A 288,358-nucleotide genomic window follows, 5' to 3' on the forward strand; every position below is an offset into this window, starting at 1 on the left:
CTCAGCATCACCACCACCACACAAAGATACAGGCTTTTTATGTGGCTCACACTTTCATGCCAAACACTACTAGGGTTAAATGAATTAAAAACGAATCACCTAGAAATTGCCAAGGAGCTAATAGGACAGGTGGGAACTCCCAGCTGTGAAGATGGAACTCTAAAGAAGTAACTCAGGCCGGGCATGGTGGCGCATGCTTGTAATCCCCATGCTTGGGAGGCGGAGACAGGAGGATCACGCAGGTTCGAAACCAGTGGCGCTGGCTTAAGAGACCCTGTTTCCAAATAAAAAAAAGATGTAAAAATGGGTCTGGGGGTGTAGCCTGGTGGTAGAAGGGCTTCCAGGAACCCCAGTACCACCACCAAAAAAAAAGAAGAAGAAGAAGAAGAAGAAGAAGAAGAAGAAGAAGAAGAAGAGGAGGAGGAGGAGGAGGAGGAGGAGGAAGAGGAGGAAGAGGAGGAGGAGGAGGAGGAGGAGGAAGAGGAGGAGGAGAAGGAGGAGGAGGAGGAGGAGGAGGAGGAGGAGGAGGAGGAGGAGGAGGAGGAAACTCAGGGTGATTGTTCTCTTAGGAAGGCTTCGCATCCAAGAGAGGTGGCTGAGAGACGGAGCAGCAAAGAAAGAAAGCGAACATACACCCCATGTAAAGGAAGATGGGCCACTGCCCCTGCATTAAAATTAAGACTTTTTGAGCCAGGCATGGTGGCACATGTTTATGATCCCAGGCTGAGACAGGAGGATCGCGGTTCACAGACAGCCTCAGCTACTTAGTGAGGCCCTTTGCAACTCAGGGAGACCTTGTTTCAAAATAAAGAATTAAAAAATAATAGGGCTGGGTGTGTCACTTAGAGGTAGAATGCCCCTGGGTTTCATCCCCAGTACCGCAATTAAAAGAAAAAAATTAAGACTTTTTGAAAGAAAGTAAAAAGACAAGCTAGAGAAATTTTAGCAACATAAATACCAAGCAAAGCACTAAAATTCAGAATAGATAAGAACCTGAGGATTCAATATGAGGAAAAAACAATCTAATAAAAACATTTCCTGCCATGATAAAAAGGCATTTCACAAAAGCAGCAGCACAGAAGGTAAATAAGCATGGTAAGATGTCACCAGAGAATGCTACATTAAAGGAAAGGAGGAGGAGGAGGAGGAGGAGGAGGAGGAGGAGGAGGAGGAGGAGGAGGAGGAGGAGGAGGAGGAGGAGGAGAAGAAGAAGAAGAAGAAGAAGAAGAAGAAGAAGAAGAAGAAGAAGAAGAAGAAGAAGAAGGGAAAAGAGAAGAGAAAAGAAAAGAAAGGAAGAGGAGGAGGAAGAGGAGGAGCCAGCTGTAGGTATTTTGGGACATGCCCTTGAAAGGTACTGTGGGACTCTGGTCTCTTCTTGCTCAGTTTTGTTTCCACCACATGTTTCTGCCATAATTGCTTGTTTTGCCACAAGCCCAAAAGCCATGGCCAGTAGATCATGTACTGTAACCTCCAAAACCGTGAGCCAAATATACCTTTTTTTAAAATAAGCTAAAAAAAAGCAAGATACAATTTTGCACACTCCTCTGAGTGGAATTAAGAAGTCTAATAACACTAAGTATTGACAAAAATGCAAAACTATGAAAACACTTATGACTGTTGGAAACTAATAATAAATTCTGTGTAGGAAGAAGTTTGTCATATACCAGTTTTAAATATTTATATGCCCTGTAACCAAGCATTTTCACTTTGGGGTACATATCCTAGAAAACCACTGGTATGTATATACCACAGACAGAAACTAATAGCAACACTGGTGATATAGTGACAAAAATGAAATGAAAACAACTTACTTGATCATAGCCAAAGTAATGGTTAAATATACTGTGGTATATTGATACAAATATTATATAACTATGAAAATAAAAGAATACACACAAATAACCAATAATCTAGCAAATTGCAGAGGATTACAAATTACGATGCTTTTTTATTTTTCATTTTTGCAGTGCTGGGAATTAAGCCCAAGGCCTCATACATGCTAGGCAAGTATCCTCCTACTGCCCTCACCCCAGCCCTTTTATTATATTTAATTAATTATAGTTTTTATTTTATTTTATTTTTGTGTGTTTATGGTGCAGGGGATTAAACCCAGGATATTCTACCTCTGAGCTATACCCCTAGCCCGATTTTTAAATTTTGAAACAGGGCCTCACTAAGTAGCTGAGGCTGGCCATTGAACCTGGATCCTCCTGTCTCAGCCTCCCAAGTACTGGGATTACAAGCGTGAGCCAACACACCTGGCTATGTTATTTTATTTTAAATAGGGTTTCTCTAAGTTGCCCAAGCTGATTTCTGATTTGTGATCCTTCTTTCTCAGCCTCCCAAAAAGCTTTAATTATAGGCGTGTGCCACCACATCCAACTGTAATACCAACTTTCTAAAAGCCGAAACATTTATATGTTATTTAGAAATGTATGTTTATGTGACAAAACATATATTAATTTTAATATTGAATGAAAATAGCAAGTTGCAGAAGACTAGAATATGGCATTTTTACAAAGGTCTAAAATATGCAAGACTAAACATAAGATATACATGGAGATATATGTAGTTTTACATGCTAAACTACATGTTAAACTACATATAAAATGTTAAAGTTTACATGTTAAACTACATGTCAAACTAGATATAAAATATAAAAATCAATAGCAACAAGTTCAACAAGTTCAAAATAGGATAACCCTGGCATGAAACAGAAGGCTGTGGTCACAGCTGGGCACCAGGACCATCAATGGAATTGGTTTGGTCCTCTCTCTAGGTGACGTCACCTAGAGTGTGACAAGAATCACTTTTAAAATTTTGTAAGTATGTTACATACACTCTTTTGCAGTATCAAATATTCTGTGATAAAATTTATAAGTTATATTATAAAAAATGAAATTTTATTTTTGCCAAGATGGCTATTCTTCCTTCTTCTTCCTTGAGAATTCTTTTGGCACGGTTGAAGTTGAATGAAAGTTACAAGTTTGAAAGAAGGACAAAGTGCATTGTGAGATGATATATACGAATGCTGTTTGAGCTCAGCTCAGAACTAATGGTCTTCTGAGACTTGATGTCACAAAGTTATTATAGAATGATAGGCCCAAGTACCCATAACTCTCCTTTACTCATATTTCAATTTGGTGGCTCATTTTTCAGTGTAAGTCCTATATTTAAAACACCCATCCCGCCGGGCGTGGTGGTGCACGCTTGTAATTCCTGCGCTTGAGAGGCTGAGACAGGAGGATTGTGCAGGTTCGAAGCCAGCCGCCCTGGCTTAAAAAATATAAAATAGGTTTGGGAGTGTAGCCCGGAGGTAGAAGGGCTTCCAGGAACCCTAGTACCACCAAAATTAAAAAGTAAATAAATTAAATAAATAAATAAAACACCCATCCCAAGAGTAGATGTGGGCTTCAAGTAGTTCTTGGCTGCCAAGTGCTTTTTCATTCTATCTCCATAAAATTGAAAGTCCCATTCATGCCGGGTATGGTGGTACACGCTTGTCATCCCCGCACTTGGGAGGCGGAGACAGGAGGATTGCGCAGGTTCGAAGCCAGCCGCACTGGCTTAAGAGACTCTGTTTTCAAATTTTAAAAAAATGTATAAAAATAGGTCTGGTAGTGTAGCCTGAGGTTTCCAGGAAACCCAGTACCACCAAAAAAAAAAAAAAAAAAAAAAAAAAAAAAAAGTCCCATTCATGTATTTTAAAGAAATGGTATAAAAGACTGTGTGTGTCTATGTGCGTGCACATGCATGTAGTGCTACACTCCCAGCCCCATTTTATTCTTTATTTTGAAATAGGGTCTCACTAAGTTGCAGAGGGCCTCACTAAGTTGATAAGGCTGGCTGCAAACCTGGGATCCTTTCATTTCAACCTCCAAAGTACTAAGATTACAGGAGCGTGCCACCACACCTAGGCAACATATATTTCAAACATACAATGAAGGCCTAGTTACCAAACACACTAGAGTAATAGACAATGATAGTTGTTAGTGGATGAGTTATGTAATTTTAATTCAGATTATTTTTTCTACTATTCCTAAGAGGGCAAGTGTTCTAAAATCTAACTTCCCTTATCACCCCACTGATAACCCAGCCCTCTTCCATAAACATATTCTGAGCACTTCTGATTTTAACCAAAGTCCTTTGCCACCGCCTACCTTTCACTAGTGGTAGGGTGTGAAGATGTGGGGGAGGGGAGCCAAGCGCAGGGGCAGGTGAGGAAATTGATCCAGCATAGTACATGTAACAGGAATTAACAGGAATTAACAGGAATCAGAATCACACCACAGGCTGTAAAGTAGTTAGAGCCTGTGAACTGAAGTTACGCAGCCCTGAATCCAAATCCCCAACGCCACCATCTTTTAGTTGGGTGACAGCTGACAAGCTTGTAGGTCTGTCATTATCTTAGCCTGCCCATCTATAAAGCAGTTACCAATATCTACACCCTAAGATCTTTGCAAAGATTCAATTATATTTACATAAGACACATATATGTATATACATGTAGCTTTATTAGTGCATCGTAGTCTCACATCATCGTGATAGTGACATGTGTGCACACTGCATTTGGTGAGCTTCCCCTGCTCCTTTCCCAACCCTTCCACTTCCCTAATTGATTATATTTATAAATTAGAATTCCTTAGTATACACTCAAATATTATACTCTGCTTGTAATTAAATTCTTTTTAGACTTTTGATAGAGACAGGTTAATTTACTTGCTCATCTTCTAATGCAGATTTCTTGACATTCCTTTTCACTGTGGAATCTATTTCCCGAGCCATCACAGCCACTGTACCAAAAGCGGGCACAAGAGTTGACCTGTTGGTCATAATACCATCGAACCACATAGCTGCCACAGTTTCCAGGCTTCAAGGATTCCAAACATCTAGGATCTAGGGTGAGAAAAGGGTAGTGTGTTATTAGAGGTGCTTCTTTTACTGAAAAATGAAAAATAAAAATTATTCTCTGTGCATATTAGCAGACCAACTAAGAAAATATGGTTCTAAATTAGTGAAGGAAAGGTTCTATAATCCCCCAAATATTCTGCCCACCACCTGAAACTCCATCACTAAATATTCATTTTGTTGGAAACGAAAGCTTCTGATCTTCATGAAACTGCATTAAAAATGCATATTTCCCTGAAAGCATAAGCGAGACTTTATTTACTAATAAATTTGTGGAGATTAGTTGAAAGGAGAAAGATATGATTTCTTTCATTTGCTTTGGATTTAATTTTAAAATCAATGAATATTTGTAATGAGAATGACTTCTGCCTTCTGTACCTAGTCCCTTCCAATTTACTCATAGATCACACTGGGCCTCCTAAAAAGAAAAACTCTTTGTTACAAAAAAAAAAAAAAAAGTAAAATGAGGGGCTTTTTTACATCACAATTCTCTTCTTAAAAGACAGCTATTATAGGATACTAAAAATATGATAAGGCCTTCTAATGTGACTTTACAAATAAATTTCAGAAATGTTCTCCCTGTAAAAAATCGTAGAGTCATAACTATAAAGCTGTATTATATATTATACTAATAAGAGTCTTTAATTACAGAGCTTATCACTTGTGAATTGTTATTTTTTTCTTTTAGATGGTGTCTTGCTATCTTGTCCAGGCTGGCCTGGAACTCTTGGACTTAAATAATCCTCCTGCCTTGGCCTCCAGAGTAGCTGGGCATACAGATGTGTAATGCTACATCTGGCAATGTTAAATCCTTTTTCTTGTGTGTGACTCTCCATAGTACCTTGATTCATATTTTCTACCTGAAGAAATTATTCCAATGTGGGAGAAGCCAAAAAAGATAAAAAGAAAGGAAGGAAGAGAAAAGCCAAATTGGTCATTGAGCCTGAGACTTGTGTTCCCTCATAAGTCCCATTCTCTATAGCAAAACTCACCCATTCTCCATCTCCTTTAATCATTTCCCCAGACTTGGAGTTTGTCAGACTCATTTATTTTCTAAAACTAACCTCTACATCTACCTCCCCTATGAAGACTCCTTAGACCCAATGGAAAGAAACACATTTCCACTGCCTCTGTTCCTAACAACCAAAACTAAGGAACAGATGCTGTATAGCTTGTTTTCACGCCAATCTAAATGAATATTCTCATGTGTTTTGAAAAATACATATATAATGATGTATTTTCTCTATATATTAGCCCCATAGAGAACACACTGATGAATCAACATCTAATTTCAGTTATTTCCTCTCTATTGTACAATCAAAACCTCGAGTGCTTGCCTTGTGGACAGCACACACAGGGCACACAGGCAACAGCGAGGGCTATAGCAAACAGGGCAGGGCATAGTCCTCTGCAGCGGCCTTCAAAATAAAATAATAAAAAGTGCTCTAACATTTTTATGACCAAATTTATTCCACAGACAGCCAGTTTTCAATTCTATACATGGCCCAGTTTAAAAAAAAAATACCATTTGTCCTTCCTGTTGAGAGTCACAACATTCTTTTCTGGATGAGATTTTAGAGACCTCACACTATAGATACAACAGTTGACTACAAGATATCTTTTACCTTTGTATACCAAGTTTTCCTCCTGTGAAAGAAATACAGGACTTGGCGTTCTGGTTTTCATACTCTCTGGGGTGCTGAGCAATGGCCCAAGAGTGATAGCAGCCTCTGGTGGGGTGGTGGTCCCCCAGCCCTCAGCCCCAGCCAGCACTGCAGCCTCACTCTCCTCATCCTGAGCTCCGGGGTTACCGAACTGCACAGAAAAAGGAAAGAAAAATTACATTTTTTTTCTTTATTTCTGATAACATTGAGTAAAAGAAAAATCTAGTTTGCTTCTGGGAATATTCAAGGAAAAATTTAGTGTTGCTGTGTCTCCCCAACTTTCTGATAATGACTATTTCAAATAGAAGCTCAAGAGATAATGCTCTTTCTCTATGGCATGCATCCTTGAAGAGCTAGGGGTGGGTCTTACCACCACTCTGTGTGTGCCTACTTCCTGCCCACCTCCAGGCACCAATCCTTTCCAGAAAGATCTGCATGGAGGGCATGAAAGATGAAAGGTTGGGAGCAGTTCATCTTTATTCTTTTCTTAGTCATTGTCATGAGGGGGGAAAATGGCTACCAAATTTAAGACCTTTTTGGCCTCTTTCTCTTCATCCACTAACACTAGATATCTTAACAGTATATCCCAAAATATCTACCGCAAACTCAATTAATTTTAAAACTGGAAATTGTGAGCGGGGAGTGGAGGACAATTATACAGCTGAAGTGAAAACAACAGCAACCCCTTGTCATCTCCTTTGGTTGAAAGCACCTTTGCCGCCTTCCTATCATCCAGACTCCAGGTAATGCCAAAGGCTGTAGGAAGCTGAGCTTCTAAGAGGCCCTGAGAGATGCCTGATATCTAAGGAACAATGGTTCATAATTCAAAAATAAAAATTCCGGGACTAAAACTTTCAAGTTTCACCTAAAGTTATAATATGTCATAAAACAAAAAAGCATTTTTTGTTCTGGAAAAAAAAAAGTTGCCTCAGTTTTCTTGACTGTATTATCAGGAATAGTTGTGTTCTTTTTCCTTTTTCCTTTGATCCCTACTACATGGAGTTGAATCCATTGTTCACCTTGATCCTAGCCCAATAAGGTTATTTAGGCTTGCATGACCCTCTCTTGTTTGTTTGCTTTTTGACCATTTAAATAAGAAAATCTGGCCAGGTGTGGTGGCTGACACTTGTAATCCCCTCACTTGGGAGGCTGAGACAGAAGGATTGTGCAGGTTCAAAGCCAGCCATGTTTCCAAATAAAAATATAAAATAGGTCTAGGAGTGTAGTCTGGAGGTAGAAGGGTTTTCAGGAACCCCAGTACCACCATCAAACAATCAATCAATCAATCAATAAGAAAATCTGTAAACTAGGGAAAGTAGTTTGGGATGCTTTTTTTACACAGGGTTCCTGGCATGCTGTGACCTCAGCCAACTGTCATCATTAGCTGCTTTCTGCTATCTAAGTAGTACTACTTCTCCTCCTCCTTCCTCCTCCTCCTCCTCCTCCTCCTCCTCCTCCTCCTCCTCCTCCTCCTCCTCCTCCTCCTCCTCCTTCTCCTCCTTCTTCTTTTATGGTGCTGGGGATTGAACCCAGGGGCATTCTCCCTCAGAGCTAGAGCCCCAGCCCAATTTTTATTCTTTACTTTGAAACAGGGTCTAAGTTGCAGAGGGCCTCACTAAGTAACTGAGGCTGACTGCGAATCCAGATCCTCCTGTGTCAGCCTCCCAAATACTAGGATTACAAGCATATGTCACGATGCCAGGTCCTACTTCATTTTATGTACACACACACACACACACACACACACACACACACACATACATCATAGGAGAAAGGGTTAATTCTGTTACTTATATATTTATATTTTTAAAGTTATTAAAATACTACCAGGTGAGTCAGAACAAATATTTCCATTAGGATTGGTCATTGGCCCTATATAAAAGGCACCTAATTTAAATCTATTAGAAACTTTGTTAGCTATAATACACACTTTTGGTAGAAATGAATGCACGTTGTATCTCACTAGAGGTTCTTCCTTTCAAAATGATTCTATGTCTGATATAGCAATTTGAACGTCAACTTTTATTACAATTATAGAACAAGAGAATTATGAAACTAGAGGATTTTTTCTATTTTTTTAGTGGTACTGAATATTGAACCCACAAGGATTCTACCTCTGAGCTATATCCCTAGCCTAATTTCTTATTTGGAAACAGGGTTTCACTAGGTTTCTGAGAGCCTTGCTAAGTTTCCAAGTCTGACTTCAAACCTGAAATGTTCCTGTCTCAGTCTCCAAGGTACTGACATTACCGACATGCACCATCATGCCTGGCTCTAGAGGAAAACTTTCTCGGTCCCTCCTTCTCCATAGAGAACAACTGAGAAAAGCCCCATGAAGGAAATACTACTGTTTTGTTTTTGTTCTGTTTTTTGCTTGCATACATGTCTTTTTGGGGTTTTTTTTGGTAGTGGGGATTGAGTTCGGGGGCACCCAACCCTTTTTACTTTGAAGTAAGGTTTTTCTGAATTTCTCAGGTAATCTTTAAATTGCTGAGGTTGGCCTTGAACCTTCCATCCTCCCGTCTCAGCCTCCCAAGTACTGAGATAACAGGTGTGCAGCACCACACCCAGCTGCACACATCACTTAAAATAAGAATAAACTGAGAGTTTTGAGGAATAGTTTATCAAACATTAAAAGCCAACTGACATTAGTCTGTACTTCAGAAATTCTGAATGTAAGGTAAGAATGTTTCTTTGAAGAAGTGCTCTGGGAAACATGTTTTCTTAATGGAGTTAACCTTTAAACCTCTACCTGACTAAAGTCTCCAGGCTTTCTAAATTATTTTTTACCTATTCTAAATTTAGGAATGTTTTCTTCCCTCCCCCTATTACATTCCAGAATAAGCATAATCAAGAAATAAAAATAATTTAATCAATCAACATATTCAAATTATTTGAACAAATGCATAATTATTATGGCTTTTAATTTTTATAATTCTTCCTTATTACAAAATAAAATGCTCATTGGAAGGAATTTTAGAAAATATAAACAAGGAAATAGAAGAAAATAGAAATCAGAAGTAATCACACCTCATAGGACTAGTCATTGTTGATGTTTAGGTTTATTTTCCCCAGTGTTTTGTTCTATGTGCACATATTTCTCAACAACAACAAAAAATCTGTGCTTAGTTTTTCATGTTGTATGCTATTTATTTTTACTTTATGTATATTATGATCATCCTATATATTTTACTATGACTATAACACTTTTAAATATAGAATATTCATATAACTACAATGGCGTTTTTAGAAATTGATTTCCTTTTTTCTCTGATAAACCTCATGGCTACTTATTAGGTAAAGAACACATATGCTTAAGACTTTTGAGACAAAGTCCTCTCCAAATGCTTTTTTAAACTATAAACTTGCACACTCACTAAGAGTATATTCCCTTAAACAAATCCTAGCTGAAAAATAGATAATAACCAGTGTAACGGGTGAACAATTCTAATGCTGTTCTACAGAGCCCTGTCACAATTTCCTCCTCTACACAGGATGGTCTCACCTGACCCTGTCCTCCGCCATCACCCTCCACTCCTGCTTCCTCTTCATTCTGCTTCAGACTTTCAAACTAACCCTCCTACTACAACCCTGAAAAGTTGGTATCCATTCCAAAACTTTCAATGACCACTTGGTACTGGTTTTCCCCTTCTAGACAGCGCACAGCACCTTCTGAATACTCCTCTGACACTCACTATGTGACTCTGAGCTTACAGAGTTTACCCTATAGCCCTATTCTATTGAAGCAGAATATGCCACTCCCAAATTTACCATTTTTGCATATCGATTATTTTGAGCTAAAAGGCAACTGAGAAGCAGATACAAGAAAAGCTTTCTGCCTTCTCTATTTGCATAAAAGTAGGACCAATTTTGCCAAGATTCACTCCCTCACTTTTCTACCTTGAAGGACAGTTACTCACAGGAGACCACCTTAGTTCTTTAACCCAGAGATGGCACAACTAGCCCTTATCCTCCACTAGCTCCTGCATATATTCATTCACCTTCCCACAATTGGCTACCCTAAAAGCTCAAAGTCCTTTTCCTGTCTTGTCACACCTCTATAAACTTATTGTTTTGTTTTGTTTTGTTTTTTTGTTAAGATGTTCCACAAGCTCATGTGCTAATCACACCCTTTGAGCTGGTCATCACCAAGTGTCCATGAGTATGTGTGCTACTCATGTTAATAAACTTTTGTTTGCTTTTCTGTTGGTTATGTTTGTTTGTCTTTATACTGGGGATTGAACCCAGGGGCATTCTACCTCTGACCTATATCCCAAGCCCTATTTTTTAAGTTTGGAAACAAGGTCTTACTAAGTTATTGAGGTTCTTACTAAGTTTCCAAAGCTGTCTCCGAGCCTGTGATCCTTCTGTCTCAGCCTCCAAAGTACTGGGATTACAGGTGTATCCTCTTGTTAATCAATCAAATTTGCCAAACTTACAGAACCCTAAAATATGAGCCTAAGAGGGTATAGAAAAATGAAAAATGTTCCTCCCTTCCACTCTTTCATATCATTTTCTGTTCCACATTTATAAATATCACATCCCTGATAAGATAAATTAAATTATTTTCTTTCTTTCCTTTTTTCTTTCTTTCCCCCTCCTCTTCCTCTTCCTCTTCCTTTTCCTTTCTGTAGCATAGAATAGGCAAATAGCAGCCACTGGACAAATTCACAATGGGTTAGAGTCTTTCTATTATAATTTTTTTTAAGCAGAACTTAAGAATATGAAAAAGGAAAAAACAAAAAAGACAACTTTGGTTTATCTATTTCTTCTAGGCTTTGATATTAAAATTTTTTTAAAATAAAAAAAGATTAGGGCCTAACATACCTTCCAACTCTAAGAGTTACAACCCATACTTAACTGACCAAATACATAGTGGTTCTAGTGGTTGCCTCTGGGAAGAAGAGGACAAAAAAGAGCTCAGGAAGGAAACCACTCAGAAATGAACTTCACCTGAAGCAAGAAGGAATAAAAAATGGGTTCCTTCTAGGGATGGGGTAGGCACTTGGATATCTGTTATATTCTCTGTTCCTTTTTATAAATCTAAAACCTTAGAAACACAAGGCTGCCTACAGGGCTATGCATTTCTGTTCTTGTCACACTGGCCGCCTTGGAGGAGAGAGCCTCCAAGCAGGGGCTCAGCATCGTGGAAAGTGCAGAAGAGGGGTCTAGGGGCACATGGGAGTCCAGGACTGTGCATGCAAGTGGAAAGCAGATGTGTTACCATCACTCTCTTTTAGCCTTCAAGCGCACCTCTAAGTATAGGAAATAGATAACACAGGAGCTAACAAGGATTGTCCACCTGGCAGCACCCAATTCCAAAAGGTATTTGGTTTTTGACTTCCAAGCATTTTCCTAATAATTCATTACCCACAATCTTAGATATATCAGAGACAGGCTCCTCAAGTCTGAGCTCATGTCTGCTCTGGATGAATGCTAATAATCATGTTCGTGCTGTTACCTTCAGGCTCAGTGTTTTCCCAGCAACACAAGACAAAATTTTTTCCCATTTGGGTGAGGGATGCTGCTGCTGCCACCTGGCTCCACCCCCAGCATCTCCCTGTCTGCCTTCTCAGGAGTCCTCATGGACAGATTCTTCCCACATGAGAAGGCCTCCTTGCTTGGACAGTCAGCACTTCAATACTTACATCAAATGTCCTTTATTTACATTAAAGGCCACGGAAGACCTTCAGGACCCCTTGATTTGGGCTACACTCCCAAAGATTCACTGCAGCTTTCACAGAAGTGGAACACAGGATTCATTTCTGTTTAAACATTCCCATACACTAGTATAATGCCTGTTTGTATGGAATTTCCAGTAAATGTTTTGGACCACTATAATCATACACTTTAGAACAGGAAGAATATATTGGTGATAATCTCATTTTATAGACAAGGGAACTGAGACCTCAAGAAAAGAGATGGTTCACCCCATGTCAGGCAACTATTCTATTTCACTTCTAAAATATAAAAACTTAAAAGAAATCTTTGTAAAAGACCACACATATTAAATAGATGCATTTAAATTTTAGAAATAAAGTAGAAAAATATAGTCTTTGGAGCTGAGAACTAAAGTATTTAGCTTCAGCATTTAGACTACGAACCAGGTTTCTTGACTTTGATGGGATGTGTGTTACAGATTAATTTGTAATATGTTTTATTGTTTTTGTTTTCTTTTCTATAGAATAGAAGCATCTTTTGTTCTAAGGATAACAAGTCTAGTATTAATAATGCATAATGCTTATTCAGCAACTTCATATACAAGTTAATTATGAACAAGTAAACTATAGTATTGGGCAATATAACCATATCTGTATATATGACTTAGTCAAGTCCATTTGTGAATAATTAGGTCTGATTTCAGGAAATTAATTTTTCAATCAGTGGACAAACTAACCACTAGGCTTGGTCCCATGTCTTTGAAATTTTTATAGCATTCTTTATGGTCTTGGAATAGAATACTTCATTTAATAGTCAGTATAACATGATTGAGTAACCTACAAAGTTTTATTTGTACAGAACATTCAAAGAAAAAAATAGATGTACCCAAACATCTATGCTTTCTCCTACTCTACTGTCATAAAGGCTTAATAGTCAGTTAAAACATATGTCATTGTATTATAAACTGGTTTTTAAAGAAAACAGCCAAAATAGAATTATATGTAAATGAAATACTTTAATGATGTTATTTCTGAAAGAAAAAAAATAAAATAACACTATTAACAGGTAACGAATAAGCTGGAAAGGATGGGCACAAATTATGGCTATATGGTAATATTACTAATATAGAAGAGAGATGAAAAGGTTCTGATCTCAGACAGTAGAGGTGTGGATGGGAGAGAGTTTAGTGGTTGTGAATGGACAGAGGGATATTAAGACCATACAAAAGAAGGCAATATCAGTGAGTAGAAGGTAACATGAGTCTAGGCTTACGGATTCATCCCACGTGTCTTAGATGCCTGGCTCATTGATGGGATTATATAAATAGAGAGGAAATCTGTAGGAGCAACATTGCACAGAATAAAGCATGCACACTCCATCAGAAATGTGAATTCAGGGACCAAGAGAAAGGCCTGCACTAAGGAGGCAGAGGTAACCATTGTTGAAATGTGTGGAACTGGAACTCAGAATGAGCATGTGGAAGAAGAGGAGTGGGCTGAAGACATGTCACAGAATAAGTAAGAGTTTAATATTTAAAGGGGAGGCAGAGAAAGAGTATCTTCCCCTCTCTGAACACACACACATTGATAGAGAGTTGTCAGAGGGATAGTAGGAGAACAAAAAAAGAGGACTCTCAAAGTCAGGGAATATAGATAGTTTCACAAAGTAGTAGCCATGGTGTTACACAGGAAAAGGGAATCAAGTAAGAATTTGACAATGAGGATTTGGCAATTAGAAGGTTGCTGGTAGTTTTTCTAGTAGAATTTTAGTGGCATATTGGAGACAGTGACCTCATCTCAGAGGGTTTCCCAAATGAATGGAAAGTAAAAAAAATTATGAAGAAAAAGACAGAGAGGGAAGGAGAGTGGCTATAAGGGACAGAAAGAGAGAAGTAGAAGAGAGAGATGAGGGGAAAGAGGAAGGGAGAGAGGAGGAGAAAGAGTAAGCCAAAAGCAGAAGACAGAGGAAGGAAAGAGAGGGAGAGAGAGGGGGAAGAGGAGAGAGAGGGGGAGAGAGAGGAGAGAGAGAGAGAGAGAGAGAGAGAGAGAGAGAGAGAGAGAGAGAGAGAGAGAGAGAGAGAGAGAGAGAAGGACAGAAGCAGAAACTGGACTGAGGAATAATTTTATTATAAAAGGATAGAAAGAAATAGGATATTAGCAAGAAGGACATGAGAATTAAGAGAAGGTTATGGGCTTTTTTTGGCGGGGGGTGGTACTGGGGGTGGAACCCAGAAGCTTTCTACCTCCAGGCTATACTCCCAGACCATTTTTATATTTTATTTGGAAACAGGGTCTCACTAAGTTTCTGAAAGCCTCACTAAGTAGCTGAGGCTGGCTTCGAACCTGTGAGATCCTCCTGTCTCCGCCTCCCAAGTGTGGGGATTACAAGTGTGCGCCACCACGCCCAGCTTGGGCATTTTTTAAATAGGCAAGTTTGAAGTCTATTTGCTGACCTTAAGGAAGGAGTCTGAAATACATGTGGGAATTGGCAGGATAGCTAAGCAAAATTCTGATCATGGAAGAGACAGGAGAGAATAGGCCTCAGGTCAAGGCAGAAGATCGAAGTATCACATCAGAGTTGAAGATGAAACCCAGGGTCAGATTTTGGAGTGAAGGAATGCATTCATTACAATATCAATTCTGACCCTGCTTGGGGTTCCAGATATTTTTTAAAAAATCAGTGGAGCCTGGTCTCAGCAGTGCAGCAGTGGCTTTATTTAGATGTATCCTGAGATGGAGTGAGAATGAGTAAGAGTTGTGGGGAGAGGAGAGTATAAGATAGGAGAGATGGCCAAAATGAAATGGAGATGGAGCCCTTTGATTAAAACAAGATAGACAGGGAGGGTGAGTCAGTCAGCAGCTGGCCACCATGCTAATTTTCTATAATGTAAGTTAGTACAGAGTGTTTATTTTTTTTCATGGAAATAAGGAGTGTGCATCCTAGACTGGGACTCGCATTGAATAGATGAGAATGCTGTGGGAAAGAACAACAAGACTCGGGATGCCACCTCATCACTCCCTGTGCCTCCTGCCACTGAGCTCGCTCAGGGCTCTTCCCACGCTCACTTGCCTGTCAGTCACTGGGTTGCTATGGAATCCCAAGCCTCCTGTCTAAGTTGCTTGTAGTCAGGGAATGATTTTTCATAATACAAAAAAGAAGGGTTTCTTTTTTACTTCCTCAACAGGAAAAAAAGATCCTAAAGTATTATTGCAAGAATACAACGAAAAAACATCCTGTGCACTAACATTACTTTATTACTGTGTTTAGAATGACACAGAATGACTTCATGCAGGAGATTCATGTGTTTATGGGTTCAATGGACCACTACTGGATATAACAAGTTGGCATGATAAAATAAAGTTCATTTGATTTTATTGCCCTGTTCCCATTAATAACTTGGAAATCTTAACCAGCACTGGCAAAATTAGAAAGAATAAAGGAATATACAGTGCTAACATTATTAATCCCATAAAATATAAAAATGTTTTACATATAGCATCTTCTATTACAGTGTAATTGATGTTTTTCATTGAAAAAATCTTCAGATTTCTCGTTTAGCTCAACAATCAGTGTAGCATTCCTTTACCATCTACTGTACATTTACTGAGTATCTACTATACGTGAAACAAAGCACTATTTGGAGTCATGAGTAAGACACAAAGTTTAACAGACAAAAATCATGTCCTTAAAGAATTTGAATCCATTAGAAAGGTTAAAGCACATACATAAATAATTATTAGCCATGTAAAATGTAATAGATTCCAGAAGAAAGCATAAGTTATCCTGAGATTTCAAGAAAGGGATTGAGTAGGATAGATGCATATGTTTAGCTTCCCAAGACTGGCTCATAAAATAAAAGAGAAGGGAGCTGCTTAAATGTTCTTAAGTTAGTAGAATCTAGAGATCCTTCTACTTTCCATTATTTCTGAACATGCCAGTTCCCAAATACTTAGAATACATAAAAATCAGAATCAAGTCTCATTCCACATTAGATGTAATGCTTAAAATATTAGTCCTTCTTTGATTTGGGAACCATCAACTTAGATTTCACACTAAAGTGAAAATAATAGATACCAGAGTTCTTCCTAAAGAAGAAATGTTGGTAGAAAGAAAAGTTAGAAGGAAAGACAGAGGTGGACGTCTTAAGGGAGTGAAAACACAATTCACCGTTGTTGAGCAATGGAACCAGTCAAGATGTCCATTAACAGATGAATGGATTACAAAACTATGGAATATGTACACAATGGAATTTTACTCAGCCATAAAGAAAAACACAATTACTTAATTTACAGGGAAACGGATGGAACTGGAGGACATTATGCTAAGTGAGATTAGTCAGTCACAAAAAATAAGAAATCAGATGCTCTCCCTAATATGCAAAAGCTAGGGAGAAAATGAGTCACAGGAGGAACTCTAGACGAAGAAGGAGATTCTACAGATGAACAAATAAGGCAACCTAACTGAGGGGATTGGAGGAGGGAAGAGGGAAAATCTCTAATGCACATGATGTACTTTAACAAACATATCAATATCAATCACTAAGCCAAACATGAGAAGGAGGGAGGAGGAGGGAATGGGGCAGGAATTGGGTAAGGGCTAATTGGGTGATGTGTGCATGTATGTCTCTACCATCTTGCATCCCATTAAAATGTATGAATACAATGCACCAACAAAAAATATTTTAAAAAGAAAGAAAAGAGACACATAAAGGGGAAAAGGACATCTGAGATCACTGACTTGTTTTGCATTATTCCCCACAGTAGGAAAATTTGAAAATCTAAAGGTTTTGATAGATTAACTTTATTTTAGATACTTGGATACTATAATTATATTTGTTAAATAAAGAGAGATGTTCATACACAGAAATATAAATATGTTTTATGATACTATAGATAGATATCTCAGAGATTTAAATGTGAATATAAATGTATGCATGTTTGTTCATATTCATTCATTTAAATATTATCTGTGTCCACTTGGGCACTTCAAAAACAGAGTTGAGCAATTGGAACAGAAATTGATCAGCCTAAAATCAAAAGTATTCAGTATATGATCCTTTACAAAAAGCAAAGTATGTTGGCCCTTGGTTTAGACCGGGTGGTATAAAGGAATGTGAGAATTTCTAAAGAATCCAGGGGGAGTTTAAGGTTCTAATTGGATTTAGTCAATTTGTAATCAATATTTAATCAGATAGAAGTTATGTTAGAGACCTTTCTACCCTACTTTAAAGAGGGTATAAGAATTTAGAGGGTTCTATAGTCTGCATCCTTTTGACTGGCATCCTAGACCCAATTCCTGAATTACCTTGAGTTTAATCCCTGATCTGGATGTTTCTTGCCGCAACATTCTAACTAGACAGTCAGCTGAATCTTTTTTTTTAATGTACTTTTATTGGTGCATTGCATTCTCACATCATAATGTAGGTCAGAGTGATAGGAACATAGCTGAATCTTGATACTAGAATACTATGGCTCTTTTTTCTTTTGCAGTAGTAGGAATTGAATACAAGGCCTTGCATGCTAGGCAAGCATTCTACCACTGAGCAACATCTCCAGACCCTATAATATTGGTGCTCTTGCTCTTTTTTTTTTTTTTTTTTTGCAGGTCTGGGAATGAAACCCAGGGGCAATCGACCTCTGAGCTACACCCCCTGCCCAAGTGTTATTTTTTATTTTGAAACCAGGTCTCACTGAGTTGCAGAGGGCCTCACTAAGTAGCTGAGGCTGTCCTCAAACCGCAATCCTCTGGCCTCAGCCTTCCGAATCCTGGGATTACAAGCATGCGCCACCATGCCCGGCTTGCTCTTGGTCTTGATGACTCACTCATATAAACAAAGACTTCCTAAAAAAATAGCACAGGGACTTTATCAAATTTAAAGAACAGAGGTACGACTGTATGAATCTGCATGCTAAAAGATATCCATATGTGGAGTGGAAACCAGTCTAAACTTGCTTTAGTTATAAATGGGTGAGGAAGAGATTGCAGCACTCACTAGTAACTCTGAGAGTCTATCCAGTTTACACTTAAAAGAACCTACTAGCTGCTCAGGATTTGATTGGCTTAAGTGAGTTCCAGAAACTTGCTATAAGGCCAATCACATTTGTCTCAAAATTAACGAAGGAGGTAGTTATTCTTATGTGACATGATTGGGAAGCTCTAACACAGGGCACCCACTTTGGAACACATCAGATGTAGCCTTTCTCCCTCCCATCCCCACTCTAAGCCCAGGAGCATGGAACTGAGTGAGCAAGAACAGCTTGGAGTGTGGATGGGTAGCCAGTAGAATAGGTACGTATTTTGGAAAACCTTGGGAGGGTACAAAGTGGGGGAGTAGATACACAGATGAATGAGAGAGAGCTGTGGCCTGATGTGAGAGAATTTGCAAAGCCCAGTAAGCGGATGAATTCAAAGAGTGTAGTGTTGACCTATACTAGTACAAGTGACTCCATTGGTGGTGACAGAGATATAATATAAAATATTATATATAAAATAATTTATTATACGCATGTACATATATGTAATTTAAGATATTATATGTAGCTGGGTGTGGTGGCACACGCTTGTAATCCCCACGCTTGGGAGGTGGAGACAGGAGGATCGCACAGGTTCGAAGCCAGCCTCACTGGCTTAAGAGACCCTGTTTCCAAATAAAATATAAAATAGGTCTGGGAGTGTAGCCTGGAGGTAGAAGGGTTCCATCCCCAGTACCACCAAAAATAAATAAATAAATAAATAAAAAATAAATAAATAAAATACTATATATAAAATGAATATTATACTTAAGGAGTAACTACTTATCAAATAAGAAATTTTCCCAAAGTTTCATGTTCATAAGCCCCAGGTTCATTTCAGAACTGGAAATCTCAGGTCAAGTTAGTAACATTTGGAGCCAAACATCTGAAAATACACAGATCCCAGCCAATTCTGGCAGGCCAGGGGAAAATAATGTTTGGTGTGAAACAGAATTCACCATTTTATGCTCAACAAAAGCGAGTAAGCTACTTACTGACTCGGGAGTTTCTGCTGGAGGCTCTGGAGTGGCTTCGCTCAGCTCCTCCCCAAGCATCCCCAGCCCAGGCTGAGGAGATGACGAGCCAAACACTTGGGCAAGATAGGAATGAAAGTCTTCACAGATCTTTTTAGACAACTTTTGCTTCAGGGTATCTTTTCAGGGAAAAGAAGAAAAGGGGTATAGTAGAAGCAATGAAACATTACTCAAAACCTGTTTAAAACAATCAGCAGGCCGGGCGTGGTGGTACACGCTTGTAATCCCCGAGCTTGGGAGGCGGAGACAGGAGGATCGTGCTGGTTCGGAGCCAGCCTTGCTGGCTTAAGAGACACTGTTTGCACATAAAGAAGTTAAAAAAATAGGTCTGGGAGTGTAGCCTGTGGGAGTGTATCCCGGAGGTAGAAGGGCTTCCAGGAACCCCAGTACCACCAAAAAAAAAAAAAAAAAAAAAAAAAAAAAAAAAAAAAATCAGCAGTTCAGCGCTCTCCTAAGAACAGCAGACAATTTTCCATTACCTGAAATCAGCTGCTAACAAGAACTAATTTAGAAAGCATTCTTACATATCTGCAAGAGGTTACATAAAATGACTTTATTTAATAATATCCAAATTCTACCTAAAGGGCTGGCCTCTCCTGTATTATGTTAAAGGCCACTGCATCTAGTTTTTAAGGAAAGCAAAGGACCAGCTAGCCTAAATTTAATTCCTCGTTGGTAGCAACAAATTACAAACTCCTTAAGATCATAAGATGATGTCACCCAAAGATGATAAAGCTCTTCAGTTATTAAAATGGAACCTTATTTTTGTGGTGCCAGGGATGAAACCCGGGTGCATTTTACCTCCAAGTTACACCCCTAGCCCTATTTTTTTATTCTTTACTTTGAAACAGGGCCTCACTAAGTAGCTGAGGCTGGCCTTGAACTGTGATCCTCCTGTCTCAGCCTCCTAAATACTCTGATTACAAGGGTGCACCACCATGCCAGACTAAAATGTAACCTTTTTCAGAAACAAGTAATATTCTGGTCATTTTAACACATGAACAGCCCAGTGAGATTGAGTGTATCAGATAAACCTGTAAGTCAACAAGCAGAGTGCTGAGCAAATAAAATCCTAGGTTAGGAAAGTGCTGGAGAAGGAAGGGAACAGAAAGTGGAAAACTTTCCAACATGGAATGCTAGCCCTGGGGCTGGCAGTGCTGGCACCTGGTGTGGGCAAGGCATGAGGCCTGCAGGGTCTGAGCCAGTCACATCAGGCCCGAGGAGATGGATGAGGACAAACAGAAGCCTGCAAACATGTTAAGCATAACTTATTTGCTTTACTAGTTTTCCAGGGCCCTGCCAGAGTGAGTCACCAGTTTCCAAAGAATTGGAGTATATTTTATTGTAAAGTGATACTGACCATAATTCAAGGCTAGATGAGTCAGTATAATAGACCGCTCCATTAGTAAATATCAGTTAATTTGAAAGGGTAAATTTTGCCTGGAGAAGTCCATCAGATTACCATTAATATCATTCATATCCAAAAGGTTTTTCTTAAGTTCCTGACATTGCCTGTTTTCATAAAACCGCTGATATTTTCCTTCTTTTTGGAGTCCTACAATATTATTCAGCAGGCACATTTGATTTTGTTTTTATTATGTCATTGCTTTCTGCCTTGATGTTGGCATGTACTATCGCTTTTTCTCCTTAGGCAACTTTCTTTCTTTCTATTTTTCTTTTTTTTTTTTAAGGTCTGGGGATGGGACCCAGGGCATTCGACCTCCGAGCTATACCCCCTGCCCTGTTTTTTATCCTTTATTTTGAACCGGGTCTCACTAAGTTGCAGAGGGCCTCACTATGTAGCTGAGGCTGTCTGCGAATCTCAATTCTCCAGTCTTAGCCTCCCAAATGCTGGGAGTGTTTACAAGTGTGTGCCACCACACCCAGCTGCAACTTTCTGAACATTAACCAGTCGTAGCAATATCCCCAAGTCCTCCTCTTCCTCTTCATTCCTTTCCACTGACCATGGATTCTCCAGTTAAACAACTCCATGGCCAACTCAGCACTTAATATGCATGAATGAAGAAGACAAAGGATTGTACCCTTTAAACTGGCTGTGTATCTTTTTGTTTTTTACCCTCTGTAGTTTATGTGTTACATTTTAGTGTTGGCATAAGCCTCAATGACCTCTTGATTTTCACTGTGGGTCAAAATCATCTAGAGATGTGGTACTTGGAAGAGAAATGTGAATTCCTTCCTCCCGGGCAGACAGCCTTACCTTGCAGAGTGAAGAAGTCATCGAAATGATAAACATGCTGTGGATCTGTAGCAATTAGATTCATTTCTTCAAGGAACATGTCAATGTTGGGGTCACTTTTCTTCACCACCCCAATCACAAATATCTCCACGTCAGTGTCACCGGCTTCCTTCACCACTTCCGCCAAATTCTTTTTATCTCGGGAGTCTGTCTGCCCATCAGTGATGACCAAGGCCACCTTCTTTACACCTGGCCTTGCGTCCTTGAACATGTCATTGGCTGCTTGGAGAGCGGTGGCCGTGTATGTGCCTTCCCCCAGGTACTGCATGTGGTCCACAGCCAGCTTGAAGTCATCCTTGCTGGAGAACTGCTTCAAGTTAGCCACCTTCTCCACCTTGTGACTGTAGTTGATTATTCCTATGCGTGCTGTGGCGAGGTCGAGGGCAACCCGGTCTGCCAGAGTCTTCACAAAATTTTGGATAATCTGGAAGTTCTCTAGACCCACACTCTCTGAACTGTCAATCACAAACACCAACTCCAGGGGAGTCTCTTTGCATTTGGGGCCACAGCCTAAAGGATGAATGTGGAGACAGAAATGTTGCAGGAAAAGGAAAGGGGCAAGAAAGGGCAAAAGGCTGAACCTGAAACCGGAATTGTTATCTTCCTTTCCTGCAACTGTGAAAATAGCTTCTAATTTCTATACTTGACTTTCTAAAAATATATATTTTAGGGTGAAAAAGAAAGGAAAACACATTATAGAGATAATCGGCATTTATGTGTCCATTTCTTAAATTAAAATATAAGTGGTTTTATTTTTGTGGTGCTGGGAATTGAACTCAGGGGCATTCTATCTTTGAGCTACACTCCCAGTCTGATTTTTCATTCTTTATTTTGAAACAGGGTCTCACTAAGTTGTGGAGGGCCTCACTAAGTAGCTGAGCCTGGCCATGAACCCAGATCCTCCTGTTTCAGCCTCCCAAGTACGGGTATTACAAGCTTGCACCACCATGTCCTGCTAAAATATAAGATATTTTTAAAAGTTAAAAAATAAAGTTAGCATGCCTCACCAATTATATTCCTCTCCCTCTCCCTAAGAGGTAGCTTCTCTCCTAAATTACTCCATTTCATCATGTGTACTTAATCTAATTCTGAATGCTAATATTTCAGCCTCTGACCATATATTTATTTGGAGATTTGCTTGCAAGCATAGATAAAGTATTGAGATGAACATTTTTAATTGTGGGGGAAGGGTTGAGACCTTAAACTGTACACAAGAAGAACTGCCCCTAACTGGAATAGTTTATGCCCCCAGTTATCTGCATTGATGACCATGGTGACTTCCTTGTTATCAAATAGGCCAGCAGCCCATCTGTACTACAAAACCTTTTGAGAGGAATGATTCTAGAGAATACTGTTCAATAAACAATTCCATTTAGGTCAGTAATCACTCATTCACAGTAGATGCCAGATGTCCTTCCAAACAAAAATTATCAGGGTTTTCTTTCTTCTTTCACATATTCTTGTTGCCCAACAATCTACCACAGGAAGTTATCGGGAGACTGTGCTAATTTTATAAGGTTTCTAGAACCCAGAAGCCAGGTCTACACTGGTCTATCACCATAGGGAGTCCCAGGCTGGTCTCTAGGTCCAGAAATCTTTTAGGAGATAAGCCAGTTCTAGGATTCCCTATATGGGAAGATAACAATATTCCTGCCTTTGTCCACTTTAAGCACAGAAGAAGTCTCTCTTATCATTATCCCACTACTTTCTTGCCTTCGGCTAATCTCTTTATTTCTTCATTATGGTAACTATTTTAATAAAGTATTCAACCATAGAAACATTTAGATATAGTTGCCAAGCAGGTTGAACCCCTGATTTGCCCTCCTGCCTTGGAAATCAAATACAGCTCTAAAAATTGTGTTCAAAACTCAATTCATGCCGGGCGTGGTGGCGCACGCTTGTAATCCCTGCGCTTGGGAGACTGGAACAGGGGGATCGCACAGGTTCGAAGCCAGCCTCAGCTACTTAGTGAGGCTCTCAGCAACTTAGTGAGACCCTGTTTCCAAATAAAATATAAAAAAAAAAAGGTCTGGGAGTATAGCTCGGAGGTACAAAGCCTCTGGGTTCCACCCCCAGTACCACAAAACAAAAACAAACAAACAAAAAACAACTCAATTCATAAAGAATTCATGGCTTCAGCTGGGTGCGGTGGTGCATGCCTATAAATGTAGTACTTGAGAGACTGAGATAGGAGGATTGCAGGTTTGAGGCCAGCCTCAAACAACTTAGCAAGACCCTGTTTCAAAACTTAAAGAAATAAAATAGGCCTGGGGGTATAGCTTAATGTAAACTGTCTCAGATATTATAATCACCAGCTAGACTAGACTGGAATAGCAGCTGAGTCCTTGTAATCACTCATCCTTTGTTGCATTTTTTTTCCCCACCACAGGTAAATGTCACTGACTACAAGTGAGCATGGTGCTTACAGAAAGCCAGGCTGCCCTTTTGTGTAGACCAGGCTACATTCTAGGCTGGTCACTTCACGCTCCGTACTTAGCCTGGGAAGACAAATCCTTTTCTTAAATCAGCGTTCCCGTGGGCTCTCCACTACATCTACTCAGCTTCCCACTGACTTTTCAAATGAGCTTCACACTTCCCCACTAGCTATGTAATACACGCCTTCTGAGTAAACACGTGATCTCACGACACACAATATAGTGAGGCTGGTACTTTAAAGGAATTTTTAAATTTTTCTTGATAGTCAAATCTTACCACATATTTTAATAATAAGTTTGATAATTTCTTCTTTCTGGAGAGAAAAAGAAAAATGTATTAGCATTAAGTGTTAGACTGTAGTAATTTTTTTCCTGGACTCTTAAAAGATATGTCTTATTACAACCAGCATTGGGCCATTTGATTTAATCCTCTTGCTGCAGAAAACAAAATCAATGGCTCAGAGGTTTAAATGTTAGACATAATATATCATAACTGAAATGAGATGGAGTTGTGAAACTTAATAGCTCAGACTTGGGGATTTCAAATTGCAGTTACAGCATTTATCAGCAGTGTGACCTTGGTTATTAGATGGCCTAATAGTCATCTGAGTCTCTGTGTCTCAGGGCTCTGATGCAGATTAAGGGTGGTAAATGCAAAAAGATCTCTTAGCACAGGGTCTGGCCCTATTAAGTGCTACCCATAACAGCAGGGTGCAAAATGTGCCTTCGGTAATATGTTTTAAACCACATATGCTGAGCAACCAACCATGTACCAAGGCCCAAAGAGAATTTTTCCTATGCTGTGGTTTCTCATTTTTCTATACAAATCCTCAACTTTGAAAATCCCCTCAAGTTTCCTACTACTCTCAGTTTGGCTATTCCATGAAATGTCTCTGTGTTTCTAATGTTCCTTCTTTGTGCTGATAAACATCAGCTCCATGGAAGGGCCTGAGCTGACCTGAGCACTAGAAGCAAGCCTGCTGAGGCCCTGCCCTGGGTAGCATGCTTATAAGTGACTGGAAGGAGACTACAGAAGGCAGGATCCTACATTTGCCATAGACATGAAGCTGGAAGGCATGATTAACAGAAGCCTGGGTCCCAACAGGAAGAGCAATGGGCCCAATCCAAGAAGATAAAATTTAACCACACAAGAGTAAATTTTGTCTTGTTTTTGTGATACTGGGAATTAAACTCAAAAGTAGAATACCTCTGAGCTACACCTCTAACTCTATTTTACGTTATATTTTGAAACAGGATCTCACCAAGTTGCTGAGGCTGGCCCCAAACCTGTAAACCTTCTGTCATAGCCTCCCAAGTACTGGGATTACAGGTGAGCACCACCACACCCAGCCTTGAGAGTCAAACTTTAAAGAACAAATCTACAATGACAGAATCAGGGTAGAGGTAATATAGCTGATGACTTAGCCTAACAGCATATATGTGGACTCTTCAGGTCATTTTAATCGAATCTTTTAAAGTAAAAACTGAGTAATAGGCCAATGACTCTGAGCAGCTATTTAAAAATAGCTACCAACATAATGCCAGGTTACATTACAAAATTGCATACAATGAGGGAGTCAACAGTCATTGCTGTTTTAAGGCTTTTGTCATGTTTTCCCACATTTACAGAGGCATTTAATAAACCTGGAATGAAACTGCATACAGAAAGAAAAAGGTATATATCTATACTAAATATATCTAGGGAGGAGAAATGTATATAGCTAATTTTTTTTTACCAGAGGAGAAAAGTTTCTATGCCAAGTTTTATGACTACAGTTTTTCACTTCAAATTATGTCATAATTAGTTTCTCAAACTATTAAATATTCTGAAAGATGTGATCACTAACATTAAATGCATGGTCCCTTTTAAGGCTCTTCAATGAATACTGCTCAGCTATCCTTCAGAGAAGTTGCAGTAACTGATACCTCCAACAGCAATAGAAGAGAAAACCTATTTGACTTTAGACACACAATTCTGGTAGCTGTTATTATTGTATATTCAGTGCAAACTAGTACAGCAAAATAGCTCATTGATTTAAATTGCACTTATTGGATTGTTAGTGAGCCGAAATCTTATTTCATATGCATGCTTCCAAGTTTTATTATCTTATGCATGGTCTTTGCATGTCCTTTGTCTCATTTTCTTTGATTGGAATGTTTGTTCTTTAATTGGCTTATACCAGCAATATACATGTAAGGTTGGATTTAAATTCTTTTCAACATGTTTTTGTGGCATAATCAAGTTTAAAATGCTATAACTGGCCATACATATCAAGCCTTATATTATTTGCTGTTAAGTGACTGGAACAACTTGTTCTTTTCAATAAATCACTGAATAACTACCTTGGCTACTTAGTGCCAATCATAAAGGCCTTGAGTTAATACCCACCTAAGAATTCACAGTTCAGTAGGAAGTAGACAAATAAGCAAAGACTTTAGTAAGCACCATCCAAAGCCAAAGAATCTTGGAGGTCTGCTGGGAAGGCCTGTAGTGGGATGGTGGCCCAGGGAGGTGGACTCTGACCAGCCCAAGGTGTGGTTGAATAGAGGGGAGCATTCCAGGCCAGAGAACTGTGCTCACACAAAGCACACTGCATTACAGACTTGAATAAACTTGTGACTCAGAGTACCAAACCCCAGGAAACACCTGATCCTTGACTACCTCTTGGGTGGGTCCCTACATAAAGGCCAGTCATACCGTCTCTCTACGCGTGGAGCCCTTTGGGCTGGGAATAAAATCTGGAGTTAAGTGTATCAAGACTATGACATAGAGGATTTTTATGTACAGGGTGATCATGACATTTAGAACAAGGACCCCCTCACCAGAAGAAAGAGTATGGCTAGAGAAGGACTAGATATCAGAGCAGAGTTCTCTAAATCATGGGCCCCAAATCATCTGCAGCACTGGGAAAGGTCAGTACTAATGTGTAGAAGTCTAGCTCAGTACCCATCACCTTAAAGTTTTTCTTTTGGTGTGGAACTGGGGATTGAACCCAGGGGCATTCTATCTCCGAGCTCTATTTTTATTCTTTATTTTGAAACAGGGTCTCCCTAATTTGCAGAGGGCCTCACTAAGTAGCTGAGGCTGGTTGTGAACCCAGATCCTCCTGTCTCAGCCTTCCGGGTACTGGGATTACAAGTATGTGTTACCACACCTGGCCCTACAAGATTTTAACAATGAAAATTCTCTTTTCTTTCATTCTTTCCATTCTCCTAGTCCTTTTTTTCTAGAATCTAGATAACCAAGGTCAACACATTGATGTCTCCATTTCTACAGTCTCTGCCTCTTGGTTAAAAATCTTCTACTCAATACATAAAGTTCTCCTTGCCAGAAATGTTATCATATGTCACATTGTGTGCTCTGGACCCTCCTAATCACAGTGTAGGTAAACATCCTTTGTATCTTTCTCCCCCATAGGCTAAGAGCTCAAGTTCAGAATCACAGTCTCTGACTTTCCACTGTTTCCCTAATGCCCATGTCAGAGCTTGGCCTACAATACACACCCCAAAAATATTGGTGAGATGAATAAATGAGCAAATGAATGGATGAAAGATAAATGAAGTCCCATTCCTCATTGAGATAGAAGAGCAATTAAGAAGCTATGACTAATGTAATCTGGTCATTTACATATATTCCCCCCTGCTACTTTTGGAAGATGAACTGCTGCTGCATATGTGCCTTTGTGGGTCTGGCTTATGGCAGAGAACAACAAAAAGGAAGAAGACATTCGTGGTCCTTTTGCTCACACTGTGGTAGAATAATAGGATTCGCTAAAATGAGAGGCCAAGAGGATTGATTATGTTCCCCCACTCCGCAATACTTGCAAAATAATGTAACTACAGATAAGCTGCCTGCAGTGGGCCATGTATCCAGAAAACTACCTGTAGATAAGATGTCCATAAGGGGCCACACCGGTACAGTTCCTTGTACAAGGTCACTCAGGAATTTTCCCTTCTGGCCCTCCCCTTACCCAACTTCCTCAAGCAACCCTGAAAATCACTAACTGTCATGTTTCAGCTTCTGTAAGCCCACCCACCTGCTTCTACCCTTTGTCTCAAATCTATAAAATGAAAGCTCATGAGGAGCTCAGGGCCAGAGATTTTCAGGAGTTATACTAACTTCGGCCTATTGGTACAATAAACTTCCTCTTTCCCACTTTAATTGGCATTGGGTCAATTATTCCAAAGGATTTTTGCAACAACACATGCAACTGTCCCTCAACTCTGGTCACCACCTCCTGAACTCCCCTGCCTCTCACACCTGGATTTCCCTGGCACAGTATATAGGATCAGCATATCCAAAACATATCCATGGAAAAATAAAAAAGTACAAGACACAAAGGTCCCTATTGCTCTTTAACTACATAATATGTAGTACCTTCAGGCCAGAAAAATAATCAGAAAGGAAGTTGCAGAACTTACTCTAGAAATCATAGAACCTTCTCATGCGTGAGAGTTTAAAGAGTCAGCTTTTTGTTTATAACGATGTGTGGAAGAAGGAAAGGTTTGTGGGTGCTTACCAATTTATATGTTGAACAAGTGAATCAATATATAAACATCTCAATTCTGTGTTTGCTGTTTCCTTCAGAATACTTCCTAAAGGAACTAGTTCAGAAAAAAAAAAAAGAGCCCCCATTTTGAAATGAGAAGGATTACATAAAAATCATTGGGTTCCTTTAAACAGCTCACTTTCTTGTTGTCAAGATAACACAATGTGGTCATTTCTACCAGAGATCAGAGGGGTGTGGTCACACCCCCCACCCCAGGGCTATAACAGGCTGCAGGGTGCTAGTCCTCCTCTCTCATTCAGATTCAATTACCTCATGCATCTAAGTCAAGCTGCTGGTTGCAGTAACTAGCATTTAAATAGCAACTAGACTTCTGCATCCAAAGAATTCGTAATTCTAAACCAGACACATGAACGCAATAATTTTGCAAGCACAAACCCCCCCATTACCCTATAGAACAGATACTCACTGTAAGTCCTAGGTCTCCTTTTGGTCCTGGCAACCCCTACTTAGCGGAAGAAGATTAACAGTCAGTATAGTTTGGAACCAATTAGAGTGTAAAATCACAGTGAGAGTTTAAAAACCACTTCTTGCCTGCTTTCCTGGAGATCCAGAATCTCCAATTTCCCCCTTTTCACCTTTCTTGCCCATGTCGCCGCGTTCCCCATGTTCTCCCTGTAGAACATGGAAGTAAAACGTTTAAGATGTGAATAAAGCCAAATAAGAAAAACCCTACAATTTGTTTTATTTGCAGCTCTCTTCAAGACCTGGGGCTCTTGTTGATACAAATATACAATATTTTTAAAACTTGAGGACAGTTTATTTAAAGTCCCACATGTACCATAATTTAACTTAAAATAAACCAGAAATCTCAAAGTAAAGGGAACTCGAGATGCCTTCTGATCTACTCATCATCTTCAGGAAATTCAACTACTGTGTTATTTACCAGATTCCTGGGTTACCTGGAATTTCCTACATGTGTGTTATAAAGAGCTATTCCTTCATTAGCTGGATTTTAAGAATGAAGGAATGATCTTGTAAAATGACCACATTTATAGGCAGAAAAGGCCATGCCTGATATTTCCATTTCCTTTTCTTTTTCTTGTGGTACTAGGGATCATACCCAGGGATATTCCACCTGTGAGCTATATCCTCAGCCTTATTTATTTATTTATTTATTTATTTATTTATTTAATCTTGAAACGGGATCTCTTGCAATTGCAGAGGGCCCGGCTAAAGGACTGAGGCTGGCCACAAACCTACAATCCTCCTGTCTCAGCCTCCCAAGTACTGAGGTTTCCATTTCAAATGAACTTCTTGAAATTGTAAGGAGAAGCACATGTAGAACTCTTTCAAAGATCAGCTATTTAGATCTTGAGTTTAACCATTTCCCTAAAATGCTGAAATACTTACCTTCGGGCCTGGGAGGCCATGGCCCGTGGTGCCCTTTGGCCCTGGAAAACCTTGAGGTCCTTGTTCTCCCTACATAGGATAAAATAAAGCGATGTTCCTATTAATTTGTCAGGATGACTCAGAGTATTTGGGAGCTAGAAACACACTTGCAGCTTCAAAACTGTATTATACATTTTGGAACATGACTTAGGTACCACTATAAAGGTACAGATTTGGGGAGATGATATAGACATAAAGATACGGATACAGAGCGAGACAGAGAGAGATGTGGGCTCAATGGGTTGTGAGTAAATATGGAACAATTAAATTTCAGATAAGAGTTGAGGCCCTGGTTTATAGTGTTTGCCTATTTGTATGGTGTAAATACTCCCATCTTGCTGATTTCAAGTTATGAGTATATCAACCAGTTCAAAAATAACAAATAGCCCTTATTCAGTTGTGGTTTAGAGGGTGGAATTTTATCTTTATATTTTTCTACTACTTATTATATTACACATATTATATGTTTATGGATATGTAAAAGGGATATATTAGTAGTGGGGGGAGAAGAAATAACAGCATTCCTCCCAGTTAATGTTAAGGAGATGTTCATATAATTTATTGTACACTGTTAGTTTCACCTCTGATCATTATAGTGACATGTATGGCTTGTTTTCAACTCTCCCTAGCGCATCTTAACAATCTCTCTTGCCCCACCAAAACCACGCAGGGACAAAGGGGTTTCATCACATTGAATATGACCTAGAAATAATCACTAGCAAACATATAAAGTAAGTCATATATGTTATATAAAGTCATGCTACTTGGGTCTTATACTCAATCCATACTTAACTCTGGGTCATTATTAGCAGTGAGTCTGTGGCAAAGGTTTCAAAGACCATGGGTTCCTGAGAATTTATTTATCTTCTCTCAGTCTTGCATAGTTGCTGAGGCTGCTTTGAACCTACAAACTTCCTGTCTTAGACTCCCAACTACTGGGATTACAAGCATATTCCACCATGTCCCATCTGTTCTGGTTCTCAAAGGCATCCTGATCCACCCCACCAGAATCGTTAGTGTGCATGATACAAATTCTAACTTCCAAACCCAACCTGAAAACAACTTAATGAGAATCATGGTGAAGATGGAGGTGAAATATGCATTTTACCACATGATTCAAAGGGTTGATAGGCACTACTTCAGAGGGCATGATGGGATTTATGAGTTGACCTTTGGCAAAAAGCCCCAGAGGCTGCTTTAGAGAACACCATAACTTTAACCTCCCAACATATGTGAGACTCCTTTACCTAGCTCCAGCTTTCAGTCAGCAGAGCCCATTTACTTTTAAACTTTCATAATGGAATATTATTTCAGACTCTGAAAAAACACAAACACCTACATACTACCATATTAAAAACATAAAAGAGTATAGATACAATCAAGACCCCCATGGAAACATCTCTAATCCTATTTCCTTGAGAGAAAATCTCTACCTGAAGTTAATATTTATCACTTATATCCATGTTTTTATTCATGTTTTATAGGCATATAATCCACAATAATACATATTTTTAATATTTTAAAACAAATTAAGTAAAACATTTTTGTATTCAATCTTTAAAAAATTCTCAACATTTTTTGGCATTTATCTGTGTACATATGTATGGTTCTATATTGTTAATTTTCTCTACTATATTGTACTCTAAAACTGGACTATAACTTTTTCAATTGTCTTACTGGTGAACATTAAAGTCATTTTGAACATTTCCATATTTAAAAATGCTTTAATGAATATTTCTTTATATAACTACACATAATTGTACCTATCCCCAGGAGGAAACCTTTACATCAAAACAAATATTACAAAACCTTTACTACAAAACAAAATGAATACAAGTAAATATTCTAAGTTTGAACTGAAGTGCTCAGCTCTTCATGAACTCATCCCTAACCTCTCACAGAAGATGGTCATGAAAACTCTACAGGCTTGTTTATTCTGTTTCTAAATGGACTGCAGAAATGGGGTTCCACTCTGACCTTCTCAATACAAGTTTCCTACAATGGGCAGAATACAGAGAATGTATCTCCTGAACATCTTTTCTCCTTGGCATCTCTGATTCAATTCTACTGCTATAACCTAGTGGGCCCGCCAGGAATGTTTGTGCAGTTTCCTACAATTCCTAGACCACCTAAGGAGACTCACCCTGGTGAGTGCTTCCTTTATTAGATGTTTAGTTAGTTAAAGGAGTTAAAGGGGACAGGTAGGAATGGATGGTTCTCCATATTCTATATATAGTCAAGAGAGAACAATCTTATCCCACCAGGAAATCTGGAGGTACTAGGAGGCCTGAATCCTGCATTAGTGCCAGTTAAATGTGCCCTAAATATTAAATAAACACTTGGATTCCAAGCTGAAGATTTGAAGATTCAAGCAGAAGAAAGGAGAGCCAAGGGGGAAAAAAAAAGCTATTCTCTTTCCAAACATGACAGTCCTAATTTGGGCATAATGAAGAGGAATAGAAAGCAATGTACACCTATCACAGACCAACTTCATTACATCACTGAGAAACAAGCTCTAGCAGGAGTGAATCTGCAGCCTCATCTAGGGAGGGAAGGTTAGAAGGGTCTGCCTACCTATAGACCAGATGGCCAGCCCATTCATACCAAGAAAACACCCTAGGGAGGCACATGCCTGAGAGTCTACTGTCCTCAGTTTTAATTAAAATCAAAACAAAAAAAAAAATAGAAGAAAGGTCTACTTTTAAAGATAGTGTCTCAGTAAATGACACTTTGGTGAAAGTTTGTTTTCTCAGATATTTTCTGAGATAAATGTGGTAATGAAGTACATGGTAGAAGGGTAGATTTGAGTTGTAATGGGGACATCTTAGACACCAATACCCAAGTTGGGAGGATCCTGGCCAGGTTAAGACAGACTAAAAGTTGACAGTAGAAAACTATATGGAGACAATAGTTGGCCTTGTCCCAATCTTCAAAAGACAGACCAAAAGGAAAACACTGGATTTTGCAGCAATGCTGAATTAACACCGGGAGGTCTGTATTTAGACAGAGTGGGTCCAGCAGGAACTCTACACCTTCCTAACAATTATTCAGAATAATTATTTCTTTTACAACATCTCAGATCTCTATAACAGCTAATACAAAAGATGTCTAATAAAAGTTTATTACTAACTAGCTGCTTTTAAGAAATGACACAATTTCCTAGCAAAGTTAAAAGCTTATTGTGGCTTCATCGCTATGCCCTCAGAGGAAACTATCAGAGGAGCTAATTAACATGTTAGAAATGGTTCCATGTTCAGGAATTCATTTTGCCTTACTTTATAATATAAATGTTTTCTATATAATTGCTAGCAGTATAGCTACTTTAGACATCAGGGTTTCCTTATAGCAAAGGCATTTTTTTAATCACCAGTTTTTCTTCAAAATATTTAAAAGCTTCCTATAATTTTCAGAGTAGACCATATATCTATAAGCCTTTAATGAATAACTCCATGCCTTAGCTTGGAAGAAGCAAATATTATATAATCAGATTTTTCTCAGGAAAATGAATGATTTTTGTATGGGTCAGAAGCAACTGCAGGAAAAAAAATCTGTCTATCACAAGGAATAATTAAATCCAAATTCAACCTAGCTTCTTAATCACTAGATCACCATGTCACACTCTTAAACCTGTCCTGCTAAAATTGTGACAGCTTTTCGTTTTCAGATGATTGCTTTTCTCTAGGAAATAATTTTCTAATGATAATGCAGCTACCTGAACATGTTAACACTTTGTTTTCATTACTGATATGTCAGGAAACAGTGTTCTTTTTAAAGTTTTCTCAGTGAGGTGAAGTAAGAAAACAAATCAGATTCATAGATGATCAAAGAATGTAAAAGGTACATCTAGCTTCTTCTCAGTGAAGTAAAAGGTAAATGCCTCTCTCATTGTTAGAACAATGACTACAACACTAACTCATCTGTAAAGTCACAATTTTTCCTGAATCTGCTATTGAGATGTGATTGCAGGGCAGCCATCCACTCAACATCTAAGGAGATGCAGGAACCTCCAACCACAGACAGGACCTAAGCACCCACTTATTCAGTGCAGACACCAGATGTTATTCAAGTAGGTAAGAAGAAATCAGCTTAAATTGGTAGCAATTGATAAATCCCAAGCATGGGAGGAGAGTCCTTAAAGGGACTAGGGGTACCTACTCATAGGATCTTCCTTGGGGACCTCAGCAGTGCACAAGAGAAAGGCTGGGACAGCTGAAACCCTGAAGAAAGCTCCCCTGTGGTGCAGGCTGGCAGGGGCAAGCAAGAGTCTCCACTGTCTTGGCCTGCTTGTGCTGCTATAACAAAATACCACGGAATAGGTGGCTTATAGACAACAGAAATCTATATGGTCCTGGGTGCTGGAAAGTTCAAGATTGGGCACTGGAGGATCCAGTGTCTGGTGAAAGCCCCTTTCCTGGTTCACCCACATGGTGGAAGGGGCAAGACAGCTCTTAGGGGTCTGCCATTTTCACTTAATAACCTCCCAAAGCCCCACCTACTAATAATAAAAAAATTCTTGGGAGTTAGGATTTCAACATGGGAATTTTGGATAGGTACAAATCTTCAGATCACAACATCCAGAAAAAGTTATGATACCACCTATGGAACAATGTCTTAAACTACTGGGGGGAGGGCAGCAGACATTGTCATCTTTGGGCACAGGTGATGCCCCATGACAGATGGAGGAAGAAAAGAAATTAAAACATGCAGGAATGAATACCAGGTACAGACCTTTAAAGATTCTCTACTCTTTGAAGATCAAAAAAGCACACTCAGCCCAGACCATTAGAGGTTTCCTATGGTTTTGCTGAAATTCATAAAACCATACTTTCCAGGGGAATTAATTTTAATTTAAGTAACTGATTCTTTAGTAAAGAATAAAAAAAGTTTCTTTAAAAAATTAAAAAGAATTAATAAAACACTTGGCAAAATTTGAATAGCATCTAGGTTAAATAGTACCATATCAATGATAATTTTCTGATACTTATCATTGTACTGCATTACATAAAATAATATGTTTGTAGCAAAAAGACCAAAGAATTTAGGGGTAAGACAAAACTGTATCTACAATTTTCTCTGAAGTGTTTCAGAAAAATAACATGAATGCGCATAAAACACACACACACACACACACACACACACACACACACACACACACAGACTTTGATAAAGCCAATGTGGTGACATTAACATTTAGGGAATGTAGGTAAAGAGTATATGGAAATTCTTTGTACTGCAGTTACGACTTTTCTATAAGTGTGAGATTATTTCAAAATCAAGTTTAAGATTAAAGTAATATATAAAATGAACGAATGAAAAAATAAATGAATGCACTAAATAGTTACATAAATATGTCATTTATCATCACTATAACAGCTGAAACAAATGAGTATACAGGTACTTTGCCTATCCAAAGTCTGGAAACCCATGGGCTAAAAGAATACCAAGAGACCCCAAATGAAGCCACAGAGGTGAATTTTCTGAGATGATCTCTGCTCTTTGAATTCAGAAGGTTTCTACCACTAACCTTTACATTGCCCCAGTATTTACATGCATACCAATGTCAGTTCAGCCTTTTAAACAAGTAATGCCATTGTCTCACCTGAACACAGCACATTTATAAGCCCAAGGCTGGTTTTCTGCCACTAGACTGTGACCTTTACCTGCCCTGGGGTAAGGTAAAAATTAACAGAGAAATGTCATTCCAGAGCCACAGGGTAAGAAAAAAGTCTTCAAGGGCCATTTGTTGTCATTTGTTGGACTTTACAAATCCCCACTTTCCTCTGCCATCCCAGAGATAGTAACAGAAATAATATTTTTAGCATAATGACATCTATTTCTAAGAAGAGATAGGGACTTCACATTTAAATAAGGGGTGTGTGTGTGTGTGTGTGTGTGTGTGTGTGTGTGTTTTACTGGTGATTGAACTAAGGCATTCTACCTCTGAGCTAGACTCTCAGCCCTATCTTGAAATACAGTCTCACTACATTGTTGAGGGTCTATGTTGTGAAGACCAGCCTCAAACCTGCCATCTTTCTGTTTTAGCCTCCCAAATACTGGGATTACAGGTGTGCACCACCACACGTGGCAGGAGTCTATTATTAAGGAGGAAGAGAAGTAATTTGCTCTAGTGTTTCAGCCCTGCCCCATTGCCTGAGAATGAAACGTGGAAGGAGAGGGAAAACATCCCTGACTGGGATTTTAGCCCAAACACAAGCTTCATTCAGTAAGAACTTTCAGCATTTTATCGTTTATCTTCAAACCCTTTTTATTTTACTGTTGAGCTGTTTTCTTTCTTATCATGTCCCATGGCTTGCTCAAAGACAGAGGGCTAAATAAGGACAATCATTACAAAAAGTTTCCAAAGGCCATGATTTTCAGTTCAAACAGAAGCCTGGATTTCTCCTGTCAAGACTGGCAGTCCTGCCTGAGGAACCGTAGAATCCTGGTTACATACTGAACACAAATGAAGCTCCTAGCTAACCTCCAGCCATAAGGCAGCTGGGGCTTTACAGGCTGAGGGCACTGACTGCAGAAGCTCTGAGGAAAAGAGAAACGGTACCTTGGTAAGAAGGTAAGAAGTTTTCTTTGCTGGGATGTAATTGTGCCACCATCTTAAAAGTTGAACTTTATCCCCGTTGCTTGGTATCCCCACCAATATCCCAGAATATATATATATATATATATATATATATATATATATATATATATATATATATATATATATATAATTAGTTACCATTCTTTCATCTGTTTCTCTTCTAGTTTGCCTTTCCTCCTTTCTAGTGGTGATTATAGTATTGCTAATCAGGAACCAACGGAGTTGTAATTTTCCAAAGGAGGGAGTAAAAGCCTTTGCCAGCTAGAATAAAGGAGTCAGTATTGTAATAAGATGTTGACTTTCTGTGTAAATGGTAGTTAGTGAGAAGAGTGACCTGACTGGCTTGAATAGTCATCTGGCACTTGGCCTGGAATCCAGGAACCACTTTGTAATAAAAGGGATTGTTTTTCTGCTTTATGGGCCTAGCTAGTTTGCTTGGAAAAGAAAATTTCTTTCTCAATGGCCTTTGTAGTACACAAAATTGTACATGTCAATAGAAGGTACTTATCCAGCAATTCCTAGAACAACCCAGTTTGGGCATTGGTCTCCTTCTCTCTGAAGTTCTGTTCATAACCGTTATATGAATATGCAACCATTATATGAATAGCAACTAGCAATTGTCATTTATTGTTTCCCTATGGTGCTAGGGATTGGGCTATTATTCTTATTTATTTTCTGTAATAACCCAGGGAGCAAATATATAAATAAGAAAAGCTAGGCTTTTGCAATTCTTCCATGTCACCTTGGATTATATCTATTTCACAACATTTTCAACAGTATTTCTCTCCAAAATGCAACCTGACAGACCCTCTAAATGAAGGCTCCACTGATTTTCATTCCCCAGGTCCACCTTGGCTCAGAGTAAAGTAGAAGCCAGGCAGTTTCCCCTTTCTAGCCTGATAATCAATAGCTTCTAGTTTCTTAAAATCCTTTTCCTTTGTGAAAACGAATGCCTCTAATTTAATGTTCCATTTTGATATGTTAATGCTCTCTAATGGGAATGAAGACAGCCTAGTGCTTGTTCGATAAAGCAGCCCATTTGGTTGGGAGTAGAATCAATGAGTAAATTAAGTATTATCACATAAGCATTTGCTGGAGCGCAGCCTTGGCTCATCTGGTACCTGGCCAGAATACAATCCCAGTGGGCTGAATGGGACAAAAGTGTGGCTTCGTTATATTAGATTTTCATTCAAATGCCGGTGATCAAGTTCTATCAGCTTGGCATGTGACAAGAAAATCATTTACTCTTTATAGATTCAAGGGCTGATTTGGAGCCTGTTCTTTAAAACAGTTTTAAACCCTTAGCACTTGTACTCCTTTTTCCATGGTCTCAGTGCAGGACCTTTGTTAATAACCCAAGAAACTGTCAGCCTCAAACAACAAGGGTTTTCAGAACAGCTGCCATGGAAATTCCCATGAACTAGACCAAGGTGCTGCTGACATTGATAATGATGGCTGTGTTCATTGCCTGTGGCTGCTATAGTGAATTTCCACATATTTAGTCATTTGTAACACCACCAATTTATTCTCTTTTGCAAGTTACAAGTCTGAAATCAGTCCTACTGGGCTAAAGTCAAGGTGTTGACAAGACCAGTTCCCCTCAAGACTCTGAAGAGAAAATGTTTTCTCGATTTTTTTTTTTTTTTTGGGCATCTAGTGCCTTCTTTAGCTTTTCTCCATTTCCTTCCACACCAGTCTATTTTCCTCATGATGTCACTTCTTTTGGATTCTATTCTCCTCTGCCTCTTTCTTACTTTTACATTTAGAACCCACCCAGATCATCCAGAATAATTTTCTCATCTCAGGATTCCTTTTGCAATGTACACAAATTTCAGGCATGAGGACATGGGCATCTTTGGGAGTCATTATTAAGCCTACTGTAATGGCTGTTGTCCTATTCATATAAAAAAAGTAAAATAATTGTTACACTGCCTGTAATTTACTTAAATCTATTTCCGTCAACATCATGCATATGTGTGCATGCAAGTTCATCTAATTTATACTCGAGGGGTTCTGAGTTCACACGTGAAATAGAGTCACATACTGCTTAACATTTCACTCCACAATAGACCATATATGTGACAGTGATCCTATGGAATTATAATGAATATGAAACATTCCCATCACCTACTGCCATTGTAGCCAAGATGATGTCACAGCACAACACATTACTTTCATGTTTGTGGTGATGCTGGTATAAACGTACCTACTATGCTGCCAGTCATCAAGAAGAATAGCACATACACTGATGTACAGCACATAATTGTTGATAATGATAATAAATGACTGTTACTGGCTTATGTACTTACCATACTATACTTTTTATCATTATTTAGAGTATACTCCTACTTACAGAAACACTTTTTATAAATCAGCATGCCATGTCATGCCAGCAGGATCCTTATACATTTCATGGTTACTACATCTCTTGATTGCTTTCTGAAGCCATGTCAAGTGACTGATCCATGCCATCTAGGTCTATGTAAGTATACTCTGTGATGTTTACACGATGATGAAATTGCCTGATGACGGATTTCTTAGAACATATCCCCATCTTTAAGCAAGGCATGACTACCATAATCAGTGGTCCACCTAAGACATGTGCTTCAACTACTATTATTGACTGTTCCATTTGGATAATTTAAAAATATATCTTTGGTAAAATAAGGAGTGTTCAAGATGTGTGTAGCTAGTTCAATATGTTGCCTCTTATGTGAATGGGGAATAAGAGTGAGGTGAGCCCATAGAGCAAATATTTTTGATAGAGGACCCTAATTCTCCAAATCCATTCAGAACAGGTGCTTCCTATCCTCATCCAACAATGAAGAAACTCTTTGCCTGGTCTAACTACAAGATGGATTGATCCTACCCCAATATGCTTGTGTTTACCTTATTTTATGCTGTGCTTATAAAAATTTGTAAGTGGACATGGAATTGGAATTCTTACCACACTTTCAGTGCATATTATTTGTGCATGCTTACTAATAAGTAACTTGCTTTAATTAAAACATGCTACCTATCTGTACATGGTTGCACATGCTTGTAATCCCAGCATTTGAGAGGCTGAGACAGAAGGATCACAGTTCGAAGACAGCCTCAGCTACTTAGTGAGGCCCTTTGCAACTCAGTGAGACCCTATTTCAAAAAATAAAGAATAAATAAATAGGGCTGGGGGTGTAGCTTGAAGGTAAAACACCCCTGGGTTGCACCCCCGGTACCGCAAAAAACAACAAACAACAACAATAAAAACATGCTATCTGAGGTAGTGGGCTTGTCTAGGAAGAAACAGGTAACTCCCACTGACTTCTAATATTGTAAGGTCACCAATACAAAGAATAAAAAGCTGTAACTAGCCGGGTGTGGTGGCGCATGCTTGTAATCCCCGCGCTTGGGAGGCTGAGACAGGAGGAGCGCACAGGTTCAAAGCCAGCCTCAGCTACTTAGTGAGGCTCTCAGCAACTTAGTGAGACCCTGTTTCCAAATAAAATATAAAATAGGTCTTGGAGTATAGCCTGGAGGTAGGAAGCCTATGGGTTCCACCCCCAGTAACAAAAAAAAAAAAAAAAAAAAAGCTGTGGCTATCCAAATTCACAAAAGTTAGAGCCAAATATTCTCCCTTTGGTAAGACTATTTTTCCCCAATGATTTTCTTAAACTTCAAAATTCTGTGTCTGTTTTTCTACTTACAACCACTAGCAGATGATAAAGTGATCGAACATGTAACAGATGAACATTCGCAAATAATCTCAGCAACAGTCAAGGCAGTTAACTTGACTGTTGGACTGTTTCATGGACCTGTGCTCACTGTTATGATTTTTTATCCAATTGACAGAAATGAGTCTTATTCTCTAATAACAAAATTGTTCTTAGTTTAAATCCTAGAACTAAATACATCGATTGATAGGTAATGATGCGAAGAGAACTGTGGCTTAGAGGGGCTTTTCCAGCTGGTCTCAGCTGCATACGTACACTTGTCCTGTCCCCCTGTCGAAACAGCTGTCTGTTAAATATGCCAAAATTTCATGAATATCTTACAGGGCATTTGTATATACTTGTATCACAAATGATAAATACCAAAAGCAGAGTTGTCCTTATGGCTGTTGGCTGTGCTGGGAACAAGGACATTTGAAACGCTCTCTTTGCTGGCCATCTGCACTGTGGTCCCCTGGTTCTCCCCCTGAGTTTCTAGTGGTTTTGTGTTTAGTTGTCATTTGGGTTTTGACCATCCCTATGCCTGTGTTGGTGCTTCCTGTGCCCTTGAAGTAGATGCCTACCAGGATCCTTCACATTCCCTCTTTTGTTACTCTTAGAAATCTTGTCCATATCTACAACTTCGGTGATGACCCTATGAGGCTAATCTCCCACAGTTTCACCCTTGTCCCTAACCCCAGACCTAACTTTATACCTACTTTCTAGTGCTTCCAACATGCTAACCACTTCAAAAGCAGATGTATCATATACAGTACTCTTAGCTGCATCTGCTTTCTCTCATTCCCTCAGCCCTCAATCTCCCAGGCTTATGATTCTCTGTGTCCTGACATCTGCACCCTCTGAATGTCCTCATTCAGTCTGTAGTCTATGGACAAACCTTAGCCCCCCGAATACACCTGAGAATTCTCCTCTGCTCTTCCCTCACTCCAGCCCAGATGTGTGCCCCTTGTATACACATGTAACTCTCTAGTAGCAAGCATGCCACAACAGATCTGCATGCTCACATCCTATCTGATCCACTCATCACAATTCCCAAAGTAGAAGCAGTGCATCTTATTTGTCTTTGTGCCTTCTGAGGTCCCTGGCTCAAGGGTCTGTACATTGTACTGAGACACAGAGAGTGGATGTAAAGGTTAACCTTCTTTCTGGTAGAAGTTTCCTAGAGACCATAGATTCCAAATTCTGCTGTGCAAACCTCACAGGTGCAAAAGTACCTCTCACATTAATTCAAGGTAAATTTTGTGAGAAACTTTTGGAGTTCAATGTGGAAGAGAGGGATGCACAGAAAATCAGATAATGCATTGTGTAGGTCAACTGAAGAGCATGTTTACAACCAGGTCCTTTTGGCTTGGAATATGAAGCTGAGTTCAGAGCCAATTCATTCATAGCTCCAAAGGTGTTGGCCTGTGAGACAGTTGAATAGAACAGGTAAGAGGGTTTTCACAAGTTAGAAAACCACAGCGATTCACTAAACAAGCATTCTGCTGACTGCGCAGGCCACTTCTGCAGAGCTGCCACAGCAGGAAAGGCTGACCTGGACAGTCACCACCACTCTCTCAGCTGCAGGAAATGAAGTGTCTTAGCACAATGTTCAATCCTTGACTGTTAACGTTTGCTGAATGAAAGGATCACATAAGATGCCATGTGCTTTTCAAATTACTTTTCTCTTTTCCATACATCAGTTTGTTAATAGACAGGAGTAGAGCCAGAAACTGTTAAAAGGCAAAGCCTCCTTCATGTTGGTATACCCCTGGGATAAGCTGAAGAAGGGCCTCCAGAAAGGGCTAGGGCATAGTCCTGGAATGTGTGAGTGCTGCCTTATAAGGGAAAATGGCCTTTGCAGATCCCACTAGATCCCACTAAGTAAAAGATCTTGAAGCTGACATTATCTGGGTGGGTTCTAAATGTAATCCCAAGTCTCCTTATAAGAGGAAGACAGGAGATTGCCAGCAAAGGCAGTGGTCATATGATAGAAAAAGAGTGGTGCAATATCAGAGGGAGATGTAACCCACTGACTCTAGAGATAGAAGAAGGCCATGTGTCAAGGGATAAAGACACACAGCTCTAGAAGCTAATAAGGACCAGGAAATGAACTCTTCCCTAGGGCTTCTGAACTCCCTCCCAGCACCTTCATGTTAGCCTACTGAGAGTTATTTTGGACCAATGGACTCCAGAACTATCAGAGAGTAAATCTGAGTTGTATTTATTTGCCACTAAATTTGTGACAATTTCTTATAGCAGCCACAGGAAACTAACAGAGATACTAATGTCATTCTTTGCACTCTTAGTAGAACAGACCATAACAAGTACACTCTGCATTGATTTATCAAAAGGTGATTTGGCTCAGAAATATTTCCAGTGTCAAGAAGTACAAATTGTGACATTAAAATGAAGAGACCATGAATAGTACCCAGGTGGCTTTGGGTTTTGCAGGCAAGAGGCCCCAGACAGGGACAGTTATTCAGGAAGTAGTATCCTGTGGCTTTTCTCTTTTCAGGAAAAATGAAATTTTCCACCAAGGGGAAGGAAAGGCTATTCAGCGTGTTAGCTTACCTTTATGGCATGGTTGGAGACTATTGGAAGAAGACTACAAGTCACTAAGGATTATGGATCTGAATCATTATATCTACCCCTTTCAACTTGCTCAGGTTCTGACTCATATAACCTGTGATAAATTATGGCAATCGCATTTTAATTCAGCTCACCTCCATCTACTCCAGACATCTTTAAAGGGGAGGCAGGAGGAACAAATGCTGCAGGAGACCCTTAGAATATGAGGGAGGGAGGATAATATCAACTGCATAGCCCACCTCCCCTCTCTCTGCCCCCTCTACACACGTGCCACCACCTAATAGGGGAGCAGTTGCCGGTGAAGTGCACTGGGCATGTGAATGGCAGAGAAGCCGAAAAATGAGGAGAAATGTAGCACCAAGATGCAATATACTCACTCAGCTGGCCAGGTCAGTCTGTTCCTAAATTCTTCTAGGATATGTGCCCAAGAGAAATGAAAACATCTGTTCACGTAAAAACTGCCACATACGTGTTCACAGCAGCATTACTTATAATAGCCCCAAAGTAGAAACAATTCCAGGTACATTAATGGACAAAATGCATGTACAAAATGTTGTGTATCCATACAGTGGGATATAATTTGGCCATAGAAGGGAAGTTCTGATACATTAGAGATGATCTTTGAAAACTTTATGTTATGCAAAAGAAGCTAGTCACAAAAGACAACATAATGTAAGATCCCATTTATACAATGTCTAGACTAGGCAAATCTATGGAGCTAGAAAGATTAGTGGTTGAGGATTATTTGGGAAAGGAATGGGAAGTGAGCATCTAGGGCACAGGCTTTTGGGGGGGGGGATGATGAAAATGTCTCCAACTAGGTTGTGGTGATAGTTGCACAGTTCTGTAAAAATTCTAAAAAAAAATATTGAGGCATATCACTAAAGCAGTGAATTGTATTATATGTGAATTATATTTCAACAAAACTTTTTTTAAATAAACAAACCCATCTAGGGCTCCCTGCACTCTCATCATCAGAGCAGGGATTCCTAGACTTTGGCATACATCTGAGATACTAGTCACTTATCAAAATAAGGATTACCCGGCTCTACCCTCAGAGTTACTGGTTCATTAGGTCCAGGTAAAGTCCTCAAACTTGCATTTCTAACAGATTCCTAGCTGGTGCTGGGAGAGCTGGAGTTGTGCGCAGAGAACCACTTGGCTGAGAAGATTCTGCTGAAATCTTTCAGCATGGCCTGACGGCCCCAGGAAAACTAGCTCTGTCTGTCTCCTGGCCGATTTCTCTGCAGGTTTCATCCCATCTAAACTCTCATTCATACACATCCATTTTTTAGCTCCCCGTGCTTTTTGACCATATACTAGACATCTATTTATCCCCAGTGTCTATTACTTAGCAGATACTCAATTAACATTTATTTTGTGGTGCTGGGAATGAAACCCAGGGGTATTCTACTTCCAAGATATACCCCCCAGTCCTACTTTTTATTCTTTATTTTGAAACAGGGTCTCACTGAGTTGCAGAGGGTCTCATTAAGTAGCTGAGACTGGTCTCAAACCCGGATCCTCCTGTCTCAGCTTCTTAAGTACTGGGATTAAAATGTGCACCACCACACCCAGCTTCAATTAGCATTGTTAAACAAAGGATGAGACATTGGCCACCCCAGCACTCAATCACACACAAATCAATACTTTCTAAAGCTGGTGCCACTCTCTATCCAAATTCCCTGGCATAGCAGCCATAAAGAGAAAGGAATGAAAAATGAAAAACTCAAATAATATTCATAAGCTATAAATCTAGAAATTCCACATATACCAAAATATATAAGCCATGAGCCCTCAGGAACATAGCCACAGGGGAAATTCTAATCAGAGTTAGGTAACCGCAGTGTTGCTAGACTGCAGAAGTACCAAGAGGAAATGTTTGGGGAGAGCCTGGCAGATCCTGCAGGGGAACAGAAGACTACAGCAGGCAGCTCTATACATGAGCACAGGGAGCAGCCTAGCTGTCAGGGTAGAAGTATTTGACTGTCATATTTTGGGAGTGTAAGCTGCTTAAAAAATGATATTTAGTACTTCCGGGAAGATGGCGACAGAGAAAAGCGGGGCTTACAAGCCCCGCTAACAACCAATCTCTATTACCACAAAATCAGTGCCTTTCATAGCCAGAAAACACCATCAGCTGAAAAACAAAAAAGGTAAATACCAGGGACAGAGAAAAAGAGGGCTGAAAAAACGAGATACCAGAAAGAAACCAGACCGCAATGCTGCAGCCAGAGCCGTGGCGCAGAGCTGTACAGACGCCATCTTTCCTTCCAGCACCAGGCTCCAGAGAGGAGGGGAACTCAGAATGGAGCTCAGAGTCAGAGAGGAGATATACCGGCCTCATAGCCAAGGACGCAACAGCAGTGCCATACTGCTGGCAGCAGCGGCAACTTCACTGGACGGCACCAGACCAATGAACTCAACAGCCCACCAGGCCCCAGAGAGGAGCAGCGGACAGTGAGCCCGAGGTGAGCTGCTGTGGATCAGCCGGGTGGGATTCGGCAGATTTTTCGGCGTAGGGAGCATCTAAAGCTCCCAGGGGCTGGGCTCAGCACACCCTGCAGGGACTCAGAGCGGAGCTCAAAAGCAGAGAAGAAATACGTCAGCCTCACAGCCAAGGGCGTGGCAGTGGCGCCATATTGCCACCGGCAGCAGCAGCAGCAAATTCACCAAGTCCACTACAGCTCCATCGGCCACTCAACAACAGTGAGTCAAATTGCAGCCCCTAGAGGAGAAATCCCAGTACTGCACTCCCAGGGACTTGACCCAGTGGGGGAGTGGCGGTGGCAGAGATATCACACTATAGTCACAACTCCATGCAGGAGAATGCCCAGCCTGGCACCCCCCATGGTCTAAAGCAGCCTCAATTGACTCCCTGGGTCTGAGACTTTGTGATACAACCCAGTAAAGGAGTAGTGGTGACTGAGATACCACAGACTCGAGATCCAGAGCACCTTAAGTGAAGTCATAGTGACCCAGGGAAGAACCCAGAGAAGGCACAAACTTCCAAAATCATGGGAAAGAGGAATAAAAATGGAGCAGTGAATGCCCACAACCCCACAACATCAGAACCTGATAAAACAGAAATTCAGAGATTTCTAGAAGATCAAATCAGGAAAATAACTGCAGAAATAAGAGAGGTGTTTCGAAAAGAATTCAGAGAGAGCCAAAAAGAGATAAAGAATGTAATCAATGAAGTAAAGGCCTCGATTCAAAGTATAAACAACTTATTAGACCACATGGAGAATAGAATCTCGCTCCTAGAAGATGATCACTCCAAAAATGAATGCATAGTTTCTAATTTAGAAAAAAAATCCAACAGCAGGAATCTGACATTGAAGAAATAATGGGCCCATTTTAAGAGAGCTAACCTAAGAATAAATGGAATAGAGGAGGGAAAAGAAGGTGAAACCAAAGGGATCAACAATCTCTTCAAGGAATTAATAGCAGAAAATTTTCCAAACATAGAGCAAAAGGTTGATACACAGGTCCGGGAAACTTATAGAACCCCCTTTAGACAGGATCGGAGAAGAGGATCCCCACGCCACATAATTGTCAAAATGACCAATGTGGAAGCCAAGCAGAGAATCTTAAAGGCAACAAAAGCAAAGGGCCAAGTGACATTCAGAGGCAAACCAATTAGAATCACTCCAGACTTCCCAAACCAAGTCATGAGAGCCAGAAGGCCTTGGAGTAACATATTCCAAACTCTGAAAGAAAACAACTTCCAGCCAAAAATTTCCTATCCAGCAAAACTTTCTATCAAATTAGATGGGGAAATAAGAAGCTTCCATGACAAACAGAAACTGAAGGAATTTATGTCTTCAAAACCACCGCTAGAGAAAATACTCAAAGAGATTAACTACAAAGAAGAAATAGGTAACACACACCAGAACCAGAGAAAAAAGATTTTCCATACAACAGACAACTAAGATTGACTATCTTTGGAGATTCATTATTTATGTTAGTCTTTTACCTATTTCTAAATTGTATTGTTTGCTTTTATTGTTGCTAATTTTTAGGATTTCTAGTTGGAATATTAATATACCTCCAGATATAGCATTTGGAAATATTTTATCCCATTCTATCAGTAACTTTTAACTTTGTCTACATTGTCTTTGGATATACATTTTTTTTTATTTTCTAGGGAGTTTGTTTACCCTTCTGTTGCTTGTGCCATTGAAATCATATCCAAGAAAACACTGCCAATTTCAATGTCATGAGGTTTTATGACCCAGATTTTCTTCTAAAAGTTTATAGTCTTAAGATTTATATTTAGGTCTTTTACCTATTTTGAGTTAATATTCGTATATGGTGTTAGGTAAGAGTCCAATTTTGTTCTTCTTCATGTAATTATTATTTTTCAACAATATTTAGTGAAAAGATTATTATTTCCTCCACCAAATGTCTGTGGAAACCTTGTCAAAAACAACTTGACAATATATGGAAGAGTTTATCTCTAGGCTTTTATTTAACTCCAATGGTTTATATATCTGCCTTTAGAACAGTACTACACTGTTTCAATTATTGTAGCTTTATAACATCTGAAATCAGAAAATATACATCTTCTAGCTTTGTTCTTTTTCGAGATCATTTTGTGTATCTAGAGTCCATATTTCATATTAGGATAGATTTTCTCTGAAAAGTAAATAAATAGATGTATGATAGTTTCACCTAAAAAAAAAAAAAAGAAAAAAATATTCTCTGGTAAGAAAGAAAGCAAAAAGAAATATTGAAATGTTATCTTTAAGTCATCAAAAGCTTGGTATCAGACAAATGAAACTGTTATGTGAGATTATCATTGTTAATTTTAGATAAATTGCTATAATACTAGATGTCAACCACTAAGCCAAGCATGGGAAGGAGGGATGGGGAAGAATCGGGTAGGGGCTAACTGGGCGATGTATGCATGTATGTCTACAAAAGTTTTTTTTTTTATATACCACTATGATGTATGAATACAGTGTACCAACAAAAAAATAAAATAAATAAATAAATTTTTAAAAATGATGTTTACTTTACATCATCACCATACAGTTTGGGGAAAGGGAAACTTGTTTAGACTGCTCCATGGTTAATCATATCAAAAAGGTTGTTCCAAAAGTATGAATATAGCATGGTTACCCTGGATAATCATTGTTGGAAGGGGGGAGGGAAAATGGGGGTGGGTGGGGAGAGGGCACCAAGTACAGTTTAAATGTATACCATTTATTTTAAAATATATATATATATATATATATATATATATATATATATATATATATATATATATATAAAAAGACACTGAGCCAGAGCTTCCCTTGGGCCTCAGCTCTTTCCTGTCAGCAGGGTGGGAGAAGCCTGCTCACTCTTGCTGTGGCCTTCCTCCACCTCATTGCATGACCTGGGAATACCAGTGACCTCCAGCCCACCAAGGGCTCGGGCTCCAGGTCTGCACTGCCTGTCCTGAGGTGTCTTTGACACTGCCATCAATAGGCCACAATGAGAACATTTTATTTCTAAATTTCTGTTTGTGATACAAATTACAGACCACAATATTTCTATATTGTTCTCATAGTTTTATCTTTGGAAGGTATTGTAGCAAGCCAGGTATGGTGGCACATTCCTCTAATCCCAGTACTTCGGAGGCTAAGAAAGGAAGATTGCAGGTTCAAAGCCAGCCTCAGTGAGGCCTTCAGCAACATAATGAGACCCTGCTTCAAAATTTAAAAAAAAAAAAATTTAAAGGCTGGGGTGTAGATTGGAGGTAGAATGCTCTGAGTACCAAAAAAAAAAAAAAAAGAAAGAAAGAAAAGAGAAAGAAAGAAAGAAAGAAAGAAAAGGAGGAGGAGGAGGAGGAGGAGGAGGAAGAGGAGGAGGAGAAGAAGAAGAAGAATAGTAGTAGTAGTAGTAGTAGTAGTAGTAGTAGTAGTAGTAGTAGTATAGCTACTGAAAGACAGTAGCATTCTATAAACTGAATTTCTGGTACAAAGGATATTTGACTACTAATCACCCACTCCAAGAACATCACTCAGCAAAGGCCCTTGTATGTGCTGCCTTTTTGGATATGCCTTGGAGATTAAAAAAAGCAATATTTATAAAGTCTTAAGAATATTTTAAATAAAATATGAGAGAGACTGATAGTTAGCAATTCCTCTAGGAAATCTTTAACCACTTTCATTTATATGCCCTCTTTTCCTTTCTCATTGTTTCTAACGTAACGTAAAAACTGTTCCTCAATGCAGGCCCAGTTCAGAGGGTGAAAACTTATTCACACATAGGCACTGTCTCTCCATTTTCTCCGCAAAATTCTTCTGCATTTTTTTCATAGGTTAATTAATAACAACCAAATTGATGGTCTTGCTATACTGCAGGAGGGCCATATGTATGGATAGCATATCTGAGACCAGGAAATAAAATAAAACTCTGGAAAGACCTATTGAGTCACAGTCACCTATATAAACATATCTTTAAAGAAAACTCAGTAACAAACCTAAAATAATTAGATTGTATACATTTACTTCAAGAGGACATTAAGAAAACACTTGGGTGAAAGTTTAACAGTAAGAGACAAATGTATGGATAATGAGATTATATTCCCCAACTTTTACAAGCCTGTACTCTTACTTAAAATGAAGTAGAAAACCATGTCAAAGAATTAGCAGCAACAGGAAAATCCACAGGTAGGTAGATTTCACCTCCACATAAAAGAAGAAAGAACCAATTAATAGCTACATGGTTAAGCCTTTCAAGACATGGTGACATGGAGATGCTATTTAATATAAGTCCTGATACATAAGGAAAATTCAGCCTGGTGATCTGGGGGCTCTGGGGATCTCTCCAAACAGGAAACTGTGTAAGCAAAAATCCAGGGAGCATGGCTGTCATGGGAACCAGGACTTTTGGTATGATTAGATCTTTGAGAGCTGAACCATTGCGAAGACCCAGCTCATATGACTCTTGCTAATTTTTGAAGCTGATCTCTTTGGAAATATGTTAAAAACTTGTTTAGACATTTTCTTTTTTTTGTGTGGGTCTAAGGATGGAACCCAAAGGCATTTGACCTCCAAGCTACACCCCTGCACTCTTTTTTACTCTTTATTTTGAAACAGGGTTTCACTAAATTTTCGAGGGCCTCGCTAAGTAGCTGAGGCTGGCCATGAACCACGATCCTCCAGTCTCAGCCTCTCAAATGCTGGGATTACAAGCGTGTGCCACCACGCCTGGCTCTAGACATTTTCTTGATAAATAAATACATAATAGTTTTTCAAATTACAAAATGCTTTTGGGGTAAAAAATTTACATCCACATTTACTATAGACAAAGGTATTGTTTGTTAAGAAGTACACTTTAGCCGGGAATGGTGGTACACACTTGTAATCCCAGTACTTGGGAATCTGAGACAAGAGGATCACAGGTTCAAGGACAGCCACAGCTACTTAATTGAGGCTTCTGCAATTTAGTGAGCCCCTGTTTTAAAATAAAGAATAAAAATAGGTCTTGGAGTATAGCTCAGAGGTAGAACGACCCTGGGTTCAATTCCTAGTACCACACACACACAAAAAGTACACTGTAGAATGTCAATGGTCAGTCTTTTTACTAGACTTTGGCAGGGAAGCCATGTAAGGTAGGCGGTACTTCTGTTAAATGTATGTCCTACACCTGGTAATTTCACCAACAATGTCTCAGCATGTAATAATAATAGGCTGAGCAGAAAAGACAAGGAAGATGTTCTACTTTTTTTTCTTGCCAAAGGTATCATGAAAATATGCATCGAGGGTTAAGATTTTTGTTTCTTGACACAATTCAGATATAAAATAAACTTTGAAATGGTTCAGTAGCCTAAAACCACTGGGTACATTTGCAGTTAGATTTACATATCTGGCATCAATATTGTCATGACAGAATATTTTCTATTACATGTTTCAGACACAGACCACTAGATACACATCCTTTCCTAAGGAGTTAAATTTCTGTGAGCTAGATTTTAAAATGCCATTTGTCATCTCCTGGATTCCTGCAATAGCTTCCCCAGCATAATCCTGGCCCTGTGACAGTCTATTCTCAGCCCAGGAGCAGTCGCTCTTTCAAAAAGAAAGTCAGACTGCATCACACTGCTGGTCAAAACCCAGCAAATGGCTCCTGCTTTACTCTGCAAGAAAGAAAGGACTCTTGCAAGCCTATGCGGATGCTGGTCATTCCCGCCCTTACTGCTGCTACCTCCCTGACTTCGACTTCAGCTGCCTTTTTCTTGGTTCTTCCATGAACGTGCCTGCACCCTCTTGCACTGTAGAGCCTATGCAGGAGCTCTTCCCTCTTCCTGAAATGACTTTTTTCCAGAAATTCACCAGGCTCCCTCCCTACCTCCCTTGCCTCCTTCTGGTCTCTGCTCTAATGGTATCTTCCCATGAGACAATGCACTTAAAACCCCATCACACCCCTCACTTCCCTTTACCCGGCTCTCTTTTCCTTGTTATTGCAGTTTTCGTCTTCAAACATATGATGTGACTTCCATCTTTAAAAATGTGAGTGTGTGTGTTCCTGGGGATTAAACCCAGGGATATTTTATCTCTGATACACACTCCCTCGCCCTATTTTTTTTTAAACTTGGAAACAAGGTCTCTCACTAACTTACTGAGAGCCCAATAAGCTGCTGAGGCTGGTTTCAAACCTGCAATCCTGCCGGGCGTGGTGGCGCATGCTTGTAATCCCCGCACTTGGGAGGCTGAGACAGGAGGATCGCACGGGTTCGAAGCCAGCCTCAGCTACTTAGTGAGACCCTGTTTCCAAATTAAAAAAAAAAAAAAAAAGGGTCTGGGAGTATAGCCCGAAGGTAGAAAGCCTCTGGGTTCCACCCCCAGTACCTCAAACCTGCAATCCTCCTGTTCTAGCCTTCGAAGTATTGGGATTACAATTATGTGCCACCATGCCCAGCTTATGTGTTTTTAGTTCTTGTTGATAGAATACAATTTCCATAAAGTCAGGATTTTTTTTTTACTTCTTTTGATATAGTTCATATCAAGCACCTAAAACAGAGCCTGGCCTGTTATATATGTTCCAAAAACACTTAGTGAATGAATGGCTAAAATAAAATTTTATATGATTAGCCAGGACTAACTAGTAGAGCCAGTATCCTTTAAGCAGAAAAAAGAACTAATTTATAACTGGTATGTAAACTTGTTTTTCTGATTTGAAAAGCAAAAGCAGATTCTATTTTGAAGAGCATATAGTATTATTTATCTCACAACCTGGCAAAGAATACGTGTATATTATTATTTAAGTACATACATAGCACAGAAACCTAACAAATAAGATGATTTACTTTACAAAACCACAACAATAAGGTAATTTAAGAAGAAAGGACAGATTGAGGTCAGTGGAAGATTAATTTCTCTCTATAACCGGTATAATAATCACAATGGGAACTACTAACTCATCAAATTTCATCTTTCAAAAACAAAAGAAGGCACTTATAGAACTTTCAAAAGACTAATATTCTGCAGGATTAAAAATTTACTTTCTGCTTTGAAATTTAAGAGACACCATTTAAAAGCATAATTGCATACGCCAGAAAAAATCTTATGCCAGTGAAAAGAAATTGTAATGAATGTGTTAGAGGTACTCTTTAAATACCATCTCTACAAACAAGAATTCACAGGAAAATCTGTTCATTCCCAAGACTTAATATACTGGTAAAAACCACAAAGTTTTGAAAATCTAATAAGTGAACAGCACCAGGTGTCTCATTTATGTTTAATTTAGTAACCTAAGACAACTATAGAAAGTATAATGACATTACATAATTAGTAGCTGGTCCAGTGACAGGCAATGATGAATTAAGGTTTCTCTACCCTTAGCTCTTTAGCTTGTGAATAATATGTATAGATAATATGAGTCTATCAAAGTAGGAACAATCGAGGACTTCCTGAATAAATACCCTATCACTAAGAAGAAGCTACAGGACGTGCAAAAGAACCTCCAGATACAGTGCCCTTAGTTTTATTCAAATCAAACAGGTACATTCACTTTTATTGCATTCGTTGCCATTCTACTGCCTCCAACTGTAGTAACAGAATGTAATCACAAAGAGCTACATTAGAAAAAGCAAAACCCAGCTCTTCTAAGTAAACATCTGCCTGTGAGGCCAACCAAATATAGCAATTTATAAGAGTGAAGTAATTCCACTGTTAAACACAAGGACCTGGAAAAGAATGAGTCATTTCACAAGTTTAGGGTAATCTTTACTGAAAGAATTCAATAATTATTGAATTAAGGTATATGTGAATGAATATGTTGTTTGTGGGTAAAGCAGTATGTTTTCAGGGGAAGCGCTATCATCACCCATCATGTAACCGCCATACATTCATTTGAATATTCAACACATTGTTTATTCATTGAATAAGTATTTAATATGTGCTTATTCTATGCTAGATAATTAGAGACTAATGCACAAATAAACTTCTTGGTCTTTGTTTACTTTTATTGGATAAAGACACTGTAATAAACTGAGTAAATAAAGATGCAAATATTTTCAAGTGATAAGAATGCTATGTTATTTCATATTTTAATAAATTTTTATTTTATTTTTTCAATCAATGGAAATTTTGTTTTTCTGTACTTTTACTTGTGCATTATAGTCTTACATTGTAATGTAGTTCACAGTGATAGTGACACACAGGCACACAACACTTGGTGGGCTTTTCCCTGGCTCCCTCCACACCTCCCCTTCCCCAAACAAGATATTGAGATTGGCATTGACATTGTCCTCACATATTTATATAATGTCAAAGTGATTTCTTCATTGATTCCACCTCTTCTCCCCCTCTTACCTCTTTTCCTCCACTGGAATTTCTCTTTCATTATCTCAAGTCCCTTTTGTATTCTGATTTTAGCCAATTTTTAAATAAATGACTAAAAAGTCAATTGAAATATATAAAAAAGCCGGGCGTGGTGGCGCACGCTTGTAATCCCAGCATTCAGGGGCTGAGACAGGAGGATCATGGTTCACAGACAGCCTCAGCTACTTAGTGAGGTCTTTTGCAACTCAATGAGATCCTGTTTCAAAATAAAGAATAATAAAAAAAAATAGGGCTGGGGGTGTAGCTTGGAGGTACAATGCCCCTGGGTTCCATTCCCACTACCCCCCCCCAATATATATGTACATACAATAAAAATAATATGAGGAAGGGTGAATAGAGAATACTCTAAGTTATTGTTGTAAACAGAAAGTTGGTAAGTTTACCTTTAGATTTTTATCATGTACAGGGACTTTAATTCATACTTTGTGTATAACCCTTGCTGCTCAGCAAGGAGGTAGCTTATTTTAAAACTGACACCTTTTTATTTTTTCCTCTTCTCCCTCTTCTTCTTCCCCCCTCCCTCACCACAGGAAAATAAGATTAATGTTCTCATCATGTCCTTCAGTTCACTGACCATGGGTCAGGACACAATTTAGACATGAATTATGTCTCCACCTATAGCGTAGTCCTTGGATTTCCCTTTTGTAAAGCCCGGGTTTTTCTTCTTTGGGTCAGGAAAATCAGCCATTTCTAAATAGCAGGTCACGGTATTCCCCATTTGCTACAACCCAATAAAACCCCTTTTCCCTAAAGCCTTGTCCATGATGATTTGAATTGGCAATGGGACAAAAACTGACCCTTCAGTATCAATAAGGCAAGTGTAACTATTCTATCCAAGAGTAAGAGTAAATATTGAAAACAGAGGGAATATGTGTAACTTCTAAACTAGTAAAGGAAAAATGTAATAGTCAAAAATTAACTCCTTATATTTGTATTTCTCCTTTTTTCCCCAACTTCCTCTATTTCTCTTCTCCCCCCTTCAATGCTCCTTGTCAGGCTTCCTGAGGGCAGGGTGGACATCAGCTCCTCCGTTGTCATTTGGCTGGTGACTCCCACCCCTGTGGCAGGAAGAGCAGTTCTGGAGAATTGCTATTCAAGAATTTTTCACAAGGTGAAGAAAAGGTTATTCTGGGGCTCTCTTTATAGCTTGCTGGTTTGAGCCATAAATACTTAATAAAACTTTGTAGTCTTCCCTTTGTTAGGGATCCTCTGAGTGACCCTGAACACCAGGTAACTTACTTCATTTCCTCTCCCTTCTAATACTGAAAGTGAAAAGTCATACCAGCAACTAGACAAATAAAGTTGCTAATAGTAAAAAGCCAACAATCATAAAAAGCTCACAATCATGATTGTAAGAGCACTAAAAGTCAGCTTAGCCTGTGGTCTACTCACTGATCTGCCACTGAGGTTTGCAGTGCAAAAAAACGTGTTCTTCAACAAGCTGGCCTGGAAAGGACATGAGAAGCCTTCCAGCGTGTGCGCTGCGTGGCGGGCACCTCCGCAAGGCAGCTGTACACGCCCACCCAGACCCTGCTGTCATTTCTAGCACCGGTTTCAAAAGGTCACTGACTCCAACACTTGCATTCTGGCAAGACAGCACTTGGTAAAAATAATTGCTTTTTATACTTCTGTCCTTTACACTTAGATTGTCAGGGGGAAAAAAAGACCTCACTACATATATTTCACACCTTGAAGTGTCAACTTTTAATTGCAAGATGTAAATTAAAATTTTGAGTGGCATTTAGTGTTTAGAGATTCAAATTAATGTTTCCTCTCTCTCTCTGAAATCTATCCTGACTTGATTACTACTGATCACAGGATCACTTCGGGGGGGCTGTGAAGAATGGGATCTCTGAGTGACCTCGGGGTATGTTATTCAGCATCTCTATGCTTTGGTTTTTCTACCTGGTAGGATGGGGAGACTTTCATAACATAGTGCATGAAATCCTGAGAACATATGGTCCCAGCTATCTCTAGGAGTTCTAAGCTCTCAGTAGTAATTTTCCTTGCTGAAAGGAAAAGGGGGAAATAATATTCTAGCAAATTTACTTTTGGGAAAAAAAAAACATTAATAGTAAAAGGACAATAAAATGACTTTTATACATTTTTAATGGTGAAATTCATGGACTATAGAGATAGTCGCAGCATCTCAAAGTAATTTATCCATGTCTTTCACTCAACTTGGTTTTTATATGAATGTTATTTGTTACAGGAATATAAAGGAATAAATATATAGTATCTAACTCTTTTCCTATTAGGTAGGAGTGGGTGGGTAGGAGGACAGAAGAGAGAATTGAAGAAACAAAGGAAGGAAAGGGCCAACTTAAACTAGCTTACTATAATTACAAACTATGCAGTATTACAGCATAGGGAGTAGTTTTAATATATAAACTCAAATAAAACCTTTTTAATATATAAACTCAGATGAAACCTTTTTAATATATAAACTCAAATGAAACCTTTCATTTTATTTTCTAGCTTTGGGTGATAATCGCAATCTTTTCTTTAATGTTTAGCATCAGCACATAGTACTGGGCAATATCTTATCTTCATGACCAAGTCAGTAGTTGTTTTGACTTTCCTTTTAGAATTTGAAAAACATAACAAGCCTTTGCATAGGGTGCCATATTGATTTTGGAAAACATGATTTCAAATTTTGTTTTCCTTTTAGGATGACAGCAGTATGTGTATGGTAGAATTTAAGTAAACCTGTGACCACCAGTGGCTAATGCATAGGACCTTGGTCATGGTAAATAGGCACAAACAATAAGCTGGCAATAATGACAATTGAAGTCCCCTAAATTAAGAGCCTAATTTTTTACTCCAATTTTTATTTGGAGAATAGGCTATTAAAAAGAGACATTTTGATAAATGAGGTGGAAAGGAGAAATCACTCTACTATATCCCCAAATTTAGAAATTAGAAAGAAAAGGAAGGAAGAAAGAAAGAAGAAGAAAAGAGCTATCCTCTTTCCTCACTGGCTTAAAGGAATAAAAGTAGTTTGGCCCAGAACAAAAGGGAAAGTGTGAGCCAGCAAGTGAGAAATACAAATGGCCTCAGAGGCAGCCCCACTTAATGCCAGTATCCCTGGTGTGAGCAAACTGTACACATCAGGGTACTGCAGACTCAGCCCTTTGGGGTTTGTTTTGTAGCCCATATGATTGTTTTCAGTTTGGCTTAATAAGTAACTAAATGCATGAAGTTATGGGGACAAATTCAGTGTGGAAACTAGATTTATAGATGTTGATTGCCAGAATCAATTTTTGGCCACAGTTTCCCCTTCCACAGTCATTTTTTTTGGGGGGGCCAGGTATAATCTCTAAATACTGAACTATTTAAAAATTAAAATCTTTTCTATAATTTTGACTTCTCTTTTTATGTAGAGGCATCATCATGTGAATTTGGAGAATTACAATATAGGGTAAGGGTAAGTATCAGAAGTTAATTCAAAGATGCTTTCTGGCACAAACATAAACACTTTGCTCTATGTCTACTCTGTACTATTAACTATATTATTTCTACCCAAATTCTGAAATGTATGCAAATTGAATGCAGTGATAATACTATTACCATGGTTGGTTTTGCTTTCTTATGCTATTGTTTGTTTGCATTCAGGAGGGGGAAGGTAACTTTACATTCAAACAGTACAGAGTCATAATATTAAAATGTATATGTGTATGTATGCATATGTTTCTCCCCAAATAATATTCAATCCATCATATGGCATGGTTATGCGTTTAGAGACTTTAAAAAATTTCTAATATCAATGCTTCTCAACTTCTGCAGGTATTTGCAATTTAGTACTTATGAAAACCACCCCTGTCTTGTCATAAGTGAAATTCTTTTCTTCTCCTTAAGACAGTGCTTTCCATGAATAAATCATTTCTCTTTGGCCTCAAAGGGTAGCAATTTTCTGTGCTGTTACAGGTTTATTCAAACCACAAATCTAGTCAAATGGATTCTGGAAATACTTTCAAAGCAATCAGGTCACAGGTAGGAGCCACACAGGAGGGTATCAGGCTCTGAATGAGATTTCTACTACAGAATCCTGTCTCTCTTTGCCTTTTCAATGAAGGGACATCAGAATTAGAAAAAATACCTGAATCCATAAAAAAAAAAAAACTTGGACTTTACAGAAACACAGTTATTTTAGCACAACCAAAACAAACAAAAAGAAATTCACCTATGAGATGATTTGAACCTTAAACATTGAACCAGGAATCTTAAGGACTTCTGCTTTCTGCCCTGAATTCCTGAATCTGAGCTTAGGCAGGGGATGCCATTTTCTGGCTTTTTCCATGCTAGACCCTGCAAACATCCACCACCACATCCCTGCTGGACCTGACAGCCCCTAAGACTCCAGCCCTCGCTGATTCCCCACATGAGCCTCATTGTTGGCTTCATCTCCTGACACTGGGCTCTTCTTACCTGCTTGGCCCCGTCTCTGACGCCCCCAGCCTCTGGACCACGGCACTCCCAGCAGACATCACATGTCACCCGCTCTGGCCCTGGTTTTGCCACAGACAAGAATGAACACATCCTGTTCCTTTCCTGATCCTACCAATCCAAGCCTCCTCCCGCTTTTTGGTTGGCACTCGACCTGCCTCCCCAGACAACGTCTAACGACCCACTGGTACTCCCAGTGCTGTTTAAAATAAGATTAGCAAGACTCTTAAGATTTCCTACTGTAGGACAGAATAAAAGAAACAGTGGGACGGAGCTCATATCTTTGAGCCCGTGTACCTGTGCCCCACAATATCAGCAGAATGGCAGAGTATTCTGGAAGCTGCTATGGAGGCCACTCATGTTTTCTGTTTACTTCTGGAAGCATCAACATACTTCAGAGCAACACATAACTTGACATTTGCTATCTGTCCTAGAAATGGGTTAAATTGTGCATGGTGGTCATTGCCAGCACTTCACCAAACCCCTGGTCAGGCCACCTTCTTCAAGGTCCCTTGCGGTTAAGTACAACCATGCAGCCATGCAATAAGATGCTAGCAGAGGTAACGGGTGTCATCTCCTGGCCAAGACTTTTAAGAAGTAGGTACGCTCCTTCCACACACTCTCTTTGTGCCTACAGGGTGTAAGTAGTAAGAAAACCCTGCTGAGGGAGAAGCCAGAGATGGGAGACAAGGTTCCCTGAGACTCTGTGAAAGAAAGTTGTCCACCAACCAAGGACCCATAAAGCACCATAATATGAGCTATTATACATTTCATGGTCATGCCTACTCTAATGCAACTAATGGTTTGTGTTTAAGAGCATTAAATCACTTGAATATGAGAATCCTAAACCTTTCTTTTGGAAAATACCATGAACTAGCAGAAAGGGAAAAGAAGTAAAAGGAATAATGATATGAATTACTTATAATCATTAAGTATTAATTATATTATTCATATCATCTTATTTTATTTCAATTATGCCTCATAACAACTTTAAGAAATAGTACTATTATTATCCCTGTTACTCAGATGTGGAAACTGAGGCAGAGATGGGGTACTCTGAAACTGGAGACGTTGATTCAAGTCCATTGACTCCATGGCTTGAGTCCCTCTCACTGTGTACTAGACATTTCACACAGAGTCATCTCCACGACACCTTGCAAATGAGGTTTCCTTATTCCCAGATTAAAGATGAGCAAGGTCAGGTTTCACAAAGATAAATGATTCTTCCATCATTACACAACTAGAAAGAATCAGGCAAAGTCTGAGTGGCTCTTATGACTCTTTTTCTTACACGACTGAAGTCAGAACACAGGTGGAAGGCAGAGGACATGGGTGCAGAGTTTATTCCATGGACAGGCCCAGATGTCCTAGAGGTTGATCTGTGTAACTCTGTGATAGTGTGACCACTATAGTCATTACTACTTGCCAGTTTTGGAAACAGAGAGGTTCACTAGATAATGTTCACCAGATTCCCCAGTGTGTCATCAAGATTATTTCTTTTAACACTGAAAACAAACTGGCCAGGCCTGAAATAACCTATCCTTTGCCATAGCCTAACTGCATGAAAATACCATCCATGGGCCAAGGTAGGATCAGTTATGCTCAGGCCTAAAGAACTGAAGCCAGTGGCAAAGAGCCCCTGCCCTATTTTTTTTTTATTCTTTATTTTGAAAACGTGTCTCACTGAGTTGCAGAGGGCCTCACTTAGTAGCTGAGGCTGTTCACGAACCGCAATCCCCTGGTCTCAGCCTCCCAAATGCTGAAATTACAAGCGTGCGCCACCACGCACAGCTCTAATAAGTTCTTTTTGATACTCTGAAAAAAACACATTAGGAGTGCCTGGGCTGAGCAGGACACTAAAACTGACTAGAATAAGAATGGAGAGAGGGAGACTGGTATAACTCCTTGTTGAAATAAAGAGCTGGAGAGAAGCCACCTCTGATCTCATACTTCCCTTTCTCACCTGGATGATCCACCATCTCATTCTATTCATCCTGGCTTCTCTATGGGCTGGTCTCAAGAGCACTTTGGCATATCAAGCAATCTCTCAAGACCCAACTCTATCCCTTCTCCTTACTGAAACTCTGTGGGATCACTGCTACATCTAGAGTCTCTCTTTAGGGGAATGGTCACTACTAGAGGCTAATAATGGGATGAGATGGTAGCATCATATAAACTCATGACCTAGGCTATGAAAGACTGAAGCCATTTAGGGATAGAAGAACCCCATGCCTATATTCATTCTTCCAATCAACAGATAGCTGGGGTTGGGGAAAAGCACTGAAGGGACTGGAGCTCCTCTACTGTGCGGCATCATCTGGGCCACAGCACGGGATGCCATGGCTCCCATGGTCACTCAGGCCCTGGTTGTTCTGAGCCCCAGGACAGGCAAGAGGAAGAGGTTCCCAGAAGAACACACTATTCCAAATGAAGAATCAGGTGAATGGGAATGAATATGGGAAGGAGAGCCCCTGCACCCCACATTTCTTTCAGTCAGGCTCATCCATTCCACAGATAACAGCCAGAGCTTTCCTGATTTGATCATCTCATCCTTCTCTGACTTATTTTTTTGGGGGGAGATTGAACCCAGGGGTATTCTTCCTCTGAGCTATACCACCAGCCCTTTATATTTTTTATTTTGAAACAGGGTCTCAAAGTTTCTGAGTTGCTGAGGCTGGCCTCGAACCTGCACCTCTCCTGTCTCAGCCTCCCAAGCACTGATATTTCAGGTGTGTGTCACCATGCCCAGCTTCCTTTCTCTGACTCTTGACTGCTTTTAGGATTAAGAGCAAACTCATTATTATAGCCTACTGGGTCTGATAGGAACCCTGCTTAATCCTGTGACCGTCACTTCACCTAACTTGCCATCCTCTATTCTCGCTGGAGCTCAAAGTCTGATTATTTTTATAACCTACAAGCTCCATGAGGACAAAGTTTGTCTTTTCACTCACTCTTTAACGCCAGTCCTTAGCATATTTAGCTAACATAGATGGTGTCGAGTCAGTGCTGATTGACTGGTTGAAATGACCAGGACCAACTAACTGAAGAGCCAGTATTGCAGCCACAAAGTGAGGTGGGTGTGGAAGCAGATCACTCCTGTGATTTCAACCCTGATCCTCATTATGCCCGGCACTGGGATGGCACAGAGAAACAGAACACAGTTCAGTCCCAATGTTAAAAGCTTAGCAGCAGAAAGGCCTCCATTGAAGACAAACAACAAAACCAAGTTTCACAGATTCAAATGGTTTTAGAAAGGTGTAGGAAATATATCAATACACGATTGTAAGAAATGAACTTCACTGATAAGGTCATCTTAACATTATTTCACTGCCAGCTTTGTTTTTCAGTTTCCTCCCTTTTGCAGCAATGATCTAACCAAGGGTCAGAAAATGAGGTAGGAATCCCAAGGGAAACAGTCCTTCTCTGCTGCCTTTCAGACACCTGGCAACCCAACAGGTCTAGAGAGGCTTTCTGAGTCAGCCCTGGTCAGCAGCTTCAGATCACAGCCCCAAGTGGAAGCAAAGCTTATCTTATCTCTGGCAGCACTGGATATGTGATGTGGCAGTTTTGATTTTGGTTATTTCCCTAGGATGCTGGGCTGCATGACCTAGTTTTATACGGAATGGATTTGAATACGGCCTAACCTGGAGGGCATTAGAAAAGGCCCCAAGCCAGACGAGTCATGGTTAGTGAGGATTAATTAAATGCAGCCCAAGGTGTCCCCTTGTGAATAAAGAAGACATTCCCAGGTAATAGAGGGGAGAAATTTGGCACCAGAATTAAAGAGCTGGCGGTAAATGAACGAACAGCCTATGCAAATTGAGCTCATGTTGATGACAAGCCCAGGGGTCTGATATATGCTCATTTCTTAAGCAAACTCATGCAAAAACCTTATGCAGAATGTTAACATCTTTTAACCATAGAATTTAAGGATTAAACATGACAGTGATGTCATTTCTAAAGAAGCAGAGTTGTGCTCTATTTTCCAGGGCTTATATGCTATTGACAGCATGCTGTCTGGTCTTTGCCCGGATTCTCAGCCTGACAGATGAACAATCGTTATTTAAAAGATCTGTCATGGAAAACCTAGTGCTGTGTGGATGGCTTGGAAGATTTAACACAGATTCAATGAGTTTTGCTCTTGTCTTAGTTTATTCTCTCTACACAGGAGTAGGTGGTTTAATTCTAATGCAGGATTTTTACATTTATTATCTTAGGCTCCTGCTGCCTCCTACTTACTAAAAAGTTCTGCTGTTTGAAAAAGTGTTTCTTTTGAATATTTTCACTTTTTTTTAACATCAATCTCAGTTATCCAAAGTTATCAAGTATCAGTTATTCAGCTGGAATAGTGGCACAGGCTTATAATCCCAGTACTTGGGAGGCAGAGACAGAGACTCTCAAGTTCACTGCCAGCCTCGGCAAGGTAGTGAAGCCCACTACAAGTTATCGAAACCCGTATTTCAAAATAAAATAATAAAATAGGGCTGGATGCCTAGCTTAGAGGTAGAATGCCCTTGGATTCCATCCCTTGTAACACAAACACACACTTGGTATCAATTATTCAGTTTCAAAGCTTACATGTGGTAACAAATAAATACTGAATTACTGAAGGACTGGAGTTGTTTAAGAACAAAATTATGATACTAGAAGAAGGAAAGGATTTTGTTTGAAATCACCTAGTAACATTAAGACACTAATTTTCATCTACTGAGGCAGGGGACACCCTGATATTCCCATCTTGCTAGACAGCCTTGCTGCTATTGCACAGATTCAAAGCAAAATACAGATGACCATGAATCCCCAAAGATTAGGGCCTAGAGCAGGGCTTCTCACCCAGGAAGCTCTTAAAACCACAGTACTAAGCTGGGTTGGAGATGCCTATAATACCTGCTGTTCAGGAGGCTGAGGCAGGAAAATTTCAGGCCAAGGCCAGCCTGAGCAACTTAGCAAGAACTTGGGGTTTTGGGTTTGTTTGTTTTTGTTTTTGTTTTGTTTCATTTTGTTTTTTTTTGGTGGTACCGGGAATTGAATCCAGCAACTTACTACCTCTGAGCAACATCTCCGGTCCTATTTTATTTTTCATTTTGAAATAGAGACTTGCCCTGTCTCAAAATTTATTTATTATTATTATTATTATTATTATTATTATTATTATTATTATTTTGGTGGTACTGGGGTTCCTGGAAGCCCTTCTACCTCCAGGCTACACTCCCAGAACTATGTTTTTTACATATTTTTATTTGGAAACAGGGTCTCTTAGGCCAGCATGACTGGCTTCGAACCTGTGCGATCCTCCTGTCTCCGCCTCCCAAGCACGGGGATTACAAGTGTGCGCCACCACGCCTGGCTCAAAATTTAATAAAAAGAATAATAAATGCTGGCAAGAATGTGGGGGAAATAGGAACTCTTATACATTGTTGGTGGGGATGTGAATTAGTATAACCTCTATGGAGACCAGTCATTCTTCGAACAACTAGGAATGGAATTACCATATTACTCATCCATACCATTCCTTATTATTTTTCCAAAAGGATTAAAGACAGAATACTATAGCTATATATGTATACCCACGATTATTGCAGCACAATTACCAATAACCAAATTATGGAACCAACCTAGGTGTTCGTCAACAGATGAATGGATAACAAAAACATGGTACAAACACACAGTGGAATTTTACTCAACGAGAAAGAAAAACAAAATTATGTAGTTTGCTGGAAAATGGATGGAACTAAAAAATATTATGCTAGGTGAGATCAACCAGTCTCAGAAAGTCAAGAGTCCTATGTTTTCTCTCATATGTGGAAGTTGAAGAGAAAATAGAAAACTGAAAAAACTTTAGATAAATGAAAGAGACCAGTAAATAGTGAAAAAAGATTGGAGGAGGAAGGCAGGGATGAGAAAAAAGATTGAAGTAGTTAATCATTCAAATAGCATTATGTCCATGTATGGAGGTATCACTTCCAATCTCAATCTCTTAGCATGTATGGAGAGGAAGGACAGGGGAGTGGGGTGGGATGTAGAGGGAAATATATCAACTGATGTGGGCAGGTATAATTATAATGTACCAATAAATGTATAAAAATAAAGTAAAAATTTAAAAAGGCTGGGAGTGTAGTTCATCACTAGAGCACTTGCCTAGAATGTATGAGGCCTACAGTTCAATCCCCAGTACTGCAAGACAATGAACACACACACACACACACACACACACACACACACACACACACCTCTCAAGAGCTACCCCCAGAATTCAGATTTCCATCGTTTAGTCTTTTAGGGTAGGATATCAATATTACTAAAAAAGCTCCCAGTGTGATTCCATTGTTAACTAAGATTGGGAAGCCCCCTGCCAGGGATGGGAAGGGACCACACATTGAGGAAGGTGAGAAAGAGAGAACAGGCAGCTGGCTTGAAATCTCCACTCAGCTCAGAAACCAAGGACAACAGCAAATATCTGGAACAGCTCAATTTTCCATCAAGCAATTTGTATGATGTTCGGCATTCATGAAGCTATTGTACTTACATCACTTTACACTTCTGGGTGATTTCTCTTAATACTGGATGCAATTTTAACTGCTGAACTCATGTTAAATCCGTTCCATAATAGCCATATTTTGTTCTATCCACAGCTCTTCTCCCCATCACCCTACTGAATTGAGACATGATTTCAGCACAAATGCATTCACTTACTTTAATCCCTTGTGATCCGTAGCCAGGGGGACCAGGGGGGCCAGGCAAGCCTTTCTGCCCAGTGTCACCCTATGGGAAGACAGGGAAACATTGAAGATCAATGTAAGAGGGTTGAAGGGAAAAAAGAACATAAATATTACTACTCTCAGCTTTGTACTTACTTCAGTCTGATTAGGACCTTCTCACTGCTCATAAGTTATTTCATATTTTATTTAAAGCCATGGTCTTCTAAATATTTGTAGACAATTCAAATGGCTCACAAATATGAGATCTTACACATAATCTAAACATAAATAAAGATGCTAGGCAAAGCTGCTAAACGTAGGCAGAGGGGAGGCCAGGAGTTTCTACTTGGATCCTTTAACTGTACCACCACCAGCCCTTGAACATCAAACCTAAAAACTATCGATGCGGTATTTTGTGTAGGCATGTTGCTCCACTTCAGTATGGAGAACCAATTCCCTGGGAGTGCAGCTAACAATTTAGTGAATATTGATGTGGACTGGTGTTCAAACTTTTAAGAAACTATAAAGCAATAAGCAGGTGCAGCATGTCCCAGCGTGTGCTCATGCATGCCCCCCATGTTTGCTGAGGAAAGACTTCTGCAGTGGAATCAGATTGGAAAATCGTGTGCGCCTCCCCATGGAGATCTCCAGCACACGTGAATAGAGTCAGGCAGCCCTTAAGAGGATGTGTTCTGAAACATGCATGGGTAGGTGACTGCTCTCTTGTAAAAATCTCATAGAGTATACTTATGCAAACAAAGATGATTGCGATATGACAGGGCTTTGTAGTCTTATGAGACCATCCTCATAGGTGCAATGATGTTAAAAGAAACATTATTAGGCAGTACATGACTGTATAAGAAGTCTCCTAATGCAGACACTAGCTCATCTTTGTTTATTCCAGAAGTTCCTAAAGTAATATTGACTGGAACAAGCTTTGAGATATGGTGGGTTAACATAAATTACGGTATAAGTCAGCCTTTTCTTTTACAGTATGAAAAAAGCTTTATTTTTTCTGATTATAAAAGAAATACTTACTCATTGAAAAAATATTTTTAAATCAGAAATAAAGATAACAATGAAAAAGATAAATAAATCCATCTTCCCATTGCCTGGTGTTAATGACTACTAACATCTTGGAGGAACCTCCATTCATAGAAAGTGAACTACAAGGCTTGAAAATAGCTCACTGCCAAATGGAGTTGGCAGATGAGAAAAGGATAAACTGAGAATCCTGATAATTCTGAGATTTCCAATAAAATCCTTGACTCATAGAGTCTTTTCCTCCTCTCCTCTGATAATGGGGTTTAAACTGATTCTGTGCATTTTAAGTGTAAATACACCTATTTGAAACTTGAACTTCTGGTGGTAGATGAACTTGAACTTGTAGATACCTATATTTTCCCAATGAAGATGTCTGATATTTCACCTTACTTTCAGGATAAATAAAAAATATTTCTTACATAAGTGACTAAACAAAATAAGGTTTCTGAAACTATTGACATTTTGAGGATATCCTTTATTCTGGGAAGCCTTTTGTTGATTGTAGGATCCCAGTGGCATCCCTAGCCCTTACCCACTAAGCACCAGTAACATCCTTAGTTGTGATGGCCCAAAATATCTCTAGACATTGCCAAAAGTCCTGCTGGGGACAAGGGAAGGGAAGACACATTCTCCCTTACTGAAATACACTGGATTAAAAGAATGAAAGGATGACTAATCACCAAACTAGAGGAAACAAAAATCAAATACATAAAAATAAGGGCAAAGGGGGCCACAGAACGTTTTTGTCATCTTCTACAGGGACAATAAATCTAGACTCTTGTGGAGTGAATATAACACATGTGGTACAATAGAAACATTAGCCAGTGTGTGACCTGTTAAAAGGCCATCATAGGTACATCTCACGAAAGCAAAGAGATGTGTTTTGATGATTCACAACCTCCAAGAAATCTGAACACATTCTGAGCACTTTAAAACCACTTAAGAGAGGTTGACTTTCTGACTTCTTTGGGGGAAGCACATGACTTAGAAATTTAAATGGTCTATTTGGTTGAAAGGTCACCTGATATGCAAATATAAGACTTTTCATCATGAATCAAGACAAAATAAGTCAACACCAAACTGAGCACTTTCTATGAAGTTACTGTTTTCTTGGTTGATGGTGATGGTACAGGTACAGGTTACCTGTCCTTTATTGAAAATGCTTGGGGCCAGAAATATTTCAGATTTTTTATTTTTTCAGGTCCTGGATTATTTGCATATACAAAATGAGATCTTTTAGAGATGAGAGCCAAATCTAAATGCGAAATCCATTTATGTTTAGTCTACACCTTATACACATACCCCTAAGGTAATCTTAGACAATATCTTTAGTGTGTATGTGTGTTTTGACTGCCACAGGTCACATGAGGTACTTGAATTGTCTTGTTGGTGCTCAAACATTTTGAGATTTGGAGCTTTTCAGATCTGAGACTTTAAGATTAGGGATACTTAACCTGCATCACACAGCACAGACCTGAAAACTCACCTTTGGTCCTTGGGTTCCTGTGCCCCGAGGTCCAGAGGGACCTGGAGGGCCTCTAACCCCAGGCTCTCCCTGAAAAGACACAATGAAGGACAACTTATTAATATACCTTTTCAAAATACATTTTATTATTTTTATTTTTATTTTATTTTATTTTATTTTATTTATTTATTTATTTATTTTGGTGGTACTGGGGTTCCTGGAAGCCCTTCTACCTCCAGGCTACACTCCCAGACCTATTTTTACATTTTTATTTGGAAACAGGGTCTCCTAAGCCAGCAGGCATGGCTGGCTTCGAACCTGCGCGAACCTCCTATCTCTGCCTCCCAAGCAAGGGGATTACAAACTTGCGCCACCACACCCGGCTCAAAATACATTTTAAAATTTAAAAACTCTTTGGATTTTATCAGGATATTAATGATGATTAATAATGAATGATTTTTCTTAAATTACTTTTCTCTTTTGATACTGTGTTATCTTCCTTTGTTCCATTTTAATTGCCACTTACACATATTTTTTTCTTTTGCAGTACTGGGGATTAAACCTAGGGGCATTAAACCTTTGAGTTACACCCCCAGCCCTTTATTTTGAAATGGTCTCACTAATTTGTGGAGGGCCTCACTTAAGTAGCTGAGGCTGGCCACAAACTTGCGATCCTCCTGTCTCAGCTTCCCAAGTACTAGTATTATAAGTGTGCGTCACCATGTCTGGCTTACTTATACAATCCTGAAAGTAACTGATAAAGGCGCATTACAAATCAAGCAAGTTAATTGACTTCTTGGCAACATTAATATGTACTTTTTTTTAGAGCATTCTTTTCTAGAATTTAGAAAAGTAATCACTGCTATCATGAAGAAAGGAGGAAATAAAAGTCAAGAATGAAAAGCAGCCACTATGCTCTTCCTACTATGCAGAAGCTAGGGAGAAAATGGGTCACAGGAGGAACTCTAGATGAAGAAGGAGAAACTTAAGCAAATAGGGCCACCTAACTGAGAGGGATGGAAAGGGGAAGAGAGAAATTCCCTAATGTACATGCTGTACATTAACAAACATATCAATCACTAAGCTAAACATGAGAAGGAGGGAGGGGAAAGAAATGGGGTGAGAATTGGGTAAGGGCTAATTGGGTGATGTGTGCACGTATGCCTATACCATCTTGTACTCCACTAAGATGTATGACTACAATAAACAAATAATTTTAAAAATTAAAAAAAGTATGACTACGATGTACCAATAAAAATTTAAAAAACAGCCACTAGAGTTTTAATCATACCCTAAACTGGTTGCTTTTACTGTTTTAAGCAACAGAGTTTATAGTCCTTGACTTAGGAAGTAGGTCTATGATATTTGTACAACTAGAGTGATTACGAACACTGGGTAAATTCTGCAAAGCCTTTTTCTTTCCTTCAGAGCAGGAAAATTTCATCAGAGGCCACTATTGCAAAAAAAAGCAGTGAGACCTGACTGAAGATAGGTCAGGCCCTATGGTTAGAGCTTCTCTGAGATGCTAATGGTGAAAAGAAGCCGAGAAATTAAAAACCTCTTTATTAATCAACTTCAGTATACCCAAGACTATGATAGCCTGTTATAGATGTTATTTGATATAAATTAGTATTCACAAAAATCCTGTATTACAACAATGATTAGTTTACCTCAATGAATTTATCAGATCTTTAGTAAATAATATTTATATTTCATAGAGATCAGAGTGACATGAGCCTAAGGTTGTCAAGTGCTCCTTTCACAGTTTCAAGCACAGGGTGGGCATTTGGTAAATGTCAGCTCAGTGCCCACCTGCTTTGTTAAAGAGGGAACAAAAAAATTTGTTTGTCCAGGTCTACACTGCTATAAAAAAGCTTTGCTGAGTAGCTGTGGAGAAACAGGAAGCCCCATAGTAGGTACTACAGCTATTTGGGAAAAATTTGGCAGTTTCTTTAAAAGTTCTACATCTATTAACCACACGATCAAATGATCTCACTCCTAGGCATAAAACCAAGGAAAATAAAAATATGTGTTCACATAGTCTTGCATATGAATGACCTTAGCAGCTTTATTCATAATAGTTAAAACTAGAAACAACCAAATACCATTAACTAGAAAATGGATAGAGAATGGGATAAGGCATGAACTGTGGCCATATCATAGATGGACCTCAAAAATATTATTGTCCATGTAAGACATCACACATATTACACAAGTCCATCATATGATATGTCCAGAAAAGGTGAATTTATAGAGACAAAAGTGGGTTAGTAATTGTCAGGGGATAGGGATAGCAACATGGCTTAACTATAAATGAGTATAAAGGATCTTTGCCTGGCGCACGCTTGTAATCCCTGCGCTTGGGAGGTGTAGACAGGAGGATCGCGCAAGTTCGAAGCCAGCCTCGCTGGCTTAAGAGACACTGTTTCCAAATAAAATATAAAATAGGTCTGGGAGTGTAGCCCGGAGGTAGAAGGGTTCCATCCCCAGTACCACTAAAATAAATAAATAAATAAATAAATAATCTTATAGGTGGGATGAAAATGTTCTAAAACTGATCTATGGTGTTGGCTTGGTAATTTTACTTGAAAAATCACTGAATTATATACTTGAAATCAGGGGGATTCTATGAAATATGAAATCTGTCTCAATAAAGTTTGAAAGAAAAAGAGAGACTCAGAGCCAGACTTTGCCTTTCAAGATCTTTGTCTTTCTAAAATGTTTCTAGATAAAAACTAAAAGGATGGGGGTAACTTTCAAACCGTATTTTATTACTGACTTAATTCTCTTGATCTTCAATCTTTGCTTTCATAATTATGCCCTACCCTTTCATGAACAGCCACTTTTATGATTCTGGTCTCCTATCTCCATCTCTTCCGCTCCATACCTGGCACTTCTGAGGCCCTGGGTACTAATTATCTCTTTACCACCTCTCTCCTACTGACTCCCAGCCTGAGTGACCCCACTTTCTCTCAGCTTAAATGATCACTCCCACATCAAGAGCTGCAGGTAGAGAACATGAATGCCCTGTGTTATAACCATTTCTATGATCTTCCCTGTCTTGAGTAGCTCTGAAGTACCTTTAAAGAGAGTGTCTGTACAGTCACTGTGTGAGGGCTTCCAACTGCACCTGAGTCACACACTTTGCTACTTCCTGAAAGCCAGATCTTTCCTCTTCCAATCACTTTAACCCCTTTCAACAACATAGAACATAGGTAAACATGCTTAAATAACTTTTTCCTAGAATCATTAAATGTGTTATCCAAAGTAATTTTCTTCTTCATCCCAACCCCACTCCTGATTGGATGGCTTCCTCTTCTGGGCTCCTGTTCACTGCTGCCCTCCCAGGATGTGGTAAAGAGATTAGAAAGGATATGACTGGGCACCTGTGTCTCCTGCAGAATACACAACCCCACCTGGGAATAACCTGGCTGAGAACTGGACCTGAATCTGAACAAGTCTCTACATTGGCCAGTTTGCCAAAATCGACACATTGGGCAACACGACAGGGATACTATCAGCAAAATCCTCAAGTACAAGTAACACAGTCACAAAGAAAGGGCAAGGAAAAAAATGAGGACTGGGTAAACTATGATCATGAGAGATTAAAGAAATAGCTCAGTCAAATGCAACATTTGAACTGCTTGGATCCTAGTTCAAACTAGTCACCTGTAACAAATCATGGGCAAACTGGAAAATTTGATGGCTGGATGTTTGCTATAGTAAGAAATCATTAATAGTTTTGAGGTTTGATAACAGCACTACATTCACATCTTAGGGGAAAAGTTGTTACATTTGAGAGATAAATACTAAAGCCTTATATGGATCTGGGGATTGCTTTAGAATAATGCAGCTGGGGTGGAATGAGGACTGCAGATAAAACAAAATGACTATCTGTTGATAATTGAAGTGTGATGAGCAAACAGGAGCTCACTTATCTTTCTACTTTTTATATGCTTAACAATTTTATGATAAAATGTTTTGATAGTGACTTCTAAAATCTATAAACAATACCCAACAAAAATCTTACCCATGTGCATGATTAAGTATTGCTATAATATTAACCCCTTAATAAGCAGAACCCATGATTTAAATGATTTTTTATGGCCAAAGAGGTAAAACACACAGGCACATCATTAGTAGAACTTACACATGTTTCATATACTCTTGGTATGTGCTAAATGTTATCTATTTTTTAAAATTAAAGATACACAAGAAAGTCAAGAATTTTTTTAGAAAGTAGTGGTTTTTTAAGAAAGAATTTGACACTCTACTATTGAAATTCTAATATTTTTCTTCCAATAGTTAGTTAAAACCTCCTCCTACTCAATTAGTTTAATCATTCACTCTCTTACACTCAATTTATATCCCTGCTCTCTCTCTCTGTCTCTCTCGTGCACACTTGCATGTACACACACACACACACACACACACACACACACACACACACACACATCTCAGATGAAAAGCAAGAGGAAAGTCAGTTGAATTAAGTTGTGAGTCAACATTAAACCTCACTATGCTCAGTGTTACTCATTTTCTCTTCATACTCTTATTCAATTTCCCTTAACTCTCCTCCTTAGGAGTATCTGAGGCTAACTGCAGTAGGGCAGTTGACCCTGAAGATAACCTTATTGTCCTTCCTGTCCTGCAGCCTTGGTCGATGTGTTCAAGGATGTGAATCTACGTCATCTGTGGTGTTTTGAGATTTACCTTAAATTTGTCCATTCTTATCCATATAAGTATTAACATATAGCTAGTTTCATCTATCAAAATAATCTTTTTTATCTTTCAGTCGGTGGAAACAGAATATGACATATATTTATTTTTATGAAACAAATAGGCTTTAAATCAAGCCTTAACATCCTGTGTTGTAAAGTTGGTCTATAACCTGAGATTTATTCCACAGTGTATGTGTACCATACTTTCAAAAATGGAAATACCCAGCCCTTAATGAGCTGCAAATATACTGAGATAGCATCTCTCTTACATGACAGAGTCTTTGAAAATGGAGTCTACTGTTTCATTGGCTATAGGTCCATATCAGGCCACCAGAGCTGGTCAATGAGAACAAGAGGACTGTAAAGCAAGCCTCACCTTGCCACTTGATAGCACTGCTTTCTCCATAATGCAGCATTATTGATACCTAAGTAGATGTGTGTTTACCTGTGATTTTTCGGATATGCAATGTATTGTCTTTGGATCAAGTGACTTTCTTTTTTAATTTTTTATTGGTGCATTTTAGTCATACATCTTAATGGAGTATGGTGGAGACATACATGCACACATCACCCAATTGGCCCTTATCCAATTCCCGCTCCATTTCCTCCCCCCTCCCTCCTTCTCATGTTTGGCTTAGTGATTGACTTTGATATGTTTGTGAATGTACATCATGAATATTAGTATATTTAACTCTTCCCCCATCCCATCCTCTCAGTTAGGTCGCCTTATTTGCTCATCTATAGTATCTCCTTCTTCATCTAGAGATCCTCCTATGACACATTTTCTCTCTAGCTTCCTCATATTAGAAAGAATGAAAATACAAAAGGTTCTTGCATGACTAGACTTAATTTCCCATGTAACATCTGAGGGTTGTTGGGGCCTGCAGAGGGAGCCCTTGTACCGGGAGACAATGAGCAGAACTGAGAGCCCTTCTGGAGTTCCCATTTGCAACTCCATCCATCAATTTCATGAGACCCCAGCCTATCTGCCTTCACTCCTTCAAGAAAAGAATCACTGTTCAAATGGCCTCCCATTTCCTCTTGGCCCACAAAAACAACTCTAGATGTGAGACACTCCTTTCACTTTCATAAGAAATGATAAATTTAGGACTGTCCACAGTACTGGTTCATGTGAACAAATGGTTCACTGAAGGTTTTCCCTAAACCACAACCTTGCCAAGAGGTTAATTTGAACTCCCTTAAAAAGTATACACCATTGTATGATGTAATAAATGAAACAATGAAATTTGCATGCTTTTCATTCATCCTACAATGTACTTGAGTTGCCAGAATATGACTATGACTATTAATTATAATATTTTCATGTTAGAATCTATAAAATGTCTTATGCATAGCATTTCATTAGTTTATCAGAATAACCCTGTGAGCAGTTGTTTTTATCCTAAATCACACATGAGGATGCTAAATCCCAGGCAGATCAAACGACTTGCTGAAATCACACAGCTCACAGTTGAGAGGTTTTAAGGTGGAGCAGTGACAAGAAAATAATCCACTATTATACCTTATATATTTTATAAAACTTAAGTACAATATTTGAGGAAATAATTAGTCTATTTAGTCTATTAAAGCATCTTCCCTGCGAATACAAACACACACACACACACACACACACACACACACACACACATTAATAAAGTTTCAGTAACACAAAGTTTCGTAAACACAAAGTGATTCTAGTTTTTCTATGTTGGGGATTTAAAAACCAAATTGAATTCACTGTAAAAAGAATTACTCTTAAAAATTTCTCAAGATACGGTACTCTGAAGATTCCACTAAATGATGGAGTCAAGAAATGACTGAGTTTTAAAATAAAGTAGGAAGAATCAAAACAGTGACTAGCATCGGCTTTGTGTCTCTTTCTGGTTTGTAACTAAAATTAAGATATAGTGACTATGTGTTCAGTTTCCACAAGTATGAGCAGCACTCTGGAACGAACTATGTAATTCAGTGGACATCACAGTTTAGTTACACTTGAATATCTCAATGTGGTTGCCAGAATGTCAAAGGACATATTAGAGATTCCTTCTCAGCTTATAGACAGTCAGGTGATGGCCAGGTATACTGACTGCTAACTGGCCTGTCATATCACTCAGTAATTTCTCACTGAAAACCAGTCATATGAAAAAGGAAACGGGAATAATTACTAGCACTATCCTTATGAGGATGAAGAAATAATTTTAAAGATTCTAGAAAAAACAGTCCTCAAGTTGCTATTACATTTCTCTTCAGGTATTTTCCCAGTGTTATCTCTCAAAATTTGTAAAAAAATAATTACAATTCTTCAAATAACTTTTCTTTAGAACTGTATAGTTTACCCCTAAACAGTCCCTCATAATTTAAAAGCTTGCTAAAGAATTTGGGGGGATTCATTTTTTATTGTTTCTTTCTTTTCTCAAAATTAGTTCATAGAAGATGAGCCTATGATTGCCCTGTGCCAAGAATCTCATTGGAGAGGGAAAATCTTTCTTATTGAGTTCAAAACATTGAAAACAGAAACATTGATAGTGCCCCTTATGACAAAGAGAGGAACAGGCTCTCTAGGATTCATATTAAATGCAATTTCCCACTAGGGGAAAGTTCCTCTATTCTTCATTAGTAAAAATTAAAATGTGTTGACCGTGATACGGGCAGTGAGTGTTCAAGAGATTTAGTCTGTGTCCCCAAGCCTGCAGGAAAAATACACATGCACTCCTGGGAAGAGAGAGGCAACACTAGGAAGCCAACAAGGAGAAATGAAAGCAATATGGAAAGTCATGAGGGAGCCTGGAATGCAGCTCAGAGTTTAGAGATCATGCAGAGAGCTGAATTGTGGGTTAGCCTTGAAAAATCACCTCATCAAGTTTTTCTGGTCTTAAATTTGACCTTTCCTGAAACCTACAGGTCAAATTCTTGGCATTCAAAGTTTATATGGCTCTGGTTTTAATTAGCACTGTTGTGAGCTTACGGTTTGGTTGGTAGAAGTTTTTTAGTCATATTGTGGTGGGGATGGAGATCAGGTACACTTTGGAATCATGGACCCTAAAATTCATTATCATTAAGCCTGTATCCTAGCCCAGCCCTGTTCAAAAGGCAGTTCCTTGTCCAGTCTATGTCTGCCAGTGGAATCCACAAATTCCTAATGCATTTCTATGTGAATTGGTCCTCTGTTCCCTCACTGTCTGTGGTGGTGTGCACATATGTGAGCCATTGCAGAAAACAGAGGGGCGATTCAGTCGCTGGGAACATTTTTAGAATAATGATACTCAGTGGAATTCCACATAGACTTGCATTTTAATTTATGACCGTGGGCCACTTTTGTAAAATAAAGCATGTTTTTACAATACTTAAATATTTAAAGTTTTGAAAAATTAACTCTTTTCAGTTTGGGTTCTCTTTAAGGATTCTGTAATCAAGGTCTTGACAATGGAAAAGGTAGAATAGAAAGAAACATAATGCAACTGTCCATGAAACAGGGCTGAGACAGATGCTGGACAGTGTTGGAGACTGAGCATCTGTGGATCAGGACATGTCATTCTCCTCTGATTTGTACATCCATTCAGTCTTGCCTACATTCATCACAGTCATAGTCTTCCTCTTATGCACAAAACAAAAATACTATACAAATGTTTATGTTATAAAGAAGCAAATTGTTCAACTTCTCTGGTCTTGATTTTCTCATCATGAAAAAAGGAGTTGTTAAAAATATGACATGATATTTGGAACACTTAGGTGTTCTAAGAATAACAATAACACAATAAGTCTATTCTGCCAATGGATGTTATTCTAACTATTTGATGATCAAAAGGTTCTTTGAAGACTCCAAAATCCAGGTTAGATTTAGGGACTGACCTAAGCTAATCCATTCCACAGCTTTGGGAAAGGCCATGGCTTTCCCTGTTATGAGCTAGCACACTGAAACGGGCTGAATGAGAAAAGAGAGGAATAGGTGGAAAGCACTTGCCTTTATAAAGCTCAAGAGAGACAAACTTTACATTCTGTTTCTGAAAAGTTGGAAAACAATTCTTAGGCTCAGGAGCATCAGTGAATCAGCCTTTGGGTAACCTCATGGGCTTTGGGAGTGACAATTCAACAGCAGAATTATCTGCAGTTTCTAAAGTGGAAACGAGATGACATCATTGTCCTCAAATCACAAGGGGTCTTTTTAAGTCTCCAGAGCTCTGGTGAAGTAACAGAGGCTATGATAGATAGAAATCTCTGAGCTTGCCTTCTCCATCTATGAGCTGGAGTGTGTTCGAGGCCTTAGGACTCTGGATGACCACTTTCCACTTACCAAGAAAACGAATTGTCAGTTCCTCTCACTAGAGTGTTTCACAAATGGATTTTAAAATTACATTTACTATATCCCTGAAAGTTTTTATACAAATTTTTGAAATATTTCAGAAGGTCTTGTCAAAATCTGAATTAAATTCAAAGCAGAGGGATTATAACCACTGAGGCTGTATACAATTTTTCCACTTAGGGAAAAACCATGAAGTTCCACAAGGGTGCTAGATGTCAGGGATTGCTCTTTTATGCGTTTTAAAACATAGAAGCTTTGATTCTAATGTCTGTGTCATATGCTAAACACATGTGACCTTAACTAAATATCACAAAACCCTCCATAAATTAATTGTCAGCTTTAATGGCTTCCTCATTTCAAAACACATTTATTTTGTAAGGTAATGCCTTAAGGTCAAAATTTTAAGGTAACTACACAGAGTTCAAATGAAAAACATATCAGGATATACATATCTATGTAATCAATCTCTTTCTCCCAAATACTTACAGTTTCTCTGTCACAATAACTCAAAATGGAAGGAGAGAGATTTGGCATATATTTGAGTGTTAATTTTTTACTGCCATTGACAATTTTTGCTATTTTGAGAATCTCATGTTTATTTGATCAAATCATACTTATATCCCATTCTTTACCAGTTTCTGTGTATATGTGGTATGTGTATGTGTGTGTGTGTGTGTGTGTTCAAAAGTTTTCTTGAGAAAAAAGGCCACATGTAAACTTTAATATCTCTGTTAAAAAGATAATTTTGAAATTTATTTAAGTGGATACTTGATTTAGAATCCCCTTGATTTTCAAGTTTACAATCCATGTTCCTTTAATTCTAAAACCAACTCACTCTTCTACAATCTCCTTCACTGGCTGAAGATGTCTTGGTTAACACACTTTACACAGGAAGAGATAGGAGCCATGGATAGAAGGAAAGGGCCAATGGACAGAGGTAGGTGCTGCTAATGTTCTTCCTCTACCCTCCACTCACAACTGGAAATGAGCTGGAGATGGGTGGGTCCACTCAGCCTCCTGTGAGGGCTAATCAGGGCAAGATTAGTATTAGCCAGCATTCTCACTGCTATGACCCAAATAGCATAATAACAAAAGTTTTAATCAATGTTTTGCTCAGAACATAAAATAATAAAGAGAATAAGAGAATATAGTTTCTCTATTTATTTATATTATTATTATTATTATTATTATTATTATTATTATTATTATTATTATTTGGTGGTACTGGGGTTCCTGGAAGCCCTTCCACCTCCGGGCTACACTCCCAGACCTATTTTATTTTTGGAAACAGGGTCTCTTATGCCAGCGCGGCTGGCTTCGAACCTGCGCAATCCTCCTGTCTCCACCTCCAAGCACGGGGATTACAAGCGTGCGCCACCACACCCGGCTTTATTTATTTGTTTTGCAGGCCTGGGGATAAAACCCAGGGGCATTCGACCTCCAAGATATACCCTTGCCCTGTTTTTTGTTTTGTTTTGTTTTAAATAGGGTCTCACTAAGTTACGGAGTGCCTCACTAAGTAGCTGAGGCTATCTGCGAACCACGATCCTCCGGTCTCAGCCTCCTGAATGCTGGGATTACAAGCATGCACCACCATGCCTGCCTGTTTTTAAATTTTAACTTTTTTGTGTGTACTGGTGATTGAACCCAGGGGAATTCTATCTCCAAGCTATTTTTTGTCTTAAAATGGAGCCTTGCTAGGTTTCTGAGAGTCTCACTAAATTGCTGAGGCTGGTCTTGAATATTCAATCTCCCATCTTAACCTCCAAGAACTGGGAGGGATTACAGGTATACACAACCAGACCTATAAATTTTTGATAGATAATATGCCCAAAAAAAAAGTTGGCACTGAGCACATATAATATCTTTTCTCCCTAATGACTTGGAAGCATGAGAAAAGCTCTTGCTTCTAATTATATTACTATAATTACTGAGACTAGTATTATTTCTAAGAAAAAAGTCTCTCTGTAGGATAATCTTGATGATTCATTCACTTCCCATTCATTCAACAGATCACAGAGCTTCTGATGGATAACATCCCAAGTTCTGGAGAAGGGAACAGTACAAAGAGCTCACCTTCAGGAAAACTTACATTCCCATGGAATATACAAAGCAGTAAATGAACAGGATGATCTCAGGTAGTGACCCAGAAAATACACCTTGGGATATGATCATGGTGTTTTGAGTAGAGGTTTTAAGAATAGATCATCCTAGCAAAGTCAAGGCCCTGAGGCCTGAAAGGACTGTAGTAGGGCAGGTCAATATGACTGGACACAGGCAGCAAGGGAGAAATGAACAAAAGCTATGTCAGGTCAGAAAGGGCCTTGAAGACCAGGAAATATAGTTGAAGTTTGTTGTATGTGCAAAGAAAAGCCACCAGAGTCTTTTTAAGAAGGAATGTGATATAATCTGATTTATGATTTTATTTTATTAAGCTTAAGGGTCTTTATTATTACAATAAAAAAGATAGAAAGATAGGACATAGCTTAGAGTAAAGCACTATGCCATAAAGGATGACATAGTGGGATGACTTGAAGTCACCCAAAGTTGTTGGATACAGAACATTTTTATAGATACATGTTCCTTCTGACCCAACTAGCAAACTGATTTATGGTTTTAAAAAGCCATTTTGTCTGCTTAGTTATAGGAAGGCAGAGCTGGAAGAGGGGAGATAAGTTAAGAGTCAAGAATGATGGTGGTCTGCCTGGTGGCAGTAAAAAGAAATGAAGGAGAAGAATTGAGGTATCTGTTGAAGCTAGAACTGACAGGATCTATCAAGCACTAGATGTGAAGGAAAGAAGTAGGAAGGGACCAAAGATGTCCCTTAGGTCTTCTGGCTTGAGCACGAGGTAGCTGGCAATGTCCTTCACAGGCTTAGGGAGGAAAAATCAAGGATGCCAGGTCAGAGATGTCCATAATAGATCTAAGAAGAGATGTATGAAAGAAACTAGATTTATGAAACCAAAGCTCAGGGTAGTGAAGTTAGACACATGGAAGCCATCAGTACTTGGGTAGTGGTTAAAACCATGGGGCTGGGTGACAGCACCTAGAAAAAGAGATGGCTGGGAGACAGAAGTGAACTGAACCCCAACCTTGTTGCAGGGGGAGAAAGTAAAGAAAGGAGGTCAGAGTTACTACTGGAGAAGCAGGAGAAATACCACAAACTAGTCTGCATGTTTAGATTAGTCCAAGATTCCCAAGAATTCCACAGATGAAGGTAAATCATTTTACCTATTGTTTCAGAACAATTATTCTATTCTTCTACTATGTAAAAAATCACCTTTACCAAAGTCACTTACCTACAAGTACATTTTTAGAAGCTACTTTAAAAATCTTACCTTAGCTCCAGGGTCTCCCACTCCACGTAAACCCATTGGTCCAGGGGGTCCTGGTATTCCTCGAGGTCCCTGACATCATAAGGGACACAGTGAGCATCTTGTAAAATGTGATGCTCAGGAAAATGGAAGGAGAGACAAAGGAAAAGAGATGTTTTCAGTAGTTTATTATACATTTTATGAAGAACTAGAAGAGAATAATTCAAAAGTGTCCAACACAAAGAAATAATAAATATTGAAAGAGATAGAAATGCTAATTACTCAGATTTGATTATTACACAAATTTTACATTACCAAATTTTCACATGGTACCCCACAAATATGTACAATTATGTATACATTTAAAATAAAAAATATTAGCTGCACATGGTGGTGCATACTTGTAATCCCAGTACTTGGGAGGAAGAGATAGGAGGATTGCATGTTTGTGGACAGCCTCAGCTACTTAGTGAGGCCCTCTGCAATTTAGTGAGACCCTGTTACCAAATAAAGAATAAAAAATCAGGCTGGGGGTATAGCTTGATAGTAGAATGCCTCTGGGTTCAATCCCCAGAACCACACAAAAAAAAGATTAAAAATAAGACAAAATAAATGTTTTATAAAAGGAAAAAGTAACATCTCTACTTATACTTACAGCCACACCAGGATAGCCATCACCTTTGAGTCCTGGAGCACCCACGGGTCCTTGAGGGCCTTGGGCACCCTGGGTAAATTCCAAGAGCAAGTGATACCCTGAGTTGAAAGCTTGAAACTTCTGGCAAAACTTAGTCACAACAGCAACTCAATATACCAAAGGTAGACTTGACAAGTGCAAAGGAAAAATTTTTAAAAATTAGGGGTAAGCCCTACCACATATGGCGACTCATTATATCTTTTTAAGTCTTATCCTCTTGAGTTCAGTGGGAAGTAAAGTTTGAATGTAGAGAATATATAGGAACCACTACAAAATCCATTATAAGAAACACACTTCACAGGAATTAGAAAATGATTTATTCCTATTAAATCTAAAAGTTAGTCTTCTTAAGAATGATCATCTTGCCCAGCATGGTAGCATATGCTTTGAGCTTAAAGGCTGACATAGGAGGATCGCAAATTCAAGGCCAGAGCAGCAATTTGGTGAGACTCTGCTTCAAAATAAAATTTCAATCGGGTTGGGGATGTGTAGCTTGGAGGCAGATTGAACTTGGGTTCAATCCCCAGTACCATACACACAAAAACAAACAAATAAATAAAATAGAGTTAGGCATATAGCTCAGAGAATCAATCCCTAGACAAATTATTAATAAATAACAATATAAAATTAATTAATTTAAAAAGAATGATAATTTTATAAAGTATGTGGCCACTCATACTATTTACCATCAGCAAAAGCTCAAGATGATATCTTAAAGTTGCAGGATTGAGAGTAAGAACAGAGCATACAGAGGAATTTTAGTTTATCCCCAATTAAAAAAAAAAACAGGTCACTTCAGGAGTGATTTTTTATGCTATTTCAATTAAATTTGAGCTTAAAGCTCTGAACATTCATGTATGAGACTCATCCTCAAATACAGATTCCCATTTCTCCCCATCCTTATACAAAGAGAGAGTCAACAATGAAATGAAACAGTAATTGCTCCCTGCTTAAGTTGAAAAGAAAATTGGAATCACAATTTACTTTCAGCTCTTATTTCTAAGTTCCAAGTTACTAATAAATTATTAGCAGCTGTTACTGATTAACCTTTGGCACCCACAGTGAAGGACTAAAGCATTCAAACATTCAGTTTACAAATATTTTTTTCTAGAGATCTTTACCCTTTCTCCTGCAAATATTTTGGATAGCCTGTTTCTTCTAATGTTAATAGGAAATACCAAAGAACAAGAATAGACACAGATTTTTATTTTGGACTTTTCACAGTATTATTAATAAATGGAATTTTGCCACTTGGCCTGTCTGCACTGGATTCAAGGAAATGTTCTACAAAGTGATTTACTTTTGAGTATCTCTCTCATTAAACAGAAATTAGGACAAAAATTAAATGTGGTATTTTGACATAGACTTTAAGGAAAATCTTGAAGTTGTACACAAAATGGAATTCATGTGCTAAAGCTTCTGTCAGACATGTGGAGTATCTAGCTCTTCAAAAAGCTAAAAAATAACGCATTAGGGAAGAATAGAAGAAAAAACTATCATTAGAGACCAAAGTAATAGAAAAATGTTTGGCTGTAAAGTACAGCATTGTTTGTTTTGTGTTTTTTTTTAATTTAAGGATTGAATCCAAGGACATTCAACCTCTGAGCTACACCCCAGCTCTTATTTATTTATTTATTTATTTATTTATTTATTTAAATAGGTTCATAAGGTTACTCAAGAGTCTCACTACATTGCTTAGGCTGTCTTCTAAGATGCAGTCCTCCTGTCACAGCCTCCCAGCCACTGGGATTACAGGCATGTGCCACCATGCCCAGCTTGAGGTCAACATCTTTAAATAACATCCCTTAAAATGCCCTATAATCAACAGAAAACAAGTCTAGCAGCTTATGGAGTCTAGCAGCACACTGTGCTTGATTTTACTCTTATTGAAAAGAGAAGTGTAAGTACAGAGAGATAAGTATAAAACATGGATTGTGAGCACACAGTTATCAGACAACATGCACACGGTCACAGAGATGTAACTTATCAAGAATCGTGTCTATAGTTTTTATGTTAAGAAACCTGGCATTTTTTTCCCTTGAGTCAAATGATGAGTCTACATCATTTGGGTTCCATGTACTTCAGGGTCTGGGGAGTGGGCTGAAAAACCCATCCTAGTTTGCCCCAAATTTCCCCAGCTTCCGTCCTGTAAGTTTTGCAGACCAGAAACACTTTGGTTCTGGGTAAACGAGGACAGTTGTCACGCTAGCTGGGAGAACTGTTAAGACAATGAGAATAGCAGAGGATCTTCAACAAGAACCACTCCAAATCGTACCCATTTCATAATAGGTTTTGCATTATATTTCATTTAAAAGGCGATTCCAAGATTTTCCCTTAGGTTAGAAAGGCATCGATTTAAGTACTTGAACCCTTTTACCTAAATGAGGCAATTTGATAAGAGCTTAGAAGCCAGCCTCAAAGCTATGTAGCAACATGCTATTGATTTTGTAAGACTGACTAAGGGGCCCTGAACCCTATTATTATGAACAAAAATGTGCTGATTGAGGCCTAGGAATGTTAGGAAAGCTAAATTTTACTGTGGTGCTAGGTATACTGGTAGGAGGTAAATGGTGCTTAGTAGAAATGGAGAATCACATATGATAACTTAAAGCAGGTTTGGAGCTCCTATACTTATTTGTCTTTTTATATGAAATAATTCTGAAGGATGTACAATCAAAAGAGGGATAAAAAAGCTTCTAAAGCAACTTTTAGACAAAGTCACAATAGATATGCTATTTGCTGATAAATGAAAGAATCAAGGGCAATTTAAACTTTTATCGTTGTAAATGCTAAAAGGGTATTTTCAGACAATTGTCTAGGCGGCACAAATGTAACCATAGTGACTATTGTTCCCCTCACATGTGAAAAACAAGCCATCTGATATTTTTAATAGAATAGCTCTATTCTAAAACTTAGTTCATCAAAATAGAGACTTTACAAATAGAACCAACTTATTAAGTGCTATAGTTTGGATTTTGAATGTCCCCCCACCAAAGACCTGTGTGTCACTGGGAGGTGGTGATATCTTTAGGAGGCAGAGCCCAGGGGAAGGAAGTTAGCCTGTTAGGGGCTTGTCCCTTAAGGGAATACTGAGACCCTCGCCCCTTCCTGTCCTTTCTTGGCTTCCTGGCTGCCAAGAGGTAAAAAGCCCTTCTCCACTCTGTACTCCTGCCATGAAATACTGTGCAGATCCAGAGAATTAAGATAAAGAGACCAGGGACCAAAAGCACCAGGAGCAGGAGCCAAAATAAGCTTTTCCTTCTTGTGAGTTGGTATTTTGTCTTAGTGACTGAAAGCTAATACATTAGGCATTAGGTCTACCTTCACACACACAGAAAAAAAAAAAAAAAAAAGAGAATGAATAAAGCATACCTTTGGTCCCCGAATAGAAAGTCCAGGCTCTCCTTTAAATCCAGGCATCCCGGGTCCTCCTCTATCTCCCTGTATATTTCAAATAACATTTACAGGCTCTAGGTTGCATGAGAAACCACAGGGGCACATGGCAGAAAAGAGATTGGCCAAGCTATAAAGAGCTGAATCTATCATCCATCTCAGATCTTGAGAGTATATTTTCTTTACAAATTTGAGAAGAAATTCAACCCCTAAGTAAATAAACCCTGCCACTAAAGACTACTGCAGCTGTTTAGAGAAAACCCACTGGATTAAGATGTGGCAATTGAGACTGTAAGAATGCCCAGGGATGCTCTTAAATTTCAGTGCATTTCTTTTCTGCCAGGCTTTTCAATTATAGAGCCTAGTAAATTCTTCTGAAGAGATGTAATAAAATTCTTACCTGCATTAGGGGCTAAAACTTAAGAGAAGTAGTAAGGGGTGAAGTGACAAGCTTTGGATGAGAAGTGGGAGGCCTGGCTTCTAGTCCTACCTCTGTTGCTGGCTTTTAGTCTGCTTATCTGTGAAATATCAGGGTTGAATAATACCATTTCTTAGGGATCTTCTAAAGCTAAAATTCTAGTTTACTAAACCATGATCACTGACATAAAAGTATATGTACTTTTTCTTCTAACTCCCAGAGATCCAATAAAAGAAAAAAAAAACTTCAAGAGTATATACCTTTGGCCCAGGTGGTCCAGGAATTGATGGTCCAGGCATTCCAAAAGGGCCCATAATGCCCTGCTCACCCTTGAAAAGAGCAAAATATTCATTGCATTTCAAGCAAAGAAAACATTTGTGGGGATGATATTAAAAGCATAAAAATGCCTGCAGATTTTAGAATATTAGAACCCCAGTCTCTGCTGTGTTTAGATATAGAATGTTCCTGAAGCGTTCATGTTTCAATGTTCAGAGTTGATGCATTTGGGTTACAAGGGTTGTTGGATATCATCAGTAGAGATTGACTTACCACAGTGTGTGTAGTAACCTAGGCTGGTGGGTGTAACTGGAAAAGGCTGGTCCCGGGTATGTGGCCATAGGGATTGTGCGTGTGTCTTTGAATCCCCTTGCTTGCTCCATGATATTGTTCCCACCTCTGTGAGGTGAGAGCAGAGGCCTTGCTCTCCCCCTCTTTCTGCTTTCAACTGTTATGTCCTGAGCTCTGCATTTGTAATCCAGCCTAACATGAACGGAAACTTCCAGATCTCCAAGAAACTGTGAGCAGATAAATCTTCCTTCCTCTAAACTGTGTGGTCAGTTGTTTTGGATTACAGAGTGAGGATGTTGATTGAGCCAGTCTCAAAGACCAATATAAAATAATCTGAGTATATTTTGTAAACCATTGCTAAAGTTATTAACCCATAAGTTTTCAGTGTCTTAGTATTCAGTTAATTCTTTAATGTAGGAAAATTTTATCTCTGTACATTCTTTCACTAGCTAATATAAATGATGCAGTCCATAGTGCTTCCTTTTCGTATTTATGCCAGGAAGCTCAGAGAGAAATGTTTTGTTCAATTACAGTGACTGTCTTTTTACATAAGTTTTGGAGTATAGTTCTAGCTCATAATTTTTCACTGTTTTATTTTATCAGTTTCCCATTGTATGATATCTTACATCCTTTTTAGAAATAGATTTTATATATATTTTTGATTTAAATAGAAAAATTAAAATTCTCTTTTTCTGTCTCTCCTCCCTCCATTTCTCCTCCTTCCCTCTTTGGTATCTACTATTAAATCTCAATGACTCAATCTGGAACAACAGGTAATTCCTCTGTCCCACTTGAATCTAAACCAGTATTCTTCAATTTTTATAAAATATATGAATTATCAAGAGTTCGGTGCATATATAATTCTAGAATTCGAGCCTCAGAACTTCAGATTTGATCTAGAGATGGTACCAGGAATGCACATGTTCATAAAGTGCCTCTGGTAATTCTGACACAGGTGCCATTACCACACTTTGGGAAACACTATTCCAAGGTGCTCAAGTGACCCATTTAGATGAAAGAGGAAAAAATGAGGACTTCATACCTTTCATTTAATCTTTTAAAATCATGACAGTTTATGAATAAACATTTAATTAAAAATAAACAAATCCAAACTGGAGTGTGGTCAAATTTTACTGGCAGGAATGTATGATGAGAACAGTTTGGAAACTATTGCTGTAGAGCAGGTGTGGGTAAACTGTAACCTGCGGATGAATGCCAGCCTGCCCAGAGCTTTCAACAGCCTCCCACTAAGAACAGTGTTCGGGCTTTCAAGTGGTTGTAATTTAAGTACCTGCACAATATTCTCAATTTTGCCCCTCTGGTCCACAAAGCTAATATATTTATCCTCTGGCTTTTGAATAGAATAATTCAAATATTCTCTCTCTCCCTCTCTCTCTGTCTCTCTCCCTTTCTCTCTTCTTCTTCTTCTTCTTCTTCTTCTTCTTCTTCTTCTTCTTCTTCTTCTTCTCTCCCTCTCTGCCTTCCTCCTCCTTCCTTTTCTTCCTCCTTCTTAGGTATCTACTGTCAACTCTCAGAGACCTGATCTGAAGAGCTGTGCTAGAGAATGGATTATTTCTATGCAATGCTTCAGCCTAATCCTCTGGGATCTCAGATACCACTTGTTCCCTCCTCTACCTGACCCTCAATATCCTGAACTGTCTACTGCGTTATCCTGCTTCCTCCAGGAGGGACTCCATTAATCAGATTCGCCAGTGATGAGCCATATTTATCTTTGCTGCTGAGGCTCTGCCATATGGCTTATCCAGCACAACCATGAGCTGAGCTCATCTTCCTGCTGTGGCCAGGTTCATGCCCCTGAACACATGTGCCAGTCCTTAAACCCAAACATGACACAGCCAGAACGGGGCCACAGATAAGCCCCGTTAGCCAATTCTATGACAAAGGAACAAAGCACTCATTTGTTCAAATTCTTCACTAAAACCAGGGGCAAAGCAAAATTGTGCTTGTAAATTTAATTTGTCCTACTTATTTTATTTTGGTAAGGCCAGTTTTAAAATGTGAAATGTATCACAGAAAGTATACAGTTTCTTGTGTACAAAGCTCCTAGATTATGGTATGATTATGCTGCAGAATATGGCGATTCTTAGCCGGGCGTGGTGGCGTTCACTTGTAATCCCAGCATTCAGGAGGCTGAGACTAGAGGATCATGGTTCGCAGACAGCCTCAGCTACTTAGTGAGGCCCTCTGCAACTTAGTGATACCCTGTTTCAAAACAAGAATAAAAATAGGGCAGGGGGTGTGGCTTGGAGGTCAAATGCCCCTGGGTTCCATCCCCAGACCCACACACACACAAAAAAAGAATATAGTAATTCTTTACCTCTGTTTTAAGAAAAAAAGTCTTTGTTTCAAAAATAGGAAAATATTCACTTTGAATAAGTGACTAAGACATTAAGAGCAAACCTTGTTATCATACTAATACAACACATTTCTTACATAGTGATATTTCTAGTAATGAGCCATTTAAAGTACCTGCAGCAAAGGACATTTTCTGGAGAAAAGCAGATTCTAGGCCCCTCCCACAATTTACTGAATCTAGAGCTCTGGGGATGAAACCAAGAAATTCAGACTTGCAATAAGCTCCCAGGTGATGCTGATGGAAACTGAAGTTTCAGAATCACTGGTCTATAGCAGATGCTGTATTATGTACCTGTTCTTATCTTGTCAGAATCATTCTAAAAAGTTCATTCTTTAATCATCTCCTTAAATATACTTATCTTTTTTCTTACAATTAGCATCTTCCTAGGAGCATATGTACTCTCAGGTTTGTATTCAAATGACCATCATCTTCTCACCTAAGTCAGGACACGTGTCTACCTTTTGCCTCACCATCTCCTGTGAGTCTTCCTCAGCATTCTATTCTGGATAATCTATCAGGAGGCCCCTCTTTTCCAAGTCACAGTACTGTTTTTTCTCTCTGAATAATCCACATGTTGAACACTTACTAGGTGCCAGAGATTGTGCTGAGTGCTTTATTATTTCCCTATTTTCACAACAACTTTGCAAAATAGATTATATGATTATCCTCCTTCTCTATTTGAAGCAACTGGCTCTGAAAAGCTTGGCACAGAGCTGAAGGAGAAGGACCTCCTGAAGCCCATCCTTCTCATCCCTGCTCTGCCTCCCAGCCTTGGGCCTCTTCTGTGCAGCAAAACAAAATGAAGAATTGATGTTTCTTATGGTCCTAGTTTTATCTCAATTTCTCTAAAAGTATTTCTATGAAGATTACATACTTAATGTAATCTCTATTCCATTCTGTTCTGATCTGGGAATACATGTTTTTTAAAGGCTTTTATTTGGGGCTTTTGTTTTGTACTTTTTCGGAAGGAAATAATAATCAAATTTGCAGGGGAAATCTAATATATGAGAACCAGACACAATTACAATCTCCCCAAGCAAAAATGAGAATATAAGAAACATACCTTTGGCCCTTCAGGTCCTTGAAATCCCCTCTGTCCTTGATTTCCTTTGCTCCCTTTCTTTCCTTCATCACCCTGATAAAATAGATTTAAAAATTTAGATGCTGTATTAACAAACCCTCTCTCAACCTAATGACCACTTCACAGCCAGATTCTCCAACAAATATCAGTTTCAAAGTGGTATGCCCAAGCACTGCTTAGTTGTATAAGGTTTGTCAATACTCTTCGACACTTCGATGATTTATGGTTTGTTCAGCCTTCATTACTTATTTAATATGGTATAACAGTAGTTTTTAAAATCTAAGTTCTGAATCTTTGAAAACTTTTACTTTTTTTGCATCCTTGGTCTATTAACAGATGGTCCTGAGACATTTAGAGTTTCAGAAAAGAGCTCTATCTAAGCTTTTTCATCTTGTTTTTTTGGTTTTCAAGCTATTTCAGTTTTAAAACACACAAAAAAAGAGTTTTCAAATAACAGTACTGTTTCTTCCTCGATGGGGAGTCTAGCTCATTCCTCCATAGGAAGCCCATAATCTTCCTGGTAGGAAGATCCTTGAGCATTCACCTGGAGCAGAGCCAAAAACTGCCTCCTGGCTGTTCCCAGCATGGTGGTGCTCAGCAGGGTCCCCAGACAATTCTGTTGCCTTCAACCAGAAACCTCACAGTTTTCAGACACCATCTTTCAGCTATGGCTCTATGGCAAGGCACCATTCCCAGGTGTGAACCCAGCTCAACAAAGGAATCGCTGCATGGGGTTTGCATCTGAAGTCATTTAAACATTCATGATATAGAGGACTAAACTCTGGCTTTCAAATTTGAGCATCAGAATCACCTGGAGGGCTTGTTAGAGCACAAATTGCTCAACCCCGCAGCCAGCATTTCTGACATTGTGGGTCTATACTATTGCCCCATAATTTTCTTCTCTAACATTCCCAAAATAAATGCTGCTGTTTCTGGTCCAAGGACCACAATTTGATAACCAGGGGACTGCACTAAGGTCTAAGGTCAAGGAATGCTCCACCAAGAAGATGAGGTGGCCTTCCAAAAAACACAGAGAGGTGGTCAACTCCCCACAGTCCACACTGATGAAGAGCAGTGACCCAGGTCATACAGCAGGCCGGTGTCCAGTTCTCACTTCTTATGTCATTATTTTTGCTGGTAGAGACAAAGCACAGCCACAGCAATTTCTTTTCTTTCATTTACCACCAAATCCCACATATTGGCTTAAATCTCCCCACAAGACAATAACAAGAACACACCTAAATGGAATGAGGCAGTCCTGCTGCACCACGGCCTACCTGGGCTGTGAAACATGTTCAGACACTTCTCCAGTCGCCTTCCATAAGCCACAAGCCACCTCCATGCCAGACACCTAGTGGCCTCTCTCTCTGCTGGGCCCATTTTCTTTGTTTATTGGTAGCTCTGCTCTCACCCCTTGTTTTCATCCTGAAACCCCTCTCTCACACAGCACTTACTGTGCTTGTGCTGTGCTGGGTACTCTCTCTAGCCAGCTCACAAGAGGCCTAAACCTCAGCTCTCCTTCTCAGAGATAACATTTATTCTCCAAGCTTCAATTATTCATTCCAAGGACCTATTATCCACAAATGTATTCTAAAACACATTCTTTCTTCTGAATGTTAATAGGCCAGTACTTCTAAAATTGTATGTTCTAGTATATTTAAGATGTGTTCCCACCTCCTGTTTAAAAAATAAAGGGATTCCATAGTCTTGATAAGTCAACAAGTTAAAATGTTTGAAATTCTGCAAATGTACTTAAATTTCAGCGTCTCCCACTAAAGATTAAGAATCTAATTTTACTTAATACTATCACAAGACATAGACTTCTTTAGTTATCAGTTACCATAGAATTTAATAGATTTATAAGTAAAACAATCAAATAGAGTTATAAGCATACAAATTTTATTACAAATTATACGCATACAGATTTTATTTTTACTTTATTCATATATTATCCATAAGGATCCTTACATGGGCACTAATGACTGTATATAATATAAATTACAGGAACATCTAGCACTTTAGAGTCTGTAGATTGTCAGTACTGTTCTCATCCTTTTCATGAATTTATGTATTCTCATCTTATAAAGATGTTATCTAACTAGCATTCTAGAGGATGTAAAATAAATTTATACCAAATTGTAAAGGAAATTGGAATTATTTTGTTTTCTTGTTTGTTTTATTTTGTTCACAGTATTAGGTATTGAACTCAGGGGCATTCTACCCTGAGCTGCACCTCTAGCCCTATTTTATTTTGTGTTTTAAACAGTTTCACTAGGTTACCACACACTGGCTTTGATTCTACCATCCTCCTGTATCAGACTCCCAAGTACTGGAATTATAGGCATATACCTCCATGCCTGGCCCATTGATCTTCTTTTTTGATTAACTATTTATTTATTTACTTTTACATGTTGGGGATTAGACTCAGAGTTTTGCACATACTAAGTATGTGCTCTACCACTGAGCTACATATCAAGTCCTTAAAATTACCATTTAATAAGGTAATATTTATTATTATTATGTGAGACTCTATAAATATTGGAAAAATTATGGACTTTCAAATCTCAACAATGTGTCTTGAGACTTCTTTTCCCCCATATGTGTTTTTTCAATGTCAATCTGGCCATTTATTGAGAAAACATGTGTTGAACTCTATGCTGTGTCTTATGATAAATGTTAGGAAAATAATATGAATAATACATTCTTTCTGTCTTCCAAAAGCCCACAAGATAGTATCCATGATTTTAAGCCAGATATAAGTACATTTGACATAGCAAGAATAAGAATTATTTTTTTTCTAGGTTGATTTCTTAGTATTAGGACCAGAATCTAGAACAGGCTCCTTGCCCCCACACCCTGTGACTTGCATACCTTGGGGCCAGGTTGTCCTTTTCCAGGTGGTCCTTCTGGGCCTCTTGTTCCTGGAATCCCTGCTTCTCCCTGGAGGAAATGACATTGAAGCCTTAGCTGACCCTCCATAGCCAGAATACTCATTTGACCTTGTCTTCTCTTATTGCCAGTGTATTCCACTGAGGCCCTCCAATAATAGACCAGACCTTCACTCTCATCTCAAAATTAATTTGGAAGTTTATCAATGAATAAATTAACATTAAACTTCAGTTTAACTAGAGCAGCTGAAATATGAAAAAGTGGAATTTCTCAGCCAATTTCCAAAGCAATAAGCTCACTTTCCTTTGGCTCTCTGTTCACATTTGGTGGATTCATTTTTTTCCTAACATGAGAGACCTTCAGCCTTTCCATCTGCTGTTTTTCAGTACTTTTATTGAAAAAATGAGTGTTTCAAATGTCAACTCAAAACAATTCAGGAAATCTTTACAGTGGCCTTCCTTCCTAAGTGCATTTATAGAGTCTCTTTTTGAAGGGAGAAAAAAAGAGGATTTTTTTCTTTAAGTTTAAATTAATGTACTTTCTAGAAATCCTGAAGGAACTAGGTTATTGGGAAGTACCACAGTCAAAATACCAGAGAGAAGGCAGAGAATGTGAGATACTACTTCGGCCTTTGAATTAGTGCTTTTTCTATCAGGAGAAGTAAAAGGGGGGAAATTTAGAATTGTGGGATTTTTTTTTTCCTTAAAGATGCTAAGGTTGTCCTAAATGGTTTAATTTGAGCTCCTCTAAGACTAAGATACTAGTTTGGTCAAATAGTTTTGACTCCAGCAATGTGAAAAACTTCTTACCTTCTTCCCTGCAGCTCCATCTTCTCCTGGTACTCCTGGTTGACCTGGGAGCCCTATTGAACCTGGCTCCCCCTGGTGGATAAACAAAGATTTTATTTCCTTGAAGTTTCTGTTCATGGTGCATCACCATTCTGTGGTACTTGTGATGGGATATTTCTTACATCGTTTCAGAAAAGCCTTTGAGCTGCGAAATCTAACTAGTAATTACTAACAATTAAACTAGTTGACCTTAGGCAAATTAGTTAACCTCTCTGGGCCTCAGTTTTGCACTCTGTTTCTTTGGTTTCAAAATGATCTTAGATGGAAAGCTGGTCTTTGCAAATACAATCAAGTTAAAATGAGATAATTAGGGCGAGTCCTAATTCAGTATGACTGGTGTCCTGAGGAAAGGAGGAAAATGCCCTGTGAAGACCATGTGACTGCAGAGACAAAGACAAAGGTACAGCTGGGTCCAAGGAAAGCCAAGAGGCAGGGACCCAGTGAGTGAGGAGCTGGGAAGAGATGAGGAAAGACTCCTCCTCACGTGGTTTGGGGAAAGCACAGCCTGAGGACACTTTGGCTTTGGATTTCTAGCCTCCAAGACTAAATTTCTATGTTTTAAAGTCACACAGTTTGTGGTATTTTGTACATGAGCTCTGGGAAATTAACATAAAAGTGATGAGAAAAATTGAGGCCAAATACCACTTCTTCTAGTACTAATATTCAGTACTTCTTTTTGCTTCCAAGTTAATTTGTGATTAAAAATAAGTCCTTTAAAATATTCAGAAAAGAATGTGCTATTTCCAAATAGTATAAAAATGTTCTTACTGCACTTATTAAGAGCAAAAATTATTGACTTAATTGAAAGTCATTTCAGCTAACCTAAATAAAAAAGTAGAGAGGGAAGAAAGGCACATTAAGCCTAAAAATAAGGAGTACATAAAAATGAGGGAATAAAAATAAACTTAGAAAGAAAACAGAATGAATCATAAAATTAAAAAGCAATATCTTGAAAAATAATAATAATAAATAAATCTGTAGTAGAATCCCAGCACTTGGGAGGCAGAGACAGGAGGATCGCAGTTTGCAGACAGCCTCGGATATTTATGGATGCCCTTTGCAACTCAGTGAGACCCTGTTTCAAAAAAATAAAGAATAAAAAATAGGGCTGCAGGTATAGCTTGGAGTTAGAATGCCCCTGGGTATATAAAATGGATGCAAAAGTACTAAGTAAGAGGTTAAACAACTGAATCATCACAAAATGTATACATTATGATCAATTAGGTTCATCTAAAAAATATAAGTTCTGGGCCGGGTGTGGTGACACAGGCTTAAAATCCCAGCAGTAGGGAGGCTGAGATTGGAGGATCGTGGTTCACAGACAGCCTCAGCTACTTAGCGAGGCCCTTTGCAACTCAGTGAGACCCTGTTTCAAAAAATATAAAGACTAGCCAGGCGTGGTGGCGCACACTTGTAATCCCAGCATTTGGGAGGCTGAGACCAGAGGATCGCAGTTCACAGACAGCCTTAGCTACTTAGTGAGGCCCTCCACAACTCAGTGAGACCCTGTTTCAAAAAATAAAGAATAAAAAATAGGGCAGGGGGTGTAGTTTGGAGGTCAAATGCCCCTGGGTTCCATCCCCAGACCTGCAAAAAAAAAAAAAAAAAAGAAAAAATATAAAGACTAAAAAACAGGACTGGGGGTGTAGCTCAGAGGTAGAATGCCCCTGGGTTCCATCCCCAGAACAAAAAATAAAAATAAATAAATAAATATACAGGTTCTTAGATGTGCAACATGTAAAAGCTCTTGTAATATATCAGGTTAAAAGGTTAAATACGATAAAATTCAGTATTTGTTTATAATTACAAATCAGTATGGCCCAGGTAGACTATGCAGCCACTGCAGGAGTGATACCTGATTATCAATATATGGGAAAAGTAGATCCTTACACTGACCCATACACAAAAATGAATTTGAAGAGGATTACACATCTAAATTTTAAAAACACTAAAATATTAAAGACCTAAATTTAAAACACTAAAATATTCAGAAAGAGACATAAGAATATCTTTATAGCTGGAAGGCCAAGAAATGTCTTTAAATAATATTTTAAAAGCACAAGTCATAAAGTGCTAGAAATATATCAAAACGTTAAAACTTCTATAAACTAAAAGACACCCTAAATAAATTCATGCTACTGTCTGGGAGAAGATATCTCCAACCCATATGGCAAAGGATTAACATCTAGATATGTAAAGAACTCTAGTTAATAAGAGAAGAATTCAATCTCAAAAAATAAAAAATAAGCCTGGCACAGTGACTCATGCTTTTAAACCCAGTGGCTGAGACAGGAGAATTCCAGGTTCAAGACCAGCTTCTGCAACTCAGTGAGACTCGAAACAAAAAAAAAAAATAAGGCTAGGGGTGTAGCTCAGATGTATAATGCCCCTGAGTTCAATCTCCAATGCTACAACAATAATAACAAGAAGAGGAAATAAAAAAATAAGGGGGAGGGGGAGAGGAGGAGGAAAACCTACAAGGGTTTACAAAGAGAACAATTGAAGTTCCCTTTAGTATAAAAAAAAGTTACTTAGTTATTAGGAAATAAAAATTAGAAAAATGAAATACATTTTTGCATATCTCATATTGATACTGCTGCCTATTGATGGCAAAAGGATAAAGAGGCATCCCATGTAAGACAAAATGTTTTTGCAATATCAAAATTTAATACTTTCATATGCTATAATCCTTCAATTCTGCCTCTAACTTGTCTTTCACGAATAAGGGAAACTTGTACTCTGACTTATACAACAGAAACACAATGTTAATGGCAGCATTATTGGCATAAGCAAAAATTAGAGGCAATTTAAATAACCATCAACAGGAAAATTATAAATAGAGAATGAGGTATTTTCATATAATAGAACATTATAGATCAACTAAAATGAATGAATCAGAGGCATAAAAAACAATAAAACATAAGGCAAAGCATAAATATATTATAGAACGATACATTATGTATAGTTCTAGAACACCAGAAAGCAATATACAGTTTATGCGGAAGAATGTATTTAGGAAACACTAAACATTTTGAAGGAAGGATAAACACCAAAGACGTGATAATGGTTATATGTGGGAGGGAAGAGAGAGCAGTGGGATTCAGGAGGACATGTTGCCTACATCCAGCTGTAGCTATAGGAATTCTTAAAAAAAGGTCTTACATACACACACACACACATACACGATAATAATAATAATAACAATAACAATAATAATAATAATACTGAAATAAAAATTAAAGCCGGGCGTGGTGGCACATGCTTGTAATCCCAGTGCTTGGGAGGCTGAGACAGGAGGATTGTGCAGGTTCGAAGTCAGCCTCAGCTACTCAGTGTGGCTCTCAGCAACTTAGTGAGACCCAATTTCCAAATAAAATATAAAATAGGTCTGGGAGTGTAGCCTGGGGGTAGAAAGGCCCTGAGTTTCATCTCCAGTACCACAAAAAAAAAAATTTAATAAGTTCTGGGGCTCCATCACACAGCATGGGTGACTATGGTTAATAATAACGTACCATGTACTTCAAAACTGCTAAAATAATAGATTATAAATGTTCTACCACAAAAAGATGAGTAAATAAGTTGATTGATATGTTAAGGAGTCTAATTTAATTACTCCACAATGTACAAATGTATAATAAATTACATTATACCATATACATATATATAGTAATTTAATAACTGTCTTCTGCTATAAAAACATTTTGAGTCACTCTGGAAAATATTAACATGTTATAAAACTGAACTATGGAATGCATGGGTTTCCTTTGTATTATTATCTATAAGGCTGAGTCTATTTGAAATACCTCATTTTTTCAAATGGGAGAAGCTTAAGATTGCACATCCAGGAAGTAACAAAAGTGGGATTTGAATTTAGGCAGTAAGACTGAGCCTTGTATGTTATAAGTTGCCTCTCTGAAATGCATATATAAATGACATGTGTGTATACTATATACACATTTATATATATACATGTATGTATACATATGCATGTATGTATATCGTGTAGCACATCAAAATCATGTAAAAATGGTATCTATTATTACTATATTAGTACATTTTACCCTTTGTAATTTTGCTTATGTATATGTAACATGTATATTCTTCTTATACCTACATCTTACATATTCTTCTAATACCCAAATGCTTTCAAGAGTAATGACAGCAACAGCAGAAGGATGGTGCTGGTTAGAGCTCAGCCTGGTTCAAAAGATCCTACATACGTCCAAGAGGAGTTAGAGAAGCCGTGAAGGGTGCACTAAGGATTCACTCATTCTTCAGCAGGATTTATTGGGAATCTCTTGTGTCCTCAAAGTAGAGTATTCAATAACACACAAGATAAAGTTCCTGCCCCAGTGAAGTATTCATTTTAGTTCAACTGTCTAATAGAAATAGCAAGCAAGCCATGCATACTTAATGCTACTTTGCTAGTAGGTACATTTTAAAAATGAAGGGAAAACACTTGTATGAAGTGGCACACGCAGGGTCTGTATTGCACATGGCTATAAAGGAAACCTTGTGTAACTTATGTAAATTTCCTAACTGTTTCTGAGCAGCACAGTCAACACACCTTTGGACCCTGCACTCCAATTCCCACTGGTCCTCTAGGGCCTGTAGGTCCCATCTGACCTACTTCTCCCTGGAAAAGAGAGAGTATTTCAATATTACAGGAAAATAAAAATAAATCATTCCTACCTTTGATCTCCTAAGAGCTGTCTGATATCAACAATATGAGATAAAACAGTTTCCTGTGTTCAATTCATACATAGATTGCCTGAAGTCCTTTCAGACAGATGGATTTTCACCACATTTGGAATATATAAATGTGATCTGACTTAGAATATAGGCCATGTAGTATATTCAAAATTGATTTTAAGGAGCCCCCATGGAGGCACTTAGAAAAGATAGGTAGTTATGTTCCAGAACGACTAAGATGGACACCTGAAAGCTGAAGCAGCTGTGGATCAAGAGCAGCATCATACCCAGAGAACAGCCTGCACTTTCAATGAAAAGCCCCAGAGGAAAATGTCAAGGGCAGCAAGAGCGTGTGGCCGAGCTGCTGCTCAGATGGGCAGCTCGAGGCAGCCCGCTCCCAAGTGAGAAGTCTCCAAGAAGTATTTTGTTTATTTAATGATGATTGGTGATTCTCTGGAGCAACATTAGAGGTAGCTAATTAAATCATAAGTGGCATGTCTCTTGTAAAGGGATAAATAATAGTTACAATTTAAAAGAGAAGTTGATTCCAAAGCTCATGGGAAATTTTTATTTGTTAGGTCATTTCTGACTGCCACTTTAACCAAAGTTCTAATAGCTGAGCCTAGTGGAAGATCACTGGTGTTACTGTAAGGTCACCAGCCCAGAAAGGAGGAAACCAACGGCCACCTCCACGGGTAGGACTGTTTGAGTTGCTAGAATAAGGTCTCATAAGTAAAAATGACAAAGAAAGTAATAAATACAGACTGGGTGAGTAAAGGCTTCTTAAAACATAAAGAACATATATTACATTTTCTAAATTGTTATGAGCACCAATAACATTTGACTTAAAGGAGATCTCTGATCTTTCAGTTTGTTTTCTTGCTTCCAAATGCACTGACATTGACCAGAACACAGCAATTATACTATTGATAAACTCTACTTTCATTTAGAAAGTTACCTTGGAGCCAGGTAAGCCTTGTCCTGGGGGCCCCTGTGGACCAGGTGGACCAATAGCACCTTGGATTCCCTTTAAAATAAATTTAAAAAATCATGTCAGTAGTGAAATTGAGAAGGATGAGATTATTTGAATAAGAATGGCTTCAAGTCCTCTAAAGTGAAACTTTAGGTTCCATCAAGTAAATGCCTAGAAGGAAAACCACAGTTCCTAGCCCCTGTTACAGACAGGTGTGGCCACCTGGACCAGATGTTGGCCAATGGGATGGGAGTGGATGAATGGGCCCAATTTCTGGTTCTTGGTAAGAAATAAGGGGGGCACTTGTGATCCCTCCCTTTTCCCCTTCCCCAGTAGATATAAGGGCTCCATGATGGCAATTCTGGATCATGTGGATGGAGAAAGCACCCTCAGGATGCTGGGCTAACAAGAATAATGAAGCCTGAACCCCTAACAACACTGGGTAGTCAAAGCCAACACACCAGCTTGGAATATTTTATAACAAAAGTAGAATTCCATCTAGTTGACCCAATTCACATCTCTGGTATGTGCAAGCATGTGTTGTGATTCGACCTTCCCTCCCCAACAGCTTGTACCAGATGGTAAAGACTAAAAGGAAGATGAACCAATGACTAGGCACTTTATTTCAAATTAAATCTGATATCTGCAACTTACACCAACTCTACAATTTTCTAGTACCTAAAAGTGATTGAAAAAGTCTATTGCCTGATAAAAATGTCTTTCTATGGCAGGAGGGGGGAAATAAAGGCTCCCACTGAGGAAAAAAAATTAAAAGATGACACAAGAAAAAATTAAAATTCTATACTTGCTTATATCTTACAAATAATTTTTATTTTGTACAGGTATATTGTACAGTAACAAATGTTATTCCATTTTCTCCAGTTAGATGATACAACCTTTTTTTTTCTTTTAGTTTTAAAAAGCAAACATGATTCCCTTTTACTCTGGTTGATGAAACTGAGCAGTCTTTGGGGAGTTAAAAGTTGCTACCTACAAATATTGAAAGTTACAAAAAGGAGCCCTTCTGAGTTCTGCTATAGTCTACAGGTAGCATTCAATGGACAGGAAAAAAATATTCACAGTGTGCACATGTGTGGATGCACATGTGTGGATGTGGTTATTTATATCCTACTTTATCCTGTGAAACATCTGAAATGATCAAGCCTCCAAATATTTAAAAAAATCTTCAAGTCATTTGAGAGATATTATAAACAGAAAACAGAAGTTTCCTCATAAACATACGAGTAGGAAAACTCATGTCTATAAGAGAAATAGGAAGAAATAAAAAAATCACAAGAATTCAATGGATAAACATGTTAAGTTAAAAGAAGAAAATTGGGTAACTGCATAAACAGATATTAAACTTAAGTAGAATTTACATTGTTTATCTTAAAGTGGTAAATAAGTTCTTGTTTCAAGCAGTTTACAGAGAACACATCCTATTTACTCTCCTCTGTTAGGGGTCAGTTCTAAAAGGGTACTTTCACCTTAATTTTTTTTTTTCTCTCTTGAACAAGAAGAAACAGGGGAAAGAAAATGAAAAAAGTCAAAGAGACTTTTGTTGCCTTTTCTGTTTGTTTGTTTTTCGGTTTCTTAAGCTGAAGAGCACCAGCTTCCATCAGGGCCTAGCATTAAAGGGGACAGGAAGCCACAGGTGGGAGGTCTAGAATCCACAGGCCATCTGGACAGATGTGTATCTCTTTGAACCGCATTCTCAGCCCCAGACTGGTAACTCAGCACAGGAACACCACAAGACCCAGATGTGACAGTGATGATGAGCTGCTTCCAGCACCAGAATTTAAGCTCTGATGACACCAGCAAATAAACTACAAAGCTACAGCATGCCTGGTGTGGAGTCAAACCAGGATCCTCAAGTGGTCAAAATATCCAGTTCTCAATTATTATCTAAATATTTATTTATGGATTATCTTGGCATCTTCTTTACCTAAATTCTACTAACATACTAGGAGCTCTGTCAAGAGCAAGGGAATGGAAAAAGAAGTAATGTCCACTTTGCAATTGCCGAGGCTAACAGAAATAGGTAGTAATAGCAAATTAGCAAATGGTTAGAAATAAATGCAGTTAAAGGTCAACACTGAAATTAGGAATAGTCTCATTTTTTAAATTATTCTTTCCTTTTCTTAGTACCCTAGACAACAGAGTCCAGGCAACAAGAATGGTCTAAATCTTAACCATAAATTTTAATCCAACCTATTTGCTACTTCTAACCAGGAAGAAATCTGAATTTGTTGGTGGCTTTGATTAAATGAACAATGTAGATAAAAGCATATGGTAAACAATAATGAAAGTATTGTTATTCTACCTTCACATTATTTAAAACTTAACACAGTTATCTAGCATTTCCCAGAGTTAGCAGAGAGCTCTTGAAAGAAGTTCCAGCCATGAATATAAAGACATTATAGAGGTCTTTCCTTTCTTCTGACCTAGAGGAGCCAGATATTATTCATAAATCCTCCCTGTAGTTTGCTTCTCTTTAGGAAGGCTGTCCCTTAAATTAACTGGTTGCCTCTAATTCAGGTGCTTGTTTTATTTATTTATTTATTTATTTATTTATTCATTTATTTATTGCTGTACTGGGAATGGAACCCAGGGGCATCCTACCTCCAAGCTATACCCCCAGCCCTATTTTTGATTCTTTATTTTTGAAACAGGGTCTCACTGATTTGCAAAGGGCCTCACTAAATAGCTGAGGCTGGCCGCAAACCCAGATCCTCCTGTCTCAGCCTCACAAATGCTGGGATTACAAGCGTGTGCCACCACGCCCGGCTCTGGTGCTTGTTTTAGTTCAGTACTCTTCTTAGGCTGGTATGCGATTAGGGGTGGGAAATACTACTGCACTGGTACTGGGACAGAGCGGGACTTCAACTCTCATGAAACTTTAAGAATAAAAAACACATGAACCAACAGGTATATAAATTATACTCTCCCAAGGGGAACTAAAATATTACCCCCAAACTCTTACCCTATTAGTTATGTTTTAATATTAAAAGTCCTAACACCAAGAAATACATATTTCTTAAGTCTTTGCAAGTTGTAAAAATAAAATCTTCACATGACAATACCTTTTCCTTCCTACATTCCCTTCTAGAGCTATACTTCATTGCAATTTGACTGTCAAATGTACTCCTGGATGTTTGCAGGACTGGCCTTCCATGAACACCAGGATTGGGCTGTAATGTTCCATACCAAGGAAAGGAAACAAACATTACCTACCTGTTCCCCTTGACTCCCAATGCCTGGGATGCCCATTGGTCCTTGAGGTCCCACAGGTCCCAAATCCCCCTGTATAAAAAATGTCAAAAATACAACAATAAACAAAACATCCCTCTTTCATGATTTGCTAATCTGGAACCAGGCTAGAATAAAGTCAATTCCACAGTATAAAAAGTTTCAACATGGAAAAATCACAAGATTTCACTTCTTTTATAGTTCAAAATTTGCTAAAATAGTAAATGACATTTTTACTATTTAGCCTAAATTGGTTAGCATTTACATCAGTTTATATTTAGCAATCACTTTTCTCACAACCCAAAACTCCTGAATAGTTATTATAATAACACAAACACTTCCCAACTTGGATCATATTTCAAAGTATAAAATTCTTAAAAGTACAAGAAAACTGGAATTTGAAAGATAAAGAAAACATTTTAAATTTTCCTAAAGACCTTCTCTACAAATCTCATTAAAAGGGCAATAAAATTAAGGAACCCCATCTCTTCCTGCCATAAAATAAAATGGAAAAACCAAGTTAGAGTTATCAATAAGAAGAATAGTATCACTCATTCATTCTTGCCGTGTTTCTACAAATACTTTTTCAGTGCCCATCATGTGCCAGAAACTTTTTCCAACGCTGGAAAAAGGCAATGGTCAAAATAGCTGGAAATTTCTGTCTTCAAAAGAGCTTATATTTGAGTAAGAAGATAATAAAATAGAAGATAATCATCAAGGTAGGCATATAATATAAATTATTAATTTGTAATCACTAGATAATTAAATAATATATGATTTATAACAAAATAAGTATAAATTATTATAAAACACAATCTATAAATAAAATATAAATTATTACAATATCATTTTTAGTATAAATTATAAAATATTATGTTACAGAAGATAATAATCAAGGCAGATAGATAAAACAAATACCATTTCGAACAGTAATAAGTGTATAGGAGAAATGTGCATCAGGGAAGGTGGGGGAGGCAGAGACAATTTTGGATAAGGGGCCAGGGATGGCCTCACTGAGGACAGGGAATGAGCCAGGTAGAGACCTGGAGGAAAGTATTCTGCTCAGGGCAACGGGCCAGGACAAGGATGATACCTGGTGCATTTCAGAGACAGTGGGGTGAGGGGAACGGTGGAAGTGGAGCCTGTGGCCTTGAAGGCAAGTGATAGATGATCAAGTCAGAGAAGCACGGTGGGTGGGCCAGACAGAAGGATCAACAGGGCCTGTGAGGCAATGGAAAGGACTCTCTCTGAGTGAGATGAGAAACCAGGGAAGGGTTTGTGCTGAGGAGCGAAAGACCTGAATTCCTGTTGAAGGCGCAATCTGGGCTTATTGAGAACAATCTGGGCTTATTGAGGGAAGGTCTGCAGAAGAGATAATGGGTTTTTGGCCAGGGTGTTGTTGGATAGTACAGGTCCTGGATATATTTCAAAGGTACAACTGACAAGATTTACTGCAGCTTGAGAGGACTCAGGAATGTCTCTAATGTTCTCGGAAGAGAACTGGCATTTACTGAGAAGGAGAAGTCTGAAAGAAAAGTAAAGTTGGGGGTGAGGTGATATCAGGAGCTCGGTTTTAGACATGTTCCTCTTGATATGCCTAAAATAGACAACTAAGCATAAATACTAAGTAAGTGGGAGAGGTCTGAGCTGAGTTTGGGAGAGCTCATAAAGATAGCATAGAATGTCATGCCTGGGTGACTTTATCAAGGCATAGAAGACAGAGAAGGTCCCAGGAGTGAATCCTTTAGGCACACAAGTCATTAGAGCTCAGAGACATGAAGCAGCAATAGCAGTGGAGACTGAGAGGGGCAGCTAGAGACACCAAGCAGAGAGAGAGAGTCCTGAAAAGGTGAAGGGTCAAGAAATGCTACTGACAAGTCAAGCAAGTTGACTGCTGGGAATTGAACCCTTTTTTGAGCAACATGAATAACTATACTTATTTTAATGACATTTATACTTAGCCTACATCCAAGTTAGCAAACTTTTCCTTAAAATAGTTGGATGGTAAATATTTTGGGCTTGAGAACCAAAATGAAATGTCTTGTAACGAATCGATGCTGCTTTGGTACTGTGAAATCAGTCATAGACAATGCACAAATGAACACCTGTGCCTGGGTTCTAATAACATTTCATTTCAAAAAGACAGGCAGGTATCTGGGGCTAAAAAAATGTTTTTATAAACAGCAACATATAGATTATATAATATAAAAATGCATTAAACTTGTGCTAAAACATGCCCTGGAATGTGCTTTTTGGTATTTCTTTCTTTATCAACCCCCTACTCTAAATGGTTATTGTGCAAGGAAAAGAATAATGGCGTCAAGTTCTGATTCATAGATTGATTATTCTGACTCAGAACTTGATTGCTAACTATGCCGGAGTCATTGTGCTACACACTTTTCCTGCATTGTGTCCTTTAGTCCTCCCAACAACCCTCTGCAGTGGGCAACCCCATTTTCCAGATGACCTTAAGTAATTTGGTCCAGGTCACACCACAGTTAGCAACCAAAGGTAGAATTTGAGTCCACTTTCTAACTCCAGAACCTAACTCATAGGCACTCTCCTGCAACTATTCAATGAATGTGGGAAAAGTTTGTGCAGTGATACTTACAGTTAAATATCTGTGTCATAACTATTTTTGTACCAAATATATATATTTACCCATGAGCCTTCATCATGGGGGTATTTATCGTATTGCTTGAACCATGTGCCAAAGTCTCTGAATCTAATGTTACATGTAAAAGGAGAGGAGAGGAGAAGAAGAAAGAAAGAAAGGAAAGAGGAGATGACATTGACTGGGGAAGGGAGCAACACACAAAAGCTTTGCTATGTGATAATGTCCTGATATTTCAAAGTCTTTTCTTTGCAAGAGCTCCAGATGTAAAAACACAAATGCCATGTCACAACAACATTTGAAAAAGTTAATTTACTAAATTCATAAGACAATGGCTCTATTATATTCAGTTCTTGATGTTCCAAAGGAAGAAAGAGCATCTTACATATTTTGGCATATTTTAGAGCTGCAATTACAACCAGAGCTGAGCTATTTGAACTGAGAATTGTAATACATGTAAAATTTATGTCATTCCATATTTATCATTACCTCTGCTATTTAAATGCAGATAGCCAGAATAGAAAACTGCCAATAAATAAAAGGAATAAGGCACTCAGGATTGAAACCTAACATTTGAGGTATCATGAGTATCAGTCATTATTACAATATAATAAATATTATATCCCCACACTTGGGAAGCGGAGACGGGAGGATCGTGCAGTTCGAAGCCAGCCGCGCTGGCTTAAGAGACCCTGTTTCCAAATAAAAAATATAAAAATTGATCTGGGAGTGTAAGCCAGAGGTAGAAAGGTTTCCAGGAACCCCAGCACCACCAAAAAATAATAATAATAAATATTATGATACACTTAGAGATTGACATATAAATATCTCCAAACTGATATGAGGTCTCTGGTTTTTGCACATATCTTATATCTCCTTCTTATGGCAGCTATCACTTTCCCCTTCTCCTTAGAGTCTGATCAGCTTCTAGTAGCTTCGGTCACCAGCCTCACCACTACTTTTAATCTGGATATAATCTTCACGTATCTTTAAAGAAAGAAGGAACTGGTGATAAAGAATAAGCAACGTCTGAGGGCTGAGAGCTGACCTGATCCTGGCAGTGAGGCCGCAGTGCTGAGCACTCATTCTCAGATCGTCAGCCTCAACAAGCAACAGGCCAAAACAAAAACAAGACCATGCCATATTCATGTCTGAGCACAGACAAAACAACAATCACTGTCCAGATGCCGAGAAATGCTCAAACATCTTTCTACAATAGCAACTAAAATGAATTGCTACTACCTCTTTAACAATTAACAACTCATCCTGACACCATTTTTTCCAACTTCTAGATGAGACTCATAAAAATGCTAAACTGTGTGCATGTATACCTCTACTATCTTATATCCCATTAAAATGTATGATTACAATGCACCAATAAAAATGGAAAGAAGAAAATTAGAAAAAAAGTGCTAAACTTTCAAATGATCACCACTTTCTTTTTACTTTGATTGGTGCATTGTAATTATATATCATAGTGAGCATAGCATTAGTGTGTTTCCCTCCAGATCCCACCTAGCTAGCCACTCTTTGCTGTATGGTAGTGGTACCTTTATATATAGACATCGTATTATTTAAACTGTTTCCTTCATCAGCTGTCCTTGTTCCCTCCCCCAGTACACTGAGATTCCATTTAACTTCAGTTAGAATGGTAATCAATACTACAAACAATAATAAGTGCAGGCAAGGGGAAATAGAAACTCTTAAACACTGTGGGTAGGACTATAAATTTGTACAATCACTGTGGAGATTCCTCAAAAGACTAGGAATGGAACCACTATATGACCCAGCTGTATCACTCCTTGCTATCTTTCCAAACAATTTATCCTCACTTTCTGATAGTATCCGCCCCAGGGTCAACTCATGTTTCCTTGAATGTTCCTGAAAATCACCTAACAAAAGCTCAAGTCCTATGAAAAATCTCATCTTTCATCCCTGGTTTCTGTCACTACAATGGATCAATGACCCTTTGTTTAACTCAAGCTGGATTCTTGTGAGTTTTTACTGGAATGAATCAACACTAGTTTTCTTAAATGAAATGACTTCCCTTATTTTAACCACATCTTATGGTAGTAGTTTTGAATGAAAGCCAAGGATGATAGGGATCATAATGAAATTAAGTCAGTATGTTTTTAACAACAGTTTTCTTTATTAAGTAGAAGCATCTTTTGCTATTATCTGACTTCACAGATACTTTGCTGATGACAGAAATCATTGGGAGTTAGAATCCAAATACATGACACATTCACTGTAAATAGTGGAAATTTCCAGATCATAATTCACCCTACTAGTAATATACTCTGTATATACTAGATTTATAATTAAATGAATACTTATGTGGCATGGTTGCCATGTTATACACAGTTTAAAATGTACATGTACAGACACCAATGACAAAAATAATTTTACCAGCATTGTTTCTATTACACATCTCATATACTGTACCTTGTCCCCTTTGATTGACAGGCCTTGCAATCCTTGTGGGCCAATTGGTCCTTCAGAACCCTTTTCACCCTGAAAGTACATGGAAGGGACATCAGTGCACTAAGAGAAGTAAGAATTTTTTAAGAGTTTACATTATAATTGCTATGAATTCTGCTTGATTTTCCAAATCAAGCATCTAAATTCACTGTTCACTACCAATGAGTGATTTTGACTCTAATATTTTCAAACTACAAAAAAAAAAAAGTCATAACATTTTAAAAAGCAAGGGGTCTTTCCAAGCAGAACACACATATAGGGCAGCATCACTGATGCTGGAAAAAATCTCAGTTCCCAATCTCAACAGAATTATCCAAAATCTGGGACCAAAACAGTCACCTAATACAACAAACTGGATCAAACCTCCTTCTCCTTAATATCACGGAAAAACAAAGTCCATGGTACAAGAAATTTTTTCCTCTGATATCAGCATGTGAATCAGTATTTGCTAAAATTGCATTATTTATTAAATTTTTGTCTCTGAATATATATACATTTGTTGAAAATTTAGGCTAAGAAGGATTCATAGAAAATCTTCTTGAATATACTTCTATAACAAGATGACCCCTGTGAACAGATCTGTTCTTAACATATATTTCTGAAGACATAATATTTCATGCCTTTGTATAAAAATAAATCATGTTGGTTAAGCAGAAATGATATTTATTTAATGAATTTATTAGTCAAGAGTAAAATCAAAGAATATTTCCAAGAAACCTTGGATACATGAATATATAGCTCTGTCTTTTTATATCCATAATTCATTCTCTTAGTCCCGATATTATTGAAAACTATATAAAACTTGTTAAAGTCCTTGTCTAACTGGCTAAAAAATAGAGTATTCTGAACATTACTACAGACTGCAATAAAATATCCTTGATCCTAAAGCAACACTCAAAATAATGTGTTTTTTTTTTAAATGAGATTAAGGTGAATGCCGTACCTTTGGGTAGAGGGCATAATTATATCTTATGTTATATAATATAAAAGTATGTTGAACATGACACTAATATATGCCCTGGAATAGGCCTCTTAGTATTTCATATCCCTCTCTATATAAAAATATACATATTTCTCATTGGTTTCTTTATATTTCAAAGCACAAACAGTGATTAAAAAGAGAAATTATTCTGGCTATCTGAATTTTCCAGACTGCTTGGGCTACACATAGCAGAAATTAACTATGTGAAAAAAAATCACAAAAACTATGTGTCATAAAATTTTCTGAAATGTGCTAAATTGCTGATCTCTGTCTTCTGAGAGTGATGCTTTGTTTTGCCAAGGGCATCAGTAATGCCACCTTTATTCAACATATTATTTCCATTTTATAATAAATTTTATGTAATATGTCAACAAGAGCCTCTTTTAAAATTCAGCCCAGCAAGCTCTCACAAATTAATATGAATTATTTGTTTTAGCTAATTGTTTTCCTTCTATCGAGACTTAGCTTTTTCATATAGAAGTGCGTATTGATGATATCAAGAGAGTCCGAGAATGAGATGCAATTCAGAGCATGGGGCCATAATGAAAAGGTCAGATCTTAATGACCTGACAGAATGACAGATGTGAAGGGCCTCTGAAAGCAGCATGTGGTTCTCTGTGTGTATTTAGGCATGTATGTCTTTGGGAAGGAAAAAAAAAACCTTATAAATTAAGGAAAGACTCCAAAATGTGTCTTTGCTTACACTGAAATTTTTCTGATAGTGCCCAAAGGATTTTGGGAAACCATTTCCTATGTGATCTTTGGATAGATTGTGGGTAAACTGTCTAGACCAGAGGACAGTAAACTATAGCCCACTGGCCAAATCCTACTGCCTGTTTTTATGTAAACACAGTTTTATTGGCCACACATTCATTTATACATTGTTTATGGCTCTCTGGAGCTACAACAGCAGACTTGAGTCAGTGTGACAGATACCATGTAGCTTACAAAGCCTCAAACATTTATTATCTGGCCCTTTATGGAGAAGTTTACCTCTCTCGTGCAGAGGAACTTGGGCTTCAAAAACTATATGTGGGAAGCAGTAGGGTAGTTCTAATTCTCAAATGCCAGGTCAAAGGTAGGTCTTTCATAACATTTTCTCCTTATGGTAAAATCACATTTCTTATTATATTTATAGCAATACTACTATAAACTGGTGTATTTGGTTCCATTTTTTATTTGTGTTTTGTAAAACAAAGCTGTGAGCATTGTTGCCATAGCTACACTCAGTAACTTAACTTCTTGGCATAAAGATGCTATTTGTCACTGGAGCTTTAATGACTACAAACTATTTGCAGAGATTTTTCTAATTTCATATGGGGTCATTTACATGAAATAGAAATCTGTTGATTGCTTATTTTAAAATTAAAAATTCCACTATACTTTTGCATTAAAGGTTCACTTACATATTTCTTTACTTAATAAGGTAGAAATAGTCAGGAAAATACTTAACTTGGTATTTAACTTTGTAATTCATGACCATGCAAGAGAAAGCACTTTTTTCTAGCTCCAAAGTTATTGTTACCTTTGGTCCTGGAAATCCTTCTCCAGGTAAACCCCTCTCTCCTGGTGCTCCCTCAGGACCACGGGGACCCTGGTTAGGTAGGACAGAATGAGAATCAGGAGGGGAAGGAGAAAGAGTGGATGGGGGGAGAAGAAAGAGAGACAGAGAAAAGAAAAAGGAAGGTCATATTTCAGTTCACATGGACATGACATGGATATAGTCCTTGGAAAGTGGTTAGAATCCTCCTAGTAAATTCCATGCTGATCAACAGAATTGTAGCTATGAAGGTATTCTCATTGCCTTAAGTACTCATTCCATTTGATTGGCATAAGAATTTCTAGTGTCCTCAAATTAGAGGAAAATGGAAATTAGGTGCTGCTTCAGAATAAGGATTAGAAAATAAATCCTGCAAAAAGGCACTAAAAATTCAAGACTATGTGGTCTGGAGAAGGATTCAGAGTGATTTAATAATTTATTAAGTAACAGGAAAGCCCAATAAAGAAATGACTGCACAATTGTTTTAAAGCATTAAATGTTGTTTACATGCATTTTAATTTCTGTCCTGATAAACTTGGGTTAAGACTTTAATTATTTCAGGAACTGGTTGAACCCACCAGTAGTTTTATGCATGAGTTGGTATCTTGAGAGGATCACTAAGAAGCATGGTTTTCAATCTCAATGATGAAATTTTAGGAAGCCCATATAACTATTGTTCAAAAAGGAACCAGAAGAGGAGAGAGTATCTCATGCAATTAAGAAAAACAAGACACTCCTCAGACATTGAAGTAGAATGGCAGAAAACACATTAATTGGCAAATAAAAGAAAATAGCAAATTTTTCATTTAAACTACCTTTTTTTTTTTTTTTTGCAGTACTGGAGATGGAACCCAGGAGCATTCTACATCCAAGTTACATCCCCTGCCCTATTTTTTATTCTTTATTTTGAAACAGGGTCTCACCGAGTTGCGAAGGGCCTCGATAAGTAGCTAAGTAGCTGAAGCTGGACACGAACTGCGATCCTCCAGTCTCCACCTCTCTATGGTGGGATTACAAGAGTGCACCACCACACCCAGCTAAACTACAAAAAAATTTTTAAAGCTACAAATATTTTCTCTTTTTCTTCTTGGCCAAAAGGCAAAAGGAGAAAAATAAAAAGGGACAGCAGCCCAGATGCATGATGACAGATCAGTTATAGATTCATATGTAAGAAAAAAACGAACTACAGTCCAGTCTCTAACTTTTTTGCCTCTCCCTAATATTACATATTTAAAAGAAAGTTTTCTCTATATTTTGGTAAAGACTTTAATTAAAAGAAATAGCTAACACATAATTCCATTAAAATCGCAATGCGTATGCAAAACCTAGCTTTGAATAATCAAAGCCTTAGTCAAAACGCTAATACACATGACAGCTTATTCTAATGGCAGAGCAAATAGCTAGGGAAAAATAAAAATGACCATAAAAACTGGATAGCAAATTAAACTGAAGTGTCAAAGTTAACATCATATATTTAAATAAACAAATGTTAGTGAATTTTCCTTTTTCCTAGTGACAGGACAAATGAAAACAAAACACAGCTTACATTAAACATAAGGAAGTCTTTTAACATTTACCAAATATCCAACTAATGGAAAGAATAGTGCTAGACTCTCAGAATAGCATAGAAATCTCCTTGTCTCATAGAGTTTACAGTCTTGCATGTAGTTAAAAGTAGGTTTGGATGGCTCTTGAGCTGAGGTTCAAGACACACTTGTGCTACACCTTAGAAGTATCACCTTAATCAAGTAATTCAATCTTGCTAATGTTCAGCATTGTCCTTGGTGATCATGACAGTAGTGCCTCAGTAGAAAGTGTTATTAAAAGAATTAAGCCAGAGAGATTTAGAATTCTTACTTATTACTGAATATCTGCTTTGACCATCAAGACCTTGTACTTGAGTCTCACAATTGCTAAAAATGTTCTTTTGTGGTTTTTTTTTTTACAAGTTAGGCAATTGCAGAGAGAAATGATTTACATTAAACAATGGGGAGAGAGAAATACTGCATAGAACAATCTCCATATCTAGAGTCCATCAGCTAAGGTGAAAGTGAAAATATTGGAGGTTTAAGGAACCATGTGTCCAAAAGCTGCTGAGAATGGAGTTAATGCTCATGGGCAAACACCTTGGGGAATTTAAAAATCAGTGATCCAAGGTTTAATTACTGTAAACTGTCAAAGTAATATTCTACATCATCAGTGTGTTCTCAGGTTTTCCAGTTAAACAGTCAGCATGTAGAATAATTATTAAGCAGAGAAATAGCAGGTGCTTGGGTTAGATGAACCATACTTTTAATTTAGTAGGCAGTATCCAAGGACCATTTAAAAATTTTATTGGCAGATAATAATTGTATATCATTTTAAAAGACAGAATGCTTCTATAAAAATAGCAGTGTCCTTTTCAAAGACCATAAGAACCTATGACATAATTATTTGGCTTTTAACAAACATCTCTAATAATACATATATACATGTGTATGTGTGTGGTCTCTTCTCTCTCTCTCTCTCTCTCTCTCTCTCTCTCTCTCTCTCTCTCTGTGTGTGTGTGTGTATGTGTGTGTGTGTGTGTGTGTGTGTAGGAACCTAATTATCAGCTGGCACAGTCTAATCAGTGAAATGTTTTATTGAGACATTAATGATAAGATAAAATATGATTGCTCATTATATTATTTTACTTTCTTTAATAAAATTAACAGTTTTAGCAATCTACGAGTGGCTTCCCTATATTCTGCAAGCATTAAAAATAAAAATGACAAATAATAATAAAAATCGGCCATTATCTTGAAATGGTGTCATCTACTATTTTTTTTTAACCTCAAAGTAATTAGAGTTTCCTTTGAGGGATTTTTTTTTTTCTGAGATCCTCTGAATAACCTTGCATTAAAAAAAAAAACCTCATTGTTGTTTACAAATACCACATAGGCATGGTGGCACATGTTTGTAATCCCAGCATTCAGAAGGCTGAGACAGGAGGATGGCAGTTCGGGAACAACCTCATCTACTACTTAGTGAGGCCCTTTGCAACTCAGTGAGACCTGCTTCAAAATAAAGAATAAAAAAATAGGGCTAGAGGTGTAGCTAGGAGGTAGAATGCCCCCTGGATTCTATCCCCAGTACTAAAAAAAAAAAAAAAAAAAAAAAAAAAAAAAAAAAAAAAAAACCACAGATTTAGGTATTAGAGCCATAATATTAATTCAATCTATCAGTATATTTACATCACTATGGGATTGAAAAGAGAGTGGTACTGAACCTGAAATCACTTGAAATAATTCAGGCAAAGAAACAATACAGGATTTTTAGAAGAACCTTTGTCAATCCTAAGGTAAGTCTTTATATTACTTCTAAATAATTTAAAAAAACTCACTGCTTATCTTTTATTTTATTTAAGTGCAACATTTTGACACATTATTTGGGATTTTTCACATCTTTCTTATCAAATCAAAATGCCACAATATCAGTCTCCTTTGTGTAACTGTGACTTGTAAAACAAACAAAAATTTTGACAATATTGTGAAAATTCTGTAGCTACAAACAAAAAATAATATAATTTTTCTTTTAAATAAATCATAAAAGCATAGCTGAACCCACAGGAAATTACAGGGCTAAGAAACAGAGCTGGCAACTCTCATGTTAAGCATCTAAGTTGCCACGGTAGCTGTCCTGGGTGAACACTGTGTTTATGTGGTAGGGCGATTCCTAGGAAGCCCAGTGGGGAGAGAATAGCAGAATTTGGCTTACGCAGTGAGAAATGAGCAAATCAGAACTGAGATCCCACATAAAGCAAGGACCTACAAAGTAATAGATCTCTCCAGTGAAAGAAAGCCTATCAGCAGAATAACGTCTTGACTCTGAATGACTAAAAATTCCTAACCTGGTCCTATGCTGTGTGTTGGTTTGTGGTTTCTATTCATGGTACTTAGGCAGTCTATGAATAATTTTCTCAAGACATTAGCATACTAGAAAATAATTCAGAGTGAATAAAAGTGAGCCCATATAACACAAACTTCCCCCAAATGGCTGAATAGTTGAATAAAATAGAGACCTCCACAATGAAAATTACACCAAGGAAAGAAATTGAAGAGGACACCAGAAGACAGGAACACTTCTCTGTTCACAAAGCAGCAGAAAAAAACAGTTGCTAAATCGCCATGCTGTTAAAAGCAATCTACAGATTCAAGGCAACTTCCATCAAAACACCAGTGACATTCTTCACAAAACTAAGAAAACCAATCCTAGAATTCACATGGAAGCAACAGCAAACCTGAATAGACAAACCAATCCTAAGCAAAAAGAGAATGCTACAAATATGTCCAATTTCAAATATGCTACCGAGCCATAGGAACAAAAACAGAATGGTAGTGGTACTGTGGATTTTGGTTTCTATGTAATCATTACTAGTATATCAAAATAAATTTGATTTTTCGATGTTGATCTTGTATCCTATGAGCACAGTGGACTCACTTGTCAATTCTAGGAGGGTTTGATGTTGTTGTTGATTACTTGGAATTTACTATGGAGACTATCATGTCATCTGAAAATAGGGACAATTTTATTTTTTTCTTTTTCACTTTTATGGCTCTTATTTCCTTTTCTTCCCCTGTTTGTACAGCTGGCTAGAACTACTATGCTGTACTAAGATTGGTGAAAGCAAACCTGCTTGTCTTATTCCTGAGGGGATTTCCCCTATCTAAATTTCCTGAGAGGTTTTATTGGGGTTGTAAGATTTTTAATTTTGCTAAATGATTTTCTGTGTCTTTGGATATGATCATGAGATCTTTTTTCTTTAGTCAGTTAATTACCTTGGTTTTTCAATCATTAAACCAGTCTTTCATTCATGAAATAAATTCTACTTGGTCATGTTATGTAATTATTTTTATATATTGTTGTGTTTCATTTGCCAATTCTCTATGAAGAATTTTTGTGCCTTTATTTATGAGGAATATTGCTCTGTAGTTTTATTCTTACATATTGCTACTATTTTGTTTTTGTTATCAGGAAAAGTAGCCTCATAAAATAAGTTGGCAAGTGTTCTTTCCTCTTCTGTTTCCTAGAAGATATTATGTAGATTTTACTATTGTCTATAATTTTTATGTTTTTTTTAAAGATAATCTATGGTAGATTTGTCTTCCTGTTGGAGGTTTGCTAAATCATTATAATTTTCAGTATGTTTAAAATATTTCATTACTTAAAAATGTTTTAAAAACCATAATAAATAAACAAAATTCAAATTCTTACGTTTGTTGCTGAGTCCAGTTAGCACAAATAATAACAAAGCACAAAGTTACTTAAACAAAATATTTATCAGCTTATCTTTTTTTTTTTTTTTTTTTTTGCAGTACTGGGGATGGAAACCTCTGAGCGACACCCTCAGCCCTATTATTTTTATTCTTAATTTTGAAAAAAAAAGTCTCACTGAGTTGCAGAGGGCCTAAGTAGCTGAAGCTGTCCATGAACCACAATCTTCCTGTTTCAGCCTCCCAATCATGCACCACCACGCCCAGCTAGTATATCTTTTTTAAAAGAAAAAAAGGCTGTTATTTGTTTCCCTGGTATTTCCATTACTTTGGTTCAAAACTTCCAACTCTAAAAGTTATAGAGCTAGTAGATTAACAATATTTAAAGTTTACAGAAGTTAAGCTGATACACTCTTGTAATTCCAATACTTGGAAGGCTGAGACTGAAGCATTACAGGTTCCCAACCAGTTCCAGCTACCTAGTGAGACCCTCCACAACTTAGTGAGACCCTTTTTCAAAATTTTTAAAAAGTAGAGCTGGTGGTATAGCTTGGAGGTAAAATGTCCCTGGGTTCAATCCCCAGTACTGCAAAAAATTTTTTTCTTTTGACAGAAGTTAAAATTTGAGACTATGGTGAGTTAAAGATATCCAGTACTTAGAAAGCTGAGACAGGAGGATCCAAATTCAAGGCCAGTTTCAGCAACTTAGCAAGACTCTAATTCAAAATAAAAAATAAAAATGGCTGGGAGTATAGTTCATAGGTAGAACACCCCTGGGTTGAATATCCAGTACTAAAATAAAAAAGATGTCCACAAGATCTTTGACATTCTTCATAGGAAAGTGGAGCCTTTTCCTATCCTACTCAAATCTGAGCTTATTCTATGCTTGTTTCAGCTAACTTTGACACAGTAATGGTGCTATGTATTTCGGATGCTGAGATTTACATGATGAGTGGTTTCTACCTATTGGAGCACTCCTGCTTGGATTTAAACAGCCATGTTGTAAAGCCCAAGCAACCACATGTAGAGGCACATATGGAGGAGGACTGAGGTGTCTCAACAACCCCAGCTGAGCTTCTAGCCAACAATTACCACCGAACTGCCGGCCATATGAGTTAGGCCATTTCTAGCCTAGGCACTCTAGCAATGCAACTGACTTCACATTACATAAAACTATCAAGTCAACCCAGAGACCCACAAGAAACAATAATTTATTATTTTAATGCACTAAGCCTTGAGGTAGTATATTAACATGGCAATGTATAACCAATAAAGAGACTCAAAGAAGTTAACAGTTCACTTTTAAGAGCACTATCAATAAAATGGAAAATAAGACTAAAGCACTTATTTCTAGACTATTTGTCCAGTGTTATCTCTCTTCCATATATAATGCTCTGTTCCTTTTACTTACTATATCCAGACATTAGCAAAAATCCTAACCCTCAAACAATAGGCTGAAATTTCACTCACAGAGTGCAGTGAAGAAACATGGGCTTCTGTTAATGTTCACACATGAGAATACACAATGTAAAGCCAACTTGGGAGACCAACTATCCACAATCAGTTGTTTTACTGATACCTTAGTAAATCAGCTACAAATTTTTCCTAGGAAAACATGGTTATGTGAGAAATTAAGAAGGTTCTTATACCAGAGTAGTCATGTTTTATTCATTTCCTCTTTAGATCACTTATAATAGATTTTTCCTTCTCTAACAATAGCAAACCTCAAAGTTACATAAAACAGAAACTATGAATAAAATAGGTTTTATCTTTCTATAGTCATCAATCCTTAATTTTGAATATGCTCATGGATTCAATCATAAATAGGATCCTTATTTTCAGTGATTTTTCTCATAGTTACAGTAAATTCAATCACAATGTGTAAACATTAGACTTTAATCTAGATCTACCATCTCCTAGGAACTTTATTTTCTTTCTTTTTTCTTTTCTTTTTTTTTCTTTCTTTTTTTTTTTTTTTTTTTTGTAGAATTACAGATTGAATCCAGGGACATTCTACCTCCAAGCTCCACCCCTAGACTTTTTTTTTTTTTTTTTTTTTTTTTTTTTTTGGTGGTACTGGTGGTGGAACCCAGAGGCTTTCTACCTCCGGGCTATACTCCTAGACCTATTTTATATTTTATTTGGAAACAGAGTCTCATTAAGTTGCTGAGAGCCTCACTAAGTAGATGAGGCTGGCTTCAAACCTGTGTGATCCTCCTGTCTCAGCCTTTTAAGTGTGGGGATTACAAGCGTGTGCCACCATGCCCAACGACCTTTTTTTTTTTTTTTTCTTAAACAGGGTTTCACTATGTTGCAGAGGGCCTCACTAAGTAGCTGAAGCTGGCTGCAAACCTGCAATCCTTCTGTCTCAACCTCCAAGTACTGGGATTAGAAGTATGTGCCACCACACCTAGCTTTTCTAGGAAATTTCAACACATAAGAACTCTTCTTCTTGGACAACCTAATCATTTAAAACATTACAGTATGAGAGAAATAGTTGTAAACATTACATACATTACATTATATATACACATACATATATATAAACATACATATACACATGCATACATGTATATGTAGCCCTATGTTAAGTGTTTTGGAAAACAACATTTGTATTTGGTCCTTGCTTATTTACTGTCTTTTTCTTATCCAAAAAGTTACTAGGTGGGTTAATTTGACTATTTGCTTTAACCAGTAAAAAAAAACCATAGGAATTTCAGGATTATATTGTTCCTTTTTATCCCATCAGGAATTTTTGCTACTTACTGGCTGTCCAGGCTGACCAACTCCAATTGGTCCCGGAGCCCCTGTTCTTCCTTCTTGGCCTCTTTCTCCCTGAGAAATTAGAATATGCATTTTTAACTAAAGAAAAAAAAAACATAGCACACAATACTCTGAAGATTTCATCATGGATAAGAGAAAAATAGCCAAGGTTTCATCTTTGTAAACAATTTTCAAAATTTAGAGGAGGAGAAATGGCTTTAATTTGAATTTCAATGCATTTAAGTCAAGAAATTACCCTAACATTTTCATCATCTCTTCTTGTCTCAGTGCATCACAGCACTTTCTTCTCTCTTGCAGTCTTTTATAATGATGGTAGGCTTCAGTGTGTAGCATTTGTTTTGGTTATTGAGACACCCAAGCTAATAATGTTTGTGCTATTCCCTGTCACCACCCTGGAATGCCACCCTTTCTTGTCCTCACTGTGTCCATTTCACCTCTTCTTTAATCTCTGTTTCACACTTGATCTCCTTCAGGGTGCTTCTCTTGTTCTCTGCCCATATAAATCTCACCTTCTCTGATGTTTCAATGAACTTACTGTTGAAGTTCTATTCATGGTGACTCTTGATTACATTCAAAGTATACTATTTTAGTCCTTCATCAAAGTCTTATTGTTTCAATCATATAGAAGTGGCATTTAAAATAAGCACTTGTAAGCCAGGCGTGGTGGCGCACGCTTGTAATCCCCACGCTTGGGAGGCGGAGACAGGAGGATGGCACAGGTTCGTAGCCAGCTGTGCTGGCTTAAGATACTCTGTTTCCAAATAAAAATATAAAATAGGTCTGGGAGTGTAACCTGGAGATAGAAGGGTTTCCAGGAACCCCAGTACCACCAAAAAATAAAAATAAAAATAAAATAAGCACTTGTTCTCTATCATATCTTACATGATGCAGAGCACCCCAGAAGGGATGTTTCTTACCTTTCTAGTTCCCTAGAGGCCTTTCTGTCCACATTTATTTATTCAGAATCATGGTCCCTCTGGTTTCTGCCCCTCTATGTTTATTTAATGTGAGCAGGTGATGGTGTAAGGTGTTTCACTTCACAATAACATATTTGCATGTCAGTGTTTAAAGTCCATAAAAAATCAACAGAACTACAAGTTCATTATGTCAGGGTGAACATTTGGAGACAAGCAAAATTTCATTACAACCAAATTTTTTAAATCTTGATTATTATTATAGCAACTGCCTCTGACCAGAATATCACAATATCCAAGAGTTCAAAATGTAACTATACTAGAAAACCTTGTGTCTATTACAGTTAGGCTGAAAAAAATTCAAATCACATTTCCCCAGCCCCTATAACTTATTCAATAGTCATCAATGGACAAAGACATAAGAATGCTTACCTTAATACCTTGCTGTCCAATTCCAGGGGCTCCTGGAGGACCATAAGGACCAGGAGGACCTGGCTCACCCTATAGGAAGAAACAGTGATGTATTAGGCCAACTTAAGGGTATTTACTGAAGCCCGGCATGGTGACACATGCTTGTAATCCCAGCGCTTGGAAGGCTGAGACAAGAGGATCGCACAGGTTCGAAGCCAGCCTCAGTTACTTAGTGAGGCTCTCAGCAAGTTAGCGAGACCCTGTTTCCAAATAAAGTATAAAATAGGTCTAGTAGTATAGCCCAGATGTAGAAAAGCCCCTGGGTTCCACCCCCAGTATCACACACACACACACACACACACACACACACACACACACACACACAGTATTTACTGAACAGTTCTTAGGTATACCGTGTTATGATAGGGGCTTTGAGGCAACTGTGAAACCTCATTACACAATTCCTACCCTTAATTTTCTACCATCCATTTGGAAAGACAACATAGACCGAGGTTTGAATTATCCACTCAGCACAGGAGGCATAGCCTATAGGTCTCACAATACTTTTAAGAATCCATGAATATGCCTCCATTTTTATTTTTAAATCAAATAAACATAATAATTAATGAACATGCAACACTGAATCCAGCCTGGATTATATTCGTCTTTAAATCAACTCAGTCATTTTTTTTAGGTAGGAACAAGGTAAAAAATTTTAGGACCTATCAAAGTCATAATGTAGCCCTCACTCATTCATTCAACAAATCTTTGTGAAGCGTTCTTATAGACACATCTTATTCACTACCCAATGGCTATCCATTCTCTTTCTTTTTTTCTTGCCTGCTAACAGTACCCTAATCTGTTCAGATCAATGGGCAGATGTTCTTTGCTCTGAGAGGTACAGGAAGAATGATAACTAATTTATGCAAGGTTGGGATCTCCATTCCCATTGCCCATGATTAGGTTGATCATATGACTCAGTTCTGACAAATGAGATAGGAGAGACCTGATATATGCAAATGAAAACCCTCCAGCCTCTTCATTCCTACATGCAGACATGGTAACTGTCTTTTAACCATGACATCAATCTCTATAATAAAAACCAAGAGTTGAAGAGTACCACAGAGAACAGATGGAAAAGATCTTGATTTGTGAAAGATAGCCTCACTGAGCTGATCCAATCCTGGACTATCTACTTTCAACATTCTATTTTCTCAACAATAAAATTTTGTTATTTAAGACATCTTCATCATGATTTCTGTAACTTAAAGCCAGAATATTTTAAATTAAAACAGCCTACCATGTGGCAGATGTGGCAGGCCTATAGTAGAACTCAGGCCATCATAGAACTGGATGGGACCATGACACAAACCTTTTTTTCTGTAATAGTTCAAAAGACATTTAAACACTACATTTGAGAGGGTTTGCCTTACTTAATACTTATCTTTATATTTTGATCAGAAACCAACAACATAGGTTGATAAAGTTTTTTCTGACTTCTGACAAGAAGTTGGTTCGGTTGTTACCTTGAAATGTGTGGACCAAGAGAATCAAGAAGAGAAGCAACCATCTTACTCTTGAGCCAATGGGTTACCCTTGGCCCTGACCAAGTACCAGTAGCAACTGGGAGATTTCTTAGGATTACTTTTTCAAGGGAATCACAGAACAATATTGGATCACAGCTAATGTTTACTCCCTTCGCATTTGCTCTTTCCCTCTCCTAAAAAGATTCCTATGTGGTTAGAAAACTGGTTTTAATATGATGTGTAGATAAGACAAAGCAGAGAGTGGAGAGTCAGCATTCTATTCAGAATAGTTCTCTGGGAATTCACCAAGACAACACAGCCCTGGTAAAGGCTGCAGGCTTGTTTCCATTCATGCTATTATTCCTGCCCAACCCTCATCATGCATACACACACACACACACACCATGCACACAGTACTAACTATACTAATTCCCTCTCTATGTCACTTTCTTTGACCAGCTGGCCATTTAACAACTGGTGAGTATAACAAAGAGGACCAGGTTAAAATACGTAGCCCCAGTGGGAGTCTTTTTTTCATGACTTTTATATGAGTATAAATATACATGAATGAGGTTGTGTGCATGAGGGGGGAGCAATGAGGAGCTTGGGACGACCACTTTCATTCTCCTCAGAAATTAAGAACACCCCTGATGCTATGGGTCCAAATGAGTGACGTGTGCATGTATGCCTCTTCCATCTTGAACCCCATTAAGATATATAACTACAATATACCAATAATAAAAAGAACAGAAGAGCCCAATGTTTAGTGAAACCTACAACTTACAAGTATTGCCCTGACGCTTTATATGTATTATTTTATCTTCTAACAGTCCTAGGAAATAGGGGTTTCCTTTTGTTTTATAATATATAGGAATATAATCTCTACTTTTTAATCCACTTTCCAGCATGCATGGAATCACAGTGTGGGAGAACATGGCATTGAGGTAAACCTTGGATCTACCACTTACTAATAGTCAGAACTTTTGCAAAATGAGGATAATTATATCTACCTTTCAGGGTTGTTGGGAAGATTCAAGATACTGTGTGTAAATATCTAAGTCATAAACAGTCACAAAATAGCTATTTAATATGTGTTGACTTAATTGTTATTCAGCAGGCCTTTATTGGCCATCCTGATAACAGGTTTGGTTTCATGAAAGAACTGGTGGATAACAATTTATGCCTATAATTGAGTATCAGCTTACATAATTTAGAGACATAAATCAGATTGCACCTACACTTTGCAGAAGTTTACAATCTGGATTGAGAGAAAAATGAATGTGAAACAAAGTATAAGCATGTGAATTAGCTATAATAAAGATATTTACAGAGCATATAAGTCTCCGTGGCAGAATTTTTTCAATTCCGCCTCAAGGAATTTTGAAAGTTTCATTATAGTGGAGAAAATATTTGTGCTGAACAAAGAGGCAGGAATCATAGCTAATCGGGTGGGAAAGAAAAGGAGCAAAAGTTCAAAAACAGAAAATACTATGGGGCAGGAAATGATGTGGAATATTCTGCAGACAACTAGCAGCCTTGTGGGCACAAAGAGCCAGGAATGAGGTGACAGTAAGGTCACTGCTACTCACCGAAGCAGCAATTTCCAATACAAAGATACAATGGACCCACATATGTAACTTAATTTTTTTTAAGTAGCCACATTAAGAAAGTAAAAAGAAACAGGTGAATTAATAGTGTATTTGACTCAAAATATTGTCATTTCAACATGCAATGAATTTCAACATATTTTTAAAGTATTAATGATTAGCTGGAAAAGATTTTCTCTCATTATATAGGCTTTCTTTTCATACTCTTGATTATTTCCTTTGTTGTGTGTGCACAGAAGCTTTTTAATTTAATATCATCCCATTTAAAAATCCTCTTTTTTGTTTCCTGAGCTTTGGGGGTCTTAATAAAAAAGTTTACATCAATTCCTGTAAGTTAAAGTAATTGCAAAGTTTCTGGTCTGATTTCTAGGTCTTTTATTCATCTTGAGTTGATTCTTGCAGAGGGTAAGAAATTGGAATCCAATTCCATTCTTCTACAAATGGATAACTAGTTTTCCTAGCACCATTTATTGAAAAGGCTGTCTTTTATCCAGCATATATTTTTGGCACCTTTGTCAAAAATCAACTGGCTATGAGGATTTGTTCTATATCTTTTATTCTATTCCAATGGATTATGTGTCTGTTTTTGTCCCAATACCATGTCATTATTACTATATCTCTGTACATCAAATATTATGATGCCTACAGTGTGTTTCATCAACAGATGAATGGATTACAAAAATGTGTTTTATTCACATTTTATGGAATGCAATTTACTCAGTCATAAAGAACAGCAAGTCATTTGCAGAAAAATGGATGGACTAGAAAATATTATGCTAAGATTAGCCAGTCTCAGAAAGTGAAGGGTCATTTCTTTACTCTCATATGTGGAAGCTGGAGAGAAACTGTAAAACAAAGGACTTCAGATGAGGAGAGATAATGGTAGAATAGAGGGAGGAAATTTGGGGAGGAAGATAGAGAGGAAGAAAAAATTACTTGATAAAGAAAACAGTTTAAATAATGTTATATATATACAAAGTTATCAATACCAATCTCAAAAATATATGGGGAGGGAGAAGGAGCAGGTTGGTATCCAGAGGAAAACATATCAAGTGCTTTGTTCAGGGTGTTTCTCTCACCTTGAACCTCATTATGATGTATAATTACAATGCACCAATAAAAATACATTTAAAAGTACCAATGATTAAATTGTTCACTACTTCTAATACTCAGTCTTTGAAGCCCAATATGTACCTTATACTTATAGCAATCTCAATTTGGATGAGCCATATTTTGAGTGCTCAATAACCACAGGTGGCTACTGTACTGGACAGTTTCAGAGTTATTAAAGAAGCTGGAGCCTTGGGTCAGAACCATGGACAGTACCAATATTCATGGAGTAAGACTGGAAGTCTACAAAGACAACTTGTAGAACCTTGGGTGAGGGGTTGAAAAGGGACCAGACATTTCTAAAAAACAGACCAATTATCTTTTACTCCCAGTCCTGGTTATCCCCTGATGTTCTCTGTCTAAGGAAGGGTTCTACAATCTCTCCTGTATCAAACAAGAACCTTGGAGTCACTCCTTCACTCCTGATCCTACCATGTACAAAGTATCCCCAAAACTAATTAATATGCCTCCTAAACCTCTCTTAAATCCACCCACCTCTTTGTTTACACCTCTACATTTTACAACAAATTAAAATTGCCTTTTCTTTAAACTACAACAAAGTCCTTAGTCCTCTACCTGCATCAATTAGTACATTCCAATCTGTTCCCCACATTACTGCTAGAGAGATTTTTTTTGAGGGTCTGGGGATGGAACCCAGGGGCATTTAACCTCCGAGCTACACCCCTTCCCTATTTTTAATTCTTTATTTTGAAATAGGGCCTAAGTAGCTGAGGCTGTCCAGAAACTGCAATTCTCCGGTCTCAGTCTCCCAAAAGCTGGGATTACAAGCCTGTGCCACCACACCTGGCTAGAGAGATCTATCATTTGAATCTGAATGAAACCTTTCAAGCCTTTTCCTTGATTAATAGGATAAATACAGAGTGCATTTTCCTGCCCTGCCTGTTGTGGTCCTAGAGCTCCCCAGTCCCATTGGTCATCTGTCACCCCTTCACTCAGCGTTCTAGCAGCATTGGTATTCTTTTTTTTTTAGCTCCATGTATTTGACTTGCTTCCTCCTGCCACAGAATCATTACACATGAAATTACCTTTGTCTGGGATGCTCCTGCTTCTTTCTTTCCTAGTTACTCTTACTCACTGTTCAGATCCTATTTTAAGGAGCATGGCTTGAAGGAGAGCTTCTCTGATCAGGTGAAATTTCTTGTATAGACACTGCAGTGTTGGCAGTACCATTTCCCCATTTCTGAGAATTCACTACATTAGCAACTTTGCATTTCTAAGTTTGCTACTGTGTCTCCCCTGTAGAATATGGGAAGTATATACATAATTTTACTCAGCTTTACAGTCTCGGTGCTTAGAAAATTACTATCATTCACTCAATTATCTATGCATCAAACATTTACTAAGCATCAATTTTAAAGCATTTCTTGTGCTAACTTGTAGGTGAACAAGACAGAACACCTGATCCAAGCTGGGATGAGATGTGGGTCTGGAAATGCTCCTCTGGAGTTACTTAAGTTCTCAATGCCATTAGCCTTTTTTCCAGTTGAAACAGTAATTAAATCACAATAAATACCCTAGTATTATGCTGTGAGAAGATTCCAGCTAAAGAAAACCCTACATTTTCTATTTCTGCAATTGGCTGTAACCAGAAACAAATTATTCCCTTCTATAAGATACTAAATAATGAATGACTATCCAGTTCTTTGAAATACTGAATTATTTAAGGACAGAATTTTACCCTTTCTTGGATAATACAACTCTGAATCTTTACTCATCCTGTGGTATTTTTTAATCCTATAAAGATGTTTCAGCTACTTCTTTGAGGTGTTTTTCAAGTATGAGTGGCACCAGCTTTAATATTTTAAGTCTGCGGCAACTATTCTCATGTTTTCCAAATGGAAAAATGATGGATGAGTATTTTGTAGGTACAAAATGGCTCAAGGATGGGCAGGTTACATTCTTAGCCAGAATTCAATGAAATAATGAGTATATACAGAGATGGGGGGGGGGGCTAAAGACCTTGTTTTGGAAGCCAAGGAAGGAAAGGAGCAGGGGATGAGAAGTCTAATGTACATGATGTATCTTCACAAACATATCAAAGTCAATCACTAAGCCAAACATGAAGAGGATGGGGGGAGGAATGGGGTGGGAATGGGAGAAGGGCTAAATGAGTGATGTGTGCATGTATGTCTCTGCCATCTTGTACTGCATTAAAATGTATGAATACAACGAACCAACAAAAAATTAAAACATTTATCAAGTACATGTTAAGCCAAACTCCACTTTAACAACCTAATTTACCTTGTTTCAGATGAAATCTTGCATAGTAGATTATTTTAAGAAAACACAATAGGATACACCTAGTCTATATTAGTTTGAAAATGGTTATCAACATACTCAGTTGCTTAATAAAAACTGCCAACATATGTGATACTCACAATGGAACAGATGTTTGTCCCTCCAAGTTTTTACACATATTAGCTCGTTTAATCTTCACAAACATCCCTTAAGAGGTAGGTACTATTATTAACCCACTTTGTGGATGAGAATATTTAGTCATAGAGAAGTAACTTAGCCAAATTTCACAAATAATAAAACCTAGGGCTGATTTCAATTCCAGCAGTTTGATTTGAGAGCCATGACAAACTGCCTCTTGAGAATTTTCAATTTTTTTTTTTTTGGTGGTACTGGGGTTCCTGAAAATCCTTCTACCTCTGGGATATACTCCCAGACCTGTTTTTATATTTTTATTTGAAAACAGGGTCTCTTAAGCCAGCGAGGCTGGCTTCAAACCTATGTGATCCTCCTGTCTCCACCTCCCAAGCGCGGGGATTACAAGCATGTGCCACCATGCCTGGCAAATTTTCAATTCTTTAAGAGTTTAAAAAATCACTTGATTGCAGACTAATTTCATGTCTTTGTTATATGACGAAAAATATAAAAATCATATAGTTACAATCTATCTAGAACTAAAGATTCATCATCTGAAAACAAAGATTCTCCAAAATAAAATATAAGCCAAGAGGAAACTTAATTTATACAAACTGACTTGCAGGCCATTTCAGATGCATATAATCTACCTATGCCAATGTTGTCACTAAGTTAGTGGCAAAATTAATTTAAACTATAATTGACAATACTGTAACTATAACATTACACACTATAAGCCATAAATTAATATATGGCATTGTTTGGAATCACCATTATTTCACATTTCCAGTGGAAATCTGTGAATACAGTCCACACACTCTTCCTATTTTTGCTTTCTGAAGAAGAAAACACTCCACAGAGGCAAAGAGTTGGTGAAGAATATAATAAAAATTATAGGATAAGACCAGATTTTAGTAGCTCTTGGCTCCCTTTCTAGGTAGCTCTTAGGTTAAGCCACATGAAATTGACAATATTCAATCATGCCTGCAAAAATGGCCCTTTGTGTGATGTAATCTAATCTGAAAGATGTACTCTATCTTATATAACAAAAACTAAGAAATTATCTCTTTTTAAGCTTTCCCTAATGGAGAAGGCACTACCTGCAGGCAGCAGCCTATCAGGAGAAATTTAGAGAATCAGAGTTTTTGGTGGACACTCAAAGTTTAGGCTTTTCCTTTTCCTACACAAAATGGGTGGCTGAAAACTATTTAGGTTGGACACTCCATTAATTTGAGAAGATCATTGATTTATGAAAGAAAGTAGAACCATATGACAATGGGGTGTGTGTGTGTGTGTGTGTGTGTGTGTGTGTGTGTATGTGTGTGTGTTACTGAGGATTGAACACTCTGGAACATTTTACTTCTGAGCTACACTCCCAACTCTATTTTATTTTTTATTTTGAAACAGGGTCTCACTAAGTTCCTCACTACATTGCTAAAGTTGTCCTTGAACCTGCAATCCTCCTGTCTCAGCCTTCCAAGTACAGGGATTACAGGTGTGCCTCACCATGCCCTGCTGTTTTATATAGTTCTTAAACACTTATTCTTGAAGGCCAGGAGGAGAAGAAAGCAGAGAGATATTAATTAATGAACACAGAATTTATGGTGGAATGATGAAAAAGTTTGGGGTATAGATAATTGTAAGATTTATACAGCATTTTAAATGTATTTAATACCAATGAATTGTACAGCTATAAAGGGCTCAAGTGAGAAATAATACATTATATATATTTTACCATATTTTTTTTAAAAAAACACCTTACCCTTTGTGTAAGCTTCATTTTCCTCATTGCCAAGTTGCTATTTCAATTCTCTTGAAATAATTAAAGGCACTGAAGTAATTCTTTTTTAAAATGACATCCTTTAAAGACATGGCAATGGCTAGTTCTTGTTCCACGTTAATACCCAGTGTGCTAGATATGTGGGTTAAACTCAGCAACCTTGTGGACAATGTCGATAGCATTCTGGGTGTCTTGGTTTATCAGAGATTCTACCTTGCAGTGTCTATGCACATGCAGTATACCCTTGCTACTAAGAATCATATGTATTAGAGATTTGGGGAAGAAATCATCTATCTTGAAGCGATTGGCTGGCATCCCACATGTTCTGGCAGCCACTTCAAGTTGTCAGTATGTCAGTGTCTCGTGTCAAATGAGTTAATACACTCATTTAAAGTCCTGGTGGGCAGTTGTGTGTGTAAGTCAAAACCCTTTCCACGACAAGCATTGCTGTATTGCTAATGATTATTTCCCTTTAATTAGGCCCATAACAGAAATAGCATTAGACTTTGATACCTCTGAAGGGAAAACATTCATATGGTTTGCCTATGATTCTTCATTTAACAGATATTTATCATTTAAATCAGAGAGATTTTTTTCCTGCAGATTACTGTTTTTGTGACAACTAGAAAAACTGATGTGTTTGAGGCCATGTATTTTAAACATCATGATATTGAGTTTTTTAGTTGTGTGAAAGCTGGAATAAATCTACACAAGAGGCTTATTTGAGGAGAAAGTTGAAAATTCTTTATAGCTGTTCTTTATAGCTGTTATAATTGTCAAGTTGGACTATTTACAAACCACAACTGAAAATATTAGTTATGGTAACTAGGTTGACCAATTAACACTCCTAAGCTAATTTTGAACCAAACCAAGTATTAAAATAATGACCAAAACAAGAATTTTATTTTTAAAACTATTAACACTTTAGGAGTGATTCTTTGGTTCTAGTGAAAATATTAGCATTACAAAAAGCATGAGACTCTAAAGGGCATATATGAAACTATGAAAAAATAGCAAGTCTTCATGCTACTTTTAAAAGAAGTACAAACATGAATAACATATTAGATCACTTAATGCACATGAAGTTTTTGATGGATTATGTTAGCACTCTTCTGTTACACATTTATTACCAAAATATTTGGAAGAATAGTCAGTCTTCCTGCCTGCTACATCCTTCCCTCTGATTCCTCTGTTACCTTCAGATTTTTTTTTATTGGTGCATTATAGTCAAACATTTTAATGGAGTACAAGATGGTAGAGGCATACATGCACACAACCCAATTAGCCCTTACCCAGTTCCCACCCTATTCCCTCCCACGTCCTCCTTCTCATGTTTGGCTTAGTGGTTGACTTTAATGTCTTTGGTAATGTACATTATGAACATTAGAGTATTTCCCTCTTTTCCCCTCCCATCTCCTCATTTAGGTCGTTTTATTTGCTCATCTATGACTCTCCTTCTTCGTCTAAAGTTCCTCCTATGACACATTTTCTCCCTAGCTTCCACATATCAGGGAAAGCATCTGATTTCTTTTTTTTTTTTTTTGACTGACTAATCTCACTTAGCATAATGTTCTCTGGCTCCATTGTATACACATCACATAGTTTTGTAATCCATTCATCTGTTGATGGACATCTTGGCTGGTTCCATAGTTTGACAATTGTGAATCACGAATTGTGCAGCTATAAACATAGATATGCATACATTAGTTTGGTAGTCTGGTTTCCAGTCTTTTGGGTAGATACGCAGAAGTGGTATTGCTAGATAATAAGGTAAGTTCACTTCCATTCTTCTGAGAATCCTCCATACTGTCTTTCTATGGGTTTTCTTAACATCTCAAAAGCTAAAACAAACATAAAGTAAGACTGAGTCTTGTAAGGAAGAGGACTTTGAGTTTCTTATACTTGAATGCAAAGCAAGAAAAAAAGACTCAGAAAAAGAAAAAGGGAAATATCATGAATGTCCCAAATTAAAATAACAAGGTAGAAGGAGATGGTTTGTCTATGAAGATCAGTTAACATATTAATATGTAATATTGCAGTGTTTTTAATTGAGGATTAGCATATTTCTTTACTTTGGGAAAAGACACCAGGGGCAGCACCTAGTGCTCCTTTGGCCCCAGCTCTGGAGTGCTAATGCTAGGCCACCTCAAAGAGTCTCCAGCCGCCTCCTGCTCAGACCACAGTACAGCCCCACCTCCCGGGAACACAAAGAGTGTCTTGGAAAGAGCTGATCTTCATGAGATGTAAGAAGGAAATATGCTTCAGAAATAACCTCAGAAAGATGGCAAAAGATGGCAAAAATGACATAATGTCAATTTGACCCACCCAGTGTTCCACTGTGTTTATTTGTTCAAAATTAATTTTGGTAACTTGTCCTCTGTGATTTGAAAGGCCAGAATCTTGGGCCATTCTTTCTAGCTACCAAGAGGCCCCTCTGGCAGCCAGATGTGACTGCACCCTGCCCCACCACAGCAGCCCCATGGAGTTGGCAGCACTGGGTTCAAAGGGTCTCCAGTCTTTGCTCAGAACCCAGAGAGTGCTCTCTCCTGAGTTACATCTTCAGTTTTGTCCTAGCAATAAGGCTTCTCTAGCAATAACATGATTATAACTCTTATTTCAGAGAGAGAAGGTTAGGATGTTCTTATCACAAATGCCACTACATGACCCTCTTGTGAGGGAGAGGCCGAGGTGGCCTCTGAGCCAAAGTCTCATTCTGAGAAACATCTATGTTTTGTTTCTAAGGCAACAAGAGAATTCAGGGCAGAAGAGGAGCTACTTTACATGTGGAAAGTATTAATGACAGAAGTGATTTGTAAAACTGGACCACATGCACATTTTTCCTTGATTCAATGCATGATATTTTTTCCTTTTGTTCCCTGGCCACCTTTTTGAAAAACTTTTTGATGAAGAAAGGCCAACCCCCAGAGCAACAGAAAGTGGCAGTAGTTTATGAGAGAGACCATTCATAAATTTAAAAATATAGGTAGGCACCATCTAGAAACTCTCATGGAATCTTCATGTTACAAGCCTAAGGTTTCTCTATTACCGTCTCCTACAGATATAGTACTTGAAAATGCACAGGTAGCATTTCTGCTTTATTTTTCCCAAATGATTCCCTTTTTCCTTTTCCTGCATTTTCAAATGAATATTATAAGCAAATCAAAATGCACTTTTCGATACTGTTGTTCCCAGCCATCACACTGTCTAAAAGATGCACCAAGTGTTGTGTACATCTATGTTTTTATAAATCTATACCTCAGTATGATGACTAATTACATTTCACAAATAAAAATATAAAATAAAATAATAAAAAATAGAATTAAGAAGAAAGAAATGCATTTTTCTCAAATCAAATGTTTAGAAAATATTCTAAGGAGATAAAGTACATATGGTTAGAAAGAGCTGATTTCTGGGTTTGAATCCTGATCCTTCCTGTACTAGCTCTGTAGACATGGATCTACTCCTTAAACTCTCTGTACCATAGTTGCCTAAGTAACTTATACAATGATGATAAAAGTATATCATGTCTCAAAAAGTGGAACTGGCATTAAATTAGCACTTAGAACTGTACCTGAACATAGTCAATGTACAACAAATAAATGTTAGCTATTATTATAGAAGTTTCAAAAGAAAAACAATCCTCCTTGTGCCCATTAGAAAATACAGAATTATTGGATTTTAGAGAATTTTTTCACAAATTGAAAAAAGCAATTTTTAAAAACATTTTCTAATAAAATGGTAATAGATGAAAAATAAATCACTAATATAGCATTGCTTCTACACTAAGGAACAAAATAGTTTATTACATCTTCAACATTTAGAAGAATATTCTGTGGGGAGAGATAAAATTGTCTGCTGAACTCTGACTTTCAAGATAATATGCTAATAAATGTATAAAATGAAAAATATTAGCCAGGCGTGGTGGCGCACGCTTGTAATCCCAGCATTCAGGAGGCTGAGACCGGAGGATCACGGTTCACGGACAGCCTCAGCTACTTAGTGAGGCCCTCTACAACTCAGTGAGACCCAGTTTCAAAATAAAGAATAAAAAATAGGGCAGGGGGTGTAGCTCGGAGGTTGAATGCCCCTGGGTTCCATCCCCAGACCCACAAAAAAAAAAGAAAAGAAAAGAAAAGAAAATGAAAAATATTAACTAAGAATCAATATGACACAAATATCTGACTAAAAGACTCAAATAATAATAGAAAATATATAGAAAACAGCCAGGCTTGGTGGCACATGCCTGTAATTTCAGTTCTTTGGAAGCTGAGACAGGATCTCAGGTTTGAGATCAGCCTGAGTAACTTAGCAAGACCCTGTTTCAAAATAAAAAGCAAAATAGAGCTGGGGGGTGTAGCTTGAAGGCAAAAGGCCCCTGGGTTGCATTCTCACAACCAAAACAAAGAAAAAAAGAAGGGAAAAGAAAAATGAAAAGAAGGGAGGTAGTAGGGAAAGGAGGGAGAGAGAGAGAGAGAGAGAGAGAGAGGGCAAAAAGTAGTAATTAGTAATTGTCTCAAGGCAAGAATCAGAAGAACACTAAATTTGTGTTCTCTAGAACCTTAAACCAGAAATATAACTCTAGAGGGAGACAGGGAAGCTCATTCCCACCTTATAGCCTCCTGATGGCTTCCAACATTCTCAAGAATTGATGTCTTCTCAGTTGCAATGAACTTTGTGTGAAACTGCTAAATGAACTTTGTGATTAAAACCTAAGTGGTAATTTTATGCCATGTATGTTTTGTTACAATTAAATTTCTTAGCTTAAAAAAATTTAAAGAGCTGCCCTTGGAGAAAATGGATAAAAATCTCAAATGCTTTTGGGAAAATGCCTCCTTTTATGATTATACTGTGAAAGTCCAACACAAAGTGCTATTATGTCAGAAAAATTATAACCACTCCTCCTCCAAAAATACACACTTGACTTATTATTTATTAAGAATTCATGTATTGTTGTAGTTGAAAGCCAAATTTTATTGAAATAAATTTGCTTCTTAAAAAAAACCCTAAGTAACAAGTTTCTTAGAAAGAGAAGAGAAGTAGTCATGCAATGATAGCCTCTATCTCCAAATACCACTTCCCCCACAACCACCATCACCAAGAGCTGTGCACTCTGCTCCCAGCCCAGAATCTTTCCATCCCCTCTGGAGCTGATGGAACATCTCTATGCTTCTGCCTCTGGCAAGCCATTAATCTCCAGGCTTTCCTTCCCATTTCCAAAATAACAGTGTTAGGCCAGTATGATTGTTAACATCATTTATGACTCAAACATTATATAATTCTATCACGGTTGCAATCCCCTGCCCTGATCCCTGACTTTAAGCCTTTATTTCACAAATGTGAATATTATCATCTTAGAAAAACAATAAATTCTAGAAATATGTATATATTGTCAAAATAGATATGGTTTTATTTCCTTGCTGCAGGATTTTACCTATAGCCAAAGCAATTTTATGAAAATGTCTAGTCAGTATTCAAAAGGGTCATTTCTTTCCCCCCAGAGAAAATTAATCACAGGCAAGGACTAGAAAAGACAGTTTCTCCAGATGAAGTTTGAGCATGCTCCCTTGGAGAAGCCTATTCTATTTTAATTTTCCAACTAAAAGTGGCCTGGGAAATATCATGCTGTCATTATGTCATTAAAAATACAACACTTGTCAGTCCCCTTCCTCTCTCTGGAAACTTAATGCTCGAGTAACCCCACTGCTCCCTACAACTTGAATTTATTATTATTATTAAAAGATTGGCTTTATCTAGGGTCAGGTGAGGACAGCACTTCTGCAGTTTATAAACACCACAAATTCTACACAACTGTAGTCACTAAGGTAACACCATTTCTTGTTGGTTTACTACACCCATAAAATTTACCAAGCATTGAAAAGAGTGAAAAAGAAACTAAAAAGATTGCATTTAACAAATCATTGGAAAAGATAATAATAACCAGGTCATTTAAAGATAACTTTTATAAGCATCTCTTGGTTTTATTTTACTCTTTATTCTACCCCACCCTATTTTTCTCGCCTGATTATCCATATAATGACATTTCAAGCATGGTACTGGTGGTTGAGGTCACTTAATTTCTGTTGGTATAACAGTTGTAAATTTTATTCTCTAGTAAACTGTGTACGGAGATAACATTATAAGGAAACAGGGTGATTTGAATTGTGTTATGTGGTACTGCTTTTCAGTGTCTAGTGAGTCATAAAATGACTAAAGGTCTTGAATAAGAAACACAGTCAAGATTCTAAATAATGGCTTACATTTAATAATACCTCCTTAAATAATAAACTAATGAATCATAAATCTATGCCACTGTCTTCCTGCATATACTTAAACTTGATTCTGTGTAGATACCTGCAGGTTATTAAATATTTCCAAGGGTACTTCCTCAGAGAGTCCATTGATTTCTGCCTAATAAAAACATGCATTACCATAGTGCACTGAGAGAAAAGCACTCTGCCTGTCTTTAATAAAAGGGTAAGATTACCTTATTGCCTTGAAATCCCTTTGGGCCTGGATCCCCTGGAGGTCCACTAATGCCCTGCTCCGAGATGAAAACCAAGAATTAGTTCTGTGTTCAAAAGGCCAACCAAGAATGAATCATTCTTTAGGATTCCTAGAGATCCTAGAGTTTATAAAGTCAGACTTTATAGCTGAGAGCTACTTTGGAGCCACACTCAGTTGAGAAACAGGATGACATAAAATTCCTAAGTCAAACAGGCAGCTGAGGGCAGACATTTTATTAATGAGGTGTTTGTTTTCCAAACCTGTGGTTCCAACCCTATTGCCATGCTAGACTCACCTTTTTTAAAAATATATGTTGCCAATTAAACTTTTAAAAAATATTTAAGGCATATAATTAAGATATATATATGCATATATAAGATATTGCTTTTAATGATCTTGTGATAACAAAAGTTCCTGCCACACTCTAACAATTCAAAGCCAAAGCGAAGAAGTTTATTGTTAACTAGACATCATGTAGGAAAACTTGGGTTAAAGCATAATTTTCAGCAGACTTTTTGAAATGCTACAAATTAACTCTTTATACACAAACAATCCACTGTAACATTAGAAGAGACAAGTCCCTATATTGAAAAAAAACCTATCCAAATTATTTTCCAAAATCCATGAGATTGACTAGCTTAAAAGCCTTAAAAATATTTCTATATGATAGAGCATTAAGCACTTATAGTGATGGACTAATACAGTTCTGTAATTTAGATAAAATGCACAACTTTTCCAATTATGTTATAGTATAGTAGCAGTTCAAAAATAGTTACATGCTGCTTTTACCTTCTTTGACTTTCTTTTTCTCCCCAGATTCTAATTTTTTTTTTAATCCCCTTAAGTACTCACTAAGTGAACTTGCCTGCTGGTATATATCTTTAGTCAGCCCGAGTCAGTTAATCAAAACATTTGGTTTTGAAAGTACATTGCACATTGGAATCATCTGGGATCTTTAAAAATATTGACACCTGGCTCTAATCTTCAGACATTCTTACTTAATTGACAGAGGGTATAAGTGCGCAAAGCAATGTTTAAAAAGCTCTCAGATGGTTCTAATTTAAACGTAGATTTGGTTTAGTCACTTTACCTGAAGTCCTCTGGGTCCCTTTGGTCCAGATGGCCCTGGGGATCCCTGTGGAATAAAATTAAAGGTAAATTTCTCTATCCATCTCCTATGTACAGTGATTTTAGGTGGAAGAAAAGGAAATGCATTCTGGGTAATGGCCAGTCTTTCCTGCTTATCTAAACATGGAAGCCAACAAACTGAAATGATCCTAATGAACAAGAGATCTCAGGTCAAACTTTGCTTTAATAAACTATAAAAATCTAATTTTACATGTTAGTCTTTGGGCTATAATATTAGCATTTTGATTAGAGAAAAGCAATTACTTCGTAAAATTCCTTTGAAGGTAGTACACTTGGTGGAATATTGTTTCCTTCCAACAAGAAATGTCACTAAATTAACTATTTGGTGAGTTCCTAGATATCTGGATCACTCTTTTGCCTATCTTCAAGACATGGTACTTGGCAAAACACTATTTATACTCAACGTCCTCTATTAGAAAAATTTTAAGTATATTTCATAACTTGGAAACTGCTTAAAATTTATTTGTACGAAAGTATACTATAGTTTTTCTTTTCCCAGATTTCTACTGGTTTTTTTCAAGATAATATTCAAGAATAGGAACCTATTAAAATTTAATTATCCATTCCCCTAGTTTTAACACTAATATATTTCTGACGATTGCTATTTTAAGTAGTATTATAACAAACGTCTTTTTATATAGATCTTTGTTCAACTTCTGATTTATTTTAAGGATAAATTTCTAGAAGATAACTGAAGAAAAGACTGTAAACATATTGAAAGTTCTCTATCAGTCTCCTTTGTTTCTCTTGCCATTTATGAAAAGGAAAAAGGAACTTTCCCCCCAAAAAGCTTGCTGTACATCTCCATTATCTGAATATAAAAAAGTATATCTTATGGAATCCTCATAAAGGATGAGTATTGTATATTACTGCAGTGTTGCTAATTTGGTACATGAAATAATATTTCAATGTCTTAATATCACTTACCTGGTTATTAGTATGCTTGGATATTTTCCTCAATTACTAGCCTTTTGTATTACCTTTTATATCTCCTTCATATTTTTCATATATTTTTTGTATACATTGTGTGGACTCTTCAGGTCAAGGACATTATATTTCATTGACTGAAAGTATATGTTATGTTTTTCATATTTTGATATCTCATATTGAGTGCGTCTTTCAACCAATCACATTGAATATTTATAACTGGCAGTATTTTCTTTCTTTTTGGCACAGAAAATAATGTGGCACTAAATAAAAATATCAGTCATTTGTATTTCACAACATTTTCCCAGGTATTTACTTTCATATTTTTTCGGTTGTGTGTTCTATGTTTCCAAGTTCCCATATCCAGCTCCAATTTTCAGTTATCTTCTAGGAAGCATGAATGCATTTATTATGACACTTTCCGTTTTGCCCAGAGATAATTACCAAACCTACGTTTTGCAGACCCACCTGACCTTTACCTCTACTGTAGTTTAAAAGCCTCTATGAAGTCCCAAACTATTTAAAGTGTTTAGTTCCATGGGCCAGTGTCATTATCTTATCCTCTTCTTTCAACCTCATTCACTTTCCTTGGCTTCCTTCTATAATTATAGTATAGATATTTTAAAAGTATTTTGGTGGCCTGCTGTCAACAGTTCTTAACTATAATTAAAGCCATTTACTCTTACTTTACACTCTTTGGAATTTTTTTTTTTTTTGTACTGGGGATGGAACCCAGGAGATTCTACCTCCAAGCTATACCAATAGCCCTATTTTTATTCTTTATTTTGAAACAGAGTCTTACTGAGTTGCAAAGGGCCTCACTAAGTAGCTAAGGCTCCTCCTATCTCAGCCTCCCAAATACTGGAATTAGGAGCAATGCCATCATGCCCTCTTTGGGATCTTTTATCTTTATGTTTTTATAAATTCTCTCTCTTCTCACTCTTATCTCTCTCTCTCTCTTTCTCTCTCTCTCTCTCTCTCTCTCTCTCTCTCTCTCTCCTCTCTCTCTCTCTCTCTCTCTCTCTTTCTCATTTACTAAAGGACTCTATAACATATTAAATATTGTCTCTAATTTAAGCTTTTATTCGTGTTTATATTTTAACTAAAGGTAAATACCTACTCAGTTGCCTGTATTTTTCTGCATTTTTAAAAATCAAGTTCTTCTGTATGTCTAGTTCTGCCACGTTGCTCATAACTATTCCACTAACTAGTTTCATAGAGCTTTTCGCTCCTCTTTGGAAAGTGCTTAATCTCTGTGTTTACATCTAGAAAGTAATTTTACTAAGACTCAATTGGAACTTGAATTGATTCTACTGGTTAAATTATTTTTCCCTCATGACTTTAGGAAGAACTGACCTTGAAGGTTAGGGCATTATGAAATAAAGACTTAATAATGGTCTATAAGAAAGGCATTTGGGACCTTCATTAAGTAGATTAGATATCCTTTTGTTTTCTACTTCATGTTTTACAGATGTGAAGGTTGAGCCATTGACTTTCCAGCTCTAGTAAAGCCACATAATTCATCCCAGGAATTTTCTCTAATCAGCCAAAATAGGATCACAGCTGTTAACATTTAAAAAATATATTACTTACTTTGTCACCTTTTATTCCCGGTTTGCCACATTCTCCGCGTTCACCCTAAAAAAGTAAGTATATAAAATAAATAAGAGGACATTTACAGTCATTCAACATTAGAATTTTTTATAAGATTCTCAACAGAGTCTCTACAAGCACTCTACATAACTTCCGTAATATTTTATTCTCAATCTGTGGGTTGGATGGACATTAAACTCTGAAAACTTTTGTCCGTGAGTCATCCTTAACGTGACAGGACCAAATCAGTGCACCTAATGAGGTTTGACATTTTCTAGAGATGGATGAAATTAGATTAGAAGGAAAATAAGTGAGCATCTATCACATATTAGACACTTTTGTGTATGTGATCTAACTGCAACCACATTATGACCAATGAAATTAGTTTTATAATTCCTGTAGTTGAGAAAACTTAAATCGCTAAAATCAATTTCCTGGATTATGTAGCTAGAGTAAAAAGGTCAGATCCAAACCCAGCTCACTTTTTATTTTTAGTAGTATTGGAGATTAAACATGGAGCATTCTACCCCTAAGCTATAAACCTTCCCAGCCTCTCTTACTTTTTGTTCTTGAAGCAGGGTCTCACTTGGTAGTTGAGAGTCTCACTACATTACTGAGGCTGGTCTCTAACCTACGATGCTCCTGTCTCAGTCTCCCAAGTACTGGGATTATAGTTATACACCACCATGGCATACCCCAGCTCTACTGTTGAATAAGAGTCTAGCGTTTTTCCTGACACAATGCTCCAACCTGAGTACAACCTTGATCAGTTAGTAATGTTTCCTACATAACTGAGAGAAAGGTTCTGAGGCCAGGCAATGCCATGACATGGGGACAGAAAGCACGATGAGTCAGCAAGGCCGCCTGAGGGAGAGAGTGGAGAGTCGTGGTGACCATGCCGCATATTTTCTACCATCATGCTCTCCTGTATTGTCTTTCCTAGAATATTACGAAAAAACATTGGGATTGTGCTTTTGAGTTTGTTGATGATATTTTATAGGCTTTATCTGACTTTAAATTTCTGAGATATTATTAACCTAGTTTTACGAACCGAAAATTTGTGATTCAAGAGTTTAAGAAAATATGGTATATATCAATAATGGGACACTACTCAGCCTAAGAAAGAAATACTATAATTTGTGATAACATGGATGAACCTAGAGGAAATATGTTAGATGAAATAGGCCAGAAACAGAAAGGCAAATACAACATGATCTCACTTATATGTGGAATCTAAAAAGCTGAACTCACAGGAGAGGGGAGAAGAAGGGAGGTTACTATGGGTAACAAGTGGGGAATGAATGGAGAGATGTTGTTCAAAGGATAGAAAATTGGGGTTAGATAGGAGCAGAAAAATAAAGAGGCCTACTATGCAGTGTGGTTACTATAGTTAATAACAATGTCTTATATTCTTGAAATGATAAATATGTAAAGTAATATCATTTCTCAATTTAACCACTTCAGTGTATAAAAATCTCAAAACATCATGTTATAAACTATAAGTATATATTTTTGTAAACTAAAAGTGTTTTAGAATAAAGGTAAATATTTTCAATGAGGTTAAGTAGTTTGCTCAAATAAAATAAAGAGTGGAACCTCTGAGTACTAATTCAGTATATTTAACGCTAGTAGCTAAGACATCCATATAGAAAATTAACACCCATTTAGAAAAGACTAGAATTTCATAATCATAATAATATCTTCTCATATATTGCTTATGCTGAGCCCCAAATTAATTGTCCTTTTTAAGATAAGAAAACACAATTGGAGAAGTTGAATATTTTATTGATGTATGCATGCTACCAATGACTCCAACTCCAGTGCCTTTACTACTGATTTCTGCTTCTGCTTCAGCTTTATTATCTATGGCTGCTCAAGGACATGCTACCTGATGGGATACAAGGAGATTGCATAGGATGTAATTCAATGTATTGCTTCCTTCCTCAAGGAAATGATGTTATAAAAATAAATGTCAGATCAATTTAACAGTGGATTTATTAATGCAGTGGATTTATCGTCTGGTGCAAGGTTTACTTCACTACTGAGCAGCAACTATTAATAGACTAACAGCCAGCCTGCAGACCACATTTTTTTTGTTTTGTCCTACTGGGAATCAAATCCAGGGTCTACCACTAAGCTTTATCTCCTGCCCTTTTTCATGATTTAAAATTTTTTTGTTTTTGTTTTTGTTTTTGCAGGTCTGGGGATAGAACCCAGGGATATTTGACCTCTGAGCTACACCCCTGGCCCTATTTTTTATACTTTATTTTGAAACAGGGTCTCACTAAGTAGCTGAGGCTGTCCTCAAACTGCGATCCTCAGGTCTCAGCCTCCCGAATGCTGGTATTACAAGCATGCACCACCACGTCCGACTTGATTTTTTAATTTTGAGGCAAGTTCTTTCTGAATTATCCAGACTGGCCTCGGACCTGTGATCCTCTTTTCTCATCCTCCCAAATACTAGTATTACAGATGTGTACCACTGCACCCAAATGTAAACTACACTTTGATTAGCACTTTTCTAAGGAAAGAAATAACAACTGTAATCACCAATTAGAGGGGCAAAGTGTTGTTCCAGAGCATTTTCATGATTGTTAGTCTCTGCAGCCGCTTTGCTCAGTATATAATGTGCATATATGGGTGCATATACATACTTATATCCAATCATGTGTAAGGAACATGAGATCCGAGATATTAAGTTGCTTTTCTGTGACCAAAAACTTGAGTATGTTAGAATTCTAAGTCCTTGTTATGAGTGCCCACAGCTGAACAAATTGTGCTGTCATGGATGATATTTTACTTTCCACTAACCTGATGTTTCTACCTAGGTACCACCTGGGCATTTGCTGGCATCAGGAGCAGGAAAGAGGAAAGTGCTATTCTTACAGCCAGCTATGCCTCTATTCAAAAGCAAGCTGCTCTCTCACATCATTGTATGAGTCAAACTGACCCAGGAAAAACTGTGTCTTCACTTAGAACAAGTTGAACATTTATTTCTGGATGCAAATGGAAAAATCACTCTTGAAGACTCAATTAGAAAGCAATTAATTTACTAATGTTGGATGGGAACAAAATGAGTCAACCTTCAAAATATAAAACAGAAAAGAACCATAAATGCACTCAAAATTCTTTTGGCCAGAATTCACATTCCATTTGTCCAGACAGATTTGTTAGCTCTAGGGTCCTGAGGAACAGCATTTGTTTTAGGGAAAGATTTCCATCAATGAAAATATTGTATTCATACTATTTGCCTTGGAAAAGGCATTTTCTTTTCTGGGTGGGTTCATTAATCCCTGTGGAATAGTCAAAATTACATAGTTCTAGAGAGCAAGTGCTTCCGAAGGCTATGAACAGATGAGCTCTATTCCCAGCCTCAAATTTCTGATACTACTCTTTCTGGTGAAACTTTGGTTTGAATGTCAAAGGTTTGGGGTCACATTGTTTTGACAGCTTGTATTTTCCAAGTGAGATCTTTTCAAGTGAATTCACAATCCTTCAGAAGTAAATTAATATTTGCAAATTATAAAATATATCTATATATACAAAAATCTTTAAATTATGAACTATTTATACATATATATATATAATTTTCTGGTGTTAATAACTAGTTCAAATTAGTTCATTATTTAAATCAAGATGGGGAAGTTAATATCCATAATTTCCCTCAACTTTATATGAATAAATTTATAATTGTGAAAACTTTTAACCTTTTCATATTAGCAGTTGTGTGTTGCCTCTTTATAAAGGAACCTTATATCTATAGACCTGCAAATAGTTTATAATTCATTGTGACACCCATTATTTTATTTGATTTTCTAACCACACTGTAAATTAGAAAAGCCTGTTTAATCCATTTTCACATGGATAAAGAATAAACACTGGCGATCTTGTTGCCCAAGTTCTAATAGATGCTAAGTACAGAATCATGACTCCTTCTGCCTCTAAAAACAGCCACCTCTTGGTTCCCTCTTAGGTCTGAGAAGAAAATTAATGTGGAGGAAAAGGTTTATGTGAGCCATCCAAGCAGGCTCAGGTCATTTTGCAGGGACTTCTGGGGTCTTGGTTTCTCAAAATACCATCTAGAAGGTGTCACAGGCTTCTCACCCTGGTGCATTCTGCTGGGGAATGGGGAGCCCAGAGGAAACACATAGTAGGACCTTCTGAAAGCACAGCCCCCTACCCAGGTCAGAGTGTTGTGCTACATATAGGACAGAATGAATAATAGGATGATGTTCTGATTTCAGACAGAAAATCTGATAATAGAACTCTGGGACCGATGTTTCAATAAACCACTGAACACTCTCCAAGGTTCCCAAGCCTTACTTCAATTTGTGTATATCTTTTGCAACAATATGATTCTCTAACTTTTAATTTTCAAATAATCATAAAATTACCTACGAATCCATACCTTTTGTTTGCTTATTTGCCAAATGTACCCTCCTGCAAGCTCTACTGAGCCGCCTGACCTATTGTAGTGGATGGTTCTTTGCTGCGTAACCAGAGTAAAACTGCTTTTTCCCCTGGCAGAGGGCTTGATATCCAGCTTTCATGGGACGTTAAGCACCAGAGGAGCTATTTTCAATAAGTGTTGCTGCATCTGTATGTATATAGAAATTTTCCATCTGGATACCCAGGCTGCATGGCTGTCAATCTAGGGTTCTGTATTGAAAGAATCCATGTTTGCAGAACTGAAAGTGGACAGATTCTAGTCTCAGGATCTCAAGGTCCCCACCACTCATTATAGCACATGCTCATCTCTTACATTCTATTATTGTTTACAGAATTAAGAATATGCTTAGAAATGAGGGAAATTAAAGAAAATAGCGTGTATTAAGGATATAAGTACACCCTATTTATGTCATTCTTTCTTAAATTCTGGTCTATTTGTTGTAACCAACTTACCTTATCACCCTTGTACCCAGGAATTCCCTAATTAAAAAACAGAAGAAATGCAAAAGTAAAATATGATGTTATAAAGCAGACTTAGGATGTATTAGCTATTTTGCATTTATAAGGTATAGTGAAGACACATCTATACAGCCTTGGAAAGTAAGATCATATAAATGTAAGCTACTTCACTAATTTTACACTTGGAGAATGTCCATTTACTAAGGAGAAAAAAAGAACCTATATTTCCCATTACATTCTATTCTCAGTTTTAAGTATTTTTTTCAACCTCAATTTCTTACCCTTTGGCCCCAAACTGAAGAGGAGAAGGTACACTGATATTCATTGTAGACATGATGACCCATAATGTTCCTTTCAAACTTGTTATATTGACTTTTAAGCTGTGAACTATTGCACCTGAGAATGTTTCACAGAGCCTGTTAAAGAAATTGGCTTTGAAAATGAGCTGAGATACATGGTCTTTACAATACAGGTAAATACCTGTGGCTATTATAGCTCTCCTCTCAGATTTGGTCTAGAATACATAACATCAAAAAAAAAAAAAATGAATGGCTCCTCCATCAGCCCTAATAAGTTAGTGGCCTTTAAGTAATTGTCTTTTATCACATGCTAAATAAGGGGCCAGCACTCCTGCTGTCTTCTGAGTCACTCCTGGGAATCCTCCACAGCCGGCACCATTGTGCCTCTCGCTGCCGATAGCCCTCTACACAGTACTGAATATTATACACACCGGGAAGTAACCAACTCTAAGCAACAGCAAGTCTTTTCCAAATGGATTATATGTTTCTTTCATATAATTCTTTTTCAAATGTGAAAATAGAATCAAAAGAGATATTTAAATCGAGCTGGTGAAGCCAGGTGTGGTGGTGCACACTTGTAATCCCTGTGCTTGGGAGGCTGAGACAGGAGGATCGCACAGGTTCGAAGCCAGCCTCAGCTACTTAGTGAAGCTCTCAGCAACTTAGTGAGACCCTGTTTCCAAATAAAGTATAAAATAGGTATGGGAGAATAGCCCAGAAGTAGAAAGCCTCTGGGTTCCACCCCCAGTACCACCAAAAAAGAAAAATAAAGAAAAATAAATAAATCGAGCTGGTAAAATCAATGCCATATGCAGCTATTATTACAGTTATATGTGAGTCAGACAACAAAATTTTGTCCTATGTTTTGTAATATGTTGATATTCTGGTCTGCAACTTTCCTATGAGATATCAAACTTATAAAAATTTAAATTCTTTAGTTTTATTTTTGCTTACTACCACGCTTCTGTCTAGAAGATCCCAAAGAAATGTTTCCTGAATAAATAAGCAGATTTCTGAATGAATTCCTATTGCCATTCCCCTGCTTTCTATCAGATTCTTTCACAACATTAATTTAAAAAAGAGAAAAAAGTTTTTTAATTCCTCGGACCGAGTCCAGGTCTTCTATTCAAGAAAAGCACAGCATAACATGCCTTTCTATTTTCATTTTACACTTCTCTGCCACTTGCTACCCTTCCTGCAATGCCCAGAAAAATGCAAGATAAGAACCCTACTATAACTATTTCCCAAGCAGTCTCTACTCTCTTCTAATTGTGAAGTTAAGAAATCAACTAGAATAATAAATGTTAGTTTGTCTACAGATGGGATTGACAAAAGCAGAGTTCAGACGATGTCATTCTTATGCTCTTAAAATCCTAACAGTATTTATCATGAAAAAAAAAAAAAAAACCACGAGCAGTAGAGCAAAATGCTTTTCTCACTTGGGCCTTTCACCGATGTTCAGTTAAACGACAGAGAGTTTCATGGGGTTCAACACCCCTGGTCTCATCATCACTCCTGTTGAGCAGAGTATCTTCTCCACATTTCCACTTCTAACATCATGTATGTCTGATCGCCTGCCTGAGCCATGGAGAGCACAGGCAGGTAGAAGTCAGTTTTGCACTTGCACTGCATGGGGTCAGAGAGGTCAACCACAGAAAGTGAGCGACCTGGGATCACTTTCTCAGGAAAGCATTCCATTTGTGTACATACCCCAGGGCCTCTTTCTCCAGTTTCTCCTTTTTGAGCATCACCCTATGACAAACAAGAAACTCAGTCAAAATTTCAAAGGCTTCCAGAGTTACTGTTTGCTCAATAAAATGTGTCATTCAGAAGTCCCTGACTAATAGATTAGCCCAGTTCAGGAAAAAATCTTCTCTTTACCAATGGCATTTTCACCATACGATCTAGAGAGGAAAATCACAGCTCAGAAAACTTTGCCCTTTGGAAATGAAGCCAGATGTGCAGGATGCAGAATCCAGCGACACGTGCACAGCTTGGGCCACATCCCAATTTAGCAACGTGGCCATTTTTCTTCAAATATAGCATTGTGTTTGCTCGGGGCCGCAAACCCTGGGTTTTCTCCAAGGGGCTGTGGAATGTTTTCCCAAATGTCCTCAAGAGCAATTTCTTGATTTCAGGAAGACTCAGGGAAATAAATTACGGGGCTCAAAATTAACAAACCAAATGAAATGTGAATGTTGACTTTTACAGGCATTTAACACAACAAAAAAAAGGTATAATGGCATTAATTCAGACATACATAAGATACATAAGGTGGTATGTGTGTGTATGAGAGTGTGTATGTGTGTGTGTGTGTGTGTGTGTGTGTGTGTGTGTGCGCGCGCGCGCATGCGCGCGCGCGCTACAATAACCAAAGAATGCTATTAATTCCTTTTTTTGGCATGCACACCACTATCATTATATTTTTCATTACTTTCCAAGAAATATTGTCAGAAACAGGGTTGAGTTAAATCTGAGTTTTTTTTTTAAGGACTGGGGGTGGAACCCAGGGACACTCTACCTTCAAGCTACACCAAGCCCTGTTTGTATTCTTTATTTTGAAACAAGGTCTCACTGAGTTGCAGAGGGCCTAAGTAGCTGAGGTTATCTGCAAACCCAAGATCCTTCTGTCTCAGCCTCACGAACACTGGGATTACAAGCATGTGCCACCATGCTCAGCTAAGATTTGAGTATTTAAATGCCTCTTATGTATTGCTTGATTGCTTTCCAGAATGCGTGTACCAAGTTACCTTTGCATTGAAGAACACACCATCTTCACTACATCACTATCACTAGTTATATTATTTTAAGTGCTGTATTTATTGCTATAAATGATGTTTTTAATTTTTGAAAAACATACAAAAATAACCAATATGAATTAGAAAACTGTTTCTAAAAAGAAACCCTCTGGATTCCAAAATTTTGAAAATGTAAATAGTGTTAAAGGTTACCTCTTTGTCTCTATTTAAATTTCTTTCATTACCTAATAGAATTTAAAAAAAAATTTTTTTTGCAATACTAAGGATTGAACCCAAGGGCATTCTACCTCCAAGCTATACTCCCAGCCAATTTTTATTATTTTATTTTGAAACAGGGTCTCACTATGTTGTGAGAGGCCTCACTAAGTAGCTAAGGCTAGCCTTGAACCCACAATCCTCCTGTCTCAGCCTCCCAAGTACAAAGATTACAAGCATGAGCTGCCACACCTGTCTGAATTAAATGTTTTTATTTATTTATTTTTTACTGGTTTTATTTCCTCTCTTGAAAGTTGTGTCCTTTGCCCATTCAATTATTAAATTGGTACTTTCTCAGAAATTCATAAGGCCTTTGTGTACTATAGAAATTAAACCAATGTCCATTGTCTTTTATGAAAATGCCCCTTATGTTTTCCTCACTTTGATTATTTTTATTATACAGAATTTTGCGTTGAATTTTCACATAGTGATATTTATCAATCTCTCTTGTAATTCTTTGTCTTTTTTGAACTTGGGACACTTGATAAAAATATACAATTTTTAAAGTATTATTTTTTCAATAGATACACAAAGAAAAGAATTGGATAAATAACTGAAGATGCTCTAGGACAGAGAAACCATCTGGTACTTTTTCAATTTTCATTGTAGGTCAATTATTCATAATGTGGATCCATAAAAAACCTAAGTGCCTATATTAATCTGATGAGAAGTATGTATTAGTGGTTCATGAAACACTGCCCTTATTATTTTGGACCATTATTATTTAAGTAATAATTTCTATTTATTCAATGTCTCTAGGTTGCCTAAACTTACTAATGTTCCATTTGTTACTCAAAACGTATAAATTCAAGCAAATACAAACAAAATTGATAACACAGAAAGTGAGCATTCTGTATTTTTCACAAAAGTCATTAGATTCTCGCCATAAACTACAATGCTATTTGTTTCCTTAATCTTTATTCTTTAAATAAGCCTAGAAGAAAATACACTGATTTAAAGGAAAGCTGTGTAATCATTTACCGGGTTTCCTTTGGGTCCTCGCTCACCTTTAATACCTGGGTTTCCATGTGTACCCTGAAGGAAAGAGGAGAAGAGATTGTTTTGAACAAGTGTTCTTTTAGTTTTCTGTTCTTTATATTAAATTTCTGATCCACTGCATCCCACAAAATGCAGGAAGACTGTAAAACCTTCACCCTCAATCAGAGATTCAAGTCTTTTCTGTACTTTATAACACTAGGAAAACTGCTCTATCTTGAAACCAGATTCTAGATTTGCTCAAAAGAGAATAATGTCTTTCTCTTCCCCAAAATGACTTCTTTCTCAATTATTTCTCAGCAGCTTTGCAAACAAAATCAAACTCGAAGATTTCAGAGAGTGTCTGAACAAACAGGAGGATTTCTCCTGTCCTCTCCTCATTGTGGACCACGAAAGTCTTCTAACCCACAGTCACTTTGAAAAGAAACAGGCTATTTTGCTTGCCTTTGGCCAAAGAAGTTTTGGTATCCAGGGGACAATCTCAATGAATGGGAGAAGGGAGCTCTCCAATTTTGTTCCAGGAAAACTTTTCCCCCCATATTCTCAAGCTTTTCTAAGAACTGGTTTTAGAGATACTCAATAAATCTTAAATGACATAGTTCTTTTTTTACCCCTATTAAAACATGAGTGACTAACATTGTCAGGTTAGCTCAGCAATCATAACCTTTCTTACAATCACTATTCATTTGAAAACACAATTGAATATCCCTTCTCCTGGAAATCTCTTGGTGTAGTAATTATAAACTAAGACTTGATATGGCACAAAAGGTTATATCTTTAGCCAAAAATCAGCTTATACAGTTGCCATATCATCATATAACATATCTAACTTTATATTTGGGGGGGGAGATACAGACAAATAGACATTTCTGTTCTTTCATACCTTGATTGGCTTACTGGTTTATAGTATATGCTTTGGACCCAAGTCTCAAAGTAAAATGTTTCCTATTCCAATACATTCACAGTACACATTCCCCTTCCCACCTCCAAACACAAGCATTATTTCAAAAATCTTATCCATACATCTTGTGAAACATCTCCCCGGGATTCTGAACTCTCAACGATAAGATTCGTGATCATATGAATAACTGAAATGCTGAATGTGCAACCTGGATGCTTTCTGAAGACATTGGTCAGAGAATGTTCAGCATCTCCAGTAGTTCTGATGTCATTTCAAATGCCTTCCAGGTGCAAACACGACGCCTACCAGATGCTAGGACAGAATAGAAAGGAAGCAGCACTCCTCTTTGGCTGATCTTATATTGAATCATCAAAATAAAGTCCACCATTCACCTTCAGTTGCCGAATGAAAACTTCCATTTCCAAGAATTCACCTAATCTCCAAGTGTCCAAACCAGCCTCCTCCCCAGGAGGCCAAGTGTTGCCACTGTATCACTAGATCCCTGGGAAAGCAATAGCTTCCAGAGAGGACTGTGTTACTTGCTTTTTCCTAAAGCAATGATGACTTGTATTATCTTTGTCATATTCTCACCTTATTATTGAGAAATTAATATCCTCAATTATCAAAGGAATGACACCAAAAAGTCTTTCATTGTTCCATCATTGTCTTCATCAGCCTCAAGTTCAAAGTAGAAATATACTCACAGGAGGCCCTGGATCGCCTGGATCCCCCTTCTCACATTCACAAAGCTTGCGTTCACACTGAATCAATAATGAAATACAATATTAGCACACAGAAATAGAGAAAGAAAAGCACTTCAAACTTTGTCCAGTAAACAACTAAACAGAACACTCCCTTGAAGAAAGCTTACCTTATACATTTATGGAGATTTGGCTCTATTAAATTATTCCAGGAAAACTCAGTAAGAGCCAGCTACCAAATTATTATTAAGATTTTCCCTAGTTATATAAAATAGATATTCTATTTAAAATATATATGTAATATATGCAAGCTAAAATAGGAAAATAAATATTTTCAGTGGAGTTTTGGAATATTTGATCTTACTTTTCTATAGAACATAGCAAAGATCATTAATATGAAAACATGCTGAAGTTTATGTGTATATGTGTGTGTGTGTGTGTGCGTGTGTGTGTGTGTGTGTGTGTGTGTGTGTGTCGCTGGGGATTGGACCCAGGGTCTCATGCATTCCAAGCAAGCACTCTATCGCTGAGCAATATCCTTAGCCGAAAGTTTAATCATATACAAATATTAAATGAATAATTTGACCTCCAAAGAAAATATTTAACATATACCATTTTTCTCATTTTGACATCTCTGAAATCAGAATTAGCTAACAGGGCCAAACATAACAAAAAGTCCAAAACAAAAAGTTGTTTTCGGCACAGACACTTCAAAGCCTATAAAAGGCAACAGAAGACAAAGCCAGCACACTCTGCACTAGGCCATGACCAATGGTTCTAACAGTGCACTGAGGAGGCACAAGGGAAAAACAAGGGCATCACCAACCCACACGATGAGTGATCTAGAAGATTTCAATTCTGATGTGAAGTTTTAGAAATAAACAATTTACTTTGCTTTTATTATTTCTCCTTCCATGTTAGCACAAAATAATGCAGGATTTAAAAACCTTTATCTAAATAAATCTAAAGAGACTCCAGTCATAAGTGTAAAATAGAAATTGTAGTTGATGAGAAGGCATTTGTATACAGGTTCGGTGGCAAGATTTTTTTCTTTCCTAGTAGTACATAAAATAATGGTAAAATAATCTGACTATGTATAATTAATGAAGCCTGATGCTTATAAGGTTTGGTTGACTTCTATTATTTTAGACAATAATACTTAACAAATGTCCTGATGTTAAATAAGCAGCTTATTAAACGAAGTTCAGATGTTCCAAACTCTTTAAGAAATGCCTATCTAGTTCAGCAGTCCTCAGCAAACTCATAGTCATTTATTGTGCTAAGTCCTCTCCAATCTATTGCTATTGGCTGGCATCCTTTGCCCTGTGCTCAGATTGTCATCATCAGGCTCCTTTTTCTTCACAACAGGAAAGAGAATGAACCTAAGGTCAACCAGCAGGCAGCAGGAGGCGCCCCTGAGCTCTGTCTCAGCACTAGCCTGTCTCTCATCCACACCAGGACACCTCCTCAGTGGGGTCCCTCATGAGTGGCTAATGTCAGAGATACACTTAAAATGTAGGAGCCATGTCAGAATAAGCAATAACCATGACATTCAGTTATCACTGATTCCTAAAATCACCTTTTGAATTACATAAAATATCACATACTTGTAAATTTTCCAACCTAAGGTGGATATAGTAGCATTAAGGAAAAATCAGATAGCTGCTTCAAAAGAGAGTGGCTCATTTTTAAGAGAATTAAGAGCTTTTATTTAGTCACACCTTGTCTTCTACTGTGAATTAGAATGCTGATTTTATAATGCCAGCTTTCAGAGTAATTCATAGTATTCAAAGCATGTGGTGCTTACCTTCTTTTCAAATAAGATATCCTAGGAGGAGGAGGGGAAAAGAATGAAACATTAACTCAATTAATGCTTCTGCTTCCAAATTCTTATTAGTCTTAATTATTCCCTATGGGATATGCAATTTCCAAGTAGAATAGCAATTCAGCCTTTTTAACCTTGTAAAAGCAATAAAGCCTACCAGCCAACCACCCAAAGAGCACTCTCAACCATGTAATAATAAGAGACATGAAGGGCACTAACATTAAACATTGCTCTATATTTTCTAGGAACTTTATCCTATTGCATCCTGTGTTTTATCTTTTGTCTCTTTGATCAGCTTTATAATCCCCATAACTTAGCTATAAGCTTAATCAGTCTTAGTAAGTTCATTCTTTTACTTACAAAGATTGAGGCTGAATAGATAATTGTGTATTTGCTTCTCTGCTATTTTTCCATCCCCATACACATATGCACATATTTTTGGCATTAAAATATTAATGTTAAGTCATGACTTAATGAAATAGCAATGGACCTTAGATAATTGCATTAAACCTTAAAAAGAAAAAATTAGGAAGGCTGACTGCAGTTTTTGAGATGATCTGGATTATGGAAAGTCAAAGATTTATTTTACTATGATCACCAGGAGAAAGGGTTTTCTACTTAAAACTAAAACCCTTAAATATGATACTTTTTGTATACATGTTCAACGTAAAAATAAGATTAAACTTTTAAATTTAGCAGTATTAAGAATAATATTTTGTAGAGAATTTGAATAGTTCATAGCAATATGTATCACTTACATAAAAGAAAACCTACACTTATAGATTAGTGACTTAGGGGGAAAATTAGATGATGAAATAATATATCTTTCATAATTAAAAATAGTCACTGTGAAATATATCATTACATATACTTTTAGTGAGGCAGTGAGGCCTTGCTTTTTTTCTTCTTCTTCTTCTTCTTCTTCTTCTTTTTTTGCAGTACTGGGGATGGAACCCAGGGGCAGTCTACATCTGAGCTACACCCCCAGTCCTATTTTTTTTTTTAAACAGGGCCTCACAGAGTTGTAAATGGCCTCACTAAGTAGCAGAGGTTGGCCACGAACCTGTGATCCTCCTGTCTCAAACTCCCAAGTACTGGGATTACAAGCGTGCGCCGCCATGCCCAGCTCAGCCTCTTTACACAAAGGATGTGGTGCCGCAATATTGTGACTTGGTGGAGGTCACACACTTGGGCTGAGACCCCTGATAATCTGCACTGCCACCTCATACTTACCCACACGGAATTAGTCAGAATGTTTTTCTTTTCTATTCTTTTTCTTTTTCTTTTCTTTTCGTTTTTTTGTGGTAGTGGGGCTGGAACCCAGGGACCTTCTACCTCCAGGCTACAGCCCTGACCTATTTTATATTTTATTTGGAAACAGGGTCTTACTAAGTTACTGAGAGCCTTACCAAGTGGCTGAGGCTGGCTTTGAACCTATGCGATTCTCCTGTCTCAGCCTCCCAACTATTGGGATTACAAGTGTGTGACACCACATCCGACCGCCAAAATGTTTTTCAAAACTACTTTAAATTCATAATTTGACAGAAGAGCCATGATCCTATTTGGGTCATAACCTGGGCCTCACCACCAGCCTCCAGCCTGGTAGGTGACTAAGAACACACTGAGGGGCTAGTAGAAAGAAAAGCATCGGCAAGAAATTCGCCTGTGTCAACAGATAGGATTGGTGCTTTCTTAAGATGGAAATTATGTGCCAAACCAGTGCCTTTTGATTGAATGTGAAAGTAATTTAGAGATGATAAAAAGGAAAACTAAAGGGAAAACACTGGAGTGTTGTAAGATATTAAAAATGAAGAATCTAATGAGGAAATCAAAGATAAATCAGAGTCTGCACCTCGTGGAAGACTCTCTATATCCCTTTCATTTTGTTTTTACTTTGTCTTTATTTCTATTCAAATTAATAAGAAAGAGGTAAAATACTTTCAGTGGCTTTAATGATTTAATGGTGAGGGAAAATTAGGCTGGGAATTATCATCTGAGTTTTCATTTCTATTTCGTCCCATATTCTAAAAAGGGAAATTTTGACCACATGGTCTCAGGAGCTATAAAACTCTGGCCATAGATGCTCTCTCCAAAACTTAGAGTCTCATCTATTACCATCCCCAACCAAATAATTTTAATTTATTAATCATGTAAATTAAACTGGGGATTGAACACAGGGGCATTCTACCTCCAAACTACACTCCCGTACATCTTTTATTTTTTTATTTTGAAACAAGGTTTCATTAAGTTACTGAGGCTGGCCTTGAATTGCTGTCCTCCTGTCTCAGTCTCCCAAGTACTGGAATGACAGGTGTGTGTCACTGCACCTAGCTGAGATACTTGTTTTGTTGTTGTTGTTGTTGTTGTTGTTGTTGTTTGTTTTTGTTTTTGTTTTTGTTTTGGTGGAACTGGGGATAGAATCCTTCTACCTCCGGGCTATACTCCCATACCTATTTTATATTTTATTTGGAAACAGGGTCTCTTAAGCAAGCAAGGTTGGCTTCGAACCTGTGCAATCCTCCTGTTTCCGCCTCCCAAGCATGAAGATTACAAGCATGGGCCACCACGCCCAGCGAGATTCTTGTATCTTTAAGAGACAGTAGGTCATGTAGAAAAATGGGAACTAAGATACACTGACATTTTCCCTTGTAGAACCTTAGCCTGTGCCAACAAAACTGAAAATGTATATATCTTATCTCCAGGCTACCAAAAAATCCTTGTGCTTACCTTATATTCGGCCATCTCTTTCATATATATGGTAGTGAAATTTTTGCACTGTACATTTTAGCATTGTTTTCAATAGTGAAAAATTGAAATCATTAAACTGTTCATTAGTAGACTAGTTCAATAAGTAAAAATACCATTCAGCAGTTGAAATAATCTGTAATTTTACTCTTATTCTTTTCTCAGCTCTTTTAGAACCCAACCTCCCTCTTCTCTCTCTCTCTCTCTCTCTCTCTCTCTCTCTCTCTCTCTCTCTCTCTCTCTCTCTCTCCAGTACTGAGGATCAAACCAGAGCTTTGTGTGAGAAATCAATTTCTATCTTGCCATCTTCCCATCTTATTCTTTAAAAGTATGTGCCATAAGGCTTAAAACCATAACAACACAAAAGAAAAAAACTATGTTGGAAACTCATTTGATTATGTGTTTGGTGGAATTTATATCTCTATGGAAACAAAAATGGACCCCAAACTAAACAATAGATAAGACTGTTTTAAACAAAGAACAAAGCCTCATCCCTAAGGGCACTTATAGTCTATAATCCCCCGGGACAGAGGACAGCACACAGCAAACAGTGTGGGAAGGAGGTCCAGGACGGGGGGAGGAGGGGGCAGTAACACCAAAGTTTCTTGGAATAGGTGGGGTTTCTGGATGATTTTGAAAAGAGGAATGTGAAGGACCAACCCATTGATGGCATGCTGTTCTATAGGTCAAAGCTGATGAGGAAAACAGTCATAAAGACTAGTGTGGGCAATAAGACAAAGGGGGCAGTGAGGAGGGACATTTAACGGGTGGACAGAGGGCCCACGTGGATGGAGCTGGAGGCCCCAGGAAGGAGGGAAAGCCTCCAAGAAGGCAGAGAGCGGCTGCGAGAACTGCAAGAGAGCTCATGGTCAAAGCCAGAGGGAAGGGCACACTCATTTATGGTCTAGGTGGATATTATATTTCAATAAGAAAGAAAAATAGAGAAAGACCATCACTAGAGGAAAATACAGATGTACATTTTATTAATTAATTTGGATTTTGATGATGGTATATGTGTGGAAGGAGAAGGCTAAGAGGAAATTGCCAATTTTGTAAAGGAATACAAGCTCATTGCTATGAGAAAGATGGAGGAAAGGTGAAGAGTGGACAAAGTTATTAGCCTCATAGCACATGGGATGAGAATAAAGGACATAGTAGACAAGAATAACACTCAATGACCAAGAAAATAACACTGGCAGATTATTATGCTAGCAAAATTGTTACTATAAAATCTGAAATAAGCCTGGCATGGTGGAGGACGCCTGTAAACCCAGTACTTGGGAGGCTGAGACCAGAGGATCACAGGTTTGCTGCCAGCCTAAAGTACTTAGTGAGATCCTCGTCAACTTAGTGAGATCCTCGTCAACTTAGTGAGAACTTGTTTCAAAAAAAAAAAAAAAATAGGGCTGGGGATGAACCTCAGAGGTACAATGCTCTGGGTTCAATCCCCATTGCCACACATACAAAAAAATCTCAAACATAAAACAGAAATAAGGTTCTAAATAAATGGATTGTTGAAAAATAGGAAGTGAACCATAATTAATAAATAAAGCCTATGATTCTACAGATGATTTAAAAATAACAAATTAATCATTTACGTAAGGGATGGAATAGCTTAAATTTATGTTTTTCTTAATAAACTCCCAGAAAAAAGAGACCAATACCAATTTTCCACAAGCTTTATTCCCATAAAGGCTTTTTTTGAATATGTACACTAAGGTTGATAAAGGAAACTTTTTAAAATTTTCACATATTCTCTCTTATTCATCTAAAGACCAACTACTATATCTGGGACATTGGTTTGAATTTGTTTCTTATTTTTCAATACTATTATGTAAATCATAACAAATTAATGATAAAATATTTTATATATCCCCTTCAATTAAGAATCACCACATCTCTCTTGGGTAATTCAGAGCTAAAATGTTTTCATGTGACTCTTACATGCTACTTTCTACTAGAGATATTAAGTGATGTACAATGATTCTGTGATTTTTCTTGGCTTTTGCAAAATCTATTTATCCCTGACAATTATGTCTATTAAATTCAACTAAAACCTACTCTGCAATAAAAAGGAACACACTGGTGATCTCCAAAAAACCTCTTCATATTAATTTCAAAATGATTATGCTGGGTAAAAGAAGCCTGGAACAAAATGAGCATACACTATATGAGTTTACTTATATAAAATTCTAAAAAGTGCCTGACAAAAATCAGATCTGTAGCTCAGGAGTAAGAGAGGGGCACATTACAAAGAGACACAAGGAAACATTGAGAGTGATGGAAATGTTCCGAATTTTAATTGTGTTTGTGGTTTCATGAATGTATACACCTGTCAAAACTAATAGAATTATGCACTGTAAGTAGATGCAGTTTTGTACTTAAAATTATACCTAACTAGCCTACTTTTAAAACTCTATGATGATTTCAAAATTACAAGTTAAAAACTTCAACTAAAAATGTAATCGATATAGACTAGAGGAAATTTTTTTCTAATGATCTGATCAAGAGTCAAGTCCTACTGCATAAATGGTGACACTTAGAGACATTGGATTTCAGTGTATCCTTTGAAGAGCCTAATAAGCACACTGTGGACTCAGGAAGTGCTTGAGAGCAGCACCTTTTTTAAAGAAGAGTCTTATGCACTGAACTTTCATCTGAACACAGGAGAAGAAATCACAGGCTGCTAAGGAAGAGCAACACCCTACCTCTGGTCTTCTGCCAGCAGCCCGTGTCCTCAGTTCCACAGGAGCTCTCAGGAGGAGTGTGACAGGAGGGAGGAGGGTCATCCTGAGCCTACACATCTGGTCAAACAAGGAGCCTCCTGCCCTTATCTTCTAGAGGAGGCTATTCTCATACTCAGGATAAACACAATGAAGCAACTATGGGCCACTCATATTCACAGCCCCATGGATCTCCTCTGTCTGTGCTGGAACCTTCTTTAGAGTTGAGTGGTGAGGGCAGATTTAACCACAGGCACAATCAGGGCTGTCCTAAAGCTATGGCAAATTTCTCTTTCATGTGAAAGGGATGCTCAGAACGAGCACTTTACCCCCAGCACCATGGGGCTGGTCCATCACCTCTGTCTTGGGCCTAGGCAGAGTTCTCCCACATGCTGTCAATCCTCAGAGAGAAAAGGCTAGAACATAGGATGTTGCTGTTTAAGGGCCGTTATAATTGGAAAAACTTTTAAAAACAATGACTATTCTTTCTCTGAATATGCCTTTACACAGAGTTTAAGCAAATACACTCTGGGATCTGGCTGGCCTATATTTTCAACTATAAACTAATAGATGATAATAACAGGGCATACATCATAAGATTGTGTCAAACAATAAGTAAAATATGTGAAGTGTTCAGAACAATGCCTAATACATGGAGAGCACTCGATACATGGTCATGTTTGGGTAAGAAAAATTCAGGTTGCATGCTGAAAACAACTGTAACTCAAACGATAAGAGGAATGTTGGAAAAAGGATTGAGGGAAGGGACAAAAACATCAAGACAATCTTTGTAGTAGGGCCTCAATTTTCTTTGCAACTCAGAGAAAATACCTAAATGAAATGCTCAGCAGCTAAAGGACACGGCTGCCTTGCCTCCTCAGGAAATCAAAGAAATCAGTGTTTTAAGAAAATCGATTTTTAACACTTGACACATCAACCAATTTATCTCCAGGAGTTTTCTCTTTGAGAACTGTTGTGAAGAGGGATTTCATTTTGATTGCTTTGTCTTGTGCTTTCCAAAGCAGCAAGCAAAGGCTCTCACACACAGCTGTCAACCAATACAGAGACGCATTGAAGCAGCTCCCCAGACCAATCAGGCGGGGTTCCTTGATCTGATGGGAGGAATTATGGGTTGACTGCAGGTTGCAGGGGATTTCAAATTGGATGAGTGTGTTAACATCTAAGAAACAATGAGATAATTTTAAAAATTGGAAGTCTCTGAACTTTACTTAAGTAGTCTAATTGCAGCCAGAGGTAAGACAGAGTCGAAAATAGTTCTGCAGGTGAGGAATGGGAGAAGATAGTCAGAATGAATATAGCAGACCACAAGTTGACCACAAAATAAATAGAAGTCAGCCTGAGATCTTAGGCTGTATAAACAGGAGCCTGCAGTGTGTGATACAAAAGTTAAGCCTTCCCAAATCCTCAGGACTAACAATAAAGTTAGGAATGCAAGTTCAAGGAATGAACCTCATACTTTTCTGATTGCTTGGTGTAAATTATCAAGGAATTTGAGAGAGGTTTCAGGAAGATTCTTCTCTTCATTTTCAGGGGAAATACATATATTTTTTCACCCATCTGACCTAGTATTCACTCTTATAGAATATATGATCAAGATATCAACATTATGTTGAGAAATATATAGCCAACCCCTTAGGTACCTACCAAACGATCCCGAATTTTATCTACAAGGGCTGGATCACTCAACAGCAGAATGGGTTCACTGGCTGCATCCCCAGATATCAAACGAAGTTTGGCTTCATTAACTATGGTGGAAAGTCCGATGGTGATGAATGATATTCCTGAAATTCTAGCATCTTCAGAAACACTCTGAACATCTGGATTTTTTGGATGGTCAATGCCATCAGTCATCAGCAAAGCCACTTTCACACCATCTTTACGTCCTTCTTTCTTAAGAAGCCTTGTGGCATTGGAAATCGCATAGTAAGAGAAGGTACCTTGCCCAATGAAATTCATAGACTTGGCCCTCTGCTTAAATGTCTGAAGGTCCTTCCAAGAAGAAAATGGCGGGTCAATCTGAACAGAGCTGCTAAACTGAAGGGCTGCCAATTTGATGTCATATTTCAAGTAGCGACCCGGGGTCAGTTGGAAGATTTTGTCACTCAGGCTATTCACAAAATCTTTCTGTTTATCAAAGAGGACGATTTTGGAACTTTCAGAGCTGTCTACGATGAAAACAACATCTATGAAGCACAAAGAGTCTGAAATAGAACAAAAAGAGGAAAAAAAAGCATTTCATAAAAAGGGTCAATAGGTAAGAAACAGAAAATAATTATAAATGCCCATAAGTCTAAAATCAGAATCCCAAAACACATAAAGAAAAACTGAAATAAATGATATAAATAATATAATAATGACATGAATTTGTAAGGATATAAATAATATAATAAATGATATAAAACTGATATAAATTAAAATACATTTGGAAATAGGGTTTTGTTAAGTTGCTGAGGCTAGCCTTGAACCTAAAATCCTCCTATTTCAGCCTCCCAAATACTGAGATTATAGGTGTGTGTATCACCAGGGCTGGCTGTTGTTTTTAACTTTCTTGAAATCAAGAAGAAAAATAACTATGTCCATCATACCAATAACAAAGGGGAAAGAAGCTCCCAACAGAGAGCATACCTTTGAATCCTAGGTGTGTTTCTTAGCAGTTAATTTGCCTACGATCTTGAATGTACCACTTAACCTCTCTGAATTTCAGTTTTTTGTCTATAATATGACCATGGCTGTCTCTATCTTGCCTATCTTGCAAATGAGGCTCAAGTGAGATAATAAATGCACAAGTGCTCTAAAAACTCCCATGTACTCTAAGTATGTAAGGTATATTACTATCATAATGCAATTATATCAAAGTAGAATTTTACATGTTGTACATACACGTGATTTGCTATTTATACCAAATGTTATTTAGAAAAAAATAATACCATGGTTTTAACAGCTAAAACTAAAAATTAACAGCAAAAAACAAACTTTTTTACCCTGGAAGTCATTTTTCCCTGTAAGTAAATTTGACTTTGGTCCTTTTTTTCTTTGTCCATATACTGTTTGACTCATAAAAGCTGGCAAAAACAAGAGGCAGAAGGCAACATATCTGTTCCGCATTATGGTTGATGGTGAAAATTCATCTGTCTGGTAGCAATCTGAAATAGAAAAATTAGCTATAAATACTTTAAAAAAAATAGAGTTTGCTATCTTTTTATTTCAAGCTCACAGAGTCAAAAGCTGGCACATGACTGGAGAAAGGATTTTTAATAACATTTCTAGACATTCACATTGAGATATTAAATGTTTATAATCCAAGTAAACCATGGCACTATGGCCAAATAATTATTAGTAAACATTTCTATATATTCAAATAGCTGTATCCAAGTGGCCTTAAATTTTCAATATAAAATGGGAAGCAAGATTTGGAAAAGCCATATATGATTTCGTTCCCAAGTTTTATGGTGACTATGGTTCAATCACAGTATCTGCTTTGACATTTCCAGATGTTTCCGAGTGTATTAAATTGCCAGATGGTTGCTTCATTCATTTTCATTGTAACTGCTTCCTATGAAAGCCAATATTTTTCAGGATTATAGAGAACCACTACCATTTCAATCCTACTATTATACACACAGCTTCAGTGAGTCCAGAAGTCAAGTCAAACATTAAATTACCCTTTAGTTTCCAGATAACCTCATTTTTCTTTTCTACTCTCGCTTTGGAAACTATCTCAACCGAGGTTCTAAATTGGAACTTCATGTCCAATGAATCAAAAGAATGAGAAAGCCAAAACCATAAATTTTCTTAAAAGTACCAATACTATCCTTGCAGGGTTATCTGGAAAACCTAATGGGCAAAGATTGACTTGAAGTATCCCCCCTCAGAAGAGTCCTGCAAAAGTATTTTTCTGGGTAAATTAGCAAAGAAAAATTTAATTTTATGTGAAAACCCTCAGTCATCTTCATCAGTCAATATACCTAGCTATACATCAAATGACTTTTAAACCCAAAGCATTTCCTGGAAAGAGAAGACTGATGGGTTCCTAGTTCAGTATGCCCAAGAGTATGGGAACGAGGAAGCTTATTTTGAATGAACATTCACCATGGTTTTGAAATGCTTGCCTGCTTAAACCATATTGACTTCAGAAGTTCTGGAAAAGAAATAACATTTTCCTTCTTTGGCACCTTGCCTTAAGGGCATGTGGGCTGGGAAATCATGATGTGACTTTTCCAGGCTCTGAATAAAGGGTGCAAATGCATGGCCAAGTGATGAAGAGCAAGATGGAAGACTGGTTTCTTTCATACATGCCAGATGGCTAAACTTCAGGAAGAAGCAAAGCTGCTGGGTTGAAGGTAGAGATGGAGTCATGCCATAGTCTGCTCCTCAGATAACAGTGGCCAGCAGGCAATTTATTAAGAGAAATTCACTTCCACATGACAAAGCATCTCTGCCTGCAAGTGCATCAAGTACAGTTGGCCAAATCCCAGCTGATCTTCAGACCAGGTGTGCTGATATGTAAAGACAGCTGGTTACTTAAAAAAAAAAAAAAGCAAGTAGTGTGGTAAGGAACACAAACACACACACACACACACACACACACACACACACGCATGCACACACACACACACACACACACACTACTCCTCAAGCAATCCCTTTGCTATCCAAGAAGAATATGAAGGAAATACAATTTTAAGTCTGAAGATCATATAAAGATGAGGTTATATAGAAACACACAGATGCTATTGCATTTTCAGAAGGGTAAAGGAATAACAACACATCCCTAGGGTTATATATGACTTTTTTTATTGTTGTTGTTTCGTCCATACCATAAAGTACATCCTGGAAATCCTGGAAATAAGAGACTGAGCACTCAGCTTTATTGAGAACAGGAGAGATTTTATAAGCTATGTTATCAGGCAAATATCCAAAGACCTAAAGAAGATGATTTTCATGCAGGATCCTGAGAATAAAACTCTTTCTTATCATCCATAGGTCTCATTTAGGGCTTTGGAAATACTGGCTTTAAATAAAGAGTATCTTTCCCCCAACCTAAGCACCTAATCATACAGTTTTCTGGCATATAATCATGAATTCATAGCAAAACCCCTATACATATGATATTCACGAACATAATTTATTCACTAGCAATAATTATATCTCATGTTTACTAGTATTTTTTCTGATTGTTTTTAGCTTGCCCTCCCAACTCTCCAGCCTTGCTTTATCTATTTTTCCTTATTGTACAAGGTATACCCTATACTTTTCTATATAACATATATTTATACTTTATATATATATATACTTTATATATAATTCTATTGGTGCAATGTAATTATACATTATAATGAGATTCAAAGTCATACAAACATACATGCACCTATTACTTGTTGTGTTTCTCTCCTTATACCTCCCTTCCCTTCCTCCCTCCCTATACATGTTAGTGATACTTTCTTATATTGATGCAAACTTATTTGAACTGTTCCCTTCCTTAAGTCCCATTTTTCCCTTCCCCACCTACCTCCTCCAATCTCCTTTCACTATTCTTTTCTTTCTCTAGTTTCGACTTTCTTCCTGAAATCTTTCTTCTTTATTAGCTCAGCATTATAAAATTCTACCCATCTCTAATAATTTTACTGTGTTTTTTATTGCCTCTGCTTTCAATAATTTTCACTTTTTTTAGATGTCATGTACAAGCAAAATAGATTTCAGGAGTGAAAAATGTCTTTAGTTAGATGAAAAAATTTAAACCTATATATTTGTTATAGATTATATTTTATAAATACAGAAACAGTTATGATCTTTAGCCAAATATTATATTTTGCCTAAAATTTATTTGGGGTAAACATTGGTATTAATAAATCCAAGAGATTTTTTATTTTATAATATTTCACAAACAAAATTATCTTTCATTAACTTATCAATTTTATTCACAGTGTTTAACTCTCATTTATTTCTATATAAAGATAATAAAATAACTGAAAAACTCCTTATTCAAGTTGCTGAACTATCCAAGTTAGAAAGTATTCTGTAATTAATACTGAATTATAGGAATTTGTTCCAAGGTTTTAATGTCCCAAGTTATTAGCATCATTGTAATACAATTTACTAGACTAAATTAAAAAATAAATTTGAAATCAAATTTTCAAATGTATGCAGCATAAGAATTAGTTGTATTTACCTCATAATTGATTTTAAGCCATAGCAGAGGGCTATGAAATTTTTGGACAAACTTTCTTCACATAGCAGGTATGTAAACCATTTAATCATCCACAGTTCCTAGATGGCCCTATCTGATTTAAATTATTAAACCAAAGTAGTTCTGTCTTACCTTTAAAAGTTTGTCAAACAGGAATTAAAGACTGGTCGAGTGCCCACAGCAAGATTATTGTTAGGGATGGCTTTAGCTATTTTGATATTGTTCTGTCCTGTTCTGTGGGAAGTAAAAATTCCCTTTGCTTTTGGATCTTTTGTAAGCTTTTATTCATGTTTATTAGACTAAATTAAAGCAAGAGTGGTCAGGCGTTTGGCCAGGGTACCAGATCTGGGTGGGATCAGTAAGCAACTTAAAGGAGCAGTGTCTTTCCAGAATAAGTCTGTTTTTCAGACTATTGTAGAAGCAATTTAACCAAATGTACTACATTTTAGTCATTTATTGACAATCTGCTTTTACTCGTGGTATGACTTTCTCTTTTAATTCCTTTTTTCTTTGCTTCGAATATGCTTTCTAAGAGTCTGGTTCTAAGTAGTCTGTGAAGGGCTATAAATGGCACCCGATTCAGATTAAAACTTGGTTTTTCAAGAGAGGCAACAGATGGATAATTATGGAAGTTGGATGATGAGCATATAGTGGTTCATTATTATAGTCTTTCTACTTCTGTGATTTTTTAAAAATTTTATAATAAAAAGTTTACAAAGTATATAGTGAAAGAGTAGTTTGACATTAGTCCTGATTCTGCCACTTTAACACTACTTGCTTGTATTTGATTTTTAAAATCTCTAATTTTGGAGTTGTGCAGCTGAGCAATGTATTATTAGTCTCCACTAGCTTGCTATGCCTGGAACCTCTGATTGAATCTGCTTAATGAGTTAAAACTGTTCTGTGAGCAGTTTTGCATTTCACTCTTACCTTCCAGTTACCTTCCTCTGTTCTCCAGAGAAATTTAATTCTACTACCTTCCCTTGTTCCCTAATGCCTTAAAGATGAACTGCAGTCTTAGCTATTCCTGGGGAAAGAGACTAAAAAGACAAGTTATAAAGATTTTCTAAACAGTAATATTTATTTAGATTTGCAGAACTCAAAATATCTGGTGACCTACAAATAACAATAATCCAAGCATCAGAAAAGCAAATTCCCCCATATTTGTAACTACCCAATGTAAGCCTTGTACCTGCAACCACTAGGAAAGATGGATTTTGTCAGTGATAGCTTTCATCTTTGGTTTACTAGATTTTCAAGTAAATCTTTTTCCTTGTCTCCAACAACATGGCTTGAGTCATTGGCCTTTTGGAGCAGCAGGCAACAGCCTTAGGTTCACAGTTACAGTTGTACAGCAGTCAATAGTCTGAAGCCTCTGTGTAGGAATGAAGGTCCCTGCCATTGTCCACTATCTTTTTTCCCATTTTTCTACCTTGTGAAAATAAGGTCCATGTAAGTCAGTGTTTATCACTGCCCAAACTGCTGAGAAGCCACTTGGCCCCTCAAACACTTCTTTGTGGACTGTCTCGGAGAAAGAGAATAGCATGATTATTGAAGAAAGATGTATAAATGTTTATGTTATGACTGTTTAAGATAGCTTTCTAATTTAAACATTTATGGATTTCCTTATTGTTACTTATAGCTTCTTCTCAGGTGCTAGGCAGTGTGCTGGGCACTTCACAAACTTTATTTCAGTCCTCCACAAGCACATGTCTTAGACTCACAGATATGGAGAACCGATGAATGATTATCAGGAGATAAGGGAAGAGTGGGGGAAAGTGTGTTTATAAAAAGAAAGCATAAGGGGTCTTCATGATAGAAATAATCTATATCTTGACTGTCAGTGTCAACATCCTGAATGTAATACTATTCTACAGGCCTTCAGGATATTACCATGGGGAAAGACTAAGTCAAGGACAGAGTGTCTCTGCAGTATTTTTTTACAATTGCTTGTGAATCTACAATTATTGCTAAATAAGACATTTAAAGACATTTTTAAAACAAACAGAAAACAAAAGCATCTTCAAAGAAAAGAAAAAGAATTCGTATTTTGTAGACCTTGAAGCAAAGAAGTGTTCAGTAACTTTCTCCCTATCTGAGTGACGTTAGAAAATGCCAGAGTGAGACTTTAACTCAGGTTTATCTGATCCCTGAGCCTCACTTTACAACTAATGTGTCGTTAAATTAAGTATCCACGTGAATGTTCATGATTCCCTTGTCTCCTCTTTGCAAAGCAGCTTTTCAGGAACTGAGGACATTTCCTGGGCTTGTAAGTAATGGAATTTCCCAGGGAACATCCATATATTTTCCTACTAGACTGTGATTGTTAGCCATACTTTTTCATTTTCATAAGACATGGAAGAAGGCCGAGGAAGTGTCATTTTCTCAGAAGGTCAACTTTCTTTTTCCTGGGGCAAATTAACAATATGCAGAATTAAAATGTCTCTAAAAAGCAAACCAGTGGTTCCTGGAGGGGAGAGTTGGACTGAAGCCCTCCCTCTTTGGAGCTGTTCTGATCACAGTGGGTGAGGTTTTGGAGTCCTGTTTACCATTTCCCTCCAATCCCACAATGTCAAATAGGATAGCCCAAACCCAAGGTTGCCTCTCGATCCCAGCTGACTCAATCAAAACTAGATTGATTGGATAAATGATTCCTCAGAAAACCTTGAATTCTGTCAATGTATACAAAGCAATTGACTTTGCATCCAGAGAAAAAATGTGTCATGGCTGAAGACTGCAATATTAATCCTGACTGATGGCCTTGAATGGGTACATTACTGCAAATATACCAGGCCAATTAGGAGAGTACAGGTAGCCATGATGACTGGAAAGAGGCCCAGGCCCTTCTGAGAGTGTTTTTTTTTAAATAAAGTATAGAAGAAAGATGGAACACTGTTTTTACTTTTACTATTATAGATAGTCCACAGTAAATACTCAATAACTATTAGTGGAGTGAATAGTTATTTGTTGAGTGAATGGTTATTAGAAGTAAATTTTTAGTGTTCATTAATCAGCTAAGGTGATGAAGCAGCAGATTGCTTTCCTCTAGAGCACTGCTAGTTTTAAAATCTTTTTTCATTTGTTTCACTTTTTAAAAATACTGCACCAGAGAAGAATCTATATCAACTTTATTAGTTTTGGTATCAGTGCCAAACATCCCATTTCAATAGTGATGGTATGTTGGGGTCCTAGGATCTTTAAAAAAAAAGTCAAAGTCCATTAGATCTTACAACATGCCTCAGAAAATTCTTCCAGGTATGGTGATGCACACCTAAAATCCTTTGGGAAACTAAAACAGAAAGAATCATAGGTTGGAGGCCAGCATCAGCAACTCAGTGAGACCCTAAGCAACTTAGCAAGATCATGTTTCAAAATAAAAAATAAATAAAAGGGCTGAGGGTGTAGCTCAAAGGTAGAATGCCCCTGGGTCCAATTCCATATATATATATGTGTGTGTGTGTGTGTGTGTGTGTGTGTGCATGTGTTTGATATAATTCAATTTCTTTTTTAAACATTTTTTATTTTATTTTTTATTTACTTATTGTGGTACTGGGGGTGGAACCCAGAGGCTTTCTACCTCTAGGTTATACTCCCAGACCTTTTTTTATATTTTATTTGGAAACAGGGTCTCACTAAGTTGCTGAGAGCCTCACTCAGTAGCTGAGGCTGGCTTCGAACCTGTGCGATCCTCCTGTCTCAGCCTCCCAAGCGCGGGGATTACAAGCGTGCGCCACCACGCCTGGCTGATATAATTCAATTTCTAACACTGGCTCTAAAGCGGGGAAGTTTGGGGGATTCCTTATCCTTCTTAACCTCGAGTTACAACTTGGACATTCTCTCATGTCCTCCATCAGTAAATTAGAAAACCAACAAAATAATATTGGTTATTTTATCAGCCAAGGGTAAGATTAAAGGAATTCAAGACAATAAAGAAATAAAATGATCATTGACAATAAAATTGAGGAAATGTAGCATTGCTTAAGTCTGGAACAAAGGGACTCCAGTCCCCCATCCCTCACCGAATTCTGATTGAGTTGACCCTTCCACATGGCCTCTCTTCTTTTTTATTATTATTTGCATTTAACAAACTTTTTAAGGATAATTTTAGGTTTACAGAAATATTGACTAGATTTTTTTTTACATTGTGTACTCCCTGATACACATTGCTTCATTATTTGTCTTTGGTGCCCAGATTGAATAATCGAGTCACATATGCAACATATATTGTCTCCTAATCCAGAGGGACAGCCTAAGTTCCCATTATCTAACCTTATGACTACTAAAAGGTTCCTTTCTCTAAAATATTTCTCTAGTACTGGTATTTCCTCTTCCTATATTGTTTATTCCTTACTAAGAGCAGTTACTTTATACACAAAAAATCAGGTGCTGTCTGGAAATTTTTATTATTTTTTCTAATAAATATCAGAATAATTTTTAATCATACCCTAGGTTTGAATGTTCAATTTTGTTCTTAATTCTTTTCTTCCATTAATGTGTAGAAGTCTTTAGCTTTCTCATGCAGTATCTGCCAAAAGATAAAGACCAGATCTATTTACACCATGATTAAACCTTGCTTTCAATGGCAAAAACACTTGCTATTTTTCATTTAATTGATTTTACTGTCTGGTATTAGATAGTGTTGTACTATATCTTGGTGAATTCTTCAATTTCTCACTAGTTGGTATTTAAACTTTTAATGTATTAGGGGAAAACAGTAGCATTGAATCTCAAAACTGAATATAAAGACTGCTTTTATTTAATTCTTCCATTTCCCAGTTGATAAAATAAAGGGCAAGTGTTGAGACCCAAAGACCAACCCATGAATCAATAAGGAATAAAGATTAGACCTTCCTGCATCAATAGCTATCTTTCACTATCCCTAAGTACCCCAAAAGATTGTAAGTCCCATCCAGACTTATGCCAGAGCAAGAAAAAAAAGGAGGCTGGATGCTCAACAACTTATGTTTGGAAAATACAGATTTAATTATAGTGGCAAAGGGCTCAGAAAAAAATTCAGCATGGGCTAAATTTCAGCACTTTATGAATTATACATCTCACTGTAAATCTCAATGTCTGGGCCATCAAAGACAATGATTGCCCCTTCTTTTTTTTTTTTTAATGGAAGTGCTGTCTGGCTTAAGCATCCACAGAATGCAGCAGCCTAATATAGATAGGGTTAACCTAGGTTTCTAAACTGGAAACTGACCTTTTCCCACCCTACTTCACAAGCTTCAAACTGTCTGTTTTCTTATCAGACCAAAGAGCAAAAAGAAAAGTTAAAAATAAAAAGTCAAACTTTACCAATTTATGTCACTCAGGTACAATTTCATGGTGAGATTTTTGTCTGTTTGTATTGCTCTTAAGAGTCCTTTCTCAGCATATTATTCTGCTGTTGCCTCTGTCCTCCTTGGCATAACTCTAGTTTGGGATACTACCATTGGGATCTTACTGCTGTTATGTGAATGATAGGATGTAAGTGACATTACCATAAGGGCTCTTTGTAAAATATTTTTAAAAATTTTTTCTTAATTATTTATTATTTATTTTTTGTAATCATACATCACTTTGGAATACAAGACTTGAGAGGATATACAAACACATATCATCCAATAAGCACTCATCCAATCCCCATCCCATTCCCACCCCCTCCCTTGATCTCATACTTAATTGGGGATTATCTTTAATATAATTGTTTATGCACCTCATGAGTTTTAAAGAGATTCCAACGCCGGGCATGGTGGTGCATGCTTGTAATTCCCTCGCTTGGGAGGCAGAGACAGAAAGATCGTGCAGGTTCAAAGCCAGCCGCACTGGCTTAAGAGACCCTGTTTCCAAATTAAAAAGTATAAAAATAGGTCTGGAAGTGTAGCCCAGAGGTAGAAGGACTTCCAGGAACCCCAGTACCACCAAAATGAATGAATGAATAAATAAATAAATAAATAAATAAATAAATAAATAAATAAATAAATTCCATCCTTCCCCATCCCCTCCCCTCTGATTGGTCACCTTAATTGCTTCTCAATAGGGCCCTTTCTACTACTCAACCTCCTCCTGTTACCCCTTTCCTCCTAATTCTTGCTAATTAGGGGAAGCATCTGGATTTTATTTTCTGTGCTATTTCTCTGTACATGCCACATTGCAAGTTCGATCCCACTCTTGATGGCCCCAGTAGTGGCCTGGCCACCCTGAGGACTCTGATCCTGACCTTGCTGGCTCCAGCACCGGCCTTGCCTCATGGGAGGCCCCGATCCTGGCCTTGCTGGCCCCCGCACCGAACTAACCCCTCTGCTGGCTCTTCTCCTGGTCTCAGAGGCACCAGCACCAGCCTAGCCTCACGACAGGCTCCGATCCCAGCCTCGTTGACCCTGGAACCGGCCTAACTCCTCAGCAGGCTCCTATCCTAGTCTCGCAAGTCCCAGCTCCATCCTTGCCTCACAGCAGTTTCCAATCCTGGCCTCGCTGGCTCCGGCACTGGCCTTACCCCTCAGCAGAGTCCGATCCTGGCCTCATAGGTCCGAGCACCGGTCTTGCCTCACAGCAGGCTCCCATCCCAACCTTGCTGGCCCCGGCACCAGCCTAACCCCTCGGCTGGTGCCGATCCCTGCCTCAGAGGCCTCAGTAGCGGCCTTGCCTCACTCCAATCCCAGGCTCGTTGGCCCAACACTGACCTCACCCCTCAGCAGGCTCCAATCCCAGCCTCGGAGGCCGCAGCACCAGCCATACCTCAAGGTAGGCTCCGATCCCAGCCTCGCTGGCCCTGGTACCGGCCTAAAATCTCAGCAAGCTCCTATCCAGGCCTCAGAGGACTCAGCACCGGCCCTGCCTCATAGCAGTCTCCGATCCTAGCCTCGATGGCCCCGGCACTGGCTTAACCCCTTGGCAGACTCCAATCCCGGCCTCGGAGCCCTCAGCACCGGCCTTGCTTAGCAGCAGGCTCCGATCCCAGCCTCGTTGGCCCTGGCACTGGCCTAACCCTTCAGCAGGCTCCAATACCAGCCTCAGAGGCCCCAGTACCAGCCTTGTCTCATGGCAGGCTCCGATCCTGGCCTCGCTGGCCCTGGCACTGGCCCAAACCCTCAGCAGGCTCCGATCCCGGCCTCGGAGGCTGCAGCACCAGCCTTGCCTCACAGCAGGCTCCGATCCCAGCCTTGCTGACCCCAGGACCGGCCTAACCCCTCGGCAGGCTCCGATCCAAGCACCCTCTTCACCCAGCAGGTTGTCCCATGTTCCCAAGGGTGCGTGGTGGTAGTATTCTGCCTCTGAGGTAATTTCTTCAAAAGTTCTAGGTGTATTACGTCAGATCTCTGCCTCCCCTGAGTACTTGCCGCTGCCAAAGTGACTGTCTCCATCATTTCAAATCTTTCCCAAGCTCTTTTCCCATATTGTATAATGTCCAGTGTTCTTAAGCATGCGCGACAGTAGCATTCGACCTTTGGGGTAATTTCTTCAGAGGATCAGAGTGGGTTGGATCAGATGTCTGCCTCTCCCAAATCCAAGTCTCCACTGCCATCTTGGCCACTGCTGCTGCCACCGCCTTCCTCCTAGGTCTTCGCTAGACTCTCTCCTTACAGGTGATGTCCAGGATTCTTAATGATGTAGAGAAGCCTCAGTCCTCCTTCGTGGGGAATTTTTCCAAAAGTTCCAGTTCAGATGAACATGTTTTGTCTGTATCTCCAATGTTCTAGCTGCTGCCGGGGCCATCTTAACCCCTCTCGAATATTTTTCTCTTTTTGTTTCCCTTTTAAAAAAAAAAAAAAATAAGAGAGCATGTGTGTTTTGGGGAGGATGTGGGATCAGGCACTCCGTAGCAATGAAGTTTTTTTTTCTTTCTGGGTGGGAGGGGGGGTCTCCTAAGGGTGCCCCGCCGGCACCCACCACCCACCCGGGATCAGGATCGGGGCCTTGCAGGGCCTTCCAGGTGGGGGAGGTCGCCTAAGGGAGCCCCGCTCGCTCTTGCCCACCCTCCCGGGGTCGGGGCCATGCAGCCCGGACCTCCAGGGCCTTCCGAGTGGGAGGGGGGGTCGCCTCTGATTGCCCCTTCTTGAAACCCTGAATTCACTGAAGAACTCTCTCCTCCAGGTATGGGCAGTTTTACCTAAGCTTCTGGAGGCTGTTTTGCTGATTCCCCTACAAGTGGTCCAGTCTTTTGATACCTGAGCAAAATATGTCCAGAAATATAAGCAGGTATGAATAATAATTTGCAGAAATTCAATGCCCATTTGAATTTTCTGGCCAGTGTATTTGAGATTTAATAAGGATACCAACAAAAAAAGTTTTAAAATAAACTTGAAAGCCGGGCGTAGTGGTGCACGCTTGTAATCCCCGCACTGCACAGGTTCTAAGTCAGTCTCAGCTACTTAATGAGGCTCTTGGCAACTTAGTGAGACCCTGTTTCCAAATATAAAATAGGTCTGGGAGTATAGCCCAGAGGTAGAAAGCTCCTGTGTTCCACCCCCAGCACCACCAATAATAAAAGTAATAATAATAATAATAATAATAATAATAAATAAAATAAACTTGAACAAAAATGTTTTAAGAAGCCAGGCGTGGTGATACATGCTTGTAATCTCTGTACTTGGGAGGCTGAAACAGGAGGATCACATATTCAAAGCCAGCCTCAGCAACTTAGCAAGACCTTGTTTCCAAATAAGAAATAAAATTGGACTGAGAGTATAACTTGGAGGTAGGATATCTCTGGGTTCAATCCCTAGTACCACACACAAAAAAAATGTTTTTAATAACATTAACCTATAATCTCTGATTGCATCAACCAAATTCTGGTTTACACAATATTACAGCAGTCATTGTTTTTGTGTTAATATCTAAATTATATAGTTACACCTATGCAATAATTCCTTTTTTTATCCCTCTAAATTCTGTACTAAGGGTAAATAATTTGTTGATAAAGTTTACAGTTATAGGAACTTGTGGTGAATTTATATCTGGGGATAATTTTTAAACTTTTAATAAGATTAAGCCTAAACAAATAGAAGGTACTTTCTATAATCATTATTCATTGTTTACATCCAGAACAATAGATTCTGAAATCACACATATATAGTTTCAGTCACTATAAGTAACTTTTACTTAATTATGTAATTTTCTATTATGCTAATTGACTAAATTCAGAAATATTGAATGCTAACAAATTAGCACTGAACAGTCTGGTAGGAATGTTTGAAAAAAGATGTTTGGGCACCACCTTGTGGAGCTTTGTAGGAAGACACAGAGTGAGCTTGTCTCCTATCACTGACTAAAATTATTGCCTATGAGGCAGAACTGGTGCAACGTTAAGTTACTGTCTACAAATTTTCTGGATAGAGGAATGAAGGGATGGATCAAGGTGATGATAAACTACTTTTATTTGTGAGTGAAGAAACTCTAAAGTAACAGCTGATGAAATGTGAAATTCACTTAACTTAGTTCCTACTGTACATAAGGCATTGATAGAAAACAAATAATATAGAGGGGCCTCATGGTGCACACCTGGAATCCCAGTACTTGGGGAGCTGAGAGAGGAGGATCACTTACAGAGACTCTCAGCAACTTAGCAAAACCCTTTTTCAAAAATAAAAAGGGCAGCCCGGTGTGGTGGCACACCCTTGTAATCTCAGCATTTGGGAGACCCTTCGCAACTCTGTGAGACCCTGTTTCAAAAAATAAAAAGACTTAGAAAATAGAACTGAGGGTGTAGCTCAGAGGTAGAATGCCCCTGGGCTCTGCCCCCAGTACTCCAAAATAAATAAATAAATAAATAAATAAATAAATAAATAAATAAATAAATTTTTAAAAAGGGCCGGGGAGCCGGGTGTAATCCCTGCGCTTGGAAGGCGGAGACAGGAGGATCATGCAGGTTCGAAGCCAGCCTCGCTGGCTTAAGAGACCCTGTTTCTAAATTTTAAAAAATATAAAAATAGGTCTGGGAATGTAGCCCAGACGTACAGTAGTTCTAGCCCGGAAGTAGAAGGGTTCCATCCTCAGTACCACCAAAAAAAAAAAAAAAAGGGTTGGGAGTTAAATTCAGAGGTAGAATGCTCCTGGTTCCAATCCCCAGTATCCTTCCCCTACACACACACACACACACACACACACACACACACACACACATAGAAATAGGAAAGAAAGAGAAAACAAATAATATACAGCCACTCTAACCAAGTGGAGGTGATAAACAAGTAAAAAGTCAATGGTGAGTTTTACAAAAGAATATTTTATTGAATATTATTTTGGAGTATAAAGTGTTCACTCAATACATGTATATAATGTATAATGATCAAATAATTAGCATATCCACATCCTTAAACTTGCTCATTTTTTTTCTAAAAAATTTTTAAGAGTAATCAAATTCAGCCAAGTGTGGTGGTGCATGCTTATAACCCCAGTACTTGAGAGGCTGAGACAGGAAGATCGCGCAGGTTCTAAGCCAGCCTCATCTACTTAGTGAGGCTCTCAGCAACTTAGTAAGACCCTGTTTCCAAATAAAATATAAAATAGGTCTGAGAGTTTAGTCTGCAGATAGAAAGTCCCTGGGTTCCATCCTCAGTACCACACACAAACAAGTAATCAAATTAAAATTCTAGTTACCAATACCATGCAAAGTATACTAGTATATGAAACTTACTTTTGAAATGCATTATAGAAAAAGATGGATGGAGGGATTAGTAGGTAGATATTTGAGCAAATGTGTTACTGATGTTTCCCAAGCCTCCTAGGGCCCAGGACTCTGGCTGCCAGGCTTCCGCCTTGTGGAAGCTGGAGCCTGATGGGTAGGCTGGCAGGCAGAGAGACAAACATGGATTCGGTGTCCACTTCCCCTCTCTGCCCCATCTGACACTGCACGGAGCCTGTCAGGGACTCTTTCTGCTAAGGAACTAAGGACTCATCCCAAGCCCCTGGACCTGTCTCAGACACGCCTCCTCCTCCTCCTCCTTTCCTTCTAGACCATGAGGAGCATGGCTCCCCCCGCCCAGGGGTCCTCACATGGTGCCGGGGTTGATGCTCCAGGATTCCAGAAGCCAAAGAGCTGTCCAGGTGGCACTACGTACTGTAGTTGCCTTCTCTGGGCCCAGTGCATTTCAGGGCCCAGTGGCCCTGTGGAAAGTGGCCAGCTTGTACTCACCCCATAAGGTGATCTTTCCCTCTAATGGTTTAGAGAAAAAAAATCTAACACCTGCAAACCTTGAGAAGGTGGATAAGTGATTTTTCTTTTTCCTTCCACAGTATGCATTAGAAACAGCCCACTTGCTCACTTGCTGGACCACAGGGGCCTTTTAAATTGCATGGGAAAGAGTGGACCTGGAGGGTGTTAGACTTGCTCCCTCTCCCAGACAGCAGCAGCCTGCACCAGGCCCCATGTGTGCAGCTGCCAACTCCTTACCCCTCCTGGCCAAGGACCCAGGCACCACAGACAGGAGAGGGTGGCTCCCTGGAGCTGGGGCTGGTTTCCCTCAGGTCTAGGCTGTTCCATAGCTGCCTCTCTCTGCTTTGCAGGAGATAAACATGTAGGAGCTGGCCCTCTATTCTTATGCCCTAAGATCCCAAGCCTTGGCTCTGGTCACCTAGGGCTGGAGCTGGGCCTTTCCCTGGGCAGCAGAGCCAGGCCTGGGCGAGCTACAAGAGTTACCACCTCTGCCCTTGAGGCTAGAATGTGCCATAGAGTCACCCCCACACACACCAGGAAGGGTGGAAGTACTGAAGGGTGCCCCAGAGCCACATGCACCCCATCCCAGGCCCTTGGTCAGGCAGCAACAGCTGCTATGGGAACAGGCTTTTAGATGTAACCTACAATCCAGTCAAGGCTACAGACATGGTGGTGGAGAAGTCTGGGCTGCCCAGTGTTCAGGAAGGAAGGAGCTGAGGCTGAGGGTCTGCTCCAATCCCTTCCTGCCCCATTTCTGTCCTGGTCTGAAATGCACAGGCTCAGCGATGTGGACAAAAATGGACATAGAGTCTTAGAACACCAACAACATTCTCTGTACATCATTACATGACTGAAAGTCACGGCTGGAGGGAGTGCTTCAGCCAGACTCCAGAGTTTGTATTTTTTTCTTTTTCACTTACAACTGGAGGGCCATGGGACTCGGTAGCTTCGTGTCCCAGTGTGTAGAGAAGGGGAGCTATTTCCCTGGGTGTTCTTGCTCCACAGGTGAGTATGGGGGAGCAGTGTCCCTCAGGGCAAGGTGCTGGGGCAGGGGTGCCCCTAGGTCTCTGGCCCTGGTTCCCACCTCCATCTGGGCAGTCAGAAAAAGTCTCCATTTATAGGAAGCTTGGCAGTTTCCTTTGCTGTAAACTTAAAAGTTGAGCAAAAAATGTCCGTTTTCTCTTTTGGTCCGGGATGAGGCCGCCTCCTTCAGGAAGGAGGGTCTTGGTGGCCAGGGTCTCTGGGGCTTTAGGAACTGTCCTATTCTGTATAGTTCTGCTAAGGCTATTTGCCATGCTACTTCTAAGCCAGATAGACATTAGGATTCAGGACTGGCCAGAGAATGCTGGTAGGGTGCTTTCTTTGTAGATTTTCCCCACCTTCTCTCTTTTATTTAACATTTTGTTAAAAAAAATTTTAATACAGAAAAGTTGACAGAATTATAAGTCAAGCTCACTACCTAATACCTCGATTTCATAATTGACACTAGATCTATCATTGACATATTTTTTAAATTACTAAATAAACCTTTAATATTTCTAATTGAAAATATACAGAAATTACCCCCTCACCAGCAGGGACTCCCCTTCCCTCAGGGACGTATGGCAGCCCAGGCCCAGCTGCAGGGACACAGGTCTTCTGTGGCCTCAGGCAGGAGCCCCCTTTACTGGCCCCACTGAGGCCCATGATGCCCTATCAGCCTCCACCTCAGTGCACACTGCAAAGCCACATATAAATGCCACAGATGGGGAAAAGGCAGAAACACCCACATCCCAGAGCTCTTTGCCCTGCCCAGCATGTTCTCTAGATTACAAAATATAATACAAACATCTCAGCCAGGGAGCACCAGGGCCAGGGGTCCACCGGGACTATAGAACTGTGTACAACCCTTAGTTGAAATAGTTACATTCCAGCCAAACACCAAGCACATTTACAAAAAACATGAGACTTGCTCTTCAGATAAAAGTCTGTGAAGAATCTGTACACTTTTGCAGCTTTTGCACTACGTAAATAAGGCTTTTGGCCTGGCGCTCACAAGCTCCCACAAGCCCCTTCTCTGGCCCCACTCTCCTGCCCAGGCCTGCGAACCTCCCCGTATTGCTAAGAGGTGCTCAGTCAAGACCTAGGCTTGGGGGTGGGGTGGGAGGAGGGCAGGGCTCCACTTGACTGACGCCAGCCCCCCCCCCCCACCTTTTGTAAGTATGTGAAAAAGAAAAAATACAAATTCTGGAGTCTGGCTGAAGCACTCCCTCCAGCCGTGACTTTCAGTCATGTAATAATGTACAGAGAATGTTGTTGGTGTCCTAAGACTCTATGTGGCTGTGTAATTTCTGTATATTTGCAATTAGAAATATTAGTTTATTTAGCAATTTAAAATATATGTCAATGATAGATCCAGTGCCAATTATGGAATCGAGGTGGTGGGTAGTGAGTTTGACTTATAATTCTGTCAACTTTTCTATATTTTAAATTTTTTTATAACAAAATGTTAGATAAAAGGGGGGGGATCTACAAAGAAAGCACCCGACCAGCATTCTCTGGACAGTCCTGAATCCTAATGTCTATCTGGCTTAGAAGTAGCATGGCAAATAGCCTTAGCAGAACTATACAGAATAGGGCCATTCCTAAAGAAAAAAAGCGTTTTTTGCAGACCAAAACAACATTTTTTATAACAGGAGTTAACAATGTGGATGTCCCTATTATCTACAACCGGTGCCAGCAAACTTCCCTGCTGTGAGCCAAATCTGCCCAAAGCTTTATTGGAACTCACCTGTGCCTGCTCAGTGCTGGTGGTTGCTTTTTAGCAGAGTTGAATAGCTGTAACAGGGAACAAATAGCCCCAAATTTTCAAATATCACTACCTGTCCCTTTACAGACAAAGGTCGTGCCAACTACTACTCTACAAGACAATGTTGAAACTGTTGATATATTGGCATTCAAGACTGGTTATGATCTGTACATAGTATTCAGTCTACCCTTGTCTAGATCTGACCATTCTTGCCAAAGTGGATCTTGCTCTAGTCAAACACTGTGTGTGTGTGTGTGTGTGTGTGTGTGTGTGTGTGTGTGTGTGTGTGTGTGTACGAATTGCTAGGGATTAAACCCGGGGGTATTCCATTTCCAAGCTACACCTCCCAACCCTATTATACTTTTTATTTAGAAACAGAGTCTCACTAATTTGCTGAGGTCATTTTTGAAATTGGGATCCTCCTGTCTAAGCCTCCCAAGTACTGGGACTACAGGCATGTGCCACCCACCACACCTGGCTCAGACACTCTTTCTATCACACTAGAACCCAGCCTCACACTGTGCTCTGCTCCTGAATATTCCCTCAACCTGTTCTTCCTATATACATCTTCCCATCCTCCAAATCCCACTTATGTCTCATCTTCTCCAGGACAGCTTCCCCAGCTTTGCCATTTGAAGTGAGCACTGTGACTGTCTTCTTAATAATCATTCACCTTGCCGGGCGTGGTGGCACACGCTTGTAATCCCCGTGCTTGGGAGGCGGAGACAGGAGGATCGCGCTGGTTCGGAGCCAGCCTCGCTGGCTTAAGAGACCCTGTTTCCATATAAAAAAGTTAAAAAATAGGTCTGGGAGTGTAGCCCGGAGGTAGAAGGGCTTCCGGGAACCCCAGTACCACCAATAAATAAATAAATAAATAAATAAATAAATAAATAATCATTCACCTTGACTAAGCTTGCTCAATAAAGTGTAAGACATTCAGTTGATTTTGAATTTCAGATAAACTATAAATAATTTTCAGTGAAAGCACATTCCATGTAGTATTTGATACATATTTATAAAATATTCATTGGGTTACTAAAATTCAAATTTAACTTGATGACTTGTTTTTTTTTTTTTCTAAATCTAACCAAGCCTAACACTAACCCACCTCTTGGTTATGTGTATATTTGTGCAAGTATTATCACAAATTCCAGGAGGTTGATATACCTATGATTCATATGCATGTGGTTCAGGTTAGACTAATCAATATAATACCATGCCCTAGCTATAGTAACTCTTTTATGGGTAAATACATTACCTAATTCAGACCAATGAGATCATGTAGATATTTCCTGATGGTTTCTAGGAAAGAATTTTTCATCTCTTCCGAAATGGCTTTCTGAAATGATCTTCATGAAAAGAAGACCTTTGCCAGGGGCAGTGTTGCCTAGCTGTAATTCCAGTACTTGGGAGGTTGAGACAAGAGGATCTCAACCTTGAAGCCAGCCTCAGCAATTTAGCAAGACCCTCTTTCAAAATAAACAGAAAAAGGACTGGGATTATAGCTCAGAAATAGAATGCCCCAGTTCAATCTACAGAACAACAACAACAACAAAATGACCTATAGCTAAAGGTACCACTTCATGAAAAGAAGAGATTTTCTTTTAATAAAGCAGAGCAGGAGAGACTAAAAGAAATATGGTCCTTATTAATATCACTCAATCATCAAATCAAAGGGAACTTGAATCTAATTCTCTCTCTGAACTTATATTAACATGGTCCAAATTCCCTCTGTTTTGGTTGAAACCAGATAGAACTGGCTTAAACCCAATGCTTCTTAACTTGTATGCAACCACAGAGACCACTTTCCACTCCAAATTCTAGCATTATTTATGGTACCATTCATTTAATGATACCGTGTTTTGTACTAACATGTAAATATTTTTGTTATTTTTACTTTTGTAAACCCATAATGATGTTCAAATGCTCATTCATTAATCATAGTTGTGGGATGAATAATTTTTTTTAATTATTGTGCATTCGGTGACTTTCTTCTAAATTTGTCTTACCAAAGCTTTTAGTGACATAAACTTGAATAATTGTCCAAAATATTTTATGATACCCCTATGTTCCCACCTGTGTATTTTTTATGATATTTCTGCTAGTGTAAAATGTGGGGTATCTCTCTGGCCCTTTTTAATCTTCCTTATAGGAAAGAAATTAGATTTATTCCAAATAATAGGGGCGAAAGTCTAACATTCATTGTTCAATTTAGCTTGATCTAGCAAAATTCATGTGTGAAAAGACCTACACATGTGACTTCATCTTCTCCAAACTTATTCATGACCCAAGGATGGGAGGCAGTGAGTGAAGAAAACCCAATATCTAGATATGAGTATAAGGACCAGGAAACTCAGTATGAATCAGAAATCCAAGCCACACTGAGCATTAACAGATAGTAATGTTGATATTTTGATCTCCATGTCTCTGAATTCTATTTCTATTTGTCAACTCCTAAACCAGAGGAAAAATGCTGTGAACACTTACCATTCTTAATATCTATATCCCTGTGTTAGATGCAGTTAAAAGTGACTGCAGGCTATTTCATTTGTCATATACTCTCCACTCCCTAATCTCTACTTTGTAAAATAAATGCAAAGGAAATAAAACTTTAGGTTAAAAGGAGTAATTTTCAGTAACTAAAAATTTAAAGCATTTGTAGGAGAAACAATGTTAACTTAAGCCACAAAATTTTTTTTGGAGTTGTTGCTTTTATTAGAATGAGTAGTCCTATCTTAATTATTTCATAGTCAGGATGGGTTTTACTTGTATCTAATAATGTCAAGGCAGTTGCTGATGTCAATATCCTTTATAAGCTACTGAATAAGAGTCTTATTTCCCAGACACTTATATCAAGTTACCAGAAAGGAAAACTCTTAGTCCATAACACATGCATTTAATAAATATAACTCTAACATATATAGGAATTATTTCCATGTCAAGAGAGAATGCCTCAGATCGTCAATCAACATGTAGAACTTATATATATTTGGGGACAAAGAAATGAGAATATAAAAATTCACACACTAAAACTTATGCACCAAAAAATGTTTTATTTTCTAAATCTGAACTTGGCTTCTTTCCAATAATAGAAAAAGGAAAAAAAGTTTAAACTTCCTTACAGAAGATTATTGACTGTCTTCCTTCTTGCAACAGTCTCTTGTAGTTAAATTCAGTCTCTGGGGGCTCTGCAATTTATGCTCAATACACTTATTTTTGGCATGCTCACAAAGAAGTGAATATGAGAGATAAGCACTTCCTTGGCTGACATGTCAAAAACTTTTAAACCATTAAAAAAAACAATTATGGAGATGATTCTTTTCACATTAATAAAAACTGAGCTGCTTCCTGGAGAGATTATTTTTAGTTCTCTATGTAAACATCCTTCCTATCATAATATTGTTAACAGTCTAGGCATTTGTTTAATTTATATGCCATGTGAATGTTCCTCGAACACAGCATCATTCTCATTATGACCCCAGGTTAGAAAAGTGCTCCTTTCTCAAGACTCTTGCTATACAACTGTCAGAATAGCTATCATGCAACTGGCCCTTCCGGAAGGCCAGCTGATCTGCCACTTGCAAAACTACAGATTTCTGCTTGTGGTAACATCACACTTTTTATGCAATTACCATCTTTGTGTGGAGTTGAATAAATGTTTTGTATATCATATTATATTTTATATTATCTTTATTAAAGGCTTACATTTTTAGTCTTTTTTAAACAAAAAATTATTTGCTCATCCTGATTACAGTGGATGTTACCATTTCATTGAAACACCAAGACTCCTTAAGATGCATCATAAAACAACTTTATCTTACCCTACTGCTCATTCTATTTTTAGGGAGCAGAATATTTTCTTTGTGACTTGGAAGAAATCATAGGCAGGGGTCATTAATCTTTGGGTTAGTCTTTGATATAAAAATTCATTTCTTTTGCATTCAGTCCTAGAAAACATCTTGTTCCCATAATTAAAGTGTTCACCTCATGTAATAGCCAAAACTGAGCTTGAAATTTCTTCCTCAGCTCAGGCTTACTTCAGACTGGAAGCCTGCAGTGGTATAAAGAGGCCATGGTTAACTTTTATTTCCCCACTCTATGCCTCTCTGCCTTCCTGAAACTCATGAGGAACCGCTTCTGGCTATTCCAGGTGGTGAAGAAGAAAAGACCTATTTGACTAGCTACTGGCTTGCCTTGATTTTGTAGCATGTTGAAGTGATCATTATCTCACTGTAGAGCTCTTATGTACTCTTTAGAGACCTTGCTTCACTGAGGCTCTCTCATCTAAAGTTCTCTTAAAATGCAAGGTCTCAGCCGGGCATGGTGGTGCACACTTGTAATCCCAGCACCTGGGAGGCTGAGACAGGAGGATTGCAAGTTTGTGGCCAGCCTCTGCTACTTAGTGAGGCCCTCTGCAACTTAGTAAGACCCTGTTTCAAAAATAAAAAATAAAAAATAGGGCTGGGGGTGTAACTCAGAGGTAGAAGGCCCCTGGATTCCATCCCCAGTACTGCAAATAAATAAATACATACATATATACATACATACATACATACATACATACATAACATACATACAAGGTCACTTTCCTGGCGGGGGTCAGATGATGCAATATCCACTTCATACACTTTGCTCCAATGGAGTACTTCCAACATGTCTCTGCTGAGGACATCTCACTCTGCCAGAAAGTTCTACTGGCTCTTCTAAACTGACTCTCACCTTCATGGCCTCATCCAGCGGGTTGGGTATGCTCATACATCCTTTATCCAGACAAACGCTGAGAGTAAAGGTTGTTCCTTGCAAACACACCGCTCACCTCTTGGTCTTCAGAGCTTGCCAGCCCCAGGGCCTTTCCCTAAGGAATTTACTGGAATGGCTTCAATGGCAGCTCATCTTGTTTTCTACCCACCTCTCTGTTCCAAGACAAATCAGTTTCTCCATGCAGAATACCACCCTCAGACCTCTCCTCAGGGACTAGAGGAAGACACACAGGAAATTAGTTTCTCTAAAGAAATCTCTCTCAAATTCTTTAGTTCCAAGCCCTTCATATCTTGCAAGAGGGCCTGGTTCTACAGTTGCAAAATCTTGTCCAGCTCTAAATAGGCAGTAGCATCTCACTTTAGAAATTGAAGTGCTCACCACCTATAGTTCTATGCCAGTCTACTGGGGATTTTAGGCAAAACTATAGACAGCAGATTTCATTTTTAATATCCTATTACACAAACAACATGCAATATGGGCATAGCTAAATCCTGAAGACATCCAGAGAAATGAAAACAGTTGTGTATGGTAAGAATATCTGAATTGTAAGACATGCTTCTCAATATTGTTTTAGCAATAATATTGCTTAAATTTTTCAGCTGGAATGTAAGCATTCTTGTTTTTGTATAATTTTCATCACACATTTATTGTTTCAATTCAACAAACAATAAGAGAAACAGTGATTATTGTAACATGTTTCTCACCCCAGATAATTTCTAATAGAACTACAATACAGTAGTATTATAAAATCCTGTGTGTGTGTGTGTGTGTGTGTGTGTGTGTGTGTGTGTGTGTGTGATGTATATAAAGAGACTAAGAGTTCAAAAGAGGTACAGTCAAATGCTAAGATATCCAGATGGGTAGACATTACTTCTTACAGTAAGAAACTTTTCCCTCCCTCCCTTCTTCCCTTTATTTCTTTTTCCTTCTTTTCTTGCTTCTTGGTTTTTTGGTACTGAGGATTGAACCCAGTACTGGGTGTTTTTTATTCATTCATTCATTCATTCATTGTTATTTATTTATTGGTCTGGGCATTCTATCTCGGAGCTATATCCCCAGCCTTTTTTATATTATATTTTGAAATAGGGTCTTACTAAGTTGCTGAAAGTCTCACTAAGGGCTGAGACTGGCTGTGAACCTGTGATCCTCATGTCTCAGCCTCCCTGGTACTGACAATTCAGGCATGCACTACCACAGGCTAACATGAAACTATGAAGAAGCTGGAGAGATGTATCTTGAGACATGGTTACAATTTAATTTTTCTAAATCTTAAAGAAGGGCATGGCAAGGGGTGGGAGACAGAACAAAAGCGCATTAAAAGGAAAGTGCTCTGGGATAGTAATTAGAAACAATGCAAAGCTGGGGGTGGTGGCGCACTCTTGTAATTCCAGCATTCAGGAGGCTGAGACTGGAGGATTGTGGTTCACGGGCAGTCTCAGCTACTTAGTGAGGCCCTCTGCAACTTAGTGAAACCCTGTTTCAAAATAAAGAATAAAAAATAGGGCAGGGGGTATAGCTCGGATGTCAAATGCCCCTGGGTTCTTTCCCAAACCCACAAAAAAAAAAAAAAAAAAAAAAAAAAAAAGGAAGGAAGGAAGGAAGGAACAATGCAGTGGGCTGGAGCTAGTATGAGTTAAGGATTAAGTGGAAAAATTTCATTGGGCCAGAATAGGGATAACCTCATAAGGAACTCTTTTATTTTTATTATTATTGTTGTTGTTGTTGTTGTTGTTGTTGTTGTATGTGTGGTACTGAGGTTCCTGGAAGCCCTTCTACCTTAGGGCTACACTCCCAGACCTATTTTATATTTTTTTTATTTGGAGACAGGGTCTCTTAAGCCAACGTGGCTGGCTTTGAACCTGCACAATTCTTCTTTCTCCGCCTCCCAAGTGTGGGGATGCGCCACCTTGCCTGGCAAGGAACGCTTTAAAAAAAAAAATCCTGAGAATATTTGACATGTCACATGGAGAGGGGTAGTCACTATTATATGTGATTCATTCATTTTTAAGTAATTAATATTATATTGCACGTCGGGCATGGTGGCACACGCTTGTAATTCCAGCATTTGGGAGGTAGAGACCAGAGGATCGTGGTTCAAGGACAGCCTCAGCTACTTAGCAAGGCCCTTCACAACTCAGTGAGACCCTGTTTCAAGAAAAATAAAAGACTAAAAATGAGGACTGGAGGTAAAGCAGCTCAGAGGTAGAATAACCCCTAGTTTCCATCCCCAGTACCATGAAAAATATATTATGTTGCCTCATTTATATATTATAAAAATATATATAATATATATTTTATAATATATAAAATTTATATATTATAAATATATATAATATAAATATTATATTAACACATTTTAATCTACTACTTTAATAAATCAGAGTTCCCCAAACTCTTACACGTTGTTGCAAACTTAAGCTCTCTTCTTGAGATTAAAGCAGCAAAGTCTTTTAAATGCTTTTCAAAAGAAGATAAAATACACCAAACAGAGCAATGATTATAAAACTAGCTCAAAGGTTTCAAAAAGACTGGAACTTGAGAAGTAAATCTGATTCTGTCCTAAATCTGTTTTCTGTCCTGATTCTAATTCTTATTCTCTTTATGCTTCTGATTTTTTACCTCTTCCATTCTTTCCTGTGTTACAGTTATACTTAGCCAAGAAAGTTAGGCTTAGCCTCTCAAATGAGCTACTAACAGTCCAAGATTTGAAACACATGTAAGTCAAGGCAATTATCTATTGGAAGGCTTTCTAGTTATACATTGTGCGCCTTACCTCAGAAGCAGTCGTGCGTTGATTTTTCTGGGTCTTAATATTTCCCTCAAAATGATGCTGGTTAGGAATGCTTCATCTTCAGTCTGATGATGCCTACCTTCTAGTGTTGGCTCTGGAAATGTTTTTGTTGTTATTGTTGCTTTGTTTCATTTACCACCACCTGAAGGCTTCATACACAACTGCTTTGGGCTTTGTCTGGTTTAGACTGCAGTTAATTTGATTCGCCGAAAATACAGATTTTTATTTCTCACAATCACGATGAATAATACTAACATCTCAAGTCCAGGCTGAGGCGTTTGGAAGTTGATCTACAGACAGTATAAACCAAGGTAGGGTTGTAAATAAAGGGTCACCTGAGGTGTGTTTCAGTAAGATGGAGCTGGCCGCAAACGGATGGAACAGGAACAGAGGAATGGAGAACAGCTGGGGAGACTATTATCTGGTCCAGGAGTATTGAAGACTGAGCCAGGGCAGTGATGGGAGCAGGAAGATCGGCAGAACCCAGCCACATCATCTGTTTACAAATCTCAAATGTGATCTGCTCATATAGTGTCCAGGAAAAGGTGAAGGTGAGGCAATGAGATGGCCGTGGTTTCACTGACACTGGCAGTGCCAACTTGACAGTAATATTGATAGCTGTTACTTTAGTGTTGCCATGTTTTTCAGACGAGAGGAGCCAAATCTTCGACAAACAAAACAGAGATCTTTTGAAAACAGTAAGCAAAGTAGAAAATGGTAGCATCACCCATCCTAAAACCACCCCAGTTGATAAGGCACCTAATGATAGAACTGCTTTTCTGTCTTCCCTTTGTGAGTTTAGGATTATAATGTAACTATCATGATGGAACTTACTTGTGCTGGGCATGGTGGCGCATGCTGGTAATCCCCGCGCTTGGGAGGTGAAGACAGGAGGATGGCGCAGGTTCGAAGCCAGCCGCGCTGGCTTAAGAGACCCTGTTTAAAAAAAAAAAAAAAAAAAAAAAGGTCATGATGGAATTTACTACCCCAATCTTTCCAACTTTAAATCTTTAAAATAGCAATTATTTTCCCCGTTAAAAAACATGTTTACCTTTAACATAAACAAATTACATTTATTATAAAAACTGTAATGAATAAAAAAAATTTTTAGACCTGCCACACAGAAAAATCTACTGTTAAAATTTCACCTATTATATTAAGTTTAGAGCCAGATGTATTGGCGCATACTTGTAATCCCAGTACTTGAGAGGCTGAGACAGAAGGTTACAAGTTTGTGGCCAGCCTCAGCAACTTAGTGAGATACTAAACAACTTTAAGAAGGTCCTGTTTCAAAATAAAAAATAAAATAGGGTTGAGGGTGTAGCTTAGAGGCAGAATACCCCTTGTTTCCATCCAATCAGTACCACAGTAATATTAATAATGATAATGTTAGGATCACTAGTATATTTATTCCACACAGTATATTTTATTCTTATAACAACAAATCAAAGTATTTTTTCTATCTTTAAATAATTTTCTAAAACAGGGATAGAAGGTAGGCGTGGTGATACATACCTCTAATCCCAATACATGGGAGGCTGAGACAAGAGGATCGAAAGTTCAAAGCCAGCCTCAGCAATTAGCAAGGCCCTCAGCAACTTAGTGAGACCCTGTTTCAAAATAAAAAATAAAATGAGGCTGAGGCTATAGCTCAGTGGTCAAACACCCTTGGGTTCAATCCTCAGTACTACACAAAAAAAAAAAAAAAAAAAAAAAAATCAGGAAAAAAAAAAAAAAAAACAGGGTGAAAAACCAGTCCAACCGGCCACCTGTTTCTATAAATAAAGTTTCACCAACCTGCATCTGTGCCCATTTTTCATGTGCTATTTATGGCTGCTTCTGCATTCCCACAGCAAAACGGAATAGCTATGACACAGGTGGTCTAGCCTGCAAAGCTGAAAATATAAGTCTGTCTGGACTTTGACCAAAAAATAAAATAAAATGTTTGCCAACCCCTGTTTTAAAAGACTATCACTTCTGCACAGAATTATCTCACATGGCTATTCCATTTTATAGCGCAAGAGCCAGTGGTTACAATCGCAATGCAGGAGTCAGAACGTCTAGGTGTGCAACCCAGCCCCACCTCTTAGGAAATGGGTGAGCTTGTATAACTAGTTTAACTGCTCTGCGCCTCAGTGTTCTCGTCTGTAAGGTGGGAAAAATAAGAGTTTCATCCTCATAAAGCTTTGATGAAGAAGCGCTAGACCCTGCAATGTACTTCCAGATCCTACTTTGAGAATGAATGACATTTCCCTTCAGTTGCTGGAAGTTCTGGTAGACTTCTTTGGGAACTGCCTTGCCTGAGAAAACTGCCTCATTCAAAAATCACTCCCTTTGCCGGGCGTGGTGGCGCACTCTTGTAATCCCAGCAGTCAGGAGGCTGAGACTGGAGGATCGCGGTTCGAGGACAGCCTCAGCTACTCAGTGAGGCCCTCTGCAACTCAGTGAGACCCAGTTTCAAAATAAAGAATAAAAAATAGGGCAGGGGGTGTAGCTCAGAGGTCAAATGACCCTGGATTCCATCCCCAGACCCACAAAAAATAAAACAAAATAAAAAATAGGACTGGGGGTGTAGTTCAAAGGTAGAACACCCCTGGGTTCCATCTCCAGTACTGCAAACAAACAAACAAACCAAAAAAAATCACTCCTTTTTCATGGAGCAGCTCACACCCAATGACACATCTATATTAGTGAGGTATGAAGACCTGGGACCTTTCCCAGCTACACCATTCCTTTGGTGTCTTTCCAGAAGAATTAAGGCCAGAATATTATAACCATGTTTATAACAGCACAACTCACAATAGCCAAATTATAGAACAAGTCTAGGTGTCCATCAACAGATGGAGAGATAAAGAAAATGTGATGTATACACACAATGAAATCTTACTCAGGAGGACTTCCGGGAAGATAGCTACCGAGAAAAGCAGGGCTTAAGAGCCCCGCTAACAACCAATCTCCATTACCACAAAATCAGCGCCTTTCATAGCCAGAAAACACCATCGCCAGAGAAACAAAAAAATCACCAGGCTCCAGAGAGAAAGTGGACTGAGAACAGAGCTCAGAGCCACAGAGGAGATACACCGGCCTCACGCCTGAGGACGCGGCAGCAGCGCTTTACTGCCGGCGGCAGTGGCAAGTTCACCGGGCGGCTACAGCAAGCCGAGGTGAGCCGCTGCGGAACAGCCAGGCGGGATTTCTCAGCGCAGGGAGCATCTAAAGCTCCCAGTGGCTGAGTTCAGCACACGCTGCAGGGATTCAGAGTGGAAATCAAAACCAAGAAGAAATATGCCAGCCTCACGGCCGAGGGCATAGCAGCAGCGCCATATTGCCACCGGCGGCAGCAGCACCGAATTCAGCGAGGCCAGTACAGCTACATCTGCATACTCAAGAACAGTGAGTCAAATTGTGGGCCCCAAAGGAGAAATCCCAGTATTGCACTCCCTGGGACTTGACCCAGTGTGGGAAGGGCGGTGGCAGAGATATCACACCATAGGAGAACATGCAACCTGGCACCCCCCACAGTCTAAAGCAGCCTCTATCGACTCTCTGGGTCAGAGACTCTGTGATACAACCCAGTAAAGGAGTAGTGGGGTCTGAGATACTACTGACTCGAGATCCAGAACACCTTAAGTGAAGTCATAGTGACCCAAGGGAAGAACCCAGAGAAGGCACAAACTTCCGAAATCATGGGAAAGAGGAATAATACTGGAGCAATGCATGCCCACAACCCCACAACATCAGAACCCGATAAAACAGAAAATCAGAGATTTCTAGAAGATCAAATCAGGAAAATAACTGTAGAAATAATAGAGGTGCTTCGAAAAGAATTCAGAGAGAGTCTAAAGGATGCAATTAATGAAGTAAGGACTCAATTCAAAGCACAAACAACCGATTAGACCACATGGAGAACAGAATCTCGCTCTTAGAAGATGATCATTCCAAAAATGAATGCATAGTTTCTAATCTAGGAAAAAATATCCGACAGCAGGAATCTGATATTGAAGAAATATGGGCCCATTTTAAGAGAGCTAACCTAAGAATAATTGGAATAGAGGAGGGAAAAGAAAGTGAAACCAAAGGGATCAACAATCTCTTCAAGGAAGTAATAGCAGAAAATTTTCCAAACATAGAGCAAGAGGTTGATACACAGGTCCAGGAAACTTATAGAACTCCCTTTAGACAGGATCGGAGAAGAGGATCCCCACGCCACATAATTGTCAAAATGACCAATGTGGAAGCCAAGCAGAGAATCTTAAAGGCAACAAAAACAAAGGGCCAAGTGACATTCAGAGGCAAACCAATTAGAATCACTCCAGACTTCCCAAAACAAGTCATGAGAGCCAGAAGGGCTTGGAGTAACATATTCCAAACTCTGAAAGAAAACAACTTCCAGCCAAAAATTTCCTACCCAGCAAAACTTTCTATCAAATTAGATGGAGAAATGAGAAGCTTCCATGACAAACAGAAACTGAAGGAATTTATGTCTTCAAAACCAGCACTAGAGAAAATACTCAAAGAGATTAACTACAAAGAAGAAACAGGTAACACACACCAGAACCAGAGAAACAAGATTTTCCATCCAACAGACAACTAAGATTGGTTATCTGTGGAGATTCATTACTTATGTTAGTCTTTTACCTATCTCTAAATGGTATTGTTTGCCTTTATTGTTGTTAATTTTTAGGATTTCTAGTTGGAATATTAATATACCTTCAGATATAGCATTTGGAAATATTTTATCCCATTCTATCAGTAATTTTTAACTCTGTTTACATTGTCTTTGGATATACAATATTTTATTTTATTTTTTAGGGAGTTTGTATACTCTTCTGTTGCCTGTGCCATTGAAATCATATCCAAGAAATCACTGCCAATTTCAATGTTGTGAGGTTTTATGACCCAGATTTTCTCCTAAAAGTTTATAATCTTAAGATTTATATTTAGGTCTTTTATCTATTTTGAGTTAATATTTGTATATGGGATTAGGTAAGGGTCCAATTTTATTCTTTTCCATGTAATTATTATTTTTCAACAATATTTAGTTAAAAGATAATTATTTCCACCACTAAATGTTCGTGGAAACCTTGTCAAAAATAACTTGACAATATAGGGAAGAATTTAGCTCTAGGCTTTTATTTAACTCCAATGGTTTATATATCTGCCTTTAGAATAGTACTACACTGTTTCAATTATTGTAGCTTTATATGGTTTGAAATCAGAAAATATATATCTTCTAGCTTTGTTCTTTTTCAAGATCATTTTGGGTATCTAGAGTCCATATTCCATATTAGGATAGAGTTTTTTTCTGAAAAATAAATATATAATTATATGATAGTTTCACCTAAAAAAAATAGAAAAAAATATTCTCTGGTAAGAAAGAAAGCAAAAAAAAAATATTGAAATGTTATCTTTAAGTCATCAAAAGCTTGGTATCAGCAAATGAAACTGTTATGTGAAATTATCATTTTTAATTTTGGATAAATTGCTATAAATACTAGATGTCAACCACTAAGCCAAGCATGGGAAGGAGGGATGGGGAGAGAATGGGGTGGGGATCGGGTGGGGGCTGACTGAGCGATGTGTGCATGTATGTCTACAAAAGTTTGTATCCCACTATGATGTATGAATACAGTACACCAATAAAAAAATTTAAAAAAAATAACTTGACAATATAGGGAAGAATTTAGCTCTAGGCTTTTATTTAACTCCAATGGTTTATATATCTGCCTTTAGAACAGTACTACACTGTTTCAATTATTGTAGCTTTACATTGTCTTTGGATATACAATATTTTTTTATTTTTTACGGAGTTTATTTACCCTTTTGTTGCCTGTGCCATTGAAATCATATCCAAGAAATCACTGCCAAGAAATTCAGAAACAGAGGCAAAGAAGAGACTAATGATATGGAACCAAGTGGAGAATATGGAGTAGTTGAGAAAGTTAAAAGCTGCAAGGCAGAAGCTTGGCCTTTGAAACTGGCAGCTGGGAGATCACTGGTGACCTTGACAAATGGTACAGCGGGCCTGAAAGACTAAGTGGAGCAAGTCCTGGGAGACATCAGGGAGTGGGATGACAGAGTGCAGTCCCCTCTCGAGGAGAGCATGGGGCTGATGAGCTCGTGAAGGTAAAGGACCAGTAAAAATGGAGAGGTTGAAGGCACACCGGAGAGGAGAAAAGGGTGTTTCCAGGTCTCAGAAGAGGAGAAAAGATGGAGTCCCTCCTCTTCCTCTATGTCAACTAGAAGATAAGCGTGGGAGTGAATGAAGATGTTGGAGGGGGAAAAGAGGAAGAAATAGGAGACTGGGAGGATTCTTACCTAGTAGTTTTGATTTTTTTTTTTTTTTTTTTTTTTTTTGTGGTCCTGGGGATGGAACCCAGGGGCATTCTACCTCTGAGCTACAACCCCAGCCCTATTTTTCATTCTTTATTTTGAACCAGGGTCTCACTGAGTTGCAAAGGGCCTAAGCAGCTGAGGCTGTCTACACACCACCATCCTGTGTCAGCCTCCCAAATGCTAAGATTACATGAATGCACCACCACACTCAGCTTAATAGTTTTGGTTTTCTTTCTGAAGTAGGAGGCCTGATCATCTCCTGAGCTGGAATGGGAGAGTCTTCCTCAGCTACATCTAGTAGGAGTGGGTAAGGCAGACAATCATATTGATCTGAGGTGCTGTGTGGGGCCTTGGGCCTGAGGCCAAAACCACTGACAAGACAGTGTTGAAAGGAAGAGTCCTGGGATATCTTTTCTCAGTCATACAGCACTTTGCTGTCGCCACCCTGCCAACTGCAGAAGTGAGCAGGCAAGGCTTTCCCCAGACTCATCTTCTTACCAGAATGATCTGCCTTGAAGATCATTAGGACCAAGCTCAGCGTGCCGTTTACATCAATCACCAAAATAGTCCGAGACCACCTGTTCTGAAGCATGAAGAGACCCGTAAAGACTCAGACATCTGAAGAGAGCCTCAGTGTCACATATGTAATGCCTGGAAGCGCCACCCAGGTACAGGAGCCACAACCTGAAATCCTCTTTGCCTGCCACTCACGAGGTCGACCATCAAGCTCTGCTCACCCTGTCTTCTAAGTTACCTTCTAGGTCACTCACAGCACTCCATCCATGTTCTCCATACCAGTGGTAATTTGAGTCCTCATCATCTCTCACTGGGATACCCTATTCCTCCAGCTCTCTGTGGAAAAACTGGTCATACCACTCACTCCCCTGGCTAAAAGTCTCCTAAAGACTTCACCATTGCCTTTAGAAAAAAAGGTCCATCCAAAATCAATAAGCTGGTTTCCAGGCCTTTCTAGCATCTCAATCTCTCCCCATTTTATCTGCTTATCCATAGAGTAGTCTTCTCTTATCCCTAGAGGGTATGTTCTAAGTCCACCTGAGAATGCCTTAAACTATAAATAGTACATAATCCCATATATTACACGTTTTTCCTTGTCCATACATATCTATGATAAAGTTTAATTTATAAATTAGGCACATTTAGAGTAATAACAACATTTAATAATAAAATATAACAATTATAACAATATACAGTCACCCATTGGTACACCCCCAAAGATACTCAAATTCTCAGGTCCCTTAAGTAAAACTGCGTGGTGTTTACATATAACCTTTAAATCATCTCTAGGTTACTTATATATGTAATTATATAATATGTAAATTATATGCAAAGTTACATCGTATTTTTAAGGAAAAATGTACACAGACAATTTTTCCCCAAATATTTTTCATCTGTGATTGGTGAATCTGCAGATGCAGATTCCCAAGCTATGGCGGGCTGACCGCACAATAATAGATTTTACATGAATGTAGTCTCTCCCTCTAAATATCTTATTGTACAGTATTCATCCTTGTGACGATGAGTGGATACAATGTCTACATGGTGAGATGAAAAGAGGGGAATGATGTGGGCATTGTGATGTAGGGTTAGGCTACTGCATAAGGGTTACTTGAACACAAGCACTAGTGGTCAATCTGATAACCCAGATGGCCACTAATTGATTACTGAGGTGTGGGAAGATATATAGCATAGGTCAGCTGGACAAAGGGATAAAGGGTAGAACCTGAAAGATTTCATCACACTACTCAGAAATTAAAATTGAAGCTTATTGTTTACATCTGGAATTTTCCACTAAATATTTTCAAACCTCTCTTTGAGGTGGAGTATAACTGAAACCCTGAGAAGCAAAACCACAGATAAGTGGGGCAACTTCTGTAGCTACTGCCCAACTCTCCCTCCTGCCCCAGCACCCGCTCTTCCTCAACGCTTAGAAGGCTCTTCTCTTCCAAACCCCTCCAGCCTGAAGCCTTTTCAAAACTGATCTCATATTCATCCTTCTTGCCTCACCTAGTGGTCCTCAATGAGGCTTAGCTGACCACCCACCCACACTGAGCCTACATCTCTCCAGCATAGTACTGTATTAGCCTCAACAAGCCACCTCTCCAGTAGCCTGTTTCCTACAGGAACCATGCCATTTAACTCCACACCTGTATCCCCAGCATCCCAACATGCTGCTGGCTGCTCAAGAATGCTTTACATACACTTCCCACAATCATTTTTAGTAGAATTTAACATTCATCAAATGAGAGAGAAAAAAAAAAAAAAGCGTGTGAGTGTGCTTGCAGAAGACACCGGGTCTCAGGGAACCATCCAGCCAAGTTCCCAGCTCTCTGACGGCCCAGGGGCGTGGCCTGCGGCTCGCTGGGCGGGGACTGCCGGTGGGCGGGCGTGGTTTGTGGTGGGCGGGGCGTCTCGTGCGCGGCCCCGCCCCTCTCCGGCGAGCCGGGGCGGGGCAGTCTGCTCGCTGGCGAGGCGGCGGCGCCGAGTGGGGTCGCGGGCCCCGCGCGGTGGCCCCGGTCACGGGCCGCGTTGCGGCCGCCATCTTGCCGGCGTCCCGGCTGCGGCGGGAGGGGCGGTGTCCGCCGGAAGCGTAGTGCGTTGCGGCGCCGCCACCAGGTCGGTGAGTGCGGCCGGCCGCGGCTCGGTCCCCGCGCGGGGCCGCGGCGAGGGCGGCGGCCGGGCTCCAGGCCCCGGCGGCGGGCGCGGGCGCAGCTCCCCGCCCCGGTCGCCCTGCGCGCGGCGGGACGAGCTCGGGGCCTCGGCGGGACTCCGGGGCCGCCCGGGCCGCGCTGCAGCCTCCGCCCGCCGGGTCGGCGCGGAGCCGCGTCCCAGCCCCCGGTGTCAGGAGCGCGGCCGTCGCCGCGGGTGCCCGGCTCACCCGGGATAGCTGCTCGCTGCCCCTGTCGCCCCTGTTACACACCTCTGGAAGGGCCCCGAGCCCGGGGAGCTCCGGGCTCTTCGGATAAGGAGTAGTGAACATTCCTTCGGATGAATAAAGCCCCTCTGCGTTGCTAAATTGCTTAGCAATTGGCTGCTTTGCAGGCCTTTGGCATATCTCTGTTTTTAAGGGATATGTGCTTATGTGCCGTGCATCTTCTTGAAGATGACAATACTGGAAATTTTTTGAATCTGCTCTCGTAATACAGTAATTTGGCATGGTGTAAAAAGTAGAATACAGCAACAGAAAAGCATGTGATCGTATACTTGGTATTATAGTGTATTGGGCTTCTCTGTCCAATAGCGACGTGAGTTTGAAATGTGCTCTAAGTGTAAACTGCATATTGGATTTCCAAGAGTTGACACATGCAAAAAAAATGTAAAAGTTCCCAGTAATACTTTTTATATTGATTATATGTTGAAGGATAATTTTTTATGTTGGGGTACATAAAATATATTTTAAATATAACTCCCTCTGTTTCCTTTTACTTTTTAAATGTGGCTGCTGGAGAATTTTAAATGAAATAGCTCTTTTTGAATTTCTGTTGGACAGTGCTGTTACAGATCTTCTGGCGGTAAGCACAGACCCAATATGGCTTTCCTTTGCTGAGAAACCACTCAAGGGAAGTGATCACTTGTTGATCTGAAGGTGAGAACCTAAGTATAAAATGAAGGTCATTATTGAAAACCCCATCCCTCTACATCTGATTGCTTCAGTGTCTCCAGCATTTGAAAACATAAACTTGCAGAGCTTACAAATAATAATAATAATTAACATCTGTGTGAAGCCAAAGAGCTCATTTCACTTGGTTGTCACAACCCTTAAAAAATGGAAATAAGATAGTTTCTATTTTAAGGTCTTAGATTATTGAGGGAACTGTTACAGTCAGGACTAGTGAGTAGCTGAAGAGTTTCCAATTTCCAAGTCCAGGTTGCTTTCTTTGCTTTCCACCAGATTTTTAGCATATGGGTTCATGTGCAAGGATCTATCTATAGTGTGTATTAGATTTCATAATAGCGTAGTTACAGATGCACTTCTTCTTACTGTGCCATCTTCATAATGTGCATCCTGTTTAGTATCATGGGACCCAACATTTTGCTTGAATAGCACTTAAGTTTAAAGCTCTGCTGTCACCATCTTGAAATTTTTAATAATTTTTTATAAGGGGACCCAGTATTTTTGTTTTGCATCAAGCTTGCAAACTACATAGCTGACCCTTTTTCTATGCAGTAAGGTGAGAGATCTTAGATAAGAGCCAAAACATCTTTAATCCCACAAACAATGAGAAGAATTTATGAGAAGTGTTAGAGGGGCCGGTCAACACATGTGTTCACTTAACATGTAATTATCTGGGTGTGGTGACACATGCCTCTAATCCTAGTATTTGGGAGGCTGGGACAGGAGAATTTTAGGTTGGAGGCCAGCCTCAGCAACTTAGTGAAACCTTGTTTCAATAAAAAGTAAATAAAAGGCTGAAAGTCTAGCTTGGAGGTTGAATGCCCCAGGGTTCCATCCCCAGTACAAAACAAAAAATCACTTAACAAATTATTAAGTGCTTACCACTGTGCTGGATACTAGAAGTGCAATGAAAACAAAAAGATATTTTGTGTTTTCTAGATGGATTTTACAAAACTTATAATCTAGAAGAGACAGAAATAGGTAATTTAAATAGATTACTGCTCAAAAAGATCGTCCAGGGAGGGGATAGTGGTTGATACATGTAAAAGTTGAGCACATGTTAACTTGGCCAAGAAAGGAGGGAAGAGTTCTCCAAACAGTAGGAACAACATTTGGAAAGGCATAGTGATGGGAGAGAAGAGTAGATAATAGGAAGTGAAAAGAAGGGCGGTATAGCTAGAATTCAACAGGAAAAATGGTTTTCCAAAAGACCAGAGCAGTAAGTAGAAGCCAGAGGCATTTAGGGTTTTGTAGGTTACTTGTGTAACTGGTGGAGTTTGTGCAAAGATTTACCTGATATTGTGTAAAGATGAGTTTCTAAAGGAGCAAAGTAGAAAGAGGAATAAAAGAATTGCTGAGACAGCACTACACACCAGACATGTTATACACCTTGATTTCTGAATGGAGTCCGCCTTGAGACTATGCTCAGTCTAGGAGCACTTGGCAATCTGAGTGGAGGAGAGAAGAAGGTAAATAATTGGCTTGAGCTAAGATTAGAGAAAGGAAACGACCAAACTGGAGGTACTCGTCTTCTAAATTATATGAGCCTTTGGAATTCCTGACTGAAACTTTTGCAAGACCAAAAATGAAGGGATTATTTATGTTTGAGTTAAATGATTTAATATATCTTTATTATGAGTGTGCCAGGCTCTATATCTGAAATTAAGAGTAGAGATGAGTGAGCCATATCTTTGCCCTCTGAGAACCTGGTGATCTAGGAGGTTTTTATTTGTTTGGTTTTGGTGCTTCTTCTATGTCTGAGCTATACTTCCAGCCCTGTCTTATTTTTTATTTTGAAACAGGATCTTGCTAAGTCACTGAGAGCCTCACTAAGTTGCTACGGCTGGCTTCTAATCTGTGATTCTCATGTCTGAGCCTCTCTAATACTGGGATTACAAGCATGTGTCACTACTTTTGACTGATAGCTTGGTTTTACAGATACCAGTTATAGTGAGGACTGTAAATATGTTTATGTATGTCAGCCAGCTTTTCATACCTATGACAAAATAGCTGAGAAATGCAGCTTACAGGTAGGATTGATTTTGGCTCATGGTTTCAGAGGTTGCAGTCCATAGTCGGCTGGTTCTGATGCTGTGGGCCTATGGTAAGGGAGAGCATCCTGTGGAGAGGGTGTGGTGAAGCAGAGCTGCTCACCTTGAGGCTGCTAGAAAGCAGAATGCGACAAGAAGGGGCCAGGAACAAGGGCAAATCCCCAATGATCTGCTCCTTTCAACTATGTCCCACCTTCTCTGTTTCCACTGCCTCCCAGTAGTTCATTCATATTATGACTCCATCAACGGATTAATCCATTGATGCGATTAGATCCTCGTGATCCAATTATTTCCTGAAAGCCCCACCTCTGAACCTTGTGTACTGGGGACCAAGCCTCCTTCTTTTTCTATGAGTTTTTTTAGGGATATTCCAGATCCAAATTATAACATCATTTTGAATCCAAATTTTACCTCTTGCCGGCCTATGTTAGAAACTGACACTTAAATACTTATACATGGCCCTTATTGTTTAAATATTATTTCTAACTATACCTATTTTAGTATGTGCTTGAACTGTTAGAATACTTATCTTTTCAAAGATTCCATTTCAATACTTAGGTAAACTTTATAGAAAATGAAGAGCCTCCAATTTTCACTTAATTTAGTTTCCCAAAGCACTGATGGTCACGAAAGGGGTGATTTTCCATAAAACATAAGCTCTTTTAATAATTATTTTAGTGCGTGTTAGAAAAGTATAACACAAATCTAATTTATTGAACTCATGATGAAATTAAAGTTTATTTTCAAGTTTTAAAAATCGGTCAGTTTGAAAGAAAATATTAAATATTAAATAATGGTACAGGTGGTACAGGAATGACTGAGGTGTGGGAAAAAATGCTCTAAACCAAGTCTTTTGTTGCATAGATGGGAAACAAAGACATCCCACCACCACTATCAGCACACACACACAAATGATTTTTCCAAGGCATATAACTAACCTACAGCAGAGCTAGATATACGAAAGTTGGAGAATAGACCTTTTAGTATGGTTTTGTACTATAAATTTGTATAATGTAGTATGTTATCCATATATGGATATTTGTTTTAAAATTATTTAGAAGTGAGTAATTAGTCAAAATTTAGTCAGGTATAGTTAGTTACACACACAGGTAATCCCAGCTACTCAGGAAGCTGCGTCAGTAGAGTTTGAGGCCAGCCTAGACAATTCAGTGAGACATTATCTCAAAAATAAAATTTTTAAAAAGGGTTAGGAATGTAATGATTGGATGCTTTCATGGCATGTGCAAGACCCTGGGCTCAGGAACCAGTATCAAAAAAAAAAAAAAAAGCCAGCAAATACTTAAGCTAGCCAAGTGTGGTGGTACACGCTTGTAATCCTAGTACTTGGGAGGCTGAGACAGAGGGATCAGGGTTTACAGCCGGCCTTAGCAACTTAGCAAGACCCTATTTCAAAATAAAAAGAATAAAAAATAAGGTTGGGGGTGTAGCTTAGAGGTAGAATGCCTATGGGTTCATTCAAACCCTAGTACTGCAAAAAAAATTAAGATAATCATATTTGTAGTGCTTAGTAGTCAGACATGACAAGTGACTATCATATTAACACAGTTACAGAAAATTTCTATGATTGAAGAAAGTTCTGTTGGACAGTATAAACTTGCTTAAGAACATGATTCCTAATGCTTTTAAACTTTCCCGCTTCAAAGGAATGGTACTTATTTACTCACTTCAGCAAAGTTATTATAACCCTAAGGTTAAGTTGATGCTAGTAAGAGTATAATTAAGATAATTGATCATGGGCTGAGCGTGGTGGTACGTGTCTATAATCCAGTACTTAGAAGACTGACACAGGAGGATCGCAGGTTCAAGACCAGCAATTTAGTGAGTCTCCAGCAACCTAGCAAGACGCTCTTTCAAAAACAAAATGCCGGGGGTGTAGCTCAGAGGTAGAGTTCCTCTGGATTCAATCTCTAGAACTACAAAATAGAAAAAGAAAGAATTGATCTTGGGAAATAAATTCAAAACGGGGTTCCCAGGTTCCTAGTTCATTTAATTGGAAGGAATGTTTGCTTTTCTCCTTTTTTATCAATAAATAAGTCTTGAATTTGTAGAAGATGAAGAGAAATACAAATATACTGAAAAAGAGAATACTTATATAGAAACTGTCTTGATGTACTGAATAGTTTATTCAACTTAAGAATGGTATTTTATTGATATTTTAAACATTTTTATACACTTTCAGTGAATGGACCTGACTGGACACTTAACACATCAATAAACATGAGCGGTACCAAACCCGATATTCTGTGGGCACCACACCAGGTTGATAGATTTGTTGTATGTGACTCAGAACTGAGCCTTTATCATGTGGAATCTACTGTGAATTCAGAACTCAAAGCTGGATCCTTACGTTTATCTGAAGACTCGGCAGCTACGTTACTATCAATAAATTCCGATACACCCTATATGAAATGTGTTGCATGGTACCTCAATCATGATCCTGAGTGTCTCCTAGCAGTTGGACAAGCAAATGGCCGAGTTGTGCTTACAAGTCTTGGTCAAGATCATAACTCAAAGTTCAGAGATTTGATAGGAAAAGAATTTGTTCCAAAGCATGCACGACAGTGTAATACCCTTGCGTGGAATCCTTTGGATAGTAACTGGCTTGCTGCTGGTCTAGATAAACACAGAGCTGACTTTTCAGTGTTAATATGGGATATCTGCAGCAAATATACTCCTGATATCGTTCCCATGGAAAAAGTGAGACTTTCAGCTGGTGAAACTGAAACAACGTTATTAGTAACAAAACCACTTTATGAATTAGGACAGAATGATGCTTGTCTCTCTCTTTGTTGGCTTCCACGAGACCAAAAACTTCTCCTTGCTGGTATGCATCGTAACCTAGCCATATTTGATCTTCGGAATACAAGCCAAAAGATGTTTGTAAATACAAAAGCTGTCCAGGGGGTAACAGTAGACCCATACTTCCATGATCGTGTTGCTTCCTTCTATGAAGGTCAGGTTGCAATATGGGATCTAAGAAAATTTGAGAAGCCAGTTTTGACTTTGACTGAGCAACCAAAACCTTTAACAAAAGTAGCATGGTGTCCAACTAGGACTGGTCTGCTTGCCACTTTAACAAGGGATAGTAATATTATTAGGTTGTATGATATGCAGCATACACCTACTCCCATTGGGGATGAAACTGAACCCACAATAATTGAAAGAAGTGTGCAACCTTGTGACAATTACATCGCTTCCTTTGCATGGCATCCAACAAGTCAAAATCGAATGATAGTTGTAACCCCCAACCGGACAATGTCTGACTTCACTGTTTTTGAAAGGATATCTCTTGCCTGGAGCCCAATTACATCTTTAATGTGGGCTTGTGGTCGTCATTTGTATGAGTGTGCAGAAGAAGAAAGTGATAATTCTTTAGAAAAAGATATAGCAACAAAAATGCGCCTTAGGGCTTTATCAAGGTATGGACTTGATACAGAGCAGGTGTGGAGAAACCACATTTTAGCTGGAAATGAAGATCCGCAGCTCAAGTCACTCTGGTATACTCTGCACTATATCCTTTACATTGTGAGGTAAATCAGGTAGAACTGTTCTAGAAGTTGTAGAAAGGTCAGACCATGCTGGATGTTTTGTATATAGATATAAGCTACATAATATTAAATTTATGAAGTAAAATTGAAATTGTTCAAAACTCTTGAACTTGAAATACTGCTTTGTAGATTGTTTAGGAAGAAGAAAAGCATATAATAGACTATGCTTACTTGTATGGATGTCTGTTAAGAATTGGCCCTAATCAAATTTAATTTTGAAATGTTATTATACATCTTCACTACTATTTCCTATGCATTTAAATACTTATGAAACAATATACAGAGGACATGGATCAGAAATCTCCAGGCAACAAAGGATCACTGGTTTATGCAGGAATTAAATCAATAGTAAAATCATCTTTAGGTAAGAATTTTTTTTCTTGAATATAACATTTCTCTGTTTATTTTGTCCCCATCATGTGATTGACATTATATTGTTACTTCAGGACTGTATACATAAATGTCCCTTTTCCTTTTTTTGATTTTCAGATTAGATATTTTAGTGAACTGAATGTTAAATGCACAGTTTTATTTATGCCAAAATCCTTATTGAAGGGGATTTTGATTCTTTAGAGACATGGATTTTCTTAAATCCTAATATATTATTCAGTGTTCTTTATTTGAACACCCACTTTGAGAGGTCTTATTCAAGGTGATTTATCAGATGCTGATTGTCAGTTTGGATTTCTTTTTACAGTATTTTGAGTTTTAGAAACTAGATGAAACATCTCTAATTGAAGAGATTTTGGTGTCCAAATACAAAGGACTGTAATATAACATGAAGTATGGCTTAACCTGAAGAAACTATACTCTAAAGTCCTAAATGAATAAGTGAATGAATTAATTAATGGACAAATTAATGTAGGATTTAAATTGGTAAACTAACAATAAGATAAATATAACAAAAAATGTTTTTAGGAATAGGCATTGAACTCAAGGGCATCCCCCCCCCAAGTTACACTCCCAGCTTTTGTTGTTGTTGTTGTTGTTGTTGTTGTTTGAAATGGGATCTAATTAGGTTGCTAAAACTAGCTTTAAACCTGTGAACCTTCTGTCTCAGCCTCCCAAGTACTGGGACTACAGATGTGTGCCACCCCCAGCCTGATTTTATTTCTTATGTAGAAACAATGTCACTAGGTTGATAAGAGTCTCACTACTTGCTGAGGCTGGCCTCAAACCTGCAATTCTCCTGTCTCAGCTTCCTAAATACAGGGATTGCCAGCATGGGCCACCATGACTGGCTAAGTGTTTTTTTGTTTTGTTTTGTTTTTGTTGTTTGTCTTAACATTAAAATGTTCTTATAGGCAGTGGATTATTTTACTGTTTTGTTATTATATATAAATGAAACAGTATCTAGAAATTTTATAGAACCTGATCCCTGATTTGAAATAAATTTTTTGAATCTGTTTTTTAATAATTAAGTAAACTTGTTTCTTTTACAAATATCAATAAAACATTGATTCTATTATATATAGGAGAATGAATCTCAGATTCAGATATTAAAAATCATGATGTATTAAAAACCCACAATAACTTTATTTTTTGTACTGGGGATTGTACCCAAGGGCATTTTGCCTCCTAGCTATACCTCCAGTCCTTTTTATTTTTTATTTTTGAAACAAGGTCTCACCAGGGTGCTGAGTCTTGCTAAGTTTCTGAGATTGTCTTCGATCCTGTAATCCTCCAGTCTCACCTTCCCAAATAGTGAGATTATAGGCATGTGCCACCATGCCCAGCAACATCATATTTCTTTCTTACTACCTTACTATCTGCAGCATAGTTATCAAACTATAAAATGTTGCTAAACAGCCCAAATATGGAGTATAATATCCATGCATTAGACTTACAGGAGATACTTTTACCTCCTAGCAATGAACTGTTTGTATTCATAAATATTGAGCTCTAATCCATGATAAAAACTAAGAAATTAAATTATTAAATCTTAAGGAATCATTTGAAAAATAAGTTTTTGCTTTTCACTCACCTGCTTTAAATTTTTGCTATTAATTAAATATTGTCAGCTTTAAATTCAACATTTATAGAAATATGTTAATGAGCACCTTATAATACATTCACAGCTTGTTGTACCGGAAATGTAATGGCTACGTCATATATAACCGATGTAAATATGTCATTCAGAATAAATGTTTTAATTTTTTAAATAAGTGTTTTATTAACTTTATCATTAATCACTCAAAGTTTTCTCATTATAGGTCTTAAAATTTTATTTTTATAAGCTAAGAGTGATTTTTGCTTTAGGCTGATTTTCCTCAATGTTGCAAATGGAAGTGCATGCTTCCTTTTTTTTTTTTTTTTTGCGGGTTTGTGGATGGAACCCAGGGGCATTTGACCTCCGAGATACACCCCCTGCCCTATTTTTTTTATTCTTTATTTTGAAACCAGGTCTCACTGAGTTGCAGAGGGCCTCACTAAGTAGCTGAGGCTGTTCACAAACCACGATCCTCTGGTCTCAGCCTCCTGAATGCTGGGATTACAAGCGTGCACCACCACACCCAGCATGATTCCTCTTTTGTAGGAGATCCTTTTAAAGTTAGAAAACTTTTTAAAGTTTCCTTTTAACCCATTGGCCTGAATTGGTAACAGGTTCCAATAGTTTAAGTAATTTGAGTTTAAGTAATTTGGGGGCTAGTGGGGGAGCTAGCTCACTTGTAGAGCATGGACTTAACATGCATGGGGTCCTGGGCTCAATCTCCAGCACCTCCTAAAAAGTATTTTTGACTGGGGATGTAGATCAGTGGCAGAGTGCCTGCTTAGCATGTTCAAAGCCCTGAGTTCAGTCCTCAGCACTACATTAAATTATAATTTCTAGCATAATTATTCCACTAGCTTTTGAATTTACAAATAGCTCATTTTGAAACTTTGTCATAAAGCAGTTAGATATAGTTTAAGATACATACTAATATGGATAATACTTTAGACTTGTCACAAACTAACATCAAGGTGATTAATAACACAAGTTATTTTAAAAGTATGAATTAGGTACTGTGGAGAGTTAAAACCTTTGTTAAATTCTACTCTCTCCAAGTATTTAGACTATGATTTAAAATATGTATGTACATATATATAATTTAATTTGCAAATTACAACTGATTTTTAAATTTTTTTTTTACTAATTTTTCCTTTTGATGTCTTGATCAGACTGATCATTGCTAGAATCAACAGGGTATTAGTTTTATATAATATGCATTATCTCCCTTCATGTCAAGAAGGGTCAAGAGTCTAGGCATACCTTAGCTGGGTCCTCTGCTCAGGGTCTCACAAGGCTAAAATGAAGGCATTGGGCAAGCTGTATTCCTTTTTAGAGGTCAGGGTGCTCTTCCAAATTCACATGGTCGTTGGCAGAATTCAGCTATCATAAGATGTTGACAGTACATAGAGAAGGGGATAAAGCAAAGTCACTAGGAAGGGGAAGGCATGGGATCTAGAATACAGATGTGGCTTTGGATAGGAGGGTGCACATCTTCATTTTAACCAGAGGGAAAGGGGAAAGGATGTGATACACCGAATGTGTAGGGTTCAGTAACCAGAGGCTGAGAGTTGCTTGGGACTGTAGAACTAAGGTACCCATTTCCTTGCTGGCTGATGGCCAGGGACTGCCCTTTCCTCCTAGAGATTGCTTGCAGTTCTTGCCACCTAGCCTTCCCACAGACCCCACCAACACAGAAGCTTTTATTTTTTCAAGACCTATTCTTTCTCCTATTTTTAAATCCTTTTAAAGGGCATACCAGAATAAGTCAGGCCTAGAGGTGATAATTTCCCATTGATTCATTTGACTTGATGCCCATTGAAGTCAATTAAATAAGGATCTTAATTCCATCTACAAAGTTCTTTCACCCTTTTGTTTAGAAGCAAGTCACAGATTCCACTTGCACTGGATAAGAGAATTATACAAGGTTGTGTTTCTCAGGGGGAATGAATCATGGAGCCCTACTTACAGTTCTTCCTACAACCAACAAGCTGAATTGAAAATTCCAATAATCTCTTTTCTGTTTATTTATTTAGAAATGTATTATATGTAGTTATGTAAATGTATAATGTAAATTACTACAATAATAATAAAATATGTTTGTGCCAGGCATGGTGGCACATGCCTGTAATCCCAGTACTTGGGAGACGGCGACAAGAGGATCACAGGTTTGCAGCCAGCCTCAGCAACTTGGTGAGGCCCTCCACAGCTTAATGAGACTCTGTTTCAAAATTAAAAAATCAAATAGGGCTCGGGGTCTAGCTCCAAAGGCAGAATGTTCCTGGATTAAATCCCCAGTACCACAGTAAAAAGAAGTTTGTAATGTGGACAATTTATGTTGTCTAATTCAGTTTATTGTGAAAGGGTTTTTTTTTTGTTAAAATAATATAATTTAATAGTGCCAATTTTGATGGTAAGTTTTATCTTTATTTTGCCTTTATTTGGCACTAAATATTGTCCTAAGTGAAATTACCCTACCATTAGAATTAACTGCCTTGCCTGAGGTATAAGTAATGCTACAAAATTAGTAAGACTTTGTTATGAAAAAGGGAAAAGAATATGAAGTTTCCAGATTTAGTAAGGTGGGAAAAACACTGTCGCGTCATTTCTATTGTATTTTTATACTTAAACTTTGCAAATACTTTGAAGCCTTTGATCTTTTTTTTCCATGTACCACATAATGTTTGGCCAACAAAGGTTGTTCATCCCTCCTTTCTCCTGAAAGAAGCATACGTAGAAGAGGACAAGGGAGAAAGAGCCAGAGCTGCTTCTGGATCTCAGGCTTTGGGGACATCTTGCAAATAAAATAGACTTCCCTCTTGGAACTTGTGTTCTAGTGAAGAAGAGATCAGACTGAAAGTAAATAATTAAAATATGGGGAAGTGCCATGTGTAGAAAACAGTTCAAGGACAGTTAGGTAGTAATGTATCAATTTTAGATTAGAGGGCCAGTTTTTCTTGAAGCAGTGACTGGGCTTAGACCATTTGAGTATTCATTCCAATAGCTCTTTGGTAACTCAATTAATTGTTTTATCTGAGAACATGCAAAATGTTTTATTTTTGCATGTTTTATATTATGCTGTCGTAAAATTGTGACTGAGAAGTTGAATATTCTAAATATGTTGAAATATTTTTCTGTAAAACTGACTTTTCTTAAATATACCTCAAAATAATAAATCAACATAAAAATGTTTTATTTTTTAGGAATGGTAGAAAGCAGCAGACATAATTGGAGTGGATTAGATAAGCAAACTGATATTCAGAATTTAAATGAAGAAAGAATTTTAGCATTACAGCTTTGTGGATGGATTAAAAAAGGAACAGATGTAGATGTGGGACCATTTTTGAACTCCCTTGTACAAGAAGGAGAATGGGAGAGAGCCGCCGCTGTGGCATTGTTCAACTTGGATATTCGGCGGGCAATCCAGATTCTGAATGAAGGAGCATCTTCAGAAAAAGGTATTGATTAGGTAATGTCTTAAGAATTAGAAGTTCATAGAATCCTTAAAGAAGGGATGCTGGTAGTTCTCAAATACTTAGTTAATATTTTATGTAATTTTTGTTGAAACAGAAACCAGTACAGTACTATAAAACAGTAAATATTATCCCTTCCCATTTATTTGTGCCATGATTTAGTTTTGTGAAGAAATATATCGTAAATGTCATTTTATTTATTTTTTTATTTTCTTGGTGGTACTGGGGATGGAACCCAGGGTTCTTCTATCTCCGAGCTACACTCCCAGACCTATTTTATATTTTATTTGGAAACAGGGTCTCTTAAGCCAGCTGAAGCCGGCTTCGAACCTGTGCGATCTTCCTGTCTCAGCCTCCCAAGTGTGGGGATTACAAGTGTGCGCCACCACGCCTGGCGTAAATGTCATTTTAATAATACAAAGTAACATTCATTTTCTCTTTTAAAATAGGTCCAAAAAATTTTTTTAATTAGGTCTTTAATTTACAAGCATTTTTATGGCACACATTTGAGTATATTTTAGTGTATACTATTTTTGGTTAGTTATTGGTTGACTGTTAAGAAATTCTAAATGACATTTTTATTTAGACCAGTATAGATTCTTATGAAAAACCTACTTCGACCTGCAAAAATGCTTCTTTTTGAGTCTGATAGATTGAACCATGAGTTCCACATATTTTTTAAAAGAATATAAATGTGATAAATTTTTCATTCTGGTATTTTGCCAGAGGATCCTTAGAAAAACAAATGTTAATTTAAACATTCAGGGTTCTTTCTGTTTTGTTTTGTTTTGGGGTATTGGAGATTTAACTGAAGGCATTCTACAATGAGTTACACTCCAAGACCTTTTTTTATTTTTATTTTAAAAAACCGGGTCTTACTAAGATACCACATACTTGCTTCGAATCTGCAATCCTCCTGCCTCAGCTTCCCAAGCACTAGGATTGTAGATTGCACCACCATACGTGGCTCAGGGTTTTTTTCTTATCAGGAATATTTCCCTTGAAAAATGCCTAAGCTATTACTATTGATTTTTAGTACACCTAGCAAATTATTTGAGTATTGAGAATAATGAGTTCTTACTTGCAAGTCTATTTTGAAACCATTATAATTCATTTGTGCCATTAAGAAATTAAGTTAACTGTAGTATATTTACTTGCAGTCAAGAAATTGAAAAGTTAATATTTTTCCCAGATAGTCATTTTTTCTTTCTTCATTTGAAAGTACAATAGATGATTTGTGATGATGTAGTACTGATATTTATATTCTAGAACTTTATTTCTGGGAGTGTGTAGAGGGGTGGCAGTTCAGTCATATGGTGCTTGCACAGCATACCCAAGACCTGGCTTCAGCCCCCAACACCACACACACACACACACACACACACACACACACACACCATTTTTTTTTTCATAATTTTGCCACAACCTGAAAGCATACTTTTATGTTGTATCTGGAAATTTTGGTCGTAGATTTAAATGTCTGTCAAACAATAGTAAAAAAGTATCATTCAGCTGGGCATGGTGGAGCACTCATAATCCCTGTGCTTGGGAGGCGGAGACAGGAGGATCGCGCAGGTTCAAAGCCAGCCCCTCTGGCTTTAGAGACCCTGTTGCCAAAATAAAAAAAAAAAATATATATATATATATATATATATATATATATATAAAATAGGTCTGGCAGTGTATCCCAGAGGTAGAAGGGTTTCTGGGAACCCCAGTACCACCAAAAAAAAGTATCATTCAAGTGATCTTAATAACTTGATTAAGGAATGAAGACTTGAGCCAAACATTTCTTTCTATGTAGAAATAAATTTCTCTACTAAGATCCCAAAAATGCTTCTTTGCTATTTTTATTTATATATTTATTTTAAGACTTTAATAGAGTGGGCAGAGGAAGTAAGCACAGAGTAACTTGGGAGCGATGTTTATGAAAATAAGGAATAAGGCTATTAAGAACATAAATTGGGTAATGCTGGGAAAAAGAATAAGAATCAAGAAACGGAGTAAGAAAAAACTATAATTAACATAGAAAATATTTAAGAGGAAACTTTAAAGGAGAGCTTAGTTTTCTCTTGAAGTTAAACTTATGTTAGAAGCTGATCAACCATAGGGTCAAAGTCCAGATTAGCAATTTCCTAACAGCCAGATAACTGCAAAGAACACATTTTTTAAAAATACGGTAACAGCCAGGCATGGTGGTGCATCCCTGAAGCCCTTGTAGTTGGGAGGCAGAAACAGGAGGATCACAGGTTTAAAGCCCATCTCAGCAATTTAGGGAGATCCTGCTTCAAAATAAAAATAAAATAGGTCTGGAGCTTTTAGCTCAGTGGTAGAATGCCCCTGAGTTCAATCCCCAGTACTTAAAAAAAAACTTGGTAACAGATGTTTTTTTGCAATAGTATCCATGTGGCAACTCTCATAGTTCCTTTTGTCCTAGAAAAGTTAAAAGTATACTGCAAGAATGCGGAAACACTGGTTTTCTGTACTTTGTAGCTGATACTGATACACACATAAGTATGGGAATTATGTATTCAAGAACAGGAAAATAGAAGTATTTTATTTATTTATTTATTTATGTGCAGGTCTGGGGATGGAACCCAGGGGCATTTGACCTCCAAGCTACACCCCCTGCCCTATTTTTTATTCTTAATTTTGAAACCGGGTCTCACTGAGTTGCAGAGGGCCTCACTCGAAGTAGCTGAGGCTGTCCACAAACTGCAATCCTCCAGGTCTCAGCCTCCCGAATGCTGGGATTACAAGCGTGCGCCACCACATCCGGCAAAATAGAATTTTTTAAGAATTACTTCCTGATGCCAGGTGTGGTGGCACAAGCTTCTAATCCCTGCGCTTGGGAGGCTGAAACAGGAGGATCGTGCAGGTTCGAAGCCAGCCTCGCTGGTTTAAGAGACCCTGTTTCCAAATTTAAAAAAAAAAAAAAAAGTCAAAATAGGTCTGGGAGTGTAGCCCAGAGGTAGGAGGGTTTCCAGGAACCCCAGTTCCACCACCACCAAAAAAAAAAAAAAAAAAAATACTTCCTGAAATGTGGTAATCTTTACTTTAATGTTTTGAAATAGCTCAACATAAATGAATTTGTTGATAAAGTTGGCAGTGATTCTGGTAGAACAGTTTTACATTTTTTCATTTAGCTACTGATAAATATGCTGCATAGGAGACTGATTGAGAATGAGATCTTGAAAATTAAAATGTGTGCTTGCCTTACATAGGATTTACAAATATGTGTATGGGTATTTTTGTTGTTGTTGTTGTTGTTTGTGGTGCTACTGGGGTTCCTGGAAACCCTTCTACCTCCAGGCTACACTCCCAGACCTATTTTATATTTTTGTTTGGAAACAGGGTCTCTTAAGCCAGCAAGGCTGGCTTTGAACCTGTGTAATCTTCCTGTCTTCGCCTCCCAAGCTTGGGGATTACAAGCGTGCGCCACCACGCCCGGCTGTGTATGGGTTTTATAAGAGTGGAATCGGTTTGCTTGTAGTTTATGCCTAATTTTACAATCTAAATCAAAACACTACTTCTAGTTGGCTCATTTTTCTGGGCCAATAAGTCACTCTCTGGTTATCTATTTGTTTATGGTCTAAGAAATGTGGAAAAAGGGGATAATAAGCTTTTGATCACTTTGATTAGCTGGCTGTTTTTTATATGCAGGAGATCTGAATCTCAATGTGGTAGCAATGGCCTTATCAGGTTACACGGATGAGAAGAACTCCCTTTGGAGAGAAATGTGCAGCACTCTACGATTACAGCTAAACAATCCATATCTCTGTGTCATGTTTGCATTTCTAACAAGTGAAACAGGGTCTTATGATGGAGTTTTGGTAAGCAAATTTCTTTCCCAAGATCCTCCTTTATACTACGATTGGCAGTTTAATTTAACTATTAACATTTTCTAATGTCAGTTGCATAAAATACAATATTTTGGTGCAATATATATATATATTTTTTTTTTTTTTTGCAGTACTGGGGATGGAACCCAGGTGCATTCTATTTCCAAGCTACACCCCCAGCCCTATATTTTATTTTTTTATTTTGAAACAGGTTGCAAAGGACTAAGTTGCAAAGGACCCACTAAGTAGCTGAGGCTATGCGCAAACTGCAATCCTCCTGTCTCAGCTTCCCAAATTATGGGATTACAAGTGTGCACCACCAAACCAGGCTTATATTATATATTTTAAAATAAATCATCTTAAACTTTTTTGAGCATCTCTTCTTGAGTATTATTCCTAAACTATAATTAACATATCAAACTGGATTTGATTTTTATACTTTTATTAATATAATTACAGATACTGAAGGAATAAAGATCTCATCCTTTAGCTTAAGAATTGAGCTCTAGAAATTTGCAACTATACAGACATAAAAAAAAAAACATATTTGCTATTTAAATGAACTTTGTGTGTATGTGCTCATGGGGAATTTTTGGTTTGCAAGTAAAACAATTCATGATCAACCTGTTGGGGCCAGGGTGGCTATACATCTTATCTGAGTTAATATTTTTATTTTCAGGCATTGGAAGATGAATTATATAATCATACCACTTAGAGTGGACTAGTTCACTTTTCTCATAATTTGGTCTTTCTGTTCTTATTTTTTTTCTCCTGCTTTAGCTACCTGTGACCAAATCACCCACATTACTTCTTTACCACCCAAATTACTTCTTTAATCACAAAGTGAGGGGAAAATGAAGTGATATTTGCTTATCATTTTAAGTTGTCAGATTTTAAGTTTTGCATTAGTACCATGACTTATTTTACATTGTTGGGATTATTTCTAACAATGAGAAGAACGTTAAACATTGAAACTTATTGGTGTATTTGTTATTTGTTATTTCTTTTCTTTTTTTTCTTTTTTTTTTCATACTGGGGATAGAACCCAAGGGCATTCTGCCTCTGGATGGTGACACCCTAGCCCTAATTTTTTCTTCTTCTTTTTGAAACAGGGTCTCACTGAGTTGCAAGGGGCCTTACTAAGTAGCTGAGGCTGTCCTTCTGCAAACCGCTATCTTCCAGTCTCCACCTTCTGAATGCTGAGATTACAAGCGTGAGCCACCATGTCCAGCCTATAGCATTTCTTATAAAGTATACATTGCTTGGGTAATTGATTTTAGATGCCATTCCCTGATATATAAAAACAATGTATTTCATTGGACTATTTTACTGAAATTTTAAATAAATGCTGGCATTCATTTTGGCAGTGCCTACAGTTTATATATTTTCCTCTTATTTGTAATTAATTACTGTTGAACTTTAACTTAAAATTAACATCTTAAGAATGTTTATTTTTAACTGTTATTACTACTTTTGTTAAGCAGAAGACTTTAAATGTTGCATCTTGAAGAAATAAAATTATACTTTTAGGAAGTGAAGAGAATGATGAAAACTAGGGAAAAAGGGAACTGAAATTTAGAGAACTGTATCATTTAAATTTCTGTATTTTAAATTACATGACCTAAAGCCAGGCATGGTGGCGCATGCTTGTAATCCCAGCACTTGGAAGGCTGAGATAGGAGGATCACAGGTTCGAAGCCAACCTCAGCTACTTAGGTTCTCAGCAACTTAGTGAGACCCTGTTTCCAAATAAAGTATAAAATAGGTCTGGGAATAGAGCCTGGAAGTAGAAAAGCCCCTGGGTTCTAACCCAGTACTATAAAAAAAATTACAGAAAAAAATTACATGACCTTTAATAAATACTCTTTCTTTCTGATATGTAAATTTGGGTTATTAGGTAAAGGATAGCTGAGAAAGAAGTATATGTATTCAAGCTGTTTCAAGAATATATTAATTATACTTTATTTATAGTTAATGTTACTTTTTTGTTGTTGTTTTGTTTTTGTTTTTGTTGTTGGTACTGGGGTTCCTGGAAGCCCTTCTACCTCCGGGCTACACTCCTAAACCTATTTTTATGCTTTTATTTGGAAACAGGGTCTCTTAAGCCAGCACAGCTGGCTTCGAACCTGTGCGATCCTCCCGTCTCCGCCTCCCAAGCACAGGAATTACAAGCGTGTGCCGCCACACCCGGCTAATGTTACTTTTTTAATGTTAAGTTGCATTAAGATAGTGAAAATTAGCTGGTTGTAGTGGTACACGCCTATACTTGGTAGGCTGAGACAGGAAATCACAGGTTCTAGGACAGACTCAGCAACTTAGTGAAACCTTGTATTACCTATTGAGACCCTATTTCAAAATAAAAAGGGCTGGGAGTGTAGCTTGGAGGTAGAATGTCGGTGGGTTCAATCCCCAGTACCACAAAAGAAAGTTTAATGAAAGGTAGTGAAAAGTACTGAATTGGGAAGTCAGATAATGGCCTGAATAGTTACCTTAGCCATTCAGTTAACTTTTCTAGAATCTAATTTTCTCAGCTATAAAATGGAACAGATAATATTTATAACCCTTTTCAGATCAAAATTCCAACATATGCAACTGAGTCTAAGAGTTTGTTCCCTTTTTAGTACAAATATATATTTTATAATTAAGAAAACACACTAAGATAAGTATCAACTGACAGGATCTTATGTTCAAAGAAATAAAATTATTTCTTAGAATGGTTTAAATTGAAATGGATCTTTTTTCCTACCTCTCAATTCATTTTTAATAATCACAAAATTGTGCATTCCTAAATTCATAGTAAACCTTTTTCAAAATAATATTTTATAATATTGTCAAATACATAAAATTATCAGTTATAATGCCTCTGAAATTTTTGCTACAAATTCACTTATATAGCAGTTTATTACTTTTATATAAAAGTGTGTCTACTTACTTAAAAGTTTTCAAAGTTGCCATTTTGTATTTTGAAAGATGTATTGATATTCTTTTTAGATTTTGTACTAGTATATCAGTTCACAGATTTCCTAGACTTTGATGATTAATTTAGCCATGGAAAGATTTAAAATATGGAAAGAATAAAATATAAGGCTGAGGTATAGCTTGAAGGTAGAATGGCCCTGGGTTCCATCTCCAGTGCTGCAAAATAAATAAATAAATAAAACTTAGAACAAGAATAGTTAATTCCTTGACTTTTCTCTTTCCAGTATGAAAACAAAGTTGCTGTACGTGACAGAGTGGCCTTTGCTTGTAAATTTCTTAGTGATACTCAGGTGAGAACGTACTTAATTCCACATTTGAAGTGATCAGTGTTTATTATCACATAATGAATTTAAGAAACTAATCTTTATATATAATCATGTATGTAACATAAAATCTTCTAAAGTTAAGGTTAAAATTATGTTGGGATATTATAAACATGTCTATCATAACTAAATTTACTTGTTTAAAATGTTAATGCAATGTTTTAGTTTATTTTTGCTTTTGGGAGAAAAATAACAGATAAAAATGTTAAACTCAATTTTTAGTGATGCTATTCCTTGATTTTCAATACAGTAAACAGTTACTGACTGCCGATGATATGAGTATATTGAGGGAGAAATGTACATAAATAGTAACATAATGTGCTAAATACTGTAATATTCATGTGATGATATGTGGGAGGATATTAAAGAATTTTGACTGGAGTTTGAGATAGGATACAGATGGAATAATCCAAAGCAAATATTGTTATTGATGATTTTGAAGTTTCCTTACAACTCAGATTCTGTGATTCAGTTACATTCTGCTATGATAGAAAACAAGAACTGTATAGAATAAAACAGGTATGATTATCTTTAAAGAGTAAACATCTAAGCTGGGCGTGGTGGCGCATGCTTGTAATCCCCGCGCTTGGGAGGCAGAGACAGGAGGATCGTGCAGGTTCGAAGCCAGCCGCGCGCGCTGGCTTAGGAGACCCTGTTTCCATATTTTAAAAAATGTAAAAATAGGTCTGGGAGTGTAGCCCGGAGGTAGAAGGGCTTCCAGGAACCCCAGTACCACCAAAAAAAAAAAAAAAAAAAAAAAGAGTAAACATCTATTGTTTTTAATAGAATAATTATCAGAGCATATTAAGTATTTTTCTTTAAAAATATTTTAAGCAGAGCCAGGTATGGTGGCACATGCTTGTAACCCCAGCATTTGGGAGATTAAGACTGAAGGATTCCAGTTCGAAGACAGCCTCAGCTAATACTAAATGAGGCCCTTTGCAACTCAGTGAGGCCCTGTTTCAAAATAAAGAATAAAAAATAGGACTGGGGTGTAGCTTGGAGGTAGAATGCCCCTAGGTTCTATCCCCAGTACTGCAAGAAAAAAAAAAAAATTAAACAATTGTGGTTACTGCAATGAAATTTGGAATAGATGTAGACTTCTTAGCACATACCTGTGATTTTGGCAAGGACATTTCTTTTAAAATGTTTTCCATTAGGAATAAAATTGTTCAAAATGTGGCGATTTTCAACTACAAAATATATAGTGAAATATATTGCTTTTAAAAAAAATCACTTTGAATTTTCCAGTTAAATAGGTACATTGAAAAGTTGACCAATGAAATGAAAGAGGCTGGAAATTTGGAAGGCATTTTGCTTACCGGCCTTACAAAAGATGGAGTGGACTTAATGGAGAGTTATGTGGATAGAACTGGAGATGTCCAGACAGCAAGTTACTGCATGTTACAGGTTAGTGCGTTTTGACAGTAGCTTAAGAAATCATGCTAAACCACAATCTGCACATTCTGTATTTCCTCAATTGAAAATAAGTATGTTCTTCTGCTTGGTTAGAATCTGTAGGAAGCATTTAGCTTTGACCTAGTCTGTTGGTCCACTGAGGACTTACATCTTAGCTTGCTCACTCTAAGTCTCCTCAATGGGTAATCCAGTTTTTCTTTTCACTCCAAGAAGTATCAGTTTTGACTGCATCAGAATTTATGAGAGTTCAAATGGAACAGAGAAGCTTCTCTTCAATTTCTCCAGTTGTTGACAGTACACTTTCTATAAAAAAGACTTCCTTTCCTTGATCTGAACTACCATCTCATTGAAGTGCAGACAGCAGGTTGTACCATAGTTCTCTTAATTCTCACTTTCTCTTCTTATCAATGATAGTGATTAGTGTTACCACTTCATGTACTGTTTTCTCAGTTTTTACTGTCCAGTAGTTAAAATCAGAATCCTGACAAAGGTTGCCTTCTACTTTACTTTTGTTGAAAACATGGTAAAGATTTCCCTGAAATTTTCTGCAGTCCTTTAGCTAATCTTTTGTGGTATCAGTATTTCCCTGCTTTCTGCCTCTTTCTTTTATTCAATATAAAAGTGTAAACATAGTAAAATGCCTGCTCACCCCTCCCTCTAACATGCCTAAATACTGGTCCACAAACCACAAAGTAAACTTACCTAAGGTATCAAGCCACTTCCACGGAAGAAAGGGTATACTATAGCATTTTTTTTCTTATTGGAATGAAATTATATCCTTTAAACTAGATATAAAGCTACAGAGTACAAATGGCCTAGTAGTAACTTCTTATAAAGATTTATAAAATATATTTAAAATGTAGACTATGTAATGGGGTAGGTTTTTAAAATAGTCTGATAATTGCTGCCTTTTAATTGGAATCTTTCTTCCTTTATATTTATGTGGTCACAGTTAAGTCTCCCATCTTGCTATTTATTTTCATTTTGTTTACTCTTTTTCTTTTTGTTCCTCTTACTTTCTTGCCTTATTTTGGGTTAAATGAATACTCTGTCTTTTTAGCTTTTTAGCTATATAACCCTTTTATTATCTTTTTTAAAGTTGTTTTAGGTCTAGCAATATGTATCCTGAACTCATTAAACATTTCACTCCCTCATACACATTTCACACCAGATACAACATTCTTTCCACCTCCCTCCTTCCCATTCTTACTTCACGTCTGACACTGAGTTTTACTTCTTAGTTCACCGTTCACATATGTTCCAGCAGTGCAATTTACATATCTACTCTTTTGTCCTATAGTCAAATACTTTAATTCTATGTAAATTATAAACTCCAACTTATGGTGTTATTAATTTTTTGCTTTGAATAGTCATTTGCCTTTTATGAATAACATGAGAGGAAAGTAAATAACAGATGTGTATTGTATTCACTTTTTTGGCATTCTTTATTTCTCCTGTAGATCTAAGTTTTACCTGGTATCGTTTCCCTGTGGTCACTCTCTAGCATTTCTTGTATTGCAAGTAAGAGATCCTCTCATCTTTTAAATTTTTACTGAAAATGTATAGTTCGCCTTTGTCTTTTCTTTTTTTTTTCCCCAAGAGCATTCTACCTACACCTCCAGCCCTATTTTATTTTTATTTATTTTTTTTTTGGCAGTACTGGGGGGATGAAACCCAGTGTCATATCATTATACCTCTGAGCTACACCCCAGCCCTATATTTTAGTCTTTTTATTATTTTGAAACAGGGTCTCACTGAGTTGTGAAGGACCTCGCTAAGTAGCTGAGGCAGTCCACGAACCACGATCCTCTGGTCTTAGCCTTCTGAATGCTGGGATTACAAGTGTGCACCACCACACCCAGCTTCCAGCCCTGTACTTTATTCTTTATTTTGAAACAGCATCTCACTAAGTTCAGAGGGCCTCGCTAAGTACCTGAGGCTGGCTGCAAACCTGCAATTCTCCTATCTGTGGTTACAAGAGTGTGCCACCACACCCTGCTTTTTTGTCTTTTCTTTAATACTTTAAAGATGTGGTTCATATTATTCTGCCTTCCTAAAAAGTCAGCTATGCTTATGGTTGTTTCCCTAGGTGTCTTTTTCCTTATCTTTGATTTTTCAGCCTTGTGACACTGATGTGCCTGTTGTGGTTCTGTCTTATCCTGTTTGTAGTTGACCAAGGTTCTTGGATCTGTAAGTCAGTACTTTTCATCAGATTTGGGAAGTCTGGGGATGTTATTTTTATAAATATTTTTTACTGCCCCAGCTTGTTCTTATTTTCTTCTAGGTAAGACTCTATTAAACCATTCTGTTTATCCATGGGCCTATGGTTCTGTTCATTTTCCTCTCATGTTGTTGTTTTTTTTTTTTTTTCCTTTTTTTCATTTGCCTCTGTTTTTCAAATTGGATGATTTCTATTGATTTGTCTGTTGACTCCTCTGCCACCTCCTGTCTACTGCTAAACTTTCCAGGAAATTTTTAATTTCAGTTACTGTGCTTTTCAGTTGTAGAATCTCAACTTGGTTATAGTTTACATTTCTCAGCTCAGATTTCATGTTTATTCACTGTTTAAAAAACTATTTTCCTTCAAGTCTTTGAACACATTTCTTTCAACACACTACCTAAAATCTTTGTCTGCTAACTTCTAAGTATGAGCTGTTTTAGGTTTAATTTTTGTTGACTGCCTTTTTCCTTGACTTTGAACCACATTTAACTTACTTACTGGGAAGACATTGAAGTTCTTAATGAGAAGAACTCTAAGTTAAAAAACACACACACACACACACTATTTTTCACAATGGCCTATGGGCAAAAGAACTAAGAAAATGTTTGTGTTTTTTTTTCCTTTCTTTATATTATTTTTAAGGTAATAAGTATGTGTTTATTTGAATGCAAGGGAGAGAATAAAATAGGTAGATTTAGCTTCAGTTAGTAGGTGTTCAGAAGCAGCATTTGAGTTCACAGTACATCATTAGATAAATAAGATCAAAGTATGTATATATATGTGATTGAGCAATTTTGGTATGTACTTAGATAATCTAATAAACAGAATCTGTGAGCCCAGAGGTTTTAATAGTTCTGACAAAGATTACTCGCATCACTACTTACTACATTCAACCAGGCAGATGATTTGTTTGATCCTGGCTCGTTAAATTCAACTGAAGACAATTATACTTCCCTGGCCAACTGTGAAGTATAGAGTACATATTTATATCATGAGTGAAGACCAGCTTAAGGTAAATTAATGGAACATCCATCCATTTCATTATCTATATCCTTGTTAGGAGCCAATTTTTGTCAAGAAGGAGGTCTGTTTTTCCTGTGACACACATAACTCACATGTCACCCAGAAACCTCTGCTTTAAGATAGAACATTTTATACAATTGAAATAATTCACATTTTCTTTTTAGGGTTCACCTTTAGATGTTCTCAAAGATGAAAGGGTTCAGTACTGGATTGAGAATTATAGAAATTTATTAGATGCCTGGAGGTTTTGGCACAAACGAGCTGAATTTGATATTCACAGGAGTAAGTTAGACCCCAGTTCCAAGCCGTTAGCTCAGGTAAGTGCATTGATTTAGAGAGAATTGAATGGTAAAGTGTTAGGTTCAATTTAATAAACTCTTATCAGCTATTCTTATATTCAATTCTCATTGATGTCATTTTGTTGTTGCTCTTCCTGAGCTTTAGTCTAAGATAGAACAAACCACTGCCAGCCCAGAGGATCAAAGCCTAAATCATAGTGTTATTTGAAATTCCTCTGTATATGTCAACCCTTCAAAATCTAAATTATGTACTCATAGAAAACCCACTCTATATTGTTTTCTGTCCTATTTATATGCAATAGAGCAGGATTTGTGTTTTTATTTAATAGTATATACATGTATTTATGTATCTAATTACATATGTAAATATTTTTCTTTTAGCATTAGTTTAGAAACATGAATAAGACGCATAGTAGATCACTGTATCCTAGTTCAGATGTTAAATATTAGGTTATCCTCAGTGTGAGCACTGGATGGTGCTATTTTCTTATTTTAGGAAATTGAGAAATAAGTGTGCTTATGTTAAGACAATCAATATTGGTAAAATAGCATTATGTTATATGTTACTACTTCATATACGTGATTAAGAGCTGAGCTTACTATAAAAGCAGATGAACAACTTCTATTGCTATTATCAAAAATTTTAACAAGTTGCCATTCTAGGATCCTTAACTCCCTTTTTGTCTTAGGAACAGATTATTTTCTTTATAAGGAAATTCTGTTCAGAAGATTATATCACTAAACTTTGGTATATAAATCATACTGGATACTTTATAATGGCCCAGTGTGAATTCCTAGTGTCCTTGTTAATTCTAAAATGTTGGGGTCTAAAATTCCTGATTTTCTACTAATATCAATTGTATTAGGAAAACTATAACTAAATAAAAGTAACAGAAAGGAAGTACCCAAATAATATAAGTAGACTTTAAGTGAGAGCTAGTCAAACTGCACAGATGAATTATTTTTCAATATAAAATAAAGTCTTAAAAGTTATTTTGAAATAACTTATTAGACATTTGGAAGGCTGAGACTGGAGGATCGTGGTTCGCAGACAGCCTCAGCTACTTAGGCCTTCAGCAATTCAGTGAGACCCGGTTTCAAAATAAAGAATAAAAAATAGGGCAGGGGCTGTAGCTCGGAGGTAGAATGCCCCTGGGTTCCATCCCCAGACCCGCAAAAAACAAACAAACAAACAAAAAAAAACTTGTTAGTATTAAACATTATTATTCCATCGATTTGCATTACATTTATTTCCCTTTCATGTGTTTTGTAGGTGTTTGTGAGTTGTAATTTCTGTGGCAAATCAATCTCCTACAGCTGCTCATCTGTGCCTCATCAGGGCAGAGGTTTTAGTCAGTATGGTGTGAGTGGCTCTCCAACAAAATCTAAAGTCACAAGTTGTCCTGGCTGTCGAAAACCCCTTCCTCGATGTGCACTTTGCCTGATTAATATGGGAACACCTGTTTCTAGCTGCCCAGGTATGATGTGATTCTGTAGAACAGTTTTTCTGAGCTCAAATTGTTCCTCCATAATTGTGAGTTAAAATATTGAAAATAAAGTTCACTTAATATTATACCTTGTTAAGAAAGTACATTTTACTAATTTGAAAGCTTTTTTATCTCTCTAATTTACAAAGTCTATATATTAAAAGTAAAGTCTGTACATGATACCTCAGGTAATTTCATAAATGCTGATTAATTTAAAATTTGTGAGAAAGGCTTAAATATGAAGTAATCTTATAATTGCACCATTCTCCTGTCATTGTTTCAACTAATACTAGTTGCTTCAAAGTTAATACTCAGAAATCAATGTGCCCAGATCTATTAACAAATACCTTATATTTCAAAGGAGCTTCTGAAACTCCCATAGCACTTTAACATTTCTTCCTTTCATTCATTTTTTTCTTTTTCTCTTTTTTATGACACTAGGGATTGAATATTGGACCTCATACATGCTAAGCAAGCACTCTACGACTGAGCTCCATTGCTAGCCCCTTTGTTTTATCTTTGAGATGGATCTATTTAAGTTGCCTGTGACATTTTCTCTTTAATTCATCTGTAGAACCTACCTATGGTCACAGTTACACATGCCTCAGTGACTCAGGAGGCTCAGGCAGGAGGATCAAAATTTCAAGGTCAGCTTCGGCAATTTAGGAAACCCCTGCCTAAAAATAAAACATAAAAAGGGCTGAGAAAGTAGTTCAGGCGATAGAATGCCCCTGAGTTCAGTCCCTAAGACTCCAAAAACACAAAAGCAAATAAAAAACCTACCTGTGAGATTCATAGAGAAGCCAGGTCCCTTGAGTTTTGGTGTTGCTTCTGTGTTTGTAGTTACTTAGTAAATATATATGTGTTTTATTGGTTAGAAATATTATTTTCTATTTATAGTACACATGGAAATTTTCTTGAGACTAGTACATAATTAAATATAATGTACCCAGTGGCTGGGAATTTTCCAGCTATTTGTGTAACTTGAAAATACTATGGAAAATTTTTAATCAAAAACATTTTGAATATTTGGCATACTGATATAAAAAAATTTATCACACACTGGATATGGTGTTAGAATGTGTTGTTTTAGTTCTAATTTTATGACTTTTACCTGTGACATTTCATTCACATTAACCCTTTTTAAAGATGTTGGACTAGAGATCCTTTCTGGTTTTGATATTTTATAATTCTGCCACTTATTTATGTATGTAGTCTTTTTATATTATCACCTATGAAAGACATGTTGGTTTCATTGGTTGGAGATTATTTTCAATCTAGGTGTTCTTAACAAGTGAAGGCATTATGTAATATACTAAATATATATTTTAGTTTTGACTTAGATTTTAAATAAGGATATTTATTTTATATGACATTGATCCTAACAAATAAAATATATTAATTTGAAATAGCATAAAGATATTATGTATCTATGAAATGAAATATATACAAATAGTCATATTTGGTATATCTGGTACATAAGAAGGCTTACAAGTTTTGTTTGCCTTCAAATACTAATGCTATTTCTTTTTATTACCTATCAACTTTTCAGTCCTTTCTATTTTTGAAACAATGATTTTCTATAACTTGAAAATTAAATTTTAGGATATTCCAAACTCTGTTATGAAGATTTATAAATATTGGACCATGAATATCACTCACATTATCTCTTTCTGTATTTGCTTCAGAACATTTTTCTAGATTTGATTCAGAAACAATTTCTTTATGTAATTTGATCACATTAAATACATTAAGATAAGGCTGATGTACTTAGATGAATCAAAGAGCCTCTTGGAACTTCATATATATAGTTAGCATGAATAACTACTATAAGGTCATGTTCTAGAAAATAGTACTGGTCCACAGTCCCTTATCTATCATTACAAAAATTTTAGAAAGATCTATTTAGAAGTTTTTTTTCAAAATAATCTCTTTTGACAAAAAACTTGTTCAGAATTAACATATGACTAGTAAGATTTTTGTTTATCTTGTTTATTTGTGAATATTTATTTCACTGAAAAATTGCTAATATGATTGATTACAAGGTTGTTGCAGTAATGGTCCAGTGACATTTTGATTATAGTTATCTGTGCAGTCATGTCTTAGAAGATTACATTGCTTAATTAGACCTAATTTTTTATTCATTTTTCTATTTTTGTGTCTAATTATATGGCATCTTAAAATATTTTAGTTTAATTTGTTGTTTTAGAATAAAACAGAGCCAGGCATGGTGTTGCAGGCTTGTAATCCCAGCATTTGGGAGGCTGAGATAGGAGGAACAAGGTTTGTAGCAAGCCTCAGCTACTTAGTGAGGCCCTTTGCAACTCAATGAGACCCTGTTTCAAAATAAGGAATAAAGAATGGAGCTAGGGATGTAGCTTGGAAGTAGAATGTTCCTGAGTTCCCTCCCCATTACTGAAAAAAAAAAAAAAAGAAAAGAATAAAACACATCGAGGTAACCAGAATTAATAGAATAAGTAATTTAGACCACTAAAAGTTATATAGTTATATATAGATATGTTATTGATGTACATGTATAAACATACATATGTATTTATACATTTTTATGAATTATAACATAGACAGGCATATATATCTCATGTGCTATGATAAATCACACATCAGTGAAGCCATTACCTTGCATATTAAGTTGTGTTTTGCACCAGTACTTTGGTACCTCCTCTTTAGAGGCAACTACTATGAATTGCTTGTTTAATCAATCACTTGGTTATAATGTATAATTTTATCAATGCTTAGTTTTGCCTGTGTTTTGAATTTTATATAAATGACATACAGAATTTATTTTTACTTTATCTATTTTTTTTATGGTACTAGGGAAGTTATATCCCCAGCCCAATTTTATTTCTTATTTGGAAACATAGTCTCACTAAGTTGCCAAGGCTGGCTTCTAACCTGTGATCCTCCTTTCTTAGCCTCCCAAGTACGTTATAGGTGTACGCCACCAAGGCGTTATAGGGTACGCCTGGCCAGCATTGCTCTTTCAATATATTATAAAATTTATATTTTGACCATAGTTTAAGAAATACCTATTAAGAAAATTTTTAAATTGTGATACAATTGAGGAAGATTATTTATTTTCCCATAGGAGGATCCAAATCAGATGAAAAAGTGGACTTGAGCAAGGACAAAAAACTAGCTCAGTTTAACAACTGGTTTACATGGTGTCACAATTGCAGGCATGGCGGGCATGCTGGACATATGCTTAGTTGGTTCAGGTAATCCACATATTCCTTCTTTAATAAGCTTAGAGTTACTGGGCATAAAGCAGATGGCCCTTTAAATAATCCAGGCTAATACTATTAATGTATAGCTAAAGATTAATTAATTGTCTTTTTTTACTGTCACTTGAGTTAACAAAAATAGTAGCATTTCTATCATTAGGTATTTTTATGTAATATTAAACTATAAAATTCCAGTTTTGTAAGAAGTATTTTATATGGGTTAAATGAGTAGTATTAACTTTATTTGGGCAGAGAATATGTTAACAGATTTTTGTAACATTGAATATATTCTATCATATATCATGTAATTGAATTATAAGTATAATAATAGAGTATATACTACAACTAAGTGCTACTACCTGAGTTATTTTTCTAAGTAAGCTTGGTTTGTAGTAGTAATGCAGTGAAGACCCTCATGACCATACTTTGATTTCATATCGTACAAGTGGTCCTGTATTCTACTCATCACTATAATATTCACTGAGCAGCTTGTCTCATTGACTTTAAACTCTGAGCACATCCTTATCACTTTCATAACTGTAAATGAGATATCTTGCTATATACAGACAGCAAAGTTATTTTTTGTCATTAACTTTCTACCAAATTTAGTTTGGCAGTTGTTTCTAATTTTATGATTTTAATGCTTTATATCTGGGTTTTAATTCCTGTGCTTTGTCAAATGCCATTTTAAAAACTTTCATAATAGTTAAATCAATTGATAAGATGTAAATAATGTTTATATGTGTAATCTGGATATTTAACTGTCATTTGGCTTTTTTTTTTAGGGATCATGCAGAATGCCCTGTGTCTGCTTGCACATGTAAATGTATGCAGCTGGATACAACAGGGAATCTGGTACCTGCAGAGATTGTCCAGCCATAAAATGTTACCATCTAAGGAGAAACCTTTAAGTGTGGAGCTTTTTAATAGATGCCCTTCATAACTCAAAACATACCTCAAAACAAGTCATTCATAACTTTTCTATAATGGGAAAATAAATCATTCTATCAGACCAGCAATTTGATGTTTGAGTGATTTTGATGTGCTTCACAGAGACAAGTGCTGCTGAAATGAGCATCAAGTGCATAAGCCTGAGTTTGTTCAGTTGGTTGAAAAAGCTCATTTTGAAGAACTTTCAAGGCTTTTGTGAAAGTTATGAATGCTGTGCAAGCAGAGTTTCTGGAATAACAAAGAGACCTTGAACCTATATCTTCAGAGTTGAAATTGGATATCATTCAATAAAATCTGTACTTTCTAAAATGACCAATTCAGTGATTGGGATGCTAGTTTGAACTTACTCATGCTTAGATTCCTTTCAGATAAAATTCTAACTGTGGCTTTTTGTTTTTAGAATTAGTTCCTAGCCCACATTGGAGAATAATTTTGTATCAATATGTTTTATACTAATACTGCAAGGATCCTTTCTTCATACACTTTCATTGTAATATAAGAAATTTTGCCACAGACCATTATTGTCTTCCTCAAAAAGCCAAAATTAAGGTTGTATCTTACAATTTTTCTTGTCAAAAGAGAAAAATGTGCCATTCAGGGGAACATATTTTAAATCAGTTTTAACTTCTTGATTTTTATGTTCTGATTTGTCTTCAGAGATTTCTCTTTACAGTAATGTATCATCTTATCCTCACATCTGGTAGCATTTTACTGAACACAAAATCTATGCAAGATCACATTTAACATACTCTGCATAGTGTGTCCTACTGTCAAGTTCCCTTCTGTTTTGGAATATACTGTTTTTTTCCAAGGTAAAATAGGATGTGTTGAGGGGAACAAGGTCACCTTAGAGACTACTTTAGATGTAATTTGCTAAAGGTAAGTGTAAGGGGGCCAATTCAAGGACTTTTTTTTTTTTTTTAGCCTTTTTATCTTTTCATAATCAGATAGTTGCAGGAGAAGTAACAAAGGATTTGCACTGTGCCTTTCTATCATATGCCAAATGCAGGTAATTGAACTTTTATAGTTGTAATAAATTTGAAGAAAGAAATACCTTAAACTGAAAAGAAATTCTTAAACTGAAGAATTTTAAGAGCTTTTATCTTAGCAGTTTAACCTGGTAAAATCTAAGATCTGTTAGATTGATTTGAGTTGTGACCTAAATATTGATGAAAGTGAAATTAAATATATTTTAATTTGAGAACTGATACAAAAGACCCTTTTTAGGAAAATGTTAGTAGTATATATCTGCTTTAAGTGGATCTCACGTGGGTATCAGGTATTTTTTGTTTTTGTGGTGCTGGAGATTGGACCTAGGGGCATTCTACACCCCCAGCCCTATTTTTTATTCTTTACTTTGAAACGGGGTCTCACTAAGTTGCAGAGTGCCCACTAAGTAGCTGAGGCTGGCCGTGAACCCGGATTCTCCTGTCTCAGCCTTCCAAGTACTGGTATTACAAGCGTGTGCCACCACACCCAGCAACAGTTTTTTTTTTTTTTTTTAATTGAAGAATTGGAAATAGTTACAACAAATATTTATATATATTTTTATACAGGTTGCTCTTAAGGGACTGTTCCCAGTCTTAAGTAAAGCATACCAATTTATTTTATAAAGATTTGTTTTTACCTTTAATATTGCTTTAGTTGAAATGTCTTTTTCAATTTGACTATTAGAAGTTAGCTTTTGGTAATGTGAAACATTTTCATTTTTTCTTAGCTAAAATGTAGGTATAAATTAATAAATTTATATGAAGTATTTATAATTTTTGGAAATATAGCATAAGGAATTAATATAAGGCATATTATGTAAATAATTGTGCTTACTTTTAAACATAATATATAGGGAGACAATTTTAAGAATTGTTCCTGTGTGTAAACCTCCCAATATTGTCTCTGAAGCCATATTCAGCTTATGTCTATTTTTCTCTTCAGAGTGTAGACAATGAAAATAGATACAAACTAGTCTCCTGTTTTTATTACTAGGTCACTGATACTTAGGGTTATAAAATCAACAGGATATTTCATCTGAGTATGTTCAACAGAAGTATTTGATTTAAAGTGTTTTATTGCTTTTTAAAATATTGAATAAATGTGGGTCAAAGTCAACATATCTTTTTTTTTTAATTTTTGGCAGTATTAGGAATTGGGTACTAGGGCCTCATGCATGCTAGGCAAAGCATTCTACTGCTAAACTACATCTTCAACTCTCAGGTCTAGAAATTATTTATGTCTTCTCTACAAATAGGTCACATACAATAACAGTATATTGATGGCAGATTTCATACTGGATGACAATTTTATTTCAATCACTCATTTTCTGCAAATAGTAAAAGCTTTGAAACAAAGTATAATTCCAGCTCTGTATTCTGAGTAAGTGATTTAGCCTTTTTGAGCTTCATTCCTTGTATTGAAGATATAGGAATACCTAACTCATAGAGTACTGGGAATATTAAGTAATGCAGTAAATATGAAGTGCCATACCCCTGTCACATACGTGTTCTGTAAATGGTAGTGTCCGTGACTTTTTAAGTGAATATAGTTTAACTTGATTGAAGAATGTACATATGTCTCAGGAATGAAAATGTCCCCAAAATAGTATTATTCTAAATATATAGGATAGGGCTGGGATGTAGCTCAGTGGCAAAGCACTAAATATGTAGGATAAGCAAAAGTGGCTAAGTTCTTTCACAAAAGAAAAGTGCCATCATTTGGGTAAAATTGGGCTATCATTGTATAGCTATTTGCAGAACCCCCACTTTCCCAAAATGACCCAAGTGTGTTATATGAGCAAGAAAAGTTGAGGCAGATCTGGACAATTAACCAGTGACTTGCAAATTAGAAGTGTTTCTATCTACAGTCATTTTATTTATTTCCTTGGTACTGGTATTGGGGGTTTGAACCCAGTGGGCATTCTACCTCTGAGGCACACCTCCCAGCCCTTTTTATTTTTTATTTGGAAATAGGGTCACACTAAGTTGCTGAGAGTTTGAGTACAGCTCAAACCTTCAATCCTCCTGTGCCCCTCAAGTACTAGGATTACAGGCATGTGCCACCACACCCAGCTCCTAGGTTCCACTTTTGTCTATACTTCTATTTAACTTCCCAATCTTATATTTATCTCCCTGATTTTCACACAAAATATCCAGTATTATCTCCATGTAATTCTTCCTTTTCTGCTATTCCCTAAATTTGATCATTTAAGTTACTCTTTTTTCTCTTACTGTGATCACAATACAGCACAGCCTCACCCATGCTGAGCAAGTCCTCTACCACTAAGCTAGATCCCAGCCCTCCTCATTTAAATTAATATGGTGGGATCTTAGTGATAAGTAAAGAGGCTGTGAGATGTTCTCTCCCTAGAGTAGCCATTACTCAAACAAATGGGCCCTACTCTCATCATGTGTAACATCAGCTCAGATAGAGGCATGAGAAAGGTGAGAGAGGCTTACTCTTTGTTAAACAACCTTGTCTTGTGACCCACGTGGTGATGGCAGAGGCTGGCTCGCTGGATAGCAACTCTGCTGTCCACTATTTTTACTCTTTTCCATTATATCATCTGCCTTTCCTCCCTGCTTGAGCATTTTGTACATTACGTCACTGATTATAAAAAGCACTCTACAAAAATAACTTTTATAAAATACACTTTTATGAGGTTATGGAAACAAGGAAATCTCCCCAAATGTATTTAAAACTAACAACCCAAGTCTCACATTAACTGAGGGCTGGGGATATAGTTTAGTAGTAGAGTGCTTGCCTAGCACAGGGCTCTGGATTCCATCCCCAGAACTGACAAAGATTTAAAAAAAAAATAGCATGGATTGCCAAAACAACTGATTTTAGTTATGAATTGTATACAACAAAGATATACAAGTAAAAAGAATGTCAAATCCAGTAACATTATTGAGAACAGTAGCCACCAATAATAACTATCGTGCTGATTAAAAAGATAGTAAAGGGCTAGAGCTATAGCTCAGTGGTAGGAGGCCCTGTGGTTCCCCAACACTACACACAAAACACAATAGGACACCATTCACCTGTCTGCATGGACTAAAAAGAATCATATGCATTTTTGTGAGTAACGGGAAGAGAACATTTTAAGATAATAGCTCCTGAGAGTTTAAGTCCATAAAAGGATTCTTCAGAACAGGTGAGTAGTAGGTATCAAAGGTCTTAACACAGTTCCTAGCCTTTGACATAGTGTACTAGAAAAAATTTCTGAAGGATTGACTGGATAAATGTACAAAGATGTATATTTCTATAGTATGTTTCTTAACAGTATGTGTGTAGGAGGGGTGCTGGGGAATGAACCCAGGGGCATTCTACCTCTGAGCTACCCCCACCCAGCCCTCTAGCCCTATTTTACTTACTATTTTGAAATGACCTTACCAAGTTGTGGAGGGCCTCACTTAAGTTGCTGAGGCTAACTGTAAGCCTGTGATTCTTCTGTCTCACCTTCCAAAGTACTGGGATTACAAGGGTGCACCAGCATGCCCAGATTATGATACTGTTTTTTGTTTTGTTTTGTTGTGGTACTGGGGAAGGGACCCAGAGGCTTTTTTTTTTTTAACCTCCGGGCTATACTCCCAGACCTGTTTTATACTTTATTTGGAAACAGGGTCTCAGTAAGTTGCTGAGTGCCTCACTAAGCTGAAACTGGCTTCGAACCTGTGCTGTCCTCATGCCTCAGCCTCCCAAGTGCTGGGAATACAACCGTGTGCCACCACACCCAGCACGATATTGTTGTTTGTTTGTTTATTTATTTATTTATTTAGGTGGTACTGGGGGTGGAACCCAGAGGCTTTCTACCTCCAGGCTATACTCCCAGACCTATTTTATATTTTATTTGGAAACGGTCTAACTACATTGATGAGAGCCTCACTAAGTAGCTGAGGCTCGCTTCGAACCTGTGCGATCCTCCTGTCTCAGCCTCCCAAGCACGGGGATTACAAGTGTGCGCCACCACGCCTGGCACAATGTTGTTTATAATAAAAATGTGGATATCCAAATGTCCAGTAATAGAAGAGTAAATTATGGCACATACAGGGAAAAACTAATAAACTATTCAAATCGTATAGGTGTTTTATTGACAAGAAAGATGTTTGATACATTGGTAGATGAAGGAGGAAAGAAGATACCAAATAATATGGATAGAATATAAACATATTTGCATAGGAAACTTTAAGATTACAGAAGCTAACAACATGCAGTGTGAGATTTTGAGTAAAATTTTTGTGCTTATCTGCGATTTTTTCAGTAATGATGGATGCATAAATATATGCGTAATACACATTCACATCTTACTGGCTTAGAAAGGACCTGGTATCTTGTTTATTGTCATCATTAAACAACCAAATACTGATATTTATTCAATGAGATAAACAACATATAAAAATCAGCACTGCTAGCCAAGAGTTCAGAAAGCATTTTTTTCTAAGATTTCATGTTCTACAGTAGTAGTATTGAGGAATAGCAAAAAGATGTGGTCCTCCCCTAACTTCTTTCATCAGATCTAGAAAAGAGTAATTTTGCCGGGCGTAGTGGCACACACTTGTAATCCCCACGCTTGGGAGGCAGAGACAGGAAGATCACGCAGGTTCGAAGCCAGCCGCTCTGGCTTAAGAGACCCTGTTTCCAAATAAAAAAATAAAAATAGGTCTGGGTGTGTAGCCAGGAGGTAGAAGGGCTTCCAGGAACCCCAGTACCACCCCCCCCAAAAAAGTAAATTTTTCTCTCCATTTATCATACTGAGGAATGGGTATGTAAAATATTTCTGAATTCCTTGAAGTTAGTGACTTGTAATTAATAACTTTATTTCCATTTCTTCCTCATGAGATTTTCTGACTCCTCTGTTTCGGCTACGGACAGGAAATTGTCAGCGGGAAATTTGTCCTAAATGTAAAGAGTTGACTATTGCCCAATATGGAGGTCATTTTACTCAACTTATTCCTAATAATATATTACTTATGCTTAAATGGTGAATTCTGAACCTGCCTGCATGTCCATGCTTCCAACAAACCAACAATTATTTGCAGGTGTAGATGTGCTGCACACTGTTAAAGGCTGTGGTATTGAGGGGCTGATGGCACCATTATTGCCTTGAAAGAACAGTACATCTATTGTAAGAGGAAGACAGCATAGTTTCAGCAGGCTCAAATCTACTCAGGTTAATATTTATATTTGTTATATCATTTGTATAGAATGGTTATCATTTTAGCATTTGTATCAGCCAGCCAAAAAATGTCAGGTTCTTTGATTTTCTAATTTTGAACTTTTTATATTATTTTCTGATTAGAAATAATTTGAGGAAATAACATTTTCCAAAAAATGCATTTTTCCCACTGATCTCTTGATACCACAATGTTTTAAAGTGCCTTGCTAAAATGGAAACATCAAGATTAAAGGATAATCTATGTAATGTAGCAATAGGAATAATTCAGTATAAACAGTCTTTCATCATTCAATTTATGAAAAAGCATATTGTCTTAACATAATTTCCTCACTGGAAATTCAGATACAAGAATCTAATTAATTGGGCTCTTAAAATGTGGAAGAGTGCCCTCTCCCTTTAATAATGGGAATTGAATCTAGGGCCTTACATCTGGTAGGCAAGTACTCTACCACTCAGCTGTATCTCCATCCTTGAAGAGCATTTGAAGTAATTAATGTCTCACAAACTTAAAACCGGCATTTAAATAAGAACTCCTCATGCAAGTCTTTGTTCTTGCATTATTTTACTTATGAAATATTAGCTTTGCTTATGTAAGCATACATTACACACATGTATGTGTGTATATACAAGAGAATCTTGAGTTTTAAATAACATGTCAAAATTCATGTTTATCCAGATTTGTATATTATTGCAGCCACATTTTGCTGATGACAGTTAAGTAAGAAGCTGCCACTGTCAAATATCATAAAACTCTTTAGCAGCAAGTATTACAATTAATATCTTCTCTAAAAATTTGGTAGAGTTTCTGTGTCAAAGGAAACTTATTTCTTCACCCATTTGGAAATTCATTTTATATATTAAGCAACTATTTGTGTAACTGTGGGTATGTACTGTATCATAGGTACACAAAGGTTTCCAAAATAGGTGAAGATGTATAATTTATAGAGTATCAATAGTCAGCAACTTGGTAAATATGGGAGTAGTATCTTTAGCAAAATTAAATGTTTTTCATCTTAAATCTTCTGATCTTTTCTTCTATTCCAAAAAAAAAATAGAATGGGGTGGGAGGGATGGCAGAGTGTAGGGTCAGTTTAACTCTGAATAGATTAGCATTTTTTTATTATAGCTTTCTGAAGTATGTTAACATTTTTATATTGTGCATAACTATTTCAATAAATGCTAAGATATCCCTAGCTTCGAAAAGAGAATATTCCTCCAGGCAGAGAACATTATTTTCCCCTGGAAGAATCAGACACAGATTGGAGATGAGTAAGTTAGGGCATATTGTCAAGGTCAATTGAGGTGACTAGTTATGAAAATACTTCATTTAGTAGAATAAATAATTTTTAGATGAATTCTGTTATTTCTTTAGGAAATGTTATGTGAAGTATAGAATATGTCAGTTCTCTTTGGGAACCTGAGAAATAAAAAATGTATCATCCTCATTGACAAAACATATCCTCGAGGGGAAAACATTAGCAAAAAAGTCACTTAATACCTCTCCTAGTTTACCTCCTTCCCTACTTTTTGCATTTGAAGTCCACCCCCAATATGTGGAACTCTGAGATTTCTAAATAGCTTTTCAAATATGCTAGACTTTCAGCTGTATTTTCTCAAGCAGAGACATCTGAGCAGAGTGAAAATGAATTCTCATAGAACAAAATTGCCAAGCATATGTGACAGAACTGTAGGGGAAAAGGGCATAACTTTAATCTCCAAAGCAGCTTAAAAATAGCTCTGCGGTGATTATGCATGAGGCCTGACAATTGACATTTCTCATTTTGGCAGCACTCACCTACAGCCCCCTATCAGCACCAGCACACATTCATCTCTGGGGTAAATGATTAATGAGCTGCCTGTCATTTCCACTACTTTTGTACCAAATGGTGGAGGCTTCATTTGATCACAGTGTAGCCATCAGCATCGTTACTGAAATTGATTTTGTCACGAGAGAGTTGTGCTAGGACAATTGATTTGCATTTAAATAAAAGAATTGTTATAGCATTAAAAATAACACAAAATGATTCCTTCGGAGTCACTGTTACTTGTGGTAAGGTGATTTTGTTTTGTTGTTTTGTTTATCAGCTAGCATCGCAAAACCTTAGACTGAGGAAAGAAACACAGAAGGATTGTTCTTTCAAGAACAGGGCCCTGTGATGTTCAGAGTTCCTGTTCTTACTGATCACTGTTGCATATGCAGTAAATTTATGGAATGCTGTGACTTGCAATGGTGAGTTATGCAGTTGCCAAACTGTTCCCTTTAGAGAAAAAGTGAAAGAATTACATTAGATATTTTCACAATGCCAGATTTTTATCCAAAAAGGGAATTTAGAGGATCTAGATTGACAAATGGCACTCAGATACAGTGCAACGAAACCTTTCTTATATTTCAGCACGCAGATGTGAGCATGAGAGAATAGGGGCATCATCATTGAGATGTCTGGGCAATGTGGGCTGCGTTTCTACAACAGATGGCAGATAATGTGGGTCTGCACTGGCCGACAGAAAAGCGACAGATTGTAGTTTCAGTCAAGTGATACATGCAAAGAAAATGAGTAGAACTTAGAACTTCTATTTTCTCTTTCTGCTCCTGTCTGGTTCTTAGTATTACTGAATTTAAACTCCCTCCTCATCTACTTTCATCTCCCAGCATGACACTTGTACATTCCCTGTGTATTTTCTTGTTCCTCGGCATCTTTCTGTATTTCAAAAGACCAGCTGTTTAATCTGCCTCTGAATTAAGACTTCCTGAACTCTATCCTATTAGTTACCAAATTGAAATGCATATACATTTTGTTCAGAACTGAGAAATTATTAGGTGAAATGGAATCATGATAGGTTTTTTCTTAATCCAATCGCTTCTGCCTTGCAGGTGATCAATATTCTTCCTGGAGTGTACGCTGTTGGTGTGACGTACACAGGTTCAAAGCCAGCCGCACTGGCTTAAGAGATCCTGTTTCCAAACTTAAAAAGTATAAAAATGGGTCTGGGAGTGTAGCCCGGAGGTAGAAGGGTTTCCAGGAACCCTTCCCAGTACCACTACCACAAAAAAAAAGGTCCAATTAAGAAGAAATACTGGAATGATAAGAACAATACATGGGAAAAGGATATCTACAGGTAGACCAATAGCAAACATTTCTTTTTATTTTTTTCAGTACTGGGGATGGAACCCAGAGACAATTCTACCTCCAAGATACACCCCCAGCCCTATTTTTATTCTTTATTTTGAAACAGGGTCTCACTGAGTTTCAAAGGGTCTCACTAAGTAGCTGAGGCTGGCCACGAACCTGAGATCCTCCTGTCTCAGCCTCTCAAATGCTGGGATTACAAGTGTGTGGCACCATGCCCTGCTGTAAACATTTCTTATATGTTAGAATTGTCTGGGGACAAAATGCTAGCTCTTCAGTTGCCATGAGATAAAGAGGTTAGACAGAGCTGTGAATGACCACTCCCTTCTCTTCTGTTGCACTGTGGTTTAGCATTCACTTTGAGAACCCTTTTCAACAGAGCATTCTAGGCAACAACTACCAACTGGTCAACATTCACCTACTGGTCATTTGTAGCCTGACCACTGATTTGTAAACTGACTAATAAGACACCTAAAATTAAAAAAAAATTTTAAGTGGAAAAATGCTAGAGGATTGTTCAGGCAGCTGTTCTGACTGAGTGGTAAGACTGCAATTAGTTCTCACGTCTCTTGCGTCTCTTGATTGAAGTCTAAGCAATCTTTGTTCATAGACCAATGAACTGGGCCAGATAAATTCTTCTTTTCTAATATACTGTATATTACATGAACTTTCAGTGATTTTTAAAAGCTAGTTTTATTTTTGAAAGAATTAAGGCTCATGGTATAGCCAGTGTAGGAAACAGAATGACAGTGGCACTTGCCTGAAATCACAATGACTTGGGAGGCTGAAGCAAGAGGATTGCAAGTTTGAGGTCAGCCTGGGAAATTTAGCAGGACTCTGACTCAAAATAAAACAAAAAGGGCTACGGATGTAACTCAGTGGTAGAATGCCACTAGGTTCAACCCCCATACTACAAAACAAAAAACAGTGTGGCACTTCTCCAAAAATTAAAAATATATGGTGGCACATGCCTATCATCTCAGTACTTAGGAGGCTGAGACAAGAGGATTGCATTCAAGGCTAGTCACAGCAACTTAGGAAGACCTTGTTTCAAAATAAGAAATAAAAGAGTCTGGAGGTAGAATGCCCCTTAGTCCTATCCCCAGTATCAAAAATAAAATAAAATAAAATGTATATTCTAAACCAGGTGTGGTGGCATACACCTGTAATCTCAGTATCTGGGAGACTAAGACAGAAGGATTGCATGTTCAAGGCCAGCTTCAGCAATTTAGCAAAAACTTCTGCAAACTAGCAAGACCCTGTTTCAAAATAAAAATAAATAAAAGGGCTGGGGTATAGCTCAGATTGGAATACCCTTGGGTTCAATTCCCAGTTCCAGAAATAAATAAAAATAAATTTGCTGTATAATCAGCAATTCCACTTCTGGATATATATTTAAAGGAGTTGGAAGCCAGGTGTGGTAGCACACACTTGTAATCCCAGCATTCAGGAGGCTGGGACCTGAGGATCATGGTTCACGGACAGCCTCAGCTACTTAGTGAGGCCCTCGCAACTTAGTGAGACCCTGTTTCAAAATAAAGAATAAAAAATAGGGCAGGGGGTGTAGCTCAGAGGTAGAATGCCCCTGGGTTCCATCCCCAGACATGCAAAAAAAAAAAAAAAGTTGGAAACAAAGTCTCAAGGAAATCTTTGTATACCCATGTTCATAGCAGCACTAGTCAAAATAGATAAAATGAAAAAACAAGTGTCCAAGAACAAAAGAACGAATGAGCAAAATATGATCTCTATATATAGTGGAATATTATTTAGCTTTTAAAATTTAGACATATGTTACAACATAATAAACCTTGAGGCCATTATGTGCCAATCACAAACAGACAAATGATTCCACTTGTATGAAATACTTAGTCAAAAATCATAAAATCAAAGTAGAAAGGTATTGCCACAGGGTGGAGAGGAGGGAATGGGGACTAATAAAGTTGATATAGAGTTTCAGTTTTATAAATCGAGAGGTTTTTTTTTTTTTGGTGGTGGTACTGGGGTTCCTGGATACCCTTCTATCTCCGGATTACACTCCAAGACCTTTTTAAATATATTTCTTTATTTGGAAACAAGGCTGGCTTCGAACCAGCACGATCCTCCTGCCTCCGCCTCCCAAGCACAGGGATTATAAGTGTGCGCCACCACATCCGGCATAAATTGAAAGTGTTGAAGTTAGGTAGTGGTAATAGTTGTACCCCATTATGAATTATTCAGTGCCATGGAACTGTGTTCTGAAAAATGATTGAGATGGTAAATTTTATGTTATATGTATTTGCCACAATATAAACATTGGAAATAAAAAATTCAAGCTCATGCCATTTTTAATTGATTGATTGATTGATTGATTGATTGCAGGTTTGGGGATGGAACCCAGGGGCATTTGACCTCCGAGCTACACCCCCTGCCCTGTTTTTTATTCTTTATTTTGAAACAGGGTCTCACTAAGTTGCAGAGGGCCTCACTAAGTAGCTGAGGCTGTCCGCAAACTGCGATCCTCCTGTCTCAGCCTCCCGAATGCTGGGATTACAAGCGTGTGCCATCACGCCCGGCTTCATGCCATCTTTTAATTATAAAGTCTCTAGTGAAAGTGAATGTCTTAGCCCTTTGTTCCATTATCCTCTCTGCGCCATCTCTCCAGACTCCAAGTCTCACTTCCCAAGAGGAATGCTTTAAAGTTTGTGTACATAGAGGGAAACCTTCTGTACATAAACCACATATCTGTGTCTCTGTGTCCATCTTTGCCTGCCTCTCTTCACATGGATAAGATTATTCTATATACACTCGCCTCCAATTGCTTTTACCTACCTAAATTATGTCTTGTAGAGTTTTCTTGTTCATATATACGTGCTTTTTTTTTTATAGTACTGGGGATTGAACCCAGGGACATTCTACCTCTAAGCTATACCTCAAGTTCTATTTTATTTTTATTTTGAAGTAGGGCCTCATTAAGTTGCTAAAGCTGTCCATCTCACCCCCACCCAATTACTGGGAATATAGGGGTGAGCTACCACACCCAGCTATATACTTAAAAAAATGAGTGGTTGTAATAAATGAATATATCTCCCATTGATAGAAATGTAGGGTATTTTCCCTAAAAGTATATTTTTCATTTTAATTGATACTGCCAAATAGCCCTCCAAAGGAGAACCAAATGTTTCCCTATAAACTACATAGTGTAGGAAAGTGTTTGCTTCCCTAACAGTTTCAATACTGAACATTAAACATTTCTAGTTATAGCCATCTAGTATATGAGAATTTAAAAAATAAATTATTTTTCCAGTGCCAAAGGCATTAATTTTTAAATAGGTCTTGGTGTATTGATTAAAGCATTGCTTTGAAAATTTTAGCATATGGTAAAATATTTCAAATACAGTATGTTCAAGAGAATATAACATAACACAATAAACCACCATGAACTCACAGCCTCACTTTAATCTCATCTTAACATTTGCCTTATTGACTTTTTATTTTCAAGACAAAGGAAACACTGCAGATGAAATCGAAGCCCCTACATGGACCTTTTACAACTTAAAAATAACTTATTTTAGCTGGTGTGGTACACTCCTGTAATCCCAGTTACTTGAGAGGCTGAGGCAGGAATAATGAAAGTTCAAGGCTAGTCTGAGCAATCAAGCCAGACTCTGTCTTAAAGTAAAAAGGGATATGGTTGTAGCTCAGTAGTAGAACACTTGGGAAGTCCTGGATTTAATTTCCAGTAGCAATTTAAAAAACCCAGCTTATTTTAACTTCTGAGTGAGCATAGACAGTCATCATGACTGTCCACTGTTTCTAGTATACTTCCATTCATTTCCATAGTGCTCCATCTTTTTTTTTTTTTTTGGTGTGTGTGTGTGTGTGTGTGTGTGTGTGTGTGTGTGTGTGTGTACTGGGTGAAAATTCTACCACTGAACTAAATCCCCAGCCTGTTATATTTTGATTCAGGGGTTTACTACAGCACCTAGGCTGGCCTTGAACTTGAAATCCTCCTGCTACAATCTCTTGAGTAGTTGGGATTATGGGAATACATCACTTTACCCAGCAGGTGATTGCTTTCTCTGAAAAAAGAAAAAAATGTGAAAAGCCCAACATTTCATGTGATTATCTCTTTAAATACTTTTCCTCGTAACATATGCATACCCATGTTCATAGCAGCATAATTTGTAATAGCTAAAATATCAAACCAACCTAGGTCTCCATCAACAGAGGAATGGGATTGCAAAATTATGGGAAATACACACAATGGAATTCTACTCAGCAATAAAGAAGAACAAAATCATGTCATTTGTAAGAAGATGGAAAGACCTGGGGAACATTATGTTAAGTGAGATCAGCCAAGCACAGAAAGAGAAGGGACATATGTTTACTATGCTCAAACTAGGGAGTATTAGGGATACCAGAGGGACTCCTGATAATGGAAGGGAATCTCAGCAAAGCTAGAATGGAAGGATAGGAGAGGAAGAAGGCTGAGGTTGACTAATGGAGGAGCTATATTTGTGTATGTGTGTAAGTGTGAATGTAGCATGGTCAACCTGGACTCATTGTTGGGAGGGGGAGAGGGGAAGGGGGAACACCAAGCACTGTGTGAATGTATGCCATTTCAATATGATCCACATAAAAATAAAAATAAAATCAATTTATAATACAAAAAAACTTTTCCTCATAAAATTTGAAAATTGGCTTTGATTCATTTCTTCATCATCTTCATTGGCTCTATTGTCCTTTAAAACTTCTAAGTCTTCCTGCACATTGATAAACTCCATGGCCCCCATACCAAAGAGAAAAATAAAAGCCCTCTCTCTTGTTTGTTTTGTTGTTTTAATCTTGTGTCAGTTGAGAAAATTTCAGCATTGATCATATTAAAATAGCTATCTAAACTAAACTGTTTCAAGAGATGCAATATATTTCAATAGAGAAAAGTCACATCTTTAAAGTTAAGGCAGACATGATTCTACCACAAGGCAGCTGGATGACTTCAGTCAAATTAAACAGTACCTCTCAGCTTTAATTTTCTTACCAGAGAAAGGACAGTGGTTTTATTTTGTTTATTTATATTTTTGGTGGTACTGGGGTAACTGGAAACCCTTCTACCTCCAGGGTACACTCCCAGACCTATTTTATACTTTTTATTTGGAAACAGGGTCTCTTAAACCAGCGCAGCTGGCTTTGAACCTGCATGATTCTCCTGTCTCCGCCCCCTGAGCGCGGGGATTACAAGTGTGCGCCACCACGCCCAGCTCAGTGGTCATATTTTGAAGGTAATAAAAGCCTAATGCTTCATAAGAAAACCTTCAAAAATGGAATCTGTTATCATTGCTGGCAAATAATTTGGGAGCCATAATGTATTTACAAAAGATAATACAGTTAAAAATAAATTACACAGAAATACCTAGAATTCTTTTCCAGATTTAAGTATCTGGATTTTAAAAGATAATCCTTTCTATCTCAATGTTTAGCCAGATTATCCACACAAGTCACTGGAGTACAAAATATACTGCCTGCATTTCAGGCAGGAGGTATAATAGTACTCTCAAAGTCCCCTTATAGTCTTCTTTCAAGTGCACATTTGTAATCCCAGCATTTGAGAGGCTCAGACAGGAGGACAGCAGTTCATGGACAGCCTCAGCTACTACTTAGTGAGGCCCTTTGCAACTCAGTGAGACTTTGTTTCAAAATAAAGAAAAAAAATAGGGCTGAGTGTGTGGCTTGGAGGTAGAATGCCCCTGGGTTCTATCCCCAGTACTGAAAAAAAAAAAAAAAGATATTGTCATCATAACATTGTTTAGTATATTATACTTGATCATATTCTTGACTTTTTTTTTTCTCAGTAGTTTCCACTATAGATAGAAGCATGTCTTTAGGGATAATTTAATGTCCAGCTCCCTGGTGTGTGTGTGTGTGTGTGTGTGTGTGTGTGTGTGTGTGTGTGTATTACTGGGGATTGAACTCAGAGGCATTCTACCTCTGAACTATACTCTCAGTTTATATATATATTTTATTTTTTGAAACAAGGTCTAAGTTGCTGAGGGTCTTGCTAAATTGCTAAGGCTGCCCTTGAACATGCAGTTCTCCTGTCTCAGCCTCCCAAGTCATGGGATTACAGGTATGCACCCCATGCCCGGTTTAGCTTTCTGTTTTGAGGATACTTTCATATGCTAACAGGTCAAAGTGACCTGACTTGCCTGATTTAGTTTGAATAAGTTATATTGAACAACGAGCCCTGTTTATCCCAAGAGTTAAATATTCAGGAACAAATATCTATCATGAAGACTTTAATTTTTGAGTGGGAAATTTACTCACATGTCTGTTAGTCAGAGAAACTGAACCAATAGGAGGATATTTATAGAATGTAAGGGAGGATTTATTATGGGAATCTGCTCACATGATTACAGGGGTCGAGAAGTTTGACAATATGCGGTCTAGCTGGAAATTAAGAAAAACAAGTGAAATCATTCAGTTCAAATCAGAAGGCCTGAGAACAGGGGCCAATGTGGAACTCCCAATCTGAAGCTGAAAGCCTGAGAACTGGGGGTGGGAGGGCACCTTGGCTTAAGTCCTGGGGTTCTAAGGCGTGAGAATCAGGAGCTCTGATGTCCAAAGGCAGGCAAAGATGGATGTGCCACTCCAGAGAGAGCGGGCATGGAGTAAGGGCTATTTGGGGGATGTGTGCATGTTTAACTCCACCATCTTGTACCCCATTAAGATGTATGACTACAATGCGCCAAGAAAAAATTTAAAAAATTAAAAAATAAAAGGGGGGGGAGAGAGAGAGAACTAATTTACCCTTCTTCCACCACTTTGTTCTATCTTGGCACCCAATGGAAGATGTCTCCCACATAAATGAAGATGGATCTTCAGTGCTCAGTTCCAGGGGATGGGATTATGCCCACTCACATAGGCAGGGCTAGTCTTCTTTACTTATTGTACTGATTTGAATGCCAATTTCTTCCAGAAATATCCTTAACAGCCATAACCAGAAGTAATGGTTGATCAGGTACCTGAGCATTCCTTAGCCACACAGAAAATTAATCACAACATGGCACCAAAACTAAGAAGTATAAAAGGGAACAAAATAAGGAGTTGTTCTTGTCATTCCCACTCACTGTCTTGCTGTTTCCCTGCCCTGACCTCGTGAAGTTTGCCGTACACTGGAGAGGTAGACAAGTGAGAAAGCCTAACCAAGTATGATTGTACTCTCTGTCTTCTCATGATCAGTGATCCTTGGTGGGGTTTCTGGGTCCTGGGAGGAGGCTATTTCAGAATACTATTCTGGGAATTTGTCATGAGATTTTTACATTTACCAAAGAAAGGTTTAAGATGATTGAGAAACTGAATTAAAGGAGTAAGTAGACTGCCAGAAATGAAATAAAATAGTTCCTTGGCCTACTTACTGGAATTTCTATTGCAATAATCACCTATGTGTTTGGTGACTTCCTGGAGGTTACTTACATAAAATAATAACCTGAAGGAATTCAAATGTGTTAATTCTGGCCACTTCTCACTGACATATGCAGGTCAAATTTAATAGTAATACTTCTACCTGGATACTAAATCTAGCTAAGTAGAAATTACTCATTTCCAAGTTGTAATGGGTATAATTAAAATAACAACATATTAAAATAACAACATATTAAAATATGTTGTTGAGCCAGGCATGGTGGCACACACTTGTAATCCCAGTACTTGGGAGGTTGAGACAGGAGGATCCAGGTTCACAGCCAGCTTCAGCTACTAAGTGAGGCCTTTCCCAACTAAATGAGACCTTGTTTCAAAATAAAGAATTTAAAAAAATAGGGCTGGGTGTAGTTTGGAGATAAAATGCCCCTGGGTCTAATCCCTAGCACCACACACTAAATAAATAAATAAATAAATAAATAAATAAATAAATAAATAAATAAATAAAATATGTTGTTAAAATTATATGTATGTGACATATAAATGTAATATGGTGTATATAGCATTGTATAAATTTACATTTTGTTGTACAATATTGTTATGCAATGTAGTTATAATATTTTCAGGGCACTTATGAATAAAACATTTTTGTAAAATTGTATTCTTATAAGAAGTCATGAAAATGAATAAACTAGTCTTTTAAAAAGTTTCCAGGGTCCATAAACATTTAAATATTTGTGCCTAAAGTTTCTCATCAGTTTAGATGTTTTCCCCTAAACAAAGGAATCTGTCTTTATTTTCATAAAATTAAAAAAAAAATTTTAGCATACATTCCTTTTTCAATTTGAAGTCTGCAATCTTCATTATGTAACTTGCAGGCTGCGGGAGTGAGGTAATCCACTCCTTCCTCTGTTGGAAGGGACATGTTTTCCTATGCCACCATGTAATTTGCTTTGCAACAATTATTGCTATTTGTAACCATATCTTGTGATCACAAGACACATGTAGCTGAATTTAGAATCTGTTGAGAACACAGAAGGCAGAAGTACTGTTTCTAAATGTCATTGACTTAATGATTTTAACTCATAAAATTTTTAAAAGTTCAAATGCATCAATCTAAATCATCTATTTTTGAAATGTACTTTAGATAAATCCCTTGAAGTGTTCTGTTGCTGCAAAGGGCTATTTTTACGCATTATTTTGTTTCTCCAAATCCCTGCAATTTCATAACCTCATTTCCAATGAGATAATTTATCAGGCAATTTATCTCTAGATACTATTTTTAAAAATTATCTAAGCCAAATGCCATGTGTTCCAGATTGTCTAGGAGTCATACCTAGAAGCATGTGGTGCATTATAATTCTTTCCATCCCTTTGATTAAGAAGACATAGATATATTTTACCAATTATTTTAGACAAAATTTACAAATGTTTTAGGCACTGTTTCTGGCTTATTTTTCTTATAAAAGAGTACAAAAATATTCAATCTTGAATCATAGATTAAACAGGGTAATATTATTTTGTTTCGGTATAAACTTAACGTGTATTTTCCATGGACTGCTTAAAATGTATTAAACTTATGCCTCAAATACATTTAGGTTATATAATAGAAAAAGAAAAGAAACATTGAGAATATCATACTCATTTTGAAGTGTTATTCTTATTTTCTTTAAAAATGGATAGAGCTAGTGCCAATTTTTAGTACATGAGTGATCCTGTGACAAAGGGCAGCAATGAATTGTCCCATTCCCCTCCACTTGGAACTGAAGTTTATAATTGGTCAAGTCACTGCATGAATTTATGTTGAGAAAACAGGGAAAAATAGAAACCTTTGCAGCTGTCTTAAATTCTTTTTCCTTTTTTTTCCCAAATAAGTAGAGTCTAAATACCATTTCTCATCTTGAGTTGTTTCCATGTCTTAAAGTACACTGTTGAGAGTGAAGGAAATTGCCTCGAGGGTCAATTCTTTTAGGTCACTGGGTTCCAATAGAAAAAGAAATCTACAAATTCTCCAGGTTTGGAAGCAATGATTTCTAATGCCTAGTTCCTCCCTGGGTCCACAGTATATGCATCTGGAAAACATTTAGTAGTTTCTGAGGAGAGTCCAAAATGAGGCAACCTGTGGTCCACTGTCTGCCTCTCATAAAAGGTCAAATACATGACCAACTAGGGCATAACATTTCTGAGACATATGGAAGAAATAATTGACTGAAAGAGACTCTAATCACTTTAAAGGATAGATGTATCTCTTAAAAAGAAAAGTGTATTCTCTCATTAGGCCCAATGTTTTCATAAAAAAAGAAAAGCTTCTCAAAAGCTAAAGAAAATATTGAAGTATGTCAGCAAAATATGGTACTGTGTCTAATTTCCTATAAATTTACTTGACACAATTTAACATAAATTATTAAAGCCTATTAATTGAAATTGAATTGATGAAAATAAGCATTGGAATATAAATAATATTTCCCAAGTGAGTATCTAAGGTAAAAATAATATTGTCTTTTAATCTTTAATTAATAATTATTCATTAAAAGAATTTTTGCCTGCTGATTATCTTTCAATTCAGTTGACAAATTATATTAGACTATGTGGTATTTTATCTTTCAATGAAACCATTGACTTAAAACTACCATTTAAATAAACTTCATTACCTCTTAACATGTTATGGTGTGATATTCTCAGAGCTAAAGAAATTGGCTTCATTCCTGGGCCGTAAATCAAATCTTGTGAAAAATGAAGAGTTACGTGGAAAAAGAGACTATTGTCACCTGTAGCATTGTCCAAAACTTATTCTGCTCATATGCGCTTTCTTCCAACATACAGCACTTACTGCTTTTTGATAACAGTCCTGCAGTTTTCTTTCTTTTCATCTATCATCAAAAGGAACAGTCATGCTGAAATAAGCATCTTTGATATACAAAAGTTACTATATTTCAGGCAATCTCTAAAAATGATGATGAGGAAATGCCACAGAACACAGTGCCTGGTTGATGACATTCTGTAATATAAAAAGAAACAATCCTTGCAATCAAGATGAATGTATTATATAATAAATTGTTCATAGTCTAACACTCTGGTCTTAATTAACCAACTCATAACCTCATGCTGTAGGTCAAATGGGGTCATAAACAACATAAATGGCTTACCTCAAACCAACATTACTATTAGAGAGTAACCTAAAACACATGCTTTATTAGGAATCTGAGTTCAACATCATCTTCGTAGGAAAGATAATCTGTGGTGCCAGAATTATTAATTTTTTAAACAAGAGATCCAAGTCAAATTCCATACGAATTAAATAAGGGAAGACACCAAGATGAAGTTTCATTAAATAGTACCTAAAGAATTTGGTCATACTGAATTATGGTGGATTTCTGAGAAACCTTAGGCCAGTTAAATATTAAATTGCTGGAAAAATTGACATTCATTTGATATTATACTAGGCTGCTGAAGACTCTGATTTCAGACTTTTTTTCATGTGTCCCCAGAAATTAATCTAGGACTAGACGCAAATGTTTGTTGATTAAGATATCAAATTAATGACTTTAAAAGACAACCTTGCACAGGTTCGAAGGCAGCCTCAGCTACTTAGTGAGGCTCTCAGCAACTTAGTGAGACCCTGTTTCCAAATAAAATATAAAATAGGTCTGGGAGTATAGCCCAGAGGTAGAAGAGCCTCTGGGTTCCACTCCCAGTACCATCAAAAAAAAAAAAAAAAAAAAAAAAAAAAAAAAAAAAGGACAACCTTAGGCGTGGTGGCGCACACTTGTAATCCCCGCGCTTGGGAGGCGGAGACAGGAGGATCGCGCAGGTTTGAAGCCAGCCGCGCTGGCTTAGGAGACCCTGTTTCCAAATAAAAATACAAAATAGGTCTGGGAGTGTAGCCCAGTGGTAAAAGGGCTTCCAGAAACCCCAGAACCACAATAATAATAATAATAATAATAATAATAATAATAATAATAAGAAGAAGAAGAAGAAGAAGAAGAAGAAGAAAAAGAAGAAAGAAAAAGAAAAAGGAAAAAAGACAACCTTAAAATTCTATAAATTTAGAAATCCTGCTAGTTTGCCATCCAGAGCACTTAACTCATCAAGAGATGCCTTCTGAGTCCTGTGTACTGTTGTGGTTGTCAGAAAAAAATAAGGAAACAGTTGAAGATATCTGTAACATTGCTGCTTAAGGTAATCATTTTGTTTTACAGCATCCCCTCTATCAGATTATGCAATATTCCTTCTAATACTTGATGTTAAGAAAAAATTTGATGGTTTTGAAATCCATTCACCTGTTGATGAACATCTTGGCCGGTTCTATAGTTTGGCAATTGTGAGTTGTGCAATTATGAGCATAGATACACATGCATTAGTTTGGGATATGTACACAATGGAATTTTACTCAGCCATAGAGAAGAACAAAATTGCATCATTTATAGGGAAAGGATGTAATTGGAGAACATTATGGTAAGTGAGATTAGTCAGTGACAAAAAGTAAGAAATCTGAGCTGTGCGCGCCTCATGCTTGTAATTCCAGCATTCGGGAGGCTGAGACAGGAGGCACATGGTTCACAACCAGCCTCAGCTACTTATTGAGGCCCTTTGCAACTCAGTGAGACCCTGTTTCAAAATAAAAAATAAAAAACAGTGCTGTGGTGTAGCTCAGAGGTAGAATGCCCCTGAGTTTTATTCCCACCCAGTACCACAAAAAATGTAAGAAATTGAATGCTCTCCCTAATATGCGAAAGCTAGAGAGAAAAGGGTCATAGAAGGAACTTTATTTTTTATTTTTTAATTTTTATTCTATTTATTTATTTATTTTAACGGTTTTTTTATTGAACATAAATAGTATACATTTAAACTATATTTGGTGCCCTCTCCCCCCCGCCCCCGTTTTCCCTTCCCCCCTCCCACCAATGGTTGTCCAAGTTAACCATGTCTTATTCATAATTTTACACATGTTCAGATGTAGACCCTCATTAATCAAGATCAGCCTTCCTCCTCTCCTATCTTTCCATTCAAATTTTGCTGGTATTTCCCCTCCATTATCTGGAGTCCCACTGGTATCCTCTGTGTTTCCTAGTTTGGGCATATTAGAGGAAACATATGTACCTTCTCCTAGAAGGAACGTTAGATGAAGGAGAAACCATAGATGAGCAAATGAGGAGGCCCAACTGGGGGTGATGGGAGGGGGAAAGAGAAAAATTCTCTATTGTACATGATGTACACTCACAAACATATCAAAGTTAATCACCAAGCCAAGCATGAGAAGGAGGGAGGGGGAAGGAAGGGGAGAAATTGAAGAAGGGCCAAATGAGTGATGTGTGCTTGTTATGCCACTACCATCTTGTACCTCATTAAGATGTCTGGCTACAATGTACCAATAAAAAGTTAAAAAAAATAGTGAAGCTTGAATTTTAGACTTAAAGAAAAAAATTGATGGTCCTAGTGAATTGAAAGCTATTACAATTTTATAGCTCCAGTACTTGGGAGGTTGAGACGAATTTGATGCCAGCACCTGATAACTTAATGAGACCCTGTTTCAAAATTAAAATTAAAATGGCTGGAGTAATAACTGGATGTGGTGGTCCATGCATTTGGGAGGCTAAGACAGGAGAATCACAGAATCCCAGGTTTGAGAACAGCCCCAGCAAAATAGAGAAACTGTTTCAAAATGAAAAAGAAAATAGGGCTGGGGTATTGGCTGGAGGTAGAATCCCATTGGGTTCAGTTCTTAGTTACACACACACACACACACACACACACTATTCCTTTCTTTTTCTACCTTCCCAGGAAGAAATGGAGCTAAATTTAATGCCTAATTATATATTCTAAATTAGTTTGGGTGCTTTTATAGTTATCTTATTTTTTCCATGCTTCCCATTTTAGTTTTGTAGCCTAATCCTTTTTTTTAAAGTGCTATGTATTGTAAATTAATGTCAGTGTTTTATTTACCCTTAATCCTTATCTCCATTTTTTCTTTGAGCTTTCAAAAAACATCATTCATGGTCCTCAAAACATTCCTCCCTTGCCTTTCAGGATATTCTGTCAGCCAACAAATATTTATTAAGTACTTACTAGGTGTCAGGCATGATTCCTTCCTTCTTTTATTCTTTCCTTCCTTCCTTCCCTCCCTTTTTCCTCCTCCTCCTCCTCCTCCTCCTCCTCCTCCTCCTCCTCCTCCTTGTCCTCCATCTTCACCCCCTTTCTCCCTCCCTCTCTCTTTTGGTGGTACTGGGATTTGAACCTAGGGGTGTTCTAACCCTAACTATACCCTTGCCCCTTTGTGTGTGTGTGTGTGTGTGTGTGTGTGTGTGTGTGTGTGTGTGTATGTGTGTGTGTGTGTGTGTGTGTGTGTGTGTGTGTGTGTGTGGTACTGGGGCTTGAACCCAGGGGCATTCTACCTCTGGCTCCATCCAATGGAGCCCGATTTTATTTTTTATTTGAAGTGGGTTTCATTAAGTTGCTGTGGCTGGCCAGGAACCCGACATCTTCTTGTCACAGCCTCTTGAGTACTGGGATCACAAGTGCGCACCACTATGCCCAGCACCTCCAGCCCTATTTTTTTTTTTTTAATTTTAAAACAGAATCCAAGTTGCTGAGGGCTTTCCTACACTGCCAAGGCTGTCCTAGAACCTGCATTCTTCCTGTCTCAGCCTCCCATGTATTACAAGCATGCATCATCATGCCCAGATCTCTCAGGCACTATTGTGAATCTTCTTCTTACTCAATGATTACTCTTCCTCCTCATCCTATTTATTCCTCCTATTTCTGCTCTATAAATGACACAGGCCCTCTATGGTTCTGTCATCGGTTTGATTTTCTCACTCTGTAATCTGTCCCTTGATTTAGGAACACAATCCCCTAGTTGAAACTCTTAGGACCAGACATGCTTTTGCATTCAGAACTTTTGGATTTTATCAAAGTCATAAGATGTACCTACCATGTGCTATTTAACACCCTCCATAGAGGGAAAGGCAGCATCCTGTAGTCAAATAGACTAATTTTTCTGCACCAAGGTATATGACTATTTCCATGATGGGAGAGAACAACCACAAATAGCTCCACCAAAATTCTCATGCAGTTTGGCTGCCAGATGAGTTTTACTGTATATTTAAGAAAAAGCTTTTAGTTTTCAAACCATTTTAGGTTTTGAAAATACAGATAGATAAGAGGTGGTAGACCTCTTAAACTTTCTTTACTTTAAATACTTTAGCCAGATGGTTTCTCACATCTGTCAGGCCCTACCTTCTGTGGTGCTGGGAAATAAAACCAGGGTCTCATACTTGCTAGGCAAGTACTCTACCAATGAGCTCTACCCTCAGCCCTGATCATATGTTTTTAAATAACTTCAATAAAGGGCATATATTCTGAAGGAACATATCAAGTGCTTTAATTTGCATTGAAGCAAATGTATTACCTCATAACCCATTAACCTATTTCTTGGTTCTAATCTGTTTACTTTCTAGCTTTATCACTGAATTCTGTAAGATCCATTAAAATGTATCCTGAACTCTTTGCCTCTCATCTTTGCCACAGAATTTATTGTGGCTTAAGCCTTCCTTATCTCTCTTCCTGGCACTTTCTGGCTTCTCTTTTTTTATTTAATACATTTTTATTGGTGCACTGTAGTCAAACATCTCAATGGAATACAAGACTTGTGAGGATATACAAGCACACATCATCCAATTAGCCTTTATCAAATCCCCATCCCATTCCCTCCCCCTCCCTCAATCCCATGCTTGATTTAGTGATTGATATATTTAAGTACATCATGTGCTTTAAAGAGATTCCTTCTTCCCCCATCCCATCCCCTCTGATAGGTTACCTTAATTGCTCCTCCATAGGGCCCTTTCTTCAAATAGATCTCCTCCTGTTACCCATTTCTTCCCAGTTTTTGCACATTAGGGGAAGCATCTGACTTTTTATTTTCTGTGATATTTCTCTGTGGATGCCAAATTGCAGGTTCCGATCCCACTCTTGAAGGCCCTGACACCAGCCTCACTGCTCAGCAGGCTCTGATCACAGCCTCAGTGGCCCCAGCAACGGCCTTGCCTCATGGCAGGCTCTGATCCTGGCCTCGCTGGCCCCAGCACCGGCCTCACCACCCGGCACTCTGGTCCCAGCCTCACTGAATCCAGTAATGGCCTCACCCTTTAGCAGGCTCCAATCCCAACCTTGGAGGCCCCAGCACTGGCCTTGCCTCAAGGCAGGCTCTGATCCGGGCCTTACTGGCCCCTGGCACTGGCCTCACCCCTCGGCAGGCTCCGATCCTGGCCTTGGAGGCCCCAGCAATGGCCTTGCCTCAAGGCAGGCTCCGATTCTGGCCTTGATGGCCCTGGCACCAAGCTCATAGCACGACAGGCTCTGGTCCCGGCTTCGGAGGCCCCAGTACCAGCCTTGCCTTAAGGCAGGCTCTTATCTTGGCCTTGCTGGCCCTGGCACCGGCCTCACCACTTGGCAGGCTCCATTCCTGGCCTTGAAAGACCCAACACCAGCCTATCCTCATAGCAGGCTCCGATCCTGGGCTCGGAGGCCCCAGCACTGACCTTGTCTCATGGCAGGCTCCAATCCTGGCCTCACTGTCCCCAGCACCAGCCTCACCACTTGGCAGGCTCTGTTCCTGCCCTTGAAAGCCCTGACACCTGCCTCGCCTCATGGCAGGCTCCAATCTCAGTCTCGCTGGCCCCAGCACTGGCCTCACTGCATGGCAAGCTCCAATCCCAGCCTCACTGGCCCGAGCACCGACCTTGCCTCTTGTCAGGCTGCTATCCTGGCCTCTAAGGCCCCAGCACTGGCCTCACCGTGTGGCAGGCTCTGATCCCAGCCTCGCTGGCCCCAGCACCGACCTTGCCTTAAGGCAGGCTCCTATTCCGGCTTCACTGGCCCCAGCACCGGCCTCATTGCATGGCAGGCTCTGATCCTGGCCTCACTGGCCCCAACACTGGCCTTGCCACCTGACAGGCTCCTATCCTGGCCTCAGAGGCCCTGGCACCAGCTTTGCTATGCAGCGGGTTCTGGTCTCTGTCACTGTGAGCAGGTTGTTTACAGATGTTCTTTTTTCTTCCTGTTTCTTTTTCTCTCTTTCTTTCTTTCTTTCTTTCTTTCTTTCTTTTTCTTTCTTTCTTTCTTTCTTTTTTTTTTTTTTGGTGGTACTGGGGTTCCTGGAAACCCTTCTACCTCTGGCCTACACTCCCAGAGACACAGGGTCTCTTAAGCCAGCACGTCTGGCTTCGAACCTGTGCGATCCTCCTGTCTTTGCCTCCCAAGCACCGGTATTACAAGTGTGTGCCAGCACGCCCAGCATTCTTCCTTTTTTTTTTTTTAAATATGAGAAAGCAGTACATGTCTTTTGCAAAAGCTAGGACCCTGAATACCTAGTGGCAATGAAATCTGTCTCCCCTCCGAAGGCAGAGGTCCACAGCTTCACTTCAGAGAGCAGGCTTTGCTGATCCACATGCACCCTGGCCTCCCGCGCTGTGCAGAGGAGCATGGTGGCCATGAGGGCAGATGTCTCCCAGAACACGCAGCATGGTGGCCCAACCCGGCTATGCGGGGCTCCCTCTGATACACCCCAAACCCTTTTACCACTTAGCATGTTGCTCAGAATTCCAAGCATGTGTGGCAGGAGCAGTCTACTTTTGGGGAGATTTCCTCAAAAAGTTCACGGTGGATTGGACTGGATCTGTCTGCCCCTCCAAATACTGGTCAACCCCGCTGCCGCTGCCGCCACCACCATCTCCATTTTCTCCTGAACACCTTTCCCACACAGCATGTTTTCCAGAATTCCTGAGCATGTGTGGTGGTAGCATTTTACCTTTGGGATTTCTTCAAAAGATCAAGGTGGATTGGATCAGATCTCTGCCTGTCCCAAATACTGGCCGCCGCCACTGCTGCTGCCACCACCATCTCAGTTCTCTTCCAAACACTTTTCCCACACAGCATGTTGTCCAGAATTCCTGAGCATGTGTGGTGGTAGCATTTTACCTTTGGGATTTCTTCAAAAGATCAAGGTGGATTGGATCAGATCTCTGCCTCTCCCAAATACTGACTATTGCTACCGCTGCCACTGCCATCTCGGTTCTCTTCTGAGCACCTTTTTCACACAGCATGTCTTCCCAAATTCCCAAGCATGTGCGGCGGTAGCATTCTAACTTTGGGGAGATTTCTTCAAGAGATCCAGGTGGACTGGTTCAGATCTCTGCCTCTCCCAAATACTGGCCTCTGCCGTTGCTGCTGCCACCACTGCTACCACCATCTCAGTTCTCTCCCAAACACTTTTCCCACACAGCAAGTTGTCGAGAATTCCTGAGCATGCGTGGGCTGCTAAGGCCACGCATGCTCAGGAATTTTGGACAACTTGCTGTCTTTGAACGTTCAAGATGTATTGGATCGGATCTCTGCCTCTCTCAAATACTGGCTGCTGCCACCTCTGCCGCCACTGCCTTCCTCCTGGTTCTCTGCTGAGCACCTTCCTTACTTGGTATGATATCCAGAATTCTTAAGCATGTGAGGTAGGAACAATCCTCCTTCGCGGAGATTTTTTTCCCAAAAGTTCAAGGTGGATTGGATAGGATTTGTCTGCAACTCCTGAATCCTGGCTGCCGCCACCGCCATCTTGGCCCCTCTCCAATATTTTTTAATAAGAGAACACAGTATGTGTGTTTTGAATTGGTTGTGAGATCGAGCACTCAGCAGCAAAGAATTTTATCTCCCCTCCAAGAGCGGAAGCCACACCCTCACCACGTAGAGCAGGATCTGCTGTTCTGAGCACACAACGGCCCCTAGTGCAGCATAGAGGAGTGCTGCAGCCAGGTGCACTGAGTTCCTTGGGATGCGCAGGAGGGCTTCCCGCCTGGCACTGCTGGGCTCCCTCTAACACGCCCAGATCATTTTTCTTACTGAGTTTCCCAGTATGCCCGGCTGAAGCGGTCTTTTCTGTAATCTCTTCTGGGATGTTCTTCCAAAAATCACTTTTCTTGCATGGCGGGAGCCCATGACAGTGGGCCTTCACACCAGGCCCACTGTCAACATTAAATTGCAGTTTTTTCAGGGATGTTACAGTTTTGATCTGGAATGTTCCTCAGAAGCTCATGCGCCAGGCAATGTGGTAGTGTTCAGAGTTGACTGGATTATGTGGGCTCTGACCTCATCAGTAGAATAATAATTGGAATGGTTTACTGGGTGGTAACTGTAAACAGGTGGGCATAATTGGAGGTTAGTCACAGGGACTCTATCTGTCCTTGATCTCTTTTCTTTCTCTCCATCTCTTACCTGCTGCCAGGAGCTGAGCAGTTTCCCTCTGCTATGCCCTTCAGCTACGATGTTCTGCTGTACCTTAGGCCGAAAGGAATGAGGAAGGCCAACCAGGGACTGAATCCTGTGTCTGGGACCCCAAATAAATGTTTCCTCCTCCAAGTTGTTCTTGCAAGGTATTTGGGTCACAGTGATACAAAGCTGACTAAAACAAGGAGTTAACAGAACTGAGGACTGACCTCTGGCATGCCAAGACAACACTGTTACTGAGACTAGCTGACCTCATTCACAGCAAATGCTTTGCCATAAATAGCTACACTCTTTAAGTAATCTGCAGAGTATCTGAGGACGATAAAGGTTAAAGTTTAAGATTATATTAATTTAAAATAAATACATTTGGTACAACTTACAACCCCCGTGGATTTGGAATTATTTTACTTCTTCACTGAAGAGAACTGGTCAAGCCACACAACCCAACTGGTTAGCGGGGTCATCACTTACTCTGCAACATCCTGGCTTACACCTGCCACATCCCTCCCTACACACCCTCAACATTACTTGGTGGTAGACAGAAAATTAATTTTAAGGATAATTACAATTGAAAGTAAGAAAAAAAAAATCACACAATTTCACCATTTCTTTTATGATCATGTGGCAGTGGTATATGCTCACTTTTAAAACCCAGAAAAGAAAATACTTAACATATTAAAAAGATGTAGAGTTCTACTCTTTTGTCAGAATTATTTTCTAACTACAGTATAGAAAAATAATTAACATGGTAGAATTTGTAAGATGGCGAAAAAATCCTTAACACAGTTGGTCCAAGCTTTCATTTGATGTCTAAGACTGGACCTTATGATTATGATATTACAAGTTTGTGTTGGAATTATGTGACTAAAAGAATAAAAATGAAATGACCAGTAGATGCATTTTTTTTATTAATAAAATAGAACTTACAACAACTGCTCTGATCTTACATCTTATTTGACAATATACTGGAGTGGCAAATTTTTACAAAAGGACTTAGGGAGAAGTGTCAATATTCCAGTTCCACCAAAAATTGCGGATTAGATTAAAGTTCAGTAAATGAAATTTAAAAAGGAGCAAATTAAATATTAGAAATCATGGTTGTCTCCACATCAAATATCAAAAGTCTCCTTTAACTCCTTTAATAGTCTTCAATGTGGCCATTTGCAATCATAAGAAAATTCTAGATCAATCATGTTGCACAACCCCTAATGGAAAGAATTGAGGAAACTCATGGGTAATTTTCACAGCTTCATTATAGAGCCCAAGATCTGAAAGAAACATGTAAACAAACATTTAATTCACAGTAGAAAGCTGTAACATAAATTACTATCTAACAGATTCCTGTTTCTCTTTTCTCTCCTTTTTACAGGTCAACTTCTTTTTACTATCCAATTTCTAAAAATGAGATATGAATCATCGTATTTATTTAACCATGGTTCAAAAAAATAAAAAAAGAAGACATGGGAGACAAAAGACCATCAAAGAAGATGATGGAGACGAGATCATCCATCTTGTTGTACATTACACAGGCAATTTCTGCCTGATCATGTTTAGGCATTGCCTTACTCTATGCCTTCAGTTCATATGTTAAAACAAAATAATTTTTTTTTATCATATTTAAAAAATTCTCTTTCCAAAATACTAATCTTGCCAGGCATGGTGGCGCATGCTTGTAATCCCCGCGCTTGGGAGGTGGAGACCGGAGGATCGTGCAGGTTCGAAGCCAGCCTCGCTGGCTTAAGAGACCCTGTTTCCAAATAAAAATATAAAAAGAGGTCTGGTAGTGTAGCCCGGAGGTAGAAGGGCTTCCAGGAACCCCAGTACCACCAAAAACAAAAACAAAACCCACCAAAAAGCAAACAAACAAACAAACACAAAATACTAATCTTACTAACCTAATTTCCTATGGAACTGGAAAACCAGAGAAATTAAAAATATTGCAGGACTGATATTAAGAACCAATACACAACAAATTAAAAAATGAAATCATTTTTCTTAATTATAAAAAACAACTAAATAATAGAAGATTTCATTTACCAAAAGGAACACTATCTTCTTTAAACTGGACATATGATGCACACATGATGGTAGCCTTGGCCGTTACTCTTCCAATTACTTCCACAATTCCAGAGATTTCTTCATCAAGCTAAAATATTGAATAAACAGTTAAGTTGTTGTTTCCACATTTTTAGTTGACAATTAATATGGAAAACTGTTAAATAGTTTACTCATCTTTAAATTGTTATATAGTTTACTAATCATTTATGATAACAAATAAGTTAAAAATTCAATGTAAAATTTGAACTGTATCTTGTTAAAAAATGTTTGTATACTTAACTGTCAGCATGTTACAAGTCCTATTATCTTTGGTAGTAGCTCCAGGTCTAAAGATACAGTTAAACATTTAGCTTGAAAACAAACTCAAAGGCGATGAGAATGTCATGAGTTTCTACAAGCAGTAATTTTTGAAAAGATCTTTGAGTGGAACATTTAATAATTTATATTTTAAAAAATGTGCTCTGTATACATTAAATAGCATGTACTTTTTTGTGTGTGTGGTACTGGGGATGGAACTCAGGGGCTTTTCTACCTCCGGGCTATACTCCCAGACCTATTTTATACTTTATTTGGAAGTAGAGTCTCACTAAGTTGCTGAGAGCCTGAGTAGCTGAGGCTGGCTTCGAACCTGTGCGATCCTCCTGTCTCAGTCTCCCAAGCACTGGGATTACAAGTGTGTGCCCCATGCCCAGCAAATAAATAGCATGTACTTTTATCTTCCTATAAGACCAAAGAATGTTTTCAAGATACCCGAACATGAAATGTAAAAATAAACGACAAATGAAAATATATGCGAAAATAAAAAATAAAGCTAAAATAAAGCTGGTGGCACATGCTTTTAGTCCTAACTACTCATGAGGCTGAAGCAGAATTGCTCAGATCTCCAGGAGTTAAGAGACCAGCCTGGAAACGTTAGTAAGACCCTGTCTTAAAAAGAAAAAAAGGAAGGAAAGAACTTTCAAGGAAGGAAAAAGTATTACTTAAACAGAAGATTTTTAAATGTGATTTTATGGTCTTTGGTAAAGAATGAAAATTGTTGTCCAACCAACACTTAGAGGCTATATTAAAAAATCAGAGTCCCAAAGATTTATTAGTTGGAAACCTAAAGGGATATATGACATGAGACAACTTTAAAGCTAGGAAAGTTTTACAAGCTCATCCCTTATACATCCACTCCAAAAAAATCAGAAATAACCAAAACCAAGGTGATGAACTAAATATAATGTATACAGTGTTAATAATGATAAAACATACTGGCTCCATCAACTCAATGGTTCCACTTTTTCCTTCTCCGTCTGAAAGAATAAACATTTTTCCAGTGGGATGAATCTACAAAAGAAACATATAATTAAAAAAATTCTCACAGTAACTTAGTCTAGCATTTGTTTTTCCAACAGATCAAGTGATGGGATGCCCAGTTAGTTTCAAATTTCAGATAAACAATACATACTTTTTTAGTGTAAGTGGATCCCATGTTATTAGTTAAAAAAAAAAAAAGCTAAGAACAAACAAAACAAGGCCCATACAATCTAGCAGTGGGATCTGATGGCATTCATGATTTAGATAGTGTATGCCTCACTGAGGACGTTTTAAAAATTAGGCATGATGAAATGAACAAATGCGGGCAGAAAATCTAGGTTCTACCCTGGGTGGCAGCTGCAAAAAGTGCAGTCATCTGGTTTGAATGCCAGCTTTGCCACTTTTTGTGGCCCTGGTATTTATTAGTTAACCATTCTTGCTCAGTTTTCCTATTAAGTCAGAGTAATACTTAGAGGATAGGTGGATGAAATGAGCTAATAAAGAAGCCTTTATAAGTGGCTTTCTTAGGTCACTAATTGGGAGACTTTGGGCTTATTTCTTGCCTGTAGGGTTGGGGAGGGGGCTGCACCCTAACACTGGGATAACAGTCTGCTAAGGGATGATCAAGGGATGTTTTATGGTGAAGTGACTTCAACTAGGAATGCTATTCTAGAATAGATAATTGCAAGGAATCAAGAAGACTAAAACACTACCATCAGTCAACTCTGGCTTCACCCCAAACTCAGAAGAAAGTAGTCAGGGGAATCAGCTCCGTTATGTTAATAGCGGTGAGGGGCGCTGGATTTTAGAATTTAGAGCATTCAAAATCAGTTCGTTTTTGCGCCATAAGCCTGGAGCCAAAATGGAGCTGTAAGGCTTGAACAAGTATGGGAAAATAAGGCTTGTGCAAAATAAAGCAATCGGTGCTCTGGGGCTTCCCGCCCTCCTCCCTCCGTGACCCTCTAACTCCCGCCCCCCCCCCAGCCCGGCAGTCCCGCGGCCCCTCCCGCCGGCTGCACATCGAGGAGCCCGCACACCTTTTCCAGCCTCCCTACGAAGCAGACCGGCCGGTCGATGAACTGGGCTAGCATGCTGGCATTGATGCGAGACTTCGGCAACTCCATAAAGTCCACCATGATGACGCCTCTGGTCGGCGGGAAAAGAAGGAAGACTAAAACTGGTGCCCCGCGGGCGGCTGTGGGGCAGGTCTCCCCGGTACCAATCAGCGAAGAGTAGCGCGCCAGCTCAGCCAATCAAGTACGCGGAAGCTGCGACTCCTGTCTCGCTCTCGCGGCCCGGGTTGGTGCGGCGGCTGGGATGCGGCGGAAGTGGGGATCAGCTGCTTGGTGACGCGTGGCGTCCCGGAAGTCGCCGGGGTCCTGGCGGGGTGGGCAGTGGGGCTCGATCCGGAGGGGGTGGGGCCCGAGACTACCCTCCGGTGATCGTGGGCTTACCTGCGGCGGCTTGGTCCCGGAAGTGGGTGCCCGGCTCCGGCGGACTGCGGCTCGAGCCTCAGGTATCTCTTCTGGCGGGAGGCGCCGCAGCCTTGCCCCTTCCCTTCCCGGCGCCGACGGAGTTGAGATCGGAGGGAGTGGGGCGCGGGCTCTGGCCACGGTGTGCTGGATGCTACGCCCAGGTGGTGACAGTTCAGTTTACTCGGCCTCTCTCCTTCCCGATTCTGCGTGGGAGGCAGTGGGATGCTTGCTAAATGAAATCTAGGAGTCGGACCTCCTTTTTTTTTTTTTTTGGTGACACCCACCTTCCTGAAGCCAGAAAGGGGGTCATCCGCGATCGTCATCACTTTCTTCAGGCTTTTGCTGCAGGGTGGTGGAGGGTCGATTCATGCCCTCCTCCCCGAGGCCACGTCACTTCACAGCTCGGTTTCCCCTCTGTAAGAAGAGAGGTTGGACGAATTACCTAAGGCCTAGTCTAGGGAACAGTCCGTCCTGTCATCCCCCTTCGGCGTTAGTGGCGAGTGGAATCTGCTGTGGGTGGGTAGAGGGAGGGCCTCTGGGCAGGACCAGAGGAGACCGGCTTAACAGGCTGTTGAGACTCCAGCAAGTGCGCTTTTCTCTTCCTGGGGGCCCGGCCTTCTCCATCTGCTAAACGAGGTGGTTAGACTGATTTGCAAGGTCCTAACTGACTTAACCCCTCTGAAGCCTTTCCACCGTTGCTTTCCTATTCTAGCACTCTGGATTGGAGAGCTAGAGGCCTGGAAGATAATAATCTTTTACAAGTTTTTTTTTTTTGTTGTTGTTGTTGGTTTTTTGGGTGTTGTTGTTTTTTTGGTGGGGGATGGATTCTCAAATCTATTGCTGGCTTTTGGTATGGTACGAAGACGGTGGCTGTTGATTCTCAGGGTTTCATCTTCTGGCATTGGTACTTGCCTTCCCTGGGAGATTTCAAAATGAATGCACATAACAGCACCTTAAACGTTGCTGCGGAAATTGGACAAAAATTTAAATTGGATATTGTAATTTTGTGGAAACAGTCTGTGAATTTTACCAAAGCCACAGAGTCGTCATCATTCAAATTTAGACACTTAGGCAAAGTCTCCTAATTTCATCCCACAATTGCCTTAAGAGAAGGAGATCCATTCTGAGAGTATATGTGGTAATTTAAGATTGAAATCTTATGTACTGTGTTTAGATGATCGTTTCCTACAGTGTTTATTTAGCACTTAATATATTTGTCTTAATCCCGTTGTAACTAAAATGAGTTTAAAGGATTTCACTAAACAAACAAGGATTGCATCAAACAAAAGTAGGTTGACATAAAGAAAAATGGTTGTATGGGTGCAAGTCATATAATAAAGTCTCTTTTACATTTCTGGGTAAAGCCTTAGTCTTTTGCACTTTAGCACTTCTTCAGAAAAGAATTTGATGTGCATTATATAGGGTAGGGTACAAATGAATGCCTTTAATAGTAATTTTTATATAAAAAGAGAAGTCCCTAAAGTATCAGATGCTAAGATAATTGTTTTATTACAGCTAAAGGGACAATTTTATTTATTTATTTATTTATTTATTTATTTATTTATTTATTGGTACTCAGGATGGAACCCGGGGGCATTTGACCTCCGAGCTACACCCCCTGCCCTATTTTTTATTCTTTATTTTGAAACCGGGTCTCACTGAGTTGCAGAGGGCCTCACTAAGTAGCCGAGGCTGTCTGCAAACCGCGATCCTCCAGGTCTCAGCCGCCCAGATGCTGGGATTACAAGCGTGTGCCACCATGTCCGGCTGCAAAAACATTTTTTTAAAGAACAGAGATGTAGCCGGGTTTGGTGGACATGCTTATAATCCCAGCATTCGGGAGGCTGAGACAAGAGGCTTGCAGTTCCCGGACAGTCTCAGCTACTTCGTGAGGCCCTTTGCAACTCAGTGAGACCCTGTTTCAAAATAAAAAATAAAACCGGGCGTGGTGGTCCACGCTTGTAATCCCCGCTCTTGGGAGGCGGAGACAGGAGGATCGTGCAGGTTCGAAGCCAGCCGCGCTGGCTTAAGAGACCCTGTTTCCCAATAAAAATATAAAATAGGTCTGGGAGTGTAGCCTGGAGGTAGAAGGGTTCCATCCCCAGTACCACCAAAAAAATAAAAAAAAATAAAAAAAATAAAAAATAGGGTTGGGAGTGCAGCTCGAAGGTAGACTGCCCCTGGGTTCCATCCCCTGTACTGCAAAACAACAACAACAACAACAACAACAACAACAACAACAACAACAACAGAAACAGAGATGAGCAAGATCACTTAAAACAGCACTTTGGAACTTTACCGTTTAGAGGTTTGGTGATCTTCAGTTTTGTTGCCAGTGTATCCTGGTGTGAATTTCTCTTATTTAGCTCACTGGTAGATATACTTTATCTGATATTTTAATCTGATAATTCCTGCCTTTATCAGTCTTGGGACATTTCCAACCATTATCCCTTTCCATATTGTCTCTGTCATTCTAACTCCTTCTAGAACTCTGATTAGATGGAAGAATGACCTCACTTGTTCTTGACCTCTGTTTTATAATTCCAGTGTTTTCTAATTCCAGTATAATTCCAGTTCCAGTGGTTTTGATTCTGGGTAATTTTTCCTGCCTTCCAGTTTACTAATGTTTTGTATGCCCATTTCCTCTTTCTAATTTCAACACTTTTTGTTACTAGAAGTTCTGTTCTTTTTACAAATCCTTTTCAGTTCTAATTGATGACCTCTCTCATTAATATTCAGGTTTTATGCATTAGAAATCAGCAATGGCTTAGGGAAAACATTAGTTAAAGTACTTGCATATAACCTGGTGAAACTGTAGGTTCTTGTCTGTTTTGGCTTCTGTTGATTTTCTTCATCTCTTATTGGGTTGACCATATGTTAAATAACACATTTAGGGTCCAGGATGTAGCTCAGTGGCAAAGCACCTGCTTTGCAGGTGCGGCGCTCTGGGTTCAATATCTGGTTCCAAAAAGACAGACAAAAGAATCCCTTTAAATAACACATTTAAAAAATATTTAATCCAGCTGCTTCACATTGTACTGAGAGTGATTTGCCCAATTGTAAGAAATACATACTCTGATATTATTTCTGGCTTTTTTTTGTTCAAAAGGTGTACACTTGGCTTTTTGTACCACAAATGTCCTTTAAAATAACCAGTGTGGGAATTCTGCTATTTGCTAAGGATAGAAAATCCAACTATACATTGACTAAGACTTCAGTGAAGATATAGTAAGATGTATGGGGATTGATAAGCCTTAAGAGTAAAGATAAGCCAAGACCAGATATTGGGATATTTTCTTATATGCCGTGCTTAGGAGTTTGGGCTTAACAGGGATGCGGGAGAGTGTTGGATGGGTCGTGAAAAGATCAATTTGACATTTTAGGAGTAACATTCTGAATTTAGAATGAAGAATGACTTGGAATATCCTAATCAAGTTGCTTTTGGAACAAGCAACATTTCTACTTTAAACCTTAAACTTTTATTTATTATTTTTAATAAAATATACATAAATTTACCATTTTTTTTCTGGAACTGGGAATTAAACCTAGGGGCATTCAACCTCTGAGCTATACTATCAGCTCTATTTTTCTTTTAATTCTTTATTTTTGAAACAGGGTCTTACTAAGTTGTGGTGGGTCTTACTAATTTGCTGAGGCTGGCAGCAAACCTGCCATCCTCCTGTCTCTGCCTTCCATGTACTGGATTATAAGCATGTGCCATCATGCCTGGTTTAAAATTTACTATTTAACCATTATTTTTTCTTTTTAGTGGTACTGGGATTGAACCCAGGGGCATTCTACCTCTGAGAGATACCCCAAGTCCTTTTTATTTTGAAATAGGGTCTCGCTAAATTTCTAAGGCTGGCCTCCAGTCTGCAATACCCTTGTCTCAGCTTCCAAATACTGGGATTATAGGTGTGTGCCACCACACTCAGCTGCATTTAACCATTTTTAAGTGCACAATTCAGTAAATTAGGTACATTCACATTGTTTTGTAACCTTTCCACCATCTATGCTCAGACTCTTTTTATCTTCCCAAAGTCAAACTCTGTATCCATTAAACAATAGTCCAATTATGTTCCCCCCCTCAACTCCTGGTATCTGCTGCTTTATTTTCTGTCTCCATAAGTTTGACTACCTTGAATACTCTGAAATCTAGTTATCCTTTTATGTCTGGCTTATTTTGTTTAACATAATGCCTTCAGGGTTTATCCATGTTGTAGCATGTATCAGAATTTCATTCCATTTGAAGGCCAAATAATACTCCTTTGTATGGATATACCCCATTTTGTTCATTCAGTTTTCCATCAATGGATGTTTGGGTTGTTTCCACCATCCAGCCTAAAGTTTCAAATCAGAAGGGAACAGATTAGATCCATTTGGGGTTGATCTGACTAGCCCAAAGTTTGTTTGTTGATTGGAGTCCTGAGAACTGAGCCCTCTGCCTCACATATGCTAAGATAACTGTTCTACCACTGAACTGTATTTCCAGACTACTTTATTTTGTGACAGTGTCTCCTCAGTTGCCAAGGCTGGCTTTAACCTTGTCATCCACCTCTTTCAGCTCTGCAGGTAGCTTACAGGTATGTGCCAATACACTGGACTCCAAAGTTTATTTACTTGACAAGGGATTACTGGAGCCATGAATAGGAAAACTTTCAGAATACAACTGTATTCTGTTCTTTGATGAGAACACTTTTTCTGTAGCTAAACATTTGCTAATTTATTGTTTTTTTGTTTTTGTTTTTGGTGGTACCAGGGATGGAACCCAGGGGCATTCTACCTCTGAGCTACACACCAGCCCAGTTTTTAAAAAATTCCTTGTTTTGAAACAGGATCTCACTTAATTGGATAGCACCTCACTAAGTAGCTGAAGCTGTCCTCAAACTGTGATCCTCCTGTCTCAGACTCCCAAATGCTGGGATTACAAGCATGTGCCACCATGCCTGGCTTGATTTATTATTTATATAGACTTACCTGGTTATCTCAGGCTTTGTGACTAGCTCTTGGGGGAATCTAATCTAATCTAATTAGTTATTCATTATTAATCTAATTAATCATTATTAATCTAATCTAATCAATTAATTATTTATATCAATTAATTAATAATTAATAATTATTAATTAATACCTTTTCCAAATAGGTATGGTCTAAAAGAGTACTTCTGGAGGACTGGGTACAAACATTGGCTACAGAGAGCGTCCACTGTGTTAGAAAGATACCCAAGGTGGTTGTAGTAATTATAGTGGAGATGCTGGTGAGCAGACACCATTAATGGCAATGGGAATAGAAAGAGGCTGAATGTTTCATGAGATATGAATTTGCAGGAGTTAGTGGTGGGTGAACATGGGCTCAAGGGAGAAGTTGAAGTCGGTTACACTTACGTTTCTGTATGTAACACCTGGTTGGGCTATTATACGTTTTCCTGATAGAGAATGGAGGCTGCATACTGGGGAAGATGATTCAGACTTGGATACTGAGGCAAGCATAGCTCAGAGCGAAGGACATAGACTTTGGAGCAGAGAGACCTGGGTTAAACTATGATACTTAGCACTTAAGTGACCTGGACAAATTACCTTTCAGATCTGCATTTCCTTCCTCCCTCCCTTCCTTCCTCCTTCCCTTCCTTCCTACATTCCTTCTTTTTTTGGGGGGGGGGTCTGGGGATGGAACCCAGGGACATTATACTTCTGAGGCATACCTCCATCCCTATTTTAATTTTTATTTGGAAACAGGGTCTCCCTAAGTTGCTGAGAGCCTCACTATAGTGCTGAGGCTGGCTTCAAACCTGTGATCTTCCTGTCTCAGCCTCCCAAGTACTAAGATTATAAGTATGCATCATCACACCTGGCTTCATATCTGCATTTTCTTTATTAACATGGGGGGTTGTTATAAGCATCGAATACATTATGTATGTAAAGCATTGAACACAGTGCTTGCTATCCTGAATATTTAAATAACATAACTGTTAGTAGATGGTCCTGAAGTGTCTGTGGGGTATCTCGGTGGTAATGAGTAGTGAGATAGTGAATGTTGAAAGAAAATCCCAGCCGGGCATGGTGGCGCAAGCTTGTAACCCCCGCACTTGGGAGGCGGAGACAGGAGGATCGCGCTGGCTCGGAGCCAGCCTTGCTGGCTTAAGAGACCCTGTTTCCACATAAAAAAAAAGTTAAAAAATAGATCTGGGAGTGTAGCCCGTGGGAGTGTATCCCGGAGGTAGAAAGGCTTCCAGGAACCCCAGTACCACCAAAGGAAAGATTTGATGACATAGGCTGTATTGAAAGTCAGATTTGTGCAGGTTTTTCATGAGCAGTTTTGGGAGTGAGTTCTTTTGAAGACTGAGTGAGATGCTTCTCTTTTGTACTAAAAGTGTTAAAGTGAAGCTAGGCGTGGTGGCACATCCCTGTACTCCCAGTAATTGGGAGGCTGAGACCAGAGGCTGTAGGTTTGCAACTAGCCTCAGCAAATTAGAGAAACCTTCAGCAACTTAGTGAGGCCTTGTTTCAAAGTTAAAAATAAAATAGGGCTGGGAGTAGAATGTCCCTGTGTTCAATCTCTAGTACCAAATAAAATAAAATAAAATAAATAAAAATTCTAAAGTGAGCAATTAGAGCATAAAGAGCCACATTGAATGATGTTTTATTTTCCTCTCTCCATTCTAGGTTCTTCTGTTCATACTGTAGAGAGTTGTAAAGAGGTGTGGATGCATTTCAGGCGATTTCTTTTTTCCTTTGAGGACATTATTATTGAGAGGATGTCATTTAAATGAGTTTCTCGCACCTAAGATGTTTGTTTTCCTGGGAGATGGCCTTTTGTGTGAATTGTCTGGAGTCTTTTTAAACTGTTTTCTCACTTCTGAGTCTCAGCATTGGATGAAGTAGGTAATGTTGTACTGGTGTATACATAGTGTTATTTATGCCCCAACTAAAATGGTTTATTGTGGACAGTTAGGTAGAATTAGGTTCATAACTTTTCTAAAATCTAAAGATGTATCATTTTATCATTAACTTATAAGAATCTGGATGATGCTAAAGGCTGTAAAATGCCTTCTTGGTCCATAAACGAGATCCAAATGATAGTTTTTAAGTGCAGTTTGTTTATAGTTTCTTAGAAGGCAGCATCTTTATCTTGTATTTACCTTATTTATGTTTTGGTATAGGGGATTGAACCCAGGGGGCATTCTACTTCTGAGCTACATCCTCAGCCTTCCTCTCTTTTAAAAAATTTTTTTGGTTGGAGACAGGGCCTCACTAGGGTGCAGAGAGTCTTGCTAGGTTGCTGAGGCTGTTCTTGAACCTGCAGTCCTTGGACCTACTGTCTCAGTCTCCCAGCTAGTGGGATTACAGGCATGTGCTACCACACTGGCTCTCTAGATTTCTATGTCTCCCCCAATACTTAGCATCCTTTCTTAGAAAGAGAAAGTTATAGTTTACAGATGTACCATATTAAAAGGAAGGGCAGTTTTATTTTAAAATGAAAGCTCTCGAAGTTCAAGTGTTTTCTTACTGGAATGCATCACATGCTAGGCCATCACACATGTCCACTGAGGAGTAGCTTACAACCCACCGTCCTTACTCCTTGTCCACAGAGGAGAAAAGTGCAGTGTTCTGAGAGTTCACAGGCCACTTGCAAAGAGAGAGGATATCTTTACCCAGAGAGTGCTGCTCAGTGATTAATATTGAAGGAGTCCCTCAGCCTTTTTTCTCTAATGCTTTGGTTCTCAAACAGGAGCAGTTTTGTTCTCCAGAGGATATTTGGTAGCATCTGAAGGCATTTTTGGTTGTCACAACTCGGACGGCATTCAATGGGTAGAGGTCAGGGGTGCTATTAAACACCTAGTGTACAGGATGGCCTCCCTTGAGAAAGAATTGTCTGGTTCTAAGCGCTAAGAGTGAAAAGAGTGATAAACCCTGGTCTAAAGTAATGGGAGGTCCCCCTCGCCAAGAAAAGTTAATACAATTTTTTGTTCAGTTTTTAATATTATGGATAAGGGTTCTAAAGGAAAAAATACTCAGTTATTTCTTATCACTGCCAAGAATCATTTGTGATCCTGAAAATAATAGGGCAGTTAAATACAAAGAAAACAAGTAAAAATGCCCAAGTCCACAAACAACAATAAAACTAAAACAAGAACTAATGGATGATTCATTAGTACATACTTTGAGGGTCACATTTATTTACAAAGTAATGCAGGAGAATGGAATGACTCTTTACCTTAGTAGAGCCATCTGTATTCAGTGGTGGAAATAACTATCCAATAAGTAGGAAAGTTCTGCTCTGAATTTTCTTGGGTGGATATGTGACTTTGCAAGATAACTTTATCAGTGGCTATAGGAAACAATTCTGCTAGAAGCAATATTCCAGAAAATTATAGATTATCTCTTGCTTTCCATGATAGCAGGATTTACTGTTATAGTGACAACATTGATTCAAGACAGTTCTAGAGGAAGATAGCTTCCATACTAATGCCGAGTAGCTAGCAATTGCAATGATCATATGGAACCTCTGGGTTGTTGTGTTTGGCACATGAAGCTAACTGTTAAAAGTCTCACTTGGGGCAATAAAGTGCCCTCTTCTTTCAGCACACTTTTACATTAGGATTTTTGGTATTATGATTAAGATTTTTGTGTTTGAATTCATGTGTCTCATTTCTTTTTTATTTTTTAATTTATTTTTTATTTTTTTATTGGTGCATTGTAGTCATACATCTTAATGGAGTACAAGATGGTAGAGGCATACATGCATATATCACTGATTTGGCCCTTCCCCAATTCCCTTCCCATTCCCTCCTTCCTTCTCATGTTTGACTTAGTGTTTGATTTTTTTTTTTTTTTGTGATACTGGGGTTCCTAGAAGCCCTTCTACCTCCGGGCTACACTCCCAGACCTATTTTATATTTTTATTTGGAAACAGGGTCTCCTAAGCCAGCGCGCGCGGCTGGCTTCGAACCTGCGCGATCCTCCTGTCTCTGCCTCCCAAGCACGGGGATTATAAGCGTGCGCCACTACGCCCGGCCTTTAGTGTTTGATTTTGATATGTTTGTGAGTGTACATCATGTACATTATTGTACTGAGAATAGAACCCAGGTGTGTTCTACCTCTGAGCTACACCCCCAGACCAATTTATTCCTTATTTGGAAACAGGGTCTTGCTAGTTTGATGAAAGTCTCACTACTTTCTCAGGCTCTCCTTGAACTTGCAATCCTCCTGTCTTGGTCTTCCAAGTACTAGGATAAAAGGCATGTGCCACCACATCTGGCTTCTTCTTCTTCTTTTTTTTTCTTGTTTTACTGACTTTAAAATATTTATTCTTTTAAAAATTAGTTGCTTTTTATACAACCACACAAAGTTCCTAATGTTTCTTTGGCAATGGAATTTTACAACTATATAAAAAATTACCCTTGCCTCAGAAACAGTAATTACTATGTGTACATAGTTGACTAACAAAATTCTCGACTGTCCAGCACCCTAATTAATTGCATGTGTCTCGTTTCTGAAAACCTTTTCCTGCCTTTAATTTAGTATGAAGTAAAATAAGAAAGGAATTTAATACAGTGAAGATCATGAAAAAATAAATAGAAAACTTGTAAGATCAAGAAGAAAGTTCCAGTTCAGCCCCTAATGTTATTTATTTATGTCCACTGTGAAGTTCACTGTAGTTCTTTTGCATTCTTCTAGAATCTTCTCTTGACTATAATCAATTTGTAGCTTATGATCTTCCAACTTTCCAAGTATTTTAGATGTCCTGTTTTGGCCAAAAACATTAAGACGTTTTAAGATCTCCATTTGCTAGCATCATCCATAAAGTCATATTAGAGAGGTAAGTTTTATTGAGTCATATCTCTTCCACTTTTAATGGTGACACATATGCACATGATGTCTCTTTCCAACTGAAGTGACAAGCAAAAAAGCCAGGAGTGTTACATTAAAGCACAGGCTCTTTTAAAAGGCCAAGAAACAAAAGCAAAATTGTCCCATTTCCCATTGGATTCCTTTGAAAACTGGTAAGGAAACCACTATAGCTCCAGGAGAGACAATGAAGAAGAGCCAAGCCAGGTTTATAAGGAACTGTACATGAAATGGCACACATATTTATGCTGTCTCAATGCCACTGTCATCTTACCATATGAAGCTGAAAATGTCACTGCTGTCTGGACAATTGAACATGTTTAATTGCCAATCTGATCCTTTTCTATGATCTGCATTAGCAGGTTGGTTCAGTAATAAGTACGTGAAACTTAACAAAAAAAAGTGTATACATTGTATACATTGTAGAAGCTGTATTAGTGTGTTCTAAGAGTATCTTCAGGCTATTCCAGACCAGAGGAAATGTAGTGGAAATAGAGGATTTCAAGGAGAAAAATGAAAATAAAAATAAAAACAAAAAAGCTATGAAAAATTGCCTACTCTTAGAAAAGAACTGATTTAGTTCAAATATTTTAAAAATGGTGAGTTATCTACTAAAATGTCATGTTATTTAGGTCTACTGGACACATTTTTTTAAAAACTATAATTGTTTCAATATATAATATTTATGATTTGCTAGAAACTCCTTTCTTTACAATTCTCATTGGGAAGTTGTAATGGAAGAAGTGTATGGATATGCATACTTAAAATAAATGTTAAGCCCAGCCAGGCATGGTGGCCCATGCTTGTAATCCCTGCACTTGGGAGGCAGAGACAGGAGGATTGCGCAGGTTCAAAGCCAGCCGCGCTGGTTTAAGAGACCCTGTTTCCAAATAAAACAATATAAAATAGGTCTGGGAGTGTAGCCTGGAGGTAGAAGGGCTTCCAGGAACCCCAGTGCCACAAAAAAAAAAAAAAAAAAAAAGAAAAGAAAAAGTGTTAAGAAGGTATGTGCATGCCCAAGTACAATCAGTGGCTTTAGGTCTATTTTGCCTGCAACTCAAACTAAGAAATATATTTCATATCATAACCTAGCACATGCACCCAAAAGCTAAGTTCATAAATCATTACTTAAAATATGCAATGCCTTCTCTTCATCTTTGCCCACTAAATTGAGTTTACTCTCACTGTAGGTTTTGGGACCTGCAATTTAAAAAACAAAAAATGACTACATTCAATAACTTTTGTTTATTTATTTGATCTGAACAAGAAAGTAAGGTGTAAATAAAATTTATGTGAATTCTCTTATAAATTAATATTATAACTTCTATGTAACTTATCTGTGACAATTTGAAGTCTTTCCTTGGTTATACTCTCAGATATCTTTTCCCTCATTATATCTAAATAAAAACCCCTAAAAAACAAAAACCTAAGTGGAATGGATAAATGAGGAGAGTCTTTGGCTATTCCTAGTTGAATTTAACTGATACTAAAGGAGAAATTTTGAAAGAAGATAAACTCTTGTCCCTAAGGAATATAGAATCTGCCAAGGACTTTACTAAACTCATTAATTAAGAAGGAACTAATAAGCTGTCACAACTGGTTCAAAAGAGAACTGAAAACATCATACATTTATGGTCAAATAAGGAATGTTGAGTTTATAAGTGGGTGCAAAATTGGCCATTATCCCCAGGGCACTAATGCATTCCACTAGGACCATGTTTAGGGATTAGAAATGACTGTCAGTTATCTAAAAGTTATTTTTGTTGCTACAGATCTATGAAATAGCCCAAACAAGCACAAGTGGAAATAGCCCAGGGGAGCAAGCTAGGCAGGATAATTCTAAAATTTTTTGTATTTTTTTTCTTATGAAAATATATTCTTATTAGATTTAGACCATTACAAATTTCTATCCTAAACTGGGCATGGTAGTGCATGCCTGTAATCCCAGTCAGTACTTGGTAGGCTGAGACAGTATTGCAGGTTTGAACCAGCCTCAGCAACTTAGTGAGACCCTGTTTCAAAATAAAAAATAAAATAGGGTTAGGGCTGTAGCTCAGAGATAGGATGCCTCTGGGTTCAACCTTCAATTAAAAAAAAAAAAATCTATCCTCGATCTAAAACTTTGCAACCTGAGACTAGGTCTAGTTTGTAGAGGCTTTCTTCAGTCTGCATAGTATTTAAAAATTTTAGTTTGTTGCTACTATCTAAGAATGAAATGTTTACATAATGTTTAGTTTGTCTTGAAACATTAGATTGAAATGCAATTCATTATTTTTTCTTCTCTTTAAATAAACTTCCCTTTCTACTTTCTTCTCTTTAAATAAACTTCCCTTTCTACTTTCTATTCTTATTTACAATATCGCTTTCTTTGGTTCCTCAGACTTGGAACTTTAGTCCTCTTTTATTATATCTTTTATATCTGTATTTTGTAGAGATGAAAGTCACAGGCCATATTTCACATAATTTCTTCAAATTCTTTCTTTTTTCATTCAGACTTCTTACTCCAGTTCCTTTTACTATGACTCTCTCACTGCTGCCACTGTGCTCTCTTTAGTCTGTCTCTCCAGCATTTTAGTTTAAATTTATCTTTCCCAAAGATCCTAGACTATACTGTGATATTTACCCATCCTGGTATGCTGCTCTAAATATTCTAACATTTTCGTGACTTTTCGGCCTCTTTAATAATTTATCTTTACCCTTCTTTTACAGTCTTGATTTCTACCGTGTGTCTACATAGTTGCTTAGCTCTAGTGAGGTTAATCCCGTTGTTGTCCTCTAAGCACACTATAGCCTTTGTTCATATCGATCCTTTTTACAGAAAAGGTCTTCCTTTTCTTCTTTACTTATATTTACACTCTACTTATCAGATGTGTTAAGATCAAGGCTGCCCATGCTTGAAGCCTACCAGGGGTCCTCTAATTCTCATTGATTTTTCTGTAATGTTTTATACTGCTTCATGGTGTTTTAGGTAATGTATTTGTGTCTCTCAAGATTAAAGCTACCACACAGTCTTATGCTCTTTTGGTGTTTCTCAGGAGAAATTAGTAAATTTTAATCTAAGTTTGTATTCCACTTACTTCTCATGCATTTTACAGTCTGCCATGTAGAAAAGGAAGATTAAATATTGTTCATGGTTTAATTTTTAGCAGTACAAAATTTACATATTAATTGAATTTTGGCACAAACCCAAAGAAAAAAGTGTATATGTGTTTACATATGTATGGATTAGTAAATGGTTGCGGTTTATCAATGACACAGGAATTTTACTTCATTTTGTATTCTTACATTAACTAGTATTCTGGTGAAATTAAAAAGAAATAATCAAACTGGGAAAACCATGTTACCTTGATTTTTTTTTTATCATGGGTGATATTTCTTAAAAAGTAATAGTAAAAAAGAATATATTATATGCCCTCCCATTTCTCCCTGACCCTTCAGAGCAATAACATCTGTCTTGTCTAATAATCAGGCAAGCTCTTCTATATGCAGTCTGTGTATGCCATTAAAAGTGAATACACTGCCCTTTTGTGTTGAATGCATAGGAAAAAGAAGCATTTTGTTTTTTGTTATACAAAGACTATATCAGTAACACAAAGTGGTTTAAGAAAATTGAGACAATTTTCTGAATAATCATGAACTAAAATTTTATATGGCATCCAAATTTTGTGTTAATAACAAGTTTTAATAGCCTTATTGGAATATCCTCAATACATAACACATATTGGAAATATACAATTTGATGAAGTTTTTTTTTTTTTTTTTGTACTGGGGGTTGAACCCAGGGGCTTTTCTACCTCCGGGCTATACTACCAGACCTATTTTTCACTTTATTTGGAAACAGGGTCTCACAAAGTTATTGAGAACCTCACTGAGTAGCTGAGGCTGGCTTTGAACTTGCACCATCCTCCTGTCTCAGCCTCCCAAGCGCTGGGATTACAAGCATGTGCCACCATGCCCGGCGATAATTTGATGAGTTTTAACATAGCATTACACAGCTGAAACCATCATCAAAGTCAAGATGATGAACATATCCATCACTCCTATAAGTTTCCTTGTGTTTCTTTGTAATCCCTTCTTCTTTTTCTTCCTTCTAATATCCTCTGCCCAGGCAACCACTGATCTGCTTTCTGTTTCTATATATTAGTTTGCATTTTCCAGAAGTTTACATAAATGGAATTAGACAATCTGAAACTCTTACTTTGTTTGCCTTCTTTTAGTCAACTTATATTTTTTAAAGATTCACATGTGTTGCAGTATATATTTAGTATCTTATTCTCTTCTATTGCTGAATAGTATTTGCAATATGTCACAGTTGATCTACCCATTGTTGAACATTTAGATTGCTTCTAGTTTTTGGCTTTTACACAAAAATCCTACTAGGACTTTTGTTTAAGAGGGTGAACATACCTTTTCCTTTTTCTTAGGTAAATACCTAGAAGTAGAGGTCTCTTATTTGATAGGTGTATATTTATGTTTTTAAGAAAGTACCAAACTATTGTTTGTAGTGGTTGTAACTTCTGCCACTGGTGTACAAAAATTCTACTTGCTCTACATCTTCACAAGCACTTGGAACAGCAAGTCTTTATTTTAAATATTCTTAAAAGGTGTGTAGTGGTATCTCATGGAGATCTTAATTTGCACTTCTTATTGACTAGTGATGTTAAGCATTATTCCATATGATGGTTTGTCATCCACATATCTTTTTTAGTGAAGGGGCTGACCATATATTTTGTCCAGTTTTTATTGAGTTGTTTTTCTATTATTGTTATTGAGAGCTTTATTTTATTTATTTTAAACTTTTTTATTGGTGCATTGTAACGGCTTTTTTATTTTTCATTAAATTTTGTACTGGGGACTTTGGTTGTACTGGGGATTGAATCCATGTTCTCACACATGTTAAGTAAGAGCTTTACTACTGAGCTATATCCCCACACCTTCCTTTTTAAATTTTCGTTTTGAGGTACAGTCTCCCTAAGTTGCCCTGGCTGGCCTAGAGCTTGGTGATCTTCCTGCCTCAGCTTTCTTATTACCTGAGATTATAGGTGTGTGCTACCATGCCTGGTTTCATTATTGAATATTAAGGGTACTTTATATATTTCAGATATGCATTCTTTAGCAAACATGTGATTTGCAGATATTTTTTCCCATTCTGTGGCTTGGGCAGGTGAATTTTTATCCCCCGAGTGGCTCCAGGATTCTTGTGTTTGAATATTAAGGGTCATTTTGATTGGATTCCAGCTCATCCATGCAAAAGCATTGTTGCTAGCAAATAATGGAGTTTCAAGAATAATTTTGACATTTTTCCTGTTTGTAAATGTAAAATTTGCGCACTGTAGACATTTTTAAAAGTTCTGAAAATTGTAAAGAAGGTAATGAGACTAGAATATGCTTGGGAACTTTAGGTCAAGGCTATGCACATCAAAAGCAAGAGTGCCTGGGGCTTCTCATATATGAGGCTTGGGCTACCAGCACTATTACAGCCTTTCCTCACTTTAGGGATGATCTCTTAAATTACTCTTAGTTTTGCTAAGGATTGCCTCAGAAATATGGTGGATTGAGGTCATGGTTCCCCATAAATATAAGTCCAGTGCTGTATCTGTGGTGCTAGGTCAATATCTGGCCTAAGCACTTAATGTTTATAAAACATAAGTATGAAGCATATCAAAATTTTGAACTTGAATGTTGTGGAATTAATAAATGTTTTCAGGGCATAAAGCCAAGCAAGGCTTGGAAAAGTTGGGATTGATAAAGATAGAAATGGAATCAAATGTATTTACTACTGAAAGATATGAAAGAAGGTCTCACATAAATAAATAAGGCCTTAACTATCTTATTTATTTGACTTTAGTCAAGTGTGTGTGTGTGTGTGTGTGTGTGTGTGTGTGTGTGTGTGTATAGGGGCAGTACATATCTCACCAACTCAAAGATCTGCCCTAATGGGAATTTGAGGTTGGTTGCAGTTTTATAATCTGTACAGGCTCTGAATCAGGTAACCAACAGAAAAGGATATTTGAAACACCTTCCTTTTTTTTTAATCTTTTAATAGGTGACCTTAGTTTTATGAAGCATTAGCTAGTTAGCTATGGCAGGAGAAGAAACCTGGACAGGTGTTTTGTTTATGTTTTTCCTTCAAACTACTTTGTGTTTTATGATGAGTTTCCTCCAGGTTCTGTGTTGATTTTGTTTTTTTAAGTTTTTTATTGGTGCATTATAGTCATATATCTTAATGGAGTACAAGATGGTAAAGGCATACATGCACATATTACCCTATTAGACCTTACTCAATTCCTGTCCCATTTCCTCTCCTGTCCCTCCTCATATTTGGCTTAGTGGTTGACTTTGTTATGTTTGTTCTGTATGTTTGTTATGTTTGTTAATGTACATTAGGTACATTTGGGAATTTTCCTCTTCCCCCTTCAATCCCCCTCAGCTAGGTCACCTTATTTACTCATTATAGTATTTGTCTAGAGTTCCTCCTGTGACCCATTTTCTCCCTAGCTTCCACATATGAAGGAGAGAATCTGATTTATTTTATTTTGTGACTGACTAATCTCACTTAGCACAATGTCCTCCAGTTCCATCCATTTCCCTGTAAATGACGTTTTTCTTTATGGCTGAGTAAAATTCCATTGTGTACATATCCCATAGATTTGTAATCCATTCATCTGTTGATGGATATCTTGACTGGTTTCATAGATTGGCAATCATGAATTGTAGAGCTGTGAACATAGATACACATACATTAGTTTGGTAGTTTGGTTTTTATTCTTTTGGCTAGATATCCAGGAGTGATATTGCTGGATCATATAGTAAGTTCATTCCCATTCTTTTGAGGATCCTCCATACTATTTTCCAAAGTGGTTGTACTAATTTGTAATCCCACCAACAATGTTTTAGAGTTCGACAACCTTGCCAGCATTTGTTGTTTGTGATTTGAATGATTGCTATTCTAGTTGGAGTTAGGTGAAATCTCAGGGTAGTTTTGATTTGCATCTCTCTGGTTGCTAATGATATTGAGCTTTTATTTTTGATTTTTATATTTTTTAAAAATTTGGAAACAGGGTCTCTTAAGCCAGCACAGCTGGCTTCGAACCTACGTGATCCTCCTGTCTCTGCCTCCCAAGCACGGGGATTACAAGCATGCTCCACCACACTTGGCGATATTGAGCATTTTTTAATGTATTTATTGGCCATTTGAATTTCTTCTTCTTTTTTTTTTTTTTGTGGGTCTGGGGATGGAACCCAGGGACATTCGACCTCCAAGCTACTCACCCTGCCCTACTTTTTATTCTTTAATTTGAAACAGGATCTCACTAAATTGCAGAGGGCCTCACTAAGTAGCTGAGGCTGTCCGTGAACCACAGTCCTCTCGTCTCAGCCTCCCGAATGCTGGGATTACAAGCGTTCACCACCACGCCCGGCTCTGACCTTCTTCTTTTGTGAAGTGTCTAGTTAGTTCACTTGCTCATTTTTTATTGGATTATTAGTTTTCATAGTACTGAGTTTCTTGAGTTCTCTGTATATTCTAGATATTAGTCCTTTATTAGAGGAGTAGGTGGCAAAAATCTTCTCCCATTATGTTGGCTCTTGGTTGAGGTTCTTGATAGCTTCCTTTGCTTGACAGAAGCTCTTCAGTTTAATGCAATTCTATGTATTGATTCGCCTTTTAGTTTCTTGTGCCTTTGGGGTCTTGTTGAGAGTTTTTACCTGTGCCTATGTTTTGCGGTGTTGGACCTATACCTTCTTCAAGGAGCCTCAAGGTGTCTGGTCTAATTTCCAAGTCTTTGATCCATATTGAATTGACTCTTGTGCAGAGTGAGAAATGAAGTTTATTTTCATTTTTCTGCATATGGTTAACCAGTCTTGCCAACACCATTTGTTAAACAGACTATCTTTCTTCCAGTGTATGTTTTTGGCCCTTTTGTCAGAAATCAATTGGCTGAAGTGATTTCTTGGATGATTTCTACCCACCTTAATTTGTAGCTTTGTTTTCTGATACCTAGGGAAGGCTCACAGCTTTAAGTCTGCCCATAAAATTTCTAAGAGTAATTATTGTTATATCTTTAATTTAAGGTTTTTACTAAGAAGGATAAGCATTTTGAAGTTTTGTCTGAGTTTGACATTATATTGCATTTTTGTTTCAGATAGCAGCAGCAGCAGCAGCAGCAGCCTCCGCAGCAGCAGCAGCAGCAGCAGCCTCCGCAGCAGCAATGTTTCACTTCTTCAGAAAGCCTCCAGAATCTAAAAAGCCCTCAGTCCCAGAGGTAGAAACAGATGGATTTGTCCTCTTAGGTGAGTCTTTTTAAGAAACAAAATCATAGCTGGGCGTGGTGGTACACACTTATAATCCCAGCATTTGGGAGGCTGAGACAGGAAGATCATGATTCAAGGTCAACCTCAGCTACTCTTAGTGAGGCCCTTTGCAACTCAGTGAGACCCTGTTCAAAACAAAAAGAATAAAAAATATGACTGGGGGTGTAGCTCATAAGTAGAATGCCCTTGGGTTCCATTCCCAGTGTCACACACACACACACACACACACACACACACACACACACACACACAGAGAGAGAGAGAGAGAGAGAAAAGAAATAAAATAATTGTTGAATTGTTTTTCTTTTAAAAATTAACTTGACAATTATATGACTGAATTTTAAAACATTTCTTACTAAATTCAGCATGAATTTATGTATATAATTGAAAAATTGAAATCTATAAAAATGTTGGTCATCAGTCACTTAGAATATTGTTATCCAGTTTCATAGATTTCCAGTGTTGGAAATGCTGGGAGGGGAGGGTCACTGAAAAGATATGGGGGCTGTAGTAGCATCGGGTGCAATTGGGGAGCACTGCATAAAAAAAACAGGCAGAAGTACCTAGGGGGAGCTGAGTTGTTCTTATTCTTCCTGAGAAGGGGGCAATAAGCCAGTAAATTTGGGCATCTATGAGTTAGATTCTTCTTACTTATTAGTTTGGCTATGTCTTTCTAATTTAATTTGTAAACTCACCTCGTTTTTCCATCTGATGGACTAATGGTCTTTTTGAACTATAAAAAACTAAGTCTTGAAGAATCCTTAATAAATTCAGGTTGCTTGCTAAATAATACCAACCTTGCTTCTTAAATTAGCATCAGAAATTAAATTAGGTCTGCAATAAATATTTGTTGAATGAAGTAAACTTTCAACTATAAAATTATTATAGTGTCTTCTAAGTATCTTTAAAGATTATTTTATTTTCCATTATAAAATTAAAAATTCAAATTTCAAAGATTTAGAAGATTTTAAATCTAACCTGCTAATTTAAAAATTTTTGGTGGCTTTAAAAATATTTCTTTTAATCATAGTGTGTGCTTAAAGGAAATTCTAAAAAATTAAGTTTCTTCCTTTCATTGTATTTTTCCCTCAAATGAGAGATTTGTGGTCTTTGTTTTTCTCAGCAGTTCTCTTTCTAGAGGAAGGTGGTGCAGAGTAACCAAAACCCAGTGTCTCCTTGTACTCATCCTTGTTCAGCCTTCACTTTCTCCACCAGTTTCCAACTCCTCTGAGATCTGCATGAAATTATAAGGGCTGTTTCTCAGGTCTTCTCTTCCAGGTATCTTGCCTCTTACTTTCTTTGTCTTGGCCCAGTCAGCCTGGAGTCTGTTGGCATCAATAAATGCTCTGTACATGGTAAGAGGATGGGGTGGCTCTTTCAGGATTTAATAGTGATGCTGAATTTTCAGTTTTGTCTCTTGCTTCCTGACCGCTCAAAGCCAGTGCCCTATGCTTCTGACCCCACACATTCAGTAGAGTAGGGTTGGGTGTGCTTTTCCCAGTCTGCCCTTCTCTTTAGGATCTGACCTCCCGTAGAGAGGACACATGGGTTTTACTTCTCTGACCCTTGTCCATTTCTTGACCTTAATAACCTCTGGGAAACCAGAATAGAGTTTGTCGCATGGATAAACTTTACCATAGAATGTTTCATCTTGGCCACTGCTAAATTCTGGAACGCCTTTGTGTTGTTTTGAATCTGTCTCATATGGTATGAGTAGGCCATGGCAAAAATGGTTGGAGTTACTGAACTAGGATGGGTATTTTTGGGGGGCTGCTTTTTGACTGGGATAAGGTCAGGGCCATGGGTATGACTGCTTATCTGACCTTTTTTTTCTACTGAGTCAGGAACTGGTGCATTGGCTTCCAAGTCAGAACTGGCCCTGTCAACCTCAGTGTTATTTCCTTTAAAAGATGCTGATGCTGCTTTCCTAGCACTTCCTGAATTAGCCTAACAGAAAAACTCCAGAGATACCTCCTCAGCCTATTCTGAAGTGTCTCCTCCTTAAGGGTTTCACAATAAGTCCTTCTCTTAGAAATTTGTTCCAACAAAACCTGGTTTTCCAAACTCCCTTCTACAGTCCTCATTTTAACATCTTAGTTATGCAAAGGCATATGCAGGTGCAGATTTGTTACATGATTAGAAAGGGACCTTATTCTTTTTGTTATCTTATAATTATTACAGTAAGTGTGATGCACTGTCACTTAAGAGCACATAAAATTTCTAACATTAGATTTCAACTCCTTATACATCTTACTTTTAGCTCTGCGATCTGCCAGTTTGGGATGTTTCAGAGATAAGTTTTGGCTACAAGTGAAATGGCCCCTATGCTACTTTTTCTAAGATCAACTCCAATTTCTGTTATCATGTAGCCTTGAAGATATCTATTGCCTGCTAATAGCTACCCCAGTAAGGGCCAGTTTCCAGGGCCTTCTGCCTCAGCAGACAAAGTTTATCTGGTGTGGCCTTCATTTCCCTTTCCAGGAAAGACTGTAGTTTAAGAAGTAGTCTTTAACTGAGACTCAAAAGACATATGGACTTCCAAGTTTACTCTTTCATGATAGAATTTTCAAGGCGTAATTACTTTAATATGCTCTCAGTATGAGCTGTTCTGTTTGATATATCTAAGCTCTGGTACATTTTCCCAAAGGTTGATATGCTGAGTATTGAGGGAATATTCCCCAGACCAACTTGGACTGGTCAGGATCACTGTTGTACCCAGCACCATATGTGTGGAGGTTGGGCAGTTTTGGTGAGGAACCACTTTCATCATGATTCCAGGATAAAAGTTTAATTTGCAGGGTAGCTGGTGCTACACCTCACTCAAATGACCTAAGCAAGGATGCTACCTACATATCAGATGAGGCTTCCTTGCCTTTCAGCTTCTCCATAGTGCTGCTGCTTGTCTCTGTGTAGCCCTATTTTACTCTCAAGTACAAAGCTTTACCCTTCCCATTTTCCATGAAAAAAAATCCCTGTGCACCTAGGGTTCTGTGGGCTTAGTTGACTCTCTGGAATTCAGGATGCCAGTCAGCATACTCTAGACTCTCATTTCCTCTGTCTTCTTTCTCTTTTCATTAATTATACCATCTCCCTTATTCCTCAGGAACATCTCAGAAGCTCTTCTGGGAAGTGCAGATAAAGAGTGCTGACTCTGGAGCCAGGCCCCTTGAGTTGACATTCCGGCTCTGCAACTTACTAGAGTTTCTAACTTTTTAAAATATTTGTTGGGACAGGGAATTGAACACAGGGCCTTGCACATGCTGAACAGTGCTCTAGCCTCTACTTTGGGCATGTTTTTTAACTTTTTCAGGTATTATCCAGTTTATCTAGGAAATAAGAATGTTATTAGTGCTTGTCCTATAGGGTTTTGGGGGATTAAATGAGTTAATGTGTGTCAAATACTTAAAACAACTCTGAGTGAGGTGGTTCTATCTCCATATACATATAAGATTTAACCTTTGTAGTTTCTTCCATCTGGCATGTAGCAGACTGGAAAGTAGCCCAGGCTGTCTGATTTTAGAGCCTATCCTTTAATCACCAAAGTAGCCATCAAAGTAGCCATTTTAGTATTTTTTTTAAAATTTATGTCATTTTGTCAGGTGTTTCTTATATCAAAGTGTAAGTTTTTTTAACTGATACTGAAAAGCAAGAGTAAGAAGTTCTGCTATGCCATTACATGGTAGGCTATATACTTTAAAACATTGTTAAGAAAGGATTTTGAGTGTTGTTATCATATCATTACTCTTAATTCTAAGACACTAATGACATTTTAAGCATTTTTTTTTTTTTGTGGTACTGGGGATAGAACCCAGGAGCATTCTACCTCTAAGCTACCCTGCCAGCCCTATATTTTTATTCTTTATTTTTAAAACAGGGTCTCACTAAGTTGTGGAGGGCCTCACTAAGTAGCTGAGGCTGGCCAAGAACCTGCGATCCTCCCGTCTTAGCATCCCAAATGCTGAGATTTCTAGTGTGTGCCACCATGCCAGGCTAATTTTAAGTATTTTTTAAAATTTAAATTGTGTTCTCTAGCCAGGCGTGGTGGCACACGCTTGTAATCCCCGCGCTTGGGAGGCGGAGATAGGAGGATCACGCTGGTTTGAAGCCAGCCTTGCTGGCTTAAGAGACACTGTTTCCAATGAAAAAATATAAAAATAGGTCTGGGAGTATAGCCCGGAGGTAGAAGGGTTTCCAGGAACCCCAGTACCACCCCCCAAAAAATTGTTTTCTCTACTATTTAAAAGAGAAAATACTTTTTTTTAATACACAGTGTTGTGTTATTGTTCATAAAGTTTGGCTTTTATTTTGGCTACTTAACTTTTAAGATATTTTAAAATATTGCAGAAAACTATAATCTTAAAGTTAAAGGGAGATGGTATTCATTGGTTAGTTGGTAAAAAAAATTCTTCAAGAGTTAAGGACTTAATTCAATTTACTGATAAAAGTCCTGACAGATTATTAGGAAAATAATTAATAATCTTTAAAAATAGGAAAATAAACTTTTATTTTTTAAAATTTGATTTGTTCTTCTTATCACATGGTTCTATACCAATATACATAATATCTATGTTAGTCTCAGAGTATACTATGTAAAAATGTTTTGGAAAATGACATTTTATGTACATAAAATGGTACATAGTGAATACTTAAATATTTAATTAATATAGTACGTATTTTCACACATGTATTTTGGTTAGCATACATCCACATAATTTTTTAAGAATCATTTGCAATATATACATTACAGAAAAATAAATATGTATGTTTGGTCTTGTGTGTTTAATGACTTCTGCATGATATAACTAAGTAGAGACATAGAAACACAATTATATTTGTAGCAACAGCTTCTTATTTAGATAGTTTCTACAGAATCTGTTAGATTACCTCCTTAAGTGGCATTTATAACCTATTTTTAAAAGGTCATATAAATTATCTTGTTAAAGATATAAATGATTTACTTTTTTCTCTTGAGAATACCTTTTCCCTTAGGCCAGCATTAGTGGTTATCAGTAATAGGTTTTAGATCACAATTATTAGATGGTATTGCTGAGTTGATAAAGTCAGTACATGATGACCTAAATTCAGGATCCAGGCAGAGCTCAGGCACTTTTGTTGATAATAAAAATATCTGGGTTGGCTGGGTGTGGTGGCGCACTAATCCCCCGAGTTTGGGAGGCGGAGACAGGAGGATTGTGCTGGTTCAAAGCCAGCCTCGCTGGCTTTAAGAGACCCTGTTTCCAAATAAAAAATATAAAAGTAGGTCTGGGAGTGTAACCCGGAGGTAGAAGGGTTCCAGGAACCCCAGTACCACTAAAAAAAAAAAAAAATCTGGGCTGTTTGTATACAATTAGTTCACATTTAAATGGAAAGCCTCTCTCCCTGTTAAGATTTCCAAAGCTTTTAGCCTTTGTAAAATGTTAAGTGTGCTGAATAAGAATAAGGTGTGTGGACAGGGAGAGCCAGTAGAAAAACATCCTTTCCCTGGTAACCAGTTTCTATTCCCATAAGGTAATGGCTATGCCTTCTTTCAATAATGAAGTTGAAGTAATCCTCCAGGGTACTCATTTTACACAAAAACAAATTGCAGTTTTCATTTGCATCACTGGGTGGCGATTTTTCATAGTCTTACACTACTTTTTAAAAACCCAGCAAGCATGGCACTATTTGTAATTACCAGGGTTTTCTTCTGTTATGACATGTTTAATTGTACTTTTAACACATTATCTTTAAGTTGATTACAAATTCACTAGTGTAGTGCGCAACCTCATAGTTATTTTAAATTAGGAAAGGGTATTGCCTGGATGTTGGCATATAATTCCTTCCAAAACCAAGACACAGGCATGAATTAGCTTATTATGTTATAGAAAAGTAAGGGAAAATAACAAAATCATAGGATATAAAATGAAAGGGATAATTTCAACTATTATTGTTGCATTCAGTACATTGTTGACCAAATATTGAATGCAAATTTGGAGAAGGTAGAATGAAACTAGGCAAGCACCATTACAGAGATTAAAGGAATTGGGTTACAGCATAACTGAAATTCATTATGTTTTTCAAAACATGCAGGTGCTTCTTAAAGTAGGGCATAAGAACTTCTAGTTTCCATTAAGCAAATTATTTCATAAATGTCATTAAATTTAGAACCAGTTTAGTCACTTATAGAATCTTGGATTACTTCTAAGTATTTATATAGAAATATGTAATTTACTCTCAATTTCTGTTTTTTAGCTTAAATGACAAATCAAATCTTGAAAAGTAGTGGGATTTTAAGATTCTCTTCTATTACATTTCTCATTCTGGAAAAAAAAAGCCACATATATATGCTCCAGTTAAACTATCCTATTTTGAATCAGGCAATCTCTGCATCTCTGTGTTGTTTCTTTTATTTAAAAGTGGAAACTTAGCTGTGTACATTGAACATTTACATTCCAAAGAATGAAGAATGATAACTTTAATTCTTTTGAGGGCTGAAGGCTTTAATTAAAACAACGGCGAAGAGAAACACTAAATAGGTTTTCAACATGTGCTTCCTATTTTTTACTCCTTGTTCTTACAAAAGAAATATACCAAATCTTAAGAAAAGAGAGTGTTTGGAATAAAAATGTAATTTATCTGATTACTGTCTCCTTACCCAAATAGAGTGCTATCCAGAGTAAATCAAACTCATTTAACTGACTTAGTGATCATTGCATTTTTACTCGTGACCTTTAAATGCTAAAGCAAATGTGCCAGGATTTTCCAATTAACTTCACTGCGTAGTATAATTGCTTATTTTCCCATTAAGAAATTTGGAGTTGTGTGTCTAATGGGTAGAATTAACAGAATTGTCACATCCATTATTCTCTCGTTCTAGTCTACCTGGTAATCTAGCAGCCTTTGAGTTTTCCAGAGGTTAGCAAGGCTGTCCCAGTGGAGGTGTCCCCTCCCTCATCTCCTCAAATATACAGAGAGGGAATTGGAATTGCAATTGCTTGGGGCAGGGGAGAGCTGCCAACTTCACTGAGAGGCAGAGATCAGACTATTCTGTCTGGAGCCTGGTGGACTTAATTGACTCAAATGTAAATTAGGGCTCTGTCTCACCAAATTTATGGTTCTAAGCTCTTATGCATTAGGAGCTCTTTGAAAATATACTGGTGCTGGGGCTGTTCATAGGTTGATTAGATGGGCTTGAGGTTTAGCTGAGAGGTTGCTTTGTTTTCTTTTAGAGTTCCCCAGATGATTCTAGAGCACAGGTAGGGCTGAGGAGTACCGTACATTCTCTTATAATTTGTTAATTCTACGCCATTAAATAATATGTTAAGACACTTTGAAAAAGACTTCATATAATACAAAGTAACAATTTTCCTTCCACTTTAGTTGAGCCATAAACAAAAAAACAAAAAGCAAATAAGACCACAGAATTTCTGGGCAGACATACTTCTTCCAGTACATTACATAGCAGGAAGTTTCACAATTCTAAGAAATGGAATCTGTTACTATGGGTAATAGACTTAGAGACAGATTTTTTTTCTTTTAATCAGTGGAGCAGTTGGGAAGTATTTTGTTTAATTATACAATTGTGAATTCCAAATGGCCTATGACTCTGTCTTTAGCTCTAGTATATCTAGATTGACTTTGTGTGAAATTATTTAACAGATTAACCACTGTGAACTTGTCAAAGCATATGCAAGGTATATCTTATTGGACTGAAACCTTCAGGCAATCTTATTTTTAGTTATAGTGCTTGGGGGAGTTAACTGGTTTACAATGGGTGCTATTTTCTTAGAACACTTGTTTAATATAGTATCAATAGGGAAAAAGTCTAAGTCTGGACAAAAATTATGTAAATGAAGTTTCTTCTAGTATATTTTTGCACGCTTTTTTTAATGGAAATCTTCCGCATCTGAAACTATTTATCTGGAAATCATGATAAGTAGCTTTTATATTTTTACTTGAAGTCCTCAGGAAAATGTACAAATATAATCATTGTACCAAAGTAATTCACCTAAGGTTGGAAGACCTAAATGTCTTTCTGGTAGTCTTTTTTAATTAATTAGTTAGTTAATTAATTATTTTCAGTACTGGAGATCGAATGCAGGGTTCTGTGTATACTAGGCAAGTAATCTATCACTGAGCTACACCCCCAGCCTTTTAGATTTTATTTTGAGACAGGGGCTCCCTAACTTGCACAAACTGGCCTTGAATTTAAGATCCTCTTTCCTCGGCCTGAGATTACTGAGATTAGCTGAGATTACAGGCTTGTGCTACCACGCTCTGCTTTCTTTCTGGCAATCTGATAGTCCAATGGGTCTTAGGGCTCTGCTTCAGCAGATTCAACCAACTGTTGATCAAAAATATTAAGAAAAATTGCATTTGTCCTGAATGTGTACAGATTTTTTAATCACTAATTCCTGAACAATACAGTATAATATGATATATGTGACATTTACATTGCATTAGATATTATAAATAAGAGGTTACATGCATATACGACACCATTTTATATAAGGACTTGAGTATTTGAGAATGGAGGTCCTGGAACCAAACCCCTGTGGATACCAAAGAGTGACAGTATTATGTTATTCTTTTATATTTAAGTGGTTATATTATTCAGCATCTATTTTATCACATTATATTCACCTGAAATATATTATGAAGGGAAGGATTATTATTTAGGGTACAAATTGATCTTTATAAAGGCGATTTTCTCAAAAATTTAAATGTCTTTTTTTCTTCATTGTATCATGAAAAATTTGTGTTGTTACCTTAGTAAATCAAACTGGAACTAAAAAGCATGGTAAATTAGTGTGATACAATCTTTTCTTATTGTAGCAATCACTACATTAACATTAACAGAGAGGGTGAACATTGCTGAGCACCCTCTCTGTCCCAGGTGCTCTGCTCTTTGCTAAGAACGCTGCATGGGACTCGCTGTATTTAGTGAAACATAATCTTTGGTGCTAAAGCCAGAGAAGCAACATTTTAGGTGATCAAGTCAAGAAATTCATGCCGATATTGGAGCATTGTTGGAATCATTATAAGGGTGATGGGGACCAAAGACTTCTTAGGTGGTGACAGGCTCTGTAAAGTACTTAACCTTAGAAGAATCTGGTGCATATTCAAGACCAGAAAAAAAAATTGCTGCCTTACTAGAGTGTACTGGGGCACTCATGACAAGTGTAGAAAGATGGTTTGTAATGGGCCTTGTGTGCCATTCTGAGGTGTTAGAATTTTATTCCCTTAACAGTAAGGAACTATCAGACCATTTTTATTATTTTAAATTTTTATTGGTGCATTGCAATTATACATAATTTTAGTGGGATTCACTGTGATATGTATACATGCATATATACATAATTTGGCTAATTTCATTCCCCTGCACCTCTGCTTTCCCTCCTATCTTCCCTCTACCTTACCCCTTCTGCTATTTTACTGGTCTTTCTTCTGTTTCCATGAGGTCCCTTTTTCTTCTTTTTCCTCTCTAGCTTCCACATTTGAGAGAAAACATACAACCCTTGAATTTCTGAATCTGACATATTTCACTTAGCATGATGTACTTTTGTCCCATGCATTTTCCTGCAAACGATACAATTATTTATTTATTTATTCATTTATTTATTGGTGGTACTGGGGATGGAACCCTTCTACCTTCGGGCTACACTCCCAGACCTATTTTATATTTAATTTGGAAACAGGGTCTCTTAAGCCAGAGCAAGGCTGGCTTCGAACCTGCGCGATCCTCCTGTCTCCGCCTCCCAAGTCCAGGGATTACAAGCGTGCGCCACCACCCCTGGCTTAAATTTTATATTTTTATGGTTGACTAAAACTCCATTGTGTGTATGTACTATATTTTCTTTGTCCATTTATCTGTTGATAGACACCTAGGCTGGTTTTTGTAACTTAGCTATTATGAATTGTGCTGCTGTAAACATGGGTATCCATGTAGCATAGTGGTATGCTAACTTTAATTCTTTTGGGTTAATATCAAAAAGTGGTATAGCTGGGTCACATGGTATTTCCATACCTAGTCTTTTATGGAATTTCCATGCTGATTTCTGCTGTGGTTGTACTAATTTACAATCAACTGTGTAAAAAATAATACAACCTAGAAAACCAAATTGTACCCCCTCCCCCCAACATCTTCACCAGCATTTATTTATTTATTTATTTTTAGATGGATACTTCTTTTTATTGTTAATAGTTAAGATGCATAAAGGTTGAAAATTCACATGCATACTATTTGCTATTTTTTTAATTGGTGCATTGTAGTCATACATCTTAATGGGATAAAAGACTTGTGGAAACATACCTGCACACATCACCCAATTAGCCTTTACCCAGTCCCCACCCCAGTCCCTCCCCATACCTCCTACCCATGCTTGGCTTAGTGATTGACTTTGATATGTTTGTTTAAGTACATCATGTGCTTTAGAGAGTTTCCCTTTCCCCCCTCCCATCCCTTCAGTTAGGTCACCTTATTTGCTCCTCAATAGGATCTTCTTCATCTGGAGTTCCTTCTGCTACCCATTTCTTTCTAGCTTTCGCATATTAGAGAAAGCATCCAATTTCTTATTTTTTTTTTTGCCTCACCACCATTTATTGTAATTTGTTTTCTTGATAACTGCCATTCTAACCGAAGTGAGATGAAATTTCAGTGTAGGTCTGATTTGCATCTCTCTGATTGCTAAAATGTTGGATATTTTTTTCATACATTTGTTGGCCATTTGCATTTATTATTTTAAGAAATATTATCAGACCATTTAAAGTAGTGTTTTAAAATTTTTAAAATTTTTATTTATTACCAGTTTTTAAGAGATAATTTTCATGTTTTTGTTAAGATTGAGACAACTATTTTAATAAAAAATTGCAGCCTCATATCTTGAATGCATCACTGAAAACATATGCAGGGACACTCACAGCAGACTGATACAAGTTAAAGAAACAACAACAAACTTCTCAACTCTGTGGGACTATCAGGCTGCAGGTCATGTTGTCAGACACCTTAGAATTTATTTTTTTCCAATATCCTTTGTTTTTTTTTTTTTTTTAAACATGCTATGAGACAGAAACTACTAGTTGTCTCTCAATGCCTGTTCCATTTTATTTCTTAGTAATAGAATTCTTTATCTTGCCACATGACCACTTTGCAGTTAGGTGTGAGCTTGTAATGGAGTTTCTGGCCAGTGGGATATAAGGAGAAAGTTTGTGTTGAAACTTTTTATAAACATGGTGTGCACCATTCCTTCCTTCCTCCCTTGCCTCCTTCTCTCACCCTGGTTTCTGGATATGATGCTTTGGTAGAGTTCCAGCTGCTGGCTTGGCCCATAAAGAGCAAGCAGGGAAGAACCTGGTTCCCTGAAGACCATGGAGTCACCATGTATGCCGCGTTAGGCTTTTATTTGAACTTCCTTTATATGAGGTGTGAATAACTTGGATGGACCTAAGTGAATATAGGTACTTAACTAGAAGCTATAATATTTGGATTTTACTTAAGTTCTTTCCTTTTCTTGCCATATTATTTTGAACAAGCTCTCTAATTCAGTCTTGTTTTCTTTATATATGAAATGTCAATAGTGTCATTGTCTTTCCTCCCTGTATTGTTGGATGAGATGAAACAAAGGGTGAACTATACATAAATATATGTGTTGGCAAAAATGAGTGCAAAGAAGTTTTAATTCACTTGTTACATCTGATCAGTTCAATGATATATTGGGAGAATGATTCTGAGGTGTCTATACCTTGCTAGAAAGAATGTTGTGACCAATAGTGATATTCTTTATGGGTGGAGGAATGGCAAGCAGCCTACTGGTGCCACATATAGGCCATTTTAGTTCATTTTGTGCATCTGTAGCAGAATACCACAGAACTGGATAACTTATATTGAACAGAAATTTAGTGACCCATGCTTCTGGGAGGTAGGAAACTGAAGACAAAGCGGCTGGTATCTATTGAGGGCCTTCTTGCCATGTCATCCCACAGCAGAGGGATAGAAGACAAGAGACAGAGCAAGAAGGGGCTAAAGCTGTCCTTTTATAAAGAACCTACTTTCTTAACAATGACATTAATCTGGCCTACTTGCCTCTTAAAGTCCCACCTCCTAATACTGTTACATTGGCAGTTAAATTTCAGCATGAACTCCAGGGGGGGCATTCTCTGATCTCAGACTGGGAGGCCACTCTAAGCTTATATGGTCAGTTCACCAGGAATTCTGTCCAAACCCACTTGAAAGATGAAATGTTTGACATGTGTATTGACTAGTGGAAAATAACTAAAGAATTGAGAAGTGCTGCCAAGTTCTAGTTATCAGCTGAATTTGAAAAAGGTTCATTTTTTATAACTGGTTATTTTTGTAAAAATGATATATGCTTTGTGAACGCACACATGTAAAATTGTTAATGATGGGTTTAGTATACTGTATTAGTGATTTAAAAATCATTGTTATGAACCTTATTTTTGTATTCTAAGTCAAATAGGCCAGCTCTAAACTTATGGAACAACTTATTTTTATTTCTGGCATCTATCTTTTCCTGATGCACCAGCTGAAAATATGCTTGGCAGCACCAAAGGGAAACTGTACCTCTTAAAATAGATTGTTGATGGATTGCCTTAAAGAGTTGATAACTGTAGTAACCAGCCATGTTCCCTGCTGGTATTGCTATGTTAGAGGATCTTAACCCATATGTGCTTGGGGAGTTAAGTCTAGTGGTCTCAAAACCTACTAAAATTATATATAGTACTACAAAAGTTTTTTTTAGGAACGTATCTTCTTGAGAAGTCTCTGCATTACAAAAGATTCTTAAAGATCTGTGACCCTCAAAAGGGTAAGAACTACTTTCCTAGATGTTGTATTGTTTTACGAGCCAGTTGGGCTGCAGGTATTCTGTTAGACAGCTTTCCATTACTATAAAAATACCCAAATAATACCTTATAAAGAGAAAAGGTTTAGTTCGGCTTACAATTTTAGAGCTTTTATTATATTATTATTATTATTATTATTATTATTATTATTATTATTTTCTTTTTTTTTTGGTGGTACTGGGGGTAGAACCCAGAGGCTTTCTACCTCTGGGCTATACTCCCAGACCCATTTTATATTTTATTTGGAAACAGGGTCTCACTAAGTTGCTGAGCGCCTCACTAAGTAGCTGAGGCTGACTTCGAACCTGCGCGATCCGCCTGGCTCAGCCTCCCAAGTGCAGGGATTACAAGCGTGCACCACCATGCCTGGCTTAGAGCTTTTAAACTATGATCATTTGGCTTTCTTGCTTTGGGATTGTGGCAAGGCTGTTGTGGTGAGATCTCATAGTGGAGCATAACTACTTGCCTCATGGCTAGGAAGTAAAAGAGAGAAAGAGGAAGGGACTGGGGTCCCACTCTCTCCTCCAGGGGCATGCCCCCAAATAACCTGAAGATATCCCTCTAAGCTCCACATTTTAAAAGCTCTGCTGCATACCAATAGTGAGACACTGAAGAACAAGTCTTTATTGCATGGACCTTTGAGGGACTCTTAATAGACTTCCTGGCATATTTTCCCATGTCTGATTTTTCAGGAATGGATTATTGATGTTGATCAGAATATTCTTGTACGAAACTGGACCATATATTTTATTAAGACAGCAGTCCTGCTAATGATAATGTAATCTTAAACTACCAACTTATCTATGTCTCTCATATATCTTTGTGTTTTGCATATTTGGAAATATAACTTTTCTGAAAATGCTGAAGCCAGTAGATGAAATTATAATCTTTTTTAAATATGGAAATTGGATAATTGCAATACACTAGTGAAATATTTACCTTTCCATTATATATTGAGCTACAGTATATAACATTTTGCCATTAAGAGGTAGGGGTGATACACAATATAATTTTTAAGGCTAAAAGAAGATTGTAGGGGTAATTCTTAACAGCCTTATATGTAAACATTTGTTTGATAGTTATATATTTAGAGTACCTTAAAGGATTTAAATGTAAATAAATTTCTTCATTTGCCAAGGAGAAAAAGGAAGGTAAATATAGTACAGTGCTACCTTATAAAAATGCCAAATTACAGTATGAACCGATTAGAGTAAAAGCATTCCCTTCACAGTGAAATATAAATGCGTTTCTAGCCTGCAGGCATCTTTTTATTGCTAAAGTTGGGTTAAATATAACACCATAGAAATTCAGTTATGATTTATACCTGTTATGAAAATATGCTAATACATCCAGATATATTTTAATATTCTTAGTTCAAATATATTAAAATATTTTCCATCCCCTAAAGGAGTTTAATTTCTTTCAGCTCCTCTTAGATCTCCAAGGTTACAGGACCTTGAAGCATGTAGACCCCGGTGTGGTACAAACCTATATTTCTGAAGTCGTGATCCATATGTACCTTCCTGGAAGTGGGCAGAGGTGTAATGTTGCCAAGATTTCATTATGGTGGGCTTTTCATATCTGGGGGAAAACAAACTGGGAATTTCTTTTTCATTCTGAGATTTTCCTTTAATCATAAAGAGAGCCAACACTAACTGTGTATGCAGGTATTCGGTAAATACAACATTGTGAATAAGGTCTTTCTTTAAAGGAAAAAAACTTGCGAACAGCCAATAATATTTGCTCCCATGGCTGTTTCATTATTTAGACATTTGTAGTCTTGATTTTATATTGTTTTATAACCTATAAATTAAAACAGTTGAGCACTAATTGCAATATAAACTTAAAATAATTAAACAGATAATTTTACCTAAAATGACAGTTTGTATGATAGAATTTAAAATATCAGTATTTCATAATGTTCTGCAAAGAACATTTTGACGTTCAGCTACTTCACGACATTCATTGTGTGAAAAGATTACATTTAGAAGGAGAAGATGGGAATTTTGCTCTGTATTTTCTTTCTCATTGTTTGCACTTCAGATAATTTTACTGGTTCACAGACTCCTCACCTGGTGAATGAACAAGTAAATTGGATTTTTACCTCTGTATTTAAAAAATAGCTTTATATTTTACCAGTAACTTTTTTATTTTATATATAAAGATATTGTCACATCTCTCAATTTTTTCCAGTCTCTGTTGGCATACCTTGATGATACTGAAATATTTTCTGATATACTGAGTTCTTTTTTCAGAAGGGCAGGAATCAGACCACTGGCCATCAAACCAAAGCCAGTATAAAGATGTTTTAGTTAAAATTTTATCTGGCAAGTAGATGCAGTTTATTTCAGACTAAGTACTTACTAATTTCTCCGTGAAAACATGGAGGGAAGATTTTATAAATATACCAGAACTTTAGGGTGATATTTAATGCTAGAATCTGAGGTATAGTTAGATGGAGAAAAAAACTAGCTAAGCTTCTAGACATGACATCATAGAAACATGTATCTTGGCATTTATCCTTCTGTAGCCCTGGGGTTCTGTTCTGAGAAGGAAGTACAATACTTTGTTCCCTATTCCTATACTTCCCTCTTCTACATCACCATCTGCCATGGCTTCAGTGTGTCTCCCAAAGCAGCGATGTTAAGAGGTGAGCCTTAAAGATGTGATTAGATCGTGAGGGCAAGTCCTCATGAATGTATTAATGCTGCTATTGTTGGAGGGGATTTGTTAACATAGGAATGAGGAATGGTTTCTTGATTGCTGTGGTTTGAATATATTTTGTACCCCAAAGGTTTATGTGCTAGAGACTTGGTCTCTCTGTATTGAGAGGTAGTGGACTTTTAAGAGATGTGGCCCAGTGAGAGGAGACTGGGTCATTGGAGGCAACGCCATTGGAAGGGATTGATGCTTATCCATATCCATCTGCATCAGGCCCTGCTCTGGCAGTACTAGATTGGTCACTGTGAGAGCAAGAGCGAGTTGTTATAAAGCAAATTCGGGCCTTTTTTTGTCTCTCTTGCTGCCATGTGACTTTTCTTCTGCCTGCCTCTCTCACTACTCTCATATGTGCTCCTGTTATAATGCCCTCCACGGTGTTCAGAAACAGGAAGCCTTTATTAGAAGCCAAACAACTGGGGCAGTCTAATCTTGGACTTTCAGTTTTCAAAACTGTGAACTAAATAAACTCCTTTTCTTTATAAAGTATTTAACTGCAGGTATTTTATTTTAGCAACACAAAATAGACTAAGATACCGATAAAAGGAGGAATTCGATCCCCTCCCCTAAAACTTCTCTCATCTGCCATGGGATGACATGGTAAGAATGTCCTCATCACACGCTAGTCCCTTAAGCTGGGACTTCCTAGATTCTAGAATTCAAAGAAATATAGCTCTGTTCTTTACAAGTTACCCAGTCTCAGATATTCTGTTATAGAAGCACAAAAGGGACTAAGACATCATCTTCCTCTTTGGACGGTAGGTGGTCAGCAAGTAGAGAAGGGAGTGGACATGGTGGAGAGTAAAGGGGGAGTAAGTCTAATCCCCAAAAGGAAAATA

At 37.9% G+C, this 288,358-nt stretch overlaps 4 protein-coding genes across 5 annotated transcripts in view; 2 read left to right on the forward strand and 2 right to left on the reverse strand.

The window, feature by feature from the left end:
• Positions 1-4,723: 4,723 nt before the first annotated feature.
• On the reverse strand, positions 4,724-157,604 carry COL28A1 (collagen type XXVIII alpha 1 chain; the record flags this gene model as incomplete). Its single annotated transcript, XM_080701208.1, has 35 exons — positions 4,724-4,896; positions 6,534-6,723; positions 7,285-7,374; positions 19,240-19,397; positions 21,497-22,045; positions 24,248-24,284; positions 28,948-28,983; positions 29,073-29,153; positions 29,892-29,960; positions 64,790-64,858; positions 67,325-67,393; positions 79,663-79,731; positions 80,294-80,362; positions 83,705-83,773; positions 84,404-84,472; positions 88,151-88,222; positions 91,040-91,108; positions 91,867-91,938; positions 96,473-96,541; positions 97,556-97,624; positions 100,805-100,873; positions 105,879-105,947; positions 108,422-108,490; positions 116,437-116,505; positions 117,801-117,869; positions 132,678-132,731; positions 133,788-133,832; positions 136,367-136,411; positions 141,269-141,295; positions 143,284-143,325; positions 145,569-145,622; positions 147,189-147,245; positions 148,993-149,013; positions 156,144-156,700; positions 157,481-157,604. 35 exons carry the CDS (start codon positions 157,602-157,604, stop codon positions 4,724-4,726), a joined length of 3,519 nt encoding a protein of 1,172 aa, XP_080557334.1.
• Positions 157,605-196,425: 38,821 nt separating this feature from the next.
• MIOS (meiosis regulator for oocyte development) lies at positions 196,426-220,933 on the forward strand (the record flags this gene model as incomplete). 2 transcript variants are annotated; one of them, XM_080701435.1, is made up of 10 exons in its annotated part: positions 196,426-197,721; positions 198,024-198,120; positions 202,947-203,201; positions 206,880-207,049; positions 210,262-210,327; positions 211,612-211,770; positions 215,188-215,340; positions 216,596-216,800; positions 219,916-220,045; positions 220,837-220,933. In XM_080701435.1, the coding sequence occupies 10 exons, from the start codon at positions 196,426-196,428 to the stop codon at positions 220,931-220,933; spliced, it is 2,628 nt and encodes an 875-aa protein (XP_080557561.1). The 2 variants fall into 2 exon arrangements, with proteins under 2 accessions (XP_080557561.1, XP_080557562.1); XM_080701436.1 differs by lacking the exons at positions 211,612-211,770; positions 215,188-215,340.
• A 29,220-nt stretch (positions 220,934-250,153) lies between these two features.
• On the reverse strand, positions 250,154-253,461 carry RPA3 (replication protein A3; the record flags this gene model as incomplete). Its single annotated transcript, XM_080701718.1, has 4 exons — positions 250,154-250,236; positions 251,006-251,114; positions 252,281-252,355; positions 253,363-253,461. The coding sequence occupies 4 exons, from the start codon at positions 253,459-253,461 to the stop codon at positions 250,154-250,156; spliced, it is 366 nt and encodes a 121-aa protein (XP_080557844.1).
• Positions 253,462-271,858: 18,397 nt separating this feature from the next.
• The window catches only part of UMAD1 (UBAP1-MVB12-associated (UMA) domain containing 1), a gene marked incomplete at both ends in the record, with an annotated part of 197,001 nt that continues 180,501 nt past the window's right edge, over positions 271,859-288,358 (forward strand). The window contains one exon of the mRNA XM_080700833.1: positions 271,859-271,940. Coding sequence (XP_080556959.1) covers positions 271,859-271,940 — 82 coding nt within the window. The remainder of the gene's footprint in view (positions 271,941-288,358) is intronic.

The sequence above is a fragment of the Muscardinus avellanarius genome (genome assembly GCF_963383645.1).
Source record: "Muscardinus avellanarius genome assembly, chromosome: 9".
NCBI lineage: Eukaryota > Metazoa > Chordata > Mammalia > Rodentia > Gliridae > Muscardinus > Muscardinus avellanarius.